A 251,030-nucleotide genomic window follows, 5' to 3' on the forward strand; every position below is an offset into this window, starting at 1 on the left:
AGTGGCAGGTTTCTGATGGAAATACCGGGCACCAGCTCAGGGTGAGCTGGTGCCGGAGCTTATTTTCGTTAGTGTTTTAAACCGCGGTATCGCGGTTTAAAACACTTTTTAAACTTTATAGCCGGCGCAGGCAGGTACGCGCTCGGCGCTTACCGTGCACGCGGCTCTCATTCACTTCCTATGTAGCCGCGTGCACGGTAAGCGCCGAGCGCGTACCTGCCTGCGCCGGCTATAAAGTTTAAAAAGTGTTTTAAACCGCGATACCGCGGTTTAAAACCCTAACGAAAATAAGCTCCGGCACCAGCTCACCCTGAGCTGGTGCCCGGTATTTCCATCAGAAACCTGCCACTACAAGTGGTAGGTTTCCTTTAAGGCGATTGTAACGGAAGTGGAAGGTCTGCAGTTCACCTTCTGTTCCCCATTGACTTTAATGGACCTTCTGGTACATATTTGTTAACAATAGACGTAGGATGATGAGCTATTCAATCAAATATTAAAAAGTGAATGTTCAACAGGACCTGCTACTATAAAGAAACATTGAACCCCAGCCACATGACACAAAATCACCTGCTGTGAACGGGAACCTCTCACATTTTTGGGAACCTGGTCTATAAGTGTCCCAAAAGCCCAAACTGGATTCCAGCTCTTGTGCAAATGTGTAATGAAACTGTGATAGTACACCCCTTTAAAGCGCATGCACCAGACCTCCTGGATATGCACAGTGAAGACATGGAGCACTTCCTCGCCATTCGTGAACAACTGCACCATCAAGATCAACTTTTTAAATTTATACTAATGAGCCAGGATTGCTCTGGGGGTCATTACCAGAGCCCTTCCGTGCTGTAGGTTCACAGGCTGTTACACTTAATGGATCTAGCGTAAAAGCCTGTGAAGCTACAGAACAAATGGGCACCAGTTATTCCCCTCCAGAGTCCTTCAGGCTCATTAGCATAATTTAAAACATTGATTTTAGTAGGAAGGTGGCCTAGATCTATGAGTATGTGTCCCTGGTTTATCATTATGGATTCTGAGGGTAAATTTCCTTTAAAGGGAACCTGTCAGGAAATTTAAGACATTAAACCATCCCAGGTCCTCATGAACCGGTGATTTAGTGTCCCAAATCGCACTGTATTTTTTTTTTTTCTCTGTGCAATAAAAATTTCAAACAATATACTTATCTTGGTGTGTAGTTATCCGAATCTGTGCGCTGTATTGCACCCCGAGCCCATTGAGCGGGCGCTGTATTACACACCGGGCCCATTGAGCGGGCGCTGTATTACACACCGGGCCCATTGAGCGGGCGCTGTATTACACACCGGGCCCATTGAGCAGGCGCTGTATTACACACCGGGCCCATTGAGCAGGCGCTGTATTACACACCGGGCCCATTGAGCAGGCGCTGTATTACACACCGGGCCCATTGAGCAGGCGCTGTATTACACACCGGGCCCATTGAGCAGGCGCTGTATTACACACCGGGCCCATTGAGCAGGCGCTGTATTACACACCGGGCCCATTGAGCAGGCGCTGTATTACACACCGGGCCCATTGAGCGGGCGCTGTATTACACACCGGGCCCATTGAGCGGGCGCTGTATCGCACGCCGGGCCCATTGAGCGGGCGCTGTATTACACACCGGGCCCATTGAGCGGACGCTGTATTACACACCGGGCCCATTGAGCAGGCGCTGTATTACACACCGGGCCCATTGAGCGGGCGCTGTATTACACACCGGGCCCATTGAGCAGGCGCTGTATCTTCAGTACATACACAGTGAGGCCGGGGGTGTCCTTCTGCTTCTCCATTGGTCGCTGCTACTGAAGGACCTGTAGTTGGTTTAGGGTTCTGAATCGTCCTTTTAAGTGCAAAGGTTTCGTATCCTATAAGTAAATGTAAAGTTCCATTTAGAAAGTGTCAGGATTTTGGTGATCAGTCATTATTGTCAATGTATGGAATGAATCCCAGAGGGTCACTGGAGGCAGATACTACTCGCCCACAGATTGTTATAGAGCATACAGACCCCGTATGTCACGGCTAAATGCATTTTTTATTTCTTTTTTTTTTTTTCTTCTCTCTTGCATCTCGCACCATGAACCTTACTTTACCATAGGCAGAGACTGTCTAACCTGCTGTACACAGCGCTCTGGTACCGGTGCCAGTCTGGATTCTGTAGAAGCACTTACTACTTGTTTTGTACATTCATTGTTGTGTCTTATTTATCTTTATTTTCTGGGTTCTACCTTGTATAAATATAGTAAATAAAAGATTTTACATGATTTTCTCTGGCTGTATTGTGATGCTGTTTACGTGATGATGAATCTTTCTTTATAGAAGATCTCCAGCAAAGAGCCAAGATGAAAGCGTGCACTTGCTGTCGGCTTTTTACCGATCGAATGGTTAACATGCATGCTAGTGTTTACTGCAAAATGCCCACCTTGTACAGAGAGGGCACGAATGTAAGGGATAAAAATTTATGATCAAAAAGCATTGCCCTCCTTCCTTTTTCATGGATGCAATGTTAAAGGAAACCTACCATTTGCTTTGATTCATTATGAAGTAAACATACCTTGAGAATAGCATAAAAACACAGTTGTTTGTGGTGCACAGTTTGCCCCTTAAGGAGCTACTCACGGTATAAGACCGGTCCACACAGTCTTTTAAAAAGTCCACAAAATATACCTTGAGAATGCTGTAGCGACACTGATGCAGAAACATATCTTGTTTAATCCCTGAACTGAGAGTAGTGTTGCTCAAACATTTATAAAATTCAGGACCTTGGGAAAGTTGGGTGCCTACATAAACACATTACACGGAGCTTGAATTGTCTAGACAGGACTAATCAAAGCGAACTGGATGTCTCGTACACAGCAGATGGGGTGGAGAAAGAGTAGCCATTGATTAATTCTGCCTGTCAGGGACAATGCGGTGATTACATCATTCTCTGGAGCAGTGCATAATTGGGGTAACAGGAGAAGCACCAGGGCAGACACAGACGCGACAGAGCCTCATTATCATAATTTTATAGTCTTTTCAGCAAAACCGCTCAGCTCAGGGATTAGACAGGATATGTTTATGCATCAGTGTAGCTACAGTATTCTTAAGGTATGTTTGGTTTACAATGCATGGAAACAAATGGTAGATTTCCTTTAAATATATATCAGTTCGTAAAATTTGTACAATCACACGGACTCCTGCATATTAAATTTTACTTGCACTGCCCTGTTTTCTTGTTCATGATTGACAGGTCTCACTGATAGGACATGTTGCTGTGTAGAACATTGAGAGAGAGCTCTGTTACATCATTGGGCACCTTATGTCATGTGACCAGGGTGAGGTCCTGTACCCTGTTACATTTGCAACATCTACCTCGTGTATCTGATCACATGAAATCACAGCAGCCTCCATGGAGGAAGGGGAGGTGTAGATGTCCATGGAGGCTGCTGTGATTTCATGTGATCAGATACATACATGCGGTAGATGTTGCAAATGTAACTTGTTAAGGATCTTACATGGCATCACCCTAGTCACATGACATTAGGTGTTGAATGCTGAGAAGAGGCATTGACATGGAGAGAAGTAGATAGGAGGGGCTGTCCAAGCAGGACACGCCCGCTCTGATGCCAGGTAATATAACATAAAGTTGGTTTATGGGGATGTAAAGAAAACCATTTTTAGCTAAAAGAAGGGGCTCTGTTATATAAATGGTTCTGTGGGAACCTGTCACTTGCTTTATTTATGTAAATTTGGTGACGCGTTCCCTTTAAATATTTGCTAATGTCAGTATCTCATTGACTGGTTGAAGAGCTTCTCTGTTTCAGTGGGAGGTTTTTTATGTCAATTATTTATAATTGTTTTCAAAGAACCAAACAGACATACAATATCAGTGCAGATCAGCAACTGTTTTCACATCGAGATCATTTCCCTTTGTGTGTAAAGCAGACGACAATTGGAGCACAAATAAAACAAACCCTCATACAGCTGTGGCAACAGAAAAATAACAGTTATGGCCTAAAAGAGGAGGTGAGCCCAAAAAACGGAAACGCAAAAACAGAAAAGTGCTATGGCTGCAAACAAGATCACTATTATCAAGGGGAATCGCCAGACTGCAGTCCCAGGCCCGGCCACTAGATGGGGCCCGAGCTGCAGTCTGACTCCTGGCCCTAAATGGACTCAGGCAGTGATTTTACCTCTACTCGTATCCTTTGTGTGACCCAGGCGCCGCTGACCTTGCTTACTCAACAGCGTTTATTTCAGAGAGGTGTGAATACCTGCTGGGAGTACAGGCAGGTGAGTAAGGCCTAGTTATATAAAGATGTTTGGAGAGATCCTTGTACTGTCCGTTCAGGTATTTGTACATTGTAATGAGGTCTCCCCTCAGTCGTCTTTTTTCTAAACTGAATAATCTGTCAGTGTTTTCTAGTTCCCCCATTCCCCTAATAATCCTGGTTGCTCTCCTCTGCACCCGTTCCAGCTCTACTATATCCTTTTTATACACTGGTGCCCAAAACTGTACACAATATTCCATGTGTGGTCTGACCAGGGATTTGTATAAGGGCAGAACTATGTCTTTATCATGAGAATCTATTCCTCTCTTGATCCCATAGTTTTAGTCGCTTTAGCAGCAGCCGGCTGGCTCTGGTCACTAAAATTAAGTTTACCATCCACCAATACCCCCAAGTCCTTTTTTTTTTTTTTAATTTCCTATCTGTTTTACCAAGAAATTTATCACAATTATAATTTTGATTTCCACAACCCAAGTGCATAACTTTACATTTATCTACATTAAACCTCATCAACCATTTCTCTGCCCATCCCTCAAGCTTCCACAAATCCCTCTGTAATGCTAAACTATCGACCTCAGTATTTATTACGTTACACAGCTTAGTATCATCTGCAAATATTGAAACTTGACTGTGTAAACCCACTACAAGGTCATTAATAAAAATATAGCGGCCCCAATACTGACCCCTGTGGCCTCCACTGGTAACATCAACCCAATCTGAGAATGTGCCATTAATGACCACCCTCTGTTTTCTATCACTAAGCCAATTACTTACCCAGATACACAGATTTTCTCCTATTCCCAGCAGTCTCATTTTATATACCAACCTTTCGGTCGGTAAGAGGGAGGGGGGATTGGGGGGAAAGCGGGGAAATGGTGATAAATTGATGGTAATGGGGATTAATCCATTGAAAGAGGATTTGTAAAAGGAATAAGAAGGGCAAGAGAAAGTAAATGGTGAATGGAAGTTAGAAGGGAAAAGGGAAGGAAAAAGAAGAAGAAAGAAGGGAAAGGAAAAAAAAAGGAAGGAAAGAAAGAAAATACGTAATTGTAATTGTTCTGTTGCCATGGATATTAATACAAGGATATATAACAAAAATCGAAGAAGAAGGGAAAGGGAAAAGAGAGGGGGGTGGGTTATATACAGAAGGTTGTGCACTTATATGTATTGTATATGTATCATTGGAATTATTCTATTCTGTGATTTTATGTGCAAATAAAAATTTTCTGCAAGGGGTTATTGATTGTGTAGAAGACGCACCCTTCCTCCTCAAAAGATGTCACTGTACACACTGTACAGCTGATTTGGATGGAAAGCACATAATGTACACTACTCAAGACCGCCGGGTCTGAACATTACCTAGTGGACAGAAGCCTCCTGTATGACTGCACATGCGTACAATGATGAAATGGTGCAGGCCGTGCTTAGACTTGTAGTTCTCACGTGCGCATGCGCAGTAAAACGTTTCTAAAAACGTCAGTTGACTTGTCAAAATGAAAGCGGCTTCTTCCACTACCAAGGCAACCACTCCCTTGTCCAATCAGCAGGTCGGGCTGCCCCGTGACCAATCAGAGTAGCACTGGGCGGGGCTGTCAGTAGCCGGGCAGTTTGAGCCGCGGCGGCTGTGATGGCGGCGGGGCCGCGCGCTCTCCTCCTGTTCTCCGATGACTCGGTGGAGGCTCAGTACCGGGACGGCGCCCGCCTCCGTCTGTCTGCGTGCGGGAGCGAGTTCATGTATGAGCGCCCCCAGCCCGGTGCTCACCCGGCGCGGAGCAAGGAGCGGGCGCGGCACAGGACGGAGTATGCGACCAGCAGCTGCCGGGTGAGAGCCGCCGTGTTATACTGCTCCTCCTGCTCTGTATAAATAAAGCTGATTGCAGAGAGCGCTGTATAGCATGGTCACCCGCTACCAGCACCTCTATACATGCAGCTGTAGGGAAGTGTTCACATGGAGCGTTTTATACAGACCATGGAAAATGACCCCTGACCCTCAGCAAGTAATGAGTGAGGACCAATCCCTTATACTATGGCTAGATCCTGAAAGCCTCCGTATTGGATGAAGGGAAAGTTACCCCAATAGAAAGGGATCAGAGAAGATCCTAAATATCTCAGCACCCCATTGCTCAGATCTGTAATATGTGGTCCTCCATAGATTGGATCCAGCACCAGGGACAGCACATCACATAGCTGTGCATTACAGTTGTAGCTCTAAAGTTATAAAGAAAGTTACAACAACCAGGAAGGTTCCCTGTGATGCACAGCTATGTGACGTGTTATCCGTGGTTCTGGATCCAATCATTATGAACCCGTATGCGCAATGGCGTAACTAGGAGTGGCAGGGCCCCATAGCAGGCTTCTGAATGGGGCCCCCCCCTTCCCATTTCAAAAATATACTTATTTCTATACTCACTTGTGTGAGTTACACACCATACATTGTATACATACACATACAGAATATATACATCACATATATGTACAATGTGCAGCATAATATCTATATAATGACGCACATCCTGCACTTTTTAGTGTGTCAGGTCAGATGATGGGGCCCCTGACACTGTGGGCCCCATAGCAGCTGCTACCACTGTAGCTACGCCCCTGCACATGTGGATCTATGGAGAGTCTCTGTGCTGATGACTTTTGAACCACAATAGATATTACAGATCTGATTGTGACAATCTATTTTGGAGAGATTTGATGCTAAGTGACCACCCACATATCCTGCCCTTTATCCAATATGGCGGCCATGTTCTGCGCCCAAAAGACGCCTCTGCCCATTACTTTCTAATGTTTCGGATATGTAATTGCTCATTTCATTTCTGAAATAAAACTTTGTCCTGAAACTTTTGAACATCTCCCCTTATTTTTGGGTATTTACTCTAGCTGTTTGATGGTTCCCTACATGATCCATAGCTATGTAGATTCTTTTGTGCCTCAATGCCCTGGTCAGACTGGTGTCATTGCTCGTTGTCCTTAAAGGGGTTGGCCAACGTTTTGTCAAAACAGTGTAGTGTTAAAAAAAATATATATATATCTTCTACACCTGAAAAACGTTCGAAAACTCTACCCCTAGGATCCACATATTGGGGGCTGACGTTGTCCTGCTAGCTTATTAAATGTCTTGCCTTTGATGTTGTTACTTTTGTGTAGAGTTTATTTGTATTTTTTCTTTTCCTTAGGAGCAAGTGCTTCAGGCATTAAACTTTCGGAACACGTTTTCCTGCCGCCCGTTCCTCCCCTCAAGTCTTGTAGCTCCGGATAAGGTTGTGGTAGGTCCTGCTGTGATGTCCTGTCCTGTGTGTAGTCACTTCACATGCGCTTGTCTGGGATCCGTTAAATTTTAACCCCTTAAAGGAAACCTACCATTTGATTTGATGCATTATGAAGAAAACATACCTTGAGAATGCTGTAGCTGCACTGATCCAGGATCATATGTTGGTTATTCCCTGAGCTGAGTGGTTTTGCTGATAAAACAGATATAACATTATGATAATGAGGCTCTGTCGCTTCTATGGCTCCTTCAGCGCTACTCCTAGCATGTGAGTTTTTCTCTGCATGAGAGAATGTAATGATGATGTAATCCCTGCATTGTGCCTGAAGGCAGAATAATCAATTGCTGCACCATCCCCAACTGCTGTGTATGAGTGATCCAGCTCAGGTTGATTAGTCATGTCTTGACTAACCTCCAGTTGTAATTACAAGCTCCCGCATGTAATATGTTTATCTTTGCAGCCAGAGGTCGCACTAACATTTTTCCAGAAGGGTAAAAATACTCCTCTCACCATTTTTGGGGAGTATTTTTACCCGAGGAGGAGTATGAAAATTTCGGTAATACACATAGCACACTCACACAACACACACACTCACAACTCACAGCACACACTCCCCACTCACAGCAGAGCACACACTCACACTGCACACAACACACTCACAACACACACTACACTCACCCGGCACTGCTCTTAGGCCCCGTCGATCACAAACGCAGGCAGCTGCGGGCAGGTAGAGATGGAGCAGGACGGGGAGCAGCAGCTTCGTGGCCCACATGCAGTGGCGTAACTAGAAGAGGCTGGGCCCCATGACAAACTTCTGCATGGGGCCCAGCCTCTTCTAGTTACGCCACTGCATGTGGGCCACGAAGCTGCTGCTCCCCGTCCTGCTCCATCTCTACCTGCCCGCAGCTGCCTGCGTTTGTGATCGACGGGGCCTAAGAGCAGTGCCGGGGGTGAGTGTAGTGTGTGCTGTGCAGTGTGAGTGTGTGTTGTGAGTGTAGTGTGTGCAGTGCTGTGACGTGTGCGCCGTGACAGCGGGCACACGGGACAGGAGGAGGGGGTGAGCGATGCTTACCCCCTCATACATACAGCATGTACACACATACAGTATATACAGACACGCTCCATACACAAAACAAATACGCATACGTACAGCATAAACACACACAGCATATTCATACACTCACAGTGCACACACACCCGCACACGCCATACACTCACACAGCATATTCATACTCACAGTGCACACACACCATACACTCACACAGCATATTCATACACTCACAGTGCACACACACCCGCACACACCATACACTCACACAGCATATTCATACACTCACAGTGCACACACACCATACACACACACCCGCACACACCATACACTCACACAGCATATTCATACACTCACAGTGCACACACACCCGCACACACCATACACTCACACAGCATATTCATACACTCACAGTGCACACACACACCCGCACATGCCATACTCGCACAGCATATTCATACACTCACAGTGCACACACACACCCGCACACGCCATACTCGCACAGCATATTCATACACACACCATACACTCACACAGCATATTCATACACGCACAGTGCACACACACCATACACTCACACAGCATATTCATACACGCACAGTGCACACACACCATACACTCACACAGCATATTCATACACGCACAGTGCACACACACCATACACTCACACAGCATATTCATACACGCACAGTGCACACACACCATACACTCACACAGCACATTCATACACTCACAGTGCACACACACACCCGCACATGCCATACTCGCACAGCATATTCATACACTTACAGTGCACACACACACACCCGCACACGCCATACTCGCACAGCATATTCATACACACACCATACACTCACACAGCATATTCATACACGCACAGTGCACACACACCATACATTCACACAGCATATTCATACACTCACAGTGCACACACACCCGCCATACACTCACACAGCATATTCATACACGCACAGTGCACACACACCGTACACTCACAGTGCAACTGCACATACCATGCACAAACAGCCCATACTCTCACACAGCACATACACTCACAGGGTGCACACACACCATACACACACCACAGCACACATACAGACACAACACAGCACACATACAGACACAACACAGCACATACATAGAGGGACTTACAGTCGGCTGTCTGTCGCATTCGGGCGCAGGAGCCGGGAAGCAGAGAAGCCGAGGGGAGCGGAGGAGCCAAGCAGCGGACGAGGGGGGAGGGGGTCAGGGGATAGCGGAGAGCTGGGGAAAGAGCGGCATTGGTGACAGCCCCGCCCCCCCTTCTGATGGGCCCGGTCTCAATGGCGACCGCGGACGGTACGCCACTGCCCACATGTCTCCCCTGGGGCGGGTGCTCTCACTCCGGCCCGCCCCCAGTCACGTGTCCCGCTGAACGGCCCGGCGCGCGCTGCGATCGCGCTACTGACATTTACCTCTTTTGCAGCGCGCGCCGGGCCGTTCTGCCTGCGCGCTACAGGGAATAATTGCCAAGCGTAACTTTACGCATGGCAATTATTTTGGGGGGTAATGGCGCCTCATCACGCGTCTATGACGCGTGGTGAGGCGTTAATGCGACCTCTGTTTGCAGCCATGCTGATCCAGCTTTCCCAAGGTCCTCAATGTTAGAATAGTTTTTTTCAGCAAAACCACTCAGCTCAGGTATTGAACAAGATATGATCCTGCATCAGTGTAGCTACAGCATTCTCAAGGTATGTTTGCTTCTTAACGCATCAAATCATATGGTAGGTTTCCTTTAACGACTTGGTCCTTTTTTGTCTTTTTGTTTCCATTTTTCATTCCCCATCTTCAAAAATCCATAACTTTTTTTATTTTTATTTTTCCATGTACAGAGCTGTGTGAGGGCTTGTTTCCTGCCAAACAAATATTCCATGCCGGGTACTGTGAAGCAGGAAAAAAAAATTCTAATGCAGTGAAAACACACATTTTCTCCATTATCTTGGGGGCTTGGTTTTTACAGGTTTCTCTCAGCGCTCCATACGACACATCTCCATTATTATTTGGGTCGTTCCGATTACAGTCATATTACATTTATATAAGTTTTAATTCTTTTTTAAAAAATTAAAACCTGTACAAAAAAAACAAATAGTCTTTGTTTTGCCAGTTTGCGGTGCTAATGATTTTTTATACTTCGATACATGGAGATTTGTGAGGTGTCATCTTTTGCGGGGTGAGCTGACGTTTTCTTTGCTCCAACTTTAGGGAATGTGCGATCTTTTGATCGCTTTTAATAAAAAATTTTCTATGGTTCAAAATGGCAAAAAAAAGGCCCTTTGGACGTCCGGGCACCATATTCCATTACTGGCTTCAACACTGGGAATAGCCATTATTATATATTGATAGATCGGAGATTTTGGGGCACAGCGATACCTAACATTTAAAGTTTTTAGGTATTTTTTTTTTTTACTATTTTTACGCACCCCCTAGGTTTTCTGATCCTCCCTTATTGTAGTTTATTATGGCTGTTCTTGATGACAGGTTCCCTTTAAAGGGCTTGTACCAAATTAGCATAGTTTCCCTTATCCCCAAGATGGGTATAACAAGCTGATCAGTGAGGTTCTGAATGCTGTGAGAATGGATCACCAATGATCAGGAATGGGGGCCCATTCTCACTAATTGATGGAGCGGTAAGTCACACATGTCCTGCCGTTCCTTCCAGGAGTTGCTGGACACAGCGCTCAGATATCTCCAGCACCTTCGGGCACTGTCGGAGTATTGGAGATAGTGGAGTGCTGTGCTATGCAACTTGTGACACTCCTATAAATTGATTGGATCAGTAGGGCACAAACTGCACCTTTTAGTGAGACCAGGACCCTCATGCTCGGTGGGGGTCCCAGTTATTGGACGCTCACCAATCACATTGTTATTTCCTATCCTGGGGATGAGGCATGTGAACAGGAGGAGTGTCTCAGAGCTGGATATCCAGGATGATGGACTCGCTTGTGATGACGGACACTGATGCGCAGGAGCTTGTGATTTCCCTTCACATTAAATAATATTCTCATTACATGTCATCATCATTAATCAAAGCCACAAACCCTCTGCAGCTCAGCTCCTGGGCTACTGTATGTTATGTGTAGAGACAGCGCCACCCATGTCTGTAGGCTGTGTGTAGTATTGCAACTCAACCTCATTCAACTCAATTTGGTTGGATGCATAAAGTGATGTTTCATCTTCTTCTCTCGTCAGACTCTCTTGGTGGAGATCTCTGAAGTTACGTGGCCCGCCGTGGAGGATGGAGCCGGTTGTGTAACACGCCTGGAGGACGGCAGTGTAAGAGTTTCCTCACTGGATGGACATGCTCATTTCTACATGAATGCTCTACAGAGAGAAATCACCGTGAAGTTTTTATGTCAGCTCAGCAGCGCCCCCTGTCCTGCAGAAACGTCAACCCACAAACAGAATGCTGAGGTCACGGCCGCAGGGGTCATAGCCACAAGAAACCAGAACAGGTCAAAATACTCGTCCTCTGCCCTGCAAGAGGAGCCCCGGTCATGTCTGACCAAGCATTCCCTGCAGTACACCTGGCTGCTGCAGCGCTTCTCTGTAGCCGACTGTCCGCAGGCCTTCCACTACCCGATGGGATTAGCTCTTCAGCATCACAGAGACTCACCAGGTGATATAACGCAATCTGCGGACACAGAAGACATCACAACCAGCTCTGATGAAGGTAGAAGAGTATCTGCATTACCAAGAGCACTACCCCTCACCTGTACTGCCGCACACCTGCACAGGTAACACCTCACCCCCCGCACATGGCAGAGGGGATACATAGCAGGGATCAGATAGCGCGACCATTATAGGGTTATTCAAAGATTAAATGTAATCTCCTGCCCACACACTAGGGGGTTGTTGAGTCTGACTTATAGGACCCCCAGTTTTTAAATTCAAGAACAAGGGTCCAGTTTTCGTGACTAAATGGAGCACTGGGACCAGGCATGTATACTGCTGCACCATCCATTGGACCAGGGATAGCAGAGGGCATTGTCATACAGGATGGAGAGGCAGGACAAATGCTCAACCTGCCGCCCAATCATTTTTGGGAACGGGGCCCTATTCTTGTTATTGGTGACAGTTATAGTAGATAGACCCCCGAGGATCAGCAAGTTATTCCCTACTGTGTGGATATTGAAAGGCCTGGGTTTGATTTCTCCTCTACAGTCTTGACTCCTGGACCAATTCTGTGTCCTGTGCTGTTTGTATGTAGAGGACTTACCGTATATTCTCAAGTATAAGCTGAGTTTTTTTAGCAGAAAAAAATGTGCTGAAAAACCCTTACTTGGCTTATACTAAAGTCAAGAAAAAAAAAGTGTACTCGCCTTCTGATGGGGCTGGCTGGCTATATACTACAGGGGGCTGTGACCAATGCATTTCCCACCCTCAGCTTATACTCGAGTCCATAGATTTTTCCAGTTTTTTGTGTTAAAATGAGGGGTCTCGGCTTATACTCAAGTATATACGGTACATATACTCTTGAGTCTATAGCAAAGGGGTCCGTGCTCTTTTCTTAGGGTCCTGGGACAGGAATGTCCTCCTTGATGTTAATATATGGTTAGAAAGTCATCCATGAATCTCAAGGAGCGAGACATTTAGAAACGTCTCAATAGCATAAGAAATTCTTATGACGGACGATCTGGAGACTATTCGACACATGTCCCCAAACCTGTGACTGTCACTCACTTTTACTTAAAGGGATTTATTCAGAAGACAATTATTACTACTATGACCTATGGACATATAGGACGGGATAACATTAGACCAGATCTGGTTATCAGAGTTAAGTGGCCAACAGCTATGTTTAAAGAGGTTGTTATGGATTAGTAAAAAACATGGCCGGCTCTACCAAAAAAAGGGCTGTACCTGTCTACAGGTTTATTGAGACATTACAGGTGGGATCCATAGTTGGATGTGCATGCTGGGTCCCATCAAGTGTTCATGGCAGTAAGAGCGGATCAGCCTCTGCTAGCTGTCATTCAGAACATCTTGTGCAGCAGATGTAGGTTCTGTAGGGAATTTTAGGGATGTCGTGACCATTGTGTAGCACATCTGTCATATAGCGTATACTATAGATAAGCAGGTTAGCAAAGGGGCTTTAAAGGATTTATTCCATAAATACTTGACAGAGGGCAATAATAGACCCATCTCTAACTAAAGCCCCAAGGCTCAATATTCCTTCTGCTATGGAGGAAACAGCATAGAAATCTATCTCGCTGTGTAATGTTGTCTTTGTCGCGCTTGACTTGTGCTTAGAGATCAACATCTGGGACCCGCACCCATCCTGTGACTATACCTTAAATGTCTCCTATGGGAAAACCCCTATAATGTCCCTTCCTTGCAGGATCATGTCACTAGTGGGATAAATCTGCCGTCCATATACATATGAATAGGGTTCTTTTGGCAACAATAACCCGTTCTAGCTCGTGTCCGATGCTTTATTGTATCAGTACTGAGCAGATGAATGCAGCGTGAGCGCCATTGTCATCCCTGACCGCAATGTCTTATTACAGGTTCAGCTTCTGTAAGTTTTCTTTGGAAGAAGACGACGCGTTGGCAGTAAATCCATTGTCCTTGAAAGTGGTGATGTCCGATGGTGTCCTGTACAGGTGAGAGATTATATTGCACACGCTGCTAGAGACCTTGCGCATTGATCGATGCTATCAATGACTTTTATAAAAAGCTGTCTGGTTGCCCTTAGTTCTAGGTTGATCCTATAATTGATGTTTTAGATATATAATGAGGCATCATTTGATATGAATGAGGTTTGTGTAATACTGCATTTGCCCTGTGGAGGAGCTGTAGAAAATTTGAATAGGTCAACAGACCTCACAAATAAGAAGGGGGTGAGGACCTAGGTTAAATCATATTATTGGGGATCTATATGCAGGCAACCCCATCGGTTATGTTATTGACATCCCCAATTATCTTGATTTGTGGGGGTCCCAGCATTAAGACTTCTGCACTGGATAGATGGTAATGTCCGTCCCTTTAATGTTATAAATACAATGATTCTGCGCTGATTATGTACACTGCCCCCTACTGGCATGTGCATGCCCCTGTACCCATTCTATGCCCCCCAGTACAGTGCTGGGTAGACTGGCAGGGACTGTACTATGTTAGGAGGGTGCTCCAGGCCATATACACTGAGTATTATTCTGCACTTAAACAATTCATCTTTTTTCCATCAGATTCATTTTGGACAGAACCAACTTGGTGGAAATTCACCCGGGCGATGGGTCTGTTTTTATCTCGGAGGGTGATTGTATGGGAAAATATTTTAAGCATTACTTCATGAAAGATGATACTAAACAGGTAGGTAATATGTAGCCCCCAACCCCAGTTACAGGATATAACATGGGGGGCATCAGTCATGAGATATTTTATAGAACATGAAGCTGCAGGTCCTTTACCAGGTCCTGACGGAGGCTTCTTCTAGTGTTATTATGGATTTTTCCCCCTGTTGTAGTTGTGTGTCCCCCAAAACATTTTCTACGTCTTGACCTTGAATCCTTGTGGTTACATGAAGTTGTCCTTGTATGTCATTAGATAGAAGACCGCCTGTATAGTAGGAGAGATCTCCCTCCGGACACACCGCGAGCTCTGTATTCTGTGCGCTCCGTCATATCCCAGGCTACAAGGTCAGTGTCCTGCTCTGCATACAAACCTAACCGTGTGTCTGTACCCATCCAAACCCTCAAAGTAACTCATTCTCAGACTGCACTGCTGGTGAAAGGTTAGTAGAGTTTGGGGGTGCTACTAGTAAGTCTACTCCCGCCTAGTGGGTGCATGAGCCCACACATGTGCTTGATTTTGTAGTCTTAGGCTACATTCACACGGCCGTATGGGGGATGTATATACAGCTGACGTAGATACTCCATTTATATGTCCCCCATAGACGGCAATGGGTGCACCACGCTGTGCGGGAGTTACGTCATATAACCGGGAGAAAGATAGAATGTGTCCAATCTTTCTCCATAATACGGCATGTGCGCCATACATCGCTATGGAGAGGGGCGGGGGTGACCAGTGCTCGCCTTCTCCTCCTCTCCCTGACACTGACGGTGGGCACAACGTTGTGTGAATGTATCCTTAGGAAAGCTGGGTTGTGTTACTAGCAACAACCTCACTAACCGATTTGACTTGTACCTGTGGCTTTGCCTCCTTTGAGAGCTTCAGCCTTTCCCTATTCTCAAGATTCTGTCTTCTGCATACATACAACTTCCTCTCTCACTGCTCCAACCTGTCCTTAAAGGGAACCTGTCATCAGAAATTGGCTTAACAAACTATTACCAGTGTGTTGTCAACCGGCTGAACTGCTTCTTGATCATGTTTTTTCATCAAGAAAATCAACTTTGAAGTTGGGTGTTAACTGGTTTTATAAACCAGTCAGGGAGCTGGAGAGTTTATCACTGAAGTCAAGCTCTTCCCACCTCTGAACACCTCCTCCCCTGCTGGACATTCAGGGATTATTATTATCATTAAAGGGCATCTACCACCAGGATGAAAGACTGGAGCCCCTAAGGCTCATTTGCATACAATCCTTCATCCTGGTGGTAGATGCCCTTTAAGTCAATAAAGGCACATGGGCAACTTATGTAAAAAAGTGGCCAGCCCCTTTAAAGGAAATCCAAAATCAAGCAAGATAAACCAGGGACACTTACCCATCGATCCAGACACCATGTGGTCATTTCATTTGTTATCCATGGCGTCCTTCCTTCTAAAATTAACGTTACCAGTGCCCCTCTGTGCTGTAGCTTTACAGGCTGTTACGCTGTAGAGGAGTATGTCTATCCCTCCCACTGTGTGCTTAAAAATTCTCTGCTGCCTTGAGATTACAGCAGGCAGAGTGAGGGAAAGTGCTGGGCGAGACAGTGTAGCAGCCTGTGAAGTTTTGATAATGGAACATGAAGCAGAGAGCGTTGCTTCTTTTGAATAGGGCCTAAGCTGCAGTGACTCAGCTACACAGAGGACGGAGCTCTCTGCTTCCTGTTGTTCTGAGAACAGCTGTTCTATGGGGACGCGGGGCATTGAACCCCCACTAATCTGATAATGGACAGTAATAGATGTTTCCTTTATGTCAGTGTGTATGTATGAATTGTCTTGTTTCCTCTGTGTTTGTTTCATTCTCCAGGTTTCTGGAATCTTGCTGTAGGCACAAGCTCTCCATAAATCCCCTGTCACACACCTGCTGCTGGAGGACGGTAAGACGGACCGGGACCTGTCATTTCCATATCTATTTGAATAGGCTAATTATACTGTCACCATGCAAAAGGGGAAAAGCTGAATCTCCTCTCAGCCAGAAGGTTATGGAAATATCTGCAGTTATTTGCACTTTAATTTTCAAAATCTTAGGAAATTAAATGATTGCATAAAAGTGTGAGATGTTTACTGTGGCCAGAACAGACTGCTGGGAAATGTTATTGTATCCTGTGTAAGTTCAAACTTATCGGAGGTTTTTTTATTATTTGCTTTTTTTTTTTTTTTTTTTACTATTTTCACACCTCTCCGCTATGTATATACATAATATCCTGGAGTATAGGAGCTCACACCTCTCCGCTATGTATATACATAATATCCTGGAGTATAGGAGCTCACACCTCTCTGCTGTGTATATACATAATATCCTGGAGTATAGGAGCTCACACCTCTCCGCTATGTATATACATAATACCCTGGAGTATAAGGAGCTCACACCTCTCCGCTATGTATATACATAATATCCTGGAGTATAGGAGCTCACACCTCTCCGCTATGTATATACATAATATCCTGGAGTATAGGAGCTCACACCTCTCCGCTATGTATATACATAATATCCTGGAGTATAGGAGCTCACACCTCTCCGCTATGCATATACATAATATCCTGGAGTATAGGAGCTCACACCTCTCCGCTATGTATATACCTAATATCCTGGAGTATAAGGAGCTCACACCTCTCCGCTGTGTATATACATAATATCCTGGAGTATAGGAGCTCACACCTCTCCGCTGTGTATATACATAATACCACTATGTGTAACGACATGCAGAGCCCCCCATCCATCATACATAAGTTATTATAGAATACTTATTTGGGCTGGTCCGATACTTCTGTCATCAGATACATCCTTTCTTTTAGGGTTCTGGCCCAGACTCCAGAGCTGTCGTTCCGACGCTGCTCCAGCAGTCATTCATCCAGAACCAAGGAAGATTTGCCGTCTACTCCAATAACACGGTGTGCGCCAGCTTTGTGGACGGTGTCCTGTTATACATGATCTGGAATTTTGCCAACTTTAATATAAATGAGGAGGTAACGGGGATAGTTCATATCTTTTTACAACATCATTTTGTCTGTGTATATACAACACAAGAATCACAATACAGGCGGTCCCCTGAACACTCGACTTACATACGACCCATAGTTACAAACGGACCTCTGGATATTGGTAATTTATTGTACTTTAGTCCTAGGCTACAATGATCAGCTGTAACACTCATCAAATGTGTCTGTAATGAAGCTTTAGTGTTAATATTGTTTCTTTGACAATTGGATTTTAAAAATGTTGGGTTGTCATGAGACCAAAAAAGTTCTGGCTGGGATTACAATGATAAAATATACAGTTCCGACTTACATACAAACTCAACTTAAGAACAGATCTACAGACCCTATCTTGTATGTAACCCGGGGACTGCCTGTACTGGATTATCATGTTGAAGGAACGTTTACTGCATATAGATTTTCAGCTATATAATTATAGGTCAGACATCCCCTACACCCCACCAATCCGATAGATTTATAATCTGTTTTTTGTGTACAGTCGTCATTGGTTTCAGAAGCTGGAAGAGCAGTGCCATTCATTGTGTAGTGGCCAGGGTGTGCTACTGCAGCTCAGATCTAATTCACAGGGGGTATAAAGGATCTGCTGATGAGTGGAGCTGATGGATGTATAACCAAGTAAACTCCTAATAGATAATATATTGCATCTTTTCCTCTCTTAGTGTCCTGACACCACAACTTTCCAGAAATCCTCTAGCACTGTTGGATATGAACAGTTTGGTTGGTGCTGTTTACGATATCCAGATGGATCATCAAAACTGGTGGAGATGGACAATCCAGGAGAATATGCAAGGTATGACTGCCATGTGCTGAGTTATGGCTCCTTTAAGTCATTTGTGCCCTGATTCTTAGTAAGTAAATCTCTGCATTATATTAATAATTTACTTATAGTAGAGCCGAGCTGCAATACCAGACACCACCCATGACCGGGTGTGGCGCTGTTTCTGATATAAGCAATGTGTTTCCAATCCTGGACAAACTTTTTACAATACTTTCTACTTTAATCTGTGTTTATTTTAAAGGTATATAAAAACCGCTGTGTCCTGGTGCCGATGGCTGGATGAGAAGGAATTGGGAGAATTGGTGACCCCTGTTACTAAAGACACTGACATGGTGCAAGGACTTGGGTGAGTTAGCCTCCCGTGGAGTGTTATAGGACAACCTGGTTAATCCTCTTTTGTTTTGGAAGTAGCCTGTTATACATGTGGTGATATACATGATCTATAACACATGACAGCCCACGGATCCATAATGCATCACTTCTGTAAAAGCTTGCCTAATTTTTATAATTTTGGTCCGCTTTTGTTAATCCATAGTGAAGTTCACAGTAAACTCTTGAGATATATGTATTTGTGATGGACTGTTTACTTTTCTCTAAGTTGTGACTCTTGGAGCTGCGACTGATTTCCCATCAGGATAAAGTTTTATTCTCTTCTCTATATTTTATGAAAGAAAATCACCCCTGCAGAGAAATAACAGTGTAACGATGCAGTGCATTTAAAAATTCATACTCACAGAGCATAAAGATAAGGAGAAGAGGATAAAGCTTCTAGGGATGTAACTCCTTACAGAACCAGATAGTATTTCACTAAATTCAGCTCTGGAAGAAAAAAAGTGAAATACTCTCCAGGTTTGTGATGAGTTCTTACAGCTTGATATAGGTTGACACAACTTTTTTTTACTTTTTTAATTTTTGTGGGAAGTGGCCTTTTTAGATTCTAGAAAGAGAAATCCACCATGTAAACACTGTTACCAATCAAACATCAGTTGTGGGGTTGGAGGCCGATGTTTGGGTCTCTTCTGTGGATATTCAGTTCTCATGGTGTGGATCCTGCATACATTTAGTGGGGCAGACCCACTTGTGACTTGCTGACCCGGTCAATGCTGCTGTGATCCCTGTGGATTTTTCCTGCATTGAATGTTTTTTATATTAATGGTTTATCCTGTTGTGTGTTTTTATTTTCTTCTCTAGGATGGTGGAGTGTGAACTGGAAAAAATACAGAGGTTTAACTGTATCCTTAAAGGGAACCTGCCAGGAAGATTTGGGACACCAAACCACCCACAGGTCCTTATGGATTGCCCTGTGTGTGTGTTTTTTTTTTTTTTTTCCTTCGCTTTCAGACAAGTGGAGCCAATGTATTACACTCCGGCTTCACTGTGCAAGTGCCGTAGGTTCAGCGCATGAGCAGTAAGGTCAGGATTCTGTCCCAGCTTCACTTCCTGCATCCGTGATATGGGGGGTCGACGTGGGATCTGAAGATTTGAGTCCAATGTGCCTCATCGGACTCGCATCAAGGTGAGTATATAAGTTTCTTTTTTTTACATAAGGACCTTTAGTCGGTTTAGGCTCCCGAGTCTTTCTGTCGATGGCGCCCACCAGTTTGTCTTCAGCGTGTGCTCTATATAGACTATCCGTGCAGAGCGCTCAACTCCCACTTTGCAAACAAATGCTGAAGACAAAGTTGTAGGTGGCATCAACCCGGGCTACTGGCGTGTGGAGTAGCCTTTTATTCCCACTCCACAGCAAGGCTACTACACGCTCCATTAGCCACTGCTGCTTATTTACATAACACTACGAAAAGCTTTATGTTAAATTATACTTATTTGATTGTTACGCAAAATATACTATGAGAAAGAGGGTTTCCGCATGAACCGAGCAGTGGATCTACCTTATTATGTAAAGGAAACCTACCATCACGGATTTAACGCCACAGCAATCGCATAGTGGAAACTCCATCAGCGTAAGATCTGCTGTAAAACTCAACGACAGAACAGGCCAAATAGGGATCAATCCGAGGTCAAAATTCATAGATGGGGATTGGGGTCTCTGAGCTCTAGTGAATGCAGATGACTATGAACCTACAGCAAAGCATTAAACCTGCCATAAAGGGGTTTTTCACAATACAGGCAGTCCCCGGGTTACGTACAAGATAGGGTCCGGAGGTTTGTTCTTAAGTTGAATTTGTGTGTAAGTCGAAACTGTATATTTTATAATTGTAGATCCAGACAAAAAAATTTTTGGCCCCAATGACAATTGGAGTTTAAACTTTTTTTGCTGTAATGGGACCAAGGATTATCAATAAAGATCCATTACAGACACCTTACAGCTGATTATTACAGTCTGGGACTATAGTAAAGCATTCAGAGAGCTTCAACAGAGGTCAGAGGGGTCTGTCTGTAACTATGGGTTGTCTGTAAGTCGGGTGTCCTTAAGTAGGGGACCGCCTGTAATTAAATTTTTTTAGGACATTAAAAATAAAATATCCTTCAAAGAGTTAATTCACAGAGAGATCAGTATTAGTTGGAGGAGTCGGTATAAAATGATCACTGCCCAACTCCTTATCACATAAGTGTATAAAGGGTCACTGGAGGTCGTCTATTCCTGACTCGCTGGAAAGGTGAGAGTGAATTATACATGGAGCTGAGCACCTGTGTGATAAGGAGTTGAGCATTGATTGTTTTATTTCCGCTTCCCAGTTTCCAGTGTGCTTTATACGGCTCCAGCGGGTGCAGGGATCACTGCGCACCACCTGTAGGCATCGGTATAATAGGAACCTGATGTGCAAAGGGAACCTCATACAGTAATTATTGTGCAGTCATAAACAATGAATACAGGAAAACCCATGTAAAGGAATAGAGTTACATTTTATTTTGCTGCCTGGAGAACATTACTGTAGCTTTATAATATTTCCATTTCTCCTTAATATAAATGTTCAGTTCTTCTGGAGAACAGCAGTGTGAATAGTCGCAGAAATGGTAATGCAGCAGCCGCCCTGCCGGGTAATACGGACAGCGCCGTACAGGATGGAATCGGGGAGATGAATATACAGTCTATTCTAGAGAAGACATCGAAAGCCATACAAGATATTGACCTGCTGCTTTCCTCTAGAAAGTAACAAGTGCAGATGTGATTCCGGTGGAGAAGGATATTACGTGTTATCACAGCCGCTACATACATACGTATAGATCAGGTTTTACCTTGTCTAATCATGAGTTCATTAAATGTAGATTTTCAGAACACAAGGTAATAAATCTGAGTACATTGACTACATCTTCCTGGCATGACATCACATCTGCTGAAAGATCTCTTCCATAGTTGACCCTGTGATGAGACATTAAAGGCGCATCATAGGAACATAGTTATTGTGTTATGGTTCCTGAATTTGCTGATGGGACCCTAGATAAAAATTTCTTAAGAAATTTGTCTAGAAATTGATGAAAATCCTAGCCAAACTTCTTAGTCCTACAGATGATAATTCTACCCATAGGTTCCCATTAAGACTTCATATAAACACTTTGGACCTGTTTAAAATCACATTTTTATTCAATAAAAATAAAATAAAGTAAATTTAATGTAAAAAAAGTGGCTTTTTATATTGGGGAATTCTCTATATAGAACTTGACTGAAGTGGTGAAAAAAAAAATCACTTACCAAAATTTTTATTTCTTGGAATATTGGGCAGCACAACACACACAGGTTTTTTAATGTGCATTAATACTTCTAAATTTATTCCAATAGGTAACAAAGTATAGACGGGCTAGATTACACCCCGCGTGGCTTACAGCTACAGTTAAAAGGGCAATTAATGAGAAAAAGAGGACATTTAAAAATATAAATCTGATGGGTCACCTGAGGCTTTCAATACTTACAAAAAACTTACCAAAATCTGTAAAAAGGAAATCAGCCAAAATACAAAATGAAATACAGGTGGCTAAAGATAGCAAAACAAATCCCAAGAAATTTTTTAGGTATATCAATGCAAAAAAAAAATGGGTCACAACAGGTTGGACCCCTTTATTCTGAAAATGGGGCATCGGTGACTGGAGACCAAGAGAAGGCAGAGATACTTAATAGGTTTTTTAGCTCCGTTTATACAATAGAAGAGAGAACGTCTGACTTGGGTGGTGCCAGTGCGGGTCATGGATCCTGTGATATACTAGGCTGGCTAAATGTAGACATGATCCAATCTAAGCTCAATAAAATCAATGTGTACAAAGCTCCTGGACCAGATGGGTTACACCCCAGAGTTCTTAAAGAACTCAGTTCTGTTATTGCTGTACCGCTGGCTAAAATCTTCAGGGATTCTGTAATGTCTGGTGTGGTGCCAAGTGACTGGCGCAAGGCAAATGTGGTGCCAATATATAAAAAGGGCTCTAGAACTTCGCCTGGCAATTACAGGCCTGTAAGCTTAAAGGGAACCTACCACCACAAATCTACCTATAAAGGTATATTGGGTGGTAGGTGGATCAATGGGACGTGAGGATAGCCCTTTTAAGGGCTAATCCTCACGTCCCTGCACTTTTTTGAGAACTTTAATTTGATATTTATTCAAATGTACTTATGTGGCTACCGGGGCGTGGAGTAGCCGCTTATGAGATTACACGAGGCGGCTACTCCACGCCCCGGTAGCCACTTTACTCCTCCTACTCACCCATCTTCGGCGCGCAGCTCCGCGTAGCTGCGCGCCCTCGTCCGGCGAGCCTGCCGTCTGCGCATGCGCAGAAGAGCAGGCCCGCGCCTGCGCGGTCACAACTCCGAAACAGGCGCGGGCCTGCTCTTCTGCGCATGCGCAGACGGCAGGCTCGCCGGACGAGGGCGCGCAGCTACGCGGAGCTGCGCGCCGAAGATGGGTGAGTAGGAGGAGTAAAGTGGCTACCGGGGCGTGGAGTAGCCGCCTCGTGTAATCTCATAAGCGGCTACTCCACGCCCCGGTAGCCACATAAGTACATTTGAATAAATATCAAATTAAAGTTCTCAAAAAAGTGCAGGGACGTGAGGATTAGCCCTTAAAAGGGCTATCCTCACGTCCCAATGATCCACCTACCACCCAATCTACCTTTATAGGTAGATTTGTGGTGGTAGGTGCCCTTTAACTTCCATTGTGGGGAAATTATTGGAAGAGTTAGTAAAAGACTATATACTGGAGTATGTGACATCATATAGTATAATAAGTGACAGCCAGCATGGGTTTACTAAGAATAGAAGTTGTCAAACTAACCTTATCTGCTTCTATGAAGAGGTGAGCAGGTGCCTGGATGGAGGAGCAGCTGTGGATATTGTGTTCTTGGACTTTGCAAAGGCATTTGACACTGTCCCTCATAGACGCCTGATGGTTACAATTAGGGCTATTGGTTTGGCAGAAATCATTTGCAATTGGATTGAAAACTGGCTGAAGGATCGTATCCAGAGAGTTGTGGCCAATGATTCCTACTCGGAATGGTCACCAGTTATGAGTGGTGTACCCCAGGGTTCTCTGCTTGGCCCACTACTATTTAATATATTTATTAATGATATAGAGGTAGGAATTAATAGCACTGTGTCTATTTTTGCAGATGACGCCAAACTGTGTAGTGTAATACAGTCTATGGAGGATGTTCATAGGCTGCAGGTGACTTGGACAAACTGAATGTTTGGTCGTCCACTTGGCAAATTAGGTTCAATGTGGATAAATGTAAGGTTATGCACCTGGGGTCTAATAATCCACAGGCAGCATATGTACTTGGGAGAGTAAATCTGGGAGAGTCCCTTGTTGAGAAGGACCTGGGGGTACTAGTAGATCATAAATAAGAGCATGCAATGTCAATGAGCTGCCACTAAAGCCAGTAGGATCTTGTCATGTATGAGAAGTGGTATGGACTCTCGGGATAGGGATGTAATATTACCACTATACAAGGCATTGGTTCGGCCTCACCTGGAATATGCTGTCCAGTTCTGGGCACCGGTCCATAAAAAGGATGCCCTGGAGCTGGAGAGGGTTCACCGAAGAGCCACAAAACTGATAAGGGGTATGGAGGGTCTTAGTTATGAGGAAAGATTAAAACAACTAGAATTATTTAGTCTGGAAAAGAGACGACTATGAGGGGACATGATTAATTTATATAAATATATGAATGGTCCATACAAAAAATATGGTGGTAAATTGTTTCAGATTAAATAAAATCAAAAGACGAGGGGGCACTGTCTCTGTCTGGAGAAATAAAGGTTTAATCACCAGAGGCGACAGGGCTTTTTTACTATGAGAACGGTCAATCTGTGGAATAGCCTGCCTCAGGCGCTGGTCACAGCAGGGACAGCAGAGAGCTTCAAGAAGGGTCTAGATGCCTTTTTACACCTAAATAACATTGATGGTTATGTTATATAGAATTGTTTTCCCTAAATCCCTTCCTCATTCCATCCCTTCCCTTCCTTGGTTGAACTTGACGGACAAGTGTCTTTTTTTCAACCGTATAAACTATGATACTATGAAGTACAATAATGAATAATGTTATATACCTGGAATCAGATAGTGTGAGTGCGCAGTGGAAGGAGCGCTGCCCAGCACCTCCCCGACACATGTATCGATCCCTACAGGTCTTTGTCAAGAGGTCAATGAATGAAGGCAAGTCTGACTACTTTCAACTCCATGCGGTTAGGATGTTGAGGACTCCAATGGCTTTAGAACCATTTTTGATCTACACCAGCAGCAAGAGGATGCATCTGTTGTGAGGATATTTATAGGCAGAGGTCCCAGACTTGCTCCCTTCTGAAGAAGCCAACAGCTGTCTGCACTTACCACTACTTCATGCGTCAGTAAGGTGTTATGTCACGCGTCGGCTGTGGGTGTATGGAGAGGTCTCCCGGGCGGAGCCCTCTCCATAGCCGGTTAGTGTTTGATGCATATCGCAGAAAACGCCCACTGGTAACGTCCGCAATAGGTACTATCACCAATCAAAGTTGTTAATCCATTCACCGCCGCCGGCATTAAACAGCTGGTGGGGCGTGGCTCCCTTGACGTCATTGGGGAGCGGCAATCTCTTTCTGTAGTAGCCTCGGGTCACACAAAGCCGAGGCTCTATCTTTTTACAGAATGTATTACAAGGTGCGATTTGCTCATTGTAATACATGATGTGTGGTAGGATCAATCTGAGAATCCAAAGAGTCTGAAAAATGGTTAAAAAAAACATGAATAAAAAAAAAGAAAGAAAAAAAAACTAAAAGTTCAAATCACCCCCCTTTTCCCAGAACTGATATAAATAAACAGTAAAAATCCTAAATATGTTAGGCATCGTAGGGTCTCAAAATGCCCCATGTATCAAAATATAATAAATGTTTTTCCAGGCGTTTAACCACGTAACGGAAAATACACCCGATGTTAAAATACGCCCGATGTTAAAAATGGCACTTTTCTGCCATTTTGAAAAATATTACAAAATTAAATAAATAGTGATCAAAACGCCGTGCAGTCCTTAAAATGATAGCATTGAAAACATCATCAAAAGTTGCAAAAAATGGCACCACCCACAGCTCCGTGCACCACAGTATGAAAAAGTTATTAGCGCCAGAAGATGGCAAAATAAGGTTTTACTTTTTGTATATGTATGATAACATTATAAAACCTATATAAATTTGGCATCACTGTGATCGTACCAACCCAAAGAATAAAGTAGACATGTCATTGGGGCGCACATTGAAAGACGTAAAATCCAAGCCCACGTTAAAAAGGCGCAAATGTGTTTTTTCACCATTTGCACTGCATTTGGAATTTTTTCCCACTTCCCAGTAAATGGCCTGGAATATTAAATACCATCACTATGAAGTGCAATTGGTTATGCAGAAAACAAGCCGTCACACAGCTCTGTACATGGAAAAATAAGAACATAGATTTTTGAAGGTGGAGAATGAAAAATAGAAATGCAAAAATAAAAAAAGGGCTTGGTGGTTAAGGTGTTAAATTCTGGGGATTAAAATTCCAAGGATTCAGGAGAACAAACTGCAAACTTTTCAAGTGATCCTTGGCTCGCGCTACCACCTCTATGGAGGAGCGGAGTAGTCGCAGATGGCCAATTTGGTGGAAACTTTCAGATGAGCAAAGAGGCGGGTCACAACTCTCCGTATGGAGGCAGCGCCTTCTGGTACCACTTCACCTGCAGAGATTAATGGTCTATTGTGGATCTCAAAGTCATCAAGTTCTGAGATGATGTCAGCTGGGGATTTTTTTTGTTTTTTACCAGAAACCATTGATCTCGCAGCATCATTAGGGTGGTCTATAAATGGTCCTGTAGTCTGGTTCTTGAAGAAGCGTTAATCAACCTGTTGTCAAGATAGGACAAAATCCCAAATGGGAGAAAGCTGAATTCAAGATCATTAACCTGATGGCCGGACCAGACTTCTATCTGGAGACACATCCAATGTTACATCTGTAAGATCAATAGCAAATCATTCTGATCTAGAATACTCCTCACTAGATGGATGTTCTCCATTCTGGGATTTATTTATAAAAAACTTGTTTAGAGAAGTGAGATCAAGTATCAGTGTCCGCTCCCACCATCCCCCCCTGGTTTGGGTCCTAGGAGCGCCAGGGAATATACTCAGAGCTGTCTGTGCCATTGTGGCACTGGCTCCAGAGTTTGTTCCTGAAGAACCTCTTGTAGAAATTGAAGCAATATTTGGCTTCAAAATGACTGGAAAATGGTTGGAATGCCTGAGAATAACATATCGGAGGTTACACTGCCCCTCAATATCTCCATTTGTCCTTTTTGCTCTTGGTCATCTATTTCACTGTTGACAAAAAGGAATTTCTATCCTCTCGGGATCGTGGAACTTATTGCTTTTACTGCTGACCTCCTTCGCACTGCTTCCACCAGAGGGATCTTCTTGATGCATATGACAGGGCTAGTACCCTGGAGGCATAACTTGTTCAAGGTGGGAGTCTATGAACTCTACGGCTGACTCCGTAATAGGAAAGGACGCCTTGGCCAAATGGGTGGAGCTACAGCCACTGGAATCAAGGACAGAGTTGTTTTGCAGGATACTATAGAGTACATATGTCCTTAAAAAACAAAGTCCATCTTGTGATCTAAATGTTTGTATGATATATAGGTAAAACAATATTTTCAGTCTGTGGGCACAAGAATGAGGAACAGCTGAATTCTCTCACTTCCGGTGGGGCAATCCCAATGCTACGCTGCACGATACATTGTCTTACACGCTAGCGGGAAGGATAAGGTGAGGTGTATCTAAGCTAGCAGAGCGATAATGTAGGCATCACCCTAGTACACCTTCAGGTTGCAAACAGGAGGGATTCCTTTAAAAGGAACCTGTCAGCAGGAAGGTAATTTTTACACAATGAATTTCCAATAGCCTCTGGCATGTTTATTTTAAAAATGCCTTTGTCCTGCATCTGGATGATTACACAGCTTTTTGTTTCTTTAACAGTTAATAGGGGCAGTTAAAATGATAATTGCTCGCAATGGTGACCTGACATGAGGGGGTAGCGAGCAGGTGAGATACTGATCAAGGGGGAGGGCAATGGCACACATACACATGCCAATGTGAAACCACCCGTTTTCAAATGCACAGCAAAGGCATTTTTAAAATCAACATTCCAGAGGCTATTGTAAAAATGACCTACCTTCCCTTTAAAGAGACTGAAATGCATGCAATATGTAACAGAGGTGGTGATACCATCACCATAGACAGGAGGCATCCTCTACACCTAGAGGAGAGGAGGTTCTACCATCACCATAGACAGGGGCATCCTCTACACCTATAGGAGAGGTGGTTCTACCATCACCATAGACAGGGGACATCCTCTACACCTAGAAGAGAGGTGGTTCTACCATCACCATAGACAGGGGCATCCTCTACACCAGGCGCCAGGGACCTTTTTGGCTGAGAGAGCCATGAACACCACATATTTTAAATTGTAATTCTGTGAGAGCCGTACAATATGCACATGTCCCCCAGTAGATAGGTAGCCACAGCACATGTCCCCCAGTAGATAGGTAGCCACGGCACATGTCCCCCAGTAGATAGGTAGCCATGGCACATGTCCCCCAGTAGATAGGTAGCCACGGCACATGTCCCCCAGTAGATAGGTAGCCACGGCACATGCCCCCCAGTAGATAGGTAGCCACGGCACATGTCCCCCAGTAGATAGGTAGCCACGGCACATATGCCCCCCAGTACATAGGTAGCCACGGCACATGGCCCCCCCAGTACATAGGTAGCCACGGCACATGGACCCCCAGTACATAGGTAGCCACGGCACATGGCCCCCCCCAGTAGATAGGTAGCCACGGCACATGGCCCCCCCAGTAGATAGGTAGCCACGGCACATGGCCCCCCCAGTAGATAGGTAGCCACGGCACATGGCCCCCCCAGTAGATAGGTAGCCACGGCACATGGCCCCCCCAGTAGATAGGTAGCCACGGCACATGGCCCCCCCAGTAGATAGGTAGCCACGGCACATGGCCCCCCCCAGTAGATAGGTAGCCACGGCACATGGCCCCCCCCAGTAGATAGGTAGCCACGGCACATGGCCCCCCCAGTAGATAGTAACATCCCTGTATGCATCCAGTGATCAGCACTGCACAAGGTGCCGATTGCTATTAATCAATGATTTGTCTGCGAGCCAGATGCAGCCATCCAAAGAGCCACATCTGGCTCCCGAGCCATAGGTTCCCTACCCCTGCTCTACACCTAGAGGAGAGGAGGTTCTACCATCACCATAGACAGGGGCATCCTCTACACCTAGAGGAGAGGAGGTTCTACCATCACCATAGACAGGGGGCATCCTCTACACCTAGAGGAGAGGTGGTTCCTACCATCACCATAGACAGGGGGCATCCTCTACACCTAGAAGAGAGGTGGTTCTACCTTCACCATAGACAGGGGGCATCCTCTACACCTAGAGGAGAGGTGGTTCTACCATCACCATAGACAGGGGACATCCTCTACACCTAGAGGAGAGGAGGTTCTAACATCACCATAGACAGGGGGCATCCTCTGCACCTAGAGGAGTGGAGGTTCTACCATCACCTCACCATAGACAGGGGACATCCTCTACACCTAGAGGAGAGGAGGTTCTACCATCACCATAGACAGGGGGCATCCTCTACACCTAGAGAAGAGGCGGTTCTACCATCAACATAGACAGGGGGCATCCTCTACACCTAGAGGAGAGGCAGTTCTACCTTCACCATAGACAGGGGGCATCCTCTACACCTAGCGGAGAGGTAGTTCTACCATCACTATAGACAGGGGCATCCTCTACACCTAGAGGAGAGGCGCTTCTACCATCACCATAGACAGGGGACATCCTCTACACCTAGAGGAGAGGTGGTTCTACCATCACCATAGACAGGAGGCATTTTCTACACGTAGAGGAGAGGTGGTTCTACCATCACCATAGACAGGGGGCATCCTCTACACCTAGAGGAGAGGAGGTTCTACCATCACCATAAACAGGGGGCATCCCTAACACCCAGACGAGAGGCGATTCTACCATCGCCATAGACAGGGGGCATCCTCTACACCTAGAGGAGAGGAGATTCTACCATCACCATAGACAGGGGACATCCTCTACACCTAGAGGAGAGGCGGTTCTACCATCACCATAGACAGGGGGCATCCTCTACACCTAGATGAGAGGTGATTCTACCATCACCATAGACAGGGGGCATCCTCTACACCTAGAGGAGAGGTGGTTCTACCATCACCATAGACCGGGGGCATCCTCTATACCTAGAGGAGAGGTGGTTCTACCATCACCATAGACAGGGGACATCCTCTACACCTAGAGGAGAGGAGGTTCTACCATCACCATAGACAGGAGGCATCCTCTACACCTAGAGGAGAGGAGGTTCTACCATCACCATAGACAGGGGGCCTCCTCTACACCTAGAGGAGAGGAGGTTCTACCATCACTATAGACAGGGGACATCCTCTACACCTAGAGGAGAGGAGGTTCTACCATCACTATAGACAGGGGGCATCCTCTACACCTAGAGGAGAGGTGATTCTACCATTGCCATAGACAGGGGGCATCCACTACATCTACAGGAGAGGTGGTTCTACCATCACCATAGACAGGGTCATCCTCTACACCAGGGGTAGGTACCTATGAATGAATATATTAAAAATTATAGCGACAAAAACGAACATTTTTGCTGCACAAGTTTTGCTTGATTCAGTTAATGTGGGGGGGCTGGTTGAACTCTTTACCTTTAATTTTTTTGTTCATATATTCAAAACAAAAGTAGCACAAACAAAAATTGAGCAGCACAAACATAGAAGAATTGTTCGGCACCAGTTTTGTTTGGTTTGGGAAATGTGGGGGTGCTTACAAACTATAGTGGCACAAACGAAAATTTCTGCTGCACAAAAGTAGCACAAACATTTGACACTAATTTTGTTTGATATGAACAAGCTGGAGGGGGCCAACTTCACTCAGGTTTGTGTTGGAAAGAATTCTTTCCCTATTTTGGGAATATGGTAGCTTTCTATAGGAGGACAGCAAGCAGAGATCTGGAATTTATACAGTACATTGGAAAATTGTATAACTTTTCTTTACACAAACTACATAAATTATCTGCTGAAAGTGAACAACCCCTTTCAGTCATTCCATAATCAGACAGGCACAAAGGAACAGTCAATAAATGGTTTTATAAGATGTCACTATTTGATTTTAACCTTTTTTGAATAAAAACGATTTGTTCATATCAAGAAATTAATTTTTGCCTGGATGCTGGACTTCTACCCAAATTTATTGTGGATTTGCTCTCTGGTTCCCGCACAGCACGTCCGGTCATCGGCTGCACATACTGTCGGCATCTACACAAAGTGTAGTGAGGAAAGTGGTGAGCTGAAAATCTTTTTTCATTTTTTTCCAAGAAATGGTATGTATACCATAACAAAACTGCACCTAAGGACTCTTTCACATTGGCGTTGTTTTTCACATCCGTGATTCCATGATTTCCACAGATAACTCACTCTCACTCATTGATTTTTATGGGTATTTTCACAGATCCATTGTCCGTTGAGAAAATGATGAAACATGTCACATTTTTTCACGGATGCCGATCACGCAAGGTAATAGAAGTCTATGGGTGGATACACCTTCTGCCATAATTCACAACACATACACGCACAATATTGTGTATTATACTGTACTCACCAGTGTTTCCCTGCCTGGTTATTAATATATCATAGGTCACAGTGGCAGCTGTAGGTTTCCCGCTGCCATTAGAACCCATTGGTGCCATACCATCATATTACAAGGTGTTAGTATAACAATAATAATTCCTTTATTTATATAGTGCACACAGATTACGCAGCGCTGCACAGAGTTTGCCAAATCGGTCCCTGAGCTCACAATCTAATCATTTACCAGTATGTTTTTGAGTGTGGGAGGAAAGCGGAGGACCTGGAGGAAACCCACACAAACACAGAGAGAACGTACAAAGTCTTTGCAGATGTTGACTTGAACGCTGCAAGGCTCTAGTGGTAACCACTGAGTCACCGTGCTGCCCTACCACTGTCAAATCCCTTTTATAGCAAAGCCATAGCTAAAAGGGGATGGTGCAAGTTTGGGAATCTTTTCCCGAGAGAACCAAAATATGAACTAGTGTTGGATCTGATGAAGGTGCCCTTGTATTGTGGATGTGTAGATATTTGACTTTAGTGTTGTTATCCTGCTCTGTACCCCTTACATTATCTAATCTCTTGTGTTGATGTTATCGTTATGATAATTAGCCCTTATAATAAATTCCAATTTTTTCAGAACTCGACCTTCACTTTTCATCTTGCTGGAGTCGTGCAGGTTTGCTGTTACCATCGAGCTGACGTTATGCCTTTAGTCGCTCCGCATTAATCTTTCATCTCTCCGTTTTGTGCGCGTCTGATCTCTTTATCACAATGAAAGGAAAGCAATTTGTTAAGCGTTTTCCATATAAATAGAAGGCATCTTTTATAAATGCCGATTTAATTATTCAGCTTTCTGCTTAGTTTTGCAGGAAATTCAGTTTTTCGTGACAGTTCCCGCGGCTTTTATCATCATAAATCACAGACGTTATTGAGCCATCAGACCTTAAATTCGGGATAAATTAGAAGATAAATCCATTCAGCAGAACGTCTAATATTAATAACTGGTGCTGAATCACTACATGGGGGAAGCTTTAAAGAGAACCCGTCATGCAAATTAACCCCCTAATCTAAATATATTTTCATAAACTGCCATTAGAGAGCATTGCCTCTATCCCTTCATTGTCCCTCTACATGCCTGTAAACCTAAGCAATGAGGTCCTAAAGCTGTATGACCTGTGAAATGTCCAATGAAGCATTAGCATATTCAAGCTGTACAGCTTATTCATGAGTGGGAGGCACAGCCACACCCCCAGTGCTTGACTGACAGTCTGTATAATGGTATAATGGCTCCTCCATGTGCTTCCTGGTGCTGGCGCCCCTGCAGCCTGTGTGTGTATAGGAGAGATACAACAGCTCCAGGCAGCCATGTTATAGCAGAACATGTCAGGTACTTGTGTAGCTGATGTCTGTGTCTCACATATGTATTAGGAGGATGCAGCATGTCAGCAGATAAAGCATGGATACTAGCAATGCTTCACTATACATTACACACAGACATGAGCAGGGGAGGAATAACAGGGGAGACATCACCGCCTCTGACCATGTGACCAGCCTCATTTGCATAATAAATATGATTTTAGAGTGATTAATGTATGAATTGATTAGATAAAGGCTGGGATGGGATCCTTGTGAGCTGCTCCAACAGGTAGAGGTGACAGAATAAGCTGCAGAGACCTGATGACAGGTGTCCTTTAACATTGCTCAGAAGCAGCAAATACTGGGCTGATGTGAAAGGTCCTGGCCAGGCAGTAGGGAAGCAGCTTGGATTGTAGTTTGTCGGAATTTTTATATCGTCTGTTCATTGCAGAGAGGGGACTTCTCCAAAGATGTCTGTAAAATCTGAACCTACAGAACTTCAAACATAGTTCTCCTTACATAGAAATCTCCTATGTGAGATCTGACTTCTCTAGTGACCTATTAATGAGAGGAAACTGCTAATGGAAATGTCTTTCAAGATAATTATGATGGATCCTGTTGGATCTTGGCTGCTCAGGAGCAGCGGAGCCCCACAGTTTACACATGATAATTCCTCCATCCTTTCTTCTCCTTTATTAGAAGCCGGATACTCTGCACATCAGATCCAAAGAACAAACAGATCAATAAAATGGATGAGTCATTCTCTGCTCACCAGAGGGAACATAATGATTCATGTACATTAAAGTGTATTTAAAGGGAACGGGTCACCATAAAAAGGCAGGCAAATTGCCGAGCAACAGGTTATAGAGCAGGAGGAGCTGAGCAGATTCTATATAGTGTCCTATCTGCAGGCAGCATGTTATAGAGCAGGGGGAGCTGGTCAGATTGTACATAGTGTCATATCTGCAGGCAGCATGTTATAGAGCAGGGGTAGCTGAGCAGATTGTACATAGTATCCTATTTGCAGGAAGCATGTTATAGAGCAGGAAGAGCAGAGCAGATTATATGAAGTGTCCTATCAGAAGTCAGCATGCTATGGAGCAGGAGTAGCTGAGCAGATTGTATGTACGTAGTGGTCTATCTCCAGGTAGCATGCTTTAGGGCGCCGGTGGAGCGGAGACAATTGTACATAGTGTCCTATGTGCAGTCAGCATATTATATTATAGTGCAGGGGGAGCGGAGTGTACATAATGTCCTGCAAGCAGCATGTTATAGGGACAGAAAAGCTGAACAGAATGTATAAAGTGTCCTATCTGTAGGCAGAATGTTATAGAGCAGGAGGAGCTGAGCAGATTGTACACAGTGTCTTATCTGCAGGCAACATGTTATAGAGCAAAGAGAGCTCAGCAGATTATACAGTGTCCTATCTACAAGCAGCATGTTATAGAGTAGGACTTCATGCTCTTACATGCATTATCATTCATGACCCCCAGGCAAGAGAATTACTGTTTCTTAGTGAAAAAAAAAATCACACCAATTTATGTTGACTCAGGATCACGTACAATCATGATTTCATGGTGATATACACCCAGGACCTTCTTCTTCTCCTCTCCATCTGTCACTGAGGTTACAAGAGAAAGGTGGTTCCTTTGTATCATGAAGTTACAATGACGCCTCATAGGTCATGGCCGCCGTCTTATGGATCTGTATGATATTCCTTGTACAAGAGGCCAAGTATGTAGGTATGAATCACGAGCATCTATTTGTCTATCAATGCCCAAGATTCAGTGTTACCACCAACCGCTGCAGGACTCACCTTTCTCTCCATCGGTGGAGGGCCCAGATCTCTGGGTCCACTCTTCATCTTCCCCTACGTAATAGACCTACAAGAATTGAAATAAGGTTGTTTTCTATCGTATCGACCATGACCAGTATTAGGATAGAACCTGGGCCCACCGGAGGATCCTCCACTTCTCTGGTGGGGCAGTCCGACACTGGATCAGCATGTTAACAGCTAAACTGAAGTAGAGAATAACAATGAATCTTGGGACAATCCCCTTAAAAGAAGTGACCATGAATGTAGTGACAGTCACACATTCACAAACAGGGAGAATTATTGTTATCAATGGGCCCCCCATGTAATCAGACACTTAGAACCTATCCTATCCTATAGAGTCTATAAATGTCGAATCTGAGAAAACCTGTGTATGAGGCCAGTGCACTGGCTGCTGTATATTGCTCTGTATGAGCCCACTGCACTGCTGTATACCACTCTGTATGAAACTGATGCACTGCTATATACTGCTCTGTATGAGCCCACTGCACTAGCTGCTGTATACTGCTGCGTATGAGCCCGCTGCACTGCTGTATACTGCTATGTATGAGTCGGCTGCACTGCTGTATACTGCTCTGTATGAACCCGACAGCACTGCCTGCTGTATAATGCTGTACATGAGACTTCAGCATTTGCTGACGTATATTGTTGTGCATGAGTATACAGCAGTGCATGAGGCTCATACACAGCAGTATACAGCTGTGTATGAACCCGATGCACTTCTGTACACTGCTGTGCATGATCCCCATGCACTGGTGTATACTGCTGTATACTGTTGTGTATGAGCCCGGTGTATACTGCTGTATACTGCTGTGTATTAGCTAGGTGTATACTGTTGTGTATGAGCCCGGAGTATACTGCTGTGTATGAGCCAGGTGTATACTGTTGTGTATGAGCCCGATGTATACTGCTGTATACTGTTGTGTATGAGCCCGATGTATACTGCTGTATACTGTTGTGTATGAGCCCGATGTATACTGCTGTATACTGTTGTGTATGAGCCCGATGTATACTGCTGTATACTGTTGTGTATGAGCCCGATGTATACTGCTGTATACTGTTGTGTATGAGCCCGGTGTATACTGCTGTATACTGTTGTGTATGAGCCCGATGTATACTGCTGTGTATGAGCCTGCTGTATACCGTTGTGTATGAGCCCGGTGTGTACTGCTGTGTATGAGCCTGCTGTATACCGTTGTTTATGAGACCGGTGTTTTCTGCTGTGTATGAGCCTGCTGTAAACCGTTGTGTATGAGGCCGGTGTATTCTGCTGTGTATGAGGCCGGTGTATACTGCTGTGTATGAGGCCGGTGTATACTGCTGTGTATGAGGCCGGTGTGTACTGCTGTATACTGTTGTCTGTGAGCCCGGTGTATACTGCTCTGTACTCTGCGCGCATCACACACTGACAGCTGCGGTGACTCTGCAGTGACGCTCCGGACGTAGGCGTGGCTCCGCTCCTGTAACCGGCGCGTCTTATCCAATCACTCAATAGAATACAACCACAGCAGCCAATCGCCGCTCGCTTTTCGGACCGGCCCCCTCAGCGTTTATCACTACGAGTCCCGGAAGAGCCGGCAGGTGCAGAGCGGAGGCTGCAGCGCGCAGTGTTACCAGGGATCACTGCAATATCTGCATCCACACTGCGGGGGGCGCTGTCCTATGGCGGGGAGGAGGAGGTAAGCAGCAACTGCGACACTACAGCAATTCAGAAAAGTCATGCTTCTGTAGGACTACAAGTCCCAGCATGCCTTGTTCTCAGCCAGGAGCTTGTAGAGGAAAACAACCACAGGCTGCGTGAGTCATAACGATCAGGGTCCCCGGGGGCTCTAATTCAATCTCCAGTGTCAAGGGATCATGCAAGAAGGGAACAGGAAATAATAAGCTTATAAGTCTGTGTCATCCTGAGCCTCCTGGTGCAGGCCAGCACACTGTGACTTAGGTTTGGGGTGCAGCTGTTGCATTCTCCCCATTGATTGTCATTCAGCACATATTATGTGTAATATACTGTAGGTTGGGCTGCGTTCACACACTCCGGTTGTATCGTGTTTAAAAAATGCAGTGTAACTGGAACGCAGAGGGGCTTGGCTCAATCATACATGCGCATTGACTAAAGCACCTGTGATCGGTAACGAGCGCCACGTGTTTTTCATATGCGATTGAGCCAAGCCCATCCCTATTGTTGTTTGGATTGCATTGAGCAACGTTATGCAAAGTATGAACGCAGCCTTAGCGATGGGAGGGCTATACGATTGTTGTTTTTGGCCGTGTGCTATCCTTAAAGTAGTTTTCCGGGAATTTTGAATAAAGAAATATCCTACAGATAATCCGTCAGTTGTTGATCTTGGGGTATAAGTGGCTATAAACGTTCTTCCCCTCTCTGTATGAACGATGCCCTATACATGCAGTAAGATGTGGGGGCAGAGGGTGACATAAACATCACTATATGGCGGATGTAGGTCAGTGAAGCGATGCCGCTATTTATGACAATCCATGGAGGATTCCTGACACCTCTTCCATTAGCAGCCCCATGACTCGGCTCGCCTGGAGGGATTTGTAATGTTCTTCGACCTTCAGTGGGAACATGGAGTGGACGGGATATTGTACTCATCACATTCCTGAATTGAGTTAATTACTCATTCATTATAGATCACGGTTCCATGAATCCATCATTCCGGGCTCCAGGAATAGTTGGATAATCTTTAGGTTGGTAAGGAACTATATCAGGGTCTTGGTATTTAAGAAGCAGCCATTCTATTGCCTTCAGCATCTAATGGGTTAAACACAACAGTCCGTGTTATCACTGACTTGTTGGATCTTTGCTGTCAATCACGGCTGGACTCCCACTTATCTACAGGTCACCACAGCATGGGTTCATTCCTTTGTCACTTCAGCACCGGCTTCTGGTTCTAGTAGTCCCTTTAAGTATCGGATAATATATGTGGTACCTCCACATTGATCAACACGGCAGAAGAAATAAACCAAGATTGTCAGAAGGACCTCCACAGAGGGGTCTGATATTATTCTTTAAAGGAGTGTTCCATTTTTTCACTCTGATAAGCGATTCTAAGGATCAGTAATTAATAATGGGTGTCTGACACCCAGCACCCTCGTTGATCAGCCATTAGAAGAGACGGCAGCGTTCGGATGAGGGCTGTTTTTCTTCTGCACCCACGAGGGCACGGTATTGCATCTATATGGGATGGAACAAACAAGCCAGCGCTGACTTGAAAAGCAGAAGTAGTACTAACAGGAACTGCTTGTTCCAACATGGAATAAGGGATATCAGGTGACAGGCCCCTGTATTTTGGATCCATGTATTACCCCTTAAAATAGAAGTTTGTTAAAAGGGTTGGCCTCTGTACCTCATGTTTTTTGTAATGTGGTGTAAGTGTGGGGGGCAGGATATTAGGTAATTTACCAATATACATCTATTAATAGATCTGCTTTGCTTTCTTGTTATGTAAAGTGAAGCCTCCTGTCTTTTGCCTCATCAGCCAGAGATTCCTGTCCATAACATGGCTGCAGATGGAGGTTCATGTGATCGCTGTCCATGAACAATTGCCCTGCCAGGACCTTGATCTTATATTCAAAAATACTATCATAGGGTCTTGGCAGGGTGATTGTGACCTGGTTCCTGTATTAGAAGCCTGTGCTCACTAACCCTAATTATTCTCTGTACAGTGTGTAGAATTCCTTGCATTGCTTATCCCGCGTCACCTGTTTTGCAGAATGAATCCACATTGACATGGGCCGGTCACACCCTGGAGATTTAGTGCCTTGTGAGACGCGATGGCTTCAGAGATGGAGAAGGCTGACGCGCTCCTCCAGACATTCAGCACTGCGTCCGTCGCCTCCAGCCTAGGGTTGGGCATCTTCTGCTTTTTTGCCGATAAAGTGCAGCAAGCCCCTTTCATCCAGCAGAATGATTGGCTCCGAGCCCTGTCTGACAACGCCACCCATGGAGTGATCGGCATGTGGTCGTGGGCCATCGTCATCGGCCTCCGGAAGAGAAGTGACTTCTGTGAAGTTATTCTTGCTGGATTCTTCGCTTGTATCATAGACTTGGACCACTTCTTCCTTGCCGGGTCTTTCTCATTAAAGGTCAGTAATTCTTTTGCTGTAAATATTCAAGAAGGTTGAAACTTGTCCCAATAAGTTGTTACCTTAAGGCATCTTCTGCCAGATGGGCTCTTGAAAATAAGGAGGGGTTGGCCCAAGTATTGGATTGGGTATAGTAATCTAATTTGGTGGGCCTCTGAATGCTGGGACTCCCACTGATTGCGAGAGGGGAAGAGGTTCCCCCTAATTGATGGTGTGCTAGGTCACCCATGCATCACGCAGCTCTGTTTCATGTCTACAGAACTCTGATACCTGCAGCGCTCCAGGAGTTAACAATTAAACTTGGTCAAACCCCTTTGAATGACCAAGGATTGAGGAAAGGGTACTGCACCTATCCTTGGGTTGTGTCTGGTATCTCACCTCCATTGAAGTATCATGCAAATTTGTTAATCGGTCATTCATGGCCTCACAATAAAAAAATCTGCATTGTGAAGGCCATGTTTCTATTAAATTAATTTCCTAGCGATCTCCAGTATCTGCACATGGCGTTGTACATCCATATTCTTCTTTTTATACCTTTTCTCCCCAACATCGCTCACTGTGTATATAGCAGGTATAGGACTGTGCCCTAGACACTTAGCCCTGCCCCTGAGCTTATTTGCATAAAGATCTAAAATCAACTTTTGGTAAAATAAGCAATTGCCAGGGAACAGGAAAGGTGTACGGTGTCTTACGATGCAGAACACCTCCCTCCACCGTACATAGAAAGGTCGGTGAGTGATCTGCCTGAAAAGCCAGTGTGGAGGGGGGTCTCCATTCGTTATTGTGTACTTGCAGCAATGAGATGGTTTTAGAAATTTTTTTTTCAGAGATCTGAATGTTCAGTCACCAAAAATAGGTCATTGCTCCTCACAGCTGCTGAATATTTGATGGGAGCCTTCTGGAACTTGACCGACTTGTCGGGGTGGGTTCCAGTTTTCCTTACGGTTTTAGTATTTATGAAATGCACCAATGATGCCCTTTGTTTAATATGGGGTATTGAGATCCTCGGATGGGTTCACACAGAGGCATTGTGCCCCCATAGAGGTCTATGGCACCCGGTCACAGTAAGGTGAGCACACGTCTCACTGCGGCCGACCACTGAGCTCCCTAATGGCGCCTTCCCACGTGCCGTTTTCATAGCGTTTTTAAACAAATGCCTTTCATTGCAAATGCCTATGCGTTTTGGCTAAACCCCCTCCCACTTTAGTTTTTGATGCACTTAAAAATGTGACAAAAACGGCACGTCCTCCACCTGGCCGGGTGCTTGCCCTTGTTATGGCACCAAAGAGCACAAGTCTTTTCGTATGAGGCCTTAAAGTGTCTTCCAACCTAGTTTTTATTGAAGAATTTGAAAGGTTTACAAACCAAAATCTGTGTGGCCTTAGCGTGAAACCATGTTATCTGTTTGATAAATCACAGAGATAAAAATAGAGTAATGTCAATTATTGCTGAGGATTTGACGAAGATTTCATGACTATAAAACCTTGTCAAAACCACATAAAACAACCTTATGGATTTTGGAGGAGCGTTGAATAACATTTGGGGGGGAATTTTTTGTAAACCTGCAGCTTTCCTTTTTTTTTTTTTTTTTTCCCAACCGCTTTGTATGAATTTAGGAAATGAAGGCTTGTGATTGGTTGCAATGGGGATTGATAACGCTTATAGGGATGTAACATTCAAGTTGGGCCGAGTTTTCCAAGCCTGAAGGTTCTCCTTTGGGTTCCGTAACTGAAAACAATCACTCACTCCCACCTGTTACTCTTGCGGTGCTGGCACATCGCGGGTTCAGTTCTTATAAAGCACCAGATTTATCAAATTGTAAATATAAGACGTTTATATTATTACAAACCGACCAGGTAAGATTTGTCAAAATTTCAGACTGTCTGGTGTCTGATTTTAGACTTCATATTTGGCGGCTCAGTTGACGGCTAAAAAAAAATTGTGGTGGATTTGCATTATTTTTAGGTTATGCCCTGTCTCCTGCTAAACCACACCGGACCACTCCCTTTTGCCGTACCAGTCGGGCGACTCTGAAGCCCTTGATAAATGTTGCGCAAGGCATTTGAGATCGTATATTGGAGAAATTTACCACAGATTGCATATGGCCGCCACTTTATACCTCGCTTATGAAGGTGTCTGGCAGGGTTCCCTTTTCCATCAGTGGCTCCATTTGGACTCCTAGTTGGTCGTTCCTTGAAATTTGAGTCGAAAAATGAAGATTCTGATGGGGTTACCACTTTGGTACACCGTGTATTATCAAATATTTTTCGGCTCCGTGTGTGTGAATGTACCGCACATGGATCATCTTTTCCGCCCGCCATAATCTCTCCCGCCTGTGAGTGATTTTGTGCTATTATTTCCCTGTGCTGAGGGTTTCAGGCCTGTAATGTGGTTGTAGTAATGGCACTTGTTTACCTCCTATTCCCTGAGGAGACATTTCTGATTGTAATGGAAGCTCCGGCGGCATCTGTGCTGTGATACATCCCTGCTCCAATCATTGTGCTGGGAGAGTTTGTTTCACCTTGTTAAAGTCGTAGGTAATAGGAGTATGAATCATTTCTATGTCTTAGAATAACTTTGTGTTTTCAAAGGACACAGAAAATGGGAAACTTGAAAACCCGTATTAAAGATGACCTCTACCTCCTCCCGTTTAAGTAAATACTTGTATTCTCCATGAAATCCCAATTCTGAAGGATCTTTTCTTAAAATTCTGCTTGTGCAGTCCCTTACCTACGCACAGAATCGGTTCTTTGGGTTTGTATGTAAGTTAGAACTCCATACAAATTTTTATTTTTTAACCCATTAAAACATTCAATTTTGATTAATTTTTGCATTTTTATTTCATCTGGGTACCAAGTGGTGTAAAAATAATGAAAAACTCAAACTTTCCTTAATCCTTATCTGTGGTTCAGTGGCTCCTTCTGTTTCTGTTGGTATATGGCGGTTCAGTGGGGATGTTGCGTTTACAGCGTAGACCCACTACAGTCTAATACAGGTCATAACCACATGCTGTAGCGGTTGCACACCAACAGGAGGTGATTCGAGGGGCTGCACTGGACCCGAGGTAAGAATAGTTTTTTTTTTTATTCATTGTCATTCCATTCCTTAGTTGGAATCACAACCATTATGATCCCAGCTGTATTAGTGTAGGGTCCCAGCTGTCGATAAATATATATGTATATAGATTCCCTAACATGCCTACATGTCCTGGTTTTTCAAGGGATTAAAGTGTTTACAACGCTCCAGTGATCTCTACTTCTCTACTTCAAGTGAATAGAGCCCAGCTGAAAGAACAGTCATTACAGCTGTAGAATGGTGTGTAAGGGCCATAATAATAATAATTCCTGTGGAACACACAGATTCTGCAGCACTGCAAAGAGTTTGCCAGAAGTCCCTGTCTTCATGGGGCTCACAATCTAATCAACCTACCAGAATGTTTTGGAGTGTGGGAGGAAACCCACACAGATGTTGACCTGGAGCTTGAACCCAGGACCCCAGTGCTGCAAGGCTGTAATGCTAACCACTAAGCCACCCAAGTAGTCAACTAAATTATGGTGATCGGCAGGGGTGCAGGTTGTTAGGTGATCATTTAAAAATAAATTCTTTCTAGGGAAGCTGTCAGCAGAAATTGGCCTAATAAACTACTACCAGTATGTCATCAAGCAGCGGAACACCCTCTAGATCATGTCTATTTCATGGCCTGGTGTGTGGCTTTGACCAGAAAATCAACTTTGAAGTGTCATGTAATTTGGTTGTATATAGTCATGGAGGCGGAGAGTTTAACTCTGAAGTCAAGCTCTCCTCACCTCAGAATTCCCTCTTCACTGTAATAGATGGTCCTGCATCCAGACCCTCACTAACCAGATCTCCTTCATTCTGGGGTGAGCAGAGCTTGACTTCAATGCTGAGCTCTCAGCCTCCATGACTTTATACAACTAATTTACATCTCACTTCAAGTTGATTTTCTGGATGATGCTACTGAGCCATGAAAGAAACATGATCTGGAAGGTGTTCATCTGCTTCACAACATGCTGGTAATGGTTTATTAGGTAAATTACTGCTGACAGGTTCCCTTAAATACCCATTTAATGAAGGGATTTTAATGTATACAGGGAGCTCCCTCTAGTGGTAGCCAAAGCATGTACATGTATGTATCCATCATTATAAACCAGGGGCACTTCCTCACAGATCCAGGCACCATGACTGGGAAAAACTCTGGTATCCATGGCCTCCTTTCTTCTAAAATCAACACTTAAAATTATTCTTATAACCCTGAAGGGTTCTAAAGGCGTTTCCAGAGCTCTTCCATACTGTAGCCATTGTTTCCCACTTCCCCTGCTCCCTCAGCTCTTCCCCCTCCCTCTGCCTGCTGTAATGTCATACAGGGGGAAGCGCTCCTGCTCATTGTAACAGCCTCTGAAGGTAGAGCACACAGGGGTCCTTCTAGCTCACTGGCATAATTTTAAAAGTTGATGTTAGAAGAAAGATAGATAACAAATATAAGAAGATGACCACAGTCACGGTGCCTGGATCTATGAGTAAGTGTCCCTGGTTTATCATGCTGGATTTTGATGGTAGATTTTCTTACACACGGGTATGGATGGAGATGCAGCCTATTACTTGTCATGTGAAAACCATGATGATTGATGCTTAGATTTTCACTTCTTTTTAGATTTGATAAAATCCTGTACATATAGACCGTGCTCCAGGCGACAAAGCGAGCAGATAAGAAAACCAATATATTTTCTATGTCGCCAGCGCAGAACATTGCAGGAAATCTCTTATACGATATGTAATGACGGCAGATAGTCAGTGCGCTGTGGATGGGAGATGTCAGCCCGTCTTGCCGGGGTCGAGCAGAGACGAGGTTAAATGTTAATGAAGAGTTTGTAGCAGAATGAAGGCACACGGCTATTCGTGCGCCATGTGGGCGGTTTCCATAGAAACCGACGATGGGTTCAAAGAAGAAAAGCGTATGTGCAGCCTGCTGCGAGGGAGACTGGATTAATTTTCGGTACGGAAGCTACATCAGAGGGAAATGTAGAGATAAATATTTAGCTGGTTCTTTAGAAATGTCTGTGGCGGGTCAGCGCTGTGACTATAGTGTACTTATGACGCGTCGTGCTTTAGGACATTGGCGGTAATCTCAGTAACGAGGTCCAAAGCACATGCGGCTCATGTGATTACTGAACGTGACATCACTGGCCTGTGACGCGATGCAGCAGTCGACATAAGAGCTGATTGGTGGGAATGTAAAGCCGCCAATATCAAACTGACCAGCTGACCCGGTGAAAGGTGATCAATGGTATTAAAACACAGACAACCCCTTTAAATTTTGTGGAAGGGGAACATTTTTTACCTCATGATACTACCCATCTGGTCATGTCTGGTCTGTATGTTTACTCCAGATGTTTTACACAGTAGAAAAGCCATTTATCATCGGTTTTATCTGTAATTCTCTGTTGTCTCAGAGCTGGAGTATGGAGACTGGCCGCTATGTTGTCTCCCATACGCCGAACTCAAAAAAACATATGGGATATAGGATGACAATGGGACAGATTTATGAAGTGTCTAAAAGGAAATAATTGATATTGTTTGTGTGATGAAAAGTTATACGATTTTCCAATATACTTTCCGTATCAATTCCACACAGTGTTCTAGATCTCTGCTTGCGCTCATTCAACAGGAAGCTTTATTGTTTACATACTTGGATAGAAACCGATCCCTGGTCATGTGACATCCAGACAGTTGCACCTGTGAAACATCACATGACCGGTAGCTAACGAGTGTCTGTTCACACGCGACGTTAACACGTGCATTTTGAAAAACATTACAGCTGAGTAGAGACTATTTTCCTAATTACATTGCTGCCAACATTGCATTTACAAAATGCTTGACACAATGTTAACACATGTTAACAAATGCACGTTTGAACACACACTGAATGTTTACTTCCAGTTGATAGCTACCGGTGTGTGACATCACATGACCAGGAATAGGTTTCTATCCATGGATATAAACCATGAAGCAGTCTAGAAAGCAGTCAGGAATTGATACATAAAAAAAAATTATAAAATTGCACCAAAAAATTCTATTATTTGATGGGAGGGGACAACCGCTTTAAACTGACAGGATAACTCTGGTGTAGTCTAAGACTTTAGGCCAGTTCACATCTCTGTTAGGTCTTCGGTTATTAAGAGCCAAAACCAGATGTGGTTAAAAACTCAGATGAGGTGCAAGTCTTTCCATTACTACTTACCTATCTGTAGGTGGCTCACAATAACTGGTGTATATAACTGAAGACCTAAGGGATGTGAATTGGCCCTAAGTCTTCTATCTGTGCGCCTTCTATTCGGTGGTTTAGTTTACACTTGGAAGAATGTGACTTGTCTTGTGCTCCCTTTTCCGTGAAGCCGCACCCCACTGTATATCTTGCAGTTACTGACACTTGTCCGTTTTTCTGTCTCTAGGCGGCCCTGCACCTCCCCCACCGCCCTCCTCTTCATTGTTCAACACTGATTCCTATCCTGGCCCTCGCGCTCAAGTTCCTTATGCAGCTCCTGAGGTTGAAGGACTCTTGGTGTTTCTTGCCCTGGATGCTGTTCATCTCCTGGACTTCGCACCACGTCCGCGATGGGATTCGCCATGGACTCTGGCTCTGCCCGTTTGGAAAGACTGGTCCGCTTCCCTATTGGCTGTATGTGGCTATCACTGCATCGCTCCCTAATTTGTGCTCCCTTGTCATGTACCTCACCGGAACAAGAGAAATGATGACCAAGAAGCACGGAATACACATTGATGTTTGAAGGGCGAATTCAGATGGTTTTAAAAGAAATAAAGTTTACATTCCAAGAATTTATTCTGATGGTTTCTGGATTTACAGAGGCCCATTTTCTGACTGTGTATATATATATGTATTCAGATAATCTCCATTTATTGGCTACTACATAGATATAGTGGGAGAAGAAGGGGGATATCCTACAGTACAGGCAGTCCGGTGGTTACGTACAAAATAGGTTCTGTTGGTTTGTTCTTAAGTTGACATTGTATGTAAGTCGGAACTGTATATTTTAATTGTAACCCCAGCCAAAAATAGTTTTGGTGGTAATTGGATTTTTACTTTTGGGTTGTCATAAGAACCAGGATTAACAATAAATCTTATTTGCAGACACCTGTGATAACTGTTACAGCTCATCATTGTAGCCTGGGGCTAAAGTACAGTAAATTACCAAAAATCCAGAGGTCTGTTTGTAACTAGGGGTCGTCTGTAATTCGGGTGTTCTTAAGTAGGGGACCACCTGTACTCTGCTATCGATCACTAGCTGCAGCAGCCGCTTATCTACAAATAATATATTACAACTAAACCAGTGCTGAGGAGGTATTGAGGAACTGCTAATTATCTGCTTATCCAGGTTCTAAAAGTAATTACTTTCTGTATTAGAATTTTTATTAACTTTCTATTTATTTTCATATTATAGATTTCTCCTATGGGCTAAATGGACACTATGGGGCACATTTACTAAGGGTCCGCAGCCACGAATCCGTCGGGTTTTTCTCGAATATTTCCGCTTTGCGCTGTATTTCACGGGATTGTGTCGCACGCGATCGATTTTTGTCGCAATCGCGCCGACAGAAATCGGGGGGCGTGGTCACCGGACAACCCAAAGGATTCGGAAAAACCGCGGAATTTAAAAAGCCATTTGTGTCGTAAGATCAAGCACTCACATACACCAGAAAAAAGCAGGTGAACTCCGGCGGACCTCGGCGCAGCAGCGAAACATGGTGAATATCGGCACACGGACCTTAGTGAATCCCGGCAGAACCCGAATCAGCGCCGGAGAACCCGCCGCTGGATCGCGACTGGACCGGGTAAGTAAATGTGCCCCTATGTATTTATTCTGTATGGATTGTATGGCGTGCAATATAACAAAACTCTAGATATCCTAACCTGAAAGTTTCTGATGTCTAATGGGGAGCACTGGATCTCCAGCAAATAAATAAATCATATATATATATATATTAGTGCTGACATATTCTGATGCACCTTACAGATCATGGGATATATATATATATATATACGTTGCAGAGTAAGAACATGGTCATATGAAACAATAGGAGTGAGGGCCCTGCTCGCAAGAGCTTCCACTCTATAAGGATGAACCGGCTGTGCGATGGCTGGATTTCACAAACCGTCCACCGGACGGGACTCTGAGGATCATAGTGATATATGTCATCATGATTATATTTTGGTGCTTTTGTGGGGTTGAATGGACTCCGTGTATTAATATGTCACTATGATGCATGAAGTCCCGTCCTCTGTACTGTGGTCAGTCTGTGAAAACCAGTGCACAATTCCAGGATTCATAGACGAATCACTAGGGGTCCGACCGGCTGGACCCCAGACTCTGGTCAATGAGGAGCTCAAGTTGCTGCACATTGTAAACCAATCTTGTGTGTTCCAGTTTGCACATATCAATAAAATTATTACATTTTAATTTTATCCCCATTTGCTGTTGTCAATTACACTTTACTCTGCCCAATAAATATGGAACAGATCTGCATATGGTAAGAAGTTTATTTATTTTTTACTCATAAAATTTTTGAATCATAAAGTAGTAGTGGTGGACTGAAAAATCTAGAAATAGCAAATGTCCTGTATAAGTTTTATAACATTATGATTCACATCTGGTTTTTGCTTCAGAAAAGTACATAAACAAAGGATTTAGCTTGTGCACTTCCGAAAAATTAGGGTAAGTGTGTGTTGCTAGTAAAAACCTGAAAAAAATAATAATATAAATCTTTATAAAATACTTTATAAATGCTATTCAAGCACAGAGGGAAGAAGGATGTTTTTAGACTGAAACACTTGTCATCGGGAACCAGCAACATCACATCATTACGAACAATAGATGATGTCACAGCTTATCTCCTCCTCCTCCCTGTACAATGACCTCTATATAGATAATACTGACTCATCATTACATCACTACTGACAATAGATGATGTCACAGCTTATCTCCTCCCCCTCCCTGTACAATGTCCTCTATATAGATAACACTGACCCATCATTACATCACTACTGACAATAGATGATGTCACAGCTTATCTCCTCCCCCTCCCTGTACAATGACCTCTATATAGATAACACTGACCCATCATTACATCACTACTGACAATAGATGATGTCACAGCTTATCTCCTCCCCCTCCCTGTACAATGACCTCTATATAGATAACACTGACCCATCATTACATCACTACTGACAATAGATGATGTCACAGCTTATCTCCTCCCCTCCCTGTACAATGACCTCTATATAGATAACACTGACCCATCATTACATCACTACTGACAATAGATGATGTCACAGCTTATCTCCTGCCCCTCCCTGTACAATGACCTCTATATAGATAACACTGACCCATCATTACATCACTACTGACAATAGATGATGTCACAGCTTATCTCCTCCTCCTCCCTGTACAATTACCTCTATATAGATAACACTGACCCATCATTACATCACTACTGACAATAGATGATGTCACAGCTTATCTCATCCCCCTCCCTGTACAATGACCTCTATATAGATAACACTGACCCATCATTACATCACCACTGACAATAGATGATGTCACAGCTCATCTCCTCCCCTCCCTGTACAATGACCTCTATATAGATAACACTGACCCATCATTACATCACTACTGACAATAGATGATGTCACAGCTTATCTCCTCCCCCTCCCTGTACAATGACCTCTATATAGATAACACTGACCCATCATTACATCACTACTGACAATAGATGTCACAGCTCATCTCCTCCCCTCCCTGTACAATGACCTCTATATAGATAACACTGACCCATCATTACATCACTACTGACAATAGATGATGTCACAGCTTATCTCCCCCCCTCCCTATACAATGACCTCTATATACATAACACTGACCCATCACTACTGACAATAACTGATGTCACAGCTTATCTCCTCCTCCTCCCTGTACAATGACCTCTATATAAATAACACTGACCCATCATTACATCACTACTGACAATAGGTGATGTCACAGCTTATCTCCTCCCCTCCCTGTATAATGACCTCTATATAGATAACACTGACCCATCATTACATCACTACTGACAATAGATGATGTCACAGCTTATCTCCTCCCCCTCCCTATACAATGACCTCTATATAGATAACACTGACCCATCATTATATCACTACTGACAATAGATGATGTCACAGCTTATCTCATCCACTACCCTGTACAATGACCTCTATCTAGATAATAACATTGGCCTATGATTAACAGGTGAGCTTATTGAGATTTAACATGCAAAGTCAGAATTGAGTTGCACGCTCTATGTCCTGCACCAGAAATCCTGAATCTGGTGCTCCTTACGTACTGCACAGGCAAACTGCATTTACGACATGTAAATGTGCTTTTGCATGTAATTTTGCTATAAATATAAATTTGATGTGGGAAAATTTACCTCCTCCTACAATAGCAGCCCACTACAAATTCTAAACCTAATAATGTAAGGCTTCTGCATTCTTTTAGGCAACATTTCAGACTTTTTATTTATATGGACAATAGACAAAGGTGCTTTTATTTTGTTTTTTTCCTAACCATGGCTAAATTAGTGGCACATGTAATAAATCAGTGGAAAATGCGTACTTATCCGGGTTTCCTACCTACCTACCTTCAGAACTGCCTCAATTCTTCGTGGCATAGATTCAACAAGGTGCTGGAAGCTCCTCAGAGATTTTGGTCCATATTGACATGATGGCATCACACAGTTGCCGCAGATTTGTCGGCTGCACATCCATGATGCGAATCTCCCGTTCCACCACATCCCAAAGATGCTCTATTGGATTGAGATCTGGTGACTGTGGAGGCCATTTGAGTCCAGTGACCTCATTGTCATGTTCAAGAAACCAGTCTGAGATGATTCCAGCTTTATGTCATGGCGCATTATCCTGCTGAAAGTAGCCATCAGATGTTACAGGGTACATTGTGCTCATAAAGGGATGGACATGGTCAGCAACAATACTCAGGTAGGCTGTGGCGTTGCAACGATGCTCAATTGGTACAAAGGGACCCAAAGAGTGCCAAGAAAATATTCCCCACACCATGACAACACCACCACCAGCCTGAACCGTTGATACAAGGCAGGATGGATCCATGCTTTTATGTAAACCCTAGAGATGGTTGTGCGTGAAAATCCCAGTAGATCAGCAGTTTCTGAAATACTCAGACCAGCCCTTCTGGCACCAACAACCATGCCACGTTCAAAGGCCTCAAATCACCTTTCTTCCCCATACTGATGCTCGGTTTGAACTGCAGGAGATTGTCTTGACCATGTCTACATGCCTAAATGCACTGAGTTGCCGCCATGTGATTGGCTGATTAGAAATTAAGTCTTAACGAGCAGTTGGACAGGTGCACCTAATAAAGTGGCCGGTGAGTGTATATATATACATATACAGGCGGTCCCCTACTTAAGAACACTCGACTTACATACGACCCCTAGTTACAAACGGACCTCTGGATATTGGTAATTTATTTTACCTTAGTCCTAGGCTACAATAAACAGATATAACCGTTATCAAATGTGTCTGTAATGAAGCTTTAGTGTTAACCCCTTCCCGACGCGCGCCGTACTAGTACGGCGCGCGCCGGGTCCCGGTGCATGGAGAGGGCTCGCGGGCCGAGCCCTCTCCATAGCCGGTAAGTCTTTGCTGCATATTGCAGCAAAGGCTTACCGGTAACACCCGCGATCGGTGCTAGCACCGATCGCGGGTGCTTTCACCGCAATAGCCTCCGGCAATGCTGCCGGAGGCTTCAAAAAGATGGCGCCGCCATCTTGGGGCGGATCTTCGCTCCCCGATGACGTCACGGGGAGCGGTGATCTGTTGCCATGACAGCATCGGGCCTCACGAAGGCCCGAAGCTGTCTCGTTTTAACCTATTCATTACAATGTGCTATCAGCACATTGTAATGAATGAGGAGTAAAATCCCCATATACTGCCATATTGCAGTATGGCAGTATATGGTAGGATCGATCAGACAACCTAGGGTTAAAGTACCCTAGGGAGTCTGAAAAATAGTTAAAGTAAAAGTAAAAAAAAGTTTAAAAAAAAAAAATTATATTAAAAAAACCTAAAAATTCAAATCACCCCCCTTTCCCTAGAACTGATATTAATATTAATAAACAGTAAAAATCATAAACACATTAGGTATCACCGCGTCCGAAAATGTCCGATCTATCAAAATATAATAACGGTTTTTCACTGCGTTTAACCCCGTAACGGAAAATAGCGTCCAAAGTCAAAAATGACATTTTTTTGCCATTTTGGAAAATATAAAAAAATTAATAAAAAGTGATCAAAAGGTAGCACAGTCCTAACAATGATAGCAATGAAAACGCCATCAAAAGTCGCAAAAAATGACACCACCCACAGCTCCGTACACCAAAGTATGAAAAAGTTATTAGCGCCAGAAGATGGCAAAATCAAAAAAAACATTTTTGTACAGGAGGTTTTAATTTTTTTAAATGTATGAAAACATTATAAATCCTGTACAAATGTGGTATCCCTGTGATCGTAGCAACCCAAAGAATAAAGTAGACGTGTCATTTGGGGCACACAGTGAAAGCTGTAAAATCCAAGCCCACAAGAAAACGTCGCAAATGTGTTTTTTCACCATTTTCACTGCATTTGGAATTTTTTTGCCGCTTCCCAGTACACGCCATGGAATATTAAATACCGTCACTACGAAGTGCAATTTGTTACGCAGAAAATAAGCCATAACACAGCTCTTTATGTGGGGTGTGAAAAATGGAAGTGAAAAAACTAAAAAAGGCCAAGTCGTTAAGGGGTTAATATTGATTCTTATGACAACCCAACATTTTAAAAATCCAATTGTCACAGAGACCAAAAAAGTTCAGGCTGGGATTACAATGATAAAATATACAGTTCCGACTTACATACAAACTCAACTTAAGAACAAACCTACCTACCCTATCTTGTATGTAACCCGGGGACTGCCTGTACATACTGCTAGGTACTACACTTTTGTCCAAATGTTTTTTTTCTGGAGACATTATAGCAGCTGTCCTCCAGCCATCTGAGACAACTGAGCCTGTATAGGGGATGCACCCGGGGTGGCTTAGTGGTTAGCATTACAGTCTTGCAGCGCTGGGAACCTGGGTGCAAGTCCCAGGGTCGACATCTGCAAAGAGTTTCATGTTCTCTCCGTGTTTCCAAAACATACTGGTAGGTTGATTAGATTGTGAGCCCCATTGGGGACAAGGACTGATTAGGCAAGCTCTGTGCAGTGCTATATAAATAAAGGAATTATTATTATTAATTATTACCATATATAATTGACATGTCCTGAAAAAAAAATAAAAATAAATGTTATCATTAGATGGGAGCAGTATAAATACCTGCATTTTCCATGAGAAGAGCAAGTTAAGGTATTTTGCTATCTCTCTTGGTCTTGTATCTTGGCCCAGTTGTAAAATGTCCTGTAAATCACTGAAAATGATTTTTCAAAACGCAATGTAAACATCAGACGTATCAGTCTTGCTTTTAACTGCAGCAATAATATCTCCTAATGATTAATGTCTCATGGCATCTAAGGCTTTCCCATGAGATAAGATATTGCAAGCAATTCCCCCAATATACTAGAAGGATGAGGTCAGTGACATGGAAGGAAATGTAATGTAGAAGGATTTATGGCAGTGCACACAGCTATAGATTCATAGGAGGGGAAGATTTATTAGAATCGCAAGGGCCTTTTCATGCCACTCAGAAATTGTGGCTTAAACATAGAACCACTGATAGATAGTACTATGCCATGTAAAGCCAGATGAATGACTCCACTCTCCTCATGGGGCCACATTTATCACAGCTTGTACGGCCAAAAATGGCCATATAAACTGAGATTTAGTCCTGATTCCTGGCACAGGGGTTGGGAATTGCAACTTCTTCCTCTTTGCGCCAGTTGGGTGGTGCGTGACCTTGCAGTGGCCCGGTGCAGGACATTGCTGCACCATGTCTGCACACTGCTTATAGCCTGCAACTGCCATAGAAGTGCCCCAGTGTTGCAGCGGAAATCTGATGCTCAGAGGAGCTCCACAGGCAGCCTGGCTACTGATTAATAACCCCCATAGTCTTCATACCAAAAATGTGGAAAAAAAAAATATATATATATAGTGCTGTGCATGCCTAATAGAAGTACTGATGAATATATCAGACTCATAGGGGAACATTTACTAAGGGTCCGTCGGACGCATTTCTGTCAGGTTTCCCCAATTTTTCTGATTTGCCCTGAATTGCCCCGGGTTTTTGGCGCACGCAATCAGATTGTGGCGAATTGGCGCCAGCTTTCACGAGACACAAATTGGGGGCTTGGCCGTCGGACAATCCGATTGATTCGGACAAACCGCAGAATTTAACTTTCAAAATTGTGTCGCAAGATCAGCACTCACATACAAGAAGAAGGTGAACTCCGACGGACCTCAGCGGGGGAAGCGACACATGCAGGAAATTGGACGCACGATCTTAGTGGATCGCGGCAGCTCTGAATCCTTGTTGGACATTCCGGATCGGTGGCGTCAACGGGACGGGTAAGTAAATGTGCTCCATAGTGTGTATGTGCTATATATGCCCAGGGAGAGTACTTACAAAGACGTGTCGGGAGCATTTGTTGCTTCTGTGGGGAACGGGGAAAGGTGAGTATATGTTTTTATTATTTTACTGTGAGGGATCAATAGGGAGGGAGGTATAATACCTAAGAAAGCTGCTGGGGTGCACTATAAGCGACATGCTGTTGGGGGAACTACAAAGATCCAGAACTGCTGGGGTGGGGGCCAAAATAAGAGGTGGAGCTGCTGATGGGGGGCACAATACCCGGGAGGGCTGCTTGGGGAGCACTATAAAAGGACAAGCTGCCGGGGTGGAGCCCGTTAAACCGCACACACTGTCTGCAACAGTTTTCTGTCTGACTTTGCACTGAAAATAACAGGTAATCTGCTTGCACATGTAGTTATAAGGTGTCTGCGCCAGTTTTGTGTCGTGGAGTTTACAACACATTTATTACTCCATTAAACACAATTCTTTAGCATGAACAAAGTGCACCAACAAGAGCACACTACCCGAGCAGTGCAGGGGGCCCCAGATTCATAAAGACCGGGCACCAGTTTTGATAAATCTTCCGCACTCTGCACAATCCACAGTTATAATAAATGTGGCCCTTTTTCAGCAGGTAGCCTCAGAGTTGTTTCCAGTGCACTCCTATTGTCCCTGAGGTTACTTGGATGAGTTGTAAAGGTGAAGGCCCTCTGCGGAATAACTACTGTTTATGGCCGCCCGCATGAACAGTGAAGAAAAAAAAGAATATAATAGCAAACTACATTTCTGTCTTCAGTGGTTAGACTCAAGTCAAGAAAGTATAGATCAGTGGTTCTCGACCTTCCTTATGTTGTTACGACCCGGACTGTAAAATGAATCATAAACGTAGTGATCGTGATACCCAGGTAGCCATTAATCACAGTGATGGCCCCAGTAGCCAGTGGTCACACTGATCCCCCCAGTGGTCACAGTGATGCCCCTCAATAACCAGCAATCACAGGCAATACATATAGTATATGGAAATAAAACATACTTAGCGTTTTCCTCAGTGCATGCTGATGCTGGAGCTGCAGCACTGCAAAATTGTGGTGCGCCTTAGCCAGAACATAGGCCGCTGAACCTCTGACCCAGCACAAGTGGATGTGTCATCACACGCTCACAAAGACTGTGCGCTCACTGAAAGCTCCTATGCTCCGCTGCCACACATTGTAGCGCTTTCTCGATTCCCAAGACCCTGAGAACACATATTTCTTTGGTGAACCCAGTGAAAAGTTTGTTCCACCCCCGAAGGTGTCGCGAAACACAGGTTGAGAACCGCTATTATTGAGTTTCACAATATCTCAATATCATGTACAAGCGATAGACCTAGACATTCACCGATATTGGTTGATTATAGAGGATTATGGAAATCTGTTGTCTTCCAAAGCAAATCTATCTATCTATGTATTTCCTATCTATCTATCATCTATCTACCAATCTATCTATACCTTCAGCACAACACATGAGGGGACAGCTTGGAGACTTGGAGAATCTCTCCTGCCATTTCCTGCTGTGGAGTGTGAGGTGACGGGGGAGGGGTGACGAGCTACACCTTGTGACTGTGTGGATTATTTGTTTATATACAAGTGTAGGGAAAGCTGAGGGAGAGATAACAGTGTAGGTGTTTGGTTACTACATTTGTTAGGGCTCTTGGCAGCACATGCTGGAGCACTGAGCTGTGAGGGAAACAGCTGAGAGCAGAGAGATGGGGAGTGTCTCTCCCTCCGTAGTCTACTCCTCAGTGAAGACAGAATGTGCCTAGCAACAGCCATCTAAGAAGTCACTAACAACAGGGGGCCTGGCACACATTTTGCACTGGGGCCTGACTGCGGATGGTGTAAGATTTGGTTGTCCTCAGACATTATCACACAGCCTCTCCTATTATCTGTAAGTAAACGATCAGCGCTGTTCTCATAAGACCTTTACCCATATCTACAACATTTTAGATAGGAGAGTCCTGAAACAGAAATTACTACTAGTGGGAACATATAACGATAGCTGCCTTACGTGACCACAGGATAAGGTGTGCATCCTGCTACATAAGCGATGCAGCAGGATGCACATGTCTGTGCTTCAAAGAGCTGATAGAGAGCTTGCAGAGTACAGCGCCCAGCAATCTTTGTCAGCTCCAAAGACATGAATGGGGCAGAACGGGCATACGCATCTGGCACTCCACTCATCTCGAGGATGGACAAGGGGTCCCGCTGAGGTCCTCCCCCCATTCTCGTGATCTGTTGAGGTCTCATCAATGAGACCCCCTCCGATCAGCAAGTTAGGCCTTATCCTATGGATAAGGCCTAACTTATTTTGCACTTCTCATGGTCCCTCCCTTTTTAGTAATGTATATTATAAGGCCTATCAGATAACATCTGCCAGAAGCACATTTCTGTCATATAAAGGACTTATCACTAGGCACTTTTTTTCTTTTACTTTCACCCGGGGCAAAGTTTTCATATAATTTGAAATATACAAAATTATACAAGGGGGGTGGGGGGGGCTATTGTCAAGGAAGACCATCAAGAGTGAGTGTAATAAGTAATTTACTGATAACATAGATGTGGAAGTACCCAATAACAAGAACTAACATTGTCCTACACCATTTATTCTACCATTATGAATAATTCATATGCCCTTATCATATTTTACTGGAGATATTGCTGATATGAATGTGTGGCACATGGCAAACTCCTACCTCACTCCTATACAGGCGGCGGGGTTCTCATGGGGCCATGACTTCGTCGTAGCATGGACTTGTTGGCGGACTATGGGCTGTGGATTATGAGTGGCTGTAAAAGTGCTGAAGCCTGAGGAAAAGTCAATGTTGGACTAGGGTTCCTTGGGGCCACCAGTATACTGGTAGTATCATTGTCTCCTTCTGTATTAGTTTAGAGCCTGGACCCACTATAGCAGTGGTGGCGAACTTTAGCGTGGGTGCTAGCGATGGTACTCGAGCCCTGACTGTGGGCACACAGGCTGTTGCCCCAACACAAGAGTCACTAGTCAAGACATCCTCCAGTATCCCCAGGAGGCCCAGGGAGTGTCACTATTTTATATTACCATACTGGGCTGTGTTAGGTTGACATGAAGAGTGAAAAGATGTGGACATGGACAGATTAGTACTGGAGCTCCTGGTCCGGGCCCCACAATTCTTCCCACCATTCCTTTAAGTTGCAGTTTGGGCACTCTAAAAGTTTTGCCACCAATGCACTAAGGGATCCTTTGGTTCTCTGGTGGGACAGTCCAGCACTATTAATAAATCAAGGATAGTGAGATGTCTCCAAAATGGCACCATAGAGAATCCAGGAGAAATTCAGCACCACCTGGGCACTAACCATTAATCTGAAGAAATCCAACATCATGGTATTCCAGAGGAGAAACACAACAGCAAGCAGGCTTCCCTCCTTCACACTGAACAGCTGCTCGCTAACAGAGACAGACAGGTACACCTACCTGGGCCTGGAAATACACCAATCAGGGAACTTTAGGCAAACTATCCAAGTACTCAGAGACAAGGGCCAAGATTTATTAAAGCCCCTGCGCCAGTTTTCTGTCGGGCTTTGCACATTCTTTCTTGTTCTAACTGCTTGCACAGGTATTTAAGAAGGGTCCGCACACATTTGTGTCGCATCTGCACTTAACCAGACGCGTCATGAAGAACATGCGCCAGAAATCCTAAATCTGGCGCCCCCTGCACTATACACAAGCAAACTGCACATGGTGGCGTTTGCACTATTTTTAGGTCTGCAGAACTTTCCATGCAATCAAGGGACTATTATACACACTAACATGCCTGCCCAGGGAAAGCAGCTTGTGCCAACAGTGAGAGGACCAAGAGGCCTCCAGGATGAGGCCCACATCATGCTACCCTGCTCCAAATACTCAACAGCAAGCGGCACTCACTTCAAGAGATCTACTCCCAGATTTTTAGGAAATCTACCATCAAAATCCATCACGATAAACCAGGGACTCTTACTCATAGATCCAAGCACTTTGACTGTGGTCATCTTTTTATATTTGTTAACCATGGCCTCCTTCCTTCTAAAATTATGCTAATTCGCTAGAAGGGCTTTGGGGGCCATTACCAGAGCACCTTTGCACTTCCTCCTCCCACTGCTGAAACTTCCTCTGCTTCTGTGAGATTACATCAGGCAGAGGGAAGGGGTAAGTGCTGAGGGGGAGGGGAGACAGTGCTACAGCATGCAGAGGCTGTGGTAACGCCCTTCCTCCCAGAGCTCTTCTGGCTCATTAGCATAATTGTGAAAGTTGATTTTAGAAGAAAGGAGGGCATGGATAACAAATAGAAGAATATTATCACAGTGACAGTGCCTGAATCTGTGCATAATAGTCCCTAGTTTACCGTGCTTGAATTTTATGATCAATTTCTTTTAAGCTCCATGAAGGAGGAATAGAAAATGTCATTCCTGCTGGTGGACGAAGAGACCACAATAGCCATAGTGCACCATATGTCACTGCCTGCCATAGACTAAGAGAGACATACAATGGAGGATATAAGGATTTGGGCCCAGTCGATTTTGCAAGTTTTCCCACCTACAATGAATGGAAAATTCTGTAATTTTTATTGTAAGTCACTTCAATTGTGAGAGACAGAATCTAAAAAAAATCCAGAAGACTAGAGTTGTCTGAGGACACCAGGGACAAAATTGTAGACCTGTACAAGGCTTGGATGGGCTACAGGACGAGCAGGCAAGCAGCTTGGTGAGAATTTTTTTCCCCATCCTTACATCCATTTGGATAGGAACCAATAGGATTTTGACCAGAATTAAGACTAATTATAATAATGCATGGGTAATTGCTATGGCTGTATTCTTATTTGATACAAGGTATTCTTTTTTTTTGGTATAAATAAAGGACTTCAGTGTTTTTTTTTACACAGTTCCATATGTGGGACAGACTTTTTATTTCAATGGCATATTCCACTGGATAAGCACTGTATAGGTTGGACTTGATGGAGATGAGTCCTTATTCCATTCCATTCTATGATAATTATAAAGGATTTGCATGCCAGAAGGTTGGTGAGATTGGGACACAGCATACATAATGCATTACCTCTATTGTTCTCTTACAGGGACTGTCCCTAAACTATCTTCCCCTTTTCCGGGTTGACACTCCCTGTAATCTATTCAATAAACTTTTCTTACTTATTAATCTAAAACTTACAGTACAGGTTTGTATCTCCAATCTCCGAGTTTTGGGAGCCTGGCCTCTAACTATGATGGGAGCTCAGGACATGGAAGGAAATATAGGACTGGGAACAATTACACATCTGATTTATTCAGAAAGGCTTGAAGTCCTAAGTCCGGAGAAATATAATACATGGGGGGGATAAACACATCTCAATAAATAGCCAATATGATCAATATGATGAGTCTTTCAGACACTAAATACACAATTACCAGCAGTTACTGTCTCAAAGGGAGTGACCACTTATAGCAAACTTTAACAGGGTAAGTTTAAGACCCTAAAAGGCACCGGGGTGCAACAGCCATGAGGCAAGTTGAGCCTCTTGCCTCAGGCAGCATCACATGCAACAAGATCACAGCAGGATCTTCCACCTTCACCTCTGATGTCAGCATGAGTGTAAGACAATGCATAGAGAATCCACTTACTAAACATAACCTAAGTCAGTGATGGCGAACCTTTTAGAGATAGAGTGCCCAACCTACAACCAAAACCTTCTTTTATGTTACAAAGTGCCAACATGACAATTTAAGCAGTAACTTAATGATCCCAGCTGTATCACAAGTTTCAATCGTATTGGCGTCCTGAGAACACCAATACAACAAATGAAGAAATTTGTTGTTAAGGTTGGGTAACACAGAAGACAGGGGATAGTGTGCCCTGAGCTTGCCCCAACGACTTGAAGACTCGAAATACACTGCTAAGTGTGGGAAGGGAAACACAAACAGACTGACAAACATAAAACACAAAAGAATGGTAAACTAGCCGGACTAACAACGAGAGGGTACGTCAAGAGCAAAGTCAGTAAGCAAAGAGTCAATGTCAAACCGTACAGATACAGAGCAATACAACCTAATGCAGCAAGCAAGTGGAGAAGGGATTTCAAACACTGGCACAGGTGACTAGTGAGGCTGCAACTTATGCAGCCAGAACCCCACCTCCAGAACCTGATAGGAGCTGGACAACTTCTGAGAATTAACCCCTCATGGTGCAGAATAACGAGGCACCATGAAGAGGTACCACAAGTCCCAGCAGTTCCGAACACAACTCCTAGACAGCGCAAGATCTTAGCAGCCGCTGACCGGGACGAGAGGTGGAGTTTGCGCGGATACGCGCCGGGGGTCGGAGAACGCTGCTAGCACCAGAAGAACCAGAAGTACCAGCATTCTCCCTAGCGAACCTGACATTTGTATTATAGCTTCCTTCCAGGGTCCCCTGAAGAGGAAGAATCAGGGGACCCAGAGCAGGAGCTTCAACGATAATCCATCTCCGTCCACACCTTATCGGTTCTTGTGTAGTCTTGGCAGCCAAGGAGGTGTTGCTTTAAAATAGCACTGAGCATAGCATGTCCATATCTTGGACCGCAGGAGGAAGCGGTCACGTGTAGCAAATTCTGTGCTGGGTTGAAGGCCTGGGTGCCCACAGAAAGGGCTCTGAGTGCTGAGTTACTGTTACTATTTGATGGGGTGGAGAGGGGGCGCCATTCTATAGCTCGCCTCATACAGTTAAGGTTCTCCCCTGTACCCATACTCTACACAGGTCTCATGCACACGACCATTAAGGGGGCCGTGATCTGGACGCAACCTGGTTGGGCGACCGCTGGGGTTTCTATGGAGAGGGAAGGGGTGAGGAGAGTTCACCCCTCCTATCTCTGGCACTTGACCTATAGCCCGGGAGAGCACACATTTGTGTGCATGAGGTCTTATAATTTGCTGTTCTTATTCCATGTATCCAACCACTGATATGGGAGTTGTTATGATTGAGGAGTTGTACATACAGTAATGACTTCATGGCACCCTCCGTCCATCACAAACCAGCAGGACAACCAGTTACTACTATTACACATCATAGAAACAAGGTGGGGTAAGGACAGGAGGATATATTCCTTAATAAATGGAGCAGATGGTTCAAATACTTTGGAGTAAATAGTGTTTGAAGAAAAAAAAAGAGAAAAAGAAAAAGGGGAAAGAGGGGGAAAGAAAGGGAAGGAGAGAAGAAGAAGGAAAAAGGGAGAAAAGAGAAAGAAAGGAAGGGTGAGAAAAGGGAAAAAAAATGAAAAATCTCTCTCCCTCGATAGTTCCTAAATTAGAAAAATCCTAATTTTTTAAATTTATTTATTTATTTTGCTGTCGACCTCCCAGAACTTGGGTAGAGGGGTAGGGTCCTTGAAAGGATGGGTATAGAGAAAAGGAAACTTTGTGTGGAAACTATGTATAATGTACTAGTGTATAAGGATGATATATTGCTGTAAATTTTTTGTATTTAAAATAAAAAAGGCTTTTTCAAGGAAAAAAAAACACATCGTAAAATTTATGAACAAATTGGAAAATGTTTTACTGTTCACATTGTCAAATAAGTATCCTGATACGTTCAGTGCTAAATAGACAATGTCACATTGTGTAGACACCCTCAACACACAATTGACTATTTTTAATTTTCCAATTTTTCTAAACAATATAGTTACAAAAAATGAGACCATGCAATAATGCAATATAAGAAATGATGTCCCACAATTGGTATTTTGCAGAAAATATTAAGCATTTATAAAAGTAGTCAGTAATAGAAACAGGAGCCTAGAGAATGCTAATGAGATCCAGTCTATCAGCGACATATGATTTGGTGCTTTCCACTTTTTATATATACCGTATTTTTCGGACTGTAAGACGCTTCTTACTATAGGACGCACCCCAGATTTAAGCTTCCAAAAAAAGGAAAAATATATTTTACACCAATTAAAATATCCCTGTTGGTCGCACTAAAGCACTGCACACACAGACATACATTTACACAGACAGTTCTGCATCATCCATCCACAAACACACACAGCTCAGCTATACACACTCATCTCAGCTATACACATTCAGCTCACCTATACACACTCAGCTCACGTATATACACTCAGCTCACCTATATACGCTCAGCTCAGCTATACACACTCAGCTCAGCCATACACACACAGCAAAGATATACACACTCTTCTCAGCTATACACACACAGCTCAGCTATACACACTCAGCTCAGTTATACACACTCAGCTCAGTTATACACACTCAGCTCAGTTATACACACTCAGCTCAGTTATACACACTCAGCTCAGCTATACACACTCAGCTCAGCTATACACACTCAGCTCAGCTATACACACTCAGCTCAGCTATACACACTCAGCTCAGCTATACACACTCTGCACAGCCATACACACACAGCACAGCCATACACACACTGCACAGCTATACACACTCTTCTCAGTTATACACACACAGCTCAGCTATACACACACAGCTCACATATACGCACTCAGCTCAGTTATACACAATCAGCTCAGGGGGCAAAGGTTACTGCTTTAAATGACATGTTGGCACTTTTTGATAAATAAGTGGGATTTGGTTTTAGTTTGGGCACTCGGCCACTGAAAGGTTCACCATCACTAGTCTAATATCTACCATCAAAGAGGGATCAGGAAGCCCCGTTCTCATTACATGGATGGCCAGGCACAGGAGATTCAGAAATGTTCATATAGTATGTACATGGAGCTTGAAAGAAAAGAGGGATCTATCTATCAGAGATGAAGAACCTATGAGAAAGGACGTATCCTGTATCTAATTAAGAGGAAGCCCAAGGGACAAGAAAGAAGGAGGGTTCATGTATTAGAGAGGATGCCTAAAAGACATTTATATATACTACAAATGAAGCCTAAGAGACTAGAGAAAAGGGTTGCCAAACACTAGATTTGAAGTCTAAGAGGCAAAGGAGATTTATATACTAGAGAAGAAGCCTACTGGATGAGAAAAATGTGGTCTATATATTTCAGAAGAAGCCAAATGACTGAGGAAGAAGGGGGGTCCATATACTAGAGATGAAGCCGAGGAATGTGAAAAGTGGGTGGTCCATATACCGAAGAAGAAGCCAAAGGACTAAGAAAGAAGGGTGGTCCATATACTGGAGAGGAAGCCAAGGAATGTGTAAAATGGGTGGTCCCTATACCACAGAAGAAGCCAAAGAACTGAGAAAGAAGGGTGGTCCATATACTAGAGAAGAAATCTAAGAGATCAGAAAGAAGGGCGGTCTTATGGACAAAAAAACAAGGGGGAATCTATAAACTAGAGAGGAAGCCTAGTGACAAGAAAGAAGAAGGAATCATATACTAGAGAGGAAGCCTAAAAGTCTATTGAGATCTGTATAAAGGGGAGAAGCTTAAGAGAGTAGAAAGAAGGAGGATTCATGTACTACTGAGGAAGCCTACGAGGGAAGGGTGATCTATATATTATAGAGGATGCCTAAGGGACGAAAAAGATAGACTTCTTCTCTAGTAGATGAACCATCCAAGAGATAAGGGAGATCTTAATTGTATAAGGGGAGTCTAAGAAACTAGAGAAAATGGTGGTTCATATACTAGAGAGGAAGCCAACAAGACAAGGGAGATCTAAATACTAGAGAGGAAGCCTAAGAGAACAAGGACATTTTATACTACAAGGGAAGCCTAAGAGACCTGAGAAAATGGTGGTCCATATACTAGAGAGGAAACCAACAAGATAAGGGAGAGCTAAATACTCGAGGGGAAGCCTAAGAGAACAGGGAGATTTTATACTACAAGGGAAGCCTAAGAGACTAGAGAAAGGCTTGGTCTCTTAGGCTTCTTCTCTAGCATATAGACGATCTTTCTCTCGTATCCCTTACAGGGTTCATATACTACAGTGGATGTCTACGAGACCAGATACATCTTCATCTTTCATCTGCAATATCCTGTTATGAGTCCACACTTGCTGCTTTGCTTTGTTTACATACGGGGGCTCATTCATCATGGACTGATTCGTTGACGTCAGTTGGTCTTTGTCTTTACACTTTTAGATTTTTTAGTTTAAAGGAAACCTACCACTATGGATCTACCTATTAAGGTAGATCAGGTGGTCGGTGCATCTAACCATGTGAGGACAGACGTTTTTAGGGCTAATCATTTACTCCCCTCTATCTATTCTAATTTTTAATCAGGGTAATATGCAAATTTTCTAAAGAGGCTACTGGGGCGTGACGTAGCCAGAACTGAGGCTACGCTGTGCGGCTTCTTCATGCCCCAGTAGCCTCTTTGATCCTCCTACCCTACATCTTCAGCGCGCAGGAGCTACGTGCTCTCGTCCATGAAGCCAGAGTTCTGCGCATGCGCAGTAGTTCCAGCTTTGGAGCCAAGATTGTGCAGCCGCTGGCCTGTGTTCTGCACATGCGCGGATATCCTGCTTCGCGGACCAGGAGCTGCACGTCGAAGATATCTGGGAAGGAGCATCAAAGAGGCTACTGGGACATGGGGTAACTGTGCCGTGTAGCCTCAGCTCTGGCTATTTCATGTCATAGTAGCCTCTTTAGAAAATGTGCATATTACCCTGATTAAAGTTTAGCAAAGATAGAGGGGAGTAAAGGATTAGCCCTAAAAAGGCTAATTCCATTAATATTGTAGAGTGTAAAACCTGATACATATATATATCATATACCTGCTCATACATATACCAATACCAACTGTGTGCATCTGAAACAAATATGGGACTTATACCAGAGACAATGCCTAAGGCAGGAGAGAGAAGGGGGGGGGGGGGTCTATATACTAAAGGAGCCTAAAAGAGAAAAACGGATCTTGCTACAATTTTAATGACATAATTATCAAAGGGAATATCTATCAATTATAAGTAAATCTGTAGATTATTGGACAGCTGGGGAGTCAGTATGGAGGGTCAGTGGGGTTTGTATGTTCTCCCTGTATTTGCGCAGGCTTCCTCTGGATACTCCTGAACATTCATTGAGATAATGAGCTCTATTAGGCAATGTCAGTACAGATAAGATCTGCAGAATATGTTGGTGCTTTACAAGGAAGAGAAATTAGTAAGAGGGAGGGGGCTGAGGTTTTGCACCTGGAATTATTGGTTATGCCCGCGTTCAGATGAAAAGTCATGTAATTCTATTCTTCATATTATGATCATACAGAGGAATGCGTGGAAATCATGTGACCTGTGTAGGTGATAAAATGCAGGTGAGGTTGTAGCTCCGGAGGCTGTGACCATAACAAGTCCAGGGCGGATCCTACGTCTATGTATATAACACTGGAGGGAAAAGTAGAACTTTGCTCTTATTGAATGGACTGAACATGACAGCTGTGCGCCTGGCAGCCGCGCTACTGTGTGCGCTGTGTATCACCGACGGTAAGAGACATCTGTATTATACATCTAGGTGATGAGACAGATTACAGAAAACCAATGACCTGCACATCTGTAAGACACAAAGATATCATATAAGAGATATCTATCTATCTATCTATCTATCTATCTATCTATCATCTATCTATCTCCTATCTATCTATCTATCTATCTCATATCTATCTATCTATCTATCTATCTATCTATCTATCTATCTCCTATCTATCTATCTATCTATCTATCTATCTATCTATCTATCTATCTCCTATCTATCTATCTATCTATCTCCTATCTATCTATCTCATATCTATCTATCTATCTCCTATCTATCTATCTATCTATCTATCTATCTATCTATCTATCTATCTATCCCATATCTATCTATCTATCTATCTATCTATCTATCTATCTATCTCCTATCTATCTATCTATCTATCTATCTATCTATCTATCTATCTCACATCTATCTATCTATCTATCTCCTATCTATCTATCTATCTATCTATCTATCTATCTATCTATCTATCTATCTATCTTTCTATGTATCTATCTATCTATCTATCTATCTATCTATCTATCTATCTATATATCTACATCAGGAAAATTCCAAGCAACACAGTATACAAACCCATATAGGGGTGGATGTACAACAATTTGAGACCGGGCAACCTAGATATCCAAAATATCCAAAGGAAAAATTAGCAACACTCGAAACAGCAAAAAAGTAACAAAGTAAAAAAGGTGTTTATTCCATATGCTTATGCTTGAAACGCAGCGTATGGAATAAACACGTTTTTGTTTTTGTTACTTTTTGCCTTTTGAAGTGCTGCTTATTTTTACTTTGGGTATCTATCTATCTATCCATCTCTATCTCATTCTCATATCTTTCTGTCTTTCTCATACCTTCTATTTATCGATTTCATATCTATCATTTATTTATCTATTTCTATCTGATACCTATCTACCGGTAGATCTATCTCTATTTTTCTATTTTCTATCTATCATTCTGTCATCTATTTATCTATCTAGCAAAAAAATAGAAGAACAGCAGCACAATCTTTAGAGAAAACAAAGGAAAAAATTTGGGTACTATCCTGTTGCTCTCACCAACAGAGTCCAAGAGTAAAATGAAGAAAAGGGCAGCACTCCTTTCAAGTGAAAAAAATGGTGTTTTATTCCATCCTATGCAACGTTTCAGCTGTATCCCAGCCTTTGTCAAGCAAGGATAGATAGCATGCTTGAGAAAGGCTGGGATAAAGCTGAAAGGTTGCATAGGGTGGAATAAAACACCATTTTTTTCACTTGAAAGGAGTGCTGCCCTTTTCTTCATTTATCTATCTATCTATCTATCTATCTATCTCCTATCTATCTATCTGTCTGTCTATCTGTCTATCTATCTATCTATCTATCTATCTATCTCCTATCTATCTATTTATCTATCCATCTATCCATTCTTCTATTTGCAATTTACCAATCTGATATCTATCTTTTTATCTCTATCTCCTATAAATCAATATCTATCCATCTATCTCTGTTTCATCCCTATCTGTCATCTATCAATTAATCTCATATCTATAGATTTATAGTATCGATTTGCATTTTATCTATCCATACATCCATCACTTTCTCATATCCATGTATCACACGTCTATTATGTATCTATCTTGCTACCTATTTATGTCTATCCCTCTCTCTAATAGTAGTAAAGGGAATCAATAATGCAATTAAAGTGCATACATAACAATTATCCATACCATAGCAGCATGACCCAGGGTATATACATATCAAATCTTGTTTGATATAAAGTTTTACACCACTTTATTGATGTTCTGAGAGATATCTATGATGGCCCCAGAGCAGACTCATAGTCTGGAATGAACACTGGCACCATCCTCATCCATTTCAATGCGGGCATCTTAGTGTAGTGAGCCATGACAGCCACTGTACTATGGGCGGAGCTGTCTTATTAGACTAGGGGAAGGAAAATCTGGGATACACTTGCCTATTCTCTGCTTGAGAGACCAGCTGGTGACCCTACTCTTTAAAAGAAAAGGCTCTTACCTGTAAAGAAGGACTTGCCCACTTCACTTCCAGTGGAGGGTAAGTGGCTATAAGACTACACACCCCTGCAAGGCGTCGTTAATTGGCAAAGTCTCTGTAAAGAGAGCTATTACCCCCTGACCCAGCCTCTTCCTCAGCTAAACCAGTTCCCTACACTGTACTGAAGAGACGCAACCACATTGAAACAGTAGTGCCTACAGATGGGAATCTGTTCCTTCTGTAATGAATATAGTGGTGTCGCTTTAATCATGCTTTAATCATGCATCATGTTATTAGGCTTTTTGAAAGTCATGCTTGATGTTAAGGGGGCTGATGTTAACAAGGAGGCATTGTTTTCTTTATCCCATCCTGGAAAATTTATGTGAATATTTCCTAGAATCCCTCAGTGGAGCCTCAATGACTGTAAGTCTCACCACGCCTGCAAGGCGGGCAAAATTGGCAAAGTAAGGCAAACTCTTACTTCCCAATCCTAGTCAAACGCCTCTCGCAGAGATTACGGAAAATCATACTCCAGCAAGTTCCTATCCTTCCCCTTTTTCTGATTTAGTGACTAATATTTTTCTAACTAACCCATTTAGTTTTTGCATAATCCTGAAACGGTGGATGTTTCCTTCCTAACCGCCTCTCCATGCTCAAGATATTTTGAGATGAGTGACATGCTATTGTTCTGTATCATGATCAAATTCCATTGAATTCTCAGGGGGGAGATACAACCACCCCACTGGGTTGCTGTTTATGGGGGCCAATGCTTTTCTATTTTATTAGGACCCCATTGTGTTTTTATCTCAATTTGCTAATTTCAGTGTCCTTTTACTATTTTAGCAGCATTTTCCATTTCAAGCACAAGATGTTGCACCCAACTGGGGGAAAGAATTTCAAAAAGTTTGTTAAAGAAAGTGAAGAGTTATGACATTCAGAGACTGGACGGTACTTGTTACCTCAGTGCTGTGCAGTAAGTATGTTGTATGATGGAATCATTGTTCGGAGGGGGCATCCTTTGACACAAACTTTACCCCACCAGAGACAGCCCATCGTAGATAAAAGCCACCATTTTTATCAGTTTATCACCATAATACTACCAGAAAGGAGCTTATCTAATTGGGGAAACCATTTTTCAATGCTGATCATGGCTGTGCAGGTAGTAATACATGAAAGACGTAGGCCTCTTTCACACAACTGTACGGGGGCCGGTGATCTGGACAAATAATTTGTGGCATGATCAAGGTTCCCTATAGAGGTCTATGGCACTTGGTCACTGTGCACTGAGCACATGGTGTCTCACCACACTGTGTCCAAGCTGGGCGACTGCGCCACTAAATATATGACATATGCTATATTTTTCAATGGAGAGGTTGGGAGGTGAGGAACGCTCTCTCCCCCTGCTATGTCCTGGATCCAATCGGAGCAAGCACATGGTTGTGTGAATGAGGCCTGGCAGATGGAGATGCCATGGACAGACTTGCAAATGAAGTATTTAATACCATGTAATACATTAATAGCTTTAGTTTTACATAGTAGGTACCACTATTACATGGAGTGACTCCATTCTATGTCACAGAGGTGAACCGTGAGTGAGGAACCCCCTAATAGTGAATATGGGTGTGGGTTATGTTTAGGGGAACAAATTCCCTAAAATATAGACGAAGCTCAAACACATAAACAGAAGAACTTATTAGTTGATGTTATTGGAACTACAATTGCAGATGCTGATCAGCATGGAAAACCAGAACTACCATAAGAAGTAACAGCAGGTGCAATGGTTTGGGAACTAGGTCCTTTATTGGATCAACACTGACTTGGCTGGGGCCAGAGTCTAAACTAAACTCTAATATTGGGCTGTTACGATCTAAATTTATAGACTTTGATGCTTTGTTTGTGTAATTTGCCTTGGGGTTTGATGCTACATATCACATACAGCTTATTTTACATTGTCCATTAACCCCTTAAGGACCAGGCCCTTTTTCGTTTTCGTGGGTTTTTTTTTCACTCCCCACCTTCAAAAATCTTTAACTTATTTTTCCATGTTAAGAGCTGTAAGATGGCTTACTTTCTGTGTAACAAATAGCACTTCGTAGTGACGGTATTTAATATTCCATGCCATGTACTGGGAACCGGGAAAAAAATTCTAAATGCAGTGAAAATGATGAAAAAACACATTTGCGCCATTTCTTGTGGGCTTGGATTTTACAGCTTTCACTGTGCGCCCCAAATGACAGGTCAACTACATTCATTGGGTCAATACGATCACCGAGATGCCAAATTTGTATAGGTTTTAAAATGTTTTCATACATTTACAAAAATTAAAACCTCCTGTACAGAAAAAAAATTCTTCATTTTGCCATCTCCTTGCGCTAATAACTTTTTCATACTTTAGTGCAGTGTTCCCCAACCACCGGTCCATGGCCCAAGACCGGGCCATGGAACAACTGGTTCCAGGCCGCGCTGGACCTCTGTAAAAACAAACAAAATAAAATATACTCACCTTCCCCGTTCCCCTGCAGCAGTCTTCTCTCCCATTACTTAATTTCCATGTAAATGCACTGTTCTATTGACGGTGAGCGAAGAGAAGACTGCTGCAGGGGAACAGGGAAGGTGAGTATTTTTTTTGGTTTTAGTTCAGCTGGGATAGTAGGTGGGGGGGCTTCTTCAGGAAATTGGACAATATAAGCTAGGCACACAGGGAGTTATGTGGGGCATGCAAACGTACATTTTTGGCTATGAAACAGAAACCAGACTGTATCCCCCCCACCTACTGGTCCCTGGAGAAAATATATGTTTACAGCCGGTCCCTGGGCAAAAAAAGGTTGGGGACCACTGCTTTAGTGTACAGAGCTTTGGGTGGTGTCATTTTTTGTGACTTTTGATGACGTTTTCAATGCTTTTATTTTTAGGACTGTACGACCTTTTGATCACTTTTTATAGAATTTTTTCTATTTTTCAAAATGGCAAAAAAATACCATTTGCGACTTTGGGCGACTTTTGCGACTTCCGTTACGAGGTTAAACACAGTGAAAAAACGTTATTATCAGGCATAGATCAGGCATTTTCAGACACGGTGATACCTAATGTGTTTATGATTTTTACTGTTTATTTATATTTGTATCAGTTCTAGTGAAAGGGGGTTGATTTCAATTTTTATGTTTTTTTAGTATAATTTTTTTTTAACTTTTTTTTATTTATTTTATTTACTATTTTTCAGACTCCCAAGGGTACTTTAACCCTAGGTTGTATTATTGATCCTATCATATACTGCCATACTACAGTATACAGTACAGCACACCATCTTGCACAGCCCCCCTCAACCACATGGATTCCTTATGTATAGCGGCCAAACTTCTGAAACGCGACTTTTACACCTTTTTACGTCACATGTAAAAATGTAATAAAAAGTGATCAAAATGTCACAAAGTCCTCAAAGTGGTAGCAATGAAAATGTCAGAGCTCTTTTCGCCAAAAATTACCCTTCACACAGCTCCATACACTGAAGTATGAAAAAGAGTTATTTGCATCAGAGGATGGTGAAATTTTTTTTTGTAAACTTTAGTTTCATTTTTTAAAATGTATTAAAACACAATAAAACCTCTATAAATTTGGTATCACAGTGATTGAACCGAACCAAAGAATAAAGCAGAGGTGTTATTTGGAGCGCACAGTGAAAGTCGGAAAAACTGAGCCCACAAATGCTGGTCTTTTTTACAATTTCCCCACATTTGGAATTTTTTTCCAGCTTCTCAGTACACGGAATAATAATAAATAAAGTGACTGAGAAGTGAAAATTGTTACGCAGAAAATAAACCCTCACACAGCTCTGCACACAGAAAAATGAAAAAGTTATGGAATTTTGAAGGTGAAAAGTGAAAAATGAGTGGAAAAACCCTGCATCCTTAAGGGGTGAAAGTATAGGGATGCCTCTAGCAAGTAGTGGCCCTTGACCTGTGGAATGTAGAAACTTGAGGTTTGGAGTCTAAGACAAAGTTCATTGGAAAAAAAAACTATATTATCTGTGGCTTCCTTCTAAAATCAACTTTTAAAATTATGACAATGAGTCAGAAAGCTTACTGGGGCAGTTTCCAGAGCCCCTCTGTGTTGCAGATTCACAGACTGTAACACTGAGCAGGAGCACTTCCCCCTCCCACTTTGTGCTGAAAATTCCACTACGGCAGTGAGATTACATTAGGCAGAGGGAGCAGGTGGAACGATGAAACTGTGAAACAACATGTGAATCGGCAGTGCCAGTAGCTTTTAATTTTAAAAGTTGATTTTAAATGGAATGAGGCCATGGGTAACAAATATAAGACGATACCACAGTCACAGTGCCTGGATCTATGAGTAAGTGTCCCTGGTTTATCCATACTTGATTTTGGTTATAGATTTACTTTAACTGACTTAAAGGCAGATCATTCCTGTCAATTTTTTGATAATAGGTGTCCAGTGGGCGGTCCTAACCTATGACTGACAAGTTTTGTGTGAATGTACATAGAAAGATAGCAGTAAGTCACCAAGAAGAACTCACTCTGAATTTACACTTTCAGTGTATATCCAAAAACCTGGGCATGTAGATCACCTCCTCTATTGCACCTTTACAGCCTCTTTAACCATGAACTGACAATTAGTGTCGGACTGGCCCACCAGAGTACCAGAGGATCCTCCGGTGGGCCCTGGCTCAACCCAATACTGAACCCCAGAGGTCCATCAGAAAGCACCACAATTTGGAGGCTGCTAGAGTATATTTCCTGGGGGATAATGAAGAATGGGCCCCGCAAATTTCTCTGGTGGGCCTAAGGAAATCCATTCCGACACTGCTGACAATTATTATAATTATTATTAATTTTGTAATGTGTTATTGAATTTTTCAGGTTGCACTTGAAACATAAGACCCTGTGTATTAGTCCTGATAATAAGAGGGTACAGGAGTGGATCAGCAGACAGGGTAAGAAGAGTTCTGGAAATATAAGAACCAGAAAAAAAAACCCAGGAAGAAAGAAAAGACTGGTTAACCTAAAGAAAAAGAAGATCAAGAAACTAAAGAGACTCCGGGCATAACTCCGCATTCAGACGTGTTCCATACCTGAGGAAGGATGCCCCCTACTGCGTTTTCCCATTATACAATATCAGTATTGTCATCCTATTTTCATATCTTAAATCCTTCCCAAAGTCGTAGAACTATTTCTATCAATAAGCTTACTGACTGTTTCCAGTAGCATCTAGCAGAGCTATGAGTGCGGCTCTGGAGTACAGGCAGTCCCCGTGTTACATACAAGATAGGGTCTGTAGGTTTGTTCTTAAGTTGAATTTGTAAGTCGGAACTGTATATTTTATCATTGTAATCCCAGTCAGAACTTTTTTGGTCTCTGTGACAATTGGATTTTAAAAATGTTGGGTTGTCATAAGAACCAGGATTAACAATAAAGCTTCATTACAGACACCTGTGATAACTGTTACAGCTGTTTATTGTAGCCTAGGACTAAAGTACAGCAAATTACCAATATCCAGAGGTCCGTTTATAACTAGGGGTCGTATGTAAGTCGAGTGTTCTTAAGTAGGGGGACCGCCTGTAAATACAAGTTGTAACTAAGCTATATGATTATATGAACTGTAACATAATACCGATAGGTGAATATATACTGAAAGACGGGTAAAACCTGAATTACCGGTATTTTCAGAAAAGAAAAATTAAAAAAAGAAAAAGCTCCATCTTCCTGAAGACAAGCATCACATCTTTAAAAAAAAAAAAAAAATGTATTAGGACTTTTTAATTGACTTTGTCATACAAAATTTGTATTAGATAAAATGTTTTTTTTTTTTAAACATGATCTTGCTTAGTGTTTTTATTATATCATACGTCATAAATTATAAGTTACAAATACAACCGTAAGTATGAGAACCAACGTTGCATTGTGCCTCCAGGGGTTAATATCCTGAACGTACAGGATGATCTCTGTGTCCATAAAGGCTTGCGCTTAAAGAGGTTTGCTCATAAGAGAAAGTCATCAAATCTTAATACCCCTGCGATGGTAACATGATAAAGATCACTTTTAACCACTTATTTTGCAATTTTATTCAGTATTATCCCTGCTTTTGGGCTTATTACTGCATCAGCTGCTCACTGCAAGATTCAACTCTGTGGGCGGGCACTGGCAGTCACATGGTGCAGAGCTGACACTTCCTGATTCCTGTGCTGTGCTCCTGCACCGGAGGTTCCTGTCTCCTGTTTCAGTGTGCTGACAATGTGCTTAGATTATCAGGGTACAGGGTTTAGCTACACTTTCATTTAGATTCTGAACACTCTACTAGTATCTGACACATTGAAAAAGAGAGATGAGAAAGATCAGAGATGATGAGATGGATATAAGATTGCTAATAACACACTCGGCTCTGCTATCTCATGTAACCAATCACACACACACACTCAGTCCTGCTATTCCATCCTCCACCTTGGATCAAGACGCTTGTCTTGGCATTTTTACACAGTATTCATTACAATGAGCCACTGGCCAGTAGCGAAACTGCAGAAACAAGACTGCCTCTGGTCTGATGAAGACCCCAGGCTGTCATGGCAATCGCCACCCTTAGTCAGCATTCTCAATTATTTCAGTTCAATTCACTCCACCTGGCTCCCTGCCAACAGCATGTGGTGAGTCCAGGGGGAGGGACAGCTGCATCCTGTGTGTGCCTGTGTCTCCTTATGCACTCTTCCTCTCCTCCACACCATCTCCCTCAATGCACATGACAGGAAGATGGGATGAGTGGAGCTGGATGAATGTAAATGAGAGGACACTGACAAAGGCACACAGGCTGCGGCTGCACCCTTCTGTGGGACTCACCACATGCTGCTGGCAGGGATCCAGGTAAAAAACGACTTCACTTACCCCTGAGGAAGTCACCACGGCGTGACAATACGCTTGGGGTCCGTGTCTCCTCTTCGCCCTACTCCTTGTTGGACCGTTCTCTGTAACATGTCTGAGCTGCAGACTGCCTCCATCTTTGTGCTCCTGTACAACTTGTCCCTCCCCCATTGATGTCAGTTCACCAGGCTGTGACCTCTGAGAAGGAGTAGTAGGAGGAGCTATACAGGAGCACAAAGGTGGGGGCTAAGATCTGAGGAGTGAGTAACACAGACAAGGCACATGTTGTTTTTAGAAATGCATTCAAACCAAAGTACAACCCCTGTGACTACCCCAGAATTCTGTCCGGATGCAAGAGTAAGTTATAACACACAATAATATTGTAATGCAAATGCTTATAAAAGGCAGAGGGGCAGATTTGCAATGCAGGTGTAATGGGCTTCTGCAACGTGTCTTTAGTGAAAATGAGGTCCCTGGTGACAGGTTCCCTTTAAATTTATACTCACTCCTATGGGGACTTTAGATGGTAGTAAACTTGAAATTTATACTCACTCCTAAGGGGACTCTAGATGGTAGTTCCTTTTCAGGCACTTTATTGCTTTTTGCACACTACATCCTGTGCGGTTTTAGGTGTGTTTTATGTTTTTTTTTGTATACCCTGTTGTTCATATGTGATTACAAATAAAGTTATTGATTTTTTACACACATTTGTGTCTGTTCATACGCCTCCATCTGTTTTCCCTTGGACAGTGGTGGTGGCATCTCCATGGATATAAATGCAAAGATGCATCGTAATTGCAAAGTTTGATTTTGGCATTCATAATACCCAGTTTTTACGTAGCTTGTGGATGGGATTGAATGGTCCATGCTGAGCCACAGGCGTAATGCTTGTGTTTTAAATCATTCAAATGCATTGATACAATCACACAGCAATAAATTTGTGTCCTTTAATGTGTCCAGTGGGAATACAGACCATTTGTGTTTTTAGTGTCCTACTTTATTCCCCCATCATAATGAGAAAAAAAAACATGAATTCCATCGCCAGGATAAACATCTCCTCCATTGCTTCCTGGTGTTATAAATCTCCAGTAATGACGGTGTCAGTCCCGAGACTCTTTAAGATAATAATGTTCTTGGCAGAACGGCTGCGAGTCTCATGCTGAGGAGAAATAATCACTGGCTCATAGATGTGGATTTATGATGCTCATTCAAGTAGCTATAAATGTCTGCACCCTGACAATTGCCGAGTGCAGACACATCGGGGCTCATTTACGAAGGGTGGCGGATCGCACTTTCGTCAGACTTCGCCGGTTTCGGGATTTGTGCAGCTTTAACAGGTATTTAACAGTGGTTTGCGCTGGGATTGTGTCACACGTGATCGGATAGTGGCGCAGCTGCACTGGCTTCCATGCGGCACAAATCAGGGAGGGGGGTGGACCGTCGGATGATCCGACTGATTTGGGCTGAGCACAGGATTTAAGATTCAAATTGTGTTGCAAGACAATGCACTTACATGCCCCAGGAAGAAGGTAAACTCTGCCGGACCTGAGCGGGGAAGCGACACATGCAGGATATTGGGCATACGATCTTAGTGAATCACGGCACATTGCATGATCTGCGGACAATGCACTTTCTTTGAACTCCTAGGACCCGGTAAGTAAATGTGCCCCATTGTCCTAATGGTAGTAAACCTGAGAAGGAGGCCGGGCTGAATTGGCACTGAGCGTTCAGACCCCAGATCTCCAGAGGGGGATAGAAGACAAAAAAGGGGAGATAGGAGCGCTCTCCTCGTGTTATATGGTAAAGGTCAATAAAATCTTCTTAAAGGGAACCTACCACCACGAATCCACCTATGAAGGTAGATCGGGTGGTAGGTGGAAAAATAGGACATGAAGATTAGCCTTTTTAAAGGTTAATCCTCACGTCCCCACACTTTTTTTGGAAACCTTTATTAGGCACATATGTAAATTTTCTTATGCGGCTACTGGGGCGTGGAGTAGCCGCATCCGAGGTTATACGGGGCGGCTATTCTACACCCCAGTAGCCTCTTTTCTGCTCCTACTCCCCATTTTCGGTGCGCAGCTCCTCTTCAGCATGCACGCGGGCCTGCTGTTCTGCGCATGCGCAGACTCTTTCAGGCCTCTCTCTCAGAGTTATCACAGACCTATGGACCTCACTTGGGAACCATTTATTTGTTTTTTAAGGCTACAATTATTTTTCTCTCTTTACGTATACATTTGGCAAGAGGGTCCTCTTGAACATAATGGGGCACATTTACTTAACCGGTGATCCCCGATCCGGACAGTCTGACGAAGATGAAGTCAGGCGCAATTCACCAACATTGTGCGCCCGATATCCTGAATGTATCTCTTCCCCGCTGAGGTCCGCCGGAGTTCACCTTCTTCATCCCAGTGTATGTGAGTGCATGTCTTGCGACACAATTTACAATATTAAATCCTGCACATTGTCCGAATCCATCGGATTGTCCGGTGGCCTCTCCCCCTATTTGTGTCACGGGAAAGTTGGCGCTGATGCGCCAAAATCCGATTGTGTGCGCCAAAAACCCCTGTTAAAAATGCAGTCCGCGGACCCTTAGTAAATGAGCCCCAATATTGTAACATCAGTGACAGCATCGTCTTCTGTCCCCAGAATTTGGCTTAGGAGCCTCTGACTTTCCCTCTGTGTTTTTGTGTGTGTGGACTCTGGCTAATGTTACTGCTGCACCACACCAGGTTCTTCTGCAGCTCAGCTCTGGTCCAGCGACAGTTAACTAGCTGTGATAGACTGACCTCTGCCCTTACCACCTGGGGCAGAATCTCTTTTACCACCTACTGTATATAGATTCCATTCACAGCTAGTCCAGTGCCGGTTATAGTCTTATAATCTTGTTTGCAGTTCGCTCTCTGTACTTATGATATTTTTGCTTCTCTGATCTTGGCATTCGTATTTTTGACTATCCCTTTTGCCGCTGATTTTGTGCCATACTTGGAATTTCCGTTGAGGCCCTAGACCAGTGATGGCGAACCTTTTAGAGACTGAGTGACCAAACTACAACCAAAATCCACTTATTTACCGTGAAGTGCCAACATGACATTTTAAGCAGTAACTTATTGCAACGTGTTCTTCCACATCTTTCAATTGTATCGGCCGCCTAATGCCACTTAATACAGTTGAAAGAAAAAGGGAAAATACAGACTCTCATTGTAGCTTCTCTCCAGGATCTCTCTGTATAGGAAGAATGGTGGGTCTAGCAGGATGACCTCCAAAGATAATGCACTTCTGTCCACACCTTCTCACTTTTCCCGCAGTTCCAAACCGCCAATAAAGTACCGCTTTAAATTAGCGCTGAGAGGAGCATTCTTAAGTTGCCAGCGACTGCAGAAAGATTAGGTGTATTTGGTCCTGTTTGGTGAACTCTGTCCTGCAGTGATGGCCTGAGTGCCCACAGAAAGGGCTCTGAGTGCCACCTCTGGCACTCGTGCCATAGGTTCGCCACCACTGCCCTAGACCCCTGAACTCACTTGTGTTGTTTTTTTATGAGTCTTGTTTTATGTCTACACGATGACCTACAGAGGGATTGCCTTTGTGGTTGTCTTGTCTTTGAGACGCCTTGGATATACTGTCATGAGAAGACAGGAGACAGTCTGAGGGGCTCAGTTTAGGGACTAATTGTCCTGTCTGTCCTCCCTGAGTCTTGGGTCCCTGTTACAAGCCTCCGGCCACTGATGAGGACTCCTCACTGCTCCTGAATCCTTCTGTGCAGTAACTGTGTGATTCCACATCTCCAGATGTCTCCAACCTCCTAATCCAGGAGAAGCACGGGTCCATCATATACTAGTGATGTACCTGTACAGTCATGTACCTGTGAGATAACAGTTAAGTACCAGTGATATACCAGTCATGTACCAGTAATACACCAGTCATATATCAATGATATCAGTCATATACCAGTCATACAGTTATGTGCCAATTAAATACCAGTAATACACCAGTCATATATCAATGATATACTAGTCATATACCAGTCATGTGCCAATTAAATATCAGTTATATACCACTCATGTACCAGCGATATAGCAGTCATGTACCAGTGATATATCAGTCATGTACCAGTGATATATCAGTCATGTACCAGTGATATATCAGTCATGTACCAGTGATATAGAAGACATTTACCAGTGATATAGAAGACATGTACCAGTGATATATCAGTCATGTACCAGTGATATATCAGTCATGTACCAGTGATATATCAGTCATGTACCAGTGATATAGAAGACATGTACCAGTGATATACCAGTCATGTACCAGTGATATATCAGTCATGTACCAGTGATATATCAGTCATGTACCAGTGATATAGAAGACATGTACCAGTGATATGCCAGACATGTACCAGTGATATATCAGTCATGTACCAGTGATATATCAGTCATGTACCAGTGATATATCAGTCATGTACCAGTGATATACCAGTCATGTACCAGTGATATATCAGTCATGTACCAGTGATATAGAAGACATGTACCAGTGATATAGAAGACATGTACCAGTGATATATCAGTCATGTACAAGTCATATATTAGTCATGTACCAGTGATATATTAGTCATGTACCAGTGATATAGCAGTCATGTACCAGTGATATAGCAGTCATGTACCAGTGATATAGCAGTCATGTACCAGTGATATACCAGTCATGTACCAGTGATATAGCAGTCATGTACCAGTGATATATCAGTCATGTACCAGTGATATAGCAGTCATGTACCAGTGATATAGCAGTCATGTACCAGTGATATATCAGTCATGTACCAGTGATATAGCAGTCATGTACCAGTGATATATTAGTCATGTACCAGTGATATAGAAGACATGTACCAGTGATATATCAGTCATGTATCAGTGATATAGCAGTCATGTACCAGTGATATATCAGTCATGTACCAGTGATATACCAGTCATGTACCAGTGATATAGAAGACATGTACCAGTGATATATCAGTCATGTACAAGTCATATATTAGTCATGTACCAGTGATATATCAGTCATGTACCAGTGATATAGCAGTCATGTACCAGTGATATAGCAGTCATGTACCAGTGATATAGCAGTCATGTACCAGTGATATACCAGTCATGTACCAGTGATATAGCAGTCATGTACCAGTGATATATCAGTCATGTACCAGTGATATAGCAGTCATGTACCAGTGATATAGCAGTCATGTACCAGTGATATATCAGTCATGTACCAGTGATATAGAAGACATTTACCAGTGATATAGAAGACATGTACCAGTGATATATCAGTCATGTACAAGTCATATATTAGTCATGTACCAGTGATATATTAGTCATGTACCAGTGATATATCAGTCATGTACCAGTGATATAGAAGACATGTACCAGTGATATATCAGTCATGTACAAGTCATATATTAGTCATGTACCAGTGATATAGCAGTCATGTACCAGTGATATATCAGTCATGTACCAGTGATATACCAGTCATGTACCAGTGATATAGCAGTCATGTACCAGTGATATATCAGTCATGTACCAGTGATATACCAGTCATGTACCAGTGATATACCAGTCATGTACCAGTGATATAGCAGTCATGTACCAGTGATATAGCAGTCATGTACCAGTGATATACCAGTCATGTACCAGTGATATAGCAGTCATGTACCAGTGATATATCAGTCATGTACCAGTGATATAGCAGTCATGTACCAGTGATATAGCAGTCATGTACCAGTGATATATCAGTCATGTACCAGTGATATAGCAGTCATGTACCAGTGATATATCAGTCATGTACCAGTGATATAGCAGTCATGTACCAGTGATATAGCAGTCATGTACCAGTGATATATCAGTCATGTACCAGTGATATAGCAGTCATGTACCAGTGATATAGAAGACATGTACCAGTGATATATCAGTCATGTACCAGTGATATAGCAGTCATGTACCAGTGATATAGCAGTCATGTACCAGTGATATAGAAGACATGTACCAGTGATATATCAGTCATGTACCAGTGATATAGCAGTCATGTACCAGTGATATAGCAGTCATGTACCAGTGATATAGCAGTCATGTACCAGTGATATATCAGTCATGTACCAGTGATATAGCAGTCATGTACCAGTGATATAGCAGTCATGTACCAGTGATATATCAGTCATGTACCAGTGATATAGCAGTCATGTACCAGTGATATATCAGTCATGTACCAGTGATATAGCAGTCATGTACCAGTGATATAGCAGTCATGTACCAGTGATATATCAGTCATGTACCAGTGATATAGCAGTCATGTACCAGTGATATAGAAGACATGTACCAGTGATATATCAGTCATGTACCAGTGATATAGCAGTCATGTACCAGTGATATATCAGTCATGTACCAGTGATATAGCAGTCATGTACCAGTGATATAGCAGTCATGTACCAGTGATATATCAGTCATGTACCAGTGATATACCAGTCATGTACCAGTGATATAGAAGACATGTACCAGTGATATATCAGTCATGTACCAGTGATATATTAGTCATGTACCAGTGATATAGCAGTCATGTACCAGTGATATATCAGTCATGTACCAGTGATATACCAGTCATGTACCAGTGATATAGCAGTCATGTACCAGTGATATATCAGTCTGTACCAGTGATATAGAAGACATGTACCAGTGATATATCAGTCATGTACCAGTGATATAGAAGACATGTACCAGTCATATATCAGTCATGTACCAGTGATATAGAAGACATGTACCAGTGATATAGCAGTCATGTACCAGTGATATTCCGGTCACGTAGCGGTCATGCACCAGTCCTTATTAGAGCACTCTATAATGTACACAGAGGATCCTGAGCCGGGTACCAACAAAAAAGTATGAAATAAGTTTTACAAGATGGAAAACCGCATTGATGGAATCCATAGCCCTTCTATTAATTTATATCACAACTTGTTTGAGGAGCATGTGATTTCCTTGAAGTCGCTTCTCCTTCCTCCTTACGATAAATACGACCAGATTAATAAGGGGAAATGTTACTTGTTATTAGAAGCGATTAGACTCCTACGACAGGTTATAGCAGAAAAATGTGGAGAAAGCCCCCACCCTCCTGAAGATTTTCTATACCCCAAAGCAAACATGTGTGATATACGGTATGTCTGACAGATGGGACAAAGGAGGTAAATGTTTTCTTATTAATGTTGTGTTGAGCAATGTGATGCAAAACCACCGGCGTGCCAAACTATCAGGGGATTTCCTTGTATCTGGATTGAGGCTATTTTTGGTAGATATCAAGTTTTTGGAGTACTGTCTGAAAGACTAAAACTGAAACTCTTTGCTTGATGGAAAGATACCCATGTCCCCTCCAAAGTTATATCCACCAGAATAAGATCTCAGTAACTTGCCATGTGGCCATGAACACCAATTATAGGTGACAATAATGTCTCATGCTGTGCACAAGTCTCCTAATTGTCTTCTGAGGCAGCATCCTATTCTTCTTGAATGGCGGTCATCAGCTCATAGAGGTCCTGGGGTACAGAGTTATGATCCTCTAAACTGGGACTTAGCTGATCCCATAGCTCAGTGATGGCGAACCTTTTAGAGACCGAGTGCCCAAAATGCAAACCAGACCCACTTATTTATTACAAAGTGCCAACACGGCAATTATTGCATTAAAATCTTCTTGCTCTGTGCTAGTATGTGGAGTACTTCAATTATATATAGTAGTGAATGTGGTGGTCTAGGACGGGAGATCCTCGATTTCTCCCATATTACCGCATTCAATGAACAGTGTCCAATACATTGACCACACGTGCAGTTAGACAAAATAGATACTTTTACTTCAAAACTTCAACATATACATTCTAGAATTGCAATTTTGGCATGACAAACATGCATAAGTTCCGTTTCTTCTAGCTTGTAGAAACTGTTGTCTGTTCTGTTTATTTTTATTAATATCTGCTCGTATTAGACGATTGGCAAGTGATTTACCTTTTTTATAAACAAATCTAGGTTTACACTTAAACAGTTTTCCATATTGTGGATCATATTTTAACATATCCCAATGTTTAAGAATAGTTTTTTTTTTAATTAAAGAAGAATGGTTATCATATGTGGATATGAATGGATGCCCTTTGTCTTTTTTCTTCTGATTTACATTAATTTGTCTGAGTTTTTGCCAATCCTCCTGTGCTACTTGTTCTCTTACTTTAACCCCTTAACGCTCTGCGCCGTAGCTCTACGGCACAGAGGTATAAGGGATGTATGAAGAGGGCTCATGGGCTGAGTCCTCTTCATACAAAGGTGGGGGTTTTTGCATATTGCATAAAACCCCCATCGCTAATAACCGCGGTCGGTGCTTGCACCGATCGCGGCTATTAACCCCTCCGTTGCCGCCGGCAACGTCGCCGGCTGCATTTAAAAGACGGCGGTGCGCGGGCGCCGCCATCTTTGTTTTGATCGCCGCGCCCCCGAACCTCATCGGGGGGCGGCGATCGGTTGCCATGGTAGCCTCGGGTCTTCATTTGACCCGAGGATACATGGCTTCTGCATATGCATTACAATGAGCCTGTGGCTCATTGTAATGTATAGTGTGCAAAAATGCCATATATTGCAATACTGTAGTATTGCAGTATATGGTAGGAGCGATCTGACTATCTAGGGTTAATGTACCCTAGATGGTCTAAGAAATAGTGAAAATAAAAATAAAAAAAAAAGTTTAAAAAATAAAAAAAATTAATAAAATATTAAAAGTTCAAATCACCCCCCTTTCCCTAGAACGGATATAAAACATAATAAACAGTAAAAATCACAAACATATTAGGTATCGCCGCGTCCCAAAATGCCCGATCTATCAAAATATAAAAACGGTTACGGGCAGCGGTGACCTCCGAGGCGGGAAATGGCGCCCAAATGTCCAAAATGCGACTTTTACACCTTTTTACATAACATAAAAAATGAAATAAAAAATGATCAAAATGTCGCACAGACCTCAAAATGGCAGCAATGAAAACGTCGCCTCATTTTGGAAAAGAAGACCCCTCACACATCTCCATGCGCCAAAGTATGAAAAAGTTATTAGCGTCAGAAGATGGCAAATTTTTTTTTCCTTTTTTGTACACATTCGTTTAATTTTTGAAAATGTATTAAAACACAATAAAACCTGTATAAATTTGGTATCACCGCAATCGCACCGAACCAAAGCATAAAGTAGGCATGTTATTTGGAGCGAAGAGTGAAAGTCGTAAAAACTGAGCCCACAAGAACGTGACGCACGTGCGGTTTTTTTCACTTTTTCCAAATTTGGAATTTTTTTTCAGCTTCGCAGTACACGGCATGTTAAAATAAATAACATTATGGGAAAGTAAAATTTGTTACGCACAAAATAAGCCCTCACACAGAAAAATGAAAAAGTTATGGATTTTTGAAGTTGGAGAGCGAGAAATGAGCCGAAAAACCCTGCGTCCTTAAGGGGTTAATTAGTTCTTTCCTACAATATCCCTTTTCCACAAATTTTTCCATCATTTTTTTTACTATGTATCTCGTATTCCGTGTCATCATTACAGATACGGCGCGTTCTTAAAAATTGACCCTTAGGGATCCCTCTAAAGGTTCCTGGATGGTGAAAACTCGATCTGTTTAAAAGGTTATTTTTATCTGTCGGTTTTGAATACAGTGTGGTGAGAGTTTTCCTTCTTTCAATATTACATTAACATTAAGATATTCTTATGGGTACAATATCTCAACCAATGTCCTCCATTGATAGAGCTATCGGCAGAGTATAGTTCTACTAATATTCAATATCTTGATGTTAATATAATATTGAAAGAAGGAAAACTCTCACCACACTGTATTCAAAACCGACAGATAAAAATAACCTTTTAAACAGACATTGTAGGAAAGAACTACCGTATTTTCCGGGCCATTAGGCGCACCGGAATATAAGGCGCAACAGTCCGATGCGCCTTATATATGTAATAATTCCATATATAAGGCGCATCGGACTATAAGGCGCAGGGTCGGGTGCGTGGCGGAGGTCCGGGGGCGGAGACCCGACGGGACGCGACGCCGAGAAGAGACGTGGCGAAGCGGGGAAGGTGAGTGGGGAAGGTGAGTGGGAGGTGAAGGAGGGCAGTGGACCATACTTACATAGGTCCCCGCTACCGGAGACAGCAGATCTCCAGCGGGAACTGCAGACCACGCGGCAGAAGTTGTTCGTGACGCGTGGTCTGCAGTTCCCGCTGGAGATCTGCTGTCTCCGGTAGCGGGGACCTATGAAAGTAGGGTCCGCTGCCCTCATATAGGGCGCACCGGACTATAAGGCGCACTTTGGATTTCCAAGGAAATCCAAGGCTTTTAAGTGCGCCTTATAGTCCGGAAAATACGGTAATTAAAGTAAGAGAACAAGTAGCACAGGAGGATTGGCAAAAACTCAGACAAATTAATGTAAATCAGAAGAAAAAAGACAAAGGGCATCCATTCATATCCACATATCACATATGATAACCATTCTTCTTTAATTAAAAAAACTATTCTTAAACATTGGGATATGTTAAAATATGATCCACAATATGGAAAACTGTTTAAGTGTAAACCTAGATTTGTTTATAAAAAAAGGTAAATCACTTGCCAATCGCCTAATACGAGCAGATATTAAAACAGTTTCTACAAGCTAGAAGAAACGGAACTTATACATGTTTGTCATGCCAAAATTGCAATTCTATTATTAAAGGGGAAAAATTATCACATCCCTTATATGGTACAAACATAGAAATTAAAGGCTGGCATTCATGCAATAGTAAAAATGTAGTCTATGTATTAAAATGCCCATGCGGTAAAATGTACGTAGGGCAAACTTCGAGACAAATTAAAATTCGATTAAACGAACACAAGTCTGCGATCAGAATATATGGGAAACAAGAAACTGAGGCAACTAATTTGAAAGAAAAATTAGAAAAGAGAAAATATGGAGAAACAACAGTAGCGCGACATTTTAAAGAATGCAGGCACCAAATATCAGAGTTGAGATGGATGGTTTTAGAAGAGGTTTTCGGGTGTGATAAAGAACAAATAAGGAAACGCCTTTTACAAAGAGAGGTTTATTAGATCTGTAGATTGGAGACAAAGAGCCCGAAAGGGTTAAATGAAGATTGTAACTTTAACATCTATCTATGAGCAAAACACTAAAAGGTCGATACTAAAGGATAGTTAAGCTATGTTTAAGATATTATGTATGTTATGTTTTTAATTGTTCACATATAGTAAGGTATATGCACAAGAGGTTCCGGTTGCGGTTACTATAACTTACGTGAACGAAGGAGAGCGTGTCATGTCTGAGGAAGGGGGCGTGTCCCTCGAAACGTCACAGCTAACATGGCGCTCACTAGATCGTGGCTCGGCGTCTAAGGAGCTTGTGTCTCTGCTCTAAGGATCAAGTAAAATGTGAGTCTGAGTTCATTTTTGTTATGATCATATCCTGCTGGAAGAAATAATAGTAAATAATACAATAGAACGCTAATAGACTCCTATGATCCCAGTTATTACCATCTATGCAAGCTGAACTTGGATAAGTTTAAACTATCATGCTACTACTAATCTTGGGACAGACAAACACTTTGAACAAAGAATGTATATGTTGAAGTTTTGAAGTAAAAGTATCTATTTTGTCTAACTGCATGTGTGGTCATTATATTGGACACTGTTCATAGAATGGGTTGATCAGACTCCACACAGGTTGCAAGCTACATATTGGGACGTATTCGCAACAACCCCTCTGACTTGCATCAGCAGGGGTGTTGCACAGGTACCAATCATATACCAGTCATATACCAGTGATATAGCAGACAAGTACCAATGATATAGCAGATATGTACCAAATATATTCCAGTCATATACCAGTGATATAGCAGACATGTACCAGTGATATACCAGTCATGTACCAGTGATATATCAGTCATGTACCAGTGATATAGCAGTCATGTACCAGTGATATACCAGTCATGTACCAGTGATATACCAGTCATATACCTGTGATATAGCAGTCATGTACCAGTGATATAGCAGTCATGTACCAGTGATATACCAGTCATATACCTGTGATATATCAGTCATATACCAGTGATATATCAGTCATGTACCTGTGATATAGCAGTCATGTACCAGTGATATACCAGTCATGTACCAGTGATATAGAAGACATGTACCAGTGATATATCAGTCATGTATCAGTGATATAGCAGTCATGTACCAGTGATATATCAGTCATGTGCCAGTGATATACCAGTCATATACCAGTGATATATCAGTCATGTACCAGTGATATATCAGTCATGTATCAGTGATATAGAAGACATGTACCTGTGATATAGCAGTCATGTACCAGTGATATAGCAGTCATGTACCAGTGATATACCAGTCATATACCTGTGATATATCAGTCATATACCAGTGATATATCAGTCATGTACCTGTGATATAGCAGTCATGTACCAGTGATATACCAGTCATGTACCAGTGATATAGAAGACATGTACCAGTGATATATCAGTCATGTATCAGTGATATAGCAGTCATGTACCAGTGATATATCAGTCATGTGCCAGTGATATACCAGTCATATACCAGTGATATATCAGTCATGTACCAGTGATATAGAAGACATGTACCAGTGATTTAGCAGTCATGTACCAGTGATATACCAGTCATGTACCAGTGATATATCAGTCATGTACCAGTGATATAGCAGACATGTACCAGTGATATACCAGTCATGTACCAGTGATATATCAGTCATGTATCAGTGATATAGCAGTCATGTACCAGTGATATACCAGTCATGTACCAGTGATATATCAGTCATGTACCAGTGATATACCAGTCATGTATTAGTGATATAGAAGACATGTACCAGTGATATATCAGTCATGTACCAGTGATATATCAGTCATGTACCAGTGATATATCAGTCATGTACCAGTGATATACCAGTCATATACCTGTGATATATCAGTCATGTACCAGTGATATACCAGTCATGTACCAGTGATATATCAGTCATGTATCAGTGATATAGAAGACATGTACCAGTGATATATCAGTCATGTACCAGTAATATATCAGTCATGTACCAGTGATATATCAGTCATGTACCAGTGATATATCAGTCATGTACCAGTGATATACCAGTCATATACCAGTGATATATCAGTCATGTACCAGTGATATACCAGTCATGTACCAGTGATATATCAGTCATGTATCAGTGATATAGAAGACATGTACCAGTGATATATCAGTCATGTACCAGTGATATATCAGTCATGTACCAGTGATATATCAGTCATGTACCAGTGATATACCAGTCATATACCTGTGATATATCAGTCATGTACCAGTGATATACCAGTCATGTACCAGTGATATATCAGTCATGTATCAGTGATATAGAAGACATATACCAGTGATATATCAGTCATGTACCAGTAATATATCAGTCATGTACCAGTGATATATCAGTCATGTACCAGTGATATATCAGTCATGTACCAGTGATATACCAGTCATATACCAGTGATATATCAGTCATGTACCAGTGATATATCAGTCATGTACCAGTGATATATCAGTCATGTACCAGTGATATATCAGTCATGTACCAGTGATATATCAGTCATGTGCCAGTGATATACCAGTCATATACCAGTGATATATCAGTCATGTACCAGTGATATAGAAGACATGTACCAGTGATTTAGCAGTCATGTACCAGTGATATACCAGTCATGTACCAGTGATATATCAGTCATGTACCAGTGATATAGCAGACATGTACCAGTGATATACCAGTCATGTACCAGTGATATATCAGTCATGTATCAGTGATATAGCAGTCATGTACCAGTGATATACCAGTCATGTACCAGTGATATATCAGTCATGTACCAGTGATATACCAGTCATGTATTAGTGATATAGAAGACATGTACCAGTGATATATCAGTCATGTACCAGTGATATAGCAGTCATGTACCAGTGATATACCAGTCATATACCTGTGATATATCAGTCATATACCTGTGATATATCAGTCATGTACCAGTGATATATCAGTCATGTACCAGTGATATACCAGTCATGTACCAGTGATATATCAGTCATGTATCAGTGATATAGAAGACATGTACCAGTGATATATCAGTCATGTACCAGTAATATATCAGTCATGTACCAGTGATATATCAGTCATGTACCAGTGATATATCAGTCATGTACCAGTGATATACCAGTCATATACCAGTGATATATCAGTCATGTACCAGTGATATATCAGTCATGTACCAGTGATATATCAGTCATGTACCAGTGATATATCAGTCATGTACCAGTGATATAGCAGTCATGTACCAGTGATATATCAGTCATGTACCAGTGATATACCAGTCATGTATTAGTGATATAGAAGACATGTACCAGTGATATATCAGTCATGTACCAGTGATATAGCAGTCATGTACCAGTGATATACCAGTCATATACCTGTGATATATCAGTCATATACCTGTGATATATCAGTCATGTACCAGTGATATATCAGTCATGTACCAGTGATATACCAGTCATGTACCAGTGATATATCAGTCATGTACCAGTGATATATCAGTCATGTACCAGTGATATATCAGTCATGTACCAGTGATATACCAGTCATGTACCAGTGATATATCAGTCATGTACCAGTGATATATCAGTCATGTACCAGTGATATATCAGTCATGTACCAGTGATATACCAGTCATATACCTGTGATATATCAGTCATGTACCAGTGATATAGCAGTCATGTACCAGTGATATAGCAGTCATGTACCAGTGATATATCAGTCATGTACCAGTGATATAGCAGTCATGTACCAGTGATATACCAGTCATGTACCAGTGATATATCAGTCATGTACCAGTGATATACCAGTCATATACCTGTGATATATCAGTCATGTACCAGTGATATATCAGTCATGTACCAGTGATATATCAGTCATGTACCAGTGATATACCAGTCATGTATCAGTGATATAGAAGACATGTACCAGTGATATACCAGTCATGTACCAGTGATATACCAGTCATGTATCAGTGATATAGAAGACATGTACCAGTGATATAGCAGTCATGTACCAGTGATATACCAGTCATATACCTGTGATATATCAGTCATGTACCAGTGATATATCAGTCATGTACCAGTGATATACCAGTCATGTACCAGTGATATAGCAGTCATGTACCAGTGATATATCAGTCATGTACCAGTGATATACCAGTCATGTACCAGTGATATACCAGTCATGTATCAGTGATATAGAAGACATGTACCAGTGATATAGCAGTCATATACCTGTGATATATCAGTCATGTACCAGTGATATATCAGTCATGTACCAGTGATATATCAGTCATGTACCAGTGATATATCAGTCATGTACCAGTGATATACCAGTCATGTACCAGTGATATATCAGTCATGTACCAGTGATATACCAGTCATGTACCAGTGATATATCAGTCATGTACCAGTGATATACCAGTCATGTATCAGTGATATAGAAGACATGTACCAGTGATATAGCAGTCATGTACCAGTGATATACCAGTCATATACCTGTGATATATCAGTCATGTACCAGTGATATATCAGTCATGTACCAGTGATATATCAGTCATGTACCAGTGATATACCAGTCATGTATCAGTGATATAGAAGACATGTACCAGTGATATAGCAGTCATGTACCAGTGATATACCAGTCATGTACCAGTGATATATCAGTCATGTACCAGTGATATATCAGTCATGTACCAGTGATATATCAGTCATGTACCAGTGATATACCAGTCATATACCTGTGATATATCAGTCATGTACCAGTGATATAGCAGTCATGTACCAGTGATATAGCAGTCATGTACCAGTGATATATCAGTCATGTACCAGTGATATAGCAGTCATGTACCAGTGATATACCAGTCATGTACCAGTGATATATCAGTCATGTACCAGTGATATACCAGTCATATACCTGTGATATATCAGTCATGTACCAGTGATATATCAGTCATGTACCAGTGATATATCAGTCATGTACCAGTGATATACCAGTCATGTATCAGTGATATAGAAGACATGTACCAGTGATATACCAGTCATGTACCAGTGATATACCAGTCATGTATCAGTGATATAGAAGACATGTACCAGTGATATAGCAGTCATGTACCAGTGATATACCAGTCATATACCTGTGATATATCAGTCATGTACCAGTGATATATCAGTCATGTACCAGTGATATATCAGTCATGTACCAGTGATATACCAGTCATATACCTGTGATATATCAGTCATACACCAGTGATATATCAGTCATGTACCAGTGATATATCAGTCATGTACCAGTGATATATCAGTCATGTACCAGTGATATACCAGTCATGTACCAGTGATATAGCAGTCATGTACCAGTGATATATCAGTCATGTACCAGTGATATACCAGTCATGTACCAGTGATATAGCAGTCATGTACCAGTGATATAGCAGTTATGTACCAGTGATATACCAGTCATGTACCAGTGATATAGAAGACATGTACCAGTGATATATCAGTCATGTACCAGTGATATACCAGTCATGTACCAGTGATATATCAGTCATGTACCAGTGATATAGCAGACATGTACCAGTGATATACCAGTCATGTACCAGTGATATATCAGTCATGTATCAGTGATATAGAAGACATGTACCAGTGATATATCAGTCATGTATCAGTGATATAGCAGTCATGTACCAGTGATATACCAGTCATGTACCAGTGATATATCAGTCATGTACCAGTGATATACCAGTCATGTATCAGTGATATAGAAGACATGTACCAGTGATATAGCAGTCATGTACCAGTGATATACCAGTCATGTACCAGTGATATATCAGTCATGTACCAGTGATATACCAGTCATATACCTGTGATATATCAGTCATGTACCAGTGATATATCAGTCATGTACCAGTGATATATCAGTCATGTACCAGTGATATACCAGTCATGTATCAGTGATATAGAAGACATGTACCAGTGATATACCAGTCATGTACCAGTGATATACCAGTCATGTATCAGTGATATAGAAGACATGTACCAGTGATATACCAGTCATGTACCAGTGATATACCAGTCATATACCTGTGATATATCAGTCATGTACCAGTGATATATCAGTCATGTACCAGTGATATATCAGTCATGTACCAGTGATATACCAGTCATATACCTGTGATATATCAGTCATACACCAGTGATATATCAGTCATGTACCAGTGATATATCAGTCATGTACCAGTGATATATCAGTCATGTACCAGTGATATACCAGTCATGTACCAGTGATATAGCAGTCATGTACCAGTGATATATCAGTCATGTACCAGTGATATACCAGTCATGTACCAGTGATATAGCAGTCATGTACCAGTGATATAGCAGTTATGTACCAGTGATATACCAGTCATGTACCAGTGATATAGAAGACATGTACCAGTGATATATCAGTCATGTACCAGTGATATACCAGTCATGTACCAGTGATATATCAGTCATGTACCAGTGATATAGCAGACATGTACCAGTGATATACCAGTCATGTACCAGTGATATATCAGTCATGTATCAGTGATATAGAAGACATGTACCAGTGATATATCAGTCATGTACCAGTGATATACCAGTCATATACCTGTGATATATCAGTCATATACCTGTGATATATCAGTCATGTACCAGTGATATATCAGTCATGTACCAGTGATATACCAGTCATGTACCAGTGATATAGCAGTCATGTACCAGTGATATACCAGTCATGTACCAGTGATATATCAGTCATGTACCAGTGATATAGCAGTCATGTACCAGTGATATACCAGTCATGTACCAGTGATATAGAAGACATGTACCAGTGATATAGCAGTCATGTACCAGTGATATACCAGTCATATACCTGTGATATATCAGTCATATACCTGTGATATATCAGTCATGTACCAGTGATATATCAGTCATGTACCAGTGATATACCAGTCATATACCTGTGATATATCAGCCATATACCTGTGATATATCAGTCATGTACCAGTGATATATCAGTCATGTGCCAGTGATATACCAGTCATGTACCAGTGATATATCAGTCATGTATCAGTGATATAGAAGACATGTACCAGTGATATATCAGTCATGTATCAGTGATATAGCAGTCATGTACCAGTGATATACCAGTCATGTACCAGTGATATATCAGTCATGTATCAGTGATATAGAAGACATGTACCAGTGATATATCAGTCATGTATCAGTGATATAGCAGTCATGTACCAGTGATATACCAGTCATGTACCAGTGATATAGCAGTCATGTACCAGTGATATACCAGTCATGTACCAGTGATATAGAAGACATGTACCAGTGATATAGCAGTCATGTACCAGTGATATACCAGTCATATACCTGTGATATATCAGTCATATACCTGTGATATATCAGTCATGTACCAGTGATATATCAGTCATGTACCAGTGATATACCAGTCATATACCTGTGATATATCAGCCATATACCTGTGATATATCAGTCATGTACCAGTGATATATCAGTCATGTGCCAGTGATATACCAGTCATGTACCAGTGATATATCAGTCATGTATCAGTGATATAGAAGACATGTACCAGTGATATATCAGTCATGTATCAGTGATATAGCAGTCATGTACCAGTGATATATCAGTCATGTATCAGTGATATAGAAGACATGTACCAGTGATATAGCAGTCATGTACCAGTGATATAGCAGTCATGTACCAGTGATATACCAGTCATGTACCAGTGATATATCAGTCATGTACCAGTGATATACCAGTCATATACCAGTGATATATCAGTCATGTACCAGTGATATATCAGTCATGTACCAGTGATATATCAGTCATGTACCAGTGATATATCAGTCATGTACCAGTGATATAGCAGTCATGTACCAGTGTTATATCAGTCATGTACCAGTGATATAGCAGTCATGTACCAGTGTTATATCAGTCATATACCAGTGATATACCAGTCATGTACCAGTGATATACCAGTCATGTACCAGTGATATATCAGTCATGTACCAGTGATATACCAGTCATATACCTGTGATATATCAGTCATGTACCAGTGATATATCAGTCATGTACCAGTGATATATCAGTCATGTACCAGTGATATACCAGTCATGTATCAGTGATATAGAAGACATGTACCAGTGATATAGCAGTCATGTACCAGTGATATACCAGTCATATACCTGTGATATATCAGTCATGTACCAGTGATATATCAGTCATGTACCAGTGATATATCAGTCATGTACCAGTGATATACCAGTCATATACCTGTGATATATCAGTCATGTACCAGTGATATACCAGTCATATACCTGTGATATAGCAGTCATGTACCAGTGATATAGAAGACATGTACCAGTGATATACCAGACATGTACCAGTGATATATCAGTCATGTACCAGTGATATACCAGTCATATACCTGTGATATATCAGTCATACACCAGTGATATATCAGTCATGTACCAGTGATATATCAGTCATGTACCAGTGATATATCAGTCATGTACCAGTGATATACCAGTCATATACCAGTGATATATCAGTCATGTACCAGTGATATAGAAGACATGTACCAGTGATATATCAGTCATGTACCAGTGATATACCAGTCATGTACCAGTGTTATAGCAGTCATGTACCAGTGATATATCAGTCATGTACCAGTGATATACCAGTCATGTACCTGTGATATACCAGTCATATACCAGTGATATATCAGTCATGTACCAGTGATATGCCAGACATGTACCAGTGATATAGAAGACATGTACCAGTGATATATCAGTCATGTACCAGTGATATATCAGTCATGTACCAGTGATATACCAGTCATATACCAGTGATATATCAGTCATGTACCAGTGATATAGAAGACATGTACCAGTGATATATCAGTCATGTACCAGTGATATACCAGTCATGTACCAGTGATATACCAGTCATGTATCAGTGATATACCAGTCATGTACCAGTGATATATCAGTCATATACCAGTGATATATCAGTCATGTACCAGTGATATAGAAGACATGTACCAGTGATATACCAGTCATGTACCAGTGATATAGCAGTCATGTACCAGTGATATACCAGTCATGTATCAGTGATATACCAGTCATGTACCAATGATATATCAGTCATATACCTGTGATATATCAGTCAAGTATATCCGGCAGCAAATTTGCGGCCAGATATACGTCCCCCATATGTTCTTGGCAATGTACCCCTATACAGACATGCTTATACAATTACACACATTTATACACTGATATATACACACCTTTATATACACTCGTATACTCACACCCATATACATACAAGTATACACTTATACACACATTTATGCACTCATATACATTTATACACTAATACACAGAGTATATACAAACTCATACAGTATACACATTATATACATATAATACATTTACAATGCAAACACATATATATATATATATATATATATATATATATATATATATATAATATATATACAAACACATACAGCATACACTGACCATATATACCCATACATGCAGGATAAAAACACCATATACACACACATGCTGCGTATACATACAGAATATACATGCATATACAGCATACAGCAAATACACAAACATTCAGTATATACAGCATACATACTTATCATTTACAAAAACACACATACATCATACACACTCACCGGCCACTTTATTAGGTACACCTTGTCCAACTGCTCGTTAACACTTAATTTCTAATCAGCCAATCACATGTCGGCAACTCAGTGCATTTAGGCATGTAGACATGGTCAAGACAATCTCCTGCAGTTCAAACCGAGCATCAGTATGGGGAAGAAAGGGGATTTGTGGCCTTTGAACGTGGCATGGTTGTTGGTGCCAGAAGGGCTGGTCTGAGTATTTCAGAAACTGCTGATCTACTGGGATTTTCACGCACAACCATCTCTAGGGTTTACAGAGAATGGTCCGAAAAAGAAAAAACATCCAGTGAGCGGCAGTTCTGTGGGGCGGAAATGCCTTGTTGATGCCAGAGGTCAGAGGAGAATGTATATACACAGTATATACATATACACAGTAGATGCATATATATATACAAAGTATTAACACATATACACACGGGGAGCCGGGGGGGGGGGAGCGTGGGAGGGGAGGGGGGCAGAGTGTCGACTGTGCAGCCCTGCAGGGTGAAGAGCGGGCGGGTCAGAGAGGTGGCTGGCGGGCGGGTCAGGGAGATGTGAGAGCGGGTCAGGGAGATGTGAGAGCGGGTCAGAGAGATGTGAGAGCGGGTCAGAGAGATGTGGGGGCGGGTCTGGGAGATGAGCGGGCGGGTCAAGGAGATGAGAGGGCAGGCGATCCCGGAAAGAGGTGGGTGGGCAAGGAGAGATGTGGGCAGTAGCTGGACAGAGCGGGAGGGGCCTGGGGGCATGATCCGGCAGGCACCCGGCAGTGCATCCCCGGACCACTTACCCCAGGCCGTGGCAAAGCACTACAGGGAGCGTGCATCCCCGGGCCCCTGAACCTCACGGGCCCTATAGCAACCGCTACGGCTGCTACGGTGGTAGTTACGCCACTGTACCAGTGATATACCAGTCATGTACCTGTTATACACCAGTCATGTACCAGTCAAATACCAACAAAGAAGTGAAATGAGTTTTACAAGATGGAAAACCCCTCGATGGAATCCATAACCCTTCTATTAATTTATATCACAACTTGTTTGAGGAGCATGTGATTTCCTTGAAGTCGCTTCTCCTTCCTCCTTACGATAAATATGACCAGATTAATAAGGGGAAATGTTACTTGTTATTAGAAGCGATTAGACTCCTACGACAGGTTATAGCAGAAAAATGTGGAGAAAGCCCCCACCCTCCTGAAGATTTTCTATACCCCAAAGCAAACATGTGTGATATACGGTATGTCTGACAGATGGGACAAAGGAGGTAAAATGTTTTCATATTAATGTTGTGTTGAGCAATGTGATGCAAAACCACCGGCGTGCCAAACTATCAGGGGATTTCCTTGTATCTGGATTGAGGCTATTTTTGGTAGATATCAAGTTTTTGGAGTACTGTCTGAAAGACTAAAACTGAAACTCTTTGCTTGATGGAAAGATACCCATGTCCCCTCCAAAGTTATATCCACCAGAATAAGATCTCAGTAACTTGCCATGTGGCCATGAACACCAATTATAGATGACAATAATGTCTCATGCTGTGCACAAGTCTCCTAATTGTCTTCTGAGGCAGCATCCTATTCTTCTTGAATGGCGGTCATCAGCTCATTGAGGTCCTGGGGTACAGAGTTATGATCCTCTAAACTGGGACTTAGCTGATCCCATAGGTTGTTAATAGGATTCAGGTCTGGAGAGAGTTCAGGTCACTCAATTTGGGGTACCCAGGTCTCCAGCAGTCATTCCCTAATGATGTGACCTCGATCTGAGCTGGTGCATTGTCTTCCCTGAAGACTAAATTAGGTCTGATGATGCAGAGGTTATGCGATCCATCCTCACCTGCACGTCCTCTGTGTGTAGGACCCGACAATTTACACACAGTGGTAGGTGCTGCACGTGCAGGCAGGAGGGATTGCTGAGGCTACTGTGGAGAAGCCTTTTGTTCAAACAGACCGTTAAAGAAAATCTACCATTTGTTTTGATGCATTATGAACCAAACATACCTTGAGAATGCTGTAGCGACACTGATGCAGAAACATATCTTGCTTAATCTCTGAACTGAGTGGTTTCGCTGAAAAAACAATTATAAAATGATGATAAAGAGGCTCTGTCGCTCCTGTGGCTGCTCCAGTCTCCTCCTCTTACCTTAATTATGCACTGCTTCAAAAATGATGGAATCACTATGTTGTGCTAGGCAGAAGTAATCAATTGCTGCACCATCCCCCAGCTGCTGTGTATCAATCATCCAGCTGAGGTTGATTAGTCCTGTCTGGACAGTTCAGGAAGCTCTTTGTAATGTGTTTATGTAGGCAGCCAGCATGCAACCCAGCTTTCCCAAGCTCCTGAATTTTATAATTGTTTTTTGAGCAAAACCACTTAGATCTGGGATTAAACATGATAAATTTCTGCATCAGTGTCGCTACAGTATTCTCAAGGTATGTTTGCTTAACAAAGCATGAAAACAAATGGTAGATTTCCTTGAAGGCTACTCCACGCCCTAGTATCTTCTGCCAAATATTAGCATGTCAGTTAGACAAAGTGTATTTCAGGTTGGAAAGTGTTATAGAATAGAACATAGCTTAGGGCTTAGCACATTAGAGAGAAACATTAGTAGAAACTTACCATCAGATCTACATTAATAGGTAGATTCCTGACAGGAGGTTTACTTTAATGTGCCTGGAGTTATGTGGCCTTCATCATCCAGTATGACAGGGCATCGTTTACCATGAAGCGGTCAATAGTGAAGGATCTGGCCAGAAGACATTTGGGGTCATTTACTAAGGGCCCCATTTGCGTTTTCCTGACGTGTTACCAAAATATTTCCGATTTGCACCGATTTTCCCTGTATTGGCCTGGGATTTTGGCGCACGCGATCGGATTTTGGCGCATCGGTGCTGGCGTACACACGGCGGAAATCGGGGGGCGTGGCCGAACGGAAACCCGACGGATTCGGAAAAACCGCCGTATTTAAAAAAAAAAAAAGTGTTGCGGAGCTTGCACTTACCTTCACTAGGAATAGGCCGGTGAACTTGAGTGCATTCCGGGGAACTTAAGCGCAGCAGCGCCACCTCCAGCTCAGGTCCGCCGGAGTTAACCTTCTTCTTCCCGGTGTATGTAAGTGCTTGATCTTGCAACACAATTTCAAAGTTAAATCCCGCGCTCAGTCCGAATCAGTCGGATCATCCGACAACACGCCTCCCCGATTTCTGTCGCATCTGTGCCACAATCTGATCGCTGTCAACACAATCCCCAGTTAAATACCTGTCACAGCAGCGAAAGTCCCGAAAATGACGGGAAATCAGACAAAAGTGCGGCCGCGGACCCTTAGTAAATAGGCCCCATTATATCTGTATTACAGCCTGCTGATGACAATCTACGCTTATTGGTCGCTTCCGACTGAAGTGAGCAGGTTTTTTTTTACAACATAATTAGAGACAAACTGGCTCATCAGAGTATCAGACAGTGCTAAAGTGTCCCCAGCTTTCCCACCAAAGACTACTGTGGATAGGGGAACAGTGTCTGATTTTAGGACCCCATACAATTGAAGTGCTGGTGCAATTACTCAACCACTTCTCAACTTGTGTCTATGAACTGCAGCAAAAGTCCCATAGAACAGAGCATCTCAACCAATGCTTCATTAACTATCCAGGGACTCTCTGCCCCCAATCTAGATCAGACACTCATCCTCTATCCTGTGAAAAAGTATCCAAAATAGAAAAATACCTTTAATTCTGTTGTTTTTTTCTTCTGTCTTTTCCTGATCAATGACAATACAATAAAGAGATCAAATAGCCCTTCTTATTGAAGAACATGTCCAAGGGCAAATATTCATAATAATAATAATTCTTTATGTATATAGCGCACACAGATTACGCAGCGCTGCACAGAACTTGCCAAATCAGTCCCTGCCCCAATGGGGCTCACAATGTAAACAACCTACCATTATGTTTTTGCAGGGAAATATTAGGCGTTTACTGAGCCAATTCCAACAATATTGAATAGAAGCGAACAATTGATCTGCCCTAATTAAGTGGCAAATAACAAAACTCCCTTTAATGAATGGAACAATAGAACATAGAGAAGCCATTGTTCTATCGTATGGAAAACAGACCGATTTTCACGGATGGAATTTGCATATTCGCTAAATCCACCTTCTTTTCTGGCAAATGCTTGTAACTCATTGCCGGGTGTTATTAGATCACTTATTATGGTATGCTGAGATAATGCCAGGGAACATGGTGGAAGATTTTACAGACAACCTACTATTGTTTTTCTTGATGTGGGAGATGTTTCCATGAGATCATTCTGGTCTTGCTGTGATTCTGAGGCACCAAACATATCCAGTGATTCAAGGCACCAAGGGTTTGCCAAAAACAGTGCAATTACACAACATATAATACCGTCTTATAGTGCTAGAGGCTATTATCCTGTAGAATTTACCAAATTTCCTAATTGGAATTCCCCATATACGTTACGGTGTTCAGAGAATCCTGACTTAGAAGAAACACCCAACACTTTCTATTAATTTGGATAATTGGTAGGATAAAGAATGGGCATTGATGTGCTATGTCTGCTATGTGTACTGGACTGATACCTGTGATATCTATTGGTATTGGTATTGGGGAAGGTTCTCAATTGAACCCAAAAGTTATGGCGCTAAAGACAAGAAACTCCGCACCAGTTGCCCAATAAGGTGGTACGGGGGGAAATATATCCTCACTAATAGCATTACGTATGGCCCTCTATAGACGTCATATCATACGATAAAGGTTTTGAGTCTGTAGAAGTTTCTATGGTCCCATCTAAGGAGACTTTTTGATGTCAATAAATGTGTAGGTTGTAACAATGTCTCAAGATGGTGACGTAAAAAGACCAAGACAACCATTCATGGCATCTCTTTACATATCCTACAGATCATGTGTATCGGGGGTCAAGCCTCATTTTGAAGTAGTTTAGAATTGAAACTGGACTTTGACCAGGATATCTGTGATCCATGACTCATTAAAGGAAATCTACCATTTGCTTTTATGCATTATGAAGCAAACATACCTTGAGAATGCTGTAGCTACACTCATGAGGATCTGTCCCTCCTGTGGTTGCACGGCGCTTCTCCTCTTACCCTAATTATGCACTGCTTCACTGTATTCACTGTGTTGTCCCTGACAGGCAGAAGTAATCAATCGCTGCACCATGCCACAGCTGCTGTATATGAGTCATTCAGCTCAGGTTGATTAGTCCTGTCTGGACAGTTCAGGAAGCTTTGTGCAATGTGTTTATGTACAGCAGCCAGCAGCACCCAGCTTTCCCAAGGTCCTGAATTTTATGTTGATTTAACATTTAAATTGGGTCGCAAGCCAAGCACTTACATGCACCGGGAAAAAGAAGGTGAACTCCGGCGGACCTGATCGGGGAAGCGACACATGCAGGATATCGAGCACACGCTGGTAGTGAATCGCGGCAGACTTCATCCTCGACATTCCGGATTGGGGATCGCGCAGGGACTGGGTAAGTAAATGTGCCCCAATCACTCTTCTTGTAAAGTAGTGAATTTTTATATTGCTGCTTAAAATTCCCAGATGGTGTTAAGATGTCTCCACCTTTATGGTGTACAGAAGTTGTGCTCAACTTTTTCTCTTGCACAGGTGAATTGCCCACAACTGTGTGGAATTTGCGCTGCCATAGACTTGAATGGAAAAGCTAAGATGTAAAAACATCGAAGGAATAGGACATGTGCTGAAAATTTGGAAAAACATAAGGACTTGTACAAACCTTGGAAACATCGGCTAGCACATGTTCTGTTACAAATGCCAGTGTGCACGAGGCCTAAGATCTAGCAGACCAGGCCAGAGGTCTCTGATGGTGGTTCAGTAGGATGGAGTATGTGGTATTGTGTAGTAGGTATAGTAGGTATAAGCATTGTCAGAGGGGCCAAGGGTAGGGTAATGTATATCAGGCAGAACCAGGGAGAATATTAACCCCTTAAAAACATGCTAAACATGGTGATTGTTTTTAGTATCTCTAAAATGCCGTGGGCAGAGCCGGGCGATCACACTGCCATATTGGTTTCAAATGCCTCCTCCCCTGTGAAGTCATGGGGGGGTAGCAATCATTTGCTATGATGGCTGGGAGTTTCTCCAAAAAAAAGTAAAAAAAAATTATTTAAATCACCCCCATCTCACTAGAGCACAAATAAAAATAAACATGTGTGGAGACTTATAGCCATTGATGTTCCACTAAGGCATTCCGGGAAATATATAATTTTGTTTTCCAAGATTGGACAAGAAAAAACATGCCTCTTGAAGTTACCTTGTAAGGCTGCAAAAGAGCTGGGATTTTCCTTGTCCCATCTTGGAAAGCTTATTTGCATATTTTCCAGGTAATTGCATTCAAGGAGGATTTGAATTGCAGTGGAATGGACAGTGAGAGATGCAGCAGCATCTGAGCTGGCGATACATTATCCCATAACCTGCGCCGTACACAGGCTCTGCTCATGCCTTCTGCTTTCTATATCAGATTACAAAGATATGATCTGTGTCATATGTATTCCAGCAAGCAGTAATGAAACCTAGGAACTATAGGAACGTCCCACAGGTGCAACCACGGTCCTTATGGCCAATCTGAATATAATACTATATATATTAAATATGTCTACAAACACACACACTTATAGGGGCATCCACACCTTCTGTATTAATTGACATACACATAGGATATGTCATAAATATTTAACAGGTACATGTCCTACCTCAGACACCCACACCTATCTCGGGAGCAGGGGGCCATAAAGCGCCTTTCTGCAGAATGTCAAAAGAGTTTGACACACACAGTCACACACACACACACACACACACATGCCCATTCTGTATTCATGTAAAGATAGCACTGGCTCTGTTTTTCTTTTTGCAAACTTTGTAAAGGGAATCGGAGTTTTGACCATAATAAATTGATAAATTGCACACAGTGCTATATATTGGACCAGGATGTAATAATTAATAATAACAATAATAGCAATAATAATAATAATAATAATAATAATAATAAAATGCTTTATTTTTATAGCACCATCATTTTCCGCATATTCAAATAAACCAAGACATAACATAATCAGATTAAATAATAGGAGTGAGTGTGAATCTCTGTAGCATCCCTTACAGCTTGGTATATTCATTTCCACATATGTTGGGTGGTGAATGGTCCTCTTCAATCTAGTTTTGCAGCTCTGGGAGAGACTTTGAGCCTGAAGAGCTTTCTGCTCTTTGCAATGAACTGCCCCTCCCCTCAGCTCTGAGTGACTGCTATAAGTATGCAACTAAAATCCTGATAAAGCCCCTACTCATAGCAGATGGGAAGGGCTGTGAACGGCACAGTGTAGAGAGCTGAAAGCTCTTCAGGCTGAAAGACCTGGCCAGAGTTGCAGAGCTGGATTATAACTTCATTTTAACAGTCCTGTTGCTACTAACAACACACACAGAGGCATGGTTACACAGAACTCCTGTACTGTCTGCAGCTTTGTATAGTCAAAACTGCTGGCAGGTTCCCTTTAAATTACTTAATAAATCTACAAGATCAAATGTAATGTCTGCAAAGTTTTTGTAAATTCCGCTGCATCTGGAATTTTAGTGCGCCTAGAAAGTACAATTTTCCTTGCAGATAATAATCCTTATGCTATTTTGTAAAGGAGAAAATATAAAGATACGGCTTTTGTAATACGGGAAGGAAAATGGCAAAATAAAACGTGAAATGGCACAGTCCTCAAGAAGTTGACCAAAAAAAATTTTTTACAAATACTTTTTGTTTCTGTAAAATTGTATAAAAGCCTATAGTTTCCTCTGCTCTTATGCATCTATGATGTGTAGTACCGCAAGTCTAAGGAAACAGGTGATCATCAGCTGTGATACACTAGCACCCCCTAGTGGGAAGAAGTCATACATGCAATAAAAATTAGGTTCAGAATTTAAGCATAAAATATACTCACCGGCGCAAATCAATTATGCTGCGACATACAAAATACCTCCTATCTATATTTTTAGCTTTTATAAAAATGAAAGAAGGGTTTTTTGGGATAAGTTTACATATAATTTTATCTTCCTTTAAAATATCCCAATGTTTCCTAATTATTCTTTAAATATGCCCCCGTGTGCTGTATGGTAAATTAGAAAAGGAACTAATTTCTGATGATTCGTGGTTATCTTTTGTATTTTTTCTTTTGTATGTTTGTATCTTCGGTATATGGTAAAAAGCCATATACCGAAGATTCATAAGTCTATTACTGCACCACCAGGACAACCCATTATATCCGGCATGGATTGTTTGACAGCCAACCTATCAGAATACATGGATAAAATGCTACAAACAGCTACACAACATATCACAGCCTAGGACACTAAAGAAATTGTCAGCACCTGTCCAGCAAACGCGGAACCACAACCAGGCTTGGTGCTAGCTGTCAGACTGGGTAAGTGGTGGCGAACTCCCCCTGCGACGTCCCTGCGGTCTAAGGCCCTGCCTAAAGCAGATAAACCGCCCTGATAAGAGCGAATCAACTATCAGGAACCTAACTGACGGTCCCTGAACGACCCTACAAGATGATAGAGAAGACTTACTTCGTCTGGCAGCTGCTGGAAGGTGGAGCGGACAGGTAACGGGAATACAGGAATAGACCAGTGTTCACACTGACCCACAGAAACCAACACAAGACTGAACAGGTCACCGGAATACAGGAATAGACCAGTGTTCACACTGGTGCACAGAATACAAACACAGGACTGAGTCAGGGACAAAACAACAGTTATAGACAGGACTTCAGGCAGGTAATACACAGGTCAGATCCAGATACAGGTACAGGCAGGATATACACAGGTCAGGTCAAGATCAAACGGGTTATATACAGGTCAGGTCAAGATCAAACGGGTTATATACAGGTATACAAACAGGGACAGGTAAAACTGAACTAGAAACACAGGGAAGATAAGACTCAAAATAACCAGCCAGGTATGATGGGAATAGCAGGTATATGAGGCCGATCCCGGACACGCATCCAGCAGTACACTGGGGGAACTGTCCATCAGGCTAGTAACCCTTGCTGGGCAGGACAGAAATGCAAGGAGCAGGGTGTGGCTCAGTTAATCCAAACACAAGAATTAAGCCACAGTTCACACACAAATAAACGCCATGTATTCCGCCAACTACAGATAGAGCGACGTTCAGGCACCAACGTTACAGAAATGTTACAGATTTTAGAGAAAACTCCTTGGGAAGAGGGTCCCTAGATGTATAATGAGAGGGGCATAATACAGAAGAGCTACAAGCAACGAAATATGAAATAGCTAAAGCTCTGAGAGAAAATCTACTGAGAGAAAGTACAAAAGATAACCACAGAGTCGTCTCATTTACCATACAGCACATGGGGGCATATTTAAAAGAATAATTAGGAAACATTGGGATATTTTAAAAGAAGATAAAATTATAAGTGAACTTATCCCAAAAAACCATTCTTTCATTTTGAAAAGTAGCCCTGCCAATTAAGGACACCCAGAAAAAGGAACCCAAAGAGAGTCAAAATATTATGGGCATTACAGTAGGGCTTCTTCCCTTGCAAAAAATGTTTCACTTTAAAACGAAAGGACTCCACCCAAGATGTGAGGGAATGTGGGTCTAATAAACTGCCAGACAGAAGGGGAGATTTATGGAATTAAGTGTAACTGTGAAAAAATATATGTTGGAAGAACTATATGACCTCTATATAAAAGAATTAATGAACATGTACGGAACATAAAGAAAAAGAACAAAGGTCACCCGTTATCTTGTCACTTTATGGAAAAACATTCAGGGCAATTGACAGGAGTAACTATCTTCGGGATTAAAGAAATGCTCCCCCCCCCGATTGGAGAGGGGGTAACTTCATTAATAGAATCTCCAGAGCCGAAAGCAAATGGATCTATAACCTTAACACTGTATCCCCTGCAGGCTTATATAGTGAAATAGAGACATTTGCCTTTTAGTGATTAACTCTGTAGAAGCTGTGATAGGTTCCAAGGCGCAGCCGGAAGCTACAAAAGGAAACCTCTGAACGACGGACATGATCCCTGACGAAGGAGGCCGATTAGCCTCTGAAACGCGTTGGGAAGTTTGACCCTCGTTCCTTCCCGTAGCTAAAGTGCTGGCGTCACTGAAGCGGAAACCAATGGACCCTAAGGTTTTTTATATTTCACATTTTTTGTGATTACAATCTGTGTACAGACTATACAACAGACCAAAATTATGCACAGTAATTTAAAGCAATAAGGATGCATTGTAAAAAAGTGATGGTGGTGAGAAAAGAGGCTACAGAAGCATGGTCAGTGGCGTAACAACCGCCGTAGCAGCCGATGTGATCTATATGTATATATGTGTGATCTATATGTATATATGTGTATATATGACTGTATGTATGTGTATGTGTGTATATATGACTGTGTGTATGTGGGTATATATGCCTGCATCTATGTGTATGTGTGTATATACGCCTGTATGTAAGTGTATGTGTGTATATATGCCTGTATGTATGTATATATGCCTGTAAGTATGTGTATATATGCCTGTATGTGTGTATATATGCCTGTATGTATGTGTATGTGTGTATATATGCCTGTATGTATGTGTATGTGTATATATATGCCTGTATGTATGTATATATGCCTGTAAGTATGTGTATGTATGTATATATGCCTGTATGTATGTGTATATATGCCTGTAAGTATGTGTATATATGCCTGTATGTATGTGTGTATATATGCCTTTAAGTATGTGTATATATGCCTGTATGTATGTGTATATATATGCCTGTATGTATGTATATATGCCTGTAAGTGTGTATATATATGCCTGTAAGTATGTGTATATATGCCTGTATGTATGTGTATATATGCCTGTATGTATGTGTATATATATGCCTGTAAGTATGTGTATATATATGCCTGTAAGTATGTGTATATTTGCCTGTATGTATGTGTATGTGTGTATATATGCCTGTATGTATGTGTATATATGCCTGTATGTATGTGTATATATATGCCTGTATGTGTGTATATATGCCTGTATGTATATATGCCTGTATGTATGTGTATATATGCCTGTATGTATGTATATATATATGCCTGTAAGTATGTGTATATATATGCCTGTAAGTATGTGTATATTTGCCTGTATGTATGTGTATGTGTGTATATATGCCTGTATGTATGTGTATATATGCCTGTATGTATGTGTATGTGTGTATATATGCCTGTATGTATGTGTATATATGCCTGTATGTGTATATATGCCTGTATGTATGTGTATGTGTATATATGCCTTTAAGTATGTGTATATATGCCTGTATGTATGTGTATATATATGCCTGTATGTATGTATATATGCCTGTGTGTGTATATATGCCTGTAAGTATGTGTATATATGCCTGTATGTATATATGCCTGTATGTATGTGTATATATGCCTGTATGTATGTGTATATATATGCCTGTAAGTATGTGTATATATATGCCTGTAAGTATGTGTATATTTGCCTGTATGTATGTGTATGTGTGTATATATGCCTGTATGTATGTGTATATATGCCTGTATGTATGTGTGTATATATGCCTGTAAGTATGTGTATATATGCCTGTATGTATGTGTATATATATGCCTGTATGTGTGTATATATGCCTGTATGTATATATGCCTGTATGTATGTGTATATATGCCTGTATGTATGTATATATATATGCCTGTAAGTATGTGTATATATATGCCTGTAAGTATGTGTATATTTGCCTGTATGTATGTGTATGTGTGTATATATGCCTGTATGTATGTGTATATATGCCTGTATGTATGTGTATGTGTGTATATATGCCTGTATGTATGTGTATATATGCCTGTATGTGTATATATGCCTGTATGTATGTGTATGTGTATATATGCCTGTAAGTATGTGTATATATGCCTGTATGTATGTATATATGCCTGTATGTATGTATATATGCCTGTAAGTATGTGTATATATGCCTGTATGTATGTATATATGCCTGTATGTATGTATATATGCCTGTATGTATGTGTATATATGCCTGTATGTGTGTATATATGTATGTATGTGTATATGCCTGTAAGTATGTGTATGTGGGTATATATGCCTGTATGTATGTGTATGTGGGTATATATGCCTGTATGTATGTGTATGTGGGTATATATGCCTGTATGTATGTGGGTATGTATGCCTGTATGTATGTGTATGTGGGTATGTATGCCTGTAAGTATGTGTATGTGGGTATAAATGCCTGTATGTATGTGTATGTGGGTATATATGCCTGTATGTATGTGGGTATGTATGTATGTGTATGTGGGTATGTATGCCTGTATGTATGTGTATGTGGGTATATATGCCTGTATGTATGTGTATGTGGGTATGTATGCCTGTAAGTATGTGATTTCTGCATGGCCCCCCTTCAAAAATATATACATATTTGTATATAGAACCTCCTCTCCTCTAGGTGTAGAAGATGCCCCTGTCTATGGTGATGGTAAAACCGCCTCTCCTCTAGGCGTAGAGGATGCCCCTGTCTATGGTGTTGGTAGAACCCCCTCTCCTCTAGGTGTAGAGGATGCCCCCTGTCTATGGTGATGGTAGAACCTCCTCTCCTCTAGGTGTAGAGTATGCCCCCTGTCTATGGTGATGGTAGAACCACCTGTCGTCTAGGTGTAGAGGATGCCCCTGCCTATGGTGATGGTAGAACTGCCTCTCCTCTAGGTGTAGAGGATGCCCCCTGTCTATGGTGATGGTAGAACCTCCTCTCCTCTAGGTGTAGAAGATGCCCCCTGTCTATGGTGATAGTAGAACTGCCTCTCCTCTAGGTGTAGAGGGTGCCCCCTGTCCATGGTGATGGTAGAACCGCCTCTCCTCTAGGTGTAGAGGATGTCCCCTGTCTATGGTGAGGTGATGGTAGAACTACCTCTCCTATAGGTGTAGAGGATGCCCCCTGTGTATGGGGATGGTAGAGCCACCTCTCCTCTAGGTGTAGAGGATGCCTCCTGTCTATGGTGATGGTAGAACCACCTCTCCTCTAGGTGTAGAGGATGTCCCCTGTCTATGGTGATGGTAGAACTGCCTCTCCTCTAGGTGTAGAGGATGCCCCCTGTCTATGGTGATGGTAGAACCTCCTCTCCTCTAGGTGTAGAAGATGCCCCCTGTCTATGGTGATGGTAGAACTGCCTCTCCTCTAGGTGTAGAGGGTGCCCCCTGTCCATGGTGATGGTAGAACCGCCTCTCCTCTAGGTGTAGAGGATGTCCCCTGTCTATGGTGAGGTGATGGTAGAACCACCTCTCCTCTAGGTGTAGAGGATGCCTCCTGTCTATGGTGATGGTAGAACCACCTCTCCTCTAGGTGTAGAGGATGTCCCCTGTCTATGGTGAGGTGATGGTAGAACTACCTCTCCTCTAGGTGTAGAGGATGTGCCCTGTCTATGGTGAGGTGATGGTAGAAACACCTCTCCTCTAGGTGTAGAGGATGTCCCCTGTCTATGGTGAGGTGATGGTAGAACTACCGCTCCTCTAGGTGTAGAGGATGCCCCCTGTCTATGGTGATGGTAGAACCTCCTCTCCTCTAGGTGTAGATGATGCCCCCTGTCTATGGTGATGGTAAAACCGCCTCTCCTCTAGGTGTAGAGGATGCCCCCTGTCTATGGTGATGGTAGAACCTCCTCTCCTCTAGGTATGGAGGATGCCCCCTGTCTGTGGTGATGGTAGAACCTCCTCTCCTCTAGGCGTAGAGGATGCCCCCTGTTTATAGTGATGGTAGAACTGCCTCTCCTGTAGGTGAAAAAGATGCCCCCTGTCTATGGTGATGGTAGAACTGCCTCTCCTCTAGGTGTAGAGGATGCCCCCTGTCTATGGTGATGGTAGAACAACCTCTCCTCTAGGTGTAGAGGATGCCCCCGTCTATGGTAATGGTAGAGCCTCCTCTCCTCTAAGTCTAGAAGATGCCTCCTGTCAATGGTGATGGTAAAACTGCCTCTCCTCTAGGTATAGAGGATGTCCCCTGTCTAAGGTGAGGTGATGGAAGAACTACTTCTCCTCTAGGCGTAGAGGATGCCCCCTGTTTATAGTGATGGTAGAACCACCTCTCCTGTAGGTGAAAAAGATGCCCCCTGTCTATGGTGATGGTAGAACTGCCTCTCCTCTAGTTGTAGAGGATGCCCCTGTCTATGGTGATGGTAGAACAACCTCTCCTCTAGGTGTAGAGGATGCCCCCGTCTATGGTAATGGTAGAGCCTCCTCTCCTCTAGGTGTAGAAGATGCCCCCTGTCAATGGTGATGGTAAAACCGCTTCTCCTCTAGGTATAGAGGATGTCCCCTGTCTATGGTGAGGTGATGGTAGAACTACCTCTCCTCTAGATGTAGAGGATGCCCCCTGTGTATGGTGATGGTAGAACCTCCTCTCCTCTAGGTGTAGAGGATGCCCCCTGTCTATGGTGATGGTAGAACCGCCTCTCCTCCAGGTGTAGAGGATGCCCCCTGTCTATGGTGATGGTAGAACCTCCTTTCCTCTAATGTATAGGATGTCCTCTGTCTATGGTGATGGTAGAACCTCCTCTCCTCTAGGTGTAGAGGATGCCCGTGTCTAATGTGATGGTAGAGCCGCCTCTCCTCTAGGTGTAGAGGATGCCCTGGTCTATGGTGATAGTAGAACCACCTCTACTCTAGGTGTAGAGGATGCCCCCTGTCTATGGTGATGGTAGAACCTCCTCTCCTCTAGGTGTAGATGATGCCCCCTGTCTATGGTGATGGTAAAACCGCCTCTCCTCTAGGTGTAGAGGATGCCCTGGTCTATGGTGATAGTAGAACCACCTCTACTCTAGGTGTAGAGGATGCCCCCTGTCTATGGTGATGGTAGAACCTCTTCTCCTCTAGGCGTAGAAGATGCTCCGATGTCCTGGTCACAGGCCTCGGTATAAAAAGATCTTTGGTTAGATCCTTGTACTGCCCATTTAGTTATTTGTGCATTTTAATGAGGTCTCCCCTCAGTCGTCTTTTTTTCTAAGCTGAATAACCCCAGGTTTTGTACCGTATATTCCGGCGTATAAGACGACTTTTGAAGACAGAAAAATCTTCTGTCTTCTCTGGGGTCGTCTTATAGGCCGGTAATCCCGCCCGGGCTGAGCCCTCTCCATAGCCGGTAAGACTTTGCATATTGCAGCAAAGGCTTACCGGTAACACCGATCGCGGGTGTTTTCACAGCGTGGGCAGTGAGGGGTGTACCGCACACGGGGAGGTGCTGGATCTGACAGCTCCAGGACTTGAGGGGGAGAAGACAGGACAGTCCCGGGTAAGAACATGCAGCCTCGCCGTCTCAGCAAGCGCTCCGTGCTGGGCAACAAGCTGGGCACTGCCAGGGATGCCCCCAAGACTGGCATGAAGGAGCTGCTGCCGGCGCTGGGCACGGGGTCACCGGGAGGGCACGGACGTGGCGAGGACCAGGAGGAGGACGAGGAGGTCGCTGTGCAGGAACAGGAGGCACTGAGACCCCCGTGCCCGCGGTCTGTGAGGTGTCCGTACCAGGTGGGTGCCCGGCAGGAGTGGGCGTGCGCGGGTAGCCATGTGCTGCAGCAGGCTGCTTGTTTCTCTGCTTGTAACAAAGGGAACTAGTTCTCATCATGTAGAGAAATGTCTCCAGATTTACTGATCTGCACCTAATGAGGCTTTGTGCTGCCTGTGCCCCCTCATCTCTGCCAGGGGTGCCCCACATCTGGGGGTGAGCACCATCCATGCAGCACTGGCACAGCCTCACACACCCCCTTTTCTGGAGAGAGAAACACGTGCCCTGCCAGTGGCTGTATCTCACCCAGAGCTGGGTGCCAGGCTCTCACCCATGCCCTCCCCTGTAGGCTACAGTCATGTGGGGGGTCATTGTGTGACAGCAGCCCCCCAGGGGGTCACCTCTGTGCCATCTAGAGATAACCATCTGATGCATCAGTGATTGGCACAGTATTGTCTCTGATGCCCCCGTAAACAAAGCAATTCAAGTTGGCAAAATCAAAAAAATAATTTTTGTACAGGAGGTTTTCATTTTTGTAAATGTATGAAAACATTATAAAACCTATTCAAATTTGGTATCCCCTTAATCGTGCCGACCCAAAGAATAAAGCAGACATGTCATTTGGGGCGCTCAGTGAAAGACGTAATATCCAAGCCCACAAGAAAATGGCGCAAATGCGTTTTTTCAGCATTTTCATTGCATTTGGAATTTTTACATGGCATGGAATATTTAATAAAATAAAAATTTAAGGTACAGTATGGTAACATTTACAGTAACATGGACGATGGTAATGTTGTTGTTGTATGCCTTATGTTTATGAGCGACAGTTTTCCTGCTATATACCTGCATGTCATAAGAATTTACATTAAAAAAAGGAGCATGTTAAATTCAAATCTGTTTTTTTAAAAAAATGTTACCGGTGTTTTGTATGCGTTGGAAAAGGGGTAGTCTTATACGGCGAATATATCTTAAACTCTATATTTTAAACAGGAAAGTAGGGGGGTCGTCTTATACACCAGGTCGTCTTATACGCAGGAATATACGGTAATCTGTCTTTTTATTCTAGTCCCTTTATTCCCCTAATAATCTTGGTTGCTCTCCTCTGCACCTGTTCCAGTTCTACTATGTCCTTTTTATATACTGTTACCCAAAACTGTACACAATGAGGCAGATTTATCAACCTGTCTTAAAGTCAGAAAGTCAGAATGCCCATCACAGCTCCCATTTAAAATATTAATGAGCACTGGTAAAACGAAAGCTGAGCTATAATTGATTGACAAGGTCAACTAAGAACAATCTGGCATTTATGCAGCTTGATAAATGTGCCCCAATATTCCAAGGGCAAAATGATGTCCTTAACATGAGAATCTATTCCTCTCTTGGTACATCCCATAATTTGATTTGCTTTAGCAGGAGCTGCCTGGCTCTGCTCACTAAAATTAAGTTTACCATCCACCAATACCCCCAAGTCTTTTTCTCCATCAGTTTTACCAAGTGTTGAGGGAGTAGGAAAGAGGATGAGACTGTGTAACAGCTTGTAATGCCAGATCACAGATGGGCTTGGGTTTCCCTCAGACTCATTATCATAAATATAAAAGTTGATTTTAGAGAAAAGGAGGCCATGGATAAGAAATATAAGAATATTACCACAGTCACGGTGCCTGGATCTATGAGTAGTGTCCCTGGTTTATCATGGTGGATTTTAATGCTAGATTTCCTCTAAAGGGGTCTTCCCACAAACATAAGTTAGGCCCTATCCACAGGATGAAACCACCACAGAACACAAAAATGTGGGGTTGTAATGGAAAACCAAAATGGAGTCGAAGATACAACATGGCTGCTCTTGAGATAAAAGACAGTTCATGTAACCTTATTTCAACTGTGAATGAGCCCAAATCAACATATTTTGATCCTCATTATATTTGACATTTATATTCTCATTAAGTTTGACATATTCTTATCCTTATTTGGCACTCTGCTGGGATGCGCCCATCTCCTGGGATGCTTTCCAATGAAAACTGGCCACTTTCATGGGAAACTATACCATTAGGAGAATAATGAGAAAACATATGCATACATATGTTTTTCCATATAGTTTGGTGACGCACAGACATGGGGTATAAAACCTATCAGCTAGCGGTGGGATTTGAGAGAATTGAGAGCTAGCTACTGACTGATGCTATACTGCTTGGGTACTTGTGGGACGCCTCAAGACCTGATGATACCTGTCAATACCTGTCATTCTACTGCTTGGTGATAGTCCGTGAAGACCCCTACCTGCCGGAAGGTCATCAATGATGCTGGACAGAGATGTAAGTTGATAAGCCCGTGAAGATTTTGTGTGCCGGAGCTCATCAATAAAAGTTGACAGTGTTGTGACTATAATCTTTTGATATTTACCTCTTTATATACTTTTGTATTACAATAAACCTTTTAAATATTGTTGACTGTGTAATTTTTCTTATTCTATAACACGAAATCCAAAGAACCTGTTACTCTTTGTAATACAGGGGTCCAATGGGGGTCCCACTTACCCCCACCGGACCCCTCGTCGCTCCATCAGAATAATGGAGCAGATGGACGTGCATGACCATTCTGCTCCATTAATCTCTATGGAGCTGATGGAGATGACGGAGGTGCGTGGGACCCCATCAGACCCCACATTTTCGTGATCTGTGGGGGTCTCATCATTGAGACGCCCACCGATCTGCATGTTAGGCCCTATCCTGTGGTTAACTTTTACAAAAGTATCAAGATGTTATTGGCAGTCCGTGAGCCAGAAGCTGCAGATATGCCTCTAAATACAGATCAGACATGGAAATTATCCACCACCACAGGAATCCTATGAAGTCAAGTATTTCCACAGTCAACACATCACTATGTGTTGGGTTTTGCTCACCATGTGACATATTCTATAACTGCATGTCACGCTGTGGGTTCATGTGGCTGGCAGGATGTTGGCATATTTTGTGCTGCCCCAAGCACATTAGATTTCCATCTTATCTTTGTGATGTGTAGTAGTAAAAATGTAAGACTATAACAGGCCCTGGATTGTAAAAAGATTGTGGACTTCTCAGTGGCCTAGAGTTTTTTTTAATAATCTGATGTTGTATGCATGAAAACAGTAATATAGCAAAACTAGTTACATAGAGACAGTAACAGAACTAACCGTATTACATGCGGACAGTCCCAGACCCAATCTTCCTACATATATAAGTTACCAGAACCAAGGTTACTACATAGATAAGGCACAAGAACCAAGGTTACTAAATGCAGCACCAGATGTATCACAGGGTTCGATGCTTGATTATAAATGTGCCATAGCATCAGACTGTCTCCATGTGGCTTCCCCTCATTGGAGCAGAGAGCAAAGAGTTATATCATCACAAGTACTTACTGTAATAATGATGACTCATAGATGATGTCTTTGATTTCAGATGTTCTCTTTATCCGCACACAGGTACAATACTCAATAATAATACATGTATGAACAATCAGTAAACAAGGTACATAAAGTGGCCGGTGCAGATAAGGTGCATGAATGAAGTTGTCCCTGAACCTGGTCATACAATACCAAAGGTGGTCCCAGAGGGGGAGAGTAACAGGTTAATGCGAGCCGGTTTAATGAGATATAGTCATAATCCTTCTGTCATATTAGAGTAATATAACAGAAGGATTACGACTATATCTCATTAAACAGGATCTCCGATCATGTTACCTGTCATGTGACATGCGCGGTAGTCACCGCCCACACGCCGTCCCCTTTGGAAGCATATCGACGTTCCAGGTAATTTGCTGCATCCAATTATGGACCTTACTTTTAGAGGCGTGGCCTCCGGGAGGGGTATTTGAACACGACCATCACACTATACACACACTTACCCCTGAGGAAGTCACCAGTTCGGGTGACGATACGCGTGGGGTCTGCCTTACTCCCTCCTCCCCCTTTTGGCTGCCCCTGCAACAGGTTCGCATTAACCTGTTACTCTCCCACTCTGGGACCACCTTTGGTATTGTATGACCAGGTTCAGGGACAACTTCATTCATGCACCTTATCTGCACCGGCCACTTTATGTACCTTGTTTACTGATTGTTCATACATGTGTTATTATTGAGTATTGTACCTGTGTGCGGATATTAGATTGACCAACTTGGGATAGGGAGTATTTGGGCATCACTTGCCCTTGGTAGCTGTATACATCCGTTGGATGTATTTGTTAAGTGTTTTTAATCTTTTGATTGTCCTGTATGTATAGTTACTTTATGAATTAATAATTAACTAATAATAATTAATTAATAAACTTTGTTGTTGTTATATCCTGTATACGCATCCACCTTTGTCTTTTGTTGTGGTTACATAGTGCCCCTACAGTAGCCAATAATAAATGCATCCAGGAGTGGGATTTGACCAATTCGCACCAGCTTGTTTGATTTCACCACACTTCCCCTGACCCATAGCTCCAGAATCAATGTGCAAGGAGAGGAACAACGTAAGGCTAAATTCACACTGCCGTGATCCCGCCGCACCCTAGCACGGCGGGCACACGGCAGCGCGGGGAGAGGAGGAGGAGGTGAGCGCAGCTCACCCCCGCCCCTCTCCATAGGAAGTAATGGTGCACGGCGCCGTAATACGGGGAAAGATAGGACATGTCCTATCTTTCCCCGGGCTACGGAGCGGTACGGTGCCACACGTGTGCTGCACCGTACCGCTCCCGTACAGGGCCGTGAGCCCATAGAAGTACATCGGCCGTATATACGTCCCCCATACTGTAGTGTGAATGTAGCCTAAGTATGTATTTAAAAAAAAATACCATTGGCTACTGTGGGGTATCAATGTGACAAGTATCTACTTATGGTAGCCAATTTAGTCAGAGCGCCCCCACAGTACACAATATAGTAACAATGTCCTCACCTTAGCCAATATAATGGCAGTGTTCCTACAGTAGCTAATATAGTAACAGTGTCCCCACAGTAGCCAATAATAAATGCACCCAGGAGTGGGATTTGACCAATTCGCACCAGCTTGGTTGAGTCGGTTGTTAAAATCATGTCTGGCTTCCTGAGCGGGGGAAAATAAAGTTGGTAGCAGAGCAGGGAAGCTTTTTGCTCCCGTGCTCCACTGCTCTCCTTCCACCAGCATGTGGTCCATTTGATGGTCGAAGCAGCACAAGCGACCTATGATGTCACCACACTTCCCCTGACCCATAGCTCCAGGATCAATGTGCAAGGAGAGGAACAACGTAAGTATGTATTTAAAAAAAATACCATTGGCTACTGTGGAACATTATTGTGACTGCTGGTTACCTGGGGCATTATTGTGGCTGTGACTATTGGCTGCTGTGTGGGGGCACTGTCAACCGTTTGCAGGCACTGTGACGACATTAGCTACTGTGGATGGGCACATTGACAATACTGGCTACTGTATGGGGGCACCATTACTATTTTGGTGACTGTGGGGGCACTGTTAATATATTGGCTTCTGTGCGGGGAATGTAATTATATTGATTACTGTGGGGACATAATAGTGATCTCTACGGGAACAGCAGAACTTCAGTTGTGATAAGAAGAGAAGATGATTATAGAGTGAGAAACTTAAAATTTTTACTTTTAAACATAAATATTAAATTTTCAAACTGAAACTTTTTATATTGCTATATTTGCAGAGTGAACTTGTGGCTGGAAGAAGCTTAAATGGTAGCCAGGTAGAAAAAGAAGAAGATGAAAGAGACTCTTTCGATCAGATGACATTGGATTTACAGTAAGTACTGGCATTACGGTTGAGCTCACAATTGTGCATTCTATAATTCACCATTGTTACACTGAACTTGGTTCTATTTTTATGAACTGAGCTGAGTTCTTGTGCTGCATTTACTTACTGAACTGGGTTCAGGTGCTCTTTTTACTGATCTCAGTTCTGGTGCTATTGAACTTGGTTCTGGTATTGTAAATATGTACAAACTTGGTTTTAGTACTTACTGTAAGTATTGGGCTTGGTTCTGGTGCTAAGTATGTATTTAACATGGTTCTGGTGTTGTACCTTCTGGAGCAATGCAACAAACACAACAGTTTTGAGAGTTTATTGTTAAAAATTTTAATCCCACCCCTAGTGCCCCCACAGTAGTTAATAGTCACAGTACTCCCCAAATGTAGCCAACAGTAACAGTCCCCTACAGTAGCAGATATTCACATTGCCTCATACCACAGTAGCCATTAGACATAGTCCCCTCAGTAATCAATAGTCATGGTGCTCTCAAACATTAATCAATTTTCACTGCCCACACAGTAGTGAAATCACAATGCCCCCACAGTAGCCAAGTCACAGTGCTCCCACAGGAGCCAATAGTATCAGTGACCCCACAGTAGTCAATAGCTACAGTATCCCCCACAGTATACTACTCACCCGATCAATCAACTCTCTAAGCAAAAAACTTCATGATCCCTCTGTGCTATGAGATGCTGTGTGCTGACAATGTGCTTAGATCATCAGGATCCAAGGTCTACACTTTCATTTAGGTTCAGAACATCCATTAGTATCTGACACATAGAAAGATAGAGACAGATCAGAGATGATGGGATCCATGAGATGCATATAACATTCTCAGTTCTGCTACATCTCACCTATAACATACAGTTTCGGATCTGATGTGCCTCCCATATCTGTCTGTAGCTTGTAAGTTTACTCTCCTCACGATGTGTTGCTTGCCGGCAGGAAGTCTCTGTGTGAGATCCTCTTGTAATGTAAGGGTTGGGGCTGGAGAAAGAGAACAGCTCAGTGCAGAGTCAGATAGGAGAACAATGGGCCACATTTACTTACCCGTCCTGTCACAAACCCCGAAAGTGCATTGTCCGACCGGAATGCACTGTGTCGCGATTAACTAAGATTGTGCGCCTGATATCCTGCATGTGCCACTTTCTCGCTCAGGCCTGACAGAGTTCACCTTCTTCTTCCCGGTGCATGTAAGTGCTTGGTCTTGCGACACAATTTGAACCTTAAATCCCACGCTCAGTCTGAATCAGTAGGATCGTCTGTCAGGCCGCCAACGATTTCTGCCGCATGAAAACCAGTGCAGCTGCACCACAATCCGATCACGTGTGACACAATCCCCAGTTAAATACCTGTCACAGCGGCGCAGGATACAGCGTACCACAGGATACGGACCACAGGCTACGGACCACCGGACACAGACCACAGGATATGGACCACAGGACACGGACTACAGGATACGGATCACAGGATATGGACCAACGGACACAGACCACAGGATATGGACCACTGGACACGGACCACCGGACACGGACCACAGGCTACGAACCACCGGACATGGACCACAGGATATTGACCACAGGCTACGGACCACAGGATATGGACCACAAGACACGGACTACAGGATATGGATCACAGGATATGGACCAACGGACACAGACCACAGGATATGGACCACAGGACACGAACCACCGGACACGGACCACAGGCTACGGACCACAGGACACGCACCACAGGATATGGACCACAAGATGCGTCTGGAAACGCACAGGAACACGGAGGTGTCTGGCAACGCACAGGAAACGGGACCTCGGGAAACACACAGGAACGGGAACTCGGGATACACACAGGAGGCTTTCACTTCAGTTGGGGAGACTTGAAGATCCGGCGGGGAGTAAAGGGAGCCGCCGGGTTATATAGGAAACCCGGAAGTGAGCAGCGCCAATGGGAAGGACGCTGGCCCTTTAAGTTCAGAGAAGTCACCACGTGCGCACCCTAGAAGCGGGAGCGCGCGGCCTGGTGGCAAGAGACGTGCAGCGTGCACGCCAGGACCAGAAGCACAGGCAGGAGCCAGGAGAGGTTAGTGCGGACCAAGGGACGGGGACAGGCAGCCAGCGGAGCACGGGTGTACCCGCAATCCGTGACATGGATTGTGGGAGCACCTGTAACACTGCACTTCAGTTTTCCTAATTATTCGGACTGACTGACCTTCATTTCTTGAAAGTAATGATGGTCACTATTTTTTCTTTACTTAGTTGCATTTTTTTTTTAGCCATAATACAAATCCTACCAGTCTATACAGTAGGACGATCAGCTGTGTATCCACCGGACTTCTACACAACACAACTGATGGTCCAAACCCCATTTATAAGGCAAGAAATCCCTCTTATTACCCCTGACAGGGACCTGTGATGTGAAAACCTTTTCAGGTGACTACCTCTTGTATCTCATCAAGAGAAGCCAATAGTGTGAAAAGCAGTAATCAAAGCAAAAGGAACCAAGAATATAAAACAGATTTTCAAGTTGTTTCACACTTTTTTGGTAAGTATATAATTCCACATGTGGTAATTCATAGTTTCGATGTCTTCAGTGTGAATCTACAATTTTTATAGTCATGAAAATTCACTATTTGAATGAGAAAGTGTGTCCAAACTTTTGTTCTGTATCGTATACTCCTCCTGCCCTGTACATACACTGTATAATGTATAGTAATGCTCAGGTATTATAGTAATTTATACTCCCGCTCCTGTATTACACTGTATAATGTATAGTAATGCTCAGGTATTATAGTAATGTATACCCCCGCTCCTGTATTACACTGTATAATTTATAGTAATACTCAGGTATTATAGTAATGTATACTCCCGATCTTGTATTACACTGCATAATGTATAGTAACACTCAGGTATTATAGTAATGTATGTCCCTGCTCCTGTATTACACTGTATTATGTATAGTAGTGATCAGGTATAGTAATGTATACCCCTGCTCCTGTATTACACTGTAAAATGTATAGTAATACTCAGGTATTATAGTAATGTATACTCCCGCTCCTCTATTACACTGTATAATGTATAGTAATGCTCAGGTATTATAGTAATGTATACTCCTGCTCCTGTATTACACTGTATAATGTATAGTAATACTCAGGTATTATAGTAATGTATACTCCCGCTCCTGTATTACACTGTATAATGTATAGTAATGCTCAGGTATTATAGTAATGTATACTCCCGCTCCGGTAGTACACTGTATAATGTATAGTAATGCTCAGGTATTATAGTAATTTATACTCCCGCTCCTGTATTACACTGTATAATGTATAGTAATACTCAGGTATTATAGTAATGTATACTCCCGCTCCTGTATTACACTGTATAATGTATAGTAATGCTCAGGTATTATAGTAATGTATACCCCCGCTCCTGTATTACACTGCATAATGTATAGTAATACTCAGGTATTATAGTAATGTATACCCCTGCTCCTGTATTACACTGTATTATGTATAGTAGTGATCAGGTATAGTAATGTATACCCCTGCTCCTGTATTACACTGTAAAATGTATAGTAATACTCAGGTATTATAGTAATGTATACTCCCGCTCCTCTATTACACTGTATAATGTATAGTAATGCTCAGGTATTATAGTAATGTATACTCCCGCTCCTGTATTACACTGTATAATGTATAGTAATGCTCAGGTATTATAGTAATGTATACTCCCGCTCCTGTATTACACTGTATAATGTATAGTAATGCTCAGGTATTATAGTAATGTATACTCCCGCTCCTGTATTACACTGTATAATGTATAGTAATACTCAGGTATTATAGTAATGTATACTCCCGTTCCTCTATTACACTGTATAATGTATAGTAATGCTCAGGTATTATAGTAATGTATACTCCTGCTCCTGTATTACACTGTATAATGTATAGTAATGCTCAGGTATTATAGTAATGTATACTCCCGCTCCTGTATTACACTGTATAATGTATAGTAATGCTCAGGTATTATAGTAATGTATACTCCCGCTCCTGTATTACACTGTATAATGTATAGTAATGCTCAGGTATTATAGTAATGTATACTCCCGCTCCTGTATTACACTGTATAATGTATAGTAATACTCAGGTATTATAGTAATGTATACTCCCATTCCTCTATTACACTGTATAATGTATAGTAATGCTCAGGTATTATAGTAATGTATACTCCTGCTCCTGTATTACACTGTATAATGTATAGTAATGCTCAGGTATTATAGTAATGTATACTCCCGCTCCTGTATTACACTGTATAATGTATAGTAATGCTCAGGTATTATAGTAATGTATACTCCCGCTCCGGTATTACACTGTATAATGTATAGTAATGCTCAGGTATCATAGTATTTTATACTCCCGCTCCTGTATTATACTGTATAATGTACTGTAATGCTGAAGTATTATAGTAATGTATACTCCCGCTCCAGTATTACACTGCATAATGTATAGTAATGCTCAGGTATCATAGTATTTTATACTCCCACTCCTGTATTATACTGTATAATGTACTGTAATGCTGAAGTATTATAGTAATTTATACTCCCGCTCCTGTATTACACTGTATAATGTATAGTAATGCTCAGGTATTATAGTAATTTATACTCCCGCTCCTGTATTACACTGTATAATGTATAGTAATGCTCAGGTATTATAGTAATGTATACTCCCGCTCCTGTATTATATTGTATAATGTACTGTAATGCTGAAGTATTGTAGTAATGTATACTCCCGCTCCGGTATTACACTGTATAATGTATAGTAATGCTCAGGTATCATAGTATTTTATACTCCCGCTCCTGTATTATATTGTATAATGTACTGTAATGCTGAAGTATTATAGTAATGTATACTCCCGCTCCGGTAGTACACTGTATAATGTATAGTAATGCTCAGGTATTATAGTAATTTATACTCCCGCTCTGGTATTACACTATATAATGTATAGTAATACTCAGGTATAGTGATATATACTCCCTGTCACTAGTCACTACCTGGGCGCCCCCTCCCCGTTGCCTAGCAATCTCCTCACTCATACACGCTGTGGGCTGCAGCCCTTGCATATACCTCGCCAGTAGTGGGACGCGCATTGTGATTGGCTGAGTATTCTACTTTTCCCCTTCCCATTGGCTGCCGTTCTCTGGCCATACAACGTCACTTTCTCACACCATTCCATAGTGGAGTGCCGGCGCGCCGCTACTATTGGTGGGTGTGAGGCGCCGGTGGGCGTGTCGCGCAATTCGTGCGGTGCCCGCTGCGCGCTCCTATTGGCTGCGGGCGGCTGTCAGTCAGGAGGGTGCCTTGTGGTGGCGCGGCAGGGCAGTGCTGAGGATGGTGTGGTTATAAGCTGTATACTGCAGCTGCTCCGGCACAGTGTAACCGGGGAGCAGGCAGAGCACCCACATCCGAGCATCACCTCCATCCTCAGCCACGTACAGGTCAGTTGGATATTATAATAGCCCCTTTACATTGGGATGTGCAGCTGTTGCACTATAAGTCTCAGCAAGCCTTGGTGCTTCTGTGAATTTGCAAGCTTTTGAAGAACTACAAGTCTCAGAATTCCATGTCAGCTGCCTTATTGCTGGAGCCAGGGATGCCAGAAGTTAGGGAACTGCAAGTCCCAGCATGCACTGTCACCTGGCTACACACATTGCTTGCTGCTTTATTATGACATTTGGAGAACTACAAGTCTCAGCATCCATGGTTGGCTTCCTGTCTGTGCAGAATACTTGCTACAAGTCTCTGCAATCAAGTCTATGACTATGATCTTGTGTGGAACTACAACTCCCAGCATGCACTGACCACTTTCTGTGCATATACAATGTGAGTGAGGAGGGGTAGGGTATGCTGAGACTTGTAGTTCCTGAATGGGGTATCTGCAGCCATCAAAGCACTAGAAGTTTCAGCATGCCTTGCCAGCTGGCTCTGCAGATTGGTTGCTGCTGTTAATGACATTTAGAGGACTACATGTCTCAGCAATCTTGTGTGGGACTACACCTCCCAGCATGTGCTTCTGTCTATCTATGCATGAGTAGAGGTAGCGCATGCTGAGAATTGTAGTTCTATTGAGGATATGCTGAATCTTAGAGATAGACATTTGTAGAATGACAAGTCACTGCCAGATTTTGTATATTACGCAGGGGTGGACATGCTGAGACTTATATAGTTCTGGTATTTTGTATCTTCTGCCGTCATAGACCTAGAACTAGACATCTCAGCTTGATTAGATTTGTAGAACTACAAGTCTCTGGCAGATTTTGTATATGACTTGGGATGTGTGAGCTGTTTGTGATGTCATTGTGTGGGACTACAAGTCTCAGCATATGAATACAAAAGTGTGACGTGAAGAGTGAGGTGTGCTTGCTGAGACTTGTAGTCCTTCTATAGTTTGCTCCCTATTGGACAACCTGTAGATCTCCTGCCCTGTGCTGGAACTAGCATGCTGCTTAGGACATTTGGAGAACCAGAAGTCTCAGCATTCCTTGTCAGATGTCTTCTTATTACTTAAGACACATGGAACAGTCTGTGGCTTTCCAGTTGTGTGGGACTACAAGTCTCATCCATCATGACACCGGTCCAGACAATGTGACTGGACCCTGCGGTTGCTGCGTGTGAGACGCTGAGGAGTGTCACTGCGGCTCTCGTGTCACACAAGCTCCTTACCTGGAGGGGGGGGGGGGGTTGCGTGTGGCTGGATATTACCTTGTCATCACCTTCCTAGCAGAATGTACTAGATGCTTATATCAATTAATCCCCATCATCCGCAGCAGTTACCAGGTAGTCACCATCCTTCCTCATCCATCTGGGATGTCAGTGGACTGATAAATTTATCTTATCACATTTTACATGAGCTACAATACTCCATATGATTCAAGTCTTGTAATGTGAAGTTACACCCTCCATCCCCCTAGCTACACATCCCACCTCCTCATATTACACAGGAGCCATAGACCATCCCACTGCTGCTTCCCGCAGTCGGATACATTGTTGCTTGTAGTATCTCTTACCTGTTACATTCGAAATATTTAATGGATTGCCTGACCACCAGAATAACAGGAGCCTATATAGACGGTACATATGGTATGGGAAGTGGCATTTACCATATACCAATAACCGTTGGTGTGAGATTTTTCTCTTTGGTTACTATGTAGATGGCTTAGAACATCTTGGGTCTACTAACACTTACTAATTTTACCCCAAATTTCTTCTGGGGCCGGCAGAGCAGGCGTGATGTTTGCTGTACGAGCTGGAAGGGGCCACTTACATGAGGGGGGGGGGGCCTTATTCCAGTGGTCCGGCCTTTCTCTAATGTCATACGAGATGGCGTAATGTATCCAGCATCTAGTGGCAGATTCTTCATCTTGTCATTTTATGTACTTTTGTCATGTACTTTTTTTTTATGTACGTTTTGTAATTTCCTACTGTTGCATTAAAGATGACTTGTCTTTTTGAATAATTGTAATCTCCATAATTTACTTGTCCTGGGGCATCTTTTCTCATTATTCCGCAATGTGTTGTTCCTTTGATATTCCTCCTGGAATTATTGAACAGATTGGGGGCTAGCCCTATACAATATGACACTGTCCAATAAGAGTTTGCAACACAAAGAGGGACAAGCCTCTTTGACAAGAATAGTGCCACCCACTTATACATTTATTTCAGAATAACAGAGAAACGGCATATAAGATGTATAAAAAAGGATCCTCCATAATTTTTATTTTATTTCACAAGTCAGTAGGGAGGATAATTCTTCTTGTAAGATGACCTCCACGTACTTAGTAGGCCATCCCATCGCTAGATTGAGTTTTCAACATTCATGGATGTCCTAATTGACATCATGTCCCTTCATAACGTGGCCTGGTTGGAGCTCATTCATATTCATGTACAGAGGGGGATGGGCTGCAATACCAAGTACAGCCACTGTACAGCATAAGTCACTGGGGCACATTTACTTACCACGTCCTGCAGAGTTCATGAAAGTGTATTGTCCGATGATAATGCACTGTGCTGGGATTCAATAAGATCATGTGCCCAATATCCTGCATGTGTCACTTCCCCGCTCAGGTCCACCGGTATTCGCCTTCTTCTTCCTCCTGGTGCATGTAAGTGCATTGTCTTGCGACACAATTTGAAAGTTAAATCCCGCGCTCAGTCCGAATTAGTCAGATCGTCCAGCGGTTCGCCCCCCGATTTCTGTCTCATGGAAGCCAAATCCAAAAAACTGTGAGTCAAACGAAAGTGTGATCCGCGACCCTTGGTAAATAAGTTCCGCTGTGTGTGGTATCAAGTGAAGGGTCCGCAGCGCTCATCTCTTTACAGTCAGGATTCCAGAATATCCCTTTAATAGTGGATAGTTTTGCCTGGGGAAATCTCACATTTGTTCCTGGACTTAGCCCAGAAAGAGCAGAGGTTTTAATGAATACAGTAAGTTACTATGATTCCTTTCTTACAGAGCTGTATATTAGAGCACTCGGCTCCCTCTGCTTTATGATGTTATGTTCACATCTGTCTTGGGACAAAACCTTCATTGTGATGTGCAGCATAATGAATATCTGATGGACCCCATTATAGTGGATAGAGGTTACTCAGGACCCCCTTGTTTTCTGTTATGAGGTTTTTTTTAGGCTTTCTTCATTAAAGGGGTATTTTATAGACACATATACCTTAAAGGGGTTTTGCAGTTTCTTGATATTAATGATCTACATATAACTAAGGGCATCAATATCTGGTAAAAAATAAATGTAGCTTCTCCCATGTTCTGCCCTTCGTATGTTGTTATTTTTCTTCCCTATTAGTAGTTGCAGTGATAGGGTTTTGAACTTTCCTCTACTTGGAGGCTTCCCTGTGCTTGGCAGGATACTTGCACATGGACTTGTGTAGTGGTTGGGTGATGACGTAAATATCACCTGGCAGCAGCCAAAAATGTGTTAAAAAAACTTGGTGTGAAAGCATGAAACGCAGGTGCCGCTAGGGGGCGTTTTCATTTGAGATTACAGATTACAAACGACCCTCCTAGTTACGGGAGGAAAATAAAAGTCACTTTGGCACACACAACATGGCGGCGGCGCGGTGGGTCACGTGACGCGCCGCGTCGACCTTATTGGGCGAGCGGCTCCCAGCTTCAAAGAGTTCCCTCTGCCCTTTTCAAATATGGCGACGTGAAGCCTCGTCATTGACACTGCCGCAGTGAGAGCACCGCGCGCACGCGCAGCAGCGGGCGGCGCCGGCTGTGTCAGTGCGGGCACGAGTGATGTGAGCGAGTGACCTCTCCGCACAGTGACTGCAGGGGACACAGCCGAGCTGGCCGGGCGTCATCCGCGGTAAGAGGGTCGTGGTGATCGCGGGCCTGAGCCTCACTCTGCGCTCTTCTAGTCATGCCTGCCGGGGTGTATAAGCTCTTGCTGCACTGTACATCCCAGAAGGGTAGTGATCTAGGAATAAATAGTGTATTGCAATGCCAATATCCCTGTGTGTTGTGAGACTACAACTCCAAGGAGTCCCTAACCAGCTGTGATGCTGGGAGTTGTAGTCTAACATACCTATAGTGATACATATAGTGCAGGATGGGGGTGCCACGGCGTCTGGTGTTACCCCAGGGGTGCGGCAGCCCTTAATAATGTTTATCCCTGGCGTCATCTTATAATTACTGGCCATGAGCGATGTCTAGGATCAAGATGTAACAAGTCGTCTGCTACTAAGCCAGAAAATTCATCAGTGATGGTTCCTGTAGTTCTAATTATCTAGTATCTCTACCAGGGTGACCGCTGTGATGTGGGTGCAATGGCTGCCCCCATTATATCATGGGGAGGGGGTCTCTTGTCCCTCTGCTTCCCATGACCTTTATACAGGTGATGATGTAATCTTTATTTTTCTGGTGGAAGGGTCCAAAGTTCATTCTTGGTCTTTAACATCAAATCCCATCTCCAAATATTGCGTTATCAGCTCCCCGACCGTCCACAGTACAAGGATTTGTCGTTCCTACACGTTTCCTGTCCCCTACTGACTGATTGGCCTTTTCCTTTATGGAGAGGAACCATGAAGTAGAGAAGGGGCTGAGGGACCCGGGAAGGGGCCGGACAGTGGAGATCAGAGAGGAAGCGCTCATCACCCGGTGAGGGTGCAGTCTCTTGTTACTATATAAACACTTCTCAGAATTATACAGCACAAGTTCTGCAGTATAACTTTCGCTTAGGTCACCTTAAAGGGGAAGGAAGGAACAGAATTACTATCATGATAAACTAGGGACACTAACCCTTAGAGTCAGGCATCAGGACTGTGGGACTATTCTTATATTTGTTATCCATACATTCTCTCCTTTTAAAATCAACTTTTAAAATGATGGGGCTGTTGCCACACTACAGATTCCGAGGCTATTACACTGTGCAGGAACACTTCCCCACTTCTCCCTCTTCTACAGTGAGATTACATCAGGCAGTGGCAGGGGGAAGGGCTGAGGGAACAGAGGAGGGAGGAAGACGGTGTAACCAATGTGAAGCTACAGCACGGAGGTGCTCTGGTAAAGCCCCCAGAACCTTTATGGCTCATTTGAATAATTTTAAAATTGAATTTAGAAGGAAGGACACTACAGTCACGGTGCCTGGATCTATGAAATGGTGTCCCTGATTTATCTTGCTTCATTTTTTTTATGGTTGATTTCCTTTAAAGATGTTGTACCAAGTTTGGACAGTGGAAAATTACCTGATCTGTGAGGGTCTGACGGCTGGAACCCCCCCCCCCCCACCAAGAATGGATTATGTTCTCAGTAACGGGTAGAGCGTCGGGACAAACATTTGTTCTGATACTCCTTTTAAAGTGTATGGAAGTAGCAGAAATTGCAAAACACAGCGCTCTGGTATCTCCAGCACTTGCGTAGACAGTGAGTCCTGAAAATACCAGAGCTCTGTGCTCTATTCACAATTTAATGGAGAGACAAGACGCATGCACAACCTACCAGAACAAGGTCCCTGTTCTAAGATTGCTGGGGGTCCAGTTCTTGTGATGGAAGTTAAGTTCTCAATAGTTGAACCCTCACCAATTGCCTTGTTATCAGTAATCCTGTGAATAGGGGATAACCTACAAACTTGGTACAACCCCTTTAACATCCAGGAGTCCAGGATCAGTTGCCAGGGGAATCTCTTTAATATTATTCTGACATTAAAATAATAATTATTATTCCACAAAGGATTTTTGTTGTGAATTTTCTTGGATAATTCCTTTGTCCAGTCTTCTCAGATTTCTTGTATCTCTCGGTAGATTGATCACCATGCCTGGATCTCTTCCTGCCTCCGCTGAAGCCTCCTGGCCTAAAGATGTGGGAATTGTCGCTTTGGAGATTTACTTCCCATCTCAATACGTCGACCAGGAGGAGCTGGAGAAGTTCGATGGGGTCGGAGCAGGGAAGTACACCATAGGCTTGGGCCAATCTAAGATGGGCTTCTGCTCAGACAGAGAAGATATCAACTCCCTGTGTCTGACTGTGGTCCAGAGGCTGATGGAGAGGAACAACCTGTCATATGACTGTATCGGAAGATTGGAAGTGGGGACGGAAACCATCATCGACAAGTCCAAATCTGTCAAGACGGTTCTGATGCAGCTGTTTGAAGATTCTGGAAATACGGATGTGGAAGGCATCGACACGACTAATGCTTGTTACGGGGGCACCGCTGCTCTCTTTAATGCTGTCAACTGGGTGGAGTCAAGCTCTTGGGATGGTAAGTGTTCCAAACCCGCACCTCCTCTCCCCTTCTTTCCTACCCTGGTAACCCCTTAGGTATAGGTATGTATCTGCATATTTCTGATCCTAAACGTTGTTCCTCTCCCGCAGGACGCTACGCTCTGGTGGTCGCTGGAGACATTGCTGTGTATGCCACAGGAAGTGCCAGGCCAACAGGAGGGGCAGGAGCCGTCGCTATGCTCGTGGGACCAAATGCTACTCTCGTCTTAGAAAGAGGTTGGTACATATGAGAACACGTTACTCGGACATCGCTCCGCTATACATTTCCCAGAAATCTGATGTGTTCCCGTTTTCCATGATTGTTTGTACACTGCTGCTCTCTAGTGGCCTGAAAGGGTTATACACAAGACAAGATTTTCTAGATTTTTCCAATGAATTAGAATCAGAATTCTCAATTTTTAAATAACTTCTTCCACTTTACTAACCAATGTCTTTCCTCACAGGGTTACGTGGAACACACATGCAGCACGCCTACGACTTCTACAAGCCCGACATGGTGTCTGAATATCCCGTTGTCGATGGGAAGTTGTCCATCCAGTGCTACCTCAGCGCATTGGATCGCTGCTACTCTACTTACCGCAAGAAAATCCATGCACAGTGGCAGAAAGGTAGGTTGCTGTTTGATGGGCAAAACTTGTTTGATTTCTTTTTTCTTTCCATTTTTTTTTCACAGAAGCAATTCATTATTTATTATTTTTTCTTCTTCATAGAGGGAGTCGATAAGCCGTTCACTCTGGATGACTTCAGCTTCATGATTTTTCACTCTCCTTACTGCAAACTTGTGCAGAAATCTCTTGCTCGCCTCTTACTGAATGACTTTATCACAGAACCTAATCCCAACACAGAGAACGGAGTATATACTGGTCTGGACTCATTCCGGTAAGATTCCTTTTAAAGCGGTTGTCTGGGATAATTATTAGTATTATTGTTTCATACAAATGTCAGGAGCCATTGCCTTCCTCCTCGTCCACATGTCCAGTGCAGCACATCCTGCAATCATCACCAATTTTTGTTGAGCATGAACAGAGTGTCAAATTGTTTGACTTTGGTCACTGAAAATTCGTTTTGGTCAGATTTCGGTCCTAGTTGTATTCTATTTCTGTCTGACAGCTGTTCTATCTGACAGTGCTTCTGACATCCTAGTTGTGTCAGATTTTTACATCTTATTGTCAAAGCTCTTAGACTAAGATGGCATCTGAATGCTGTCTGTGTTTTTTTTTTTTTTTTTCATTCATCTATTGACTTCAATGAGAAAATGTCATGCACCCCTCCGGTCAGAGAAGTACAAGCTGCAATTGTGGGTGGGGAGGTATCACCTCTTTGTAGAAAAAGAGACTGGTGGCAATAGGAGAGACCATACTGGGCCGGAAAAGGGGAGAGAGACTGCGGATATACAGAGTTTAGATCTCCATACCATTAGTCTGAATGCAGTTCATTAGATTTGGGGGAGGGGATCTTTCCGTCCTGCTGCAGAATACAAGCTGCCATAAACAGCAGCTGCAGAGGAGTCACTTACTGTGTAGTTGTTAAGTGTCTGTAAACTGGAACTTCTCTTCAATGATTTACAGCTGTAATAAAATCTCCCGCTTCTCCTCCATTAGGGATGTAAAACTGGAAGACACCTACTTTGACAGAGACGTGGAGAAAGCTTTCCTGAAGTCCAGTGCTGAGATCTTTGATCAGAAGACAAAAGCCTCGTTGTTGGTGTCTCGGGAGAATGGCAACATGTACACACCGTCTGTGTATGGCTGTCTGGCCTCTGTGCTGGCTCAGTGAGTAAAGTCACCTTCTCTCTGTAGCTGCATCCAGTATGTCAGTGTCATGGAGGTCCTAATGGTTGTGTCTTCTGCTCATTCTGCCTCTCAGGTATTCCCCCCAGCAGTTAGCGGGGCAGAGGATCGGAGTGTTTTCCTATGGATCTGGATTTGCTGCTACTTTGTACTCTATTAAAGTGTCCCCAGACGCCACACCTGGTAAGATGAGCATTGTCGGTGTATTATATCTATAATGGGTCAGATATATGAGAATCTTTATAAGATTGGTCTCTCACGTTAAAGACCTGGCATTACATTATATAAGTGATTTCCTAGGATTCGATGTAATGCCTTTTTTCCCCCTCTGGTGGCGCTGCAGCGAATTAGAAAAATTGCTTTCAAAGGGGTTGTACAGAGGTCGATTTCTTCCAAAAACAGCTCTTCTGATGGGTTGTGTGTGATATTGCAACTAAGCTCCATTAATTTCTATACTGCTGAGCTGCAATACCGGCACTAGCCATGGTCAGGTGCGGCGCTGTTTTTGGAAGACAGTAGCCATGTTTCAACCTCTGGACATCCCCTTTTAAGGTCGCATTATAGATGACACCTGATTGCTGATATCCCACTGTTATAAAGGGAACAAGATTATGTTGTCTAAAGCATATATTATAAAGCGTATTAAGCATATATTGGAAGTAATAAATCTTTGTTTACTTGGTTATTTATGTATTTTGAGACCCCACAATCCCCTGCCGGCCCCTCTTTACACATTGGATCATAATATAAGAAGGGGTTTGTTTTGGCAACTGTTTCTTATGTGTTAAAGGGCTACAGGGCTTTGGGCAGATGAGAATAGTGTGGTCCCTATAACCACTGTAAGATTATGAGGCAATGGCTGTGTTGAAGATGTGTAATTAAAGGGGTTGTACCAAGTTTGATTGTTATTACCTATTCTGTGTATAAGGGGATAGCAATCTGATCGTGTGTGGATGGGGGATAACATGGAAACTTGCTGTAACCCATTAAACCTACGAGGAAATGGTCAAAGATTTGTTTGTCAGACGATTACACCTGCAAAAGATGCAGAAATATCTGCTGCGGATAATCAATACAAGCGACTTGAGATGGAATAGTAGTGATGGTTGTGTAGTTGGTTGCACTCTGCATGTCTGTACGTTCGGCAATGTATACGATGTTACTATATTGAACACTGATACAAATGATAGGGGGATGGACACAATGTATCCCCCACTAGATTGTTCCCAAAAATAGGAAATAATTACAAAAATCAAAATGCATAAAATAACAGTTCGATAAATTAAAACAAATCCATGTTAAAAGACAACATACACAGGAAAAGTCCACCAATGGTCAAATGACTAAATATACCTGATAAATAGATCACAGTAACCTGTAGGGAAGATCTAGTCCTCAGAACAAGTTAAAGTATTTGATTACAAACGGGTATTGCACATTAACCACAGACAAGGGACATATACACAGGTTTTTACAGACCAGGGGTGGACACCCTTGTAAGCAAATACCTTGACTTGTTCTGTTGACTATGCTTTTCATACTGTGATCTATTTATTATGTATATTTTAGTTATTTGACCATTGGTGGACTTTTTTTGTGTGTCTTTTTAAATGGATTTGTTTTAATTGATCTAATAAAGTGCTTTTTACATTTTGTTTATTGTTATCTTTTTATTTGTGGTAATATTACTATGTGATTTGGAGTCTTCCTGGGCTGTAGGGTCTGATGATGCACCATGTTGTCTTCTCTAGGCTCCTCTCTGGACAAGCTGACCTCCAGTCTGTCTGACTTAAAAGCAAGGTTAGACTCCAGGAGAAACGTCCCTCCCAGTGTATTTGCAGAAAACATGAAGTTAAGAGAAGACACCCATCATTTAGGTACATAAAATAATAAATTTGACTGTACAGTTATGAAACTAAAGGATCCCCTTATGTTTGTGTTATACAGAGGTGAGATGCTCTGTGTATATGACTGCTTGCCTTCTCTTCCTGCAGCCAGCTACATCCCTCAGGGCTCTGTGGACGACCTTTTTGCCGGCACGTGGTACCTGGTGCGGGTAGATGAGAAGCACAGGAGGTATTATGCCCGCACCTCATTGCTGAATGATGGCCCCCTGGAGGCCGCACTGGAATCCGTCCACTCAACTAACTCTAGTGAGGTAATTTTCCCATAGTCATATTCTATATACTGGGAAGCATCATGCACATTCATACCTTGAAGAAGAGATCTACAGACCCAACCTCCTATTCTTTCTGGGCAGCATTTGCTCTGTCCAAATAGAAACAGTCCAGGGATTCGGACTCTCAACATTATGCTTGCCTATGATGCAAGGAGCCCCTTACACCCTGGGGGACTGCTTTTCTGTACAGTAATCATATTTTCATAATCGTATACTTTTTTGAGACTAGATACGAATACATTACGTCCACATAGGATGCAATTTTGCCTGAAAATCTGCATGGTTTTTGAAGACTCAACACAAATTTCAATATATGAGGTTTATTGATACTTGACACTTTTATATTGACATGCAGCGCTGCAGTTTTAAAGGGTTTTTCTTCAATTTGGAAAACCCTCAGAGGAGGCTGGCGGGGGGAGTATCAGTTCCCTCCTTCTTCTTTTAATTCCAGCTGTGGGACCTTCTCCAAACTGGAAGCTTTAGGCGTCAGGGGACACTTTTCATTCAATGAGTGGCCGCCTCAGACACAGGATTTCACTTCCATTTTCTAGGGGACATCCAGCATTTTCCCCTGGTCCCAACAGGCCACTTCTTTGATTAAAGGAAATCTAAAACCAGAATGAAGGATTGTAAACCAAGCATAATGTTGTGTGATGTGAGGATCCGCTTTTCTTTAAGCTTTCTGTGCCCTAGTTTGTAAAAAAAAAAAAAAACTTTTTTAAAATTATGCAAATGAGTCTGATGGGCTCTACTAACGCCTATGGAGCACGGAGCCCCTCAGCGTCATTTGCATCTATTTTTAAAAACTGGGGTGTTTTTTTTTTTGTAAAAAAAACGGGTCATCCCTTAACAGACTTGATGTACATTTATGCGTTTGATTGGGCTTATGCCGACTGTTTAGAATTAAAAAAAAAAAAAAAAATAAGGATTTGCATAATTTTAGCGTTCCCTGAATAATGATGAGGAGGCATCACTGTAATTTTGTGTCGTAGTTCTTAACCTATTCTATTTCTCCTTCTATTACAGCACTTCCCAAGCCCTGCCAAGAAAGTGCCAAGAATCCCCACAGAGACGGAGGCCATTGCCGTGGCCAACGGAGAACACTGACCCGATTCCTACTGGACCGGCACATTTCACGTGTTGTGGATGAAGATACCTGATCCACCTCCCTGCAACCTGCACCTTTTGTTGTTTTATAATAGAATAGCTACAGAGTATACAATGGTTAGAGCGCATCTATACAGCTACACTGTACATAGTAAAGGGCTTCTAGCTCCTGGGATCGTCCGTCTTCAGAATATTTTCTATTTTTTTCTTTTTAAACAAAAAAAAAAAAAAAAAAGACTATAAAAGGTATTTGATCCATTGGTTCACTGCGTTTTTTTTAGTTCTTGTTAGTCGGGGTACATCCCTGTCTCCCGTTGTGTTATGGGCACCATGTAACGTGTCCACTTGTCAGCCCGGGGGAACAGCGCACGGTCGCCTCTGCTATGTCATTGTGCAGCACTTTACAGACGCTCTTGTGGTGCACCCTGTCCATGTAGTGATAGCATTCACCATTTATCTTCTCATCGTCCTGAAACCATTTACCTCTCTATTTATTTTGTCTCATTCGGCTTTCAGAGAGATTTGAATGTACAGAATTGTTTACGGTCACCAGGAGATGACTTTTGAAGATCACAATGGTGCTAAATTTATTTGGGTTACGCCCTTATAAAACTGTATAAATTGTAGAAAATTAATGTAAATTGAGGTTTGTTTGGTTTTTTTGGAGTTTGTTAATTTTTTCGTTATTGTGAACTGTATCTGTCACTAACACATAGTGGAGGCAGATGTATTGTACCTGCACCATGTAGCTCATAGATCCCACCGTAAGACATACATCAATTAATCTTCGTCTCTTTGGGATCTAAGGACACTTTGAACTGCTGCCTATGAGATGCTCTCAAGCTTAAGAGAGTAGATAACTAATGCTGCCTCCCTTATGTGAAGATGAACAGATAAATGTAAAGAAATATCATCGTGGACTTTGCCTTTAAGAAAATCTACCATCTAAATCCATCATGATAAACCAGGGACACTTACTCATAGATCCAGGCACCGGGACCGTGGTAATCTTGTCCTCCACCTTTCTAAAATCAACTTTTAAAACTTTTCTAATGAGCCAGAAGGGCTACCCTAGCCCCTCCGTGTTGTAGCTACACAGGCTGTTGGTGTGTAGGAGCAGCACTCTGCCTACTGCTTCTGAGATTACATAAGGTTCAGGGGGGGAGGGTGAGACCGGGACCTGCTGCAGTTACAGTTTGTAAAGCCAGAGCACAGAGGGATTAGGGAAGTTCTTCTGACTCATTAGCATAATTTTAATAGGTGATTTTTAGAAGGAAAGAGGCCAGGCATAACAAATATAAGAAGATTAGCACAGTCACGGTGCCTGGATCTATGAGGAAGTGTCCCTGGTTTATCATGATGGAGTTTGATGGTAGGTTTCCTGTAAACTCTAAGTGAACGTCCATCTTTTTTAATGTTCTAAAGAATTTAAAATGTAAAATGAATATTTTCATGATTCAGAATGTTCAGTCATTTTATGCTTGCAGCTCTGTGGGATTCTATTCAGAGGTCTCCATGGTAACAGACTACAAAGAACAAACGATCTGTAGTCAGATCATTCAAACGTACTCTCTTTCTGTCCCCTACTTCTTGTACACGAATATACAGTACATATATATTAGTGTGTGTAACCAAGAAGTAGAGAATAGGTGGCTATAGTGGGCCTGTAATCAGTAGCGGTAGAGAGTAAAATATTCTTCATAACAAAAGTTGCTTTGTTAGCATTTAAATGGCTTTAGGAAAGTTCAAGGGTTTTGTGAAGCTAAGGTTATTGATGACCTATTCTAATGAGGTGGGAGTCCCACACCAAGTACCCCACATATCAGCTTTTACACAGAGCATAGAACGGGAAGCAGTTCTGTTCTCTTTGCAGTGGCTGAACTGTGTAAATGCCATTTAGATGCCATTACAATGAATAGCAACTAAGTTGCAGTAACCTTGTCTGACCACTATACAGAGAATGGCACTATGTGCTTCCTATTCCATTAACTGTAAATCAAATCGGCTGATCACTAGTAGTGCTAGGTGTTCGACTCCATATGTTATCAGTAGTTTTTGCCATAATTTGTGAGGATGCACATCGTCCAGATTTATTTCTTACAATCTACAGTTCACCTTTTTGTATTTCGGTTGCTGTGTAATTTTGTCATAATTTTGTATAATATTTTCTGTGTACTGAATTTTGTACAGATTTTTTTTTTTTTTTCCAACAGATTTCCCCATATGAAATGTACAGTACGCCCATGTAAGAAACCATTAGATTAGTGATGATATGTCAAATTGTTTTAAATATGGACAAATGGTTATAATAGATTCCCTTCTAAAGGGAAAGGGATGTGTAAAACATACCAACTCATAAGTGATGTAAAAACTTTATAAATAAAGTTTTTTTTTTTTCACAGGATCTTGTATTTGGTTGCATTTTTATTTTATCTATTATTTACGAGTCCCTTATTTTCTTTTATTATTTTTAAAGGAATTCACATTCGCTGTTCAAGTGCGTGCCAGAGACACCGGAGCGCTGTGCTCTGCAATTTCTAACACTTCTATACTATAGAGGGGATGCATGTTCATCCTGCCAGTCCACCCATTTGTTAGAACGGACCCCTTGTTCTCCAGATTGCTGGGGGTTCCAGTAGCCGGACCCCCATCTATCACCTTGTTATCTCCTATACCAGTGGTGGCGAACCTATGGCACGCGTGCCAGAGAGGGCACGCAGAGCCCTCTCTGCAGGCACGCGTACCATCTCCCCAGTCTCATGAAAGTGGGTCCCGACGCCCGATGGGCCTCTGCGCTCCGATACCTGCGCAGCCCTGGTGCACTCCTATGCATGCCGGGTCCCTGCGCTCCGTTGCCTGCTCGTCCCCAGCGCTCTGATGCCTGCGCGGCGTGGCACTCCGAATCCTGCTCGTTCACGGCGTGACGCTTCCTGCTTGTTCATGGCGCGCCGACGTCTGCGCGGCCCCTGCGTCCCGCTGCCTGTGAGGTCGCGGGGTCACGTGCCTGATGCCTGCTGCCTGCTCCTGTGCTCCAGCGGTGACGTCCGCGCCGGCACTTGAGATGGCGCGTTTCGGCTGCTGCACTTGGTAAGGCCCTCTGTGTGTGTCTGTCTGTACTGGGGTGGGGGATGAGGCCCTATTTCTATCCTGGGGTGGGGTATGAGGCCCTATTTCTATCCTGGGGTGGGGGGTGAGGCCCTATTTCTATCCTGGGGTGGGGGGTGAGGCCCTATTTCTATCCTGGGGTGGGGGGTGAGGCCCTATTTCTATCCTGGGGTGGGGGGTGAGGCCCTATTTCTATCCTGGGGTGGGGGGTGAGGCCCTATTTCTATCCTGGGGTGGGGGGTGAGGCCCTATTCCTATCCTGGGGTGGGGGGTGAGGCCCTATTTCTATCCTGGGGTGGAGGGGTGAGGCCCTATTTCTATCCTGGGGTGGGGGGTGAGGCCCTATTTCTATCCTGGGGTGGGGGATGAGGCCCTGTGTCTATACTGGCTACTGGAGGGACTGGGTATTACCCCTAAACTCACAATGCTGCAGCATTTCTCCTGTGTTGTGTATGTTATTTTCGGAGAAAATAAAACTTTTACTTAAAGAACGACAGCCACAGTACACAGCCATACATGGAGCTACAGCTGCAGTACACAGCCATACATGGAGCTACAGCTGCAGTACACAGCCATACATGGAGCTACAGCCGCAGTACACAGCCATACATGGGGCTACAGCCGCAGTACACAGCCATACATGGGGCTACAGCCGCAGTACACAGCCATACATGGGGCTACAGCCGCAGTACACAGCCATACATGGAGCTACAGCCGCAGTACACAGCCATACATGGAGCTACAGCCGCAGTACACAGCCATACATGGAGCTACAGCCGCAGTACACTGCCATACATGGAGCTACATCCACAGTACACAGTCATACATGGAGCTACAGCCGCAGTACACAGCCATACATGGAGCTACAGCCGCAGTACACAGCCATACATGGAGCTACAGCCGCAGTACACAGCCATACATGGAGCTACAGCCGCAGTACACAGCCATACATGGAGCTACAGCCGCAGTACACAGCCATACATGGAGCTACAGCCGCAGTACACAGCCATACATGGAGCTACAGCCGCAGTACACAGCCATACATGGAGCTACAGCCGCAGTACACAGCCATACATGGAGCTACAGCCGCAGTACACAGCCATACATGGAGCTACAGCCGCAGTACACAGCCATACATGGAGCTACAGCCGCAGTACACAGCCATACATGGAGCTACAGCCGCAGTACACAGCCATACATGGAGCTACAGCCGCAGTACACAGCCATACATGGAGCTACAGCCGCAGTACACAGCCATACATGGAGCTACAGCCGCAGTACACAGCCATACATGGAGCTACAGCCGCAGTACACAGCCATACATGGAGCTACAGCCGCAGTACACAGCCATACATGGAGCTACAGCCGCAGTACACAGCCATACATGGAGCTACAGCCGCAGTACACAGCCATACATGGAGCTACAGCCGCAGTACACAGCCATACATGGAGCTACAGCCGCAGTACACAGCCATACATGGAGCTACAGGAGCAGTACACAGTCATACATGGAGCTACAGGAGCAGTACACAGCCATACATGGAGCTACAGCCGCAGGCAATAATGCAGTATTCGTCACTATATTAGCTTCTAGTATAGTGTTATTATTGGTAATGTTGGCCTTTCTATAGTGGTCTTCATAACCAGAATTCTGCTATTTATGTGGTTGTAATGGTGGCCTCATGATGTCACAGTGTTATTTGTCTCTTGTATAGTGGTATTGTGGCACTATTGGGCTAAACTGCTGTGTTAGCACCTTCCGATAGAAACGTCGGCTTTGGTTTGCAGTTTGGGCACTCAGTCTCTTAAAGGTTTGCCATCACTGTCCTATACTGTTGATAGAAAATAGTTTTGTAAGGTACAACCCCCTTAAAGGAGATCTGTCTCCAAAATTTTTCCACTCACACCAGTAATACCTTGTGGTGAAGGGTTAGAAGTCCTCCCTATATCATCTAAAATTAATTTCCACTGAGGCACTGTACCTTAGATACAGTGGTTTTTCTGATATGCAAATGAGTAAAAATGAGTCAACTTCTGACCAGAAGAGTCACGCTTTCTCCAGACAGCCAGAAAACCCTGCCTACTTCTTTTCATTGACAGCTCAGTAGTTCTTCAAATCTGGACCTGAGCAGACAGGAAGTCCTTTCCCTGGCCACTTCCTGTCCTTACCAGAATGCTGTCCTCACTGGGGAAAATGTATCATGTCTGAATTTTTCTGCTTTTTGAGACAGCCGCAGGTTTGTGCAAAAATTAGCGACTTTTTTTTAAAAAGTCACAAATTTCCCACCTGGATTAAGGTGATAACTCAGTGAACACTGAAGGAAACTAGACAAAGGCGAACTTTGAAAGGAGACCGTTTTAGGCGTAAAAAAAGTCGCAAATGTGAACAAGAACCATGAAAAGTCTCAAAAATTAAAGAGAAGGGTAAGCCAAAATTTACCACTGCATGGTAAATTTCGCAGTGAAATTTTAAGGCAATGTTCTGTCCTATCTAGTACATTCATCCCTTAGGAAATGTATTATGAGAAATACCTGATTAACGACAGAAGCCACAATATAGTAAAATAGTGATTTTTTATAGAACACGTTTTACATCCCAGACCAAAATAACACTGCAAGGCTCTCAACACAACCTGCACTGAATTACAAGGGGTGTCATTAATGTAGTCATTCAGCATGCACTACAGAAAAAAACACTGAAAAAATACTAAAGAATACAATATATAAAATATTCAGTCAAACATGATACCATAAATTACAGGTAGAAAAAAAACAGAACAGAAATGTGTATAAAGTGCACATGCCGATAAACCAGTGAGTGCTGCGGTGTGGAGCCGGGAGGGGGGGGGGGTGGGGATTGCTGCCAAAAACACATACGAGGATCGGGTTCAAGCAGCGTGTTGGATGTGGCGACTACCCAGGCCGGCTTCTTACACATCTTTACTATCCTAGTACATACGTAGCTGATTTGCTATAATGTCCTATACATCCAAATAGTCAGTCGAGTATAGATGTACATGGCGGTACACTATACGCTTCACATAGGAGCTACTATACTGGTACAGGGAAGGTACAACATGGGCCTTTTATACAATGACTCTGACTGGATCGTTCATATTCTTGTCTTTCTGTTTTCTGAGCCCATAGTAATGTGATGTGCACGTCACCAGGATTCAAGCGGACTTTGGGTTCTCCCCTATCATGTCCAGTTCCTCTCAGCTCTTCAGTACCATAAATACCTGCAATGCATTGCAAAGCAAAAATTAATACGGCGACGTCTTAACACATCTAATGCGCCAGTTATACACACTAGACCATCTACTACCAGCAGATGTGTACTACAAGCATAGTGCAGGTTTATATAGTACAAAAGAACTGAAAGGCGCAAGTTGGAGTCCACGGTGACCTTCTCAACCTCAAGGTTACCCTATAGATGAAAACGTTGCTTAAAGGGGTTGTTACTTTACCTCACGTTTTTTGTAATGTAAGTGTAAGTGTGGGGGGAGCAGGATATGAGCTAATTTGCCAATATACATCTATTATTAGTTCTGCTTCGCTTTATTAATATGTCAAGTTAAGCCTCCTGTATTTTACCTCATCAGCCAGAGATTCCTGACCATAAATGGCGGCAGGTGGAGGGTCATGTGATCTCTATCTGTCTATGAACCATCTCCTTGCCTGGACCTTATGATAGAATTCATGAATATAAGATTAAAGGGGTTGTCTGAGAATAAGATAAAATAGCAGAGTGGCTTGGTGAGGGCTGCATAAAAAAAATAAACATATACTTTCCTCCTCGGGCCCTCACGGTGTCCCTCGGCACGATCCCTCCGTGCCATGTTCCTGTTTGTTTACACTGGCACAGAAGCTTCATGCTGACAGCGTCATGGCGGCTGGGCACGTCTGCCCGTCATCATATCCCAACGCCTAATACATTCCTGGGACAGGGAATAGGTGTGCCCATGTAAACAAACAGGGCCACGGCAAATGACACAAAAGGAGGTAAGTACCCGGGGCGTAACTTGAGGGGGCGCAGAGGTTGCGGTCGCACCCAGGCCCAAGAGGTTTAGGGGGCCCTTATGGTGTCAGAGGCGACTATTACTATAAACCATACATTATAGTCGGGGCCTGGCACAAACTTTGCACTGGAGCCCATCAGCTTCTAGTTACACCACTGGTAAGTACATGTGTAGTTCATGTCCTACTTCTTACTTTAGGACAGCATCTTTTAGGTCCTGTCAGGGCAATTGCTCATGGACAGTTAGAGGTCACATGACCCTCCATCTGCGGACATTTTATGGTCTGGAATCTCTGACTGATGAGGTAAAAGACACAAGGCTTCACTTTACAGATCAAGAAAGTGGAGCAGAAGTAATAATAGATGTATACTGGTAAATTACCTAATATCCTGCCCCACACATACACACAGTACAAAAAACATGAGGTAAAGTGGCCAACCCCTTTAACCAATGTAAGAATTCCAATATAATAAGAATTTTTTTTAACTTGTTTCCACCCTCCGACATAGAGAAATATTGAGATAGCACAAAAGTCACTGTGGTGCCCTTGCTTTAAATGGTCACTAACTTTTCACCAAACTTTGCATGAATCAAGAAACTTTGTAATACATCTTTTAGCGCTTCCTTCTCTGCTTCTTTTGGGTCTTATCATCCTCCAGCCTTCCTTCCTCATTTGATTTCTCTCTGAAATCTCTGCTGAATTCCATCTTGCTAGAAAGACCGACAAAAACTCACCGAGGTCTCAGAGAGAATAGCTGTTAGAAAATGGAGATAAGAAGTCATTTCATGCCCAGAAATATTGTTATTCCTCATGTACACACATGGGGACTACTGATATCTGCAAAATTTGTTGAAGGTTAGCTAAGCTTTATAACATGATATATCAGGCCCATTTACTTCCATAAGTCTGAGCTGCAATACCAGACACAAACTATGGGCACGAGTGGCGCTGTTTCTAAAGAAAAAACAGCGGTCTTTATTTTTTAATTTACTAAAACATCCTTAAAAGGCCACTTTTAATAAGTAAAAAAAAACAAGTAGTTGTGCTAACAGTTGGAGTGAAGCACCAAGTATGAGGCAAACAAAGGGTAACATTAGGATTGTGCTACAACTATGGGCACTGCATGAACACAGCAGCAACATGCAAATTATAGTCTACTCTATAGAAGTCAATGGACTGTCTTCATTTCCAGAAACTTCTAACAAATCTGCATGGTGTAAAAGTTGCACGAGGGTGGACTTATTTCCAAACCCCCAATTATAACCGCACATATTAGATGCAAGTATCTATTTACGTCACTTAGAAGTCTCTGTACTCCTCTACATGTGCAAAAAAATAAGGTGAGGTGATAATGAAATGTAAAACCTTGCTCCCGCACCCTCATAGGAGCACCGGAGTTTGCTTTATGGCAAGCAGTAAATCTAATAACATGTCAATTCTGATGTAAAAACACACAGTATCAATCAACGCTAGAAATGCTACAAACTACCCTAAGTATTCCCCGGAAGACTATTTCTATCAAAAATAGTGATTTCCGAAAAAAAAAATCATCTTGCCAAACAGTGATCACCAATAACTGCAAATCTGGATCCGTTGAAAACGACAGACCTAGGAAAATATCAAGGGGTATTAAAGGGGTTTCCCATTCTTAAATAGTTCTGTGATCTGTGATATGCTCAACCGGCTGCTACATGCATTACTTAGAATGGGACCCCCTGTTCTCATAATCGTGGGGGTCCCAGCAGTCACAACCTCACTGATCACCTTGTTATCCCTAACTTCCTAACTTGGTACAAACTCTTCAATGTTATAAAAAAGTTTAGTATGAAACTCTACCAATGTGTTACCCACAATAGATATATAGGATCAACCAAAAATAAAGGAATTTTCCTGTATATTTGAAATGTAATAAAGACATATTTAAAGACAAAAGGTAAGTCACATTTATCAAAAATGAATTCATCTAATTTTCTGGCATATACGTAGAACCATCGAAAATTTACTCTTAAAAAATTCTTAAAACCTCACTCCACTGCAGCGGCTGTATTCACATGCTTCATTATTACACACAAGAAAGTATCTAATGTACTTATTGGAACTGCCGTTTTCGGTGGTTTATCATACAGACCAATCCTGAGTTGTCTGTTGTTGGCTATGGATGTGTTTTGGTAGGGGCCGACAGCTATTGAGTCCTGCGTTGTGGATATCCTTTACAAACTCAAACTTTCGAGTCCTGTGTTGTGGATAGCCTTCACAAACTCAAACTTTGTAGTCGTGTTCTATGGATATTCTTCACAAACTCAAACTTGGGAGTCCTGTGTTGTGGATATCCTTCACAAACTCAAACTTTGGAGTGGTGTGCTATGGATATCCTTCACAAACTCTAACTTTGGAGTCCTGTGTTGTGCATATCCTTCACAAACTCAAACTTTGGAGTCTTGTGTTGTGCATATCCCTCACAAACTGAAACTTTGGAGTTGTGTGGTATGGATATCCTTTACAAACTTCAACTCTTTGCCTCCTATAATAGGAACTGATTCAGGTGAAGTTTGAATTTTTTTCTATAGTCACCACCATTCCTAAAAAATATTTTTTAACACCCACATACTAATTACGGTAGGCTGTCTACTGACAGGTGGGTGGTTCTGCAATGTTTACTCCAGTCTAGAACCACCCACCTGACAGATAAGAGCCAAGTAAGAATACTGGGTGCTGCAATTGAAGGAAACAATTTCTTGGGAATGGTAGAGGCTAGGAAAAAAATTCCAGCTTCCTCAGAATCAGTGCAGCGACAAGTCCTCCCAGAGGAGACAATTAGATAAAAATAATCCTTCTATAGAAAACCTGTAAAATGTCACATATTCATTCTCTTCACGTCCCAGGTTGATAGTAATCCTGTAATCATTACATCATTATTCCTGCTCTGAATGTCTCTGCACTGATATCTTAATACTGCACTGCAATTTTTTTTTCACCCTCACTGAAAATATACAGATGTGGGACTATGTGCCGAGTACCTGGGTCCCTAGGTGTTGTCTTCTAGTGGGAAGTTACCCAGTTATCAATGTCAGAAATCTGCAGTTTCTCTAAGATTTAAAGAATATGTAGAGTTACAAATGTAACAGTTGCTCATTAGTAATCAACCACATTGCTGATTGGATAACTGTGTATGTACCTGAATATTACAGGTGTTAAGGAACAACTATCTATGGTTTTAATCCAATCAAAGCTGAAGGCCTCATGCACAAGAACGTGTGGATCACAAATAACTGGTCTGTGGTCTGATTTTTGCAGCCCATGTGTGTGGGAGGTCCACTCATGTGCCGATGAAGTGCATGAGATCGTAGTGGGTATCCAAAAGGAGAAATTTCTGATCATTGAGGGTTTGATCACTGGATCCCTTATCACATTTCCCCATTTGGGTTTTTGGTGTCAATAGTGGACTATAATGTAGGCGGTTTGGGCAGTAGCCCCGGGTCCCAAGACTTCTAGGGGACCCATGGCCACCCACCAGATGTTATACTCAGAAATTCTTGTACATCTGTTCCTGCACTTAATATACAGGTACACAAGAGCCATTTCTGGTGGGACCCCAGAGACCATAGACAGATCTAATATCTAGGGCAGCTTTAGAGAAGTTTTAAAGTGCGATCCAATCTGCAAACCACTGATACATAAATCTAATCCTCATCCATAAAACACCACAACCTTAGATCAGTTTATACCAATATTTCTCTTTAAATCTGTTTATATAAACCATATTGATCTACAACAAGGCACAAGAGTCAGACTTTCTAGTATTGACCTTTCAAAGCCACGGAGATGTTCTCCATGTCAATGGATTAGCTGCCGGTTACATGTCTGAAGCACTAAACAGAAGAATTATGTAGCAGTATGTCAATATAGCATCCCAGAGACAGCCTGTCATAATTGTCCTTATGGACATTATAGGACAATGGGCCCATCAGAATTCATTGTTCTAAATGCTAGTGTGAACAGAGCTTTAAACCCTTACATGTGACCAGCTCACAGGAGCGCACCTTAGGCTCTGTTCACACTAGCATTTTCTACTGTAAGTGTTACAGCCATCATCTGTCAAGAAACTTGTAGGGTCCAAGAGACACAATACACAGGTATTTAAAGTGGTTTTCCAGAAAGCAAATTTTTCACATTTGGTGACAAATGTTTGGTCACTGGGGACCCAAAAACTGTCCCCTCCATTCACAAGAACCACAGTGAGCGTTTAGGAACAGTCAAGTGCTATACTTGGACTTCTTCATCTTTACACTATAGTTGGACGTCTCAAGCTCTAGGTCAGGACCATATTAACTATAGGAGTTTTAGAGTAATGCAAAGGTAGAGTCCTTTTAAAAAAGTTGTAAGTACCTCAATATTGTCTTTAACAATTACTATCCCAAAATGTTATGGTCACTAACTTTCCAACAAACTTTGCATAACTTATTAGTGCAAGTGACTACAAGAAACTTATTATATATCTTATCAGAGGAAAGTTGTTCCTTCTCCACTTACTTACTTACTCTTATCATCCTCCCTCCTAATCTGCTTTTCTCTTTTATAATTTCTACTGGTTTCTCCATTGCTAGCAACAAAACAGAAGCTAAATGAGGTGTCAGATTACTTTGAAGCTCAATGGAGAGGGGAGGCAGTGAGTCACAGAAGGTAGGTCTATAAAGAGGGGAGGGGAAGAAGTGAGTCACAGCAGGTAGGTCTATGAAGAGGGGAGGGAGAGCAGTGAGCCACAGTAGCTGGGTCTATGTAGAGGGGAGGGGGAGCAGTGAGTCACAGGAGGTAGGTCTATGGAGATGGGAGGGAGAGCAGTGAGCCACAGTAGCTGGGTCTATGGAGAGGGGAGGGGGGGCAGTGAGTCACAGGAGGTAGGTCTATGGAGATGGGAGGGAGATCAGTGAGCCACAGTAGCTGGGTCTATGGAGAGGGAAGGGGGAGCAATGAGTCACAGCAGGTAGGTCTATGGAGAGGGGAGGTAGAGCAGTGAGCCACAGTAGCTGGGTCTGTGGAGAGGGGAGGGGGAGCAGTGAGCTACAGCAGGTAGGTCTATGGAGAGGGGAAGGGGAGCATTGAGTCACAGCAGGTAGGTCTATGGAGAGGGGAGGGAGAAAAGTGAGTCACAGCAGCTGGGTCTATGGAAAGGGGAGGGGCAGCAGTGAGTGACAGCGGATAGGTCTATGGAGAGGGGACACTTTTTACTCCACTTGTACACACACCAGACTAGTGATTTATGCAAAGTTTGTTTGAAGGGGAGGTACACTTTCAAGGTATGACAGAATGGAGATAAATATTTCGTTAGAGTAACCACTACTGAGTCAGTCATTGCTTTATGTTATAGTGTAGGTGTGTGTTTGCCTTGGCACACTCATATTCCTTATAGCAAATCATTTATACCAATGAATTTGTTTGAGGGCGAAATTGTTGCAATAAGGTTTTAAAGGCATCACTGAAAATTTGTCTAAAAAGATTATTAAAAAGTAAGCAGCCTCCCATCTTTTGGGCATTTCAGTTCATTTCGTCTAGAATTTCACACATTTTATAAAATGGAACATAGTTTAGACGTGTGCCTTATTTCTCGGCGGGTTCGGTGAGGCCTCTTTGTGGTCTTTTCTTTAGGTTCTGGGTTGGTTATTATTGGGACACTCTCCACCGCTCTTTTCTTCTGGACTCGGTGAAGGACGATCCGATAAATTCCCGTTATCGAGCTGCGAGAGTCTTTTCCCCGGTTGTTAAGAATATGTTCTTCTGTAATGCCCAAATTTTCTAATGTGTCCTTCACCTCTGTCTCATCAGCTTTTAGGGGGCTCGTATCTAACAAGTGTTTTGGATCCAGACTGAAAGGTTCTAATGGTTTTGGATACTGTATCCCATGCATCCATTCACTGTTCATGATGTAATCCACGCTGCATCTTTCCGAAGGAATGGGCTGAAGCATCCCTTTAATCAGCCTCTGGCAGGGTTCAGATACATAGGGAGGAATGGTATACGTTCCATCAAGAATGCACTTCTTTAATTTGGCCACTGTGTCTGCCCGAAACGGCATACTGCCCGTCACCATGAAGTATAGGAGTATACCCAGCGCCCAGATATCAACAAAAATTCCAATGTAGTGTTCATCCCGAAAAAGTTCAGGGGCAGCATATGGGGGTGACCCACAAAAGGTGTTTAGAGTCTCATCCTTTTTACTTATCGTGCTAAATCCGAAGTCTCCGACCTTCACACATGTGTTACTTGTATAGAAGACGTTTTCCGCTTTCAGGTCTCGGTGTATGATTTGGTTGTCATGCTGAGAATTACAGAAGGTAGGAGAACAGTTAACGAGATGCATAATTAAAGGATTAAGAATCTTACAATTACAATAAAGAACAGAATGTGCCCAACTAAATGTAACACAGGACAAAAGAAAAGATTAGTGAATTTCGATTGAACGGTTATCTGAGACTTCTCTTATGCTGCACCCAGGGGATAGAATCTGCCCCCTGACATCATGAAGCACTTAAAGTCTCCGCTTACTGATACATTAATGACTATATGTAAAATGGCTACTAGATCATGTGCATGTAATGTACTCCAAAGATTGGGTATTTCTGTGATAAAATGATCAGCAGTGTAAATTTATATATAAAAAGCTCTGTGGTATATATATATATATATATATATATATATATACACAGGGCAGAAACTGGAATCTTTCGTACTTTAAGAGTCCGTAGTCCCCCATTCTCTATACTTTCTGCAATAGGGACAGCACAGATAAGCTCCAGATTTTCCATCCAGATTTGGTGGGGAAAAATCTACAGATTGTTACAGTACTAGTAGATAAAAGGCACTCTTATCTGGAAATAGTATGTTGTAGAGCAGGAGGAGCTGGTCAGATAGTACATAGTGTCTTATCTGCAGACAGCAGGTTATACAGCACAAAAATATGAACATATCTTACATAGTGTCATATCTACAGGCAGTATGTTATAGAGGAAGAGGAGCTGAGTAGGTTATAAATAGTTTCATATCTGCAGGCGGCATGTTACAGAGCATAGGGAGCTGAGAACATTGTATATAGTGTACTATCTGCAGGCAGCATGTTATAGAGCAGGAGGAGCTGAGCAGATTGTACATAGTGTCTTATCTGTAGGCAGCATGTTATAGAGCAGGAGGAGCTGAGCAGATTGTACACAGTGTCATATCGACAGGCAGCATGTTATAGAGCAAGAGGAACTGAGCAGATTGCACATAGTCTTCTGCCTACAGGTAACATGTTATGGAGCAGGAGGAGCTGAGCAGATTTTATATAGTGTCCTATCTGCAGGCAGAATGGTATAGATTAAGTGGAGCTGAGCAGATTGTACATAGTGTCCTATCTCCAGGCAGCATGTTATAGTGCAGGAGGAGCTAAACAGATTGTACATTGTGTCCTATCTACATTTCATAGAGCAGGAGGGGTTCAGCAGATTGTATATATTTTCCTATCTACATGCTGCATGTTATAGAAGAGTTGAGAATATTGCTATATAATTTTATGGAAAACAAAAATCAGCAGAAGTGACCACAGCACCCAAAACTTCATCTTAAACAAAGCATTTCCAACCACATATACAATATACAGTTACAGCTTTTCTTTTTGTAAGTGCAAGTGCTCTTCATATGGGTATCCCCATCTGTCAACTGCAAATCCTTGGGATATACTATGAATTCAGGATCAGTGTATTTGGTCCTGTCTAGTTTTGTGTCCTGGGGTGGTCAGGGGTTTACCAGCCATGAGGCGAGTTGAGCCTCTTGCCTCTGGCAGCACCCTCTGCAGCAAGATGGGGGGCAGCATCAGGGGAGCAGTCACCTACTACAAAGCAGAACTCCGCACCAGATGTTGGCATGGGCGTCAGACACTGCATGGAGAACCCATGAAGTACAAAAATAACCTTCTATATTACTACTGGATGGGGTGGAGGGGGCACCATTTTAAAGTTCGCCTCAGGCAGCAGAAATTTCAGGTGTACCCCTGGGTGATGTAGGTCCTCATCTACTCCACTCTTGACATCTTAACATAAAGCATGTTTAGCTTTATCATCATGGGACATTGGCATATTCTCTACTTATCCCAAGCAGATGACTTCAAGGCATATAACCCACACATGAAAGCCAAAAATAACTTAGTACAACGCCTCACCATATGCTTCACAGCAGACACTATCTGAGAGAAGATCACTTTGCTTTCTGATTCAGATAACTTTCCGTCTGTGTTAATTTTGGCAAAAAGCTCTCCGCCTCCAGCGTACTCCATTACAAGGTGCAGCTTAGACAGAGTCTCCACCACCTCGTAAAGTCTGATAATGTTTGGGTGATGCAGCTTCTCCATACTGGAAATTTCTCGCGACAGCAGACGTTGTGTCTTCTGGTCCAGCTTGGTCTTGTCCAATATTTTTATTGCGACTTTTTCTAGAACGAAAAATTAGAATACACGTAAAACCAACTTCCAGTATACAGATGAAAAGAGAATCTAGAAAATAAAAGCTTAGCCTTGCGTTGTAGGGTTCAGAAAACTGAGATCAATGCTGCTGTTTGGCAAGTTTGAGCTTGGGTTGGTGGCACCTCCAACTCAACTCAGTGTCACGGGTGCTCCTGCGATCTCTGTCCCTGTGTGCCCCCTCTCCAGCCACAGCTGCAGACTCACCTGTCCCGTCTCATGCTCCCCAGTGGACTGCAGTGTGCGCACACTCCGTCTGTCAGAAATTTAAAGGGCCAGCGCACCGCTGATTGGTGCGCTGGCTGAACACGTCCACCTTATAAACTGGCACCTTCCTGCCCCGCCAGATCTTTGTGTGCCTACACCATTAACAAAGCTCCCCTCCAATATTCCTGCATTCCTGTGTGTCCCTGCTCCTGAGTTCCCATGTTCCTTTGTCCCGTGTTCCTGTTCCCGTGCTCTGGTGTGTTCCTGCGTTTTGCATTAGGTCAGAACTTTGCTTGGGACCTAAGTAATACCAAAATTCACTCCTGCCCCATCCTTCCTTTTTGCGTTTTGGATTCACTATGGGATAATTTCTGTTGCGTGTAAAATTTTAGATTTGACTGCTTTTCATCTAATGGTGCCCAGAGACATGATGTAAGTTGTAAGAACCTACTAATTCCTATTGTCCAATCTGGACTGTCTAGCTAAAGGTGTCCTGAATTTAACATGACTTCCCCCCAACAGGTTTCTCTGAATTCCTAAGCCAAGTACTCCCAATATATTGCATCAAGGTACCCCAAAGACCAATGGCGGATACTTATATAGGCAGTATGGGCGGGTGCCCGGTGCCTTCAGCTTCCCAGGGGCCTACACTCGCGAATACCCAGGCCCTATATGAAGATTTATATGAAGGCTTCAGGTTAAAAAAAAAGATTTACTCACCTCCGGCTTCTTCTCACGCATCTCTGTCTTCTCTTCTGGGCCCGCATGCACTATGACTATGTCTCGGCTTCGAGCCCACATAGTGTTGCGCGCGGGCCGGAAGAGGAGAAGATGGAGCCACGCGGAGGAGAAGCCGGAGGTGAGTATTGACAGGGGCTATGGTGTGTACATTTCATTTATGTGGGGCTGTTTCTGCTTTGGCCATTTCATTAAAGGTGGGATCTGCTGTGGGCATTTCATTAAAGGGGGCTCTGCAGTGGACATTTCATTTATGTGGGGCTGCTTCTGCTTTGGCCATTTCATTAAAGGGGGGCCATTAAAGGTGGCCTCTGCAGTGGACATTTCATTAAAGGTGGGCTCTTCTGTGGGCATTTCTATAAACGGGGCTCTGCAGTGTGCATTTCTGATAAAGGGGGCTCTGCTGTGGATAATTAATTAAAGGGGGTGCAATATGGACTGCGGTGGTATCATTGGGCAGAGATGATTAGGCCTTGGGGCACATGTTGTTTTGGATGTTGTGAGGGCCATAGTTCTATGGGACACTTAATCCGCCACTGCCAAACACTGTGACCATACTTACACCCATCTCCAAACTTGTTCACAAGAGTGAACAATATAAGAAAAAAAAATCCAAAAACCAAACATTAGGCCTATAAAAGTTCTATTTATTCCCCTGGCTACCAAAGTAACATGTACCATGAGTCATCCACCAATGACAGGAACTTGTATCACTGCCAGGAGTCCATGAAGGATTGTTGTGGGTGAAGGTGGCTGAGGGGATTATTTGGTGATTTCTGAACATTCGCTATATGGTTTCATGTGTTTTTAGCAGCTGGAACACTTCACTCACTCAATATGTGATTATAAAAAACAATGAATTCTTAAAGAGGACCTTCTACCACCTCCACCATCTCCAACTCTTTGCATGCACCCTTCAGTAGGACCACCCGTCTGACAGTAGAGATCCTACTTAGCAAAGTCTCAGGGTAGTTTCTGTATGCCGAGCTATATTCGAGCATCTGAAAGTGGAGAACTGTTTAAATAGTCTTGTCAGTCAAACAGGGCTTATTAAAAGTTGGGGCTAGTGCAGATGGTGAAAGGTCTTCTTTGCAGAAAATAAACTACTCCATCAGCTTCATCCTTTCAGACATTGGTTACGGTTCTATCTGTTAAACTCCCACTTAACATAAAGGTATGTCCTGCATGAATGATATATGTAATGTCATCATTGAACAAGGAGCAGTGTAGACCATAGGAGGATAAGACCACAGAATATGTTCTGGGGGTGCTACCACAGGAACCCTCTGTGTTAACGAAAACAGGGGACAGTAAGTGTCCTGAAGTTTCTCTTTGTGCAATAGAGCTCAACTCACTCAAGTCCATTATTGAGGGTACCAAATGTCAATAAGAGTCTTTTGTGGCACAATCCCTTTAATTAGCTCAGTTATTGCTATTTTTTTTTTACCAATGTCTCTTGGGTAATTTTCTAAAATTTCAGGTAACTATTTTTTATCCAATGCTAGAAATTTGAGCCCTGCCTTGAAGCTCCTGTGCTGCAGGACAATACCTGTAATAAGGACCCAAACTATTACAAGTAGTCTCCTCATATAAGGCAGGGGAAATTTTGGAGTCTCCTCAAACCCACAACTTTATCCCCAAAGTTACTACCCTATAAAATACATGAATGGCAAACTAGAGGCACATGTGTATATGATAGAAGTTATAATCTTATAGCAAATATTACCTTTGGTAAGTACATGAATTCCAAGTTTCACTTGTGAGAAATTTCCACTTCCAATCTCTCCGCGTAACCTATAAAGCCCAATCCGTTTACCCAGTGCCATCTCCTTGACCGTCTTCTCATCATGTGACATGTCATGGTTGAGCTTCTCGAAGGGGGTTAGTTTGCGCTGCTTCCCTTCTCCATCTGGTTCATAGCACTCTGACCGGGCGTAATCTTCCAGACTCTCCTGCCGGTTCCAGCGGGAGTACCGCTGGTTCCCTGGACCCCCTCCATTCATGTACATTGCTGTCATGGTCAACATTTGGGCGCCTTTAGCTAGTAGTCTTATTATTCAACGGTAGAATATAATAGTCAGAGACCTCCAGTCGAAGCCAGATGGTCAAAACAGTTCCCAAAAATCCAACAAGGGTCAATAAGGAAGCACCTTCTCAGAAATGACTTCAAGTGTCTTGGATGAAATGTTCTTATTTTCGAGAACTGTTTCTTTATGTAGGAGACACTACACCTCTCCTTGTCATTGCGTCAGATGAAGATATTTCCGATTTCGTCTTCTGTTTCATGCTTTGGTTTGATGCAAGGACCGCCGTATCCTATCTCCTGGGCTCTGAAGTGTCTACTTTTCAGTTACAGCCTCCAGCCTTAGGGACGGATTGTGCAGATCTGCAGATGCCGGTGTTGTGCGCCAGAGTAATAAGTCACTTTCCGAGTCACATGACATGACAGAGCAGGATTAAGTAGCTGCAATGTCACTTTAGCCTCATTAGTACAGACAAGTCTGCATTAGTCCCTTGAGCCTTCTCAAAAAGTTCGCCAGACGTCTGGTCCCACTAAGGAGAGAGATGGGGAGAATGTCATTAACACTTAAGGAAACCACTTTCTTCAAATGTAGGGGCGGGATTGCATTGAGGACGATTGATGTACCTGTCAAGAGTATGTATGCAAGAAATGTAAACCGCCTCTGTGCCAAGAAGTAAATGTGCAATTCTAGGTTTAGTAACAATCTACAATTACATTGTTTACGCAACCGTATCAGGACTCCATACAAACACCCAGCCGGACCAAGATCTCATAGTAGGATTCAGATTTTCATACAAGGCTCTGGCCCACATTTATTAATAGTGAGGCAAACTCCACAGAGCAGGGTCGGCTCCAGGTTTCAGTAGGCCCCTGGGCGACAGAGCCTCAGTGGGCCCCTTTGCAGTGAACTCACATGATGGCATCAAAAATTCAGAAACTGAAACAGTCTCCTGTTCCCTGAAATATTCCCGAATTTATCATCCCAAACAGCTCCCTCATGTTTTTTTTTATATAAAGCCCCCCCCTAACCCCCTGGGTTCCTTATATACAGCCTTATGCGGGCCCCCCCAGCAGCCCTGGACCCCAGCACTTGCCCCAGTATGCCCAGTGCTGGCACCGGCCCTGACGCAAATTGCACCCAATTCTTGAAGTTTTACCGGTGTGCGCCATGTCAGATTTACAACATAAATGTGGCGGTTGGTGTGAATACGCCCGTTAGGTGTACAGTAGTGTGCTGCATAATGCATCTGCGACACAATACTACCGGAAACACTTCATAAATACATGTACAACCAGATTGTATGGCGTAGATTGTTTAATAATGGCGGCCTAAATGTTAAAGTATTTATACATTATTTTTGTCCCCCTACGATTTCATGGTCACTCATACCACTTTGATCCAGTTTAAAAAGGGGAGCACAGAGGCGTGCTATGGGTCAATCGCATATGCATTTCTATGGAAATGGATTAGACGGTAAACCAGCACCAGGTGTCTTCCATCTAGACAATACAAGACGTAAGGTGCTGGTTACCGAGTGCATGCGTTTCCTTAGAAATCAGGACTTGTATGCCAGTTTTCTGGTGTAGTAGTCCTGAAATAATCACAATTCCTTGCTAACCACCAGGAATTGTGATTATTTCCCCCCTTAAGCCACCTCCAGGCCAAGTGACCATGGAGGGGCGTGAAGTGGCCATGGCTGGCATTTATCTTTGATTTTTCTCATTTATTGTCTGATATTTGCAACTCTTGCAAAAAATAGAAACTTTTTCACCAACACAGCAAAGTTTGCTGCTACAGATATTTCCAGTGCTGCACCTAATTTTTATTTGGAATCCAGATTTTGCTGTTTAAAAAGGTCAACATTTTTTCCGCACCTGATGCAAAAATTGCTATTTTTTGTGCAAAAGCTCCACTCCCCTGCCGGTTTAGGAATAAAAGATTATAGGAGGTTGCTCAAAAATGCAAGACTTTTCTGCAACTTTTTTAGTTGAGAAAAACACTAATTAACCAGATTTGTTGCCCTTTAAGATAAATCAAACAAGAAAAAATAGCCAGGACCAAATTTCTAAAGATAAATGACCCCCATCATTCCATGGAACAGGTAGAAAGAAGGTTTAGACATTTACATAGGAAACAGTTCTTCTCAGTTAGAGTAGTTAAAGGAAATCTACCTAAAAAATCAAGTACATTAAACCAGGGACATTACTCATAGATCCAGGCACCGTGACTGTGGTCATCTTCTTATATTTGTTATTTATAGCCTCCTTCCTGCTAAAATTGACTTTTAAAATTATGCTTGAACAGTGAGCACTTTCTATGCAGAGGGCGCAGGGAAGGGGGGGAACTGTGTAACAGTCTGTAAAGCAAGATCACAGAGGGCATATGGTGCCCCTAAGTCTCAAACAGATGTTACTAAAAATGTACCTGATTTTTATGTAAGTAACAGATGCTACTAAAAATGTACGTAATGTGAAGATAATTTCCCATAAATGTAGCGATCGCTGCTCTTGGATACGACCCCCCCCCCCCACTCTGGCAGTGGTGGTCACACATGCGCTCATTAGCCCTGCCTCACCACCTGGATTGAGAGTCCATTTCCCCAGGGGGAAAAGGGGCGGCATGCAGTCACTCCTAAGGGACAACATGGCTAAATTTATGCAAAATTATTGCCACTTTTTATTTATAACATCCAAATTTAAGAAATATATGTATATTTGGCGAGGAATTCAATTAAATGTAAATGCCCAGGTGAGAACTACAGCTTTTTCCTGCAGGTTGGTGATATTCTATTCTTCAGAATCTCAGCACTTGGAGAGGTAATTTCTACCATTGAAAAATGAATACAAAAACTAAACCACCTTTGACTTTATTATATTATATCTGATATATATGGAGAGGTATAAGCCTAAGGCGCATGGAGGATTACTTACATTTTTCGGTATACTTTGACTTTTATAGTTTTATATTTGAATGTTCTTAGTTGTTGAATCTATCAATCTGCTAAAAACCAAAGTACAAAATGATCAAATGGGTAAAAATTTAGCCTTAGTGCTGAATATCAAGAGGACCTTGTATGTGTGGATGATGTGAACAGCTGGATATGTGTTACACAGGGACCCGGAGCGCTTATTAATTAGCCGAGCCTTCTGCTCCCATTCTCAGGCTCTTTGTGGTGGTTACCATAGAGAAGAACGGTGAACCCTATTATGTGCTATGCTTTTCCTCAATAAACCATAACTATGATAGTGATATTCTCCACGTCTACAGAGACCTCTCATGTGTCCCATTATCTCCAGGAGGTGGACTGTCCTGGTTCCTGGACTAGGAAATGGAAATGTGGTCGTATCAAACATCACTTAGTCTGGACTGCAACACAAGCTCTTCCTAGCCCAAGTTCATAGCCCTAGTATTAGTGGAAGTTCTCATCTTCAGGCTCCCCTTTCAGCTTTGTATATTCTCATATTTTAGGAAGATAATATGGGAGGAGGCTCAAAATGAAGAGGCTACCATCAACCCTCTCTAGATATATCAAAGTTAATACGTGATGAACAAGTGATTGCCTATGTCTGACCCAGGGCCGGGTTTAGACAAAGTGCGGCCCTGGGCAAAACTTAATGTGTGGCCCCAAAATAAAACTATTTTATGAACAGTCACAGTCAGTAAGAGGCTCCTTTACCCCTGCACAATAATAACACTTTGTAGCTACACACAGTAGTAGGTAAGTATCTGTAATATGGGACTGTAGGGGAATTTTATAGTAGATGGACAGATGATGGGGAGATGGATGATAGAAGATAAATATGAAAGATGATTTATAGATAGATGATAGATTTATAGATGCAGTAATATAAAGTAGATTATTTATAGATAGATAGATAGATATACGTAGTGAAGAGGCAGCACTCAATGAATTGTAGAAAAGTGGTGAACTTTTATTCCATCACACAGCGACGTTTCGGTGCTAAAACCGCACCTTTCTCAAGCACCGAAACGTCGCTGTGTGATGGAATAAAAGTTCACCACTTTTCTACAATTCATTGAGTGCTGCCTCTTCACTACGTATATCAAGGACCCATGTCAAGGGATCATCGGCTGTTGCACCAACTACTAATTACTGGCTTGTGCTGCTTTGGACTTTGCATTTTCTAGATAGATAGATAGATAGGAGATAGATATAGATATAAGATAGATATAGATATAGATATAAGATAGATAGATAGAACAAGAGAACCCCACCTGGTTTATATAGCTAGTAAAGCATTCAAAAAATGTTTAAAAGTGGGTGTATACTAAAGTGCAAAGCGCGAAATGTGCATATAGTTTGTATAGTTTCATATAAAGTCTATGATACAATTTATGTGCAATTCAAAATAAAAAAAACAACAACCTAATATAAAGATATATAAACCATATGTATGGTAATTATAGTACATATTCACATTATCTCAGTGATATGTAATAACCATAGATATGGTTTATATATCTTTATATTTAGTTGTTAAGGGAAAAAGTACATATCAGCAAATGTTACAACAAACAATTGTACAAGGGAACATGGTAAACATGATCACATATGCTCGCAAAGCATCAAGTACAGTGGCCCATAGATGTCTATTGTTAGAGGAAGGGATGAAGCTAAATGATAGTGACTGCTGGAGCTCATAGTGGGATTCTATCTCACCCAAGTGCTTTATTCACATCAGTACTGTTCAGTACTGCTCTATAATGTATTACATGCTGCTGCTTATGGGTGCATCGCTAGTTGGGGGGGGGGGGCTAAGGTTTCTGTCTTCTCCATGTGCTGTCTATGGGGCTTTATAGCAGCTACTCTCACATTGATAAATTGAAAGTCTGCATAAGGTTAAAATCGAGAATACAAAGCTACTGGACATTTAGTGAGGAAAGCTCCCAGACATTTCATTATAGAGGGGAGGCTGCTGGACATTTCCTTAGTGAGGGGAGGCTGCTGGACATTTCATTGGTGAGGGGAGGCTGCTGGACATTTAATTGGTGAGGGGAGGCTGCTGGACATTTCATTGGTGAGGGGAGGCTGCTGGATATTTCATTAGTGAGGGAAGGCTGCTGGATATTTAGTGAGGAAAAGCTCCTGCACATTTCATTACTGAGGGGTGGTCTTTGCGTGAGTCTTTGTAGCATTTTGTGTACGTGTAATGTGTGGATAGGGATGGTAGTGGTCCTTTAGGTAAATTGGGCCCTGATCCAAAATTTGCTCTGGGGTCCACTGGTGTTATTTTACGACACTGCTTTTTACATTCATACCTGCACAGACTATTAAAGGGGTTGTCCGAGACATATGAAAAACAGCTATATGGTCGCTGAAGCTGCGTTTAGACCAGCTGATGGCCGGGGTGGCCCACTCTGTGAGAGACCACGGCATGGGATACGTGGAGGGACTGAGGAAGCGAGTACAAGTTTATTTTTTTAAGCAGCCCCTCCCCTCTTCCCCCCATGAAGTCATGAATAAGGATATATCAGTTATCCGAAACACGCAGGTGTCTACCATGACTCTGCCTGTTACCCAGGTCCATCTTTTATGAAGTGTATGCATCTTTTAAGACATCAATAAAGAAAATTTGTATTTTTTAATTCGGTGTGGAGTCTGTTATAGAGCCAGATGTTTGTATTTGTATGTTATACTCCACTGCATCTGGTGAAATCCGTGCTTGATCAACCCACCCTACAATTTAATTGCATCTCAGGTGAGCTGACAATGCCTTTTGTTTCTTGGACTAATTATGCACTGCTCCAGAGAAAGATGTAATCACTGTGTTGTCCCTGACAGGCAGAATTAATCAATTGCTCCACCATCTGACAGTTGCTATGTATGAGTCATCCAGCTCAGGTTGATTAGTTCTGTCTGGACAGTTCAGGAAGCTCTGTGTAATGTGTTTATGAATGGCAGCCAGTCTGCACTCAGCTTTCCCAAGATACAAAATTTTATAACTGTTTTCTGAGCAAAACCATTTGGATCAGGTATGTGTCTTCATAAAATAGCGCAGCATCCTCCCCATACATATTCATACTTCATAAATTCATGTTCTGTTGCATTGAACTCTGTGTTGGTTTGAGCTGGTAAACAAAGTGTTACAGAAACTCAGTGTGAAACTACAGAGACTGCGGCGCCGCGGGAGCGTGTTATGTAACAGCCAGAATAGCAGAAAACACACAATGTGACAGCTACAATGGGTTTGTCCTCTTATGGAAGTGAAGCACAGAAAGAAAAATCTACCCAACAATCCGTCATTTTATGTCCTGACATATATTCTTTTCAAGACTGTGCAATAAAATGCTGCAGATGTGCAGGAGCTTTGGTGCTTTTAGCATTTGAGGATTCACAAAGAGAAAATCTGTATGATCATTCTGTGCCCTATGAAGCTCCAGGAAACACAGACACATTTTTTCCATAGTGTCTTAAAGTGGTTTAAAGGGGTTTTCCAGGAATTCTGGAATACTCAGTGGGGACCGTTGCAGGAGCTGAAAAAAGAAAAACACAACCTGGTTCCGTTGTTACTTCTGCATACGGGGGTGTATTTCTGTTTATTGGCCTTGTGCCCAGCGGGAAGTGCAAGACAAGGTTGGCGGGTGGGAACAGGGGAGGGTTCATGCAAACAGCCTTGGCCTCCTTGGATCTGGGAAAAACAAAGAAAGTTCCAACTCCTCATTGGGTGTAGTGGGTCCCAAGTCCACATGAAGTCTGGAAGTACCAGACCAGGAACTGGGTGCTGGAGCAGGTCAAGTACACCTTCTTTTTTCGCACTTTGCCCCTTCCCCAAGGGGTTTTTCAGAATTTCTGGAAAAAAATCCTTAACGTCTATGTTTCCAATCATATCACAGTGTCACGAATAATGCCCTCTGTTTATGGTGATGGTAGAACCGCCTCTCCTCTAGGTGTAGATGATGCCCCCTGTCTATGATGATGGTAGAATCACCTCTCCTCTAGGTGTAGATGATGTCCCCTGTCTATGGTGATGGTAGAACCACCTCCCCTCTAGGTGTAGAGGATGCCCCCTGTCTATGGTGAAGGTAGAACTGCCTCTCCTCTAGGTGTAGAGAATGCCCCCTGTCTATGGTGATGGTAGAACCTCCTCTATTCTAGGTGTAGAGGATGGCCCCTGTCTATGGTGATGGTAGAACCACCTCTCCTCTAGGTGTAGAGGATGCCTCCTGTCTATGGTGATGGTAGAACCTCCTCTCCTCTAGGTGTAGAGGATGTCCCCTGTCTATGGTGATGGTAGAACCTCCTCTATTCTAGGTGTAGAGGATGGCCCCTGTCTATGGTGATGGTAGAACCTCCTCTATTCTAGGTGTAGAGGATGGCCCCTGTCTATGGTGATGGTAGAACCACCTCTCCTCTAGGTGTAGAGGATGCCTCCTGTCTATGGTGATGGTAGAACCGCCTCTCCTATAGGTGTAGAGGATGCCCCCTGTCTATGGTGATGTTATAACCCCCTCTCCTTTAGGTGTAGAGGATGTCCCCTGTCTATGGTGATGGTACAACCACCTCTCCTCTAGGTGTAGATGATGTCCCCTGTCTATGGTGATGGTAGAACCACCTCTCCTCTAGGTGTAGAGGATGCCCCCTGTCTATGATGATGGTAGAACCACCTCTCCTCTAGGTGTAGAGGATCTCCCCTGTCTATGGTGATGGTAGAACCACCTCTCCTCTAGGTGTAGAGGATGCCCCTGTCTATGGTGATGGTAGAACCTCCTCTATTCTAGGTGTAGAGGATGGCCCCTGTCTATGGTGATGGTAGAACCACCTCTCCTCTAGGTGTAGAGGATGCCTCCTGTCTATGGTGATGGTAGAACCTCCTCTCCTCTAGGTGTAGAGGATGCCCCCTGTCTATGGTGATGGTAGAACCACCTCTCCTCTAGGTGTAGAGGATGCCCCCTGTCTATGATGATGGTAGAACCACCTTTCCTCTCGGTGTAGAGGATGCCCCCTGTCTATGGCGATGGTAGAACCACCTCTCATCTAGGTGTAGAGGATGCCCCCTGTCTATGGTGATGTTATAACCCCCTCTCCTTTAGGTGTAGAGGATGTCCCCTGTCTATGGTGATGGTACAACCACCTCTCCTCTAGGTGTAGATGATGTCCCCTGTCTATGGTGATGGTAGAACCACCTCTCCTCTAGGTGTAGAGGATGCCCCCTGTCTATGATGATGGTAGAACCACCTCTCCTCTAGGTGTAGAGGATCTCCCCTGTCTATGATGATGGTATAACCACCTCTCCTCTAGGTGTAGAGGATGCCCCCTGTCTATGGCAATGGTAGAACCACCTCTCCTCTAGGTGTAGAGGATGCCCCCGGTCTATGGTGATGGTAGAACCTCCTCTCCTCTAGGTGTAGAGGATGCCCCCTGTCTATGATGATGGTAGAACCACCTTTCCTCTCGGTGTAGAGGATGCCCCCTGTCTATGGCGATGGTAGAACCACCTCTCATCTAGGTGTAGAGGATGTCCCCTGTTTATGGTAATGGTAGAACCTCCTCTCCTCTAGGTGTAGAGGATGTCCCCTGTCTATGGTGATGGTAGAACCTCCTCTCCTCTAGATGTAGAGGATGCCCCCTGTCTATGATGATGGTAGAACCTCATCTCCTCTAGGTGTATAGGATGCCCCCTGTCTATGGTGATGGTAGAACCTCCTCTCCTCTAGATGTAGAGGATGCCCCCTGTCTATGATGATGGTAGAACCTCCTCTCCTCTAGGTGTAGAGGATGCCCCCTGTCTATGGTGATGGTAGAACCTCATCTCCTCTAGGTGTAGAGGATGCCCCCTGTGTATGGTGATGGTAGAACCTGCTCTCCTCTAGGTGTAGAGGATGCCCCTGTCTATGATTTTGGTAGAATCACCTCTCCTCTAGGTGTAGAGGATGCCCCCTGTCTATGATGATGATAGAACCTCCTCTCCTCTAGATGTAGAGGATGCACCCTGTCTATGGTGATGGTAGAACCTCCTCTCCTCTAGGTGTAGAGGATGCCCCCTGTCTATGGTGATGGTAGAACCTCATCTCCTCTAGGTGTAGAGGATGCCCCCTGTCTATGGTGATGGTAGAACCTCATCTCCTCTAGGTGTAGAGGATGCCCCTGTCTATGATTTTGGTAGAATCACCTCTCCTCTAGGTGTATAGGATGCCCCCTGTCTATGATGATGATAGAACCTCCTCTCCTCTAGATGTAGAGGATGCACCCTGTCTATGGTGATGGTAGAACCTCCTCTCCTCTAGGTGTAGAGGATGCCTCCTGTCTATGGTGATGGTAGAACCTCCTCTCCTCTAGGTGTAGAGGATGCCCCCTGTCTATGGTGATGGTAGAACCACCTCTCCTCTAGGTGTAGAGGATGCCCCCTGTCTATGGTGATGGTAGAACCTCCTCTTCTCTAGGTGTAGAGGATGCCCCCTGTCTATGGTGATGGTAGAACGCCTTTCCTCTAGGTGTAGAGGATGTCCCCTGTCTATGGTGATGGTAGAACCACCTCTCCTCTAGGTGTAGAGGATACCTTATTTTCTAGATCTTTGTATAGAGAGATCATTACAAAGATCTCTGTGCTGTGCTTTCATGTATATGAACATAAGAATTTTCCTTGTAGCTATATTTTTTCTCAACTGAATTCACTGAAGTCACTGTAGCTACAGGGCAAACATAAATTCCAGACTTGTAGGGGCTATAATATTCATACAGCCCATGGCCCATGGCTCTCCTCTGTGTAGTAGTGCTATATGGTACTCTTACACATTATGGGGGTCATTTATCTTATTTCCCCATTCTCTGTGCTCTTTTTGCACCTGTTGTGAGTCTATTTTTTGCACCTCATTTGTCTTTGTCGTTTCGGCTGTTTGTCAAATGCAGGGTTTTTTTGCACCTTATTAGGCGCACATTTTAGAAAAGGTCCAAATCATATCATTGCTTTTCCTAAGCATGGTCAGGACTGTGCGTGTTATTGCGTAATTATTTGGGCCCATTTAGGCGCAATAGTATAATGAATCAGATGCAAACTTCTGGAAAGAGGCGCAACGTAATGACAAATAGTGCGCAACAACACACGGCGAATTGAGGCGTAACATTCCTGAATGAGGCGCAAAACAGCCATCACGTTGCAAAAAGGCACAAACAGAAGACACCAACAGAATAAAAAGTTAAATGACCCTCTAAGAGTTACCACCTGATAAAAGAGAGCACTAGAGAGTGCTTGGTCCCATATGCCCATTCTGTAGTCAGTGCCCTCTATAAGTAACATTACACAATATTATTTTAAAGACTATTTGAAAAAAAAAGTTCATCTATGAAATGGCGTCCTAAGAATCTGATGATTACGATAAGACAAGTGGTTAGTGCTGAGCATCAAGTCTCGTGGGCCAGACAGGATTAGACCTAACACTGCTAATGACACAGGTGAGAAACCTACAAGCTTATGCAAATCCCCGCTATGAACCAGGCTGACATTATGAACTGCTGCCAAAAAAAAGCCGGCACACTTTGTTCTAGATTATAGGACACAGATGAACGCTGACTACATAGAGCCGGGCGCGCTGCATCAGCCACGGGGAGAATGGTGCCCAGCACTGGGAATCACTTTCTGGATAGGAAGTAGAGAAGAATTGTTTTCATCTTGACCGTAGATAAATTTGTATGAAATTTAAGTCATTTGTAGAAAGTTTATTATAAAGCATAGAATATACAGGCCTAATAGACGCAACAAGCAGAGCACCAGGCCTGGCATACGAGTGCTACAAGACCCAACACAATGGGGGTCATTTACTAAGGGCCCTATTCGCGTTTTCCCAACGTGTTACCCGAATATTTCCGATTTGCACAGATTGTACCTGAATTGCCCCGGGATTTTGGGGCATCGGCACCGGCATGCACGCGACGGAAATCGGGGGGTGTGGCCGAACGAAAACCCGACGGATTCGGAAAAACCTCCGCATTTAAAAAAGGAAATTGTGTTGCGGAGCTTGCACTCACCTTCATCCAGGATAGGATCGTGAACTTCGGTGCATTTCAGGGAACTTCAGCGCAGCACCTGGTGGACGTCGGAGGAACTGCCTTGATGAATCCCGGCCTGGACCTGAATCCACCGCAGAGAACGCGCCGCTGGATCGCGAACGGACCGGGTAAGTAAATCTGCCACAATATGGCAGTGGCATAACTAGAATCGGGCCCTGTGTATTGTATACAATATATTACCCTGTTTCCCCTAAAATAAGACATCCCCAAAAATAAGACCTAGTACAATTTTGTTCAGGCTTATATGGACATATGCTGAGTCTCCATGATAACAGACTACAATAATACCTTTGAGTAGTCTGATCCTTGATTGCTAATAAGTATATGTAACGTTACTAAAAAGCAGAGGAGAATGACTGCAGGCTCAGACAACGCCAGGTTTATTTGTAGTCTGTTACCAGGGAGACAAATATTTCTCTACTGGAGCTGTAGACACAAAACATCAGGAAATTTTTAAAGGCTGCTGTAAAATGGTTTCTTTTTTCCACTTAATATGACATAAATTTCTATGTACATACATACAGAAAAAACTACCTGTCATAGGTTAGGACTGCCCATTGGACTCCTATTAACAAAATGAGATGGGACTGATCTGCCTTTAAGTCACTTAAAGGAAATCTATCATCAAAATCCATCATGATAAACCAGAGACACTTACCCCTAAATCCAGGCACCGTGACTCTGGTAATCTTCTTATATTTGTTATACATGGCCTCCATCCTTCTAAAGTCACCTTTTGCAATTATGCTAATGAGTCCGAAGGGCTCTGGGAAGTGTTAGCAAGCGCCCCTGCATACTTTAGCTTTACAAGCTGTCACACTGTGCAGGACTACTTCCCAGTTACACATTATGAGATTACAGCAGGTAGAGGGAAGGGAGAAGTGATGAAGAAATAGGGGAGTGGTGAAGCTACAACACAGAGGGGCTCTGTTAACGCCCAACCAGAGGCTTTTTAGCTCATTAGCATAATTGTACAAGTTGATTTTTTGAATGAAGAAGGCCATGGATAACAAACATAAGAAGATTACCACAGTCACTGTGCCTGGATCTATGAGTAAGTGTCCCTGGTTTATCATGATGGATTTTGAGTGGTCAAGATTTTGAGGTCTAGCTGTTGCCAAAATTGTACACTAGAGGACAAATAGAGGAGATGATAGAAGGAAGGGCTGTGATACATTTTATAGATTCATGTGTGCATTTTCTCTATTAGTAGTTCGTTTATACTGATTCAGTCTATTTTGTGCACAATTTTTCACGCTACCTTGCAGGGGTCATATTGATTTGTTTCTATATCGGTCAGTGACAGTGCCCCTAGTGGCAGAGTTTATGTCTACAGGATCATGTTTATATCATTCAGCTCTTCACCTCCCACTCATTTCCTGCAACTAAAATATAAAGTTAAAAAAAAAATTATGTAGCTCATAAAACCATAAAAAGTCATGTTGAGCAAGCAGCTGAGAGCAGACATGAAGATTTTTTCCGTTACGTTATAAAATAAATCGGCATATAGGAATTGTATATTTTTCCCTGCTAAAAATTTGCAAACAAAGAAGTTTTTGTGAAGCTTTACGGCTGCAGTACTGAGAGCGGTACAGATCACATTGGGACTGCGGTCAGAGACTCTGATGTGACCGGGACCTGGAGAACATCTTGCTGGTTATTTGCAGAAAAATTTCCCTATTTATAAAAATAATCTCTCAGGTAACCATTGCGGGAATGGACTCTGCACATATTAACTGGTTCTAATGGTAAAAGCTAGCTGGATGGGTGGGATGGAGTAGTAGCCCTAGAACAACAGAGGTATAAAAGACTCCCTCCTGCCCTTTAAGAAGAGGACAATTATAAAAGAGCCCTGATACTTGGGGGTCCTGCACCCAATTCTGCTTTCTTTAAACTGTTTTGAAAGTATTAGGCATTGCTCTTAGAGATACGTGTAACTGTACCTTAGTGGAAGATTTTAGTAGCAGCAGGATTGTGAAAAATGCATTTATATCCCAGGTTGGTAGGTACTCGAAGTGTACTGTGGGGACATGTCCGTGCTCTTACCCTTCTGCATTGAACTGCTCCCCTTGGAGAGTAGTATCCAACTGTAGCTAAAGCTTTTACTAAGAGCAGAGAGTGGAGAAACTGTAGAGTAACTCAATGGATAGAGCTCAGAACACAGAGTACTTCAATACTGGAGTATTTTTCATCCGTGCTGCTACTATAAACTTATATAAATGTAAACAGGTTTCCATGATGATAGATGTCATTTAAGGATACATTCACACTAACGTATGGAGGACGTATATACGGCCAACGTATATACGGCCGATTTACGTCCCCCATAGACGGCAATGGGCGCACAGCGCCCTACGGGAGCGGTACGGTGCAGGACACGTGTGGCACTGTACCACTCCGTACCCGGGAAAAAGATAGGACCTGTCCATTTATCCCTATGTGGAGGCGCAGGGGTGAGCTACGCTCACCTCCTCCTCCTCTCCCTGTGCACTGCCGTTGCCCGCCCGTACCGTACCGTAGCGGGCAACGGCAGTGCACAGGGGCAGTGTGAATATAGCCTAAGATTCAGGATGTTCATGTTATACCATCACTCCTGGAATGGGGCTCCATGTGCTCACAGGATAAACTTATTCTGGAAGCCCAACCTTCTTTATCCTACAGGAATAGACCCCACCAGCCTCCGAATTAGACTGTCCGCGGCTGCATTTCTGTGTGACAGTTTGAGCGCCCCAGAGGATCCTCTGATTCTCTGGTGGGCCAGTCCGACACTGCCTTTAATGGCATTACTAGGATTTGTTAGATTGTGGGTTAAAACATTACAAGGTCCTTCTTGACATTAGAAATGGATGTCCTACAAAGAATTCAGTTTTAAATGATAGAACATGGTCCCAAGAGGAAAACCTCAAAACGCAGCAATGGTTCTACATGACTTAATAGAACATTTAAAGGAAATCTACCATCAAAATCCATCACAATCAATCAGGGACACTTACTCATAGATCCAGGCACAGTGACTGTGGTAATCTTCTTATAATTGTTATCCATGGCCTCCTTCCTTCTAAAATCTACTCGTAAAATTATGCTAATGAGCTTGAAGGGCTCATTACCAGAGCCCCTCTGTTCTATAAGAAGATTACCACAGTCACAGTGTTTGGATCAATGAGAAAGTGCCCCTGGGTTATCTTGCTTGAATTTTGATGGGAGATTTTCTTTAATACAAGATTTTGTTGTGCCCAGGTGACATCCTTATACTTGGGGCTGTGCACTCCTTAGAGAATAATATTAGAATATCAGATGGGTTATACAAAGATGATAGAGAAAGAAGACCTGTGGCCCCTATGACAAGACTTGGCAGACATAGGGTTAATGTCATCCATTGAAGACTTCAAAAGGCAATTAGACTTCAAAGAGGAGAGATGGAAAAGCTTCTCTGATATATCTGATGATAATGACATGTACAATGTATTCAGGACTGGCTCCTATTGTCCCTGATGTGGGACTTTGAACTTAGCAGACAGGACAAAAGCAGCCGATCTCTTGCCATATATTAAGGTGGCCTTATGCAATAGTGTCCATAGTGTCCCCTCCATGAAAATGACAAGGCAGGCTATTCATACTAAAAATGTTTGGTTAATTCATTGTCCATATGTCCTAGTCACAACTAGGGATATGCAAATCCGGTCAAGTTTGGGTTCAGTTTGAACTTAGCCCTCACCCAAACCTGTAAGTTTTGTCCGAGCACCGAACCCGTGCAAGGAAACAAATGCGATTGGTGCTGGTACCCTTTTACAGCAGCTAGTATTGCCCGTGGCATTTAAAGAGTTAACTAGACTTAATACTGGATGTATTGCAATATATATAGCAGTGCTGTGTTTGTCAAATGTCATATTTTTGGGGTACAGGAAACACTTTGGGGCCTGATATTCTGTCTTGAGTACCAGTTTGAAAAAGTTGCAAATTTTGTCCATGTACTTATATTATAAAAACAGCACAAAGAGAAGAGTGACAAGATATGGTAAGGTCAAGGGATACATAATGGACATATACTGTGGATTATAATATTATATAGGTGGTTTGGGTGGTAGCCAAAGCCGTCTAGGGGGCCCATGGCCACCCAAACCACTCACCAAAATTTATACTGAGAAGGACCCTATGAAATCCTCATACATCAGTTCCTGCTCTCAATACACCTGTAAACAACACCCATTTCAGGACCTTTCAAGGTTCTCCAAAGGTCCTTAAACCGCAGATTGAAAGCAGCAGAAGATACACATCCTCCATTCCCCAAGTAGCTGATTCGAGTCCCATATGTGCGAAGTGATTCCAGACTTTCCATGGCAATCACAATCCACCCCTGGTAAGGGGCGCTATGGAGTGTATCCCCTACTGACAATAAGACAACCCTTGGGCAAATGCTCCCCATCCATGGGCCCTACACTTATTGTACACTGGCACACCAAGGGGTTTTCAGAGTGACACGAGTTTCAGCTGGAAACCAAGGAACCCACATACTGTTAGTACACAGATGCCCCAGTGCAGTGTAAACAGGTGCACCCCTGGCTTTAAGGATGAAGCATCCTACATACAAGACAAAATAAATACTGTATATGGAGTGTAATATATTATCAGCAAAAGAAACCAAGCTTAAAGGAGGCCATTCACTGAAGGGTATTCCTCTCAACTCCCTGATAACACATGAACACTTGGTTCAGTTGTGAGAGGGAAGGGAAGCTGATAAGATAAGCTGATCATATATCTTCCTTACTTCCCCAAAATATATCAGGATTTTCTCCATCCACATAAGATTCCTTTCTCGCTCACACACACATATATATATATATATATATATATATATATATATATATATATATATATATGGTCTTGAATCCTGTTTGCCCATAGTCACCAACATTAATAAAGCCTACTTTCATATAAACTATCCCTTTAAGTGAACTTACCTTATGTATGATTGACAGCCTTGGTGTTGTGGAGGTCTCTGCTCGTCGTTGTGACTGTCGGTATCCCTCGTACTTCTCCAGGATCCTCAGGCTCATTCCCTGTGTGTACAGAACAGCAGGAGACATGAGAGGCGTGCAGATAATCGGCTTCCTCCTGCCTGGCGCTCTGATCAGATGTGTGCCTGGCGGTGTGTTTGTGCAATTTCCTCCGATTTACGTGTTCCCACTAAGCCAGCCTGTCTGGCTCTGAATCTTCCTGTGCTGTTACAATGCTCCGCTGTGCTGGATAATTGACTCTTCTCATGAAGCAGAACCTTAGCCCAGCACAGACAGGGGGGACTGACATTCTGGAGGGTCAGAGCGCAGTCACACAAGGACAAAGAGCTGCAATGACGGAAAATAACACAAAACTTACAAAGCAGCTTTATATATACAGAACATGCCCTGGGGAAATCTTACAGCAGATATGAGTAATAAGTTATATTTTAACCGTACACGTGGAAACTATGTTTTTATTTAGCAAAGAATCATAGAACAACATCTGTAGCAGATGTAGCAGAACTGAGGTTGTCACAAGACACAATTCTATCTCCATGTGGTATCTGTACCCCGGTTCAAATTGGAAAGATGCACAGGAATCTGATTTCTTGTTACCTATTCCCTTACATTATTATAAGTAACCCAGAAAAATACAGCAATATTTTTATATCTGTTTCTGTATTCTATCTATTTATCTGTGCATTTGTATATATATATATTTCCAATCTTCTTGTCTATCTACAGTATCTATCTATCTCATATCTATCTATCTATCTATCTATCTATCTATCTATCTATCTATCTATCTATATAATATCTATCTATCTACCTATCTATCTATCTATCTATCTATCTATCTATCTATCTATCTATCTATATATTATCTATCTATCTATCTACCTACCTATCTATCTATCTATCTATCTCAAATAATATTATGATTGCACTCTCTCCTGGTTTGTTTAGCTAAGGAAGGCATTACCACTATGCATACTACAAAACAGTATGGGATTTATGACATATCTCTCTATATATCTATCTGCCCATCCATTCATCTAAGACATCTATTTATTTATTTATCCATCCATCAACTCCATCCATCTACAGTATCTATCTATCTACAAAGCAAAAAATGGAGTAAGGGAAATCGAAGAGTTGGAAGTTTGGCTTACAGATTCCCCAGCCCTGCTATCTATCTATCTATCTATCTATCTATCTATCTATCTATCTATCTATCTATCTATCTATCTGTCTGTCTATATATCCCATATCTATCTATCTATCTATCTATCTATCTATCTATCTATCTATCTATCTATCTATCTATCTATCTATCTACCTGAGGAAAGTTCTCAGCAGCCAAATTGCAAAAAAATGGCGGATACAAGCTCAAAGGGCCAGGCATTCAGGTCTTCCAAAATAGGTACAAGGAAAAAAGCAGCACTCAAACGCAGATAGCTGCTTTGGATTGCTGCTTTTTTCCTTGTACATATCTAAAATAATATTCTGATTGCACTGTGTGATTTATGACTATATATCTATATATGTCTACCCATTAATCTACGATATCTATCTATCCATCCATCTATTGTATCTATCTATCTACAAAGCAAAAAAGTGGTTGGAGTAAGGGAAATCGAGGAGTTGGAAATTTGGTTTACAGACTCCACAGCCCTGCTATCTATCTATCCATCCATCCATCTACAGTACAGTATTTATCTGTATTATCAGGGCTGTGGAGTCTGCGCTGATTCCTAAAATATATAATAAATTGGTAACGTTTGATCAATGCAGTATGTTCTAAAAATTATGGAACGTCCTTTCTATTAAATGTATATTCTATTCCTAATCTAAGGATATAATTCAGGGGTGAACAACCTTTGTTGGTCTGAGGGTTGCATTGTCATACTGCTCAACGTTAAGGGGTTGTACCAGTAACAAGTACCCTAGATGCCCTAACTACCACAGTACAGCACAAAATGCCACTTCAGAAATTATACATACCACAGTACAGAGTCGGAGTAAGGAAAATTGAGGAGTCAAAGTTGGAGTCTGGGCTGTGGAGTTTAGCTTACAGTCTTCATATCTATCTATCTATCTATCTATCTATCTCCTATCTTTCTTTCTTTCTATCTATCTATCTATCTATCTCATATCTATCTATCTATCTATCTATCTATCTATCTATCTATCTCCATGTACTCAGTGGTGTACCTAAAATGGAAGCAGACCACATTTTTTCTATGGGAATTTAAATTAATTAAGTGGCGTGCTGTATCTAAACTTATAAGGAGGTTGTGTTTCTAAATGAATAAGAGACCAATATAGGGAGCAGTATATATTATCTTATCTGGGGTGGGGGTGTTTTTTTCTCTCTGCTCTACACCCCTGTAATTATGTTTCTACACAAATCTTAGTTATGTCTCTATATATTATCAACTGATATATCTATCAATCTCATATAAATTTGTTTGCTATTTTTCATTTATTTCAATATATTTGTATCTCCTATAACTGTTTATCTATCCTATTTTATCTATATTTTTATTCATTTATCTATCTATTTGCATACACATATATGTCTAGACTTGAATCCTGGACCACACGCCTTATGGTGAATGACCTAAACTCACTAATAAAAAATGCAGCCAGTTCCCCCTTGTACCCCATGTCCTCCCTTCCATTTGATGTCTCTGTATGTCCTGCAGCTTTAAGCATCTCTCGGCAGATAATAAGCTTCTTCTGCACGGGATATACTGTACTAAGTAATCCATCCCGGATTTCCTTGCTGCTCGGCCTGGCTTAGTGATGCTCCAGTACTCACATACACAGCTGTTTGTCAAAGTCATCAGCCAAGAAGACAGCACAGAAATAGCCACAGGCAGAAGAACCTGCAAGACGCTATCCAGACATTAGATACACCCCCAGTAATGTCACAGCATTTATTTCTAATGAGCAACAAAGAAAGAATAAGTACAGATGGAGGGATCCATATCTCAAAGTAGCTCCCAGCCCCCTCACATAGGGGGCACTGCGACTATGTGGCATCCGGCTCCTCCATGAAGCCTGTGCTGCTGCAGTGTACTGCTGGCAAAGTGATGACATCAGGGGCATAACTACAGCGGTAGGAGCCATAGCAGCTCATCCAACCTGACACTCTGAAAAATGGAGGATGTGCACAATTATATACATATTGGGGGATCCTTTCCTAAGGGCCCGAATTGCGTTTTTACGTCGGGTTACACGAATATTACCGTTTTGCACCGATTTTCCCTGAATTGCCCCGAGATTTTGTCACACGCGACCGAATTGTGGCGCATCGGCGCCGGCATGCACGCGACAGAAATCAGGGGGGGGGCATAGCCGTCGGAAAACCCGTCGGATTCGGAGAAACCACCGTATTTTTTTAAAAACGTGTCGCTTGACACGCGCTTACCTGCACCCGGCCTGGCTTGGTGTACTTCAGTGCTCTCCAACGGACTTCAGCGCAGCAGCGACACCTGGTGGACATCGGAGGAACCTTAGTGAATCACCGGAAGACCCGAATCCTCCGCAGAGAACGCGCCGCTGGATCGCGAATGGACCGGGTAAGTAAATCTGCCCCATTATCCTGCTCATTGTACAGCATAATGGGGCTCATTTAGTTAGGGTCAAGCTGCACTTTTGTCAGACTTTGCACCTTTTTCGGGGATTGCACGGCTTAGGTATTTAACCTGTGTCTGCGCTGGGATTGTGGCCCACACAATCATATTTTGGCGCAGCTGCGCTGGCTTTTATGCGACACAAATTAGGGGGTGGGCCGTCAGACGATACGACTGATTCGGACTGAACGAGGGATTTAACTTTCAAATTGTGTTGCAAGCCCAAACACTTACATGCACTACTAAAAAGATGGTGAACTCCGTCGGGCCTGACCGGGGAACGACACATGCAGGATCTCGGACGCACGATCTTAGTGAATCGCGGCATTGTGCATTATCGTCCGACAATGCACTTTCGGTGAACTCCAGCGGATGGGTAAGTATTTTGCCCCAATATGTATATAACAGTGCACATCTTCCACAGTACACAGCTGAGCCAGGTGACCAGAATAGTTGAGGGAAGGGGAAGTAGAACGGCAGGACTAGGAATTTCTTATGTCTACTTCCTGCAGTCCACTACCCCATGTGATCTGCAACTGCTGGGCTTCGCCAAGTCCAATCTGTGGCCTCTGACACCCTCCAGTAATAATATACATATGTGTATGGAAGTGTATATGTGCTGACTGTTCTGCAGAAGAAGAGGGAATTTGGAATTTGAACAGGGGAAAAACCGAAAAAAAGTCATGTTTTCTGAAGGCCATTTTAGGCTGTATCATTAACTCCTTGGCAATACACTTGGGGGTCTGTTGCCGCATCCCTGACATACATGTACATCTCAGTGATCACCTGGGCTCAGTAGTCCGTGCAATCGCTGCGGGATCTCGGCTGTATGTGAAAGCCGGGCTCCCGCAGAAACAGCTAGGATTGCAATACATGCGATCCCGGCTGTTTAACCCTATAGACGCTGGATCACGCCAGCAAGTCATTACTCCTGTATAATGGGTGTGCTATGGATGAACTGCTTATAGAATACAGCAGGTGTCAATAATCCGATTTGCCTAGAAATATCCGAAGCTACATTTATGCCCTTTGGCACAGATCCTTCTCATAATCTGTTTTTACATGTGAATTTCCCAGTAAAATTCATTAGATATTCCATGATCTCTCAGAGGACATCACTTAGCCCCAGTGTGAGGTCTCCTGTGATCTGGTGTTTGCTTTGTGGATTCTCTTGTGACTTGTTAGCTTCTTGTATTTATCTGGTTAGGTCCTCTAATAACTGAGGTTTGATCTTATTATATCACATTTTAATACCCGCTAAAGCACCTGCCCAAATACCCCATTGCATAATACTCTTCCTGCATTATAATCTATAGAGTGTAAAGTTGGGAAAATGTTTTTAGCTCCATTTTCATCACATTGGGTCACAGACACCAAATTATTTACTGTGTCCAGGACATAGTGTGTCCCTAAGTTCATGTGTCCCCCTTTCCCTCCACTTTATCCCCATAGAAAGGTGTTGGAGCATTAAGGCTCTTAAATCCCACGTTCCAGACCTCTGGCTTGTTCCTTGACTAAATTCCCAGCCCTTTCCTGTGTTCCCTGCCGGATCTTTGTGCTCATGAGAAAGCTGTTCCTTGCAACCTGTTTCCGTGTATTGACCCCGGACCTGTTCCTGAATCTGCTCCTCCACTGCCAGCCCTGACCCTGAACCGTTGCCGCCTATATTGACCTATTGCCTATCCCTGACCACGACATTGCCTAGTGATTCTGTACCTCGACCTTGGCTGTCACCGTGGACAAGTCGCACCTGTGGAGCGACCAGGTGCCACCTCCGGTCTCAGGTGTCTGCTTGTGTTATCGTCCGCGGTGTACTGATTAAGGTAAAAATTAAGGGGTTTGCACAATTGGGTGGCCCATTTCAGGGTTAGGAAAGGCTGATCTATGGGCAGTTCCTTTTCTTACCTAGGGGTGAACCTAAACTCTCTGCTGCCTGAGGTGTGCTATAGAATTTCACCCTCTCCGCAACCTCCAATAGTAATACATCAGAATATAATTTTAGAAAGTGGGTTCCCCATGCAGTGTCTCACATCCATGCTGACATGAAGTGTAACGAGACATTGGGGCTCATTTACTAAGGGTCTGCGCACGCACTCTTGTCAGACTTTTCGGATTTAGCACGGCTCTGGCAGATATTTAACAGGGGTCTGCGCTGGCATTTTGTCGCATGCGATCAGATTGTGGCCAGGCTGCGCTGGCTTCCATGCAACAGAAATCAGGGGGCGAGCCGTCGCACGATCCGACTGATTGGGACTGAGCGTGGGATTAAACTTTCAAATTGTGTCGCAGGACAATGCACTTACATGCTCCGGGAAGAAGAAGGTGAACCCTGGCGGACCTGAGCGAGAAAGCGACACATGCAGGATATCGGATGCACGATCTTAGTGAATCGCGGCAGAGGGCATGATCATTGGACAATGCACTTTCTGTGAACTGTGCCTGATTATTTTTAAGTGCTTTGTAGCTGATAACTGCGACCCTGATTCTGCCCCCTTTCTTGCTGCCTGAGGCAAGTGGCTCAGCTCATGGTTGGTGCACCTCATGCATTTACCAATAGCAATTTGCTTAAACCCATAGCTATGATCTATAAATGAATCCAAGAATAAGTGTCCTGTTTTCCTACAAGACCACCAGAAGAGAGGACAAACATTACAAGTCAAGTCAATGGACTATATAATTTAGAACTGAATATATTCCAGTAAGCAAACATGATCTACAGGGCTGCATAGAAACTACTGACCTGATAAACACTGCACTGAATAGGTAACATGTAAGAACACGACTCTACTCGGCTCCATGGTTTCCTTGTCCCATTATTAAATATTAGGCTATAGGGGAGTGCCAGCTTTTGGGCATCATTGTACTTTATGTTTGTGCATAACCTGGTCAAATACCATCCGATAACGTGGTTAAGTTGCTTATTAAGTCTCCCAAGCCACACTGTATGGGCACTATAATACATATATTAAAGGGGCATCCTTGAATATTAAGGCAATCTACCATCAAAATCCATCATGATAAACCAGGGACATTACTCATAGATCCAGGCACCGAGACTTTGGTTATAATCTTATATTTGTTATCCATGGCCTCCTTCCTTCTAAAAATCCCCCCCCGGGTGGTGTTACCAGAGCCCCAGGCAACTTTTGCAGGCTGTTACATTGTCTCCAATCCCCCCTACTCTCTCAGCACTTACTCCCTCTTCCTATTGTAATCTCAAACAGTGGGAGGAAGGGGAACGTTCCTGCACAGTGTAACAGCCAGTGAAGCTTGATGGCTCATTCGCATAATTTCGAAATTAAGTTAACTTTTAGAAGAAAAGAGGCCATAGATAACAAATATAAGAATATTATCACAGTCATGTTGCCTGGATCTATGAGTAGGTGTCTTTTCTTTATCATGATGGATTTTAATGGAAGATCCCCTTTAAGAGCTAGCAATATCTGAGTGGTAGGGTTCTGACTCTCACTGATCAGTGGTTGCACATACCCTGTATAAATGAAGTAGAGGTCATTCATCTCAAAAAAGTAATTGAGTGAATAAGGCACATGGCACTAACATTGTCCTGAGGGTCTCCGTGGTCTAAGCCCAATCACAAAGTTATCCGTCTATCCGTTATCCGTCTCCCAATAATAACCATTTAATAACTGTACATTCACATCACAGTGTTCTGCCCCCTTATGTTTAAAAAAAACTTTTTTGGGCAGTGTCGGCCAATTAAATGATGTGTCTTCCTGTCCATATGACCACAGAGTCTAAACCCCCAACTGTTTCCTAAATGGGACTGACTGAGCTGCAATACCACAACCAACCTGTGGACAAAAGTTTGTCTGTTTCTGAAAAATATAACTTCTTTTTGGTAATGTTCCACAACCCCTTTAACTTATGTCATGTAACAGTTCTCCTACAATGACATTCTTACTAAGTAAATGACAGCGCTGGCTGTACACTGTGTAGTGTGTGCTCACTTGTCCTTACGATTATCAGAACTCTGTTGGCGTCTTTCTGTTGGCAGAGAACCCACCATTCTGGAAGGAACTGACTGACATAACAAGTCTGTTTACATTCAGGATGTTTTTATTCGCTTTTTTTATAGCACAATGACATCCACAATGGAAGTTATAATAAGGCTCCTTATGTAACCAACAGGGTATTCACCGAACTATAAGGATACTGAATCATTCACGGTAATCGGTGAGTTCCAGCCTGATATCCTACATGTGTCTCTTCCCTGCTCAGGTCCGACAGAGTTCACTTGCAACAAAATTTGAATGTAAAATCCCACGCTGAATCAGTCAGATCGTCCGATGGCACGCCCCCCTGATTTGTGTCGCATAAAAGCCATTGCAGCTGTGCCCAAAAAAATCATGTGCGCCAAAATCCCAGCCCATATACTTGCTAAATACCTATCCAAGCCGTTCAATCCCCGAAAGCGGCGCACAGTCCGATGAAAGCGCGTCCCTTAGTAAATGAGCCCCATAGTCTTCTACCTGCAGGTAACATGTTATAGAGCAGGGCGCACGGTGAACAGTAGGTTCCGCAGAAATGTAGGTAATTGTGCCTCTATGTGCAATCTGCTCAGCTCATCCTGCTCTATAACATGCAGCATGCAGATCGGGAAAACCCGACGGATTCGGAGAAACCGCTGTATTTAAAAAAAAAAAAAAAAAATGTGTTGTTTGACATGCACTTACCTGCATCGGGCCTAACTTGGTGAACTTCAGTGCTCTCCGACGGAATTCAGCGCAGCAGCGACACCTGATGGACATCGGGGGAACTACCTTAGTGAATCGCCGGAAGACCCGAATCCTCCACCGAGAACGTGCCGCTGGATCGCGAATGGACCGGGTAACTAAATCTGCCCCATTGTCTCCTGCTCTGTAGCATCTTGCATACATGCATACAATACAATATGTTAACCTCCTCCTGCTCTATAAGATTGCATATTAAATTGCATTTTGAACGTGTCAGGTTCTCTGTGTTAATAAAATGAAACAGAAAGATGGAAGATGGAGAGACCACTTTATATTACGGTTTAATTAAGGAGGTACAAATCCAATTAGTTAATTGCCGAGGGTCCCTCGATCCTCTGTCATCACCAGAGAGGGCTACTTGGCATTTAATCATTATATGCTTATTTAAAGCAATAAACCTCCATGTAATGAACACTGGGGGGAGAGAACTCTCAATCCCAGCTAAAAGCTCCCATCCCTCTAGTTATCATCCAAGCAAAGTATAAGAGACAAACACTCAAAATGCTCCATATTACAGAAAAATCCTACATATTGGTGGCGACAGTGTCGGACTGGCCTGCCAGAGAACCAGAGGACCCTCCGATGTGCCCAGTCTCTTATCAAGAACTGGATCCCTACAGGTAAAGCAGAAGGAAACCCAGTTTGGAAACTTGTAGATAGAGAGTTGGCCCTCGGTCAGAACTATGGAGCTCATTTACTAAGGGTCCGCGGACCGCATTTTCGTCGGCTTTCCCGACGATTTCAGATGTGCGTCACATGTAACAGGGGTTTTTGGCGCACACGATCGGATTTTGGTGCATCGGTGCCGGCTTTCACGCAACACAAATCGGGGGGCAGGCCGTCGGACGATCCGTCGGATTCCGACAAACCGCGGGATTAAACATCGTAAATTGTGTTGCAAGACATGCACTCACATACACCGGGAAGAAGAAGGTGAACTCCGGCGGATCTGATCGGAGAAGCGACAGATGCAGGATCTCGATCGCACGATGTTGGTGAATCGCGCCGGACTTCATCTTCGTTGGACCGTCCGTATCGGGGATCGCTACAGGATCGGGTAAGTAAATGTGCCCCATGAATCCACCAACAGACCAACAAGTCCAGCCCCTAAATTGGATGGTGCAGACCACTCTAAGCAGGGTTGTGCATTTCTGAATTTCCCACAACAACCCCGAAGTTGGTAAGAACAAGATAAGACTTATTAATTGTAATGAATTGTAGAAGTCAAGCAGATAGCGGATCCCCCACCACTGGGAATCAGATTACGACATTTTCAGTACATGTCAGTAATGTCATGAGATAATTTGTTGCTATAAGCGACAGCTAAATGTACACAAAGACAATTCTTACCTTAATATTGTTTAGTGGTTACTTTATTGCCCCCAGAGAAAAGATACAAGACCCCAGAGATACAATGTAGTCAGTTACTGTATAAATCGATGGCTGAATAACTGATTATAACAAACATTGTATAAAAATTTGATCTACGCCTATTGTATACCTAGAACGTGTTATTTCTCCAGTCGTAGGGAACCTGGCACCAGCTGAGTCCTAGTCAGGATGATGAACTAATTGTCACTAAACGTAATGAAAGGCCAAGGATTACAATGTCACCCAGAAGCAGGATAAAAGTCACGGCTTCCACAATGGCAAATCGGAAATGTATCTTGTTAATCCAGTCTTTATGTTGTGTAGGGAGAGGGATATCCTTAGATCCAGTGCACATGTCTTATACCGTGCCTGTTATGTAACCCGCAGAAAAGCTTCAGTGCATGACATGAAGAATCCACAGAGGAAGAAGAAAGATACAGCGTGGATTAAAGGGGAATTCTGCTTTTCAGAATATTTCACAGGATGAGGAGGCTATCTGGTTGAAAAACCATATTGGTGGAAAAGGGGCAAATCCGTGGTTTGCGCCCAGTGGCGAATTGAGTGTCCCATGGGCCCTGGGCTGTTCACAGAACTAGCCCCCCCCCCCAGTGTCCAAACCAACATGTGCCTGGATTTTAGGATGTGATGTCACACAAGCTGTGCACCTGTGTGACATCACATGACCAGGGATATAACGAGCTGTGCACCTGTGTGACATCACATGACCAGGGATATAATGAGCCGTGCACTTGCGTGACATCACATGACCAGGGATATAACGAGCTGTGCACCTGTGTGACAGCACATGACCAGGGATATAATGAGCCGTGCACTTGCGTGACATCACATGACCAGGGATATAACGAGCTGTGCACCTGTGTGACAGCACATGACCAGGGATATGACGAGCTGCGCATCTGTGTGACATCACATGGCCAGGGATATAACGAGCCGTGCACCTGTGTGACATCACATGACCAGGGATATAACAAGCCGTGCACCCGTGTGACAACATATGACCAGGGGTATAATGAGCCATGCACCTGTGTGACAGCACATGACCAGGGATATAATGAGCCATGCACCTGTGTGACATCACATGACCAGGGATATAACGAGCCGTGCACCTGTGTGACATCACCTGACCAGGGATATTATGAGCCGTGCACCTGTGTGACATCACATTACTAGCGATATAACGAGCCGTGCGCCTCTGTGAGATCACATGACCAGGGATATAACGAGCCGTGCACCTGTGTGACATCACATGACTAGCGTTATAACGAGCATTGCGCCTGTGTGAGATCACATGACCAGGGACTGGTTTTGATCCAAAGGAAGTAAACAATGAAGCTTTCTGTTGAGTGGAAGCAAGCAGAGATCTAGAAAACCATGAGGATTGGATAGAGAAAGTATATTGAGGTGCTGCTGCTTGTTGCACCCAGCCAATTTACTATTATTGTTTTGAAACGGTAAACCCCTTTAAAAAATAAAAGCACTGGAAAATAACTTGGATGGCAAATCATGAAAGAGTTAGTTTCCTGTTATTAGCGCTCACCCTGGCAGCCCCCATATACCGGCAGCTGTGATTACTGTTCTCTGTCCGACAGCCATATCTTGATAGCGTGTCTGAATAAACAGCACAACATTCCTGTAGTCTGGGGGAGACGCAATCACTAGTCCATGTACTAATTAGGGTATACACCATGTGTCGTGGCTGAGTTATTACATCCCACAAACATTCACATATAAAACAAATTTTGCAAGAGGTGATTTTGTAACCCCAAACATCACAGAAACACAGAAGCAGAAAGAATTTCTAACTAAAGACCATTTAAAAATTTTGAATGCAGGGAAAAAAATGTTTGATAAAATGCAAATTAGTATTTTGGGTGTGACTCTGAGGATTGGTGCGCCCTCTATTGTCCAGTTTCACTGCCCACTCAACTGTCAGAGCCCTCATTGGGAAAAAAAGGGCACAATGGACCATATGGCCCCAACCCTTGTGCATAGACATTAAACAAGTTTTCCCACCAAACAAATCAGGCCCTATCCAATGGATAGGGCCTAACTTGCTGATCGGTGGAGGTCTCAGTGATGAGACCCCCACAGATCATGAGAACGGGGGTCCAAAGGGGTCCCAGGTATCTCCGTCGAACCCCTCGTCGCTCTGCAAGATGAATGGCACAGACTGCTACGCATGACCGTTCTACTCCATTCATTTCTATGGAGCAGACGAACCCCGTCGGACCTCCCGTTCTCGTGATCTGTGGGGATCTCATCACTAAGACCACCACAGATTAGCAAGTTAGGCCCTATATTTGATGGAATAACCCCTTTGAGATTCCTCTACATTCAGCCCACATAATGGGGCTCATTTACTAAGGGTCCGCAGAGCACATTTTTGTTGGGTTTTCCGACGATTTCCGTTTTGCGCCGAATTGCCCCGGAATTTTGGCGCACGCGATCGGATTTTGGTGCACGCGCGCTAGCTTGCACATGAAAGAAATGGGGGGCATGGCTGTCGGACAAACCGCTAGATTTAACATTTAGAATTGTGTCGCAAGACATGCACTTACATGCACCAGGAAGAAGCAGGTGAACTCCGGCGGACCTCGGCGTGGAAGCGACACATGCAGGATATCGGACACACGACCTTAGTGAATCACGGCAGACCTGAATCCTCATCGGACAACGCACTGAGGGATCGCCACAGGACCGGGTAAGTAAATCTGCCCCATTATCTCAATAAAAACATAGTTATGATGCTGGACACTTCTCAGACAAGGCTATATTTTGTAGCTTCTTCTAGAAAATGAATGAGTTTATGTGTAACTGTTAATATATGATATATTTTAAGAAAATCCATCTCTGGCCACTGACCTCTAATTAAAAAGCAAAGAGATTTGTCTCTCACTCCTCCCAAAACTGTCTATAGTCCAACTGATGAATGACCTGCATTGATCCAGATAAGCATCTAATGTCAGATGAGGGGAAGATGGTCTGTAAGAAATGTAATTAATTTTAGACAAAGTCCTTTTAGATTTTTGGTTACTCTGTTTGAAGTAGGGGGGGAGCGGTATACAAAAATGTGTATACTAAGGACATTTCACACTGTCACACTGTAACATGTGGGACCCACAGTGATCAGCATGGACCTAACTACCAATATGGCAGCCACTATAGCAGCTACAATGGGGCCCGAGGTACAGGGCCGGCACCAGCACTGGGCATACCTGGGCCCAGAGCTGCTGGGGGGGCCCATATAAGTCTATACATAAGGAATCCAAGAGGGTGAGGGGGGCTGTATGTAATGAATCCATAGATTATGAGGGGGACTTATATAAGATAGTCCTTAGGGGGCTGTTAAGTATGATAAACTAGGTAACTGGAGACTGGTTTTAGTTTCTGAATTTTTAATGTGGCCTCGTTAGTTAACTGCAAAGGGGCCCAATGAGGCTCTGTCGCCCAGGGGCCTACTGAAACCTGGAGCCGACCCTGCTGAGGTGTCTATTATCTCCAAGTGGAGAGGGCCCAACCACAGTATGCAATGGGCCCAATATTTACTATTTACTCCACTGTCCTCCGAATGGCACAGTGATGCCCTTGATCACAGTGTTTGTCCGAAGGTTGAAAAAAAACAGCGCCACCCCTGACCATGGTTAGCACTAGCATTGCAGCTCAGCTGTATAGAAATGAACAGAACTTAGGTGCAATACCATGCACTACCCATGATCAGGGGAGGAGCTGTTTTTGGAATAAAGAAGCCATGTTTTTAACCCCTTTAACGCCTAAAATATTTCTCATTAAAATTAATGAAGGAAACTACCACTCCATTAAGGGCATTTGAGGACACCTATATGTGATCGCTACCATTATAATAATAGTTATCATAGGTAAAACTAATTAAATTGTAATAACTCAAAGATGATAAGATTTTCATTCACCTACATGATAGGTGGTGTTAAGCAGCAACTGGTAAGCGTTACCAGAGCCCCTCCATGCTGTAGCTTTACAGCATACATAGCACATACCTAGCCTGCTCAGAAATGGATGGAACATCTGTTATATGATACATATTACACTCAATACATGGTTCTCATAAGATAAGATGAAACTTGGATATTTTTTTTTCAGGTTTCACTTTCATCTCATTATAATCACATTGGGGGTCATTTACTAACGGCCCGATTCGCGTTTTCCCGACGTGTTACCCGAATATTTCCGATTTGCGCCGCTTGTACATGAATTGCCCCGGGTTTTTGGCGCACGCGATCGGATTGTGGCGCATCGGGGCCGGCATGCGCGCGACAGAAATCGGGGGGCGTGGCCGAACGAAAACCCGACGTATTCGGAAAAACCGCCGCATTTAAAAACCGAAATGTGTCGCTTGGGAAGCGCTCACCTTCACCTGCTATGGGATGGTGCATTCCGGGGCGTTAAGATTATTTTCGGCGCAGCAGGAACTACCTTCTTAAATCCCAGCCGGACCCGAATCCTGTGCAGAGAAGGCGCCGCTGGATCGCGAATGGGCCGGGTAAGTAAATCTGCCCCATTGTGCCTGTTTGTTCCCAAAAAATAGAAGTATTACCAGAATAACAAGATCCTTGGCTTCTACTAGAAAGCACAGAGCATAATCGTTCTTAGTCATTGGGAAATGTAGCACTTCCCATCATCAGACATAAGTATCTGAGAATAAACCTATTCAGAAAAGTTCACGTCAATGTGTTGAATGTTGTTCAATGTTCCACAGCTCAGTCCAGCAATTCCCTGACATGAATAGCCTGTATTGTCTGCATCCATGAGAACACATTCACAATTTCATCCCGAAAATGGGACTCATGACAATAGGGAAGTGACTACAGACCACATGTGCCCTGGATTGTTTATCTTGCAAGGTATTGTCACGGCCTAGGCAGTCTATGGCTTTGGCCTGGTGTCATCATGTGACCTCATCGCGGAGTCACCAACAGAGACTGGTGGTGACGGGAAGAGCCGTGCTGGATCGGAGGCAAGGACTGAGGTAAGTCCTTTCTTAATTTTACTCCACATTGTCTCAGGAATAAAAAAAATAGCAATCCTAGACAACACCTTTAATATTGAAGCCCTTTGTGTCACAAATTTGTAGTACAAATTTCTAAAACTAAAATAGAATTCAATTTTTTGATAAATTTCCGTACATTGTAGGGAGCTAGGAAGCCTCATGATGGTTTGAGTACGATGTTGACCTAAGTGTTATTTTGCAGGAGCCAAGGGTTATACGAGCTGGACTTCCGCTTGTTTCTAGTGGATGAAAGGGCCATGGACTCCTGTACTCCCGCCGTTTCCATGAAAACCACTTTGTTTGCCAAGGATATCCAGACCACTAAAGGGTTGTGCATACAGGAGGAGGGCTCCACTTCATCTGCGCATACCCGTTCACAGATGCTGACCGATAGCTAAGCAGGGGTGTCACTTGAGGGGGTGCAGAGGCAGCGGTCGCACCCGGGCCCAAGAGGTTTAGAGGGCCCTTATGGTGTCACTTTCCCATATGAGAAGACTAGTACTATATACCATACATTATAGTCGGGGGCCTGGCACAGACTTTGCACTGGTGCCCATCAGCTTCTAGTTACACCATTGCAGCTAAGCAAAGTTTGATGTAACTTTTTAAAAAAAAAAAAAAAAAACACCTTGTCAGTGTGCACTCTATTCTCTACAGGGGACATGGGGGAGCCAGAAAAGGGCTCCTGGTGACAGGTTCCCTTTAAGCCCAACAGAAGTGAATCGGAAGCAAAGTATCACACTGTTTACGCTGCTTATATAACTCTGGTTTCCCCCCAAATCCCTACCACTGCTGACCATAACGGAGGATGCTTCATTTTATAGGTACAGGTGGGATCCTGTGGTTATGCTATAATGGGGCAGATTTATCAAGCTGTCTAAATGTCAGAATATTCTTAGTTGCTCATGGTAACCAATTACAGCTCAGCTTTCATTTTACCAGTGCTCATGGATATTTTAAAGGGGAGCTGTGATTGGTTGCCATGGGCAACTAAGAATATACAGAATTTTAAACAGCTTGATAAATCTGCCCCAATATGTCTTGGGAAAAGCACTTTACTACAAACTTCATTCCCGAACATCACATTTAGAATGTTCATGTTTAGTTTCTAGTTTTCAAGGGAAATTCTTATCTTTGACCTTGGGATGTTTATCTGTGAATTTTAGTAAAAAATTCCATAAGATTTACAGAAAATGTGTCTCTAGGGAACAATATTACAGTAAAAGTTTATTAGTATATTTGTATTAAAGGGGCTTCACAAAGCCAAAATTCTTAAATATACTCAGGATAACAAAATAACACATTCTCTAATTCACTGTTATTAACAAAAATGCAGCATTTCACAGATATAATTGTAAACTGTCTCTATCAGTCCTGCTGTACACAATTTTGGTTGTCCCTGGATCCGACCATGAATCTATTGACTTTAGGGTCGGCAGACATATTGGTGCACATTTACTTAGCTGGTCACTGCCGATGCACATTTACAGAAAGTGCATTGTCCGCCGATAATGCACTGTGCCGCGATTCACTAAGAATGTGTCGATTCCCGGCTCAGGTCCGACAGAGTTCACCATCGTTTTAGTGCTGCATCTAAGTGCTAGGGCTTGCGACACAATTTGAAATTTAAATTCCGTGCTCAGTCCGCATCAGTAGGACCGTCTGACCCCCCAATTTGTGCTGCATGGAAGCTAGCACAGCTGAGCCACAAAACGTGTTGCATTCGACACAATCCCAGCGCAGACACTTCTTAAATACCTGCAAGCTGTTTTAGCTTCGAAAACGGTGAACAGTCTGACAAAAGTGTACTGCATGACCCTTGGTAAATAAGCCCCATTATTCTCCTGTCTGACACTGCACAGAGCTGCTCTTTTACCTCCAGCCCCCACCCTTTCCAGGAGGAGCTCACACACACACAGACTTCCTGCCGGCAACAACAGTGAGGAGAGAAAAACTACAAGCTACAGGCAGATAAGATCTTTATCAAGGGGAGGGAGGCACATCAGATCTGACAGTGTGTGTATAGTTTAGATGTAGCAGAGCTGAGAGTGTTATATGCATCTCATGGATCTCATCATCTCTCATCTCTTATCTGTCTAATCTCTGATGTGTCAGATACTAGTGAAGAGGCTTAATATATAAACTCTGTACATTGTCAGCACACAGCATCTGACAGCACAGAGGAATCATGAAGTGTCTGCTTAGAGAGTCCTCGCTCACACTCTGGAATCTTACACTGACCATCACTGAGTGATAGAAGCTAATACAGCAATAAAATTGAGTAAAATTGGAAAGTAAGGGTCTAAAAATTATCTTTATTGTGTAAACATCAATAGCCCTATAATCAAAACCCTATAATCGTAAAGAAAACAACTTGAAAATTTTAACAAGCAAAAATGTTCCCATTGGACTAATTTATTACCTCAGAAGGAAAATGGCTCATTTGCTACAGGTAATAACATCTCTATTTGCTGCTTGTATCCTAGTGGTGGTCACACACCAGAGGGCTGCTGTATTATGGAGGTAGCATAGCCATGCATCTTAGGGAGAATATCGTAGCTATGTAGCTCTATAGTTCATGGAATACATGAAGACCAGATACAGAGGAGTCAAATACAAACCGCTCCCTGATCAGATCTGCTTACAGAACCGGGGCTACACGGAAATCATTATTCTCCGTCGCACTGTCAACATCATGTGATGGTAAAATCTGTCCAAATTATGACAGGTGACAAGGCAGACACCCCAGCAGATGACTCTGGAAACTGAAGCTGATCTGCAAATATATGTTCACACAGTGGAGAAACAACTTGTCTGCATGAAGGGACTTGTAGAGGCAGATGAAGCCTCCATACCACAACGGCCATATATTATTCTTTATGGAGGACCTTTCACCTCCCGGAGCTTTCATTCTCTGAAGTTCCAGGACTCCGGTGCGTGTGTTGTGCAGTGGCGTAACAACAAGCTGATGGGCTCCAGTGCAAAGTCTGTGCAGGCCCCGACTATAATGTATGGTTTATAGTCTTCTCATATGGGAAAGTGACCCCTAGACCTCTTGGGCCCAGGTGCTACCGCAACCTCGGCACCCCCTCAAGGTACGCTACTGGTGTTGTGTGACTGTACCTTTGATTGTACACATTGGGGCAGATTTACTTACCCGGCCCATTCGCGATCCAGCGGCGCGTTCTCTGCTGTGGATTCGGGTCTTCTGGCGATTCACTAAGGCAGTTCCTCCGACGTCCACCAGGTGGCTGCGCTGAAGTTCCCCGAGGCCTGCCGAATGCACTGAAGTTCACGGGCCTATTCCTGGTGAAGGTAAGCGCGAGTCCCGCGACACTTTTTTTTTTTTTTTTTTTAAATGCAGTGGTTTTTCCGAATCCGTCGGGTTTTCGTTCGGCCACGCCCCCCCCCGTTTTCCGTCACGTGCATGCCAGCGCCGACCGTGCGCCAAAATCCCGGGGCAATACAGGGAAAATCGTCACAAATCGGAAATATTCGGGTAGCACGTTGGGAAAACGCGAATCGGGCCCTTAATAAATGACCCCCAATGTATATTGTCACATACATTATTCACTTGGCTGGTAAACCAATCACTGACCACAATGGGATGTCACCACTTCTGGTCTGGAGAGGCCCAGAAGAGGATCTTCCATTAGGCTATTTTCCCATGGCTGCCAGGTGTCCATGGTAAAAGATAACTTCCTTTGGAGACTACTAAGGTCTTTTTACTAGGAATGGGTGTTCAGAATAATTTTTCTGGTGGGTCCAAGGCCTTCAGTCTGACAAGCTCACGAGTGGAGAGTATCTATACAAAACTAGCCCTCTCAGAAACCTGTTTTTGACAGGCTCCAATAGCCTTTGCTATGCTGACCTTAAAAAATGCCTTTGGCAGTATTCTGAAACATTTCAGTAGTTTATATAAGTTTATTTCACATTACCTGGCCTGTACGACGTGCATATCAATGGAGAGGGGAGGGGTGACCCCTCCTCCTCTCCAGCGCGGTGGACGTATGCATACTTCAGTGTGCATGTGGCATAACCATCTGTAAATCCAGTTAATAAAGAGGCCATGGTAGCCCTTCAGGATCTTTAGCATCATCATTAAAAATTGATTGTGGAAGGAAGGAGGCCCTGGATAACAAATATATAAGAATACTGTATCACCACAGTCACGGTGCCTGGATCTATGAGTAATGTCCCTGGTTTATCATGATTTTGAAGGTAGATTTCCTTTAAATTATGAAATCTGTTGCCTTCCAACAGGAGCAGGTAGAATACAAAGTTTTATGGAGAGATTTTGCACAAATCTAATATCTATATCGGTCTTCTCTATATAGTATAAATATATCATACTGACTGTATATAGTTCTGCCTTTAGTGACTGACCACATACATAGTTTATATTAGAAAGCAAGTTCTCATATACACTTAGATATGATACTAAAAAGTAACACAACCCCTGAAGTTTACAGGAGCACCATATCAGGATGACATACACGTAATACACATATATACCAGGTGTGATGGAAAACGTATACATCCCGTCCATAGAACTCTGCATACGCAGTATTGAATGCATATAAAATATATGCACTTCCCACAATTTGCTCTTATTGACGCTTCGCTCAGTTAAGTTTGCCGTATCCTAGAAAGCCCCTTTAACCCTCCTCTTCAGTGGACGAGCGATAGCTTTGTATCGATTAATATATAACCTTTTGCAGAGACTCCTAGCAATTAAAATTCACAGAATCCCCAAATCCTTCCTATACATCCATACTACGTCACCAGCTCGGAGACTCTGGAGGAAGGAAATCCAACGGGGAGACACATTATATGACATCTGCTGGCGCGTTTCATGGACAGAATCAGCAGGGATCACAGGCATAAGCAGCGAAATGCATAGAGATAAAGCAAGTGTTACCTTCGCTGGTGGTCTGCGGGGGGCTTTGGGGGGCTGCTGGTCAGGAGCCGGCAGGGCTTTTATGTAATCACAGACGTGCAGGAAGAATTCATGTGTTGTTGTTGCTGATGCTGGTCCTGATATTCTCTAGAAGGGCAGCTGTTTTCCAATTTGCAAAGCCATCCATTCTAGAAAAACAGGGAGGATCTCTCTGAATGGGAATGGTGCGTTAGCAAGAAGGAGGGTGGCTGACCGCAGACCCTCATCCCCCTGAGGCTGTGTTTGTGGTGGGAGGTGGAGGAGCTGGGACTATAGCTATGGCAACCAGAAGGAATTAGCAAATGTAATGCTTTCTATTCCAGGTAGAAACTAAGGTGGCTTTAGGTTCCTGAAATGTATTATCTCCTTAGATCCCATTAGTTTTGCCTTTTTGTATCATTTGTTATGTAACAAACCTGTTTTGTTACTATTGTTTTTACGATTTCTTAAACCGATGAGACAGATTTTACGCTTCGTCAATGTACAACATTTAAATTTGATTTATTATAATAATAATCTTTATTTATATAGCGCCATTCCGGAGCAATTTAGTGGCTATTTTAGTTTTTGCAATTGTTGATTTTTTTTTCTCTCTTTTAGGCTACATTCACACTAACGTACGGCGTATATATGTCCCCCATACACTTTATTGGCCTCATTGCGCCGTACGGGAGAGGTACGGTGCTGCACGCGTGCGCCACCGTACCGTAGCCAATAGGGAGATAGGACATGTCCTATCTTTCGATGGAATACGGTGCCGGACCCCATGTTACTCTATGGAGAGGGGCAGGGGTGAGCAGCGCTCATCCCCTGCTCCTCTCCCATGCCCAATGTATGCAAGCCGTACTAGGGTACAGCGGGCATACATCGTGTAAATGTAGCGTTAAATTGGAAAATACAGATTGTGTATTTCTGTTTTTTAGGACGAATGCCAAATCTTGAAGATCTGGCAAAACTTTTGGCAACGCATATGAAATTCAAGGTGGGGCTTCGGCATCACAGGGATTTTGTTTTCAAATATTTTAAGAATTTTTGAAAAAAATCTGACGGGAGATTATTTTTAGGATTATGTCAGAATAATTTTTAGGGTGTATGATGATTATAGTAGATTGGGTTGAATATAGACTCAGGTTGGTTGCGACTAATTCCTGTATTTTGTTAGATGATATTTTAATATAGATCAAATAAAGCATCATAAGTTTTATCCCATTGAAGAAATGACCTTCCTTTTTTTCACTGACTTTTTATCTGTGAACCAGACAGTCTGCTGTCCCACTGCATAGTGAACAATTAACTTGTGAGGAGGAACTACTTGAGGTGAAGAGCCGGCGAGCTGTGTCAAGTTCTTTTTCTAAAGACTCGGTTCATTGGGGGACATTTATCAGGGTTGTACTGTAGTTTGAAACCGTGAAATAATCTCAATTCCTTGCGAAGTGTGATTATTTCTCTTTTACCCTGACTCCGGCATCACCCCCAGGGGCGGATAAGTCTGCAACCCCCCCTCCCCCTCCCGTAAGGTTATTCCAATTACTCCATCATATGGGAATAAATTCAGAACAAATCTCTGGATCTATGTTCCAGAATCCATATCTTCAAACCGCACAGTATTGGGGGAATCAAACCCGGATTTACCTGGGTAGATAGAATTGAATGCATTGCTGATGCAGGGAGCTGTTTGCCACCATGTTAAGACGTCATCATGTCTGCCTGTTTCAGAACCACCCATAGCCACGGCAGAGGGGGATGCAGGACTGCTGTGGAGGAATGAGGAAAGGCATCAGGGGAAGGGGGATTAGAAGGGATGGCACCACAATTTGGGAGAGTTCAGAAAGGGAGGGAAAAAATAATATGGCTCACTACTGATGGATCAAAAGTAAAGGAGGCCTTGTATGTGAGGGGCCAACTGAAAAGGGGTATTAAGAGAGGGGCTACAGTAAGAAGGGCATTTTATCTGGGGGCCGGTGATGGAAAAAATTTACAGCAAAGGGTATAGATTAGGTGGGTAAAATATGCCACTCTTTATCCATCAGAAAAGTTGGGATGTATGAATAATTCATCTTCATAGTTTTTTTGAAACTGCATATGCCAGGGACATAAGGGCAGGTAGGGGTAAGGGAACGCGCCATCAAACATCTTCTGTGACCTATTGCTCTTCCAGGAGGACACAGCACTGTATTAAAAAAATGCAGGTTCCAGAGTGAAAATGTCTAGAAAATTTTAATAACAAATTATTTAAAAAATGTAATTATAGTCCGTAATACCAATTTTTTTTTAAAAATATCCCCCCTCTTAGCCTTTTTGCCTTGATGCTTGAATAAGATAATAAAACCCTTATGTGGCATTTTGCTAGTTTATAGGATAACAGATTAAGGAGGGCTTACCCGTACAGTACAGTGCGTGCTATGGATAAGATGGTACAAGCAGGGATAGGAAAATTACAACTCCGGGAGGAAAAACAGTGAAAGGAGGACTCCCTATCCAAACACTGTCATAATACCCAAATCAGCAGGCATCCATTAATATTAGTGGGCAATGGTCACCAATCAAAGCAGAGACGTGCCCCATTATGGTATATTATAAGGTTTGTCTGGTTTGGACAATCGCTCCGCATTAGGCTGCAGGCACACGACCGAATGAAAATGGCTGTATGCTAGACGTACCGTTATTTTACGGGTTACATACGGCCACATTCATTTCAATGGACAATACGTCCAACCATTTATATTGCCGTTGTTAACACCGCACCGTACCGTATACAAGCCATGTAAAAATATAGAGCATGTCCTATTTTCTTCCGTATTTTGGTACTGTATGTCCTTAGAAGTCTATGGGGACTTATAGATGTGGGTTAAATATGTGCTGCATACGGATGAAAAAGTCACGGGTATATACGGGCTCATAGGGCACGGAAATACGGACTGGAGAAATCATTCTAATGTGAATGCAGCCTTGGATTATAATTGTCTTCGACATCTACCATCAGATTGACTCCCATGCTTCTCACAATATCTTCTGTTTGGAACGTCTTTTTCTGTTTTATCATAACTTTTTTTATTACGTCTTTTATTATGATATTGTGTGCACAATAGGTTTACGTCACCCCCTGCGAGAGCCTCGGGTTGTAATTCATTCACTCCTCTTCTTTCTTCCCGTCCTACCTGGTGTTGCCGGATCCCTGACGTTACTAGCTTTCTGCAATCTAAACGGGCCGCACCAGGAGGGATTAGATGGGAAAGGAAGAGTGAGGGAGAAATTATAAGCTGAGGTGCTCAGTGGCACCTCAGCCTGAGCCCCTCGGACTAATTTTTTAAAGATTTTTCAGCAAAAGGTACATTATTAGTTGCAATGGATGTGGAATCATTGTATACGAACATAGCCCATGAAATTGCTCTACAAGCATTAAAATACTTTCACAGATCGTAAACATGATTCATTTCGTCTCCAACTTCTTGAGTTTATATTGAGACACAACTATTTCCTGTTTGACACGTTATAGTATAGACAAGTCTACGGTACGGCAATGGGTGCGTGTTGTGCCCCCTCCTGTGCCAACCTATTTTTAGATTGGTGGGAGCAGACACGTGTGCACCCTATGCCCAAATATTGTTCTGATGTCTGGCTTTGCTATATGGATGATATTGTGTTTCTTTGGCAGGGTACGGAGCAGGAATTCCTGGAATGTAGTTCTTAAGGACAATACCTTAAACATTAATACTAGCACTACAGAGCTCAAGTACCTCAGTTGAGTTCTTGGATTTTAAGTTAAAGGTGGAACAACAGAAACTAACAACATCATTATATAGAAAAAATATGGCAAATAATGGGGCACATTTACGAACAGCCGTGCGCCAGTTTTCTGTTGGATCTTGCGCCTTCTTTCTAGTGCAAACTGCTTGCACAGGTACTTAAGAAGTTTCTGCGTCTCATTTGTGTCACACGCAGCGGCACTAGTCGTCACGCAACACAAATTTCTGCACTGAAGGGGGCGTTCCGGTGCTCAGTCGGACCATGCACCAGTTTAAACATGCAAAGTTCAACAGAATTGTTTCGCATTCCCCATGTTAAAGGTACACACGAAAAAAGTGGTGTCGGGGCAGTGCAGGGGGCGCCAGATTCATGCAGAACAGGCGTCAGAAATCCTGAAACTGGCGCCCCCTGCACACTACATAGGCAAACCGCACATAGTACATACTGCACTGTTTTTAGTGCCTCAATATTCTACATTTTTACAGTTTCCATCCAAATCATTTAAAGAAAGGGATCCCATAGGCTTAATTTCTCTGACTTGGGAGGAATTGTAGCAATATACAGGACTATAAGCTTCATGAACCAGAATTATCTTCTAGACTTCAAGCAAAACAATACAGTTAAACTTGTCACAATGTTCAATAATCAATGGTCGGATGCTTACGGAATCTTGGAAAAAATTGGAATATTCTTCTTAGTGAAACAAAACTATATAAGTCCATGACTGCAAGAAGGGCTAGGGATTTGAAGGATCAACTTACCAGAAGTCATTTCGTCTGACCTAGAAGATACTTGTGCATGTGGTGACTGTAATGTTTGACAATATATGGCTAATTTGGACACATTTGTCAAACCAATTAATGGTAAACCCTATGTTATTCAATGTCTGTGCCCCTAAATTTATGTGGGACAAACAACGCAACAGAAATGACTGCAGCAGCACAGGTCTACTATTGGAATGGCAGGGAAAAACATTTTTTATATCATCTTGTGGGATGTTGCAGAAGATTTCTACAAACATCAGGAGGTGGAAATGTGGTTCTCAAACTTTTACAAAAAAGAATCCAGATGGATTTATGAGCTTCAATCTAATGGATGTTCACAGGATTTTACAAGTAAGGATATTTGAGTGAACCAAGAAACCTGTGGCTAGGGCCTAACTTGCTTGGAAGGAAAACCCCTTTAATGGCTGCTGTGTAACGTAGGACCCGACAGGTCCTTCATTAAGACATCCATTCTAATGGGGTGTACAAGGATGGATTTTATAAAACCAAGCAGCTCCTAATATCATCTTCCAATACTGTATGAAGCCTATTGTTCTCTCCTGAGGTCATCTGCGGTCTAAGGTCACAGGAAGGAGGCCATAAATCATGTTCAATCACCCGATTTTTTCTAGAACGGATAAAGCTCCAGGCTCTACATTCCAGGAAAAGATATTTTGCTCTGTACACATTGCACCACCCACAGTGACCCAAAGGAATACTGGCTGCTATATGATGGAGTGGTAGTGTCTCCAGACGGATTGTGACCCCTCTCGGATCCATAGGTGTTTCCGTCTCGTGTCGGAATACATCTAAATCTGACACATAAGTGAGACTTCTTGTCAGTGCTACAGATTTATTCTTCTTTCTGATGTTCCTGGAGATGAATAAAAACACTAAAGAAAAGTTTTAGAACAGAATATCTGATCAGTAGAGGTTAGACGCATGAAGGCAGCATTGATGAGCTGAGCACCATGCTCTGAGTAGTGGCTGGCCCTGGGAATTGCAGCTTATACAGGTAATTGAACTGTGTGCAGTTATCCGAAAGGAACCTGGATGAGTTCCTCAAATAAGGCGAAATAACAGCAATTCAGGCTGCAAACAATGGCGCCGTGGCCTGTTTTTGTGGCCTGCATGTTGTCAGCCCACTTCATCCATCTAGTCCCCTGGAAAATGAAATTGACGCCCTCTGTCCAAGGAGGCCTATCATTGGGTAAAACAGGTCCCATGACCCGCACAGAGTTGGAAGTACTGGAGCGACAAGGAACCTGCAGAAAGCAGGGTAAATTTCTTCTTTTAACTTAAAGGGATATTTCCAGGAAGACAAGATTCTTAAATATACTCAGGATAACAAAAAACCACATCCACTAATTTACTGTTAACGAAAAAATACACGTATAATACATACATGATAGGGAGCCGCAATTCAGACAATACCCGCACTCGACACCACTTTCAACCAGATTGTATCAGGTTAAAAGGGGGTGTGGTGAGGCGGTTGGGGGAGAGAATGGTCAAGTGAGCTGGCTCCCTTTGTTCTACAGATAAGATTATGGAGGTCATTTACTAAGGGCCCGACTCGCGTTTTCCCGACGTGTTACCCGAATATTTCTGATTTGCGCCGATTGTACCTGAATTGCCCCGGGATTTTGGAGCACGCGATCGGATTGTGGCGCATCGGCACCGACATGCACGCGACGGAAATCGGGGGGCGTGACTGAACGAAAACCCGACGCATTTAAAAAAGGAAATTGTGTCGCGTAGCTTGCACTCACCTTCATCCACGATAGGATCGTGAACTTCAGTGCATTTCAGGGAACTTCAGCGCAGCTGGTGAATGTCGGAGGAACTACCTTGATGAATCCCGGCCGGACCCGAATCCAGCGCAGAGAACGCGCCGCTGGATCGTGAACGAACCGGGTAAGTAAATCTGCCCCTATGTTTTTAGAGCAGGAAGCATAGCAGACCTGACTATGTGTGTTATAGCCGAGATAAAGCATAGCTAAGAGTGTCATTGTGTTTTATATCCATCTCATGGATCGCTCATTTCCTGTGCCTGATCTGTCTCATCTCTTTTTCTATGTGTCAGATACTGGTAGAATGTTCAGAAGCTAAATGAAAGTGTAGATAACCTGTACCCTGATAATCTAAGCACATTGTCAGCACACAGCATCTCACAGCACTAGAGAGATCATGAAGTGTCTGGTTAGAAAGTCCCCGCTCAAACTCTGGAATTTTACACTTACCGTCACTGATAGGAGCTAAAACTGAGCAACATTGTAAAGTAAGGGGTTAAAAATTATCTTTACTGTGTAAACATCACTTTCATGGGCAAACCCCTTTAACCCCTTGACGCTGTACGGCGCAGAGATGCGGTCGGTGTATGAAGAGGGCTCATGAGCTGAGCCCTCCTCATACACAGATGGGGTTTGTTGCACATTGCAGCAAACCCCCCACAGCTAATAACCTCTATTAACTTTTCCGATGCCAACGTCAGAAAACCTAAAAGTTCCAATCACACCCTTTCCTTAGAACTGATAAAAAAAAATAAATTATTAAACAGTAAAAACCACAGACACAATAGGTATTGCCGCTTCCCAAATGTCCAAAACGCGACTTTTACACCACTTTACATCACAAAAAAAAATGGAATAAAAAGTGACCAAAATGTTGCAGTCCTCAAAATGGTAGCAATTAAAACATTGTCTCATTTCACATACAATGACACAACACACAGCTCCGTGCACCAAAGTATGAAAAAGTTATTAGCGTCAGAAGATGGTGACATTTTTTTTTTCTTTTTCGTACACAATCGTTTAACTTTTGAAAACGTATTAAAACGCAATTAAACTTGTATAAATTGGTATCACAGTGATCGTACCGAAACAAAGAATAAAGTAGAGGTGTACAGGTGGACATGGGTTTTTTTCCCAACTTTTCCACAATTGGATTTTTTTTTCCAGCTTCCCAGGACACGGCCTGAAATGATAATGTGGCGGAGAAGTAAAATTTGTTTTGCACAAAATAAGCCCTCAGAAAGCTCTGTACACGTAAAAAATGAAAAAGTTATGGATTTTTGAAGGTGGAGAGCAAGAAATTAGCAAAAAAAAAAAAAACCTGCGTCCTTAAGGGGTTAAAGGAAATGTATAATTCCATCACAACTAGGCATGATAAACCAGGGGCACTTACTTATAGATCCAGGACTGTGGGAATTCTCTTATGTGTTATCCATGGACACCTTACTACTAAAATCAACTTTTAAGCTTTCGAACACCAGCCCCTCTGTGATCTGGCTTTACGGGCTGTTACACTGTCCTCAGCACTTGTGCAGTGAACACTTCCTGCTGTAGTCTGCATATGTATTATGCTTACGTATATGTTTATGTTTTTGAAAAATTGCAAATAAGTGTGATTACACATTGACTTGTCATTCACTTGTCTTGTATCACCCCCCTCCCTCCTTTGATGAATTGTGTATGAAAATCATGAAGAGGATAAACCACAGTCGCCATTCCTTGGTGATATTATTTTATTATCCATTATCATAGAATAAAATATTTACAATCCTGTTCTCATTCCTATTTCTCTTTAGCACTGGTAAATGTTATGGCTTGTACCTTCAATAACCAAGCGAGATACAGAAGTCCCAGTAAAAAAAAAAAAAAAAAAAAAAAAAAAAAAAAAACACCTCTCCACAAAATCGGAGCCTGAATTTTTTTTTTCTTTTTGAATACGGTATCCACAGGAAATAAGAAGCTTTACAAAAAGCAAAACAAACGCTACAAAATGGTAAAAAAAAAAAAAAAAAAAAAAAAGGATGGTTCTATGCAATTTTAAAGGGGTTGTTCAGGAGTGAATTTCAATGTCCTATCCGCATAGAAGTGAATGGGAATCGTGGCACGTGGCCAGTACACTCTCCGGACAGCGGATAAGTGCGGGGATAGGATGTCAGACTGCTAACAGACTATGCTATCCTATTCTGTGGATAGGCCTGTGATGTTAACTCCCAGACAACCCATTTAAAAAAGGGTAAAAAAACAATATGGCCGCTTTGTTCCAAAATCAGGCCATGGTTTGTTCCCGTATTGCAGTGTAGCTATACAGAGATGAAAGACTCTTGGTTGCACAATACCACGCACCAGCCATGATCCGGTGAGGAGGAAGGAAGCTGTGTTTACCTTTCTGACAAACCCTTTAAGTTACCCTGAAGAAATCACTATGGCCACCCCATGCCCGTAGTACGTAACATATAATCTCCATAGGATACAGGAATGTCTCCGGCCATCGTACAGACCGTTATGCTCTGAAATGTCTTAGACTACACACACACGTATGGGGGACGTATATACGGCATAGTCGGCAATGGGCGCATGGCGCCGTACGGTGCAGCACCATACCGTTCCATAGCCGGGAGACAGATAGGACATGTCCAATGCTTCCCCGTAATACGGCGCTGTGTTCATATCTCGCTATGGAGAGGAGCGGGGGTGAGTGGCACATGTCAGTGTGAATGTGAGCGATGCAAAATGGCTTCAGAAATATATTAGCCTTGTGCGTTGCCCTCTGGAAAAGACTTCATGGAATAGGATGGGCTATGGAGAGCGCTTGACGACTAGGTCTAAAATCAGTCTCCTGGTAAATGAGAAAGTGACAGGTTTCTCGCAGTAAAGATGGCGGGTACATTCACTAGCTGTGGCCGACCCAAGTCATGCGTTCCTATGTTTGGGGGGGGGGGGGGGGGGGGGGTTCCGTGTCATACGCTTCACATCCCTGTAAGTTGAGGGAGCCTGGTACTGAACGTCCTTATGTGCTAATCTCAATGTAGACTCAACCACCCCACACAAATATGTCCATTCAAGATGCAATTACAAAAATGTCAAACATTTCAGGCAGAAAACGATTGGCTGTTACGATCAGTTGTACACAGAGGAAGCCCTAGGAAGGGTTATCAAGTGATGTCAAAAAAATTGGCCAACGTCTAATGGTGACGCCCAGCGGATGTTTGTGGAGTTGTAGCGCAGTCACATCTGCGTCCATGTTGAGTTGCACTTGGCAGATACAACCTTTAGATGGTAAATGCACCGTTACTGGAAGAAAAGCAGCCGTCTTTACCTCATCCTGTAGCACCGCTTTAAAGGAAATATACCCTCAAGATTAAGGATTGTAAACCAAGCGCTCACATGTAGGTGTGTGCCCCCCTCTGGCAGGATCTGCTCTTATTTTAGCTCTTTATGTCCTCGTTTTTACAAAGGCTGTAAAAATGATACAAATGAGCCTCCGTGCTCCATGGTCGTTAGTAGAGCCTGGAGCCCCTCAGGCTCATTTACACAATTTTAAAGCCCCTTTTTTTTAGTAAAAACAAGGGACAAAGAGCCAAAATAAAAGGCAAAATAAATTGCGTAAGTGAACCCGAGGGGCTCTAGGCTCCATTAACTGCTATAGAGTCCCTCAGGCTCATTTGCATAATTGTTAAAGTTTTTTTTTTTTGTAAAAACAAGGACATAAAGAGCTAGAATAAGAGTGGATTCCGCCAGAGGGGACGCACACCAGTATGTCAGTGTGATTAGCTTACAATCCTTCATCCTGGTGGTAGATTTCCTTTAACCCTATATCCTGCCCATACTTGCGGATGGGGTAGTCTTTTCCTGTAATCGACGCATGGGCCGAAAACTATGCTCCATTGATCCATTGTTTGCGGCCCATGAAGATCACACAATCACGATCAGGCAGCCTAAGCCAGATGACGGGGTTTCAATTAACCAATCAGAGCCCTGCTTTAAAAGGGGTATGATTTTTTTTTAAACAAATTTGTTTTTTTTAATAAATAAGAAGGACAGAAGTGCGACACCACATGCACGGTGCAATGCTCAGCAACACTTTGCAGCTTGTGTTTGATGTGTGACAGGGATATACACAGGGACAGGCAGATGAACCAGAACCAGGGCTTACAACACAAATTCCTTAGTGTAAACTTTTAATCCAGACACCATACTGCGGCTCCTCCACATACACCCCATCAGGCCAGACTGGCTTTCATTTCTCACGTAGAAGAAATAATGTTCTGTACGACTATAAGAAAGTAAACCGGGTTTCCATTATAATTTTGTGAACTACTAGAACCCTATGACCAGATCGGGTCATGCCTTCACTTTGCATTTGTCTAATTGAAAAGGGTTTCTTATCCAACCAGAACGTCCAGCTCGGAAAGTGCAAGAATTCATTCAGTGCCATGGCTTGGAGGGAGTCAATATAGGAAATAATAAAACATTGTTCGATGAGCTCCCCCTGGTGGTGGCATCCAGCAGCCAGTATGTTATTTCATTCTCTTTCTGCTGGGGATATGCAGCTCTGACCATTATAAAGGTCAAAACAAATAACCGCGTTAAACAGAGGCTCATTTTTAGGACTTAAGGGTCCCTATATTGGGGCACACAAGACAGTCCACAACAGGACAGTATACCCCTTCTGTTTACCCCTTTCCTGTACTTAAATGGGTGTTTCAGCCCTTCTATGAATTATGATGATACGAGTCAGCAGTGCCGATAGCCTACAGATGGAAGCAGAAGCGGCTCTTATTGAAGTTGATGGGATCTATTTCTGGAGTTCAGATAAACTCCGGACCGGGCGGTCTTTTTCCAGCTCCAATCCCAATGTAAACGTCAGAGGCTACCAGGTTCTTCATCCCCCAATGATCAACTACGAATAACCAAGCCCAAGGTACCTTTTCCATAAAGAAAAATTCAGTCATAAAACTGAAGACTGGACCTAGGCACACAGCAGTATTCTGCTTAGATAAGAACACTATAAAAATAACAATAATCACATGACATTGCTGATGGATAGATGCAGTATATAAGCAAAGGGAATTAATGGAGTGCGCCCAGACAGAGTTCATAAGCGAAAGCTTCAAGGTGGTAAAAGTCTGACAGCTCAAGATAGTGGGGCCCCATCTGTACCTTTGTGAATGGTTTAATGGTCGCTCGAGGGTGTCGATCCTCTGATCATGTAATTAGAGGCTGACAACATGTAGTCAGACCAAACATTTTTCTTTTAGATGGACTGTTCTAGTGATCAGAGCATCAGACCCCCCCCCCCCCCCCACACACACACACACACACACACACACACACAAAAGCTCAAGACAAACCCCTTTGACCCAAGATCTTAAAGAAAATCCTGTTAAAAAAAAAAAAATAATAATTTAACACTGACCACCCCTTCTTCCCAATCCTGTAGGATATACCACCAATATATAGTGCTGGGCATGCGTGAAAACTGAGGGCCAATATGATCTGCCATTTTCCACGTGTATCCCAAGTTATTCTTCAGCTTAAAGTGCACCTACCACCAGGATGACGGACTGTATGCAAGTATGTCAGAGGTGCACCAGGCTCCATTAACACCTATGGAGTCTGGAGCCCCTCAGACTCATTTGCATACAGTCTTTCATCCTGGTGGTAGATGCACTTTAAAGATTACGCTCATTCACATATCAAATCATCTGGGGTCCAACCCAAAATTTGGTGGGTGACTATTTGGGGCTCGTAAAAGCTGACAAACAGGGGTGTCCCTTTGTACTAGACCCCTCACCACAGCCCTTTAATTAATAAATAACTACAGATACATTATTACTACCATTTTATCACATGGTTACCGATTTCCCACCATAGTTCGAGCCTGCTGGTGTAATGGCTTGGTAGAGGGCGAAATATGGCACATCAGGTTGTAAGGAAACCTCCCGGTCAGGGAGATAAATCTATCAACTGCCTGAACAAGAAAACATTTCCAGCAAATAAAGAGACAATCAGATTATAAGCGCTATGAGAGATGATTGGCTGGCATTTTCCTGTGGTTTTTCCCATTTGTAATACTTATGTCATGTCTACAAGCAATGCAGGTCCCAAATTAAAGGGGCATTTCCATTTCAGCAAATTAATGTTGTACAATAGAAAGTTATACCATCTTCCAATATACTTTCTGTATTTATTCTTCACTGTTCTCTAGATCTCTGCTTGCTGTCATTCTATAGGAAGCTTCTTTATTTACTTCTAGTGGAGAGAAATCTGAGCATGGTCACACAGGTGCACTTCTCATTATGTTATAGATCGTTATCAGAGCTGTGTGATATAACGAGCCGCGCACCTGTGTGACCATGGGCAGATTTCTCTCCACTAGAAGTAAATATAAAAGCTTCCTATACAATGACAGCAAGCAGAGATCTAGAGAACAGTAAGGAATTGATACAGAAAGTATATTGGAAACATGAATAACTTTTCATTATACAAACAATAACATTTATTTGCTGAAATGGGAACAACCCTTTAAGGAGACGCTTCTATCTCAAGTCACTGATGTGACTGGAGAGAAGTTTCCTATACTTCCATTGAATTCACACGTACATCTCCATGCACTGCAGCCACGTTACTTGGCATAAGGGGTCAGGGAACCCTCAGTGTTAGTAGGAAGGGAATGCACCTTTAAAGCCACCTTTGTACTGCCATACAAGTCAGGAAAAGAATCAGGTCAGAAGAAAATGACTTCTGAGGAGAAACAAAACATTGGGTAATATCCATATCATTGAGTAATCTTTTCATAAGTGGAAACTCCAAGGACTGGTAGATGGAAAAATTATCCAGGATTATAATAACTCTGCTTTCTCACCGGAAGATACCACACCCGCCCATGGTTTGCATCTAGTATTGCAGCAAATGATGTGAATGTGGATGCAATACCATCACCAACCTATAAAAAGGGGTGGCACTAGTTTTAGGATAAGGCAGCCATATTTTTCTAATCCTGGATACGCCCTTTTAAATGCTGTAAAAAACCCTCCGCTGAGCACAAGCGAGTGTAACATGTAAGCCACAATGTCCTATTCAGCTGTGGCTTCTATGTGTGTCATTTCAATCTGTCTTATCTGTAGGTTGTCGGATCCCGTGTGGACAATCTGATGAAGTTCGGCCACCTCTGCTTGGCAGGATTGTTCCTCAATAGTATGTTCAATGTGTTGAATATGGGACTCATCCAAAATTTGAGCCTCCACTTCTTCCATGTGTATCTGGTTGACATGTTCAACATGCACTTCCTCCACATGGACCTCAGTCCCCGGGTCTATTTCGAGGTGCTCCACCTCAATGTGACCCATATGTACCTGTGCCTGGAGATCCAGTATGTGTGCACCTTTCACTTGGTTCACCTCTAAAAGATCTTGGTGCAGGTGACCAACTGTGAGTTGAGGGGGATCAACCTGAACTTGAATGACTTGATCTACCGGCACCACGTGGACTTGATCCACCTGCTCCACATACGCCATTGAAGACACGGCCTCCGTTTCGGTTTGTTCGGATGGAAGAACGACCTCTGTCACTATTCTCTCGGAGATATTATGAATGTCGCGGAGGTGCTTCCTGAGCTCGGTGCCTTGCATAAACCACACATCGCATAGCGTGCAGTGGTTGGGTTTCTCACCGGTATGGAGAACCAAGTGGTCTTTAAACTGGTCCCAGCAATTAAAGACACTATCACACACCTAGGAAGAACGAAATGGAGAATTATACAAAGATACTTTACCCGTGACTCCTAACCATCATAGGATATGATCATCTATCATAACACATAACTTATTATAGGTTTCTACAATACTCTGCGGGTACATTACAGTTTCTGCATTTTAAACAAAATCAACCATCAAAATCCATCATGATAAAGCAGAGACATTACTCATACATCCAGGCACCGTGACTGTGGCAATCGTCTTATATTTGTTATCCATGGCCTCCTTCCTTCTAAAAATACACTTTTATACTTTCACCAGGTTGTACCCCACTAAACTAATAGTCCACTCAGGGTGGGCATGAAAAAGAAAAAATAGAATTCCATCTTTTATGTGGAATCTCATCTGTTTATCTAGAAGTCATGGAAAATATGGCTCTTCGCTGCAAGTTTAGTGGTTGTAGGGGTAGTATTAACCCCTTAACGCTCTGCGCCGTAGCTCTACGGCGCAGAGGTATAAGGGATGTATGAAGAGGGCTCACGGGCTGAGTCCTCTTCATACAAAGGTGGGGGTTTTTGCATATTGCACAAAACCCCCACCGCTGCTTGCACCGATCGCGGCTATTAACCCCTTCAACGCCGCCGGCAAAGTCGCCGGCGGCGTTTAAAAGACGGCAGCGCCCGCGCGCCGCCGTCTTTTAAACGCCGCTGGCGACTTTTTTCCGATCGCCACGCCCCTGAACGTCATCGGGGGGCGGCGATCGGTTGCCATGGTAGCCTCGTGTCTTCTTTTGACACGAGGCTATCTGGCAGCTGCAGATTCGTTACAATGAGCCAGTGGCTCATTGTAATGAATGTGCTGCAAAAATGCCATATATTGCAATACAGAAGTATTGCAGTATATGGTAGGAGCGATCTGACCATCTAGGGTTAATGTACCCTAGATGGTCTAAAAGATAGTGAAAAAAAAATTAAAAAAAAAGTTTAAAAAATAAAAAAAATTAATAAAATATTAAAAGTTCAAATCACCCCCCCTTTCCCTAGAACGGATATAAAACATAATAAACAGTAAAAATCACAAACATATTAGGTATCGCCGCGTCCCAAAATGCCCGATCTATCAAAATATTAAAACGGTTACAGGCGGCGGTGACCTCCGAGGCGGGAAATGGCGCCCAAATGTCCGAAATGCGACTTTTACACCTTTTTACATAACATAAAAAATGAAATAAAAAATGATCAAAATGTCGCACAGACCTCAAAATGGTAGCAATGAAAACGTCGCCTCATTTCGCAAAAAATGACCCCTCACACATCTCTGTGCGCCAAAGTATGAAAAAGTTATTAGCGTCAGAAGATGGCAAAAATTTTTTTTTCTTTTTTGTACACATTCGTTTAATTTTTGAAAATGTATTAAAACACAATAAAACCTATATAAATTTGGTATCACCGCGATCGCACCAAACCAAAGAATAAAGTAGGCGTATTATTTGGAGCGAAGAGTGAAAGTCGTAAAAACTGAGCCCACAAGAACGTGACGTGCGTTTTTTTTTCAATTTTTCCTCATTTGGAATTTTTTTTCAGCTTCGCAGTACACGGCATGTTAAAATAAATAACATTTCGGGAAATTAAAATTTGTTACGCACAAAATAAGCCCTCACACAGGTCTGTACACGGAAAAATGAAAAAGTTATGGATTTTTGAAGTTGGAGAGCGAGAAAAGAGCCGGAAAACCCTCCGTCCTTAAGGGGTTAATTTCAGACGCCCCCCCATCTTCTGTAGTACATGGAATAAAGCTTTTTTTTTAAAGATAAGAATCTGATCTTTCAGGTCACATCGAGCTTACGGTTCTGTAAACTATAGACCTACAGACAGACCGTAACAAAAGCTAGATCTTAATCTGCATTTTCAACTATTTAGCCGTCTGTCTACAGTTCTGTAGCCCCCAATGCCATAACTCATTCTCATCTTTAATATGACACCAGCAGCAGGTTTCTAGTTGCAATAGAACAAAAAGATGAGGGGGTCTGACGTGACACTAAATTAGACTCATCTAATGTACATAGGGAGGTGAGGAGAGTCATGTTTGACCGACTTTGGATGAGATTTTTCATAAGTAAATAGGGGAGATTTCACAAAAAAGAGGGAATTCTAAAAAGGACATTTCATTCCCTCAGATGGGCAGTAGTTTATGTAGGGAAAAATTTGGCGACAGGTTCTCTTTAAGTTATTGAGGTTGAAGGCTATGGGAGGTGTTACCAGAGCCCTGCTGCTGTTTCAGACTGTGCAAGAGCACTTCTCCCTCCCTCTGTGTGAGATTACAGCATGGAGGGCCTCTGGTATCGGCCCCCAGAGCCCTTCTGGCTGATTACCAACATTTAAAAAGTAGATTTTAGAAGGAAAAAGAAGAAGATGACCACAGTCACGGTTCCTGGATCTATAAGTAAGTGTCCCTGGTTTGTCATGGATTTTGATTTAAAAGTGATGTGAAATAGGCCTGAGAGATTCAATGGTTGTGAAAAAGAAAGTTCAGCTATCAGTTATTTACCTGACATTCATAGAGTTTCTTCCTTCCCTTCTTTGCACCGACTCCATACTGACAAGCTGTAAGGTGACATTTCAGGGTGCTGTTCCTAGCAAAATGCTCATGACAGTTTGGACATTCAAAAGGTTTTTCACCTAAATGTAAAAAATTGACACAAATTACACACAAAGTTCTTACCATTTTATCTGTGACGTACATAATTACAGAGAAATATCAGAAAAGAAGTAGCAAAAAATTATTTGTTGCACAGTTTCCCTGCATTCATGTGGATTGCTTACCACCATACATTGGTTTTGGTGAAAGCCGTTACGAAATCTACCACATGGATGCAGTACCAAACTCACTTACATGCTAGTGTGTGTCCCCCGAAACCGGTTCCGTTTTTTTTTAAGTCACAGAAGCCCCTTCTGGCTCTGTCTTCTGCTAATTCTTCAGGTAGGTTGATGTCTCCGATTTTCTGGCTGGGAATAATTAGCAGAAGATGGACCAAAGAGGGGCTTTCAGCAATATATACTGAAGACCCTGAGGGCTACAAAACAAGGACTTTGGAAGATAAAGAAAGAACGGATCCTGTTTCCCGGGACACACAACAGTGTATAAAATTATACAAAGCACAATTACAGACTTCATGCTTGTAAATGGTTGGTAGGGGTAGGGAAGGGGCATATCCACTGTTTGAAACAGGGTCATGTATCAACATTACTATATCCCACAGGAACGCCAAAAATCATCCATAAGCTGTGAATACCCTTTAGACATACGCTGCTTAGGCTAAAAGTGAACTCCTTACGTTCGATCTTACAGAAACTCAAATTTAAAGGGGTTTTCCCGAGGTTAAAAATCTTGGCTGCTTTCTAAAACTCTCCCTCCCTGACCACGGGTAGCCCGTCATACAGCAGTTACGTTACATTCATCTCTCTACAGCTGAGCTGCAAAACCAACCATATACCATGGTCAGGTGGGGCACTGTTCTTTGAAGAAAGTAGCCACGCTTTTAAACCCCTGGACAGCCCCTTTAAAGGACACCTGTCATCAGGTCTGTGTCACTTGTCCTGTCACCTCCCACTCATGAATAAGCTGGACAGCTTGAATATGCTAAGGACTCATTGGACATTTCACAGGTCATTTGCATACAGCTTTAGGACCTCATTGCTTAGGGTTACAGGCATATAGAGGGACAATGAAGGGATAGAGGCAATGCTTTCTAATGGCAGTTTATGAAAATATATTTAGTTTAGGGGGGTTATCTTGCCTGACGGCTTCTCTTTAAGGTATGGGCAGCAGCTATCTGACTGATACCTTTTCCCTGCATCTTGGATATGGAAGGCGGAACCTATATACATTCGTTTGTCTGCCAGTCTCATCAGCAGGCAATCATCCAATGTGTATTGTTGGCTATATGCAAAACTAGTTATAAGTGTTGTTTTAAGATCATTTAGGGCTCCCTAATCAATAACATACCATAAGGGCAGGAAAACCTGTAGATATATTGGCTATTCAGTTCTTAAAGGGAAACTTCCAGTAGATTTTATCCCACTAAACTACCACAGGAAGGGTATAAAATGTCCTTTCTAAATGCCCTCATGTGAAATTTCACACTAACCTATAGAAATCCATAGTCAGGCAAGTATGACTCTTCTCACCTAATTTTGACATCAGAAGAGTCACGTTTAATGGTTGCACCTAGAAACATGCTTTTTGGTTCATACTGAAATATAAGAATCTCATTTTTCAGAAAACATCAAGCTTATGGTTCTTTGAGCTAAAGAACTGGACAGAGGCAGAAACTGGAACTTAATCTGCAGCTGGCATTTCCAAAAGTATTTAGCTGCCTCTATCTCTGGTTCTGTAACTCACAAAACCTTATGGCCTGACGTAATCTGAAAGCTTTGATCCTTATATTTAAGGACACAAAAAACATGTTTCTATGTTCAATAGAACAGAAGATAGGGGCTTCTGAAAATATGCTACCGCTGTAACCACTAGACTTGACTCATGTGAAAATTGAATTTGGGGGAGATATATACACACACACACACACACACACACACACACACACACACACACACACACACACACACACACACACACACACACACACACACACACACACACACACACACACACACATATGAGATTTCACTTAAAAGAGGGAATTCTAGAAGGGACATTTCATACCCCCCTGAGGGGACTGGTCTTCTATTGGGGTCAAACCTGGTGAAAGGTTCTCTTTCAACAAACCATTGTGCAGTGGTTGCTGCCCCCTGCTGGCCCTCGCAGTGCATGAGGATGTACGGGCCACGTTACCTGTGTGCTTCCTTAGGTGTTCTTTGAAATGTCCAAAATGATCAAACTGTTTATCGCAGTACTGACAAACGTGGATTTTTTTGCCCGGTTTGGACCTCTTGCTGGCGCTGCTTTCTTCCAGGTGAAAACAGGTGAGGTGCTGCTTCCATGCGATCTCGCGCACGTAACTTTTATTGCATATTTCACACTTATAATTGTCGGCCGAGTGTGATTTCATGTGTTCCTTTAAATGGTAAAACAATTTAAATGAACGATTACATTTCTGACAATGGAACATGTTGTTGACATGTGACAGATGAACTTCCATTATTTCAATGCCTTCTACCTGTTTGCCCGCTGCATCGCTATCGTTGGCGCTGTCTTCTTGCAGCTGCCTTTTTCTTTCGCCTTGGCGATACTTGCTGGTAATGTCCGCTAGAAGTGCCAGGGCAGAGTCGTCCGATGTGGCTGTACTCTGAATGTATTTCACAGACTGTTCTGGGGAGGTCACCGCTTCCAGAGTCTCCATGTTGTCCTCTAGTTCTATTGTTCCTTCGGTTATTTCTACCTCAATCTCCACGGGTTCTCCCTCAGATGTTGGCATAGTCTCTGTGATGACATTGCTGGATTCAGAAATTTTCCATTTTTTTATGGTTTCTTCTTCTTGCGGCTTTTCTTCGACTATTACAGTCTCTTTGCTCCTAACAAACATAAAACAGACTCAATGGATGTTCAAAGGCATGAAATAGATTGTTAGACTGATATCTTTCCAAGAGACCATCTGACTCCTCACACACTTACAATCTGCCAGGGATTGAGGCAAGCTGGATAGTAAACCATTAGATGTAAGGGGTGGTAACATGTTTCCAAGTTATGCTCTATTCACAGGATAATGGATTAATGATGGTCTGACTGCTGAGCACCCAGCAATCAGGAGAACAGGACCCCGAGCAATCCAAACACTGAGTTCTAGAGATACCAGAGCGTTGTGCTAAGCAATTTCCAACACTCCCATGCTATCGGTTAAGGGGCAGGACACATGCTTGTCCTCCTACTCCACCCATTAGTCAGAATGGGTGAGCCCCCTGCTGATCAGATTGTTATCTCCTACTCACAGGATAGCAGGCCCACCATTCCAACAATAACCTAAAGTGTGTGGAACTCCCTCTAGCCATTATACTTGTGTTTTACATAAGACAAACTACAACACTAAAACCATCTGCAAAAATGTTCATACCTAAACTCCAGAGCTTTGATAGCCTCGTGCATCTGAAGATACTCGGCCGCCTTGTAGATGTCGCTGGCCTCCTCTTCCCCTTGTAGCATCAGTTTTGCAGTGTATGTAAATTCTATTAAGTGACGGAAGGCAGCATTACTTACTCCTGTGTTTAAGGGGAAAGAAAACACAGATTTAGATGTAAAGTGATATCTACAAGTCCTGGTAGAGGAGATGCAGCGCTTGACGTGGATTTTACAAAAAGCAAATTGTGTAGATGCTGCGCATCACTTTTTAGGGCAGTGGGCTCAGACCATAGAACAGAGCTGGGGATAGTGATCCCTGAATAACTGCAGCTCAGTTTCCATTTAAGCATTTAGGTGCCGAGCTGCAGTAACCCAGTTGGTGAGGTTCCTATCCGAACCACCACCGATCTAATATTGATGACTTACAATCTGGATGGAACATCAATATCAAAAATAGTAGAAAACCTGTTAAAGTATCTATAATTTCAATGTTTTGCAGGCAACTGATTTTATAGTCGGCCAAAACATAAAAACAAGTTGCAATGATCTCTAGTATAGAAAGAGGCACATTTTTTAAAAGATTGTTGCCTCTGTATACTTTACAACAAACTGCTGTATATGTTGCTTTACTCTTGTAATATTAAACGCCGATGAACTTGCTGATTATGTAGAATTTCACTAAAATTTGACCAAAGAGTATTCAGCAGTAAAAAGCATTACTGGAGTGTGGTGAATTTGTGCAGCGAGATATCGCTACATACTAAAGAGAAAAGCTTGTTAAAACCTACTGCACTTGTGAAGTAGATCAGTGGCCAATCCTATAGCAGAAAGATAGAATATGCCTCGACTTTATGATCTATAAGGCCTCCTGGAAGGATAAGGACACTTCACTGGTCTAGTCAGTCCCACTTAAAGAACATTCACCTTTAAAATCAGGCACGCATAATACCAAAGACAATTAATGATAAGTAACCTTCTTATATTTGTTATCTATGGCTTCCTTCCAAAATCAACTTGTGAAATTATGACAATGGGTTAGAAGGGCTTCTGGGGTGTTACCAGAGCTCACCTGTGTGGTAGCTTCACAGGCTGTTTCCCCCTCTGCTCTTTCAGCATCACCCCTACCTGCTGTAATCTCACAGCAGAGGGAGTTTCAGCACACAGCGGGAGGGGGAAGTGCACCCATACAATGTAACAGCCTGTGAATCTGCCGCACGAAGAGGCGCTGGTAACATCCCAGGAGCCCTTCTGGCTCATTAACATAATTTCACAAGTGAGGTTATGTATCAGGCAGAGGTAAGGGGAGACCATGTAACAACTGCCAAAGCTACAACATTGAGGGGGTCTTGGAATGCCCAACAGCCATTCAGGCTCATTGGCATAATTTTATAAGCAGATTTTTGAAGGAAGGAGGCCCTGGATAACAAATATAATGTTTATGGATCTCAGTAAGTGCCCCTGGTATACTGGATTTTAATGGTATATTTCCTCTGTTCATTCTTAAGATTAGGCCCTAAATGATCACAAAGCATCAGCACATCCTAGTCCAACACAATGACTTCATTGATTAAATAAACCATTATCATAGTGCACAGTGTCATGATAATTGTATAGAAATACCTTCTATTTCCACCAAGGGCTCTTCTGTGAAATCCTGAAAGAATTTGTAGAAAAAATGGCTACAGGCGGCCAGGACGGCTTTGTGAGCTTTGAACTGGTGCCCTGAAAATAAAAGTACCGGTAATGTTAATAAACTGGCGTTTCTGTATTCACATGTTAAGGGATAAAAATTTGATCTGCGAGGGTCCTACTGTCGAGACCCCAAACAGAACAGTGATCAGGTATAAACCCAAGAACTGTTCTCAGCAAGTTCTAACACACCCATACTATTATATTGAGGGTCAGGATGAATGCTCGAACACACATTATTGAGAATGAGACCCTTGTCCTCCAGATATCTGAGGGTCCCAGCTGTCTGATCCTCACCAAGCATATTGTTCAGCTTCTAATTCATACAGCAAATTAAAGGGTATCAAGATACGGACCCCTATCTATCTGACATTGATGGCAGTCAATGGGACTGATGGAGAAAGAGTACAGTCCATCTCCGGGACCCCATGGAGAATGAATAAAGCACCAGGATCCATGCTTCAGCTGTTGCCCTATTCATATGGGAGGGTATTGGACCCCCATATCAAAAATTCTGTAAATCCCCTCTACTAGGGTCCACAACCTGTCTGTTATTATAGAAGAGTGACTTCTGAGCATGAGAATATGTACACATTTACAGCAATCATACAGCTCTGAGCTACAGCTTTACAGTATTATTCTCACCAATTCTAAAAAAAAAAAAGTTGGGGCAACAACAAAACTGGCCAAAATCATGACTCCCACAGGGACCTACACCCACTTATTTTATCAGATCTTTTGATGGAATAGGTAAAATCCTGCTGTCATACACTTACCATCCACAATCAGGGTGATGTCAGTGAACTGGTCGTGTTCCCGCTGCTCATTTAATCTGTCCATCATAACTTTATAGTGATGCGGAAATTCCTGAATGCAGCCCATCGTCTCCTCAGCTTCCATACCGGAACAGCAAGTCTGAAAAGCAGAGGCGAGTTAACGTAACATCCAAATATCACACATATAATAACCAGCCGGGGATGGATCCATCATAAGACAAAAACAAATGGATCCTATCAAGTCAAGTTTACGTCGCCAGACTGTATTATCCCAGATTTTCAAAGGACTCTAGGACAAAAACGCCTAAATGAGCCTCCCAAACAGCTAAAATATATAGCTAAAAACAGTTTCAGAAAATCTCTGGGTTCTACCCATAACCAAAACTATCAGCTTATGTATGGGCTCGGGTGCAAAACTTTAGCAAGACTTCTGAACAGTCTTATGTGCGTGGTGCGTGTGATTGAGAGCTAGCCAGCCGTGCACTGGTGTTTACGCGTTGCACCTGTAGGGCCAAGTAACAGGCGGACTGCGCATGTGGGGAAGTCTGAAACTGGAGTAGCGCTGGGGGCAGTGTTTTGATTGGTGGGTTCAAGCGCGAGCAGCCGTGAGGAGGTGGGCAGGGCTTGAGTGGATTGGAAAGCCGTCCGGCTCCTTGATAAATGAACGACAAGAATAATAAAAGTTGTTTTTAATCACATAACAGCAACGCAGAGTAACAGGATAAGAAGAATTGCAATGCAGTGTTCTCCAAGGTAATGTCCGGGGTTTATTTAGCGGAGGTGACAGGATCCCTTTAAGGCATGTTCACACTAAGAGGAAAACCTTCAGGATTTTTTGTGTGCAGTTTTTGGTGTGAATCACTGAACCAGGATCTGCGCTGTCATTAAACACAAACATGATTTTTCCACAGATATCTCTGCAACGTATATTACCATATTTTTCGGACTATAAGACGCACAAAAAGTTTTTTCTCAGAAATCAAAAGGTGCGCCTTATAGTCCAGTGCGCCTTATATATGAACCGTACTTACAGACAACAGCTGCCTTGAACTGTGCACAGGTCTGCCACCTGCTGGTCATTCATGCTTATAATCAGGTGCGCCTTATATATGAACCCAGACGTTTTAGCAGGCATTTATTGATGGTACGCCTTATAATCTGGTGCGCTTTATAGTCCGAAAAATATTGTACAATTCCTAGGACCATGTTCACACCTTGTGCTTCAACTAAGACCTAGATGCTTGTATTACTACCAAAATGTGTTCTTCCTTACACATAATTTAGGTCGAAACATTTCTTTACTTTCCCTGATGCACTTGCATTCAGTATCAAATCACAATTTAAATGCAAGGTGTGAACGCAGCCTTAGGGTAGGCCCCTCCATCTCAGACACCTTTGGGCACAGCAATTGTTGGCTAAACCATACAGGGAAGGGGAGAGCAGGGTTATCTTCTATAATAGATCACCTCCAGCAGGTGTATGGCAAAGCCATGTTCACACAGTGCAGATTACCAGTCACAATCTGCTCTGCACCTGATTGGCTCCTGTCTGCTGGATCTGATACTATTACACATGTATCCAAATTACAGGAGCAGCTTCCCATAGTATCATCACTGTCACTGCGAATCCACCCACGTGATACCAAGCGCCACGCCCCGCTAGTTTCCTATTGGCTGCCTGCAGACCGTCACACTGCGCTTTTCACCAATCACAGCTACGACTCAACAACCGGAAGGCCTAACATTACCGCCCTTCTCCTGCTCCCCCAAATCATGCCGGGGACTCCTGCGGATTAGCGGGGACACAGCGCCCCCTGCGCTCAGCACACGCCGCTTAGGGTAGTGACATCTTGCCTGCGGTACCGCGCCGCGGAGTCCCTCTATTCACCCCATCCATCTCAGTGTCGGCGCCAGTCGTTATTACGTCATCAAAACGCGCATTAAAAATCTCCCCCTCACACGCTGCGCTCCTCTCCCCGGCCCAGGGCATGAGAGGAACCCGACTACCATAATCCGCGGCGGCTCCGCTGGGCACCGGCCTCCCGCTACTCACCGGCACTAGTCAGACTGGCTGCCCGCGGCCTCCTCCTAGCGTCTATGGATGGCTGTGGGGAGAGGGCGGGCGACTCGCCTTCCCGGCGGCCCCCGCACAGGAAGTGACGTCATGACAGCTGCTAACCTGGCGGGAAATCCTGAGGAGTATGAAGAGAAGGCGGGCGAGGGGCATAACCCTGCACTACAACTCCCAGCATGGCCTCACATCTTCTGCTGCTCGCACGGCATGATGGAGTTATGGTTTCACAGGAATAAGATAAAAGCTGCGTGTATGTCATGGAGGAGGGGGCAAAGCTCTACAGCTGCTACATCCTTTAGGTTGCATTTACGCACGTGTTAGCGCTTTGTTAACATGGCATTGATGCATGTGTTTGTAAATGCAATGTTCACGGCAATTAGGCAAATCTCTTCATCTGCTGTGAAACACGTGCGTTAACAGAAACTAAATGCAATGTGTGAACACGCCCTCCGACCGGTTTCCCCACGTGGCGTTTTCGTTAAGTGGGAGGGGGTTTCGCCAAAACGCATATGCGTTTCAGGCTGAACCCCTCCCATTTGCATTTTGTACGCATTTAAAAATGCAACGAAAGCGGCACATGGAGAAATGGGCCTCAGGGCGTGTTCACACGTTCCACTATCGTCGCGTTCATAACGCGCCGCTAGCGCACAGTGGGCGGAGCTCGGGCCGATCGCATAAGCGTTTCCCTCGAAACGCATGCGATTAATAACCCGATCGCATGCGTTTCTCTGGAAACGCATATGCGATCGCCCCAAACTCCGCCCCCCTGTGCGCTAGCGTTGCGTTATGAACGAGGCGCTAGCGGAACGTGTGAACGCGTCGCGGTTTGATTGTGTTTCAAACGCAATGCGTGAACGCACCCTGAGGCCGGCGGCACACGTTGCGTTTTGAACCCCTTTTTGGGGCCATTTTTAAGGGGTCCGTTAAAACCGCATGCGTTTTTGACCGGTTTTACCAATTATCTGAATTAAAACTGGTCAAAAACGCACATGTTTTTTAACTGCTTAAAAACGGGTCCAAATCACCATGTGTGCCACCGGCCTTAGGATGCTGTCACATGGTGCATCATTTGTGCTTTTTTTTGCACGTTTACCATGCATTTGGCTAGTTTGAATCCTGTATTAATATTTTCACAGCTGGTTTAGCTTCCATAAATGAAGAAAAACAGATTCAAACCAGCCAAACGCAACCAGTAAACATTCTAAAACGGACTAAGGGTGCGTTCACACGTTCCGTTAGCGTTCCTAATGTGGCGTTAGTGCACAGGGGACTTGGGGCGATCGCATTTGCGTTTCCAGAGAAATACATATGCGATCGACCCAAACTAGAAAGAATATAGATAAAATATAGTCGGTAATATTTAAAGGGGTTTTCCCATGAAAGAAAGTTCTCACATCTCAATCCCCTAGCGATGTTAACACAGTAAAGAACATTTAACCTTTTACAATTTTACTCAGTTGTATTGCTGTTTTAGCTGCTATCACACCCTATGGTGCTCAGTGTATAATTCCAGGGTGTGGGCGGGGCCTCTAAGCACACACATTACTGCATTATCCATCTAGCTCTGTGGGGTGACAATGTGGTTAGATTATCAGGGTAGAGGTGTATATGCACTTTCATCTGGCTTCTGACATTGTACTGACACATAGAGGGATGAGACGGATCAGAGATGCATGAGATGCCTATTGCACACACAGCACTGCTACATCTCACAGATATGTGCCTGCCTCCCCCTTGCCCCGCATCACTTATCTCCTTGTAGTTTGCAGCCTCTCTCTCCTCACCATGTGCTGACAGACTATGAATCCTTTGAGCACCAGGCGGAGGGCGGGGCTAAAGCCACATAGCATAGACAGACCGAAATCTCAGCTCCATTATATCATCCAAGATGGCTGCCGACCCTAAGAGAAGTAAAAGGGTCGTGTCTAGGGGAAACTGAAATTGTGTACAGCTGGACTGATAGAGACAGGATGGACTATATGTGAAATGCTGCATTTTTGCTAATAACAGTAAATTAGAGAATGTGTTATTTTCTTATGCTGAGTACATATAAGAAACTTGTCTTTGTGGGAATACCCCTTTAATATTTCTGTCCGAGCGCCAGTTTCTATTCTGCTAGAACATTTATCTCTTGGCCTACTTTCTGACACTTTTCAGCAATCAAAAAAATGGAAAGGATAGATATTGATTTTGTCAGTGTTTCTAGACCACGGAAACCACGCCCCTTTTCAGTGCGGGCGATGTGGAAAATAATATTTTTGGGCGCCGACCACTAATAAATGGGTCAGAAAGGAGAAAAGGCGATGGGAGCGCCTGCAAGCCTGCATTTTTGGTAGGTTCGCCATACCACGGGTGTCAAACACAAATCCTGTGGGCCAAACCCGGCCTGTCACTCTCTGAGTGTATTTGCCTTTCCCGCCCCCTGAAGCAGCAGCAGCAGTCGTCCTATGTGTGGTGTCTGTAGGTGGCTCTGAAGACCGCAAACACGATGTGGTAACATCATTGTATCTGCTCTCTTCAGAGCCGAGGACAGATGCCACCAAGAGGAGAACTGCTGCTTCTTTAGGGGAGCTGGGAAACGAGAGTTGTTTTTTTACCCACTGCTTAAAGAAGTTGTTAGGGGTAATATATAAGAGGGCTACAGACAGGGGCCATTTCAAGGGAGAGGGGTTAATGCCTCTTTTTCCTTTATAATCCCCCCCCCCCTTTTCTTTGGCTCCAAAGTATAAAAACTAAGCATACAGCAATGGCTTGACAGGCTGATCCAAAAAATATATTTATCTTTTTTATAACACAGTAGATTGAATATTGGGTCCCATTTACAAATAGTGGAACAATACGGATGAGTTATATACATCAATTGTATAGTCAAAATGTAATCAGTCATTCATATACAATTTTTTAAAAAAAGCATCATTTTAATTTGGACAATATTAATAACTGCTTTATTATCCCATGGTTATAATTCTTTAAGTAAAATTAAATACTTAATTCCTTAAAAGATCACAGTTCTTTTTTTATTCTTTTATAGAGTTGATGTTGAAAAAACAAAGAAAAAAATGTAAGCATTTAGAAACACTATGGGGCACATTTACTTACCCGGTCCAGTCGCGATCCCACGGCGCATTGTCCGACGAGGATTCGGGTCTGCCAGGATTCACTAAGGTCGTGCGCCCCATATCCACCAGGTGTCGCTGCTGCGCGGAGGTCCGCCGGAGTTCACCATCTTCTTCCTGGTGCATGTGAGTGCTGATCTTGCGATGTTTTTTAAATTCTGCGGTTTTTCCGAATCCGTCAGGTTGTCTGACAGCCACGCTCCCCCATTTCTGTTGCGTGAAAGCCGCCGCCGATGTGCCAAAATCCCGGGGGAATTCAGTGCAAACCGGAAATATTCAGGAAACCCGCCGAAAGTGCCCGATTCGGACCCTTAGTAAATGAGACCCTATGTATCTTTTCATAATCAATTTCAAAAATCAAATGCAAAAAAATCTTCTCCATACCACTGTAGGTTACAGAACACCCCATGCTCTGGGAATTGAAAAATAAACATCGTGTACATAGAGAGAAGCGCAATTATGCATGGTTACAAATCTGCAAGGAAATGGAGCCTAAATGGGAATCTTTTACAAACCAGGAAAGATTGCGCATTGGTAAGTGTTTTTTATTTTAGAACAGTTTAATCATTTTTTTTGTTATATTTAATTAAAACAATCATCCTGTAAATAAAAAAGACATTAAAGGAAACCTACCACCACGAATCTACCTATAAAGGTAGATCGGGTGGTAGGTGAATCAATGGGACGTGAGGATAGCCCTTTTAAGGGCTAATCCTCGCAGCCCCGCACTTTTTTTGGAAACTTTTATTACCCTAATATGTAAATTTTGTAATGCGGCTACTGAGGCGTGGAGTAGCCGCATCTGAGGTTACACGAGGCGGCTACTCCACGCCCCGGTAGCCACTTTACCCCTCCTACTCACCATCTTCAGCGCGCAGCAGCTGAAGATGGTGAGTGGATGCAGAGGGAGCGCTCTCCCTCTGCTAACAATCGGCACCATGCCGACTGAATCGGAGGCACCCTGCATTGATTGCAGGGTGCCTATTAGCTTCTGGGGCATTGTAACCCCTTAGACACCGCGGTCACACACAGACCGCGGTGTCTTAGTGTATGCAGAGGGAGCGCGCTCCCTCTGCCAACGATCGGCTGAATGCCGAATGAATGAGGCACCCTGCATAGATCGCAGGGTGCCAATGTCTAACAGGGGGCTTCAGCCACATTTTAACCCCTTAGACACCGCGGTCATACACAGACCGCGGTGTCTTAGTGGATGCAGAGGGAGCGCACTCCCTCTGCTAACGATCGGCACCCTGCATGGATCGCAGGGTGCTGATATACATTTTATTTTAGATGCAGAGGGAGAACAATCCCTCTGCTAACTACCAGCACCCTGCCATATGGATCGCAGGGTGCTGACATCACTGAATATTCTATTGAAATAAGGGAGACCAATGAAATTGGTCTCCGACCATGTGACCACTGTGAAAACCAATCACAGTGGTCACAGCAACTTGTTGCTTTCCAGAGTTCTGTCTCTCCTCACAGTTGTTACTTTCTCTGAGGAGAGAGAGAAGCGGATACAGCGACAGAAGAAAGTCACCCCAAAACAGACACATATTCCCCCTTTTTTGTTAGCTAACTAGTGCTACAGTTAGGTTAGGGTTAGGGTTAAAAGTAGGGTTAGGGTTACAAGTAGGGTTAGGGTTACAGGTAGGGTTAGGGTTACAGGTAGAGTTAGGGTTACAGGTAGGGTTACAGTTAGGGTTACGCTTACAGTTAGCACTCCTAACTGTAACTTTAACCCTAACCTTAACTGTAACCTTTACCCTAACCGTAACCTTAGCTGAAACCCTAATCCTTGCTGAAACCCTAATCCTTGCTGAAACCCTAATCCTTGCTGAAACCCTAATCCTTGCTGAAACCCTAATCCTTGCTGAAACCCTAATCCTTGTTGAAACCCTAGCTGAAACCCTAACCCTAGCTGTAACCCAACCCTAGTTGTAACCCCAACCCTAGCTTTGTCCTTACTGTTGCATTTTGTTGGCTGTTTTTTGTGTAGTGTTACACTACTTGTTTTTTCGGTGTTTTTTACGTGTAATTTTTTGGTTTAAAAAATACAAAAAACTAAAAAAAGAAAAACTAAAAAAAAATATATAGTTAGGTAGTGTCATAAGTGTCATTTTTTCCGTTCTTGTGAGTGCAGTTTTTTTGTGTGTAGTTACATATCAGTTTTTTTTGTGACAAAAAGTTTTACTACACGTGTACTATGGCTCGTCAAAGGTACACGGTGGAGCAAGCATACGCCATGTTATATTCAGACTCTGAGAGCGACACAGAAACGGCGTCTGAGGTGGAAATGCTTTTTAGCAGTGACAGTGATGACAGTGATGCACTCTCTCTAACTGCTAGCGCCACTGTAGCATCCACAAGCACAGGGCGTGTTGGAGGAGAGCCGCAAAACACAGATCGCTCTTCACAATATATGGAGTGGCTACCCACCGAGTCCTTTTCCCCTAATATCCCTGATTTTACATCCACACCAGGGATAAATATAAATGTAGAAAATTTTACCCCCCTAGAATTTTACAAAACGTTTATAACGGACGAAGTTTTGGAGCATATTGTCATCCAAACGAATCTTTATGCTCGGCAGTTCCTGACCGAAAATCCAGCTTCCTCCTATGCAAGAAACTGGACCCCCACAAGGATTGAAGAAATCAGAAAATTGTTGTGGCTCATTCTGAATATGGGTTTGGTAAAAAAGCCCTCAATTCGATCTTACTGGGCAACAAACCCCACACATGCAACACCAATTTTTTCTGCGGTAATGCCCAGAAGTAGATTTGAGGTGCTTATGCGCTTTCTCCACTTCAACGATAACCAGCAGGCCCCCCTTTCCAGTGATCCTGGCCGTGATCGCTTGTTTAAAATACATCCCCTTATAACTTTTCTGGAGGAGTCATTTAAGTCGGCGTACATCCCAGAAAAAAATGTGGCGGTAGACGAATCCCTTATGAGTTATAAGGGTAGGTTCTCATTTCGCCAGTTTATCCCATCCAAAAGGGCGAAATATGGAATAAAGGTGTATAAGTTATGTGAAAGCGGTACTGGGTACACCTTTGCCTTCCGCGTATATGAAGGCAAAGACCGCGATATAAACCCCCCCAGGATGCCCCAGTGACATAGGTTGTAGCGGAAAAATCGTATCGGACTTGATGCGGCCTCTGTTAAATAAGGGGTATCATCTATACACTGATAATTTTTACACCAGTGTCCCCTTGTACAAGCACCTGCATTCTGCTGCTACAGGGGCTTGTGGAACTATCAGGAAAAATAGAAGGGGCTTGCCGCAAGAGCTTTTGAGAACGCGCCTAAGAAGAGGGGAATCAAGCGGTCTTTGCAGTGAAAACATCCTTGCAATTAAATATAATGACCGCAAGGATGTCTTTCTCCTGTCCACCCTCCACCCAGACACAAAAGTGACAGTGAGAGAACGTGGTTCCACCTCTGATAAAGAAAAGCCGGTCTGCGTCACAGAATACAATAAACATATGGGGGCGGTCGATTTGGCTGATCAGGCGCTACAGCCATACCTGGTGCAAAGAAAATCACGCACCTGGTACAAAAAGGTTGCTATCTACTTGATGCAAGTGGCTGCATATAATTCTTTTGTGCTGTATAAAAAATCTAACGGTCAGGATTCTTTTTTTAAATTTCTAGAAAATGTGGTTGAGAACCTTTTATTTCAGTCTCCTGAGCCCACTGTCAGCCATGAGCCAGAAGACGTCCGACGTCTTGTGGAGCGTCATTTTATGCACCCTGTGCCAACAACCCCGCATAAGAAATATCCACAAAAGCGTTGTAGAGTATGCAGCAAGAATGGCATACGAAGGGAGACGCGATTTTATTGCCCTTCCTGCCCCTCTAATCCAGGTCTCTGCAACTATCCCTGCTTTGAAGTTTTCCACACTGTCCCACATTATTAAAAAATGTTTAATCACCGTTTACTTTTAGGGAGAGTTAAAGTTTTTTGGGTGCATTGGCAAATTTGAATTGTGGCAGAAATTTATCATTTTTAAAAAATTCCAAATATCCCTTATACCCCTTGATGAATACTATATGTGCACGGCATGCTGTGCACTGAAATTGTGCCATTACAGAAACATTTTTAATGTGCATAATTTCTTTCACATTGATTTTTGAAAAGCACATATTCAGTAAAATTAACTACACCTCTTGATAAAATTACACAAGGGTGTAGTTTTAATAACGTGGTCATTCAATGGGGAATTTATTTTTTTAAATTTCGTCTCCCAGCCTTTGCAATAGCTTTTTTGGGGAAAAAAATGTTTCTTTCCTTTTTGTAGTCTAATTCTGCAAAAAATGCTCAGTATACCCATTTATAAATTCATTTGGGGTTATAGTTTGCAAAATGGGGTCACTTGTTTGGGGGTTCCGCTGTCCTGGCATTCCAGGGGCTCTCCAAATGCCGCATAGCGCCTGATAACAATTCCAGCCAAATGTGCTTCTGAAACTCAAAGGGCGCTCTATTCATTTCAACCCCCGCCATGTTCCCCTACAGCTTTTTAGGGTCACACATATAGTATTAATATATTTAAAAAAATTGGGTAACAAACTTTGTTGTCCATGTTCTAATTTAACCTTTTGTGAGTTTGTAAATTTTGGGGGTAAATGAAAAGGTTGTTAAAAAATTTTGAAATTTCTAAATTTTATTACTATTGGGTTTTAACTTTTGTGAAATACTTAAAGGGTTAACAAACATTCTACATGCTTTTTTAATAGTTTAAGATGTGCAGTTTTGAAAAACCTTAGATTTTTGGGAAATTTCTGATATTTGGGCATTACAAATCACTTTCACAACTGCATTGTTCCCTATAAAAATGGCTTTTGAAATTTTATTAAGAATGTGGAAAATTTCTGTTCACCTTACATCCCTTCTAACAACCTCATAGGTTAAATGGATAGTTGAAAAAGATAAGCCAACATAAAGCAGACATATGATAAATGTTAATAACTTAATTACTTGGGGGGTATGAATATTTGTTTGAAAAGCAGAAAAATTCACACTTTGAAAATAGCATTTTTTTCCAAATTTTCACCAAATTCACTCTGTTTTCATAAATAAATGTAAAATATAACGCTCATTTTTTTTTATGAACAGAAAGTTAAATGTGTCATGAAAAAACAATATCAAAATCACCTTGGTAAATTAAAGTGTTCCGAAGTTATTATCATCTAAAGTGATGCATGTCAGATTTGTAAAATAGAGCCTGGTCATTGAGCTGAAAACAAGTGTCGGTGATAAGGGGTTAAAATTGTGCAATTTAGCAAAAAAAAAAAACTGAAAAAAAAAATTAATATTCAGATGCATGTACAATTCAAAAGATTCCAAAATGTCTCTGTTTATCCAAAAACCTCCAATTAATAGGCATTCATATAAAAGTAGAAATCATACAAGTAAACTGTGTCAATTGGCAAATGATGTGGTTCCCCAAAAAATTTCACGGTAGACTACATGAAAAAAACAAAACAAAAAAAACACCTTTAATTGTAGATTTCATACAAAGCAAAACATTTGAAAATTACACTCATGTTTAAACAGTTAATCAAAATAAACTTTTACTGATTTATATTTAACCCACAAAGTAATTATGTATTTTGTAAAAATAAAACAAAGCCATCCAGAAACACATGGGTGTAAATCGAAGAATTTAGTAAGCTCTTTGTAATGTGACTTTGAATTTTCCTCCATGAATAGATTTTAAACGTGACAAATTTCATTTCCTATACATATAATATTACAGGCAGTCCTCGGGTTACATACAAGATAGGGTCTGAAGGTTTGTTCTTAAGTTGAATTTGTATGTAAGTCGGAACTGTATATTTTATCATTGTAATCCCAGTCAGAACTTTTTTGGTCTCTGTGACAATTGGATTTTAAAAATGTTGGGTTGTCATAAGAATCAATATTGACAATAAAGCTTCATTACAGACACCTGTGATAACTGTTATAACTGTTTATTGAAGCCCAAGGCTAAAGTACAATAAATTGCCAATATCCAGAGGTCCGTTTGTAACTAGGGGTTGTATGTAAGTCCGGTGTTCTTAAGTAGGGGACCGCCTGTATAAGTGAACTTGATTACTGCATGATTCAAGCAAAAAAAATAATCTGATATTAAAACATAGAATTTATTTAAATAACTAGAAGAAGATATACGCAAGCGATGGAGATACATGCGTGATCGATTTATCCGCGACCATGCGCAACAAGAAAAAAGTGGATCATCTCCATCAAAGAAGAGGAAAAATGAACATTACGATGAATTACTATTTCTGGTGGAATCAAGGACCTTTCGACCGTAAGTATTTCTGGCAAAATTTTGGAAATCAAAATAAAATACATACATAAACATTATGTATAATTTAAAACCGTGAACAACTAATGGGAAAACTTTTCCAAGCCCCCCCAAAAAATAAACAATTTGCACCATGGATGGCCGCCATACCGTAGCATGCCACGCAACGGCTGGTGGCGGAAAAAGGAGGAGAAGAGCGCCATTCTTCCACACCGATCTGTATACTACAGGGGGCTGGCTGGATAGTACAGTAGGATGGCTTGCTGGATACTACAGCAACCTGGCCATATACTACATGGGCTTAGCTGTTCGTATACTACAGGGGCCAGAATGGCTGTATACTACATGGGGCTGGCAATTTGTATGACTATATACTACTCTGGGCTTTTTGGCTGTATACTACTGGGGGCAGGCTCACTGTATACTACAGGGGACAGGCTGGCTGTATTCTGCATGGGCCAAACTGGCTATATACTATATGGGCTTAACTGATTGTATACTTTGGTGGCCAGGCTGCGTGTATCCTACTGGAAGCTGGGTGACTATATACCACTGTGGGTTTTTTGGCTGTATATTACAGGGGGGTAGCAGGCTATATACTACAGTGGGTTTACTGGCTATATAGGGGGGGTTGGCAGGGACCAAAGCATTTTCAACCGTCGGCTTTTTTAAGAGTGTATAGGTTTACCCAGTTTTTGATCTTAAAATAAGGGGGCCTCGGCTTATACTCGGGTCGGCTTATACTCGAGTATGTACGATGCATTTCTTCAAATCTGACACCACATGAATAATGCCAGTGGCAGGCAGTGCAAATGCATGCATGCAGGATTGTCAACAATTTCAATAAAATATTTCCTATAGTTTGTGATTGAAAACAAAACATTCCCAGGGTAGAACGCTGAGACTTCTGGTGCTTCTGGTGGTGCTATCAGCGTTCTCCAACCTCTGGCACATCTCCACGCAAACTCCACCTTTTGTCCATTACCAGCGGTCTCTGGTGCGCGCTCCGGGCAGTGGCTGCTAAGACGTTGCGCTGTTTAGGGGTTGTGTTGCTGGGAGTTGTGGTACCTCTGCATGGTACCAACAATTGTGCTTGGTTATTCTTCACCATGAGAGGTTAATTCCCTGAACTTGTCCAGCTCCTATCAGGTTCTGGAGGTGGGGTTCTGGCTGCATAAATTGCAGCTTCACTAGTCACCTGTGCCAGTGTCTGAAATCCCTTCATCACTTGCTCCTTGCTATAGGTTTGACTTGTTATGTGTTCAGAATTGTTGTGATCTCGGCTAATTTTAGGCGTGGATTTTGCTTTTGACGTACCCTCTCTTTGTGACTCTAGTTTACTACTCTTCTGTGTTTTATGTTTGTCAGTCTGCTCGTGTTTTTCCCTTCCCGCACTCATCTAGTGTATTCTGAGTCTTCAAGTAGTCGCCACACAGTTTAGGTCGGAGGGGACCGAGGGAGGGATAGAGGTTGGGGCAAGCTCCGGGCACACTATCCCCTGTCTTCTGTGTTACCCAACCCTAACAGGTAGATCCAGATACAAGGTTCCTCTAATGCACAGCTGTAGAGCCCTTCTTAGGGCTAATTCTTCAGTTTTCAAAAAAATTACTAAACTTGCATTTGGGAAGCATGTAACAGAGGATGCAGGGGAGTGGAGTACTCGGAGCAGAGGCTACACCACCCAGCTACTCCATGTCTCATCAGCCATTGCATTCCACCTAGTGTGTGATCTTCAGTGCCCAGCTCCTGTTAGCTGCAAGCACTAGTCTGTGAAACAAAGTTTGGCACATTTGCATAAACTGGCTTCCAATCACAGAATGCGCAACACGCGGACTGGGTTCTGCACATGCACAGAACCCAGGTTTGCAGACCATGGTGCACAGTAAGCACGAGCTGCGCACTGAAGATCTCAGACTAGATGCAACGCAAGTTGATTACAGGTTGTAGAGTAGCCCTGCCATCTAGCCTCAACTTTGGGGACTCCTTGGACCGCTAACTTTTTTTGAATTTTTCAGAATTTTCAAAATTTAAGCAAACAAAAGTATGTGGGCCCCTGAAGAATCAGGCTGAAAAAGGGCTTGACAACTGTACATTTGAGGAGCCTTACCCCGGATATACCACTACTGGTCAATCCTTGGTGGTAGGTTTCCTTGAAGTCACAGCGGCTCTAATGTATTTACATTCTATACATTTTTAAGTGACTATACTTTTAATTTTAGGACCCAAGGCAATATTCAACCATCTACTTCAAACCCCCAAATTGAAGACGAGCCAGGCATTTTCCACTCTTTGTCCATCATTTTCGAGTCCTGGTCCATCACGGCCTACTGCTGAAGAGGAAGATTGCACTTTCTTTCCAGTACTGTCTGACTCGCCAATACAAGAGGCAGAACCATTGGAACGTCCACCTAGGCATACAAACCGCAAACGTGCCTGTACAACAAACAAAATGTTCCTGAGTTTGATAATGCCACCCTCGCTTTTCTCCAAAGAGTCTCAGGTGAAGATAATTTTGACGGTTTTGGTAGAGCAGCAGCAGCGGGATGTAGGAATTTGCAGGAGGATAAGCAAAATGTATTTATGGGTTTTGTTTTAACATTTGCAGGAATATTACGAAAAAGTGTGGAAACACCCACAGTTGAAGCACTTCTTTAATCTGTGCGATCGCTACTGCCACCAATGCACCACTCTCTTACACTTACAGGCCAACCACAACAACAACGGCAAGGTGCGCAAACGTTGCCTCCACAAATGAAGTCTATCTCAATGCACAGTGGTGTTAGATACAACCCGCATAATTATTACCGTGCGAGAGAACCCTCCTTACTGCAGCTTCTGCAGGATAATTCTGATAATTGGAGCAATGAGCAAACTTCTAATCCCCATTTAACCACGGTAACTGCTTTTCCACCATCCAATTTTGGCAGACCACCAGATTCAGCAACTCAAGATTAACGTTAATCTACTATTTTTTACAATTGAGCTGCACTTTGTTTAAAGAGGACCTGTCACCTAAAATTAAGCAAAGCAAGCTCCTAGTACTTGAGCAAACGCCGCCGTGTTAGTAGGATAGCGTTACCTGAAACCTCCGGTAACGCTATCAAACACTGCGGCGGGGTACAATGTAATCATCAGACCGATCGCAAAGCTGTCCGATGTATTCATGAGGGGGCGGGGTTGGAGCGCGGTTAGGGGCGGTGACTGCCGCATGACGCGCAGTAGTCACCACCGGCCTATGGAGCGAGCGGGGCGGTCCAGGGAAGAGGCAGCCCCTCATGAATACATCGAAGCACTTTGTGAGCAGTGCGATTATTACACTGTACCCCGCCGCAGTGTTAGATAGCGTTACCGGAGGCTTCTGCAGCGTTTGTTCAAGCACTAGTAAGCAGCTCCTAGTGCCGAAAGTTTAGGTGACAGGTCCTCTTTAAGTTCACTTTAAAATGTTTTGGAAACCAATTTTTATTTAGTCCACAAACCTTATAAAACATTCTACTCAAATTACTTTGAAACAGAATGTGTTGGCAAAAATTTAAATAGCATTTTATTACTTGATCACTACCTTAAACTTGTTTTGTCCCTTAACATTTTTGGATGGTTAAAAATTGTGCCTTCCAAATGGAAATACAATGAGTGTACTGTTGTTTGGCAATTAAACAAAATCTGCTCCAAAATAGCCTACGATGTATTCCTTGTCGTAATAAATATTTACTTTTAATATTGTTTACACGTTTGTTCAAAGGACATTTTCAAAATGGGAATATTACATTAGGGCAGATTGATACACTTCTAAAAATAGGCCCATAATGTGGAAGGAATTAGTTATTAGCATTTAACAGACATTTAATGTTGTAGACTTGAAAAATTTAATGTTGTAGCCGGAGAAAAAAAATGCAAAAAACTTTCCGAAAAAAGATCATTTTTAATTAATACCTTTAAAAAAATGCTCTACAAAATGTTAAAAAATGTTCCTCACTCTAAAATAAGCCCACTAAAAAGATCAACTCTTCTCGCAAAAAATAAGCCCCTAACCAGATTTGTCAGCTGAAAAATAAAAAAGTTATGCATATGAAAAGATGGTGATGCTAAAATGAACAAAATTTTCTCCAAATTAGTTTTTATTCAGTACAATTGAATAAAATACACACATATTTGGTATCACTGCGTCCGTAACAAAAAAGCTCAAAAAAAGGATCATTTTTAATTAATACTCTATAAAAATGCTCTAAAAAGTAATTTAAAAAATGTTATGCACTCTAAAATAAGACCACTAAAAAGAACAATCCTTCTCGCAAAAATTAAGCCCTTAAACAGATTTGTGAGGCAAAAATAAAAAAATTATGCATATGAAAGACGGTGATGCTAAAATTAACAACATTTTTGCCAAATTACCGTATATACTCGTGTATAAGCCGAGTTTTTCAGCAAAAAATGTGCTGAAAAACCTCGCCTCGGCTTATACACGAGTCAATGATAAAAAAAAAATCAATACTCACCCTCCGGTGTCCCCAATGTTCGTCGCGCCTCCCCATGTCTCCTTCTGTCTTCTATTATCTCTAGCCGGCAGAGTCGCGTCCATGCGATCTGCCGGCCGTCGCACACTGATGCAGCGCTCCTGGCCAGAGGAGATAGAGGATAGAAGAGTTAAGAAGCCGCCGGGAGCCGCAACGAACATCTGGGACACCGGAGGGTGAGTATTAAGTTTATTTTTTTATCTGTATGCTACACGGGGGCAGGCTGTATGCTACACGGGGGCAGGCTGTATGCTACACGGGGGCAGGCTGTATACTGCAAGGGGGCAGGCTGTATACTGCAAGGGGGCAGGCTGTATACTGATGGGGGCTGGCTGTATACTAAATGGGGGCAGGCTGTATACTACATGGGGGCTGGCTGTATACTACTGGGGCAGGCTGTATACTACTGGGGCAAGCTGTATGCTACATGGGGGCTGGCTGTATGCTACATGGGGGCAGGCTGTATACTACATGGGGGCTGGCTGTATGCTACATGGGGGCTGGCTGTATGCTACATGGGGGCTGGCTGTATACTACATGGGAGCAGGCTGTATACTACATGGGGACAGGCTGTATGCTACATGGGGGCTGGCTGTATGCTACGTGGGGCTGGCTGTATACTACATGGGGGCTGGCTGGCTGTATACTACACCCTCGGCTTATACTCGAGTCAATAGGTTTTCCCAGTTTTCTGTGGTAAAATTAGGGGTCTCGGCTTATACTCGAGTATATACGGTACTTTTTATTCAGTAAAAAAGGGAAAAAATCTAAATAAATGAGGTATTTTCATAATCGTGGTGACCCATAGAATAAAAATAATATATATAATAATATACTGTGTTTACGGTATGGTTAACGGCCCAAAAAAACCACAAAAAAAATGTTTCTAAAAATTGATGATTTTCATTTACTCCACCAACAAAGAGTTAATAAAATCTCAACAATTAGTTATAGATGCCCTAAAATTACATAGCAAAAAAAATGCATCTCATGTGGCAAAAGAAATAAGCCCCTATAGGTCCACAATAAAAAAAGAAAAAAAAATTATAGCCTGTACAATGTGACAATACAAATCTGCTCTGGATGGCGCCTCCTTCCCTTCTATGCCCGGCCGTGCGCCCATACAGCAGGTTACCACCACATGTAGAGTATCCGTGTACTCGGGAGAAATTGGGTAACAAACTTTGTGGAGCCTTTATTCATTTAATCCATTGTAAATGTTTAATTTTCCACCAAAAATGAGTGTATTGTGAAAAAATATTACAATTTGCAGACTGCACCTCCATTTTGTTTTAACCCCTATAAAACACCTAAAGGATTAACAAACTTCTTAAAAGTGGTTTTTCATACGTTGAGGTGTGTAGTTTCCACAATGGGGTAATTTACGAGTCTCGCTATTATTTAGGCCTCTCAGTGTCGATTAGGAGTTGAGCAGGTCCATCTAAATACGGGTTTTGGAGATTTTACAAAAAATTTGAAAAATGGGATCCAAATTCTGAGCCTCATAACATTCTAGTAAAATATGTAGAATCTTAAAAAACCATCCAACATACAGTAGACATTTGGGAAATGTAAGTTATGAATTTATTTGGGAGCTAGGACTATCTGCATCAAAAGTAGAGAATTTAGAACGTTGAAAATAAAGAATTTTTCCAAATTTTTGCCAAATCTTGTTTTTTTTTTCATAACTCCAAATCCAAATTTTTAACCCCTTCCCGACATTTGACGTACTATTACTGCATGGCGGGAGGTGCGTTCCCGCAAAATGCGGTAATAGTACGTCATGCTTCTGGCGCCGGCTCCAGAACGGAGCCCGCGCCAGAAGCTGCGGGTGTCGGCTACATATTATAGCCGACACCCGCCTCTAACACCCGCGATCGGAGATTTCTCCGATCGCGGGTGTTAACCCCTGACACGCCGCGGTCGCGCTGACCGCGGCATGCTAGGGGCATTTGAGAAGAATCGGACCCCCCCGCAGCGCTTACCGGGGGGGTCCGCTGCTCCGATCGCAGCCCCGGGACTGCCGGTGCCCGGGGCTGCGCGATCCACTTCTGTGAGCCGGGTCCGTGCCTTCTGGCAGGACCCGGCTGTAACACACTGAGCATGCGCAGCATGCTCAGTGTGTTACATTACACAGTGTAATACATCTGTATTACACTGTGTAATGTGAAGAAGAGCTTGAACAAGTGATCAGTGGATCACTTGTTCAAGCTAACCTGTCAAAGTAAATAAAAAATGTTAAAAACATTACATAAAATAATTTTTTAATAAAAATAATTAATTAAATAAAGTTAAAGTCCCCTAAACACAAATATTCCCTATACACATGCAATAAAGTGAAAAAAACACTAAATCGCCAAAAAACCCCACATATTTGGTATCGTCGCGTCCGTAACAATCCGTACAATAACTCAGAAACATTATTGGACCCGCTCGGTGAACGCCGTAAAAACAAAACCCGTAAAACACGCCAAAAATGTACATTTTTCATAAAATCTCTACACAAAAATGTTCTAAAAAGTGATCAAAAAAAGTTATGTGCGCCAAAATGGTACCACTGAAAAGAACAACTCAACTTGTAAAAAATAAGCCCAAAACTAGCTCTGTCAACCAAACAATATTAAAGTTACGTCTCCGAAAAGATGGCGATGCAAAAACAAATGAGATTTCCTCTATATTAGTTTTTATCCAGTAAAATTGTAAAAATAAATGAAAAACTGTATAAATGAGGTATCACCGTAATCGTAGTGACCTATAGAATGAAGATAATACAGTATTTTTAGTGTACGGTGTACGACCCCCAAAAAATACGAAAAAAAAGTAAACCAAAATTGACAATTTTCTTTTCACCCATACATTCAAGAGTTAATAAAATCTCATCAATAAGCTAATGACCCACGAAAATGAATTATTTGTAAAGTGCATCTCATGTCGCAAAAAATAAGCCCTTATATGTCCAAATTGCCAAAAAAATAAAGATTGTATAGCCAATAAAAAGTGACAATGCATAATCTGCTCTGAATGGCGCAGCTTCCCTTCGATGCCCTGGCGTGTGCCCATACAGCAGGTTACCATCACATATGGGGGATTGTTATATGCGGGGGGGATTGGGTATCAAATTTTGTGGAGCGTTTTGGTATTTTATCCACTGAGAATTTGTAAATTTTTTGAAAAATACATTCATTTAGCCAAATAAGTTTACTTTCAAAATTGTATCCGATTTTGTTTTAACCCCTGTAAAACAATTAAAGGGTTAATAAACTTCATAAAAGTTGTTTTACGTACGTTGAGGGGTGTAGTTTCTATAATGGGGTAATTTATGGGGTTTTACTTTTATTTAGGCCTCTCAAAGTGATTTAAAACCTGAGCAGGTCCCTCAATAGCAGATTTTGCGTTTTTTATGAAAATGTGAAAAATCGCACCTAACGTTCAAAGGCCCATAACATCCTACAAAAATAAGAGGATGCCTAAAAAACCATGTCCACATAAATTAGACATTTAGTGAATGTTAGTTATTACATTTTTTTGCGGTTATGACTATGTATGGAAAAAGTAGAACATTTTGAAGTTCGAAAATCAAGAATTTTTCCAAATTTTCACCAAACATCTGATTTTCTCATAAATAAATGCAAAACATAACACCAAAATTTTTCAACTAACATGAAGTACAAAGCATCACGAGAAAACAATTTTAAAATCACTTGTATATGTTAAAGCGTTCCGAAGTTATAACCATTTATACTCACACAGGGCAGATTTGAAAAAATGGGCTGTGTCAGGAAGGTGAAAAGTGGCTTCAGCGTTAAGGGGTTAAACTAATTTGCAGTACAATGTGTCAGGAGAAAACAATCTCAAAATCCCCTGGATATCTCATAGCGTTCCAAAGCTGTAACCACTTATAGTGACACAGGGCAGATTTGAAAAATGGGACCGCGTCCTTAAGGCCAAAATCATCCTTTGGGGGTCCCTTGGGGGTTAATAATGTTCATTTTGTGTTAGTTTGAAAATTGAAAAAAAGTAGTATAAATTACAAAAAAAAAGCCTTTTTTCCACTTTTCCACCCCAAATAAGAATGAAAAAAGAAATGTTTAAACAGTTTTAACCTTTTTTACTAGCTCTATGTCTCCCGAAGAAAATACCGCAAAATATTTTAAGGTAGCATGTAAAAAAAGGTTATGGCCCTTAAACCGCCACTTACGAAAATTCGCAAAAAATTACCGATCACTAGAGCCTTTTCACGCCGCATCATTAAGGGGTTAAGAAGCAGCTACAATCGTGTCTTCTTTGTAGAGAGTGGAGAATCAGGGGATGAGTGTTAGGCCGATGGCACACATGGTCTTTTGAACCCGTTTTTGGGTCGTTTTTTATGCAGTCCGTTAAAAAAACGCATGCGTTTTTTACCGGTTTCACCAATTATCTTAATTAAAATGGGTCAAAAAAGGATGTGTTTTCGAAAAACACATGCGTTTTTTAACGGACTGCTTAAAAACATCCCAAAAACGGGTTCAAAACACCACGTGTGCCGCCGGCCTTAGGCTTCACGTGTCTAACAATGTGCAATGGTTATTGCAAATGATGACAATGTAGAAGAGAAGCTCAGTTGTCTTGTTATTGTTTATTTTGCCTACAATCACCGTATATGCCGGCGTATAAGACGACTGGGCGTATAAGACGACCCCCAACTTCTGCCCTAAAAAAATAGAATTTGGCATATACTCACTGTATAAGACTACCCCTCTCCCAAATGAAAAAAAGTCTGCTTAAAACTTTGCAAAACAAACAAGAGAGCAAGTGCCTGGTGATCATAACTGTAAGCTGCGATATTAATGAAGATCCGACATACTTCTGTAAGTGCCGCCTGTGACCCCCAGCTCTGTGACGCCGACCGCTGTGACAGGGCGGCTGCATTAGCATACAGCGCGCCGCCCCGTCAGCGCGTACTAAGCCTCTTCTAATGACTGTGAGAGGCGGACTGCCGCGCGGTCCCAGGAAGCGGCTCTCTGCGCGCTGACCGGGGAAAAAAAACACCTCATACAGTGCGGCCCCCGTATATCCGGCGTATAAGACGACCCCCCACTGTAGCCATTATTTTAAGGGGTTAAAAAGTAGTCTTATACGCCAGTATATACAGTATTTTAATTTATTGCAAAATGTATTTTTGAAAATAGAAGAGTAAAAGCTTTGTGTTACTCTGGTATCTCTTACACGTTGATGCACTGTTGATGGATTCTGATAATTGTTCCGTGGATGTTGTGTCTTTATAATGCTATAATTGTTAGTTTAGGGAATATGAAATCACAGTATAATACAGCAGGGCTACATTTATGGGAAATTATCTTCACAAAACATAATACAAGCGCAATGTGTAAACTGGGCTTAAGAGGTTTTAGTATACAGCCCCTTGCGAAAGTATTCAGCCCCCTTGAATTTTTCTATCTTTTGCCAAATTTCAGGCTTCAAACCTAAAGGTATGAAATTGTAATTTTTTTTGGGTGAAGAATCAACAACAAGTGGGACACAATTGTGAAGTGGAACGAAATTTATTGGATATTTTAAACTTTTCTAGAGAAAGAAAAAACTGAAAAGTGGGGCGTGCAATATTATTCGGCCCCTTTACTTCCAGTTCAGCAAACTCCCTCCAGAAGTTCAGTCTCTGATCTCTGAATGATCCAATGTCGTCCTAAATGATGATGAATATAATCCCCCTGTGTGTAATCAGGTCTCGGTATACATGCACCTGCTCTGTAATGGTCTCAGGTTCTGCATCATGGAACACATCAGGCAGGTCCGGATACTGCGGTGGAGAAGTATTTGAATACAAAAAAGATTTCACAAACTTGAACCCCTTAAAGGAAACCTACCACTTGTAGTGGCAGGTTTCTGATGGAAATACCGGGCACCAGCTCAGGGTGAGCTGGTGCCGGAGCTTATTTTCGTTAGTGTTTTAAACCGCGGTATCGCGTTTTAAAACACTTTTTAAACTTTATATCCGGCGCAGGCAGGTACGCGCTCGGCGCTTACCGTGCGCGCGGCTACATAGGAAGTGAATGAGAGCCGCGTGCACGGTAAGCGCCGAGCGCGTACCTGCCTGCGCCGGCTATAAAGTTTAAAAAGTGTTTTAAAACGCGATACCGCGGTTTAAAACACTAACGAAAATAAGCTCCGGCACCAGCTCACCCTGAGCTGGTGCCCGGTATTGCCATCAGAAACCTGCCACTACAAGTGGTAGGTTTCCTTTAACGACGTGTGACGTCACACGTTGGCTGCAGGTTAATGGAGAGGGCTCACAGGCTGAGTCCTCTTCATAGCCGGTTAGTGTTTGCTGCATATTGCACCATCCCCACTGTCACACATGGTGGTGGCACCCACCATCCCCACTGTCACACATGGTGGTGGCACCCACCATCCCCACTGTCACACATGGTGGTGGCACTCACCATCCCCACTGTCACACATGGTGGTGGCACCCACCATCCCCACTGTCACACATGGTGGTGGCACCCTCCATCCCCACTGTCACACATGGTGGTGGCACCCTCCATCCCCACTGTCACACATGGTGGTGGCACCCTCCATCCCCACTGTCACACATGGTGGTGGCACCCACCATCCCCACTGTCACACATGGTGGTGGCACCCACCATCCCCACTGTCACACATGGTGGTGGCACCCACCATCCCCACTGTCACACATGGTGGTGGCACCCTCCATCCCCACTGTCACACATGGTGGTGGCACCCTCCATCCCCACTGTCACACATGGTGGTGGCACCCTCCATCCCCACTGTCACACATGGTGGGGGCAGCATCATGGTTTGGGGTTTTTTTCAGCAAGGGCAGGGAAGATGGTTATAATTGATGGGAAGATGGATGGAGCCACATCCAGGACCATTCTGGAAGAAAACCGTTCAGAGTCTACAAAAGACTACAATCTACAATGGAAGGTTCACAATAAACATATCCAGATGTTAGAACGGCCAAGTCACCGTCCAGACCCGAATCCAATTGAGAATCTGTGGAAAGAGCTGAAAACTGCTGGTCACAAACATTCTCCATCCAACCTCCCTGAGCTACAATTCGTCTCCAAGGAAGAAGGGGCATGAATTTCAGTCTCCATGTGTAAAACTGATAGACCTGATACCCAAAGCGACTTTCAGCTGTAATAACAGCCAAAGGTGGCGCTACAAGGTCTTAACTTGAGGGGCCCAATAATACTGCACGCCCCACTTTTCAGTTTTTCATGTTTAAAATATCCAATAAATTTTCATTCCACTCCACAATTGTGTCCCACTTGACACACCAAAAAAATACAATCCATGTCTCGGATTGCGGGTGCACTTGTGTTCCGCTGTGCTGCACAGCTCCCCTGGCCAGGACCTATATCACGGGTGCCCCCACGATCCATGTCTCGGATCGCGAGTACACCCGTGCCCCTCTATGTGGCAGCTCGGTTATCCCGTTCCCAGACTCACCTTTCCACGAGCCTGCTTCCTGGTGCTTCTGGCCGTGCGTGTCCTCAGACTCCATGCTGCAGCTTTACATGCCGTTACAGTGTACAAGGAGCACATCCCCCTTCCCACTGTGTAATATTACAGCAGGGAGAGGAAAGGGGGGGGGGGTACTGCCAGTGAAGCTGCATTACAGAGGGGCACTGGTACCACCTCCAGGAGTAGCATAGTTTTCATAATTTGCTTTTAGACGGAATAATAAATATAAGAAGATGACCACGGTCCCAGTGCCTGGGTGAGTAAGTGTCCCTGTTTATCATGAGGGATTTTGATGATAGATTTCCCTTAATGATGGAAATGCTGCACCCCATTTATATTTCTAGATTGCACTTTCCAGAAGATGAAGAATTACAGAATTTCTTATATTTGTCTTTAATTTGTATGTAAATTGTATATAACAATATGTATTTAAATGCCCCTTTAAAGGTGATTGGTGCTTCTGGGAGATTTCCTTCTCTTATAATCTCATCATAAAGTGCTATTGATTTCCTCGCTACATTGAGTCATGTGTTTTGTGTATTAGAAGTCTATAGATATATCCTGTACTCAGGGACGCGAATATCTTTTCCTCATGGTTTGTCAGTGCTCACATCTCGCCACTAGATGTCCTGCAAGGGATGTTGTATGTTCTACTATAGCAATTTACTTTCAATAGAATGTGTTGTCTTTTATGTAAAACTTTAGGCACTCAACGCTTGGATGCAGTTTCTTCTTTTCTTTTTTTGTAGCATTAAATAAGCAGATTCCCTTCCTGTATTCACCTTTTCATAACTTTATATATATATATATATATATATATATATATATATATATATATATATTATTCCTCTCACTTTACAAGCCGTATTCATTTACGATATATGTAGTTGATTTTATGAACTATTTAATTTTTTGACATTTATTCTTTTTATTTAGCCTCTTTTCCTTCTTTTGTGCATAATTACATACATTTCATACATCAAATGCAAAAATGCTAAACTTGTTCTCCAGTTCTACCGCATTTAGATTCTTTACTCCAGCTTCCCACTACATGCTATAGTATGTACAATTTGTCCTGCAGATGCTTTCCTGTAGCTCTTTAATTGTAAAATTGGGACCTGGAACCCTTTTTAGATAACCGTGTGACTATAGCAAATTGTAATTGTTTGGGGATCCCTAACGGATTGTGTGATCGTTTAATTAGGGCAGCACGTCGGCTCTAGGGTTAGCATTACAACCTTCCAGCGCTGGGGTCCTGGGTTCAAGTCCCAGGTCAACAACTCCAAAGAGTTTGTATGTTCTCTCCGTGTTTGCGTGGGTTTCCTCTGGGTCCTCTGACGGCTACTGGGGCATGGAGTAGCCGGACATGGGGCTACACGTTGCGGATACTCCACGCCCCAGTAGCCTCTTTTCTCCTCCTACCCTGACGCAGTAGCTCCGGCTTCATCGCCGCAGCCGAGGGCCGGCCATTCTGCGCATGTGCAGAACGCCAGCTTCCCGGACGAGGAGCTGCACACCGAAGATGTCAGGGTAGGAGGAGAAAAGAGTCTACTGGGGCGTGGAGTAGCCACTTAACAGAATTTACATAATAGGGCAATAAAGTTTTAAAAAGATAGCGGGGGCGTGAGGATTAACTCTAAAAAGGGCTATCCTCACGTTCCATACATCTGCCTACCACACATTCTACCTTTATAGGTAGAATCGTGGTGGTGGGTTCCCTTTAAGAGGCTAAGGCTTTATACAGGCAAACGCCGGGTTATGTACAAGATTGGCTCCATAGGTTTGTTCTTAAGTTGAATTTGTATGTAAGTTGAAATTGTATATTTTATAATTGTAGTTCAAGACATTTTTTTTGCCCCAGTGACAATTTTTTACATTTTTTTTTACTGTAATGGGACCAAAGATTATCAATAAAGCTTCATTACAGACACCTTACAGCTGGATATTGGGACTATAGTAACATCCAGAGAGCTTCACCTTCACTAGGGTCACAGTGGGCAGAGGGGTCCGTCTGTAAGTCAGGTTTCCATAGGTAGGGGACCGCCTGTACTTTATTTTAGTGTTGCCAGATTTTTCTTATCTTGCTAATTATGCTAGAAATTGTCAAGATTTACAGATTAAATTTATGTCTGATTATCGCTGGTGTAGATTTCATTTTCAGGGACATGGAGAGCCAAATATGTGTCAGGATATAGAAGTTCCCTCTTTACTTTTCTATACTATAGATGCATTGGATGACTGACATTGTCGAGGTGTAGTGCCCTGGCTCAAAGGAACATTGAACTTTGGACATTTGAATATATCCTCCGTGCGAACTCAGCACTTCTAACTTTATTTCACGTCAAGGGTTAACTTGCATTCATCTATAGTTTATTGTTAGGTACATTGTGTTTATTATTACTGTATCTGTATAGACGAGTAGAAAGGGTTGATGAACATTGAGAGACATTTCTGATATATATAACTATAGAGAAGGCAGTCATTTTTCAGCCATAGTAGAGATTGTTTTGCAAAAGATACAGACTTGTTTACCAGACAAGCAGACAGCCCGACCTTTAGAGTGACAGGTGCTGTCTGGAAAGTTGTTTACACTTTAGAATCTTGCTACACTAGAATATTATGTGGACTCAATGAAAGTCTATGGGAAATGGACTTCTTCCCCATTGGGGTGCCCCACGACTTACCATCCCTTCCAGAGAGCAACAACATGTGGTGACACCTTGGCGGTGCCTTGGGGACCCAGCAAAGCGTTTGGGCGACCCAAACCTGGCACTGCAGAGACAACCACATCATTACTGCCTGCACATGGCTGTGGTAGCTGATATTTCAGTGGCCTGCACATGGCCCCATTACTTTCTATGGGGTAATGCCTGGCTGTGGATTACATGGTCCATGCAGGAGCCATCTGCCCGTGCCACAATAGATAAAGCAGGTCTTATTTCTGCCCATTGTCATGGCCAGTGTTCTTCTATTGCCACTGGTATTATGAGCAACGATAATGTTCCCTCATTTGCGGCCGGCAAGATTCACAATCGCCATATCTTATATTTCAGATTCACAAAGTTGAGAAGGCAAAGAGTTGGCCACTTTACATCATGTTATGTTTAACAGTTCATGACCAACCATGGATTTCCGCATGAGCTCCTGGAAGATAGATGATTCATGGACAGTTAGGATCACATGATCCTCCATCTGTGGAAGGAAAAAGCAGCTGATGGGGAAAAGGACATCACTGAACCAGGAGATTTACTTTACATATCCAGAAAGTGGTGCCGGACTTCTAAAAAGACATATATTGGTGAGCTGCCTAATATCCTGCCCCCACACTTACACACACATTATAAAAAACATGAGGTCAAGTGGACAACCCCGTTAAGCTAAAAGCAAGAACCTGTCAGCATGTTGCTGATAGGGCAGCCAGGACAATAACACCACAAGGCAAAGCCTAGGAAGCAAGTTGTGTTTGCCATTTTCCCAGAATTTGCAAATGGTTTCTAGGTAATAGTTGCTCCCAGCTGTACACGAGTGGGCTACAGGGCCGGAGTAGCAGAGAATCCTCCATTGGGCCCCAGGGCCAGAGTAGCAGAGGATCCTCCGGTGGGCCCCAGGGCTGGAGTAGCAGAGGATCCTCCGGTGGGCCCCAGGGCCGAAGTAGCAGAGGATCCTCCGGTGGGCCCGAGGGCTGGAGTAGCAGAGGATCCACCAGTGGGCCCCAAGGCCAGGGTAGTAGAGGATCCTATGGTGGGCCCCAAGGCCAGGGTAGTAGAGGATCCTATGGTGGGCCCCAGGGCCAGGGTAGCAGGGAATCCTCCTGTGAGCCCCAGGAGTAACAGAGGATCCTATGGTGGACCCAAGCTCTAATGCAATAATAAGCCCCAGAAGTTAGTCAGGAATAAAGCAAATAGAGTGGCCCCATGAACTGATTTAGCTGATGGGCCCCAGGCATCCCAGTCCGATACTGTCACTTCAGCGCATCTGACTTGAGCACAGGATCCAGAACAGCCTATTATGCTGTAATCTGCAGAAAGCCTTACATGGCCTCTTATCTGGCGCTTATTGTTATTGAAGTGTTTTTAGTTGTCATCGCTTTCTTAATGAGGACATTGCGCTGTGTATCCCTCCAGTAACGCTCAGCTGAGAAGCGCACAAAGAGACGAGAGCACTCAACATTTATTCTATTAAAGCTTCACTTACACAATAGACAATACAAGCGCCGATAATTGCTGCGATGTAACACTATACACCGGGCTCTTCATCTCTACCTGTTATTGTTAGGGGAGTTATAAGCTTCAGCTCTTTCTCTTTCTTACTTGTACTGCAGATTGTGGTAAAATGCTCTATTCTAATATATAAATATAAGATAAATATTATATATGCATTAAAACATTAGTGAACCCCATAGCACACTTAGCTGGGCCCCATAGCACACTTCTGAGATGTGACCTCATAAATATAAAAAATGCACGTTTATACTCATATATAAACATATATTTATATAAACATATAAATACATTTACACACATGTGTATATATATATATATATATATATATATATATATATATATATATATATATATATACATATATGGTTCCAGCCACTAGGGGCCGAAACATTGTGACTTATGTTGAATAAAGCACAGTATTATTTTTTGTGATATATAATGCACACTCATATACAAATATTTATATACTTAGTATCTGGTAGCCTTCTTATTGATGCCACTACTTTATACCAGGGAGGTCAGATGGCCACAAATAATGTAGCCCACCACCTACTGGTCACATGGAGGAAGTAGGATGTCAGGGCTTGGGGTCAGTGAAACCCGTGGACCACCACGGACAATGACGTAAGCCGACACCTGGGACCGGAATCTAAGTGGTACCCGGTCTTCACCAGGTCGTTCCACGGGTGCGACTAGCCCGTGGTGGCAGCCAACGTCGAGGTACAGTAACGGCAGGAAATCTCGTAATCAGGGACAAGCAGATGGTCAAGGCAGGCGGCAAGGATACAAAGTCGGGAATGGAGCAGAGGTACGTAGTCAGGGGTCAGGTCCGGGGTCACAAAGGGAGAACAGAACACCGAGGAATCGCAAGTTCCTGGAAGCACTGGCCCTTTAAATCTCCATGAGCCGGCGGAAGCAGGAACCTGGATAGGTGAGGGCCGGGGAGGGTGTGCCTGCAATCCGAGACATGGATCGCAGGGACATTTGTGACATAGATGGCAGGATGTTAGAGATTCCTAGTCTTGCTGTCCGTTCCCCCAGGATTTCTTCTGTGAGCTGAATATGTATATGATGCTGCACATCCTCCATTCTTTAGTTTGTGTTTCAGGTCACGTGTTTGGGCCCCCTGGCCCCATGAGCCCTGTAGAAGCAGCTATGGCTACAATGGGGGTAGTTATGCCTCTGATTGGGCGCATTGAGTAAGGAGGAAAAGTAAGTGAACCCTAAAATGTATTAACTTTTTATAGATACCGAAACCAGATTTAGCAGTTGTCACCACCGCTAAACCTTTCCTATAGTTTTGATTAGCAAATACAGGAGCACTGAGGAAGAATTGGAATCAATTTATTCCACTGTGGATTTTTGTACACACACATTTTTTGTTAATCATTTCAGGTCCTTTAAAGTTTTATGAAAGTGAAAGTTGTTTGCCTCAAATCATAATATACATTATTCAGCCTTTCTTGAGACGAATAGTCTGTAGCAAAGCTTTGTGTGTCTTTATTTAATGGGAAAAACCCTACATGTTCTGAACACCCTTCCTAGACCCCATGCAGTTTTCCCAGGACCTATGGCATAAATGAAGAATACGGTTTCAATTAGCCCCCATGCACTCTCACTTGCTCACCCCCACTTCCCGCCTTACCGCTAGCTATAGGCCATGGGTGCAGGCAGGTACATTCCAAGTCAAAACCTTGCTGGACCTCCTTACTTATAAGCAGCTCCCCTTAGATGCCTTCATGGAAAGATATCCGTGCTTGAGGGGAATGGACTACCCAAATTAAGAACTTTATTTTTTCCTTAGTGGGATTGGAGGCGGCTCCAAGTCCCACCCCTTTCCAACTATTATGTTCCCAGGGCCCTACCACTAAGGGCCTGATTTCCAGCATATACTTAATTCTTAATACAAGAACTGATACCCCACATGCTTACATGACCTGATGGGACTCCTGTCTGGGCAAACAACAGTGGAACAATGGCAGAAGGTGTGGGCGAGTGTGTGTAAATCCTCTGTATGTATCCTGTATAAAAGACAGGGAAGCAGCACTCCGTAGTGAACAAGTATTTTTATTTCAACAGTGGAAAATACCACTGGTGAAATAAAAATACTTGTTCACGACAGAGTGCTGCTTCCCTGTCTTGGATTTTGGAATTTTAGGATCTTGAGTCGGACCCCAAGAAGCCTGCACCTACATTGGATTTTAATCCGGCATTTCACAGTACCGCTCTATACCACTTGATTCCTTTGTATCCTGTATAAGGAGAACCAGCTTAAAATATTGTTAAACTGATACCGTACACCTGAACTTCTACACAAATTCTACCCCTTAGTCCCCAACCTATGCTGGAGGTGCGGAGGATCAGGTGCCACCTTATTCCATATCTTTTGGGGCTGCCTAGCTTTGATGCATTTCTAGCTGGAGGTCCGGTCCCTCACTGGGGATGTGTTTAATGTCCAAGTCCCATGGACCATGGAATATATCTCCTTAATCTCTACCCTTGTTCATTTTGGGGTCCAAGTGCCCGCTTGTTCCTACACATCAAAACAGCGATGAAGATCTTGATCTATATGTCCGCCTAAGGGATCTTAGATCCATGAAATATATAACCGCAGTGCTTCACCAAACCATAGATAGATTTGAGAAGACCTGGACTCTTTGGGACAACTACAACGCCAGATTTCCTAAACTTTATTGCTGTATTAAACCTTTTATGATTCTATCATATCTTAACCTGATACTGAAAATGTCTTATGTACAGCCATGGCCAAAGGTTTTGAGAATGATACAAATGTTAATTTTTAAAGAGTGATCAGCTTAACAGCAATTAATTGCAAAGTCAATATTTGCCTAGAAAATGAACTTTTTCCCCAAAAACGCATTATAACTTCATTGCAGGCCTTAAAAGGAGCAGCTAACATGGTTTCAGTGATTGCTCCAGTAACACAGGTGTGGGTGCTGATGAGGACAGGGCTGAAGATCAATCTGTCATGATTAAGTAAGAATCACACCACTGCACAAGGAGGCTGGTGCTTGGCATCATTGTTTCTCTTCTGTTGACCATGGTTATCTCTAAAGAAACACGTGCAGTCATCATTGCACTGCACAAAACTGGCCTAACAGGGAAGAGTATCACAGCTAGAAAGATTGCACCTCAGTCACCAATCTATCACATCATCAAGGAATTCAAGGAGAGAGGTCCCATTGTTACCAAAAAGGCTCCAGGGCGCCCAAGAAGGACCAGCAAACACCAGGACCATCTCTTAAAAGTGTTTCAGCTTGGGGATGGGGCTCCCAGCAGTGCAGAGCTTGCTCAGGAATGGCAGCAGGCAGTTGTGAGTGCATCTGCACGCACTGTGACACTGCGGAGACTCTTGGAGCAAGGCCTGGTGTCAAGGAGAGCAGCAAAGAAGCCACTTCTCTCCAGAAAAAACATCAGGTAAAGACTGATATTCTGCAAAAGGTACAGGGAGTGGCCTGCTGAGGACTGGGGTAAAGTCATTTTCTCTGATGAATCTCCATTCCGATTGTTTGGAACATCTGGAAAACAGCTTGTTCGGAGAAGACAATGTGAGCGATACCACCAGTCTTGTCTCATGCCACCTGTAAAGCCTCCTGCAACCATTCATGTGTGGGGCGGCTTCTCAGCCAAGGGAATCGGCTCTCTCACAGTCTTGCCTAAAAACTCATCCATGAATAAAGAATGGCACCAGAATGTCCTCCAAGAGCAACTTCTCCCAACCGTCCAAGAGCAGTTTGGTGATCAACAATGTCTTTTCCAGCATGATGGAGCCCCTTGCCATAAAGCAAAGGGGAGAACTAAATGGCTCAGGGAACAAAACATAGAGATTTTTGGTCCATGGACTGGAAACTCCCCAGATCTTAATCCCAATGAGAACTTGTAGTCACTCATCAAGAGACGGGTGGACAAACAAAAAACAACAAATTCTTGTGCAAGAATGGACGGCTATCAGTCAAGATTTGGTCCAGAAGTTGATTGAGAGGTGCCAGGGAGAATTGCAGAGGTCCTGAAGAAGAAGGATCAACACTGAAAATACTGACTTGCTGCAGTAACTCCTTCTAACTGCCAATAAAAGCTTTTCTTACTCATAATATGATTGCACTTCTATTTCTGTATGTGCATCAGACAAACTTTTGGCCATGACTGTAAGTGACAAATTTTACCCTTTTTTTTTTGTCTGTTTGGTATTACATGTTGGAGCACTTTTATTTACCTGGTCCGACGTTAATGCACTGTGCCGCAATTCACTAATATCGTGCGCCCGATATCCTGCATGTGTCGCTTCCGCGCTCAGGTCCGACAGAGTTCCCCTTCTTCTTGCTGATGCATGTAAGTGCATTGTTTTGCGACACAATTTGATACTTAAATCCTGTGCTCAGTCCGAATCAGTCGAATTGTGTGATGGCACGTCCCCCAATCCGAGCACAGACACCTGTTAAATCACTATCACAGCTGCACAAAACCCGAAAACAGAGCACAGTCTGACGAAAGTGCGATCCGCGACCCTTAGTAAATAAGCCCCGTTGTGTTACTATGCATTATGCTGTTTCTTAATTGCTTCTATATCAAAATTTCTGTTATGAAAAAACTTCAAAATAAATAGTGGAAGAAAAATAAATTATTGTGGCAGTAATAAAAAAAATGGAATTTCCAATCTTAATGTTACAGATCTTACCTTGGCCCTAGATCAAGACAATTAGACAATTTATCAGCCCATTTCCAGGTATTTACATGATACGTTAGTCAGGGGAAGGGGAGGGACCACAAAAACATGTAAACACAATCAGGAAATTGGGCTACAGCCTTCCAAACTAATATTATCATTTATTTTTATTTAAGCCCTTTGTGACTGATGGTCATTGGTGCCTGAATGTCCAGGTCAATTTGTGATGTTCTGCTATGCGCTTCTCTAAATGACAATGGGGCAGATTTACTTACCCGGTTCATTCGCGATCCAGCGGCGAGTTCTCTGCGCTGGATTCGGGTCCGGCCGGGATTCATTAAGGTAGTTCCTCCACCGTCCAACAGGTGGCGCTGCTGCGCTGAAAAGCATCGGAACCCACTGGAGTTCACCGAGCCGGGCTGAGTGAAGGTAAGTGCAAGCTTTGCGACAGATTTTTTTTTTTTTAAATGCGGCATTTTTTCCAAATCCGTCGGGTTTTCCGTCGCGTGCATGCCAGTGCCGATGCGCCACAATCCGATCGCATGCGCCAAAATCCCGGGGCAATTCAGGGGAAATCGGCGCAAATTGGAAATATTCGGGTAACACGTCGGGAAAACGCGAATCGAGCCCTTAGTAAATGACCCCCAATATCTCAGGATGCACTTATCATGACAATTATGACCTTGTTTTTTCCATAACGTATGAGTTAATAGGATAGTTTTATTGATTACATATTATTTCTTTATTAACTCTGCCAATTATTGACTATAAATATGAAAAATAGACTTTTTTGTCAATTTTCAAATTTTTTAATAATTAGCAACTTATATATAAATGCGCAATATACATATACCAATATATATGTTATAAATGTGTACATCACCCTTTCCCGGGTTCCAATAGTATACCAATAAAATCCTCCCATTACGGAAGCCGTAGTGGGCTTAATAAAGAAAAGGCGAAGTTTAGGACTGTAAGTGCAGCAGTGACTCGAAGTATAAGAAGGGATATTAAAGGAAACCTTCCATTTAGAATGGCAGGGGTAAGCTGTAAGTACCGAGCACCAGCTCAGGGTGAACTGGTGCCGGTACTTACTTTCGTTAGTGTTATAAACCGCGGTATTGCGGTTTTAACACTTTATAAACTTTAGAGCAGAAGACGCTTAGGCGCTGCGTGCGCACGATCGTGTGCGCGCCTCCACAGGAAATAGCAGAGATGTTGCGCGCGCACGGGTGCGCGCAGCGCCGAAGCCTCTTCTGCTCTAAAGTTTAAAAAGTGTTAAAACCGCGATACCGCGGTTTATAACACTAACGAAAGTAAGTACCGGCACCAGCTCACCCTGAGCTGGTGCTCGGTACTTACTGCTTACCCCTGCCATTCTAAGTGGTAGGTTTCCTTTAAAGGGAACCTGTCATCAGAAACTGGCCTAATAAACCACTACTAGTACGTTGTCAAGCAGTTAAACAGCTTCTTGATCTTGTTTCTTTCATGGTCCAGCTTGGTGGCATCATCCAGAAAATCAAATTTGAAGTTAGATATATAAAGCCGAGAGTTTAACATTAAAGTCAGCTCAGGTCCTTCCGCTAGGGTGATAAAAGATATTGATCAACTGGAATAAAGTTGAAAAAGATATAAAGAGAGGGTACCTTTAAACATTACAGGCAGCGAGAAAAATTCCCATCTACAGAGGGGAGGAGACTTAAGTTACTCAAGCTCTCCGATTAATGGAGCAGATGACCGCGCATGACCGTTCTGCTCCATTAATCTCTATGGAACGGTTATGCGCGGCCAGCTGCTCCATTAATCTGATGGAGCGATGAGGGGTCCGACGGACTTGAGACCCCCACTGATCAGCAAGTTAGGCCCTATTCCATGCATAGGGCCTAACTTTCCTTCATGGGAAAACCCCTTTAACATGCCGGTTCTTTTGTTTGCCCTGGAGATAATAAGCTGTACACAAGGGTCAAAGGAGAGACAGCTATGGGTTGAGTTGTGAAATTTGAGACCCACTTCTTATTGCAGCCACTTTGTGAGTCCTTCACACTAAAAGGCCTGTATTTTTGATTCCTGCTCTACACTGTGACCATGTTGTGAGCCCTGCTCCCTATTGTGTCCACCCTCTTTGTAGATGACAGCTAATGCTGTGTACCAGAACATTACAATAACCATTTATCAGACTCCCCTTTCACGGCAGCGAGCAGAAACTAGACGCTGGAAGTACATCCATGAATGATTAACTTCGCTTGAGGACAAAGTTAAGGCAGACGTTATAATTTTGTCCTGGTAATCACTAAGACAGGACACAGGACTTCCATGTCTTATAAAGCGGGTTGTATCTTCACGTGATCTCACTATAGACTATTCACTATATCACTAACTTTCCAAACCACTGACGGCACAATACAATATTCTATAGCAATTGTAACTTTTGGGCTGTGAGTCCTTCGTGTAACCCTGTGTTGGTCATCATGTTGCATCATAGGAAAAGAAAAATTAAACCCAAGCTGGGGACAGATCTGACCACACCATCAGATCCCATTGAGGATAGACTCACAATGGCATTTTTTTTCACATCAGTGATTTTTTACTGAAGCCATTTTGGTTTATGGATACAGATAGTTTTTTTTTCATGGCTTCAGTGATTCTTCAGTGGTCAGTTTAGAACAAGTTCTTTTTTTTTTTCAATGACAACACTGAAGTGTGAAAAAGCCCATTGAAAAGGGGAAACCATAAGCCAGAATGGGTTCAGTGAGATATCAGTGATGTGAAATAGATCCCAATGTGAAACCACCCTGACTATAATAACATGGTGTGTCACATAAACTCACCGGCCACTTTATTAGGTACACCATGCTAGTAACGGGTTGGACTCCCCTTTGCCTTCAGAACTGCCTCAATTCTTCGTGGCATAGATACAACAAGGTGCTGGAAGCTCCTCAGAGATTTTGGTCCATATTGACATGATGGCATCACACAGTTGCCGCAGATTTGTCGGCTGCACATCCATGATGTGAATCTCCCGTTCCACCACATCCCAAAGATGCTCTATTGGATTGAGATCTGGTGACTGTGGAGGCCATTTGTGTCCAGTGAACTCATTGTCATGTTCAAGAAACCAGTCTGAGATGATTCCAGCTTTATGACATGGCGCATTATCCTGCTGAAAGTAGCCATCAGATGTTGGGTACATTGTGGTCATAAAGGGATGGACATGGTCAGCAACAATACTCAGGTAGGCTGTGGCGTTGCAACGATGCTCAATTGGTACCAAGGGGCCCAAAGAGTGCCAAGAAAATATTCTCCACACCATGAGACCACCACCACCAGCCTGAACCGTTGATACAAGGCAGGATGGATCCATGCTTTCATGTTGTTGACGCCAAATTCTGACCCTACCATCCAAATGTCGCAGCAGAAATCGAGACTCATCAGACCAGGCAACGTTTTTCCAATCTTCTAGTGTCCAATTTCGATGAGCTTGTGCAAATTGTAGCCTCAGTTTCCTGTTCTTAGCTGAAAGGAGTGGCACCCGGTGTGGTCTTCTGCTGCTGTAGCCCATCTGCCTCAAAGTTCGACGTACTGTGCGTTTAGAGATGCTCTTCTGCCTACCTTGGTTGTAACGGGTGGCGATTTGAGTCACTGTTGCCTTTCTATCAGCTGGAACGCACGCGTCAGCTGTGTGTCATTGGAGAGGACTCATGAGCTGAGCCCTCTCCATAGCCGGTAAGCGCTTGCTGCATATTGCATACTGCAGGTGTTAACCCTTCAATCGCCACCGGCTCGCTGATCACTGCTATCTTTGCTCGGATCGTCACTCTCCGTGGGAGAGCGTGGGGAGCGGTGATCCATTCCTATGACAGACACGGGTCACACAATGACCCTAAGCTGTCTTGTTTCTTACTATTTATTACAATGTGTGATTTGCACACTGTAATAGATGATGTGTAAAATCCACATATACTGCCATACTGTAGTGTCTACTTGGAGAGGACCCGTCCACAGACTGGAATCTTACACTGAGTGATAGGAGCTAAAACAGCAATAACTCTGAAGTAAGGGGTTAAAAATGATATTTATGGTGTTGATTGAAATGTGAGAACTTACTTTCATGGGAAAAACCCTTTAAGGTAAATATATTAGTGACCCTATTAGGGTCTTATATTTACCCTGTAAAAATGTTTGCAATAAGTGACCAAACACTAAGTATTCTACTAAGGGATCCCAATATATGAAACATTGCTTTCCCGATGGAGTCTGGACGTCTGCAGACTGTGGATGAGCACAGTATCCGCTAGGACCTGGTTGACCTCCGTGGAGCTGCGCTACTTGACCAAAATCTCTAAAAACTGGTAAATATCATTGGAGTTTGATTGATGGTGTATTGAAAGTGACTACAGGAACCTCTTCATATGATTGAGTACAAGTCCTGCATCATAACTGATGTTCCCGATCTTCATCTGCGCCACTAATTATGGAGACCAAGATTTCAGATGATCCGGGCTATTATCACGATAAATGGAAGTACAATAATGGGCATGAAGCGTTTCCATCACTGTGTATTACTGATCGTCTGCTACGCGTTCCCCAACCTGAAGGGTCTTGTACTGAATAACCTCAGCTGCTTGATTCAGTTTTAAGGGAATTATCTGCACAAATTGCTCATTTATTAGGACTCCTTCACACTGGCGTCTTTTTTCCGATCAGTGATTCAGTGATTTCTCATTGAAGCCCTCATTTGAGATTATGGACACTTACAGTTTTGTTTTCTCTTCCTAGCTTCAGCTTTTTTCCCACTGTTCCGATGTTGTAGAGAAAAATAAAAAAGGCTCTTTGTCGGCGTGTGATGTAAGCTCCGCCACGTGTGCTGGGCTACATATATATGGGAGGAATATGTCGGCTTTAATATATACTGGGGGCATTTGCCGGCTTACATATACACTTGGTGCATGTGCTGGGATACCTATATATTTGGGGCATGTACTGGGATACCTATATACCTGTGGCATGTGCTGGCATACTGATATACTAGGGGCATATGCTGTGTTACATATATACTGGTAGCATGTGCCACTTAAATATATATGGAGGAATATGCCAGTTTAAATATATACTGGGGGCATGTGTCAGCTTACATATATACTGGGGGCCTGTGCTGGGCTACCTATATATTTGGGGCATGTGCTGGCATACTGATATACTAAGGGAATCTGCCGGCTTAGATAAGTACTGGGGGTATGTGCCGCTTACATATATACTGGGGGCATGTGCTGTGCTACCTATATACTGGGGGAATGTGCCACTTACATGTACATGGGGGGAATATTCCGGCTTAAATATATCCTGCTGGGCTACCTATATACTTGGGGCATGTGCTGGCATACTGATATAGTAAGGGAATGTGCCAGCTACATACTGGAATATATTTATGTGTTTGCTATATTTATTGCATGTATACCTTTATATTTGTGGTATATACATTTCAGGTATATATTTATATGTGTAGTATTTTCTTTGGAAGGACATACTTTTTTTTCTATATTTACTGATGGTAGTCCCAATTGTAGATCCCATAGCAGCTGGCCTCTTAGATTTATTTTTTAGAATTGTTAATGGGGGGAGGGAGCCATTTCATTTTGTGTCTCTGGATCGGCCCTGATTCTGTTGGCACAGAGGGGGTGGGGTGGGGAGCACAATTTTGCTTGTCTGTCTAGTACACCTAAATGCCTTGTCCCAGCCCTGGCTTCGAATGACCCTTGAACAGTTCATATGTTGTTGGTATCCTGCAATATTGCTTTTAGCTTTTAATAATTCACCATTTTTCGAATAATAATGAGATAACTATGTGCAGTGTTTGATCATTTGCATTTATGTTTCTGAAATGCATTACTGAATATATAATATATATTGTTCTATGTCTTTATATACTTGGCATTATTAGAAACTATGTGATAATATCCACCGGCTTTTTATTAATTTCACAATATGTTATCTAGTTTTATAAAATGAAGGTTTAGCAGCTGATCCACAAGATAAATATGTCATATCAGTTATGTCAATAAAACCTGATGACCTGGAATAATGGAGGCAGCAGAGATAAGGCAGCGCTGCTCTGCTCTTGCCCAGTTAATAATGTATGAGGCGTAAGAGAAAATCATCATTTCGGTTGATTAACACGATATAATAAAGACTTGATAAAAATGTATCTGATGTTGTAACCAACCTTCAATCTGCCAAATCACAAGGAACAAAGCCCCAGCCCAAGAACTCGGAGCTCAGCAGGTCATATACATGGATGGGACAACGGTCAAGGTAGTGGGGTCAGCCGCTGTGGGCAATTACGGTACATGTGATGATGCCACTGATTCATTTTTGTCAAAGCTGCAGGGAAAATCTGCTGCATACCGTATATACTTGAGTATAAGTCGACCAATTATAAGTTGAGGTACCAAATTTTACCACAAAAAACGTATACCTATTGTCAATCCCTGTTAACTGGAGTATAAGCCTAGGGTGCGAAATGCATTGGTCACAGCCTCCACTTGGTATATAGCCAGCCCTTTTCCCAGTATATACCTAGCCCATGCCCCAGTATATAGCCAGCCCATGCCCCAGTATATAGCCAGCCCATGCCCCAGTATATAGCCAGCCCATGCCCCAGTATATAGCCAGCCCATGCCCTTGTTTATAGTCAGCCCATGCCCCAGTATATAGCCTGCCAGCCCCAGTATATAGCCTGCCAGCCCCAGTATATAGCCCGCCAGCCCCAGTACATAGCCAGTCCATAATATATTGGAAGTGGTGGTATAGAACCACAGATCCCTGATCTCATCATCATCCAGTCTGTCTGAAATTACATGAAGTAACAGAAGCCTTCATTCACAGAAAATGTGTCCTTTCTTCTCCAAGATGTCTGGAACAACCTCCCTGCTGAGTTCTCCAAGATGTCTGGAACAACCTCCCTGCTGAGTTCTCCAAGATGTCTGGAACAACCTCCCAGCCGAGTTCTTTCGAAAATTTTGTGCAAGTGTGCTTAGAAGAATTGTGCTACTTTTATATAGATTTTTCATTTGTTCATTGTTTGAATTGCTGTTAATTGATAAAAAATTTATTCTTAACACCGTCTCTCCAAACAAACAGACACGCACATATAACAGTATTGTGTAGTGCACTTTATAAGCTCAGTGAAATTCAGTTATACAATTATGCTTCTCAGTGCATTTGTGTTTATGTCCTGTACAATTACTGTTAGGAAAACTTACGTCTGGAATACTGTACACCAAACCACCACACTGTCTGAGTGCAGACTGACAGAACAGAGCAAAAGGGCGAACTAACCCTGCGCTGTTTTACCAACTAGACCCTACCAAGGCAGAAACCTTGGTAGCCTCTGCCGCAGGAACCTCCTATCTACCCTGCAAGGCCCTGCGAGGTGAGAGGGACCCAAATAGGTTTGTCAGCCGCAGTGAGATGGTACAGACAGAAAACTGCAATGTGGGAGTTAGGACAGTATTCAGACAGGGGGAAAAAACAGGACGAACAAGGATGAAACAAGCGCGGTTCAAGACAGCATAAGAAACCAAAGCAGACACGAGGAAAGAGAACTAAAGATGTACAGACACTGAACATAGAAAGGTAAGCAAAACCGCCGGGTCACACCAGAGGGTACGTCAAGGTCAAACCACCAGACCAGGGAGCGTAATCTAACTGGTGAATACACTACCAAGGTGAAGCCAACAATGCTACAGGAGACCAGGAATCCAGCTAGGCTTGTAAGTTCCAGAAGGACAAACACTGGCACAGGTGGAAGGTCCAGATCCAATTTATGGAGCCAGCGCGGAGACGCGCAGAAACTCGGGGAGGACCGCTAGCATTGTCAGCATGGGGGGTAGAATGATCAGAAGACGAGGTGTCCCTTCCAGCGGATCTGACAATTACAGAGTGTGGGGGATGCAAATTCGCAGCCCGATACATGAAGAGGCTTCTGCCTCTTGATGTATCAGGCTGCCAGTAGCGCAGCGTTTATCCTACGCTAGGCAGGGCGTGAAAAGTCGCCGGCAGCAGTGAGTGCGCAGGCGCGGGGACAGTAACGCCCCGCGCCGGCCCACTTCCGTCTGGCCGCGCCCCCCGCTCAGCCAGCCACGCCCCCTTCACGCCCCTTCACGCCCCACTGGCGTGAAGGTGGCGGATTGGGGAAAATAATCGCAAAAGCTAGCATTTGCGATTATTTCAGGGCCTCTGCGCCACTGGCGGTGAGCAGAGGTCCTGATAAATATCCCCCTATGTTTCCATCTATGATACAATGGTCAGATTCTGTGTGACATGCTGGGGTGAAATTTACTATAACATGTACAGTAAACCATCATTAGGTTCAACAAGGTTATGAAGAGACGGCACATCCCTAGAAGAACATTACTAACCATAAAGCAGATGGTTACCTGGAATGTGAACATTGCTGATAATGAGGACTGTGAACCTGGGACTGTCCCCAGGAATAATCT

General features: G+C 42.9%; 7 protein-coding genes across 22 annotated transcripts; 5 read left to right on the plus strand and 2 right to left on the minus strand.

Annotated features, from left to right (window-relative positions):
- Positions 1-5,829: 5,829 nt before the first annotated feature.
- C1H5orf34 (chromosome 1 C5orf34 homolog) lies at positions 5,830-22,263 on the plus strand. The gene is made up of 12 exons (XM_072136447.1): positions 5,830-6,105; positions 7,463-7,552; positions 11,835-12,379; positions 14,153-14,248; positions 14,831-14,954; positions 15,189-15,280; positions 16,774-16,843; positions 17,763-17,933; positions 18,623-18,753; positions 18,983-19,087; positions 19,933-19,973; positions 21,679-22,263. Exons 1-12 carry the CDS (start codon positions 5,911-5,913, stop codon positions 21,855-21,857), a joined length of 1,839 nt encoding a protein of 612 aa, XP_071992548.1. The 5' UTR covers positions 5,830-5,910; the 3' UTR covers positions 21,858-22,263.
- Positions 22,264-36,547: 14,284 nt separating this feature from the next.
- Positions 36,548-46,020, plus strand: TMEM267 (transmembrane protein 267). The gene is made up of 3 exons (XM_072136460.1): positions 36,548-36,736; positions 38,789-39,161; positions 45,632-46,020. The coding sequence occupies exons 2-3, from the start codon at positions 38,850-38,852 to the stop codon at positions 45,965-45,967; spliced, it is 648 nt and encodes a 215-aa protein (XP_071992561.1). The 5' UTR covers positions 36,548-36,736; positions 38,789-38,849; the 3' UTR covers positions 45,968-46,020.
- Positions 46,021-65,039: 19,019 nt separating this feature from the next.
- Positions 65,040-221,417, plus strand: CCL28 (C-C motif chemokine ligand 28). Of its 2 annotated transcripts, XR_011853216.1 has the most exons (4): positions 65,040-65,234; positions 68,112-68,241; positions 72,146-72,563; positions 221,111-221,417. XR_011853216.1 is itself a non-coding variant. In XM_072136651.1 (3 exons), the coding sequence occupies exons 1-3, from the start codon at positions 65,180-65,182 to the stop codon at positions 72,330-72,332; spliced, it is 372 nt and encodes a 123-aa protein (XP_071992752.1). In that variant the 5' UTR covers positions 65,040-65,179; the 3' UTR covers positions 72,333-72,999. The 2 variants fall into 2 exon arrangements, 1 of the variants encoding a protein (XP_071992752.1); XM_072136651.1 differs by lacking the exon at positions 221,111-221,417 and having other exon boundaries at positions 72,146-72,999.
- HMGCS1 (3-hydroxy-3-methylglutaryl-CoA synthase 1) lies at positions 121,709-135,267 on the plus strand. 2 transcript variants are annotated; one of them, XM_072136484.1, is made up of 10 exons: positions 121,709-121,859; positions 127,675-128,132; positions 128,246-128,371; positions 128,599-128,763; positions 128,866-129,034; positions 129,757-129,927; positions 130,022-130,128; positions 131,697-131,822; positions 131,940-132,103; positions 133,151-135,267. In XM_072136484.1, the coding sequence occupies exons 2-10, from the start codon at positions 127,685-127,687 to the stop codon at positions 133,229-133,231; spliced, it is 1,557 nt and encodes a 518-aa protein (XP_071992585.1). In that variant the 5' UTR covers positions 121,709-121,859; positions 127,675-127,684; the 3' UTR covers positions 133,232-135,267. The 2 variants fall into 2 exon arrangements, with proteins under 2 accessions (XP_071992585.1, XP_071992576.1); XM_072136475.1 differs by lacking the exon at positions 121,709-121,859 and adding an exon at positions 125,557-125,741.
- On the minus strand, positions 138,892-187,779 carry NIM1K (NIM1 serine/threonine protein kinase). Of its 3 annotated transcripts, XM_072136512.1 has the most exons (6): positions 187,565-187,777; positions 167,795-167,893; positions 151,513-152,339; positions 148,545-148,813; positions 145,951-146,669; positions 138,892-139,575 (listed from the first exon to the last, which is right to left on the minus strand). In XM_072136512.1, exons 3-6 carry the CDS (start codon positions 151,811-151,813, stop codon positions 139,560-139,562), a joined length of 1,305 nt encoding a protein of 434 aa, XP_071992613.1. In that variant the 5' UTR covers positions 151,814-152,339; positions 167,795-167,893; positions 187,565-187,777; the 3' UTR covers positions 138,892-139,559. The 3 variants fall into 3 exon arrangements, with proteins under 3 accessions (XP_071992613.1, XP_071992597.1, XP_071992605.1); XM_072136496.1 differs by lacking the exon at positions 138,892-139,575 and having other exon boundaries at positions 145,797-146,669; positions 187,565-187,779; XM_072136504.1 differs by lacking the exons at positions 138,892-139,575; positions 187,565-187,777 and having other exon boundaries at positions 145,797-146,669; positions 167,795-167,979.
- On the minus strand, positions 200,144-212,314 carry ZNF131 (zinc finger protein 131). 4 transcript variants are annotated; one of them, XM_072136554.1, is made up of 8 exons: positions 212,127-212,145; positions 210,121-210,259; positions 209,276-209,377; positions 207,651-207,795; positions 206,760-207,114; positions 206,435-206,657; positions 204,131-204,261; positions 200,144-201,619 (listed from the first exon to the last, which is right to left on the minus strand). In XM_072136554.1, the coding sequence occupies exons 1-8, from the start codon at positions 212,127-212,129 to the stop codon at positions 200,963-200,965; spliced, it is 1,755 nt and encodes a 584-aa protein (XP_071992655.1). In that variant the 5' UTR covers positions 212,130-212,145; the 3' UTR covers positions 200,144-200,962. The 4 variants fall into 4 exon arrangements, with proteins under 4 accessions (XP_071992655.1, XP_071992638.1, XP_071992627.1 ...); XM_072136537.1 differs by lacking the exon at positions 212,127-212,145 and adding an exon at positions 212,173-212,314 and having other exon boundaries at positions 206,435-207,114; XM_072136526.1 differs by having other exon boundaries at positions 206,435-207,114.
- Positions 211,826-225,297, plus strand: LOC140118528 (uncharacterized). Of its 9 annotated transcripts, XM_072136577.1 has the most exons (6): positions 212,304-212,443; positions 215,225-215,254; positions 215,702-215,843; positions 221,476-221,629; positions 223,846-224,126; positions 224,232-225,297. In XM_072136577.1, exons 3-6 carry the CDS (start codon positions 215,769-215,771, stop codon positions 224,379-224,381), a joined length of 660 nt encoding a protein of 219 aa, XP_071992678.1. In that variant the 5' UTR covers positions 212,304-212,443; positions 215,225-215,254; positions 215,702-215,768; the 3' UTR covers positions 224,382-225,297. The 9 variants fall into 9 exon arrangements, with proteins under 9 accessions (XP_071992686.1, XP_071992721.1, XP_071992678.1 ...); XM_072136585.1 differs by lacking the exons at positions 212,304-212,443; positions 215,225-215,254 and adding an exon at positions 211,826-211,958; XM_072136610.1 differs by lacking the exon at positions 221,476-221,629.
- The last annotated feature ends 25,733 nt before the right edge of the window (positions 225,298-251,030 follow it).

The sequence above is a fragment of the Engystomops pustulosus genome, chromosome 1 (genome assembly GCF_040894005.1).
Source record: "Engystomops pustulosus chromosome 1, aEngPut4.maternal, whole genome shotgun sequence".
NCBI lineage: Eukaryota > Metazoa > Chordata > Amphibia > Anura > Leptodactylidae > Engystomops > Engystomops pustulosus.

Coding starts and splice junctions, on each gene's coding strand:
- LOC140118528 (XM_072136585.1), top strand. CDS start 215,769: ATGCATGGTTACAAATCTGCAAGGAAATGGAGCCTAAATGGGAATCTT. Junction 215,844..221,475: donor CCAGGAAAGATTGCGCATTG/GTAAGTGTTTTT, acceptor TTAAATAACTAG/AAGAAGATATACGCAAGCGA. Junction 224,127..224,231: donor TTTTCTCCAAAGAGTCTCAG/GTGAAGATAATT, acceptor TAACATTTGCAG/GAATATTACGAAAAAGTGTG.
- ZNF131 (XM_072136526.1), bottom strand. Junction 207,115..207,650: donor ATCAAAGCTCTGGAGTTTAG/GTATGAACATTT, acceptor TATGTTTGTTAG/GAGCAAAGAGACTGTAATAG. Junction 204,262..206,434: donor ACACCTAAGGAAGCACACAG/GTAACGTGGCCC, acceptor TTTTACATTTAG/GTGAAAAACCTTTTGAATGT.
- NIM1K (XM_072136496.1), bottom strand. CDS start 151,813: ATGTTGACCATGACAGCAATGTACATGAATGGAGGGGGTCCAGGGAAC. Junction 148,814..151,512: donor AATTCATGTACTTACCAAAG/GTAATATTTGCT, acceptor TTTTCGTTCTAG/AAAAAGTCGCAATAAAAATA. Junction 146,670..148,544: donor TGTCTGCTGTGAAGCATATG/GTGAGGCGTTGT, acceptor TGTAATTCTCAG/CATGACAACCAAATCATACA.
- C1H5orf34 (XM_072136447.1), top strand. CDS start 5,911: ATGGCGGCGGGGCCGCGCGCTCTCCTCCTGTTCTCCGATGACTCGGTG. Junction 7,553..11,834: donor TAGCTCCGGATAAGGTTGTG/GTAGGTCCTGCT, acceptor TTCTCTCGTCAG/ACTCTCTTGGTGGAGATCTC. Junction 15,281..16,773: donor GTCATATCCCAGGCTACAAG/GTCAGTGTCCTG, acceptor TTCATTCTCCAG/GTTTCTGGAATCTTGCTGTA.
- CCL28 (XM_072136651.1), top strand. CDS start 65,180: ATGACAGCTGTGCGCCTGGCAGCCGCGCTACTGTGTGCGCTGTGTATC. Junction 65,235..68,111: donor TGCGCTGTGTATCACCGACG/GTAAGAGACATC, acceptor TTACTATTTTAG/CAGCATTTTCCATTTCAAGC. Junction 68,242..72,145: donor TGTTACCTCAGTGCTGTGCA/GTAAGTATGTTG, acceptor TGAATTTTTCAG/GTTGCACTTGAAACATAAGA.
- HMGCS1 (XM_072136484.1), top strand. CDS start 127,685: ATGCCTGGATCTCTTCCTGCCTCCGCTGAAGCCTCCTGGCCTAAAGAT. Junction 128,372..128,598: donor TACTCTCGTCTTAGAAAGAG/GTTGGTACATAT, acceptor CTTTCCTCACAG/GGTTACGTGGAACACACATG. Junction 132,104..133,150: donor ACTCAACTAACTCTAGTGAG/GTAATTTTCCCA, acceptor CTTCTATTACAG/CACTTCCCAAGCCCTGCCAA.
- TMEM267 (XM_072136460.1), top strand. CDS start 38,850: ATGGCTTCAGAGATGGAGAAGGCTGACGCGCTCCTCCAGACATTCAGC. Junction 39,162..45,631: donor CCGGGTCTTTCTCATTAAAG/GTCAGTAATTCT, acceptor TTCTGTCTCTAG/GCGGCCCTGCACCTCCCCCA.